Source organism: Chiloscyllium punctatum, chromosome 10 (assembly GCF_047496795.1).
Source record: "Chiloscyllium punctatum isolate Juve2018m chromosome 10, sChiPun1.3, whole genome shotgun sequence".
Lineage (NCBI taxonomy): Eukaryota > Metazoa > Chordata > Chondrichthyes > Orectolobiformes > Hemiscylliidae > Chiloscyllium > Chiloscyllium punctatum.
In genome coordinates, this window is record NC_092748.1 from 17,211,027 (window position 1) to 17,499,384 (window position 288,358).

General features: G+C 48.0%; 2 protein-coding genes across 6 annotated transcripts; one reads left to right on the forward strand and one right to left on the reverse strand.

Annotated features, from left to right (window-relative positions):
* Window positions 1-88,829: 88,829 nt before the first annotated feature.
* On the forward strand, window positions 88,830-185,598 carry LOC140481925 (fibronectin-like). 5 transcript variants are annotated; one of them, XM_072578608.1, is made up of 46 exons: window positions 88,830-89,156; window positions 92,136-92,264; window positions 93,560-93,697; window positions 95,383-95,514; window positions 97,472-97,609; window positions 102,434-102,589; window positions 103,992-104,165; window positions 104,942-105,118; window positions 107,005-107,184; window positions 109,084-109,236; window positions 112,406-112,534; window positions 114,639-114,782; window positions 119,747-119,865; window positions 121,800-121,968; window positions 123,177-123,368; window positions 125,582-125,707; window positions 125,806-125,895; window positions 126,263-126,457; window positions 129,745-130,014; window positions 133,760-134,026; window positions 135,026-135,120; window positions 136,103-136,271; window positions 138,025-138,111; window positions 138,921-139,112; window positions 140,974-141,246; window positions 142,337-142,519; window positions 143,656-143,745; window positions 147,753-148,019; window positions 148,713-148,829; window positions 151,647-151,811; window positions 152,696-152,851; window positions 153,094-153,207; window positions 154,423-154,692; window positions 157,211-157,398; window positions 163,262-163,349; window positions 165,074-165,250; window positions 166,716-166,805; window positions 168,343-168,522; window positions 169,887-169,976; window positions 171,916-172,424; window positions 173,416-173,554; window positions 176,900-177,067; window positions 179,045-179,170; window positions 180,345-180,451; window positions 181,816-181,932; window positions 184,750-185,598. In XM_072578608.1, exons 1-46 carry the CDS (start codon window positions 89,042-89,044, stop codon window positions 184,816-184,818), a joined length of 7,419 nt encoding a protein of 2,472 aa, XP_072434709.1. In that variant the 5' UTR covers window positions 88,830-89,041; the 3' UTR covers window positions 184,819-185,598. The 5 variants fall into 5 exon arrangements, with proteins under 5 accessions (XP_072434709.1, XP_072434710.1, XP_072434711.1 ...); XM_072578609.1 differs by having other exon boundaries at window positions 172,057-172,424; XM_072578610.1 differs by lacking the exon at window positions 154,423-154,692.
* Window positions 185,599-186,522: 924 nt separating this feature from the next.
* atic (5-aminoimidazole-4-carboxamide ribonucleotide formyltransferase/IMP cyclohydrolase) lies at window positions 186,523-222,128 on the reverse strand. The gene is made up of 16 exons (XM_072578613.1): window positions 221,987-222,128; window positions 219,478-219,604; window positions 215,669-215,745; window positions 213,933-213,999; window positions 210,362-210,450; window positions 209,437-209,588; window positions 206,210-206,366; window positions 204,704-204,829; window positions 199,423-199,530; window positions 197,648-197,733; window positions 196,166-196,255; window positions 195,379-195,507; window positions 192,588-192,680; window positions 190,084-190,263; window positions 189,282-189,437; window positions 186,523-186,892 (listed from the first exon to the last, which is right to left on the reverse strand). Exons 1-16 carry the CDS (start codon window positions 222,003-222,005, stop codon window positions 186,773-186,775), a joined length of 1,776 nt encoding a protein of 591 aa, XP_072434714.1. The 5' UTR covers window positions 222,006-222,128; the 3' UTR covers window positions 186,523-186,772.
* Between the last annotated feature and the right edge of the window lie 66,230 nt (window positions 222,129-288,358).

Sequence of the window (288,358 nt, forward strand, 5' to 3'; positions counted from 1 at the left end):
CACATAGTGAAGATGCAATGGGGGGAGTGAGGAAGCACTCAGTGATGGAGGAGTGGAGCACAGTGTCACGGAGAGATCACTCCCTGCATGGGAAGCAGGGCAAGGGGTGAGGGCAGAAATGCGGGAGATGGGCTCTGCAAGGGTGAGGGATTTGCACCTATTTTGCATCTCTTTCATTGCGACCATTAGCCCTCCTTTAATCTTTTACTCAAGGCACCCTCAACCATCTGTCCCATTCACTCCTCCTCACCCCTACTGTCAGCAGTATCAAATCCATCATTTTCCAGCCCCTTTCAGTTCTGAAGAAGAGTTATAGTGCACTCAGAACATTAACTCTGTCTCTATCTCCACAGGTGCTGCTGCGTTTCTGCAGCCTTTGCTATTGTTATAGCACCACCACCTGGGCTGAGGGAGAGAGAAGTCAGCTTCATCAGTAAGTGGCATCTTTGACATAGAGAGTCATAGAGTTGTACGGGAGAAAGTGAGGACTGCAGATGCTGGAGATCAGAGTCGAGAGGGTGGTGCTGGAAAAGCACAGCAAATGTCCGAAATGTCAATTCTCCTGCTCCTCGGATGCTGCCTGACCTGCTGTGCTTTCCCACTGCCACACTGTTCAAGTCATAAAGCTGTACAGCACGGAAACAGACCCTTCGGTCCAACTCGTCCATGCTGACCAGATATCCTAAAGTAATCTAGTCCCATTTGCCAGCATTTAGCCCATATCCCTCTAAACCTTTCCTATTCATATATACATCCAGATGCCTTTTAAATGCAGCAATGCCTCCACCACTTCTTCTGGCAGCTCATTCCATACACGTACCACTCTCTGCATGAAAAAAATGCCCCTTGGGTCCCTTTTAAATCTTTCCCCTCTCACCCTAAATCTATGCCCCATAGTTCTGGACTCCCCTAGCCTGGGGGAAAAGACTTTGCCTATTTACCCAATCCATGCCCCTCATGATTTTGTAAACCTCTATAAGGTCACCCCTCAGCCTCTGACGCTCCAGGGAAAACAGTCCCAGCCTGTTCAGCCTCTCCCTGTAGCTCAAATCCTCCAACCCTGACAACATCCTTGTAAATCTTTTCTGAACCCTTTCAAGTTTCACAACATCCTTCCAGTAGGAAAGAGACCAGAATTGCACGCAATATTCCAACACAGGCCTGACCAATGTCCTGTACAGCCGCAACATGACCTCCCAAATCCTGTACTCAATATTCTGACCAATAAAGGAAAGCATACCAAACGCCTTCTTCACTATCCTATCTACCTGCGACTCCACTTTCAAGGAGCTATGAACTTGCACTCCAAGGAGTCTTTGTTCAGCAACACTTATCAGGACCATATATATATAATATATACATAAAATACAGTGTCATGAATCAGCAACAGGTTGCGAATAATTTCACACCAACAGAGTATGTATGACCAGTCACAGGGGTTAGATAACAGAAGGCTTAGGGTAATTGCTCAGTTTAATGAGGAACCTTCAATGAAAACTCTACATTAGAGAGGTGGGAAAGTGTGGGGATGGGATTCCAAAGCTTGTGAATCTCATCATCAATGTGACTCCCCTCGAGCTAACACAAGTGGACCATTCAGCTGATTGGATCACCAAGGAGACTGTAATGGGGGGACCAGTAACAGCGTTTTCTACTGCCCTATCCTCCAACCGACCCCACAACCCACCACCAGCTACTATGAACCCCCAGGGTCGAGATTAGAGTGGTTCTGGAAAAGCACAGCAGGTCAGTCAGCATCTGAGGAGCCGGAAAATCCTGATGAAGGGCTTTTGCCCGAAACGTCAATTTTCCTGCTCCTCGGATGCTGCCTGACCTGCTGTGCTTTTCCAGCACCACTCTAATATACACTCTGGTTTCTAGCATCTGCAGTCCTCACTTTTGCCTACTATGACCTCCCATTCCACCATCACTGTTCTTCAGGGAGGGAGCCTGGTGACAGGACTGTCCCGGCCCATTAGGGACATCATACACTCAGGGGTAGGGCTCTTGTGGTGTAGCAGGAATCTGGAATTCAGAGTCTAGTGATGACCATAAAACTGTTGCTGATTGTTGAAAAAACCCATCTGGTTCACTAATGTCCTTTAGGGAAGGAAACAGCCATCTTTACTTGGTAAAAACCAAAATGAACTGCGGATGCTGTAAATCAGAAACGAAAATAGAAATTGCTGGAAAAGCTCAGCAGGTCTAGCAGCATCTGGGAAGAGAAATTAGAGTTACCACTTCCAGCCCGGTGACCCTTCTGAGGTGTGCTGATACAGGGTCACCAGGCCTGAAACGGTAACTCTAATTTCTCTTCACAGACACTGCCAGACCTGCTGAGCTTTTCCAGCAACCTCTGTTTTTGCCACCCTTACTTGGTCTGGTCTACCTGTGTCTCCAAACCAACAGCAATATGGCTGACTCTTAATGGGGCAATTATGGATGAGCAATGGTATCTTCCCAGAAAAGACTTTGTTAACAAATCTGTCCACAGGGCACCCAATGAATGTCGGGTGAGCGTAAGTTTACAATTAACTACAAGGAGCTCCACAAATTATATTCTCATGAAAGAACCCCCATCAGTCCAGCAGAGAGGTGGGGCTTGCCACTGTTTCTGGCAGATGTTTGCACAGAGGATATCTCTTGAGATTTTTATGTCTAACGATTAATTCTGTTTGACAATAAATCACAAGTGTGTTTTGCAAAAGAATTTGTGTAGGTCTATGAGTCTGACCACAGCAGTTATTCATTTGGCCGTGGGTACAATGTTCCTGCATATTGCAATACTCACTTTCGCAATGATCAGCAGCATACAAATTTCAAGAGCGTTTGAGGTTTTTAGACACATGCCTGACATTCCCTTCCCGTCCTCTTCCAACTTCTCCCGACCTCTACTGGACGCTCTCTGGCTGAGAAACGAGAGGAAAACTTGCATTCGGAGGGCGCATTTCATAGCCTGAGGGCATACCCAGGCATTTCAGAGACAATTAAACTGCTTCTCCTGTCGATCGTAGACGCTGTTGTAAGGTGGGAAACTCAGCCACAGTGACGGGTGCGCACAGCAAGATCCCGCAAAGAGCGATTGTGATCGTTTGCCAAATCATCTGCTTCCTGAGATATTCGTTCAAGCAGTCAAAATATTGAGTAGGGCACTCGAGGGGAGAACTGTGCCATATTCCTTCAACATGCAGTAATGGGATCTGTTACATCCATTCCAGAGGACAGCCGTGGGTGGGGGGATTTGGTGTAACATTTTATCCAGAAGTTGCACCGCTGACAGTGCAGGACACCCTCAGTTCTTTAAATCCCCTACAGTGTGGAAACAGGCCCTTCAGCCCAACAAGTTCACACTGACCCTCTGAAGAGTAACCCACCCAGATCCATTTCCCTCTGACTAATACACCTTGCACCAAAGCAATTTTAACATGGCCAATTCACCTGACCTGCACATCTTTGGGCTGTGGGAGGAAACCCACACAGACGCAGGGAGAATGTGCAAACTCCACACAGACAGTGGCCCTAGGCTGGAATTGAACCTGGGACCGTGAGGCAGCAGTGCTAACCACTGAGCCACCGTGCCGCCATGTTCTGCTGTATCCGCTCAGATTATTTACTCCAACCTCTGACCTGAACCCACAACCTTCTGCCCCAGTGCTGCCCACTGAGACTTTCCAGGCACAGTGTGGTTGATTTGGGTGATTCGCTACCCCTCCCCCACCCCCACCATAAATGGCTATTTTTCACATGAGCTACCAGCGTTTCTCACCTTTGTCAGAAAGACTGCCCCAGTCCCATACCTCACATGATATGACAATTGGTTTGGGGTTGGGGAAACGTCAAGGGGAAGAATTGGTGTCAGCGAATCAGCCCTTTGGAATTCGAGCAGGTGGAAATATTAGAGGAGCAATTTCAAGTTGGTACCGACACCAATTCAAATAACAATTAAGCAGACAACATTGATTCAATGGGCCAAATAGCCTCATTTTGTGCCACAGTGTCTCAGTGCCATTCTAGGCTGGCATTCTAGTGCAGCACTGAAAGATTGGTCCTCTTTCTCAAATGAGATGTTGCTCCTCTCAAGTTAATGTAAAAGCTACCACAGTACGGTATAGAAAAGTGGCAGAAGACTTGTTCCTAGGTATCCTGGCCAAATGACTGTACCTCTCCACTTGTAAAATGAGCGACATAAATGCAAGTATGTCTTTCTTCCAAGGTAAAGACAGCTGGGAGAGCAGAACACCACACCAAGTAAATAGTCTCAAACCTCATTCATAGTGTGTGCAGATTCACCTGACCTCAGCCAGATCGTATTTACAAGAATCTGAACATGGTGGTGTTCTTGGCACGGAAACAGTCATACATTCAACCAGAGACATTTCTAAAAATACACAAGCTGCTAAACATGAATCCTTTATTGTCCCTTCCTAACAGACTCCCTCTGCTGGTACAAGTGTGTACGGTAGCCTCAAATGGTCAAAAGGCGCAATTCAGGATCATCTCTCAGGCTGAAGCGCAGGAGAACTAGCCAGGGTTCTAACTCCAGTTACTGTCCTGTGTTTTCACCAAATGCAGGCAGAGGAAGTGGTGGAGGCTGGTACAATTACAACATTTAAAAGACATCCGAATGGGTATATGAATAGGAAGCGTTTAGAGGGATTATGGGCCAAATGCTGGCAAATGGGACTAGATTAGCATAGGATAGCTGGTCGGCATGGACAGGTTTGTGGGGTACCTCAAGAGACAATGGACAGATGAAATTGGAATCAATTTCAGTGGCTTCATGACCAAATATTGCACTCACTGAATGAAGTCACAAGTAGTGACTGGCTGTTCAGTAAACTGAAAGAAAGAGGTGAGCAGAAAGGTCAGTTCCTGCTGTGCAAGAAGTGAACAACTCCAGAGTGGAGGGGCCTGGGCATATAAACCATCCTCAATTATAAGATGAGTAGAAATCACTCCAGCCACAATGCATACTTGGACTCTTTCAGACATTATAATAGTGGCTGTGCAGTAGGCAATGTTGTATATTTTATATCATAGAATGATAGAGATGTACACCTCTGAGACAGACCCTTCAGTCCAACCTGTCCATGCTGACCAGATATCCTAAGCTAGTCTAGTCCCATTTGCCAGCATTTGGCCCATACTCCCTTTAAACCCTTCTTATTCATATACCCATTTGGATGCCTTTTAAATTTTATAATTGTATCAGCCTCCACCACTTCCTCTGTCTGCATGAAGAACTTTGGAAGTTGACCATTAGGTCCCTTTTTAAATCTTTCCCCTCTCAGCTTAAACCTATGCCCTCATGTTTTGAACTCCCCTACCCCAGGGAAAGGACCTTGACTGTTCACACCATCCACGCCCCTCATGATTTTACAAACTTCAACAAGGTCACCCCTCAGCCTCCAATGCTCCAGGGAAAACAGCCCCAGCCTATTCAGCCCCTGTCTTTAGCTCAAACCCTCCAAACCTGGCAACATTCTTGTAAATCTTTTCTGAACCCTTTCAAGTTTCACAAATGTGCAGATTAGGTGAATTGGCCATGCTAAATTGCCCGTAGTGTTAGGTGAATGTAGGGGAATGGGTCTGGGTGGGTTGTGCTTCGGCAGGTCGATGTGGATTAGTTGGGCCGAAGGGCCTGTTTCCACACTGTAAGTAATCTAATCTAATCTAATCTAAAACATCCTTCCTAGAGGAGGGGGATGAGGATTGAAGGCAGCGATACGTCTTGGGGCTGTGCAGGGATGACTGGTTTGTTTTGCAGGTAGAGACAGGTTTTATTTTGCTGTCCTTCAAAATGTCAATTTCCATGCTCAAAGTCTGGCTTCTAATTCTGTCCACAGTTTTTGTTTAATATTTCTCTTCAGAAGTTGCATCACAGGTATACAGGGTGTTAAAGGAAGCATTTGGCACGCTTGCCTTCATTACTCAGACCATTGTGTACGAGAGTTGGGACATTACATTGCGGTTGTGCAGGACGTTGATGAGGCCATTTTTGGAGCACTGTGTACAGTTCTCATCACCTGGCTATGGGAAGGCTATTATTAGGTTGGAGGGGGCACAATAAAGATTTACCAGGATGTTGCCAGGAATGGAGGGTTTGAGTTATCAGGAGAGGCTGAGACTTTTCTCACAGGAGTGTAGAAAGTTGAGAGGTTTATAACATCATGAAGGGGCACAGATAAGGTGAGTAGTAAAGGTCTTATCCCTAGGATAGGGGTGTACAAAAGTAGAGGACATAGGTTTAAGATGAGAAGAGAAAGATTCAAAAGGGACTTGAGCGGCAACCTTTTCACACAGCACAGGGTTCATATGCGGAATGAACTGTCAGAGGAAGTGGCGGATGCAGGTACAGTTACAACATTAAATAGCCATTCAGCCAGGTACATGAATAGGAAAGCGTTAGAGGGATATAAGCAAAATGCAAGTAAATAATGGGACTACTTTAGTTTGGGAAATTTAGTTAGGATGGACAAGTTGGACCAAAGAGTCTCTTTCTGTGCTGTATAACTCTATGGCTCTATGGCTACACTTGAGACCAGACCTTCGGTGAATTTACCTGAACATGGATAGCGCGTCATTCCCTGATAGTCTCTCTTGGCGCTGTAGGCATTTTCCAGACTGTTGCATGACTTTCCATGCCTACCCAAACATTTTCACAACAGCAAACACACTAGATAGCTTCAGTATTTTCCCAGCCACTCGCACCCCATTCATCGCAGTGTTGTCAGGGTTAGATATTTACTTGTCATTTTCCATCACTCTGTTCAACAAAGCTCAGTTTCTTTTCACTTGGGAAATGTTTCATATTGAGTGTCGGTAACAGAACTGGACAATAATTACACTGCAACTTTGCACAAAGTCTTTCTGTTCCCTCGATGTTCTTTCTCTGCCAAGAAAAACTATTTAAATAGATAAAATCTGATTCACATTCCCAGTCAGAAGAGGAATTCACTGCCTGAGCTCAAACAGCTGTCTGCAGTGGATGGTATCATTAACCGAGAACAGACACTGGAACAGGAGGATACCAGTTAGTCCTTTCGTCTGTTTCACCATTTAGTGAGATCAAGACTGACTTGTACTTTAACTCAGTTTTCCTACCTTGATTCCATATCCCTCAGTCCCATTACCTCAGAGAAAAAGTCATAACCTTCGACGTGTTCAATTAACAACACACCCCAAACTGGTGACACTTACTTTTCTTGGGAAGCAGAGAGGGTAGAATTCTGGATTTCCCCCTCTCATGTGGATAAATGCACCTCCTGATTTTAAGGTGATGCTCCCTTATACGGCACGACCACCACCAGAGCAGAATTGTTTCACTCTCCCCACCCTGTTAAACCCTTTAATCAATTTGAACATCTTCACTGGCATACCCCCCTCCCCCCACCTCCAGTTTCAAAATTCAAGAGATTACACACTTTATCGCATTGAGTCATATAGTGTAGAAACTGACCCTGCAGTCCATGCCGACCATGTTCCCAAACTGAAGTAGTGTTATCCGCCTGCATTTGGCCCATATCCCTTCAAACCTGTCCTATTCATGTACATATTCGAATGTCTTTTAAACACAGTAACTGCACCTGCATCCACCACTTCCTCGGGCAGTTCATTCCACACATTAACCACTCTCTGTATAAAAATGTTGCCCCTCATGTCATAGAGTCATAGAGATGGGTAGCATGGAAAAAGACCTCTCAGTCCAACCTGTCCATGCCGACCAGATATCCTAAATTAATCTAGTCCCATTTGCCAGCATTTGGCCCATATCCCTCTGAATCCTTCCTGTTCATGTACCCACCCAAATGCTTTTTATATGTTGTAATTGTACCAGCCTCCACCACTTCCTCTGGCAGCTCATTCCATACACGCACCACCCTCTGCGTGAGAAAATTGCGCTTTAGGTCCCTTTTAGAACTTTCCTCTCTCACCTTATGCCCTATAGTTATGGACTCCCGAACCCTGAGTAAAAGACCTTGGCTATTTATCCTATCCATGCCCCTCATGATGTTATAAACCTCTATAAGGTCACCCCTCAGCCTCCAAAGCTCCAGAGAAAATAGTCCCAGCCTATTCAGCCTCTCCCTGCAGTTCAAATCCTCCAGATCCAGCAACATCCTTGTAAATCTTTTGTGAATCTTTTCAAGTTCCACCACAACTTTCCTAAAGGAAGGAGAATGGAATTGAACAGAGTGTTCTAAAAGTGGCCTAACCAATGTCCTGTGCAGTCACAAAATGACCTCCCAACTCCTATACTTAATGCACTGACTAATAAAAGAAAGCATATCAAACACCCTCTTCACTATCCTATCCACCTGCGACTCCATTTTCAAGGAGCTATGAACCTGCACTCCAAGGTCTCCTTGTTCAGCAACACTCACTAGGACCTTACCATTAAGTGTATAAATCCTGCCTTGATTTGCATTTCCAAAATGCAGCACTTCACGTTTATCTACATTAAACTGCAACTGCCACTCCTTGGCCCATTTACCCAACCGATAACACTCTAACAGTCCTAACAGTAGTAGTCTTAGTATTCAATTTCCAGGCAATACCTCCCTCATAGTAAAGTGAATTATTTTTAGAATTTCAAATCCATACGGTGTGGGGACAGGCCAATTGGGTGGCGTGGTGGCTCACTGGTTAGCACTTGCTGCCTCACAGCGCCAGGGACACAGGCTCGATTCCAACCTTGGGTGCCTGTCTGCATGGAGATTGCACATTCTCCCCATGACTACATGGGGTTTCCTCCCATAGTCCAAAGAGGTGAAGGCCAGGTGAATTGGCCATGCTAAATTGCCCATAGTGTTCGGTGCATTAGTCAAAGGTAAACATAGGGTCGAGGTGGGTTACTCTGCAGAAGGTTGGTATGGACTTGTTGAGCCAAAGGGCCTGTTTCCATACTGTAGGGAATCTAATCTAATCATTTGACCCTCCAAAAAGTCTCTCACCCAAACCTATTATGCTACATTTACCCCTGACTAATGCACCCAAGCTATATGTCCTTGAGCAGTATGGGCAATTCACCTTCAGATTGTGGGAGGAAACCCATGCAGACACAGGGAGAATACACAAACTCCACACAAACAGTCGTCCAAGTCTGGATTTGAACCTGGGTCCCTGGCACTGTGAGGCAGCCGTGCTAACTACTGAGCCATCGTGCTGCCTCTCCCTTTTAGTAAAAAGGATGGTGCATCTCAAAAGAGTGGAGGGTTTAGATGATTCAGATGCACAGATCTTTGAAGATAGCGGGATATATTAATTAGTCACCAAAAGCAAATTGGGATTTTCTTTGATTTCAAAGGGAACTGAATTGGCATGGTGGCACAGTGGTTAGCACATCCTCCCACAGTCCAAAAATGTGCAGGTTAGGTGAATTGGCCGTGCCAAATTGCCCACAGTGTTAGGTGTAGGGGAATGGATCTGGGTGGGTTGCTCTTTGGAGGGTCAGTATGGACTTGTTGGACTGAAGGGCCTGTTTCCACACTGTAAGTAATCTAATCTAATTTTTTTTAAGTTAAAGAAAAGGGCATGGGGATCAAACAAGGGATTGGGACTGATTGAATTGCTCTGGAGAGCTAGCATGGGCTGAATGGCTCTGTAGTCCCAGAAGCACTTTATGATTCTTTTGTATGATTCTTCATGTATTCTAAACCTAAAGGTTTAGTTATCAATCTGTGCTACACCCATTCCAAGCCCTTTAGATCACTCCTCAGGGCATGGCCCAGAACTGAACATAGCTAATCACACATAATCTAATCAGAGTTAGTGTGTCTCAGTACATTTCCTGATGTCTTAAATCTTCTCCCACAGACAAGCCTCAATCCTACCACATTCAGATGCTGAAAATATTCAGGCTCTCATCAGTTGGATTACTCTCTGGCAGCTGAATGTGATGTTTGTTTTGAGTTTCCTGTCTGTCAGTTCCTCTGACTTGACAAAGGGGCAGTGCTTCAGCAGCTTGTGATTTCAGATAAACCTGTGCCATGTGAGTTCTGACTTTATCCACCCCAGTCCAACACTGGCACCTCCACCCTCTGCTGACACTGCCCTGGATTCAATAAGCTTTCTAAATCTTTACCCTCTCACCTTAAAGATATGCCCCCTAGTCTAGAAATCCCCCACCCGAGGGGGAAAACGATCCTTGCTACCTCCCTTATCGATGTCCCCCGTGATTTCCTAATGATTTGGAGATGCCGGTGTTGGACTGGGGTGGACAAAGTTAAAAATCACACACCACCAGGTTATAGTCCAACAGGTTTAATTGGAAGCACACTAGCTTTCGGAGCGTCGCTCCTTCATCAGGTGATTGTGGGGGGCTCAATCCTAACACACAGAATTTATAGCAAAAATTTACAGTGTGATGTAACTGAAATTATACATTGAAAAATTGATTGTCTGTTAAGCCTTTCATCTGTTAGAATACAGTGATAGTTTCACTTCTTTCAGGTGTAAATCACAAAACCCTTTTTTTTAAAGTTGCATTCTCAGGTTAGCTGTTAACAATGGTGATAGCTAGACAATATGTTGAAGGTGTTGGACCCCTGCGTTCTCTGTCTATGACCTGATGTTTAGATTGATTCTAATCTAAAAAGTGAGATAACGGAGTTTTATATGAATTCATGCAGTTTTTGAGCTCAGAGTTTGACACGAATGCATGCAGTTTTTGAGCAAAGTGCAATGTAAACTCTGCAGGGGTAGATAGAGAACACAGGGGGCTAACACCTTCAACATATTGTCTAGCTATCACCATTGTTAACAGCTAACCCGAGAATGCAACTTTAAAAAAAAATTGTTTTGTGATTTACACCTGAAAGAAGTGAAACTATTACTGTATTCTAACAGATGAAAGGTTTAACAGACAATCAATGTTTCAATGTATAATTTCAGTTACATACACTGTAAATTTTTGCTATAAATTCTGTTAGGATTGAGCCCTCCACAATCACCTGATGAAGGAGCGACGCTCCCAAAGCTAGTGCTTCCAATTAAACCTGTTGGACTATAACCTGGCGTTGTGTGATTTTTAACTTTGAACCACTGTAAGGTCACTCCTCAAACTTTTACACTCCAGTGAAAAACATCCTAGCCTATTCACCCTGTTTTTATATCTCAAACCCTCCACTTCTGGCAACATCCTGGTAAATCTTTTCTGACCCCTCTCCAGTTTAATAATATCCTGATAGCAGGGTAAACAGAACTGTACACCGTACTGCAGAAGAGGGCTCACCAACGTCCTGTACAACCTCAAAACGTTGTCCCCACACCAAGCTACTTCCAGCCCTGGGACCACTTGAATTACTCCATATAGCAGTTGCATTGCTTTGTCCTTCCTGAGGTTGGGAATGCAAGATTCCAGAGATTAGCTGATGAGTGGCACGGTAGCTTAGTGGTTAACACTGCTGCCTCATGGCGCCAGGGACCCAGGTTCAATTCCTCCCATGGACGGCTGTCTGTGTGGAGTCTGCACGTTCTCCCCGTGTCTGCGTGGGTTTCCTCCGGGTGCTCCGGTTTCCTCCCACAATCCAAAGATGTGCAGGTCAGGTGAATTGGTCATGCTAAATTGTCCCATAGTGTGCAGGGCACATTGGCTAGTTGGATTAGTCAGGGGAAATGTAGAGTAATGGGGAAAGGAATGGGTCTGGACGGATTACACTTCAGAGGATCACTGTGGACTTGTTGGACCGAATGGCCTGTTTCCACACTGTAGGGATTCCATGATATCCACCCCCGTGGTGAAGGCACGTTTGATCAAAGCATTCAAAATGGAATTCGGCTCCTTTGAAAAATTAAACCAACTTACTGGGTTACAGTCAGAAGCTGGGAGGTTGACAAAAGTGAACCGTTCATTCAGAGGGGACAGTGTGGACACTTCAGGACAAATAGCTTCTGTGTGAATTGTGACAATTCTGTGGATCTGATTTAAGGGACAGTAGCAAGTTTGGCTAAGAGAGATAGCAAGGAAGCATGGTGAATGTTCAGTTATCAGATGGAAGGCCCCTCTGGAACATGTTCCTGGTCAGCCAGACTGTGTGGTAGCTGCAGTGGATCTGCTATTGTTAAAGTGTTAGAAGGCTCTACATGAGGTATACACACACACACACACACAGCAGGATATCTAGATTGGTTCCAGTGAAGAGCTATGGAACCAGCTTTTATCTGAGGTGATAAACTAATGCCTTGTCTTCGGATTAAAGGACCCCGTGGTGCCCTTTTGAAGATGAGCAGCAGAGTAATCCACTGTGACTTTGGCCAATCTTCACCCCTCGACCAACATCACCAGAAAATAACATTATTCCATCTTAGCCGCATTGCGTGGAGAGCTTGCTGTGCTGCAACCTCATCTACTTTATACTAAGAAGAACTGTAGTGTTGAACTTTTAACTTATCTCTTTATTTTCCCATTTTTGTACCCAAGGTTTTGTACCTAGGTACCTTTGCACCTAAGATGGCACTGGCACTGGTGACATTGTACACTTTTCACTGTACTCCTGTCTCCCTGTACTTGAGTACACGGGACAATAAAATTGTAAATCTAACCTAAATCTCAAAGTGCTACCTTCGCTGGAAAGCATCTCGTGACATTCTAGGGTTGTGAGGGGCACTATGGGAATGCATTTTCCTTTCCAGCTTTGCCCTATAAACCATCCGAAGTGTCAATCCACGGAACGCGTGGTAAGGCAGCAAAGGAACGAGTTTCAGGTCAGCAAAGTGGGCAGGCCAACTGGGTGCCTCTCTTTCAGCTAACCCTGGAACACCGGCAACCTAGTGGCTAACTGGGAGAGTTCTGGGAGGAGATCAGGAGTCAGGACAGACATACTGTTGACCCCCAGTCTAGCCTCAAACGGTTCATTTGGGATCAAGGATTGGGGAGCCTTGCAGAGACAGACGTGACATTGACCAGCCCCAGGTACAAGCCACAATCTACATTCTCCCCAGTGCTGGGGCAAAACAACCTCCCATGCAGTCCCCCCGTTGGTTTGCATGGTTTCTCTCTCCTACAGATGGTCCCGAGTTTGGGGCTCACACACATTGAAGGAGGGAGCTGCCTGGAGTGCTCGGGATGGGGGAAGGGGACAGGGCGCCTATGTCTAAACTGGATCCTCAACTTGGACAGGCCGGGACTGAAACCTGTCCCACTGCTTCACTCCTCGGTAAAAGGGGGTAGCTTGTCTCTTCCTTTAAGGGTGCAGCACTCCATTAAAAAAAAACAGTCTGCACCAAAAGCCATCCCAAGGTAGTCGTGCAAAGACTCAACCCCCACCAAACCCAATCTCCTCAAACAGCTGGGACTCACCCCATCACCCTCCCATATACATTGTCCTCAAGGGCACCCAGTCAATGGGCAGCACAGTGGCTCCGCGGTCGGCACCGCTGTCACACAGCGCCGGGGACCCAGGTTCGATTCCGCCCTTGGGTGACTGTCTGTGTGGAGCGCGCTCACTCGTCCCACAGTGCAAAGATGTGCAGATTAGGTGGATTCCTCTTGAAGGGCTTTTGCCCGAAACATCGATTTCGAAGCTCCTTGGATGCTGCCTGAACTGCTGTGCTCTTCCAGCACCACTAATCCAGAATCTGGTTTCCAGCATCTGCAGTCATTGTTTTTACCGGATTGATCATGAGGGTTAGGGTTGGGGGTGGGATGCTCTTTGGAGGGTCAGTATGATCTTAGTGGGCTGAATGGCCTGCTTCCATGTTGTAGGGATTCTATGACTGAGGAGCATTCCTCTGTCTGCAATGGCCTGAGTCCAGCTATCTACTTTAATTGAATCCCTTTGCTCTCTTGAGAGCAGGCAGTAGGACTTCTGCCACCTCACCGAGTGACATCTGGATAATCTCCCCGAAATCCTGGCCAACCAAACCCAGGGAATGTCACAACAAGAGAACAGGTGGAGGGACTATAATTGGGTTTTCCAGAAAATATTTGAAAAGGTGTCTGGAGACTCATAAATGAAATTAGCATGAATGGGATCGTATGACTACGACTTGCAAATTAGAGACCAGACTGGGAGAGAACAGGAACAAATGGATCTTTCTCAGGATGTAGACAGCTACGAGCGGGGAACCGCAATGGTCAGCGCTGGGCTCGGAGCTGGTTTGCAATCAATATAAACAGCTTGAACGGAGGAACTGCACGTCAGATTTCTAAAATGATATTGGGTGAGAATGTAAGGTGGGAGGGCACTGTAAGGCAGTTCCAAAAACAGTCAACAGGTTAGAACACAGCAGATTGCAGATGAACAAGGGTATAGTTATTCCTCCTGGTCGGAGAAGACGGAATGTTTCTTGAATGGCAAGAGGTTGGGAGGTGTGAGTGAATATTAGGATCAGGGTGTCCTGGTTCACGAATCACTAAAAGCCATTGTACATGTGCAACCACCTGACCGGGAGGTCAATAGCATTCATCACAATGGGATATGAGCTCAAGATGTAAAGGTGCCTTGCTGCCATTGTATAGCGCCTTGGTGAGACCTTATCCAGAGTATTGTATACAAGTTGTGATCTCCTCATCTAAGGAGGACCATACTTGCCATAAAGACAGTGCAACACCGATTCAATCCATGGGATGTCAAGATCGCTTTCCGAGGAAAGATTGAGGAAAGTGGGTCTGTATTCTCTCACTGGAACTGACTCTTCCAGGGCATGACAGGGTGGAAGTGAATGTTTTCCCTGGCTGGTGACTCTAAAACCGGGGACATGGTCTCAGGAAAGGGGCAGGCCATTTGAAACAGAGATAAGGAGGAATTGTATCCCTCTGTGTAGAATTCTCTACCCTAGAAGGTTGCGGAATCGCAGTCATTGAGCCTGAGAGAGATCAATAAGTAATGACTTTAAGGGAAAGTGATATTGGGGGAATTGATTGGTGTGATCGGATTGAACAGCAGATCAGACTTGATGGGCTGAATGGCCTGCTCCTGTTGCTCTGTTCCTTTGTGATGTTTCTGGCCTGATTATGTAACTACCCTTAAATAATCCCTCCGACCTATCATTTAGATTCACCTGTTGATGAGGAATGCTGCGTTTGGTAATATTTTCAAATGGCTTTGAGGAACCATTGAGTTTGGAGCTCCACTCAATAAGACTTATGGGACTTCAGTGTGATGCCTCAGCTGCCATACCATCCCATTCACGCAAATTTTATTTACTAGCCTCCTGTTTGAGCCTTTTCAAATATTTTCTGAAAAACCCAAATATACTCCCTCCACCAGTTCTCTTGTTGCTATGTTCCCTGGGTTTGACTGGCAAGGATTTCTGGGAGATTGTCCATATGTCTGAGGTGGCGCGGGGCGGGTGGGGTTACCCTGAGCATTAACCCTTCCTCTGCCCAGTAACTATAACCTCCTGGCATTCGGGGTGGTCCTGAGCTGAGCTGTCCTTTCTTTTTCCGAAGTCCTCGTCTCTCCATTCCCAAGTCATCGCTCAACTCCTTCACATTCCCCACTGCTGGAACCTCGATTGGCCCACATCCAAACTTCAACTTCACACATAGCCATGTGCTCGGGTGCCCGTTGTTCCTCCGCTGACTGACCGAGACCATCTCTCAGTTTGAGACGCCATGCGACTTTGTTCTCCTTATCTCTGTAGGGGAGACGACAGCCTGGTGGGTTTTATCGCTGGACTGTTAATCCAGATAATGTCCCGGGGGAACCTGGTTCGAATCTCACCAGAGAAATTTGAAGTCAATTACAAAGAAAACTGGAATTAAGAGTCTACCAGCGACCGTGAATCCATTATTGATTGTCAGGGGAAAATCCCATCTGGTTCCTTTAGGGAAGGATATGGCCAGCCTTACCTGGTCTGGCCTACATGTGACTCCAGACCCACAGCAATGTGGTTGACTCTTAACTGCCCTCTGGGCAACTAGGGATAGGCAATAAATGCTGGGCCTAGTCAGAGACGCTCACATCCCACGAATGAATGATAAAAACAAAAGCTGCTCCAAACCCCAACCCTTTGAAGATTCCTGCATTTGTTGGAGGCTGGGCCTTTATCCATCTGGGCCCTATAGGCCTGCAAATCCCTCCCTAGCCCTTGCTGCCTCCCTATACCTCTCCTCCCCCCCTTTAATGTTCCTCTGTAAACCTAGCTGCTCAGTATTTGGTGACTAAGCATCAGACTTTGCACTCCTGGGTCAGTTCCTGTCGTTACAGCTGCCTTATTGCTGCAAGATCCTATTCAGGTTTGTCTTCACCAATTGCCATCTCCTGCCTGGACCAGCGCCTGCTTCTGTCCTCAGTGAGAGAGAAGGAAACACTGAGGACTGTCAATAACTGACGGGGACCTCGCGACAGGAAATCCTACAGCTCCAGCCAGAACCTCTGTGCTCCTGCCAGGAACATGGAGCCTCACCTCAGCAGCTTTCCCAAACCTGTCTGCTCGCGGTCCTCCTGTCTGGAGAACATTCCCCAAATAGCATCATCAGCTGGCACAATCCATCCCTTGTAGCCATCAGTTCGAAAGGCAGACTTAACCATCGATCGCTGAGTGGGGATGCAGCCTATGTGAAGCTTTCTTCATTTCAATCTGTGCTCACTTTGGACAGTAGACCAGAGTTGTGGCAAATCTATCCTCAATACCTGTTCCTTCACCGTTGCTGTCAACAAGGGGTCCCTGATTTACAAACGCCCAGCTCACGAACATTCATACTTACGACCGCAATCCCAAACCGGAGTGTAATTTTAAAGATCTGACATAAGAACATTTTTCTTGCACTTGCAAACAGCTACTTTACATTTTCCTGCATTGTGTTGCATCTTGTGTACAAATGGACTCCAAAACAGACCCTATTTGCAACTCGTTTGCCTGTATCTGTTACCTCTGTTACAGCAGTGTGTCTACACTTCATCGTCATTTGGAAATTCTTCTTCAGTTGTCCTAAAATCATTATTGTCGCTACATACGCGCAAGACTTTGTTTTGTTTCGCTACGTCTCTGGCAAAGTGAAGCTGTTGTCATTGTACCTGATGCACCACTCAAGCAGTGATCGTTTTCAATGGAAGCACACTCTCTTCAAGAGATGCCGTAACTTGCATTTACATAGCACCTTTCACAACCCTCAGTCCCAAAGTACTGTAATCTCTGCAGAGAAAAGAAATCAAGCAATTTCCAGACAGCCTGTCTCCACAAGCAGCAAATTGACAATGGCTGCATGATCAGTTTCAGTGATTTTGGTTGAAGGATAAATAGCGACCAGGAAAACTGGGAAAAATTCCCTCCTTCCTTTTTTTGAGTCATTCTACAGGAGCTTGTACATCCAGGCAGTTGGGACTTTGGTTTAACATCTCTCTAGAGAGACAATGCCCTCTGACAAAGCAGCACTCCCCCATGGTTCCCTCACAGTCAGATTATAGTGTCTGCTCAGATCCCCGAACCCACAACCTTTACCTCTCAGGTGTTACCACCTGAGCCACGATTTCGCTGTGACTGGACCCTGGGCACAGATGGAATGTGCAGGGCATGTCCAAGAAAGTGAAACAGCAGAAAGCGAGAGGGAAATGGAGCTTGTACAGATTGAGAGGTCTTACGACAACTTGTGCGCTACAGAAAGCACAAATTTGAGACTCCAGTTCCTTGTGTCTGAGTAAACAAGAGAATGGCTGCAGGTCTGTTGGTGGGGCGTGGCCTCAGCATGGACGTCTGGCCTCAAGGCAATCCAGAGCGGTCTCCTAGCCTTGGAGTCTCAAGTTAAACCCTGGTGTCAAGGACTGGCATGGACTGGCTTGGAAGGACCACTGTTCTGAACTTTCTGTTTCCTAATTTATTCCTGCAATCTGCAGCACTGGACATTTTCATAGAATCCCTGCTGTGCGAAAAGAGGCCCATCAAGCCCACATCCACCCTCCAAAGGGCATCCCACCCTGATCTACCTTATCCCTGTAACCCTGCCATTCCCTTGGCCAATCCACCTAACTTGCACAGGTTTGGACTGTGGGAGGAAACCAGAGCATTCGGGGGAAACCCACGCAGAAATGGGGAGAATGTGTGCAAACTCCACGTGGACAGTCACCGAGAGTGGAATCGAACCTGAGTCCCTGGCGCTGTGAGGCAACAGTGTTAACCAGTAAGCCACCATATTTTTATTTATTTTGTTTTTTAAATGTTTTATTTTCTCTAGGGACTCGTACTGAAGGATCCGTACCTAGTTACCTTCATATCTATGATGGCATGCAAGTGGCAACTTGCAACCTTTTCACTGTACTCAACTGAGTACGTGCGGCAATAAAGGTAATACAATTCAAAGTGGGCTGTAGATGAGGCCTTGGTGTGAGCTCCAGTCAAAAACCTGCCAGGTCTCCTGCCTCCATTCTTCCCAACCTGCCTGTTTTGTCTTTTCTGCAAAGGCTGCAAGTTGCCGAGTGTGGTCAGAAATAGCAATCCTCCATCAAGCAGCAGACACTGAGTCAGGGGAATGGTGCTCCAGGCTACTCAGAGAAGGCAGTCCCCAGTCAGACAGCTGTCTGCTCTGTGAGTGGGTCACACACAGCACACAATAGACAAAGGATGCAGCAGTACAGTACAGATGAGCTGTGGGCAGACACGCAGCACCTAATACTCGATCGAGCACAGAGCACCACTGTCAAGGGAAAGGAAACAACAAAGACAAAATGATTTTCTCAGTAGCTGCGCTGTGGTCGGTGTACCAGGACAGTGTGTATACTTCAAACCAAGTAATTGACAGCCCAGCCAGGATACATCCTGAGGCCCGTTTCCCTTTACTGAGACCGTTCAAAGCCCCAGCTTTTAACCCATTGAGTGAAAGTTCTGTTTTCGCGTGGCTGAAACATGGTGAATGTCCTTGGACAAAGCTCAGTGAAGGGAGACTGGGAAGATCAGTTCAAGTGTGACGTCATATCTTTCCCTCAATGTCAGCAAACTGAAGGAGCTGGTCACTGATTTAAGGAAGCAGAGTGGGGTGCCCTCCCCTGAGGATCTGAGTGGAGATGGTCAGGAGCATCAGGTTCCTAGGAGTGACGATCACCGACAAGCTGTCCCGGTCTACCCACATTGATGTGATGGTCGAGAAAACACAACAACGTCTCAACTTCCTTCGGAAATTCAGCATGTTTGGACAGACTCTGACCAATCTTTATAGATGCGCCTTAGAAAGCATTCTATCTGGATGCATCACGGCTTGCGACGGCAAAGTAATACCTCTTTAGTTAGCTCAGCTTGCTGGACAGCCAGTTTTCAAAGCAGAGTCAGTAAGGGGTGGCTCAGTGGTCAGCACTGCTGCCTCACAGCGCCAGAGACACGGGTTCGATTCCCCCTTGGGCGACTGTCTGTGTGGAGTTTGCACGTTCTCCCCGTGTCTGCGTGGGTTCCCTCTGGGTGCTCCGGTTTCCTCCCACAGTCCAAAGCTGTGCAGGTCAGGTGGATTGACAATGCTAAATTTCCCCATAGTGTTCAGAGAATGTGTGAGTTAGTCATGGGAAATTGAGGGATGGAGTAGGGGGCTGGGCCAGAGTGGAATGCTGTTCAGAGGGTCAGTGTGGACTTGATAGGCTGAATGGCCTGTTTCTGCACTGTCATGATTCTATGAGTTATTATATTTATTTTGTCTGTAACACAAGCAGCTTCACAACAGTCACATACGACCTTGCAGACTCAGATTGCTGCTATTGTGTCTTTGGAGGTCCTTGATCGAAGGGATTCCAGGGTGTCACTAACTTCCAGCAACGTGGTCTTCAACATCTTCCTATGATTACCTATTGGCCCAGAGGAGCGGGAGCGTTTTCACAGAGGCCCAAACCTTCCAACCTCTCCCTTTGGCTATGCCCTTCAGTGGATACCCTTTGTTGCCCAGTAGCCATCCTGTGTTTTGCTGTCAGCCCAGAGGACCAGGTCATAGAGACATACAGCAAGGAAACAGGCCCTTCGGTCCAACCAGTCTGTGCTGACCATAATCCCAAACTAAACCTGTCCCACCTGCCTGCTCCTGGCCCATACCCCTCCAAACCTTTCCTATTCATATATTCATCCAAATGTCTTTTAAACATTCTAACTGTGACCACTTTTTCTGAACGTTCATTCCACACACAAATCACTATGTGTAAGAAAATTGGCCCCCATGTCTTTTTGAAATCTCTTTACTATCAGCTTATAAATACGCCCCTTAGTCTTGAAATCCACCACTCTAGGGAAAAGATGCCTATCATTCACCCTCTCTCATGATTTTATAAACCGCTATAAGGTCACCCCTTAATTTCCTAACTCCAGTAGGAAAAAGGTCTCAGCTTCTGATGGTCCATGGAAAACAGCCCCAGCCTTTTCAGTTTCTCCCTGTGGCTCCGGTCCTCCAGCTCTGGCAACATCCTTGTGAATCTTTTCTGAAACCTTCCAGGTTTCATGACATCCTTCTGATAGGAGGGAGACCAAAATTGCATACAATATTCCAAACATGGCTAAACCAACATCCTGTACAGCCACAACATGACCTCTCAACTCCTATACTCAATGCTCTGTCCAATAAAGGAAAGCATACCAAATGCCTTCTTCACTATCCTATCTACCTGCGACTCTACTTTCAAGGAGCTATGAACCTGCATTCCATGGTCTCTTTGTTCAGCAACACCTTACCATTCAGTGTATAAGTCCTGCTCTGATTTGCTTTCCCAAAATGCAGCACCTCACATTTACCTAAATTAAACTCCCTCTGCCACTTCTCAGCCCATTGGCCCATCTGATCAAGATCCCATTGTAACCCTGAGGTAACCTTCTTCACAGTGCGCTATGCCTCCAATTTCGGTGTCATCTGCAAACTTACTAACTATACCTCTTATATTCACATCCAAATCATTTATATAAATGACGAAAAGTAGTGGACCCAGCACCGATCCTTATGGAACTCCACTGGTCACAGGCCTCCAGTCTGAAAAACAACCCTCCACCACCACCCTCTGTCTTCTCTCCCTTTGAGCCAGTTCTGTATCCAAATGGCTAGTCCTCCCTGTATTCCATGAGATCTAATGTTGCTAACCAATCTCCTGTGGGGAACATTGTCAAATGCCTTACTGAAGTCTATAAAGATCACATCTACCACTCTGTCCTCATCTTTGGACTGTGGAAGGAAACCAGAACACCCGAAGGAAACCCACACAGACGTGGGAAGAATGTGCAAACTCCACACAGTCAGTTGCCCAAAGGTGCAATCAAACCCTGGTCTCTGGCGCAGTGAGGCAGCAGTGCTAACAACTGAGCCACTGTGCCACCCCACAGCAGTTCGAGAAGCAGTCCAGTTTGCATTTTCTCCAGTTTCCTCTGGGTGCTCCGGTTCTTCCCACAATCCAAAAATGTGCAGTTTAGGTGAATTGGTCATGCTAAATTGCCCATAGTGTTAGGTACGTTAGTCAGGGGTAAATGGGTCTGGGTGGGTTGCTTCTTTGGAGGGTCAGTGTGGACTTGTTGGGCCGAAGGGCCTGTTTCCACACTGTAGGGAATCTAATCTAATCTAATCTAATCTATCCAGCGTCTCCTTACAATTCAAATTCTCCATTCATGGAAACAGCCTGGTAAATCCCTTCTGATCCCTCTCCAATGTCCTTCCTATAACAGGCGGACCAGACCTGGACACAGTACTCTGGAAGAGGTCTCACCAACGTGTTCTGAGGACTGAGTCCTGACTGCACCAGGCCTGCAGAATGGAGTGACCATTCTTTCAAGAGGAAAGATATTGCTCAAGGTTAATGTTCAGTCAAAAAACTGATCTTTGAACGTCCTCCAAAGATTTAGGCTTCTGCTGAAACACCTCCTGTTTATCCTGTCTCCCAGCCACTGGCCAGGTCTGTGTGGATATTTCACCCTCTCAGTCATGCTCTATGCTAAGTGGAGGACAAGCCGTCTCTGGGAGCAACTGGTAAAGGTACCCCAGCACCTGTCGACTGTTGAAACTTGAACCGTGCACAGAAAACATCCAAAACTCATTGCACTGAAGCAAAATCACAAAGAATTTGTGACTGTGACTCATTGATCTGCAAGTAGTTCACTGTGGACTCCCATGCTCTCAGCTACCTCAGTCCTGAACTCTGGAAATTGCTCCCTGGCCCATTCTCTCCATTGCTGCAGTCCATAGCACTCGCAATGTGGACCAAGCTTCTCTCACTCACCTGTTATTTCCTTCTCACAGAATTATGAAGGCGCAGACAGAGGCTATTCAGACCTTATCATGTCTGTACTGATTGTTGCCAATTACAATACTCTTGATGTCATCATTGCATAAGGAAAGGGTGGGGGACTGGGACTAATTAGAAAGCTCGCTCAGAGGGTCTACATGGACCCATGGGGCCAAATGTCCTCCACTGTACAACTCTGACCCATTCGAAGACTGATGTCATCGTATCCTTAAGCAGCAGTGACTGTTGAAGCAGTCTGGGTAAAAGATGGCTGAATTACCTGCAGTCATAGCTGTTCCCACTGACTGTAAGTAGCTGCATGGCCTGAGTCCTCTCTCTACTCCCACTGTGACCTCACCAGTGTTTGGGCCCCCATCCGAAAGATAAAAACTACAACCTAGGCTGCAAGAAAACAAAATAGTCTTACTCTTTGAATTGCAGACAGAAGGCAGTTAAGTGCAATTTAGTAGTGTAACAAGACCCAGTCACAAAAGAAGTAATGCTCGTAAAGATTTATTGGGCAGGGCAGGTTGAATAGTTTTGGTTAAAATAATGACTGCAACATTTTTGGATTCCAATAAACGTCTTTCAACAAGGCAGTTTTATGAGGCATGGGAGGGAATTGTCTTAAGTAAATACTTTCAGTAAATGAACTTGTATTTCCATTGCATTGTTCAAGGGTTCAGAATGTCCCAATTAAAGTCAAAATGAATTTGAAATACAGGCACTGCCATAATGTCAGGAACCTATAAACAACAACCATTGTCATCTACATCCTTGTATCCATCAAAGTGGCAAGCCACCACATCTGATGGGCCATCTTCATACTGAGCAGCTTCACTGTCAGAGGGAATTAAGGCTTGGGAATAGCGTCTATCCAAAGGGATTTTTCCCCTCCTCCTATCAGGTCCGGCTACCACCGGATGTGTAGTGTCTCATCCTGAGACGAAGAGAGGTGATTATGAATGAGTGCATTGACAGGTATGTGTGAGATGCCTCCTGTGGTCGAGGAGCTGTGAGCCATGTCTGAGGTTTGAGAAGTAATTGTGAAGTTTCCAATTGATTGTGAGAATGCCGGTATAAACAATGACGGTAAATGCTGTGTGCTGACTACTTGTTTCTTACTGCCCTGGGACTCTATCAAGAGCCAGGGCCTCTCTCCATCACCTCCATGTCATCTGCTCCTCCATCCATTGCATTTTGTAACCTCTATGGCCTCCTCTCTCCCACCCTGAGTGTCTTCTACTGCGGAGACTGATCCCAAGTATTTATTCAACACCTCCGCCATTCCCTGATGCACTAGTCTCATTCTCTAAGGGGCCTACGTTAACTTTTGACTCTCTCTCTTCCATTTGATTTCTTTAAAAAAGCTCTTGATTTTACTTGCCAGTTTATTTTCTCCCGCTTTATTATTTTTTGGTTGTCTTTTGTTGGTTTTTAGACCTTTCCCAATCCTCTTGGCTTACCGCTAATTTGCCACACTGTGTTTTTCTTTCTATGTGATGCTGTCCTTGATTCCCCTGGTTAACCATGGTTGGCCAATCGCTTCCTAGAATCCCTCTTCTTCTCTGGAACATGTCTTTGCTGTGAGCCAGAAGCTATTTTCTCAAGCATCTGCCATTGTTCCTCGAACATTATTGCTGCTAAACTCCTTCCCAAGACCACTCCAGCCAGCTCTGCTCTCACTCTTTTGGAATTATCCTTATTTAAGTTTAGCACAGTTGTCACCCAGCCAAGTTCCTCCCTCTCAAACAGAATTCTCCAATGTTCTGGTCATTGTTTCCTAGAGGTGCTTTTACACTGTGGTCATTTATGAAAGATCTTCATTACACATCACCAGATCCAAAATATCCTGATCCCTGGTTGGATCCACAACATATTGTTCTAGGAAACTGTTCTGAATAACTCTTTTAATTCTTTCCTCATGGCTGCCAATGCCAATCTGACTATTACATTTTACATGAAGATTAAAGTCCTGCTTTTTAATCGCATTACATCCTGATTTATTGCCTTTCCTATTGCTTCTCTGCTGGTGTGTGACCTGTAAATTACCACTGTCCACTTCCCTTTTTCGTTTCTTACCTCCACCCATATGGATTCTACATCTTCAGAGACACCTTTGATTCATAGTTCATCATCATCGAACCCCTAACAGTGTGGAAGCAGGCCATTCAGCCCATACCGATTCTCTGAAGAGCATCCCACCCAGACCAGCCTATTCATGTAACCCTGTATTTCCCATGGCTAATCCAACTAACCTGCACACCATGGGCATCTTCCCATGGCCAATCCACCTATTTTTGGACTATGGGTGGAAACCAGCGCATCAAAAGTGGGCCTACACAGACGCAGGGAGAACATGCAAACTCCACACAGACAGTCGCATGAGGCTGGAATTGAACCCAGGTCCCTGATGCTGTGAGGCAGCAGTGCTAACCACTGAGCCACTGTGCTGCCCTTGCTATTGCATTGATTCCATCCAGTACTGACAATCCTCCCAGCCAGCCGTTTGAAAAGTCACATAACCCTGAATAGTTGGCTCCCAGCTCTGACCTCCTGGCAACCATGTTTTCCTAATCCAGCTGTCTGTTTGGGTGTTTGTACATCAGAGAAATTAATATCTACTGTAGATCTTGTAGTACTTCTTTAAATACCAGTCATTCTCTGGCAGAAACAGACTTGCTTGACACGAATCGAAAATAGTTTAAGATAATATCCCCAGACCTGCTCAATCTGTTAGACTGGGATGGTCTATCTTTACATGTGATGCCCAACACTTGTATTAGATTAGATTACTTACAGTGTGGAAACAGGCCCTTCGGCCCAACAAGTCCACACCACCCCGCCGAAGTGCAACCCACCCATACCCCTACATCTACCCCTTACCTAACACTACGGACAATTTAGCATGGCCAATCCACCTGACCTGCACATCTTTGGACTGTGGGAGGAAACCAGAGCACCCGGAGGAAACCCACACAGACACGGGGAGAATGTGCAAACTCCACACAGTCAGTCGCCTGAGGCGGGAATTGAACCCGGGTCTCTGGCGCTGTGAGGCAGCAGTGCTAACCACTGTGCCATAAAGACCGCTGTCAGGCCAACTATAAGTCTACACCATTGTATGTCAAATAGACAAACTCCTTGAGCTTCTGGATGGCAGGGTGTCTCAGTGGTTAGTATTGCTGCCTCACAGTACCAGGGACCCAGGTTTGATTCCTTTGGGTAAGTGGCTGTGTAGAGTTCGCACATTCTCCCTGTGTCTGTGTGGGTTTCCTTTGGGTGCCCACATTTCCTCCCACAGTCCAAAGATGTGCAGGTTAGGTGGATTGACCATGCTGACTTGCCCATAATGTGCAGGAATGTGTAGGCGAGATGGATTCACCATGGGAAGTGCAGGGTTACAGGGATAGGGTAGGGAGTTGGGTCAAGGAGGGATGCTCTTTGGAGGTTCGGTGTGGACCCAATGGGCTGAATGGCCTGTCTCCACACTGGGGGGATTCTGTCTGATGGCTGTGGATCTTTAGGCTAGGAATCATTCTTGTAGTTCTCCTTTGGACCAACCCCAAGGCCATTATCATCATTCACAATGCGTAGAGTCCAAAACTGGCTTCAGTATTCTCGGCATGACCTGACCAGCAACATGGACTATTTCAAAACAGAGTTATATTTTAATTTGTACTGAAACGTTTCCAATAATGCAACCCGATATCTTGTCAGCTTAAGCCACTGTTCCTCTTATTTGGCCATGAACCGTTGATGCAACTGTTGGCTTCAGGAGAGGCCTACACCATAGTGTGCGCACAAAACAAACCCAATCAAGCACGACATGTTATACTAAACAGGATAATCCCTCAAAGAATCTGGGGATCATTTCAAAACTGAGATTGAGAGGTTTTCACTTTCTGAGGGTATTAAAGGACGGGGAATTAAAGTAAGTAAGCCAGGGTCCATCCCAAGTACCTGAACAGATTTGAGGGATTGAATGGCATTTTCCTCCTGTTCCCTTGGAAGAAAAATATATTGTCTGTCCTTGTACTTACCACACATCATACGCTGAGATTCCCTTCCAGATTAGTGGCCTGCTTGTTGTAGATTAGGACTACATGCTACCTCATATCACTGGGTTAAATGCTTCAACCAGCCAGAGTCTCTGCTCCTTCTCACTATTCAGTAAATGTAAGTGTTGGGCTCAGACATGGAAAAGGAACAATTCAGAAACGGGCATGGCCTCTGCTGCTTGGGGAGCGAGTTTTCTGACAGGGACGCATGAAGTAAATTGTATATCAATTTATTCATTCTTATGGGGAGGTGACTGGGGGGGCTGCTCAGTCCCGAGTAGTTTTTAAAGGGGAGACGGGAAACATTAACAGCTGGAGATCGAAGCAGGACATGGCTCAATATGAGGAAAGGTAATGCACAGACGCAATCATCAGTTCAGAGGCAAATCAAATACTGGCCTTTATCACAAGGGAGACAAAGTAAAAAGAGGTGTGTGTCATGTTACAGCTGTACAGAGGTAATTGGAATACGTCTCCCGCAGGATCTATTGGGAAATGGTAGCATAGCAGCAATGTTGCTGGACTTCTGACCGCAAGGCCTGACTAATGTCCTGGGGTACATACTCAGATCCCACGACAATAGAGGACTTTGATCCTTCATGATTTAATTAATTGACAAGAACAGGCTCAGTGGGCCAAAATACCCATCCCTAAGGAGCCTGCCTGTTTATTTCTGTGTCTTTCAAAAACTGTGGACTGTTTTTTAAACAGGGACACAGACACACAGACAGAGAAAGATACAGTAATGCATGCTGTTGATCTCCCCAACGGAAGTTGCCTGTTCTCCGCAGTAAAATAATTCAGTTGAAATTTGAAGAATACCAGTTATCCTTCTTGCAACATCTGTTGCGATTTTGAGGCTTTTAAATTGGAAATCAGAAACAATTTCTAAGTGAATCAGTCACTCTGTGCTTCTGACAAACCAGTAGGAGCCTCTAGAGAAAGAAAAATGAACACCAAGGGTCTGGCTAGCTGAAATAGATCATTTCAATTCTACAGTTGGGAAGCAAAGACCTGGCTTTACAGGGTTTTTTTCTCCACCTTTGCCAGTAATCCATTTTTCCCTTTTTTTTTCTTTATTCATTGACTGGACGAGGGTGTCGCTGACCAAGCAGTATTTATTGTCCAACCCGAATTGTCCCGGGGTCAGTTCAGAGTCAATTACATTGCTGTGGGTCTGGAGTCACAGGTAGGCCAGACCAAGTAAGGATGGCAGTTCCTTCCCTAAAGGACATGAGCGAACCAGATGGGTTTTTCTGACAATCGAAGGTGGATTCATGGCCATCATTGGACTCCTACTTCCCAATATTTGTTTGTCCGTGTTTGTAAAGGGGCAAGTTTATTAGGGGATTGGCGTTTCGGTCAGTGGTATTATACTGTATACCAATGGCTGATGTCTGTTTACTTGTAGCAATTGCTGAACCACTTATAATAAATAATAATTGCTGTTTAGCATAGAAACCTAGTCTGCGCTTTTCCTTAACCTTCGTCTGAAAGTCAGGTAAATTAGGGGTCTGTGCATACCTCATTTAAAAACCTTGATATGTAATACAATTCGGGGAATGGCAATGTTCAATTTAAGACATGCTATCCCAATAGATTGCAACACTGGAGCTACTGAAGGAGATTATACAGGGAATAGGGGCAGCAGTATAAGTGCAGGAAATCACACGATTAATGAGTAAACACTCAGACTGAACCCCCATTATATATTGTAACGTGGATTTTTAAGCCTGGGTCTATTGCTCGGCCTGAATCTGCACCCAGTCTCCTGGTAAGCAACAAGCAGACTTTGAGAGAGCTCTGGCTTTTATTTTTCCACACCCCCCCCCCCCCCCCCCGCCCCAACCGACTGGGTGGAGCAATTTAAAGCACGATTCTGGTCAAGTCTAGTCTGGTTTGGTCGGCGTGAGTTGTTTACTCGCTTTTTTTTTCAGAGAGAGAGTGTCTGTGCCATATGAATAATCAGAGACTTTGCAAGTGTCGCCATGTGCCAACTTAAAGCGAGTGTAAATACCGGACGGTTCTCAAAGCGAAGGACGCAAAACATTTCGAGGTCTGTTTGCTTTGAAGACAGGGACCTGTGTTATTGCCAGCAAACCTGCTCCGGACTTCGACTCAAACCACTATTTCCCTGCAGCTTCCTGCTCTCTGCTTGGCAAGCTGACTACCAGCGGTAGAGTGCCTTGTCCACCCTCCCAGGCAGTGTTTGTGCAGTACTCAGTGCTGAGCGCAGGTGTTGATGATGAAGAGGACATCCTGGCTACATGCCATGCCCAATCACAAATGGGAGAGCTGTTTGAGACCCAGCACTTGCATATGCAACAATACCCCACTATAACTACCAATACTTACACTACTACAATTCCAACTATTGCTGCTCACGCTGCCACAATGGCACTGTCAGCATACAACAGAGGTCTATCCCAGAGTACATCAGCAGAGTAACCTGTGCCTTGGCTATTCTACATTCCCAGCAGCAGCAGCTGACTGTCTACAGTCAGCCTTGGCGAATGAAATGAACGAATATTTTGCTCCTGGTCTTCACAATAGATGATATCACAACGTTTCCAGTGTCAGGAGGAGGATGGAAGAATGGAACTTAGCCAAATTGCAATCATGAGGTAAATGAGATAAAGCAAACCAAAAGGAGCTGTGGGCTGACACGATTAGATTCCCTACAGAGTGGAAACAGGCCCTCCTGCCCAACAAGTCCACACCGACCCTCCGAAGAGTTAACCCACCCACCCATACTCCTACCCTGTATTTACCCCTGACGAATGCACCTAACACGATGGGAATTTAGCACAGACAATTCACCTGACCTGCACATCTTTGGACTGTGGGAGGAAACCAGAGACATGGGGAGAATGTGCAAACTCCACACAGACAGTTACCCGAGGCAGGAATTAAACCTGGGTCCCTGGCACTGTGAGGCAGCAGTGCTAACCACTGAGCCACTGTGCCGCCCATAAATAGGTTTGTAGAAGATTTGACAACGGCTCCATGAGAAATTCCAGATTTAGCAACTGAATTCAAATTCTATCATCTCCCTTGGTGAGATTTGAACCCATAATTCCCAGCACATTAGCTTGAGCTCTGGGTTACTAGTCTAGTGACATTACCACCACACCACTGCCTTAGCCCCTTACGTGTACAGGTCATGACGGATTTCATCCAAGGTTCATAAAAGGGGATGGTAGTGAGTTGGTCAAAAGAATCATAGAATCCCTATAGTGTGGAAGAAGGCCATTCAGCCCATCGAGTCCACGCCAACCATCTGAACAGCATCCCACCCAGATCTATGCTCCCTACTCTATCCCTCTAACTCTGTACTTGCCATGACTAATTGATCTAGCCTGCACATCCCTGAACACTATGGGCAATTGAGCATAGCCAATCCACATAACCTTCACACCTTTGGACAGTGGGAGGAAACCAGAGTACACCAACGCAGACCTGGGGAGAATGTGCAAACTCCACATGGACAGTTGCCCAAGGCAGGAATCAAACCTGGGTCCTGGCACTGTGAGGCAGCAATGCTAACCGCTGAGCCACCATGCCGCGCTGTGCTCATGCATGTTAGTTTTCCAAAATTCCCTAGATTTAGCAAAAGGTTCCATCAGACTGGAAAGTAGCAAATATAATCTTATGGTAAGGTCCTAGGGAGTGTTGATAAAGAAAGAGACTTTCTTTATCAACTGCAGGTTTATAGTTCCTTGAAAGTGGAGTCCCAGATAGATAGGATAGCGAAGAAGGCGATTAGTCTGCTTTCCTTTATTGATCAGAGCACTGAGGTTTGGAGTTGGGAGGTCATGTTGCAGTTGTACAGGACATTGGTTAGGCCACCTTTGAAATAATGTGTGCACTCCCTCCTATAAGAAGGATTTTGTTAAACTTGAAAGGGTTCAGAAAAGATTGACAAGGATGTTGCTGGAGTTGGAGGGTTTCCCTGGAGTGTCGGAGGCTGAGGGGTGACCTTTTAGAGGTTTATAAGATTATGAGGGGCATGGAGAGGGTGAATAGCGAATGTCTTTTCCCTGGGGTGGGGGAATCCAGAATGAGACGGCATAGGTTTAGGGTGAGAGGGGAAAGATTTAAAAGGGACCTAAGGGGCAACTTTTTCATGCAGAGGGTGGTACGTGTATGGAATGAGCTGCCAGAGGAAGTGGTGGAGGCTGGTACAATTGCAACATTTAAAAGGCATCTGGATGAGTATATGTATAGGAAGGGGTTAGACGGATATGGGCCAAGTGCTGGCAAATGGGACTGATTGGGTTAGGATATTTGGCCAGCATAGACGAGTGGGACCAAAGGATTTGTTTCCACGTTGTCCATCTCTATGACTCTCTGACTCTATTCAAGTTGGGAGGAAGACAAAGTACAGGAAACTACTAGCCACTTAGCTTGATGTCTGAAGTGTACAAGCTGTTCGAATCAATCATTACATTTGGGAATATCTCAAAGTAATCAGGAAAGTCAGCACAGGGTCGTCAACGGGCAATCATATTTGACCAATTCATTCGAGTTATTTGAAGGAGTAACATGTACTGTGGATAAAGGCCAACTTGCAGATGTACTCTATTTCCAGAAGGCATTTGATAAGGTGCCACATCGCAGGTTATTGTGGAAAATTAAAGACCATTTTCTAGAGGGTAGCGTTTCAGCAAGGATTGAAGATTGGCTGGCTGCCAGAAAACAGGGAGTATGAATAAATGGGTCTTTGTCTGATTAGTCGGATGTGATGGATAGGAGCTCAACCTTTTACAACGTACATCACAAGCTCAGATGAGGCATGGGAACCACATTCACAGGGGACACAATGATAGGTCTGAAAGCATATTGTGAAGAAGACACAAGGAGGCTGCAGGTGGAATGAGGCAGGTTGAATGAACAGGCAAAAGCTCTGGCACTTGGAGTATAATGCAGGCAAGTCATTCACTTTGGCAACTTTGGAATCCCAAGGTGTTCTGGTGCATGAGTCACAGAAGGTGAGCATTCAGGTACAAGAAGATAAAAGGGATGCTCTCTTTTATTGTGAGAGGAATTAAACATTAATGTAAGGATGTTACGCTTCAGTTATACAGAGCACTGGTGAGACCACATCTCAAATACTGTGTACAGAAGGGTGTTGGTACATTGCATGCAGTTCAAAGAAAGTTTATTTGATTGACGGCTGGAATGCGTCTTATGAGGATGGTTTGGACAGGCTGAAGTTTTAAACAGTGAGGAGTGACCTGATTGATGTGTCTAAGATGCTGAAAAGTCCCACACGGTGGATGCAGACAAGCTGTTTCCTCTTGTAGGTCAGTCCAGAACTAAAATTTAACATTAGAGAAGTTTGGTTCTAAAATTGGGGGTGGTCTTTCAGGACAGAGATGAGGAGAACTTTTGCCTCTCTGTGAGGATTGTCCGACTTGGAAATCTCTCTTTCCGAAGGCAGCAGGCACAGGTCATTGAATTCTTTTAGAACATAGAACATAGAACAATACAGCACAGAACAGGCCCTTCGGCCCACGATGTTGTGCCGAACTTCTATCCTAGATTAAGCACCCATCCATGTACCTATCCAAATGCCGCTTAAAGGTCGCCAATGATTCTGACTCTACCACTCCCACGGGCAGCGCATTCCATGCCCCCACCACTCTCTGGGTAAAGAACCCACCCCTGACATCTCCCCTATACCTTCCACCCTTCACCTTAAATTTATGTCCCCTTGTAACACTCTGTTGTACCCGGGGAAAAAGTTTCTGACTGTCTACTCTATCTATTCCTCTGATCATCTTATAAACCTCGATCAAGTCACCCCTCATCCTTCGCCGTTCCAACGAGAAAAGGCCGAGAACTCTCAACCTATCCTCGTACGACCTACTCTCCATTCCAGGCAACATCCTGGTAAATCTTCTCTGCACCCTCTCCAAAGCTTCCACATCTTTCCTAAAGTGAGGTGACCAGAACTGCACACAGTACTCCAACTGTGGCCTAACCAAAGTCCTGTACAGCTGCAACATCACTTCACGACTCTTGAATTCAATCCCTCTGCTAATGAACGATAATACTCCATAGGCCTTCTTACAAACTCTATCCACCTGAGTGGCAACCTTCAAAGATCTATGTACATAGACCCCAAGATCCCTCTGTTCCTCCGCCTGACTAAGAACCCTACCATTAACCCTGTATTCCGCATTCTTATTTGTTCTTCCAAAATGGACAACCTCACACTTGGCAGGGTTGAACTCCATCTGCCACTCCTCAGCCCAGCTCTGCATCATATCTAAGTCCCTCTGCAGCCAACAACAGCCCTCCTCACTGTCCACAACTCCACCTATCTTCGTATCATCTGCAAATTTACTGACCCACCCTTCGACTCCCTCATCTAAGTCATTAATAAAAATTACAAACAGCAGAGGACCCAGAACTGAACCCTGCGGAACTCCACTTGTAACTGGGCTCCAGGCTGAATATTTACCATCTACCACCACTCTCTGCCTTCGACCGGTTAGCCAGTTATCCAATTGGCCAAATTTCCCTCTATCCCATGCCTCCTGACTTTCCGCATAAGCCTACCATGGGGAACCTTATCAAATGCCTTACTAAAATCCATGTACACTACATCCACTGCTCTACCCTCATCCACATGCTTGGTCACCTCCTCGAAGAATTCAATAAGACTTGTAAGGCAAGACCTACCCTTCACAAATCCGTGCTGGCTGTCCCTAATCAAGCAGTGTCTTTCCAGATACTCGTAAATCCTATCTCTCAGTACCCTTTCCATTACTTTGCCTACCACAGAAGTAAGACTAACTGGCCTGTAATTCCCAGGGTTATCCCTATTCCCTTTTTTGAACAGGGGCACAACATTCGCTACTCTCCAGTCCCCTGGTACCACCCCCGTTGCCAGTGAAGATGAGAAGATCATTGCCAACGGTACTGCAATTTCCTCTCTTGCTTCCCACATAATCCTAGGATTATTTTGAGGCAGAAATGGATAGATCCTTGTTGGGCAGAGAATCAGGCATGATCGGGGGCTGATGGGAAGGAGGAATTCCAAATACACACAACTCAGACGTGATCTTATTGAATGGGAGAGCAGGGGTGAGGGGCTGGATGGTGTATTTGTATTTTGTAACTTTGGATGATCAATGGCCCATAACGTTCTCACCACACAAAAACCAGGCAAAGACCCACATGAGAGAGAGCGAACCATCTCCCCAAGACATTCCATCCCGTCCCCATCGTCTGATCACCACCATCAGCATCCTGGAGTTACTAACAGGGGGACGGCGAATTCTTGCTCGAAAGATAATGGTTCACACCGTGTGGTCAACGCTGTGTTAAAAGTTGTCATTAACCAACAACATAAATACTCTGTGGCTGCAACAGCAGGCTGGGAATGCTGCGGCAGGTGACTCACTTCCTGACTCCCAAATACTTTCCACCATCAAGCATAAGTCAGGAGGAGTGCAGTGGAATATTCCCAGCTTGCCTGGAGGAGCGTATGCCCTCACCAGCCAGGACAACACAACCCACTTGATTGACACCGCATTTAACCACCTTCAACATGAGCTCCCACTGCTCAGCACCAGCAGTGTTTAAATCCGCTAGAAGATGCACCAACAGCAACTCACCTAGACTCTTCCCATAAGCAACTCCCAAACCCACCAGCACTACCACCTAGAGAGACAAGGGAGGCTGATACATGGCGAAACCACCAACTCAAAGTTGTCCACCATCACCACTACCCCACCCCTCCACGGTTAAAATTCTGGTATACCCACCTCCTTGGGGAGCATCACTCTGTAATTATACCTAATGGACTGCAGTGATTCAAGAAAGCAGCTCATCCACAAGTGCAGGGATTGGGGCAATAGATACTGAGCCACATAGCATTACAAACATCCAATGAATCACAAAATCCCGACAGCGCGGAAGAAGGCCATTCGACCCATCGAGTCCATGCTGACTCTCTGAAGAGCATCTCACTCAGACCCACCACCCCCACCCTATAACACCACATTCCCCATGGCCAATTCACTTAACCTGCGCATCTTTCTAACGTGGAATGGAACCAGAGTGCACTCAATGCAGCCACAGGGACCATGTGCAATCTCCACAAAGTCACCTGAGGGTGGAATTGAACCTGGCTCCCTGGTGCTGTGCGGCAGTCGTGCTAACCACTGAGCCACTATGCAAGAGTGAAGTGGACTTGCTTGTCCCTCTGCCTGCTTGATCTCCACACAGATGGGAATTGCTGATGGGGATAATACACAGAGGCTTCTGCCTTACAAATCTCCTCATTTATCACATTCTGGATGGTGAGCTCGCAAGGTGGTAGAGCAGGGATTGGTTTGAAGTCATTGGTGGTGAACTGGAGCTAGATGGTGCCAGTGAATATGTGGCAATGTCTGGGGCTTTTGTGGTGCAGTGGTAGTGTTCCTATCTCTGAGCCAGGAGCCCTGGAGTCAAGTCCCACCTGCTCCAGAGATGTATCATAGCATCACAATGGCAGGTTATTTCGGAAAAACTCTAAATGTGCAATTGTAACACTGGGTTTTCAGAGCCTGTGATTCAGGGAAAACATTGCAGTTGAAAAATAGGAGGAACACAGAGATGTACAACATGGGAACAGGCCCTTCGGTCCAATCCGCCCATGCTGAACAGATATCCTAAATTAATCTCATCCCATTTCCCAGCATTTGGCCCATATCCCTCTAAACCTTTCCTACACATGAACCCATCCAGATGCCTTTTAATTCCCATCATTGAAAGTGCTGGAGATCAGAGTTGAAAAGTGTGGTGCTGGAAAAACACAGCAGGCCAGGCAGCATCCCAGGAGCAGGAGAATCTCATAATTGTACTAGCCTCCACAACTTCCTCTGGCAGCTCATTCCATGCACATACCACCCTCTATGTGAAAATGTTGCCCCATTGGTCCCTTTTAAATCTTTCCCCTCTCACACTAAACCTATGTCCTCTGGTTTTGTCTCCTCTACCTGAGGGAAAAGACTTGACTATTTATCCTATCCACGTCCCTCATTACATAAACTTCTGCAAGTCATCCCTCAGCCTCCAACACTCCAGGGAAAACAGCCCCAGCCTATTCGGCCTCTCCTTACAGCTCAAACCCTCCACCCTGGCAACATCCTTATAAAGCTTTTCTGAACTCTTTCAAGCTTCACAACATCCTTCCTATAGGAGGGCGACCAGTCAAGGATGGGTCTATGTGGGACGGCAGAGGTGACCTGCCCCTCTGCTCCTTCTACCAGGGGCGGCACAGTGGCTCAGTGGTTAGCACTGCTGCCTCACAGCACCAGGGACCCAGGTTCAATTCCACCCTCGGGTGACTGCCTGTGTGGAGTTTGCACATTCTCCCTGTGTCTGTGTGGGTTTGCTCTGGTTTCTTCCCATAGTCCAAAGATGTGTGGGTCAGGTGAATTGGCCATGCTAAATTGCCCATAGTGTTAGGTGCATTAGTCAGAGGGAAATGGGGGGTCTGGGTGGGTTACTCTTCGGAGGGTCGGTGTGGACTTGTGGGGCTGAAGGGCCTGTTTCCACACTGTAGAGCATCTAATCTATCCCTGAACGTCTCGTCAGAGTACACCGCAGTATCCCTAACCATTGGACATTGTAATCAGCTCTTCTGCCCATCTCTAAAGGAATAGTACTGCCCATTACCAATCTAACCTTTAACTTAAACCTTTTTTTCCAGTACATATCCCTCTAGTGGGAGCAGGAATGGAATATTGATGCAGTCCTGAACAGTTTGAGCTGAATCATAATTGTAAGCCCTTTTAGCCAGGGCTGTTGAGTTGGGAATAGGTTGGAATAGTTTACAGTGGATATAATCACACACTTTAAATGTCGAACATCTGTTATAACGTTGGTCCTTTTCCCCTCCAGCGATCCAACTTTGCAGCATTATTTAAGGATGGCCTGCTAAATATCCTGATGATATCATTTGGGTTCCACCCAATCCCTTAATAAACATTATTAGACTCAGGCTTGACAGTATCTGAGAATGAATCAGGATCTTTTTTATTGCAAGTTTTGTTTAACTCAACTGGGCCTCTTCCAAGATACAAAACCACTGCCCATGACTTTCCATAACAATCCATCAGAGTCGTCCTATTCTCAGACATTTACTGTGTCCTTATTGCTAACATGTTATTTGCCACCCCGCTGTTATGTTATCGGGTGGATACATTCATCAAGAATAGAGCTCCTTGTTTTCCATTTGCTTCGTAAAATCACAGACTCTTTAAGCATATATGGACTCGTGCACTCCCAATAAGACTCTTTTAAAAAAACATTTAGGCTGAGCTATAAAACACCAAGGTAAGGAAGATGTGCTGAACGTAAGAGCATAGCAGGGAAAGGAGTGGGAGCTGGCTCAGGCCATTCGGCCCCTTGCATCTGTTCTGTCATTCGAGACACTAATGGCTGATTGTACTCTCAGCTCCACTTTACCGCTCCCATCTGGTATTCTGTGATCTCTTGAGAGAATCTGTCCATCACAGCTCTCAGAGCATTCACTGGAGGAGCAGCCAGAACCACCCGAGCACAGATTTCAAAACATGCACAACCCCCTGAGTGGAGACACCATCCAAAACAGCTTTACCATTACCCAGGGATGGCCTGCCCACCACCGCCCCCCCCGTGACCACCCCCCCCGACCACAACACCCCAACCTCCTGACCACCAACACCCCCAACCACCCGACAACCAACCCTCCAACCTCCCCGACCACCTGACCACCAACACCCCAATGCCCCGACCACCAACACCCCAACTCCCATACAACCAACACTCCAACACCCCGACCACCAACCCTCCAACCTCCTGACCACCAACACTCCAACACCCCGACCACCAACCCTCCAACCTCCTGACCACCAACACCCCAATGCCCCGACCACCAACACCCCAACTCCCCGACAACCAACATCCCAACCCCCCGACCACCAACACCCCAATCCCCCGACCACCAACACCCCAACCCCCCAAACCCCTGACCACCAACCCACCCAACCCCCGACTACCTACCCCGTCAACCCTCGACCACCAACCGTCCAACCTCCCGACCACCTGACCACCAACACCCCAATGCCCCGACCACCAATACCCCAACTCCCATACAACCAACACCCCAACCCTCTGACCACCAACCCCCCAACCCCCCAACCACCAACACCCCCAACCCCCGACTACCAACCCCCCGACCACCAACACCCCCAGCCCCCTGACCACCAATAACCCCAACCTCCCGACCACCAACACCCCAACCCCTCCGATCACCAATCCCCCAACTCCCCCAACCACCGACCCCCCCAATCTCCCATCCACCACCCCCCAACCCCCAACCCCCCAACCACCAACACCCCAACCTCCTGACCACCAACACCCCAATGCCCCGACCACCAACACCCCAACTCCCCGACAACCAACATCCCAACCCCCCGACCACCAACACCCCAATCCCCCGACCACCAACACCCCAATCCCCCGACCACCAACACCCCAACCCCCCAAACCCCTGACCACCAACCCACCCAACCCCCGACTACCTACCCCGTCAACCCTCGACCACCAAACCCCCCCAACCCCCCGACCACCAACCGTCCAACCTCCCGACCACCTGACCACCAACACCCTAATGCCCCGACCACCAATACCCCAACTCCCATACAACCAACACCCCAACCCTCTGACCACCAACCCCCCAACCACCAACACCCCCAACCCCCGACTACCAACCCCCCGACCACCAACACCCCAACCCCCTGACCACCAACACCCCCAGCCCCCTGACCACCAATAACCCCAACCTCCCGACCACCAACACCCCAACCCCTCCGATCACCAATCCCCCAACTCCCCCAACCACCGACCCCCCCAATCTCCCATCCACCACCCCCCAACCCCCAACCCCCCAACCACCAACACCCCAACCCCCTGACCACCAACAACCCAAACCCTGACCAACAACCCCCCAACCCCGACCACCAAACCCCCAACCCCCAATCACTAACCCCCCAATTCCCTAATCACCAACACCCCCAACCCCCGACCACTAACCCCCCAACACCCGACCAACAACCCCCAACCCCCTGACCACCAAGCCCCCAACCCCCAATCACCAACCCCCCAACTCCCCGACCACCAATCTCCCCAAACCCCCAACTGTCTGATCACCAACCCCCCAAACCCTCCGACCACCAACTGCCCGAGCACCAACCCCTCAACCCCCGACCACCAAGCCCCCAAACCCCGACCACCAATCCCCCATCCCCGAACACCAACCCCTCAACCCCGACCACCAACACCCCCTACCTCTACCATCAACACCCCAACCCCCCACTACCAACACCCCAACTCACGACCACCAAACCCCCACCAAACCCCCCACCATCCCACCAACCCCCAACCCCCGACCACCAACCCCCGACCACAAACCCCCCAACCCCTGACCACAAACATCACACACCCCCGACCAACAACAGCCCCAACCCCCGACAACCACATGTCCAGCTCCCCCGACCACCAACCATCCGACCAAAAACCCCCCAACCCCCCGACCAATAACCCCCCAACCGCCGACCACCAACCCCCCCAACCCCCCAAACACCACCCCACCAACCCCCCAACCCCGACCACCAATCCCCTCAACCACCGACCACCAACCCCACCAACCCCCGACCACAAACCCCCCAACCCCCCGACCAACAACACTCCCAACCCCCGACAACCACCCCCCAACCCCCCCGACCACCAACCCGCCAATCCTCGACCACCAACCTCCCGACCAACAACCCCCCCCAACCACCCGAACAACAACCCCCCCAACCCCCAACCACCAACACCCCAACCCCCAATCAACAACCTGCTCAGCCCCCGACCAACAACCCCCCAACCCTCCGACCATCAACTCCCCCAATCCCCAACAAACAAACCCCCAACACCCCGACCACCAACACCCCAACCCTCCGACCACCAAACCCCATAAACCCTGACCACCAATCCCCCCAACCACCCGACCACCAACCCCCCAAACCCCAATCACCAAACCCCCCAACCCCCTGACCACCAAATCCCCAACCCCCCAACTCCTGACCACCAACCCCTCCAACCCCACCGAGCACAAATCCCCCAAAACCCCAACTCACGACCACCAACCTCCCCTACCCCCCGACCACCAAACCCCCCAAACCCCCAACCAACAACCCCCTCAAACTCCGAACACCAACCCCCCAACCCCCAATCACAAACCCACCAACACCCGACCACCAACCCCCCCAAAGCCTGACCACCAACCCCCCCAAACTCCCGACCACCAGCCCACCAACCCCCCAATGCTGACCACCAACCCCCTCAACCACTGACCACCAACTCCACCAAACCCCGACCACAAACCCCCCCAACCCCCCGACCAACAACACCCCCAACTCCCGACAACCACCCCCAACCCCTGACCACCAACCCCCCAAACCCCCCACCACCAACCCCCCATCCTCTACCAACAACACCCCAACCCCCACCACCAAAACCCTAACCCCCACCACCAAACCCCCAACCCCCGACCACCAAACCCCCCAACCCACTCACCACCCCACCAACCTCCAAACCCCCGACCACCAACCCCACAATCCCCGACCACCAACCCCCCGACCACCAACCCTCCTACCCATGACCCACCAACCCCCGACCAAAAACTCCCCCAACCCCCGACCACCAACCCCCCAACCCCCCGACCACCACACCACCAACCCCCACAGCCCATCCAAACCCGACCACCAGCCCCCCAACCCTTGACCACCAACCCCACCAACCCCCAACCAGAATCCCCCAACCCCCTGACCAATAACACCCCTAACCCCCGACAAATACCCCCCAACACCCCCGACCACCATTCCCCCAACCCCCGACCACCAACCTCTGACCAACAACCCCCCAACTACCCGACCAACAACCCCCCAAACCCCCAACCACCAACACCCCAACCCCCAACCAACAACCCGCCAACCCTCCGACCAACAACCCCCCAAAATCCCCAACCACCACCCCACCAAGCCACACAATCCATCCAAACCCGATCACCAACCTCCCCAACCCCCGACCACCAACCCCACCAACCCCCGACCACAAACCCCTCAACCCCCTGACCAACAACACCCCTAACTCCCAACAAACACTCCCCAACATGCCCGACCACCATCCCCCCAACCCCCAACCACCAACCTCTGACCAACAATCCCCCCAACCACCCGACCAACAACCCCCCAAACTCCCAACCACCAACACCCCAACCCCTGACCAACAAACCCCCAATCCCCGACCACCAACCCCTCAACCCGCGACCAACAAACCCCAACCCCCCGACCAACAAAACCCCAACTCCCTGACCACCAACACCCGACCACCAACACCCATAAACCCCGACCAACAACCCCCCAAACCCCCGACCACCAATCCCCCAACCCCTGATCACCAACCCCCAAACCCCAATCACCAAACCCCCAACCCCCGACCACCAAATCCCAAACCCCCTAACTCCCCAACCATCAACTGCCCAAGCACCAACCCCCCAACCCTGACCACCAATCCCCCCAACCCCCCGAGCACCAACCCCCCAAAACCCCAACAAACAACCACCAACCCCCTCAACCTCCCGACCATCAACCCCCCAACCCCCAACCCACAATCCCCTCAAACCCCGAACACCAACCCCCCAATCCCCAATCATCAACCCACCAACACCCAACCACCAATCCCCCCAATCCCCCAACCCCCCAATCACCAACCCCCAACTCCCCGACCACCAAACCCTGACCGACAACACCCCCAACTCCCCAACAACCAATACCCCAACCACCCCGACCACCAACACCCCAATCGCCCAACCAACGCCCCCCAACCCACCAACCACCAACCCTCCAACCCCCAACCACCAACCCCCCGACCACCAACCCCCCAACACTCCACCACCAACCCCCAACTCCAGACCACCAACCCCCCCAAGCTCCCACCACCAATCCTCCAACCCCTGACCACCACCCCCCAAACCCCGACCACCAAACCCCCACCACCAACCCCCAACTCCAGACCACCAACCCCCCCAAGCTCCCACCACCAATCCTCCAACCCCCGACCACCAACCCCCCAACCCCTACCACCAATCCCCCAACCCCCCGAGCACCAACCCCCCAAAACCCCAACAAACGACCACCAACCCCCCCAACCTCCCGACCACCAACCCCCCAACCCCCAACCCACAATCCCCTCAAACCCTGAACACCAACCCCCCAATCCCCAATCATCAACCCACCAACACCCGACCACCAATCCCCCCAATCCCCCAACCCCCCAATCACCAACCCCCAACTCCCCGACCACCAAACCCTGACCGACAACACCCCCAACTCCCCAACAACCAATCCCCCCAACCACCCCGACCACCAACCCCCCAATCGCCCAACCAACGCCCCCCAACCCACCAACCACCAACCCTCCAACCCCCAACCACCAACCCCTGACCACCAAATCCCAACTCCCTGACCACAAGTCCCCAACCTCCCCACCACCACTGCCTCAACCCTTGACCACCAACCCCCCAACCCCCACCCACCAACCCCCTGACCACCAACCCCCCAACACCCCACCACCAATCCCCAACTCCAGACCACCAACCCCCCCAAGCTCCCACCACCAATCCTCCAACCCCCGACCACCAACCCCCCAACCCCGACCACCAATCCCCCCAACCCCCCGAGCACCAACCCCCCAAAACCCCAACAAACGACCACCAACCCCCCCAACCTCCCGACCACCAACCCCCCAACCCCCAACCCACAATCCCCTCAAACCCTGAACACCAACCCCCCAATCCCCAATCATCAACCCACCAACACCCGACCACCAATCCCCCCAATCCCCCAACCCCCCAATCACCAACCCCCAACTCCCCGACCACCAAACCCTGACCGACAACACCCCCAACTCCCCAACAACCAATCCCCCCAACCACCCCGACCACCAACCCCCCATCGCCCAACCAACGCCCCCCAACCCACCAACCACCAACCCTCCAACCCCCAACCACCAACCCCTGACCACCAAATCCCAACTCCCTGACCACAAGTCCCCAACCTCCCCACCACCACTGCCTCAACCCTTGACCACCAACCCCCCAACCCCCACCCACCAACCCCCCGACCACCAACCCCCCAACACCCCATCACCAACCCCCAACTCCAGACCACCAACCCCCCCACGCTCCCACCACCAATCCTCCAACCCCCGACCACCACCCCCCAACCCGCGAACACCAACCCCCCCAACCCCCTACCTCTACCACTAAAACCCCAACCCCCCACCACCAAACCCCCAACCATCGACCACCAAGCCTCCCAACACCCCCCACCATCCCACCAACCCCCCTAACCCCCGACCACCAACCCCACCAACACCCGACCACAAACCCCCCAACACCCCCGACCTGCAACACCCCGAACCCCCGACAACCACACCAACCCCCAGACCACCAACCCCCCGACCAAACCCCCCCCCACCCCCAGACCACCAACCCCCCAACCCCCACAACCCATCCAAACCCAACCACCAACCCCCCCAACCCCCGACCACCAACCCCACCAACCCCCGACCACAAACCCCTCAACCTCCCGACCAACAACACACCTAACCCCTGACAAACACCCCCCCCAACACCCCCGACCACCATCCCCCAACCCTAGCCACCAACCTCCGACCAACAGCCCCCCAACCACCCGACCAACAACCCCCCAAACCCCCAACCACCAACACCCAACCCCCGACCAACAACCCGCCCAATCCCCCCTGACTAACAACCCCCCAAATCCTGACCAACAAACCCCCAACCCCCGACCAACCACCCCAACCCCTGACCAACAAACCCCAACCCCCCCGACCAACCTCCATAATCCCGACCACCAACCCCCCCCACCACCAAGCCTCCAACCCCCCTGACCAACAACCCCCCAACTCCCCTGACCACTAACCCCCCCAACCCCCCCAACCTCCCGACCAACAACCCCCCAAGCCCCGACCACCAACCCTGCCAACCCCCCGACCACCAAACCCCTAACCCCCGAGTACCAACACCCCCAAACCCCTGAACAACACCAACATCAACCCCACCAACCCCTAGCCTGACTGAGACCTTGGTGTACAGGTTCATTGCTCCTTGAAAGTGGAGTCGCAGATAGGTAGGATAGTGAAGAAGGCATTTGGTAAGATTTCCTTTATTGGTCAGAGTATTGAGTACAGGAGTTGGGAGTTCATGTTGTGGCTGTACAGGACATTGGTTAGGCCACTGTTGGAATATTGCGTGCAATTCTGGTCTCCTTCCTATCGGAAAGATGTTGTGAAACTTGAAAGGGCTCAGAAAAAATTTGCAAGTACGTTGCCAGGGTTGGAGGATTTGAGCTATAGGGAGAGGCTGAACAGGCTGGGGCTGTTTTCCCTGGAGCATCAGAGGCTGAGGGGTGACCTTATAGAGGTTTATAAAATCGTGAGTGGTATGGATAGGATAAACAGATAGGATAGTGGTATGGATAGGATATCTTTCCCCTGGGGTGAGGGATTCCAGAATTAGAGGGCATAGGTTTAGGGTGAGAGGGGAAAGATATAAAAGGGACCTAAGGGGCAGCTTTTTCACACAGAGGGTGGTACGTGGAATGAGCTGCCAGAGGAAGTGGTGGACGATGGTACAATTACAACATTTAAAAGACATCTGGATGGGTATATGAATAGGAAGGGTTTGGAGGGATATGGGCCAAGTGCTGGCAAATGGGACTAGATTAGATTGGGATATCTGGTCAGCATGGACGAGTTGGACCAAAATGTCTGTTTCTGTGCTGTACATCTCTGACTCTACGTACTCGCTAGAATTTAGAAGAATAAAAGGAGATCATCTCGAAACATATAAAATTCTGATAGGAGAAAGTAAGATAGAGGCAGGCAAGTTGTTTCCCCTGGTGAGTGAGACTAGGACTAGGGGATATGGCCTCAAGGTTAGGGAGAGTAGATTTAGGACAGAGATGAGGAGGAACTGCTTTTCCCAGAGGGTAGTGAATCTATGGAATTTTCTGCCCAAGGAAGCAGTAGAGGCAGCTTCATAAATACATTCACGACACAGTTGGATGGGTTTTTGCATGATAGGGGAATTAAGGGTTATGGGGATAATGCAGGTAGGAGGGGCTGAGACGAAGAATAGATCTTAATGAATAGTGGAGCAGGATCGATGGGCCAAATGGCTGACTCCTGCTTCTATTACTATGAAACCATATCAAAGGTGTGAATATCTTACTGAAGAACCATTGAGTATAGGACTTGGGATGTACTTTGTCCAGTTCTGGTTGTCCTGCTATAAGAAGGATGTTATTAAATTGTCAAGGGTGCAGAAAAGATTTACCAGGATGTTGCTGGGACTGGAGGGTTTCAGTTACAGGAAGAGGCTGGATAGGCTAGGACATTTTTCACTGGAGCGCAGGAGGTTGACAGATGACCTTCTTAAGATTTATAAAACCATTAGGGATATAGATAATATAATGGCAGGTGTCTTTTGCTTTGAGTGGGGAATTTCAACACTAGGGGGCATATTTTGAAGGTGGGAGGAGAAAGAGTTAAAAGGGAGGGGCAATATTTTCAAACAGAGGTTTGGTTCATATGTGGAATAAACTGCCAGAGGAAATGGTAGATGCAGATGCAGTTATGTTTAAAAGACATTTGGGACGGTACATGTATAGGAAAGGTTTCAAGGTATAGGGGCCAGTGGGGCTACTTTTGGTTTGGGAAGCTTGGTTGGCATGGACGGGTTGGACCGAAGGGTCTGTTTCTGTGCTGTATAACTCCATCACACCGTTAATGGTCAACTTGTTTCTCTTTATTCTGTTGATTCGAACTTAGGAATGTCACTGAGCTTTTCAGTCAACTCAGTCAAGCTATGTTTATTACAAGCAAACTTATTCCTGATGAAGAGCTTATGCTTGAAACGTCGATTTTCCTGCTCCTCGGATGCTGCCTGACCTGCTGTGTTTTTCCAGCGCCACCCTCTCGACTCTGATCTCCAGCATCTGCGGTCCTCACTTTCTCCCTTATTCTTCAAGCCATCTGGTAATCAGTTCAGTTACAGGTTTCCCCCTTCAGCCCAAACATACTTCTCGTCTCATTCCTGAGGATACCTTGCTCCCACATTGTTCTCAGGTGACCGGGAGTCCAACATACGCCCGCCAGCCCCTGCCACAATGGGGGAGGGGAAGGGCAGTTGTTAGGGGAGTGGCAGGGCAAGATGTCCACATTGCCACACGCTTCTTTCTCAGTCAATTCTTGACATCAGAGGGCACAGACCCTAAAACATGCTTTCCTGGAGAGGTTGATTGGGTTAGGCTTGTATTTATCCTGTTTACTCTTTCAGATTTTATTACAGGATTCCATGCCTCTACTTTGGAGAATAAAAACAATCAGAGGATTCTCCTTTGTGTATTGGCCCTCAATCAATGTCAGTAAAATAGATGGTTGGATTATTAGCACCGTTTGTGGAAGCTTGTTATGGAAACGATATTTCCACAGCAGCACCACTTCAAAAGTGAAGTATTTTGGGATATCCTGGTCTCAGGAAAAGCACCATATCTTTATTTCTGATGAGAAACATTCCAAGTTACGCTGAAACAAAGCAGAAACAGTCAGTCAGGAGTCATGAGTGGGAAAATTAAAACTAGATACATTGACCGTGCTTGCCTTTAGCCCAGGGCCATTATCTAAAAGTGCACACTTTCAGCATGGGGCCCTTGGCCGTTTTCCAAGATGGCTGACAGAGCAGAAACAGCTGCTGGGAAACCAAGCTAAACTCGCTTCCATGACACCGGGGGGTCAGCCTCCTAATTGAAGAGATATGGAGGAATGAAGAAAAAATAATAAACAATGTGCAATTACTTTAATGATGGTCCCTCACCCCAGCTGTGAAGGGAAAAGGCCTGGGAAGAACCACAGATTAAATCGAGACAATCAGAAAATACCATACCCTGAATCAAAAGGTCGTAGGGGGGCATTGAACATAGGCTTGTTAAGGAAGGGGGAAGCTGCTCAGAATCATAGTCTATGGAAGGCAACTAGGAGATGGACCACAGACACCTGACAGGACGATCATCAAAGACCAATGGCGACTTTTTTGCAGTTCACTTCTGAAAGATGGGGGCGGCTAATTGCCATGTTTGATCGCTCCATTCTATGGGGGAGGGCAAAAGAGGGGCAATGTTTGTTTTGGAAACATGCAGTCACGGCCCAGATTCCCAGCTTTCAGAAGATACCTGTGGAGAATTCCCAGACCTGACTTGGGAAAATTTGCCCAACCAGATGTGAGAGATGGAAACGGCCTACGCGGGTGGAGGTGGTCAATGAAATGCTAAGAACAAAGATTTATATTGTTGTCTAATTGGTCCAGATCAGAATTACAGATATGATTGAAGTATGTCATGAGAAAATAGTCAAAAACAGTTGGTATGTGTACAGCGTCTTTCATTACCTTGAGATATCTTGAAATACTCTGCAGCCAATTAATATATGAAACATAACTGTTAATTTACACACAGAAGCATTCCATAAATAAGGTTTACTACTAGCCTGATTATCTGTTTTTTGCATGGTATTAATTGAGGAAAACATTTTGCCAGGACACAGTCCTACACTCCTTCAGATACTCATAGAATTCCTACAGTGTGTAAGCAGGCCATTCAGCCCATCAAATCCACACTGACCCTCTGAAGAGCATCCCACCCAGACCCAACCTATAATCCTGCATTTCCAACAGCTAATCTGCCTGACCTGCACACCTTTGCCCTGTGGGTGGAAACCTAAGCACCCAGGGGAACCCACGCAGACACAGGGCGAACTCTGCATAGACAGTTACCCGAGGGTGCAATTGAACCTGGGTCACTGGCATTGTGAGGCAGCAGTGCTAACCACTTAGCCATCATGTCATGAGATATATTGCATCGACTTGAGGGATCTCATCTGGCAATGATGCACCTCTGACAGTGCAGCACCTCCTCAGTATGGGAGCAACAGTATGGTCTATTTAGTCCACTCAGGGGCCAGAGTGCTGGCTATGAGCCATGGTTGACAAAATGACATGATAAAATGAACAACTGGAACCAAACGGATGTTCCCTGTAAGACAATTTTCCTTTTGCCAGTTTCTTTCCTGTAGATGCAAAAATGTAAATTCACGGGTAGTCTTCAGCATCTTGCCTCGGTGGCCAGACTTAGGAACAGTGACCAGGAACGAACTATCACCATCAATTTGGGAGAACCTTTCTCATGTCAGCCCAGCAGTGACAGGATTTAGGCTCCTCTTTGGAGCAATCCCTCAAGGCTGGACTTGCTTTTATTGGGATCCCAATGTAACCGTGCCAGATTCATCAAAGGCTAAATTCAGGTTCCCATCAAATTATGGGGAGTAAAGCAGCCAATTAGTCCACATTTTGTGACAGAGGACTTCTGCCTTTCATTAGTCTGAGTTTGAATTCTGGCCTGGAGCAGATGCTTTGATCAAGGATGATACCAGAACGGAGAGGTTATGACAAATAGGCACACTAAATATACTATAGGCCTTGTGGAGTCATACAGCACCGAAACAGACCCTTTGGCCCAACCGGTCTGTGCTGACCATAATCCCAAACTAAACTAGTCCCACCTGTCTGCGCTTGGCCCATATCCCTCCAAACCTTTCCTATTCATGCACTTGTCACAATGTCTTCTAACTGTGCCCTCATCCACTATTTCCTCAGCAAGTTCATTCCAAACACGAACCAGCCTCTGTGTAAAAACTTTGCCCCTCATGTCCTTTTTTAAATCTTTCTCCTCTCATCTTAAAAGTATGCCTCCTAGTCTTGAAATCCCCAATCCTAGGGAAAAGACACTAGCCATTCATCTTATCTGTATCCTTGATGATTTTATAAACATCTGTAAGGTCACCTCTCCACCTCCTACGCTCCAGTGAAAAAGGCCTCAGCTTATCCAGCCTCTCCTTATAACTTAAACCCTCCATTCCCGGCAACATCCTGGTATATCCTCTTCTGAACCATCTTTAGCTTAATAAAACAGGGCGACCAGAACTGGACACAGTAATTCAGAAGAGGCCTCACCAATGTCCTGTACAACCTCAACATGTTTCCCCAACTCTTATACTCAAAGGACTGAGCAATGAAGGCAAGCACGCTAAATGCTTCTTAACTGTCCCGTCTATATGTGACTCAATCATCAAATAATTATTTGCCTTTCTCTGAAAAACTAAGGCTGAAACATGATCTGATGCTGAAATCACTCAATGGTTATTTTAAAACTCAAAGCCAACTGATTCCTTTCAATGTTTTCTCTTTACTGTCATAATTCCTCACAATATTAAAAAGTTTCCATTAACACTTGGCGCATGGGAAATCATGTCTCATGAACTTGATTGAGATTTTAAAGAAGCAACAAAGAGGATTGATGAGGGCAGAGTGGTGGACACAATCTATTTGGACTTCAGAAAGGCATTCAACAAGGTTCCCCATAGGACACTGGTTAGCAAGGTCAGATCTCATGGAATAGAGGGCGAACTAGCCATATAGATACAGAACTGGCTCGAAGATAGACGATAGAGGGTGGTGGTAGAGGGTTGTTTTTCAGACTGGTGACCAGTGGAGTGCCACAAGGATTGGTGTTGGGTCCACTACTTTTCGACATTTATATAAATGATTTGGATGTGAACATAGGAGGTACAGTGATTAAATTTGCAGATGACACCAAAATTGGAGGTGTAGTGGACAGTGAAGAAGATTACCTCAGATTACAACAGGATCTGGACCAGATGGGCCAATGGGCTGAGAAGTGGCAGATGGAGTTTAATTCAGATAAATGCGAAGTGCTGCATTTTGGGAAAGTAAATCTTAGCAGGACTTATACACTTAATGGCAAAGTTTTGGGGAATGTTGCTGAACAAAGAGACCTTGGAATGCAGATTCATAGCTCCTTGAAAGTAGAATCGCAAGTAGATAGGATAGTGAAGAAGGCATTTGGTATGCTTTCCTTTATTGGTCAGAGTACTGAGTACAGGAGTTGGGAGGTCATGTTGCAGCTGTACAGGACATTGGTTAGGCCGCTTTTGGAATATTGCGTGCAATTCTGGTCTCCTTCCTTTTGGGAAGATGTTGTGAAACTTGAAAGGGTTCAGAAAAGATTTACAAGGATGTTGCCAGGGTTGGAGGATTTGAGCTTGAGGAAGAGGCTGAATCGGCTGGGGCTGTTTTCCCTGGAGCGTCAGAGGCTGAGGGGTGACCTTATAGCAGTTTATAAAATCATGAGAGGCATGGATAGGGTAAACAGACAAGGTCTTTTCCCTTGGGTGGGGGAGTCCAGGACTAGAGGGCATAGGTTCAGGGTGAGAGGGGAAAATATAAAAGAGACCTTAGGGGCGACGTTTAAACACAGAGTGTGGTATATATATGGAATGAGCAGCTAGAGGAAGTGGTAGAGGCTAGTACAATCAGAACACTTAAAAAACATCTGGATGGGTATATGAATAGGAAGGATTTAGAGGGTTATGGGCCAAATGCTGTCAAATGGGACTAGATTGGGTTATGATATTTGGTCGGCATGGATGAGTTGGACTGAAGGGTCTATTTCCGTGCTGTACATCTCTACGACTCTATGACTCCAGGAGGCCTTTAGTCAACTGCCTACTGACACATACTGGTTTCAAATCACGGTTCCTGAGAAACAGACCTGGTTAATTATGAAAATCCCTCCACACAAATAGACCAAGTCCCATACTGCACTGGTTCAAACTCTCGATGCTAAGAGCAAAGTTATTATTATGTATAAGCCACTTCCGAGTTTGACAGAGTAAAGAAAATGTTTCCACTTTTGAGGAGACAAAGCCAATAGGAATAAAATATAAGATCAGCAGTGATAAATCTAATAGGCAATTCTCAGAATTACAAATTCAGCACCGACCATTCAGTCATTCATTGCCACATCAGTTTTCTAAATGAGTCATTTACTTATTCCAATTCCTTGGCCTTCTTCCTCAAACCCTCCACATTCTTCTTTCTTTGATAACGGTCTAATTCCTTTCTGAATGCTTCAATTGAACAAGTCTCTACCCTACATTCAGGCAATAAATTCCAGACCTTAGCTACGTGAGAAAGTTCGTTCCCATGTTGCTTTTCCTTCTTCATTTGTCCAATGGAAATAGTCCTAAACCCTCTGATCTATTTTCATAAGTGAAATACCTCGCCACTGGAACTATTCTCATGAATCTTTTCATGGTTTCCTGTGGTTTCACATTTTTCATAAAATGCAGCATCCCGAACTGCACACAATACTGCAGGTAAGGTCTAACACATATCTAATAAAGGGACAGCACAGTGGCTCAAGGATTAGCACTGCTGACTCATAGCGCCAGGGACCTAGGTTTGATTCCAGCCTTGGGGGACTGCCTGTGTGGAGTTTGCACATTCTCCCCGTGTCTTGTGTGGGTTTCCTCCTGGCGCTCTGGCTTTCTCCCATCATCCAAAGATGCGCAGGTTAGATGGGTTGGCCAGGCTAAATTACCCCACAGTCTCCAGGGATGTGCAGCCTTGGTAGATTAGGCATGGGAAATGCAGGATTAGGGGGAATAGGATGGGGTGCTGGGTCTGGAGGGGATGGTCTCCAGAGAGTTGGTGCAGCCTCATCATGCCGAGTGGTCTCTTTGTGTACTGTAGGGATTCTATGTAAGTCCAGTATCTCTTGAATTCTATGCCTCCATTAATAAAGCAAAGAATACTGTGTGACTTATTACCCAATCTCTCAACTTGTCCTCACATTTCACAATGTTTCAAGGCTTCTTCTTGTTTGCAAACTTTGAAATTGTGCTCTGTACACCAAAGCCCAGATCATTGGTATATATGAAGGGTCCCAAAACCAATTCCTGGAGAACTCCACTATAACCTTTCCTCCAGCCCAAATTATATCAATAAACCCTCGTTCTTTCTTTCTTGTTACTCAGTTTGTTTTTATCCATTTGCTGCTGTCCCTTTTAATCTCTGAGCTTTAACTTTGCTCAAAGGCCTGTTACATATTAACTGCCTCTTGGAAGCCATGTGCACCATATTAAGAACATTACTCTCATCAACACCACCTGTTACTTCTTCAAAAACACTCCAGCAAGCTAGTTAAAAATGATTTTCTCTTAACAAGTCCATGCTAGCTTTCTTTAATTAACCTGCATTTGTCCATCTGACTGTTAATTTTGTCCCGAACAATAGTTTCTCCATCAGCAAGACTTGCCTATAGTTTCTTGACTTGCCTTTAAACTTTGAACAAGGGGTGTCACACTTGTGATGCCCTCCTCCTCTATCACTGAGGCCAATGAAAATTGAGAAATTATGGTCAGTGTCTTCACGATTTCCACTTTCACTTTCTTCAGTAACCTTCAATATATCACATCCTGTCCTGGCAGTTCGTCAGCTGACAGCCTCTCCAGTGCTTCGACCTTATCATTTGGAAGTGTTTCCAGGGCTTTAATTTGCCTCCTCTGTCATGCCTGGGCAGTATCTTCTCCTTTGATAAAGGCAAATACACAATATTCTCTTAACACCTCAGCCATGCTTCCTGCATCACGTGCTTTTGGTTCCCTCATTGAATATACTATTGACATGTGTAGAATCATTTGGCGTTCCCTTTTAAGTTAGTTGTCAGTCTCTTTTCATAACCACTCTTTGGTTCCCTCATTTCCTTTCTTGTCACCCCTCTAAACCTTTCGATGTTCAGCCTGGTTCTCAATTGCATTTTCTGCCTGATCTTTGTCTGAAGCAGACTTGTCCTGCTTTACTGTAATTTCCTTCTCTTTTGTCATCCTGGGAACTCTGGATTTGTTGGGTATAAACCTTCACTGTGTCCAAGCCATCTCTTCTTTGTAAGTAATCTGTTGTACAGCCACCACTTTTCCTGAAAGTCTTTGATTTCAGTTTATTCATCCAAGATTTACACTTAGAGTCATACAGCTACATAGCACAGAAACAGACCCTATAGTTCAACTCATCCATGCTGACTAGATAACCTAATCTAATCCCATTTACCAGCATTTGGCGCATATCCCTCTAAACCCTTCCTATTCATATACCCATCCAGATGCCTTTTAAATGTTGCAATTGTACTAGTCTCCACCACTTCCTCTGGCAGCTCATTCCATACACATGTCACCCTCTGGGTGAAAAAGTTGCCCCTTAGGTCCCTTTTATATCTTTCCCCTCTCACCCTAAACCCATGCCCTCTATTTCTGGATTCCCCCACCCCAGAGAAAATGCCTTGTCTATTTATCCTATCCATACCCCTCATGATTAAATAAACCTCTATAAGGTCATTTCTCAGTCTCCGATACTCCAGGGAAAACAGCCCCAGCTGATTCAATCTCCCCCTAGAGCTCAATCCTCCAACCCTAGTAAGCTCCTTGCAAATCTTTTCTGAACCCTTTCAAGTTTCATAACATCCTTTCTACAGGAGGGAGACCAGAAATGCACACAATATTCCAACAGTGGCATAACCAATGTCCTGTACAGCTGCAACATGACCTCCCAACTCGTGTACTCAATACTATGACCAATAAAGGAAAGCAAACTAAATGCATTCTTCACTATCCTATCGACCAGCGACTCCACTTTCATGGAGCTATGAACCTTCACTCCAAGGTCTCTTTGTTCAGCAACACTCCCCTGGACCTTACCATTAAGTGTATAGATCCTGCCCTGATTTGTCTTTCCAAAATGCAGCACCTTGCATTTAGCTAAATTAAACCCCATCTGCAACTCCTCAGCCCATTGACCCATCTGACCAAGATCCCATTGTACTCTGAGGTAACCTTTTTTGCTGTCCAGTACATTTACTTACCCCATTGAAATTGGCTTTACCTCTGTAAATCAATTTAACTCTGGATTGTTCACTATCCCAGTGAGTTTTGGGAAGATTTGTAGCTCAGGTTGAGATTCTGTATTTAAGTTTGCTCATTGATTTGGAAAGTTCGTTTTCAGACATTTTGTCACCATATTAGGTAACATTATCAGTAAGCCTCTGGTGAAGCGCTGGTGTTATGGCTCCCTTTCTATTTATGTGTTTAGGTTTCCTTGGGTTGGTGATGTCATTTCCAGTTCTTTTTCTCAGAGGGTGGTAGATGGAGTCCAAATCGATGTGTTTGTTCATAGAGTTCTGGTAGGAGTGCTATGCTTCTAGGAATTCTCGTGCGTGTCTCTGTTTGGCTTGTCCTAGAATGAATGTGTTGTCCCAGTCAAAGTGGTGTCCTTCCTTATCTGTATGGAAGGTTACTAGTGAGAGTGGGTCATGTCTTTTTGTGGCTAGTTGATGTTCATGTATCCTGGTGGCCAATTTTCTGCCTGTTTGTCCAATGTAGTGTTATGTTACAGTTTTTGCATGGTATTTTGTAAATGACATTAGTTTTGCTTGTAGTCTGTATCGGGTCTTTTAAGTTCATTAGCTGCTGTTTTAGTGTGTTGGTGGGTTTGTGGGCTACCATGATGCCAATGGGTCTGAGTAGTCTGGCAGTCATTTCTGAGATGTCTTTGATGTAGGGGAGAGTGGCTAGGGTTTCTGGACGTGTTTGGTCTGCTTGTTTGGGTTTGTTGCTGAGGAAGCAGCGAACTGTGTTCATTGGGTACCTGTTCTTTTTGAATACACTGTTTAGGTGATTTTCCTCTGCTCTGCGTAGTTCCTCTGTGCTGCAGTGTGTACTGGTTTAATGTTTTAATGCAGCTTCTTTTGTGGATGTTGGGATGATTGCTTTTGTTGTTCAATATTTGGTCTGTATATGTTGTTTTTCTGTAGACGCTGGTTTGAAGTTCCCTATAGGCTGTTCACTTTACTGCGACATCCAGGAATGGCGGTTTGTTGTTGTTTTCCTCCTCTTTAGTGAATTTGATGCCAGTGAGGGTATTATTAATGGTCTTGAAGGTTTCTTCTTGTTTATTTCATTTAGTGATGACAAAGGTGTCATCCACATAGTGGACCCAGAGTTTGGGTTGAATGGTTGGCAGAGCTGTTAGTTTGAGTCTCTGCATTACTGCGTCTGCTAAGAACCCTAATATCGGAGATCCCATGGGTGTTCTGTTGTTGAAGGTGAAGTGGGTGGTAAGGCATAGGTCCACTAGTTTGATGATGTTGTTTTTGCTCTGAGGTTAATGGTGTCTGGTGTATTATGACTTTCTGTAGTCATCCTAAACTTTGCAATACAGGGGAATTAGATTCCCTACAGTGTGGAAATAGGCCCTTCAGCCCAACAAGTCTACACTGCCCCTTCGAAGAGTAACCTTCCCAGACGTATTCCCTTACCCTATATTTACCCCTGGAGCAGGAGAATCGACGTTTCGGGCATGAGCCCTTCTTCAGGAGATGAAGAAGGGCTAATGCCCGAAGTGTCGATTCTCCTGCTCCTTGGATGCTGCCTGACCTGCTGCGCTTTTCCAGCAACACATTTTCAGCTCTGATCTTCAGCATCTGTAGTCCTCACTTTCTTCTATATTTACCCCTGACTAAGCACCTAACGCTATGGGCAATTTAGCATAACATCATTGGATTGTGGGAGGAAACTAGAGCACCCGGAGAAAACCCACACAAACAGTCACCCATGGCTGGGATCGAACCTGAGTCCCTGGTGCTGTGAGGCAGCTGTGCTAACCACTGAGCCACTGTATCACCCCATTAAGGAATGCTGTCCTTAATTGTACTTGATCCGCTTACCTGCTAGGTAGAGTATTTACCTGATCCACATTCAAGGAGTTCTGACAAAGGCTCACTCGACTTGAAACATTAGCTTTGATTTCTCTCCCCAGGTGCTGTCAGACCTGCTGAGCTTTTCCAGCAGCTTCTGTTTTTATTTCTGATTTGCAGCGTCTGCAGTTCTTTCAGTTTTTTGGTTCAAGGAACTCTCAACACCCTTCTGCCTTTTATGCCTCCACCTTTCCAGCCTATACTTGAATAGTTAAAGTCCTCCATTATTGGTACCCTACACTTCTTGCAGGTCTCTGTAATTTCCATGTAGTTCATTGACACCTTTCCCACTAGCTGATAGTCTATTGGCTAGAGCAAGCAATATAATTGCAACTTTTTTGTTCCTTAGCTCTATCCAGACAGAGTCTGTGGTTGAGTCTTTTAGGACATCTGCATTCTCAACCAATGCACTCCTTAATCAACACTGCCACCCCATCCCCGTTTATTTCCTTGAGCACCCTCCCTCTTAATACATTAAATACTGAGGCCTACCCTTCTTAGAGTCATGTCGCTGTTCTAACAATGAGATTACAGTTCCTCACAATAAAGTGTTCATGCAACTCATCAATTTTATTTACCATGCTCTCACAAAAGCAATCCTGATTTAGAGTTTATTGATTTTCCCCTCACGCTGACTCCACTTAAGAAGTTACTATTCCCTATTCTGGTGCGATCTATCTCCCCCAATGTTTTGTGCACCCTGGTATTCCTCAATGTTATGAGATCCTGCTTTCACTGTTCAGGAGCAAACCACCCAGCACGGACAAATCCCACCCTCTCCTAGTCTATCCCATTGTGCCAGGAATCTAAGGCCCTCCCTCTCTCCAGTCACACATTCATCCGTTTGATCCTTCTGTTCCTATGTTGTCTTCCTTGAGCAAACAGTAGGGGCCTGGGGCCCTACCAAACAAAGAGCCCGAGGGGTGTGGGTGCAGAGTTCCTTGGAGTCACAGGTAGACGGGGTGATGAAGAAGGCGTGCCTTCATTGGCCAGTGCATTGAGTATAGGAGTTGGGACATCATGTTGTGGCTGTACAAGACGTGGGTGAGGCCACATTTTAGAACACTGTTCAATTCTGGTCTCCCTGCTAGAGGAAAGACGTTCTGTAATTTGAAAGGTTTCTACAAGATTGACAAGGAGGTTGCTGCGGTTGGAGGATTTGAGCTACAGGGAGAGGCTGAACAGGCTTTTTTCCCTGGAGCGTCAGAGGCTGAGGGGTGACCTTATTGAGCTTTATAAAATCATGAGGGGGCATGGATAAGGGGAATAGCCAAGGTCTCTTCCCCAGGGTCCAAAACTAGACGGCATAAGTTTAAGGTAAGAAGGAAAAGATTTGGAAAGGACCCAAGGGGCAAATCTTTCACTCAGAGTGTAGTGTGTACATGAAATGAGCTGCCAGAGGAAGTAGAGGAAATGGGTAAAATTACAGAATTTAAAAAGCATCTGGATGGGTATGTGAATAGGAAGGGTTTGGAAGGATATAGGCCGGGTGCTGGCAGGTGGGACTATATTGGGTTGGAATAACTGGTCAGCATGGACGGGTTGGACCGAAGGGTCTGTTTCTGTGCTGTACCTCTCTATGACTCTATAACCGTATATACAGGGAGTAATTTGGAGATTGCTACTTCTGAGGCTCTGCATGCTAATTTTCTATTGAGCCCTACAGATTCTGATTTCTGGACTGCATCCAGTCTTCTCCTAGCTTGGTCATTCATGACAATGAGGGGCATGAGTGTTGGCCGTTTACCCTTCCACCTCCCCTCAGGGGCTCTGTGGGTGCTATGTGGGGACTCTTGACACAGGCACCAGGGAGGCAACATGCCATCCTGGATTAAAGTTTGCCACCACAGATACGTCTAACTATTCCCCTAACTACTGCACCAGTATGTTCTTCCAGTCTCCCTTCGACCTGCCCTCCCCCATTCTACGCCAACATGTACAGCTGAGCCACCCCTGGCGCCAAGTACTTGCCTCTGGTTGCCCAGGTGAGTCCCAGTGTTGGTTTGGAGATCGGAATGCCCTCAGTACCAGATGCCTGTCGGGTCACCCAGCTCCACCTCCCCCTGGCACTCGGAGTAGCTGCATCAATAAACCTGCTCCCAGCCTCATGGATACTGCGGTTCCAGCCACTGCTCTGGTTCCAAAAACCCAGGGCACCGGCTACCTAACTAATGGCACACGATCTGCACAAACGGGCATGGGAGGCATCCTGGTGTTCCCGCACAGCAGAGGTGTATTCCCGAGGTAGGAGTTGCCCTGCCATTTTTTTTATCATTAATTAACCATGCTTTTGCTAACGAGCAATGCTGATACTGTTGAACCTCACTGGCTTTAGTCAATCTTCTTAATACTGAGACGTTTGTCTAATAGTAATAAACATTACTCAAAATGTAAAAGTCAAAGCCAGTACTCACCAGTACCTATTACCTCTTGTTGCGACTTGATCTTTGTTAGTTTTTCATCTGCCAGTGTTGAAACTAGACCTCCGTTCAGCCTGCCCGCGCTGAATCCGTTGGACTAGATTTGAGAAAGAGGCTATCCCTCAGAGTTAATGCTTCAAATCCCTTTTCTCGTTCCTGAATTCACCCTCTGAACTGTGCAGACAGGCTGCCAAGTTGGCTGGCTAGCTCACCACCTTCCCAGTCACTGTCACCCCCATCCCCGGGCCCCAGGCAGATGCCCATCATAGAGAAGGTGGGCAGGGAAATTGGCAGGCCTCCCGCCATATGTAACTAAAGAATTAATGATCAATTGAGGTTCTCAATGGACGCCATTATTACAGAGCCCATGTACAGTTGATAAGAACGTAAAGTGTAGGAGCAGAAGGAGATCATTAGGACCTATTGGGGGCACAGTCATAGAATCTCTACAGAACAGAAAGAGGCAATTCAGTCCATTGAGTCCACACTGACCCTCCACAGAGCATCCCACCCAGATCCACCCTATCTCCACATTTTGCCAAGGCTAATCCCAGGGTAGAGGAGTACAAAACTAGAAGGAATAAGTTTAAGGGGAGAGGAGAAAGACTTAAAAGGGACCTAAGAGTCAACTCTTTTATGCAGAGGGTGGTGCATGTATAGAACAAGCTGCCAGAGAATGAAGTGGAGATGGGTACAATGACACCATTTAAAAGACATTTGGACAGAGACATGGATAGGAAAGGTTTAGAGGGATATGGGCCAAATGCTGGCAAATGGGACTAGATCAGTTTAGGATATCTGGTCAGTATGGACAAGTTGGACTGAAAGGTCTTTTTCCATGCTGTATAATTCAAACCCACCTAGACCACACATCCCTGGAAACTGTGGACAATTTAGCATAGCCAGTCCACCTAACCAACACACCTTTGGACTGTGGGAGGAAACCAGCACAGACATAGGGAGAATGTGCAAACAGGAGAAAGTGAGGACTGCAGATGCTGGAGATCAGAGCTGGAAATGTGTTGCCGGAAAAGCGCAGCAGGTCAGGCAGCATCCGAGGAGCAGGAGAATCGACGTTTCGGGCATGAGCCCTTCTTCAGGAATGAGGAAAGTGTGCCAGGCAGGTTAAGATAAAAGGTAGGGAGGAGGGACTTGGGGGAGGGGCATTGGAAATGCGATAGGTGAAAGGAGGTTCCGCCTAGGAACCCTCCAACCACAAGGGATGAACTCAGATTTCTCCAGTTTCCTCATTTCTCCTCCCCCCACCTTGTCTCAATTCCAACCCTCGAACTCAGCACCACCTTCCTAACCTGCAATCTTCTTCCTGACCTCTCCGCCCCCACCCCCAGCTCCGGCCGATCACCCTCACCTTAACCTCCTTCCACCTATCGCATTCCCAACGCCCCTCCCCCAAGTCCCTCCTCCCTACCTTTTAACTTAGCCTGCTTGGCACACCTTCCTCATTCCTGAAGAAGGGCTCATGCCCGAAACGTCGATTCTCCTGCTCCTTGAATGCTGCCCGACCTGCTGCGCTTTTCCAGCAACACATTTTCAGAATGTGCATGCACAGGTCACCCAAGGGTGGGGATGAACCTGGGTCCCTGGCACTGTGAGGCAGCAGCGCTAACCACTGAGCAGCCGTGCTGCCCTAAGGAGATACCCTCCTACATTTCCACCTACTCCCATCTCCTTTCAAACCAGCTCCACCTCTGCCCGCTTCTGTGACCCTGCTGAAAACCTCCCCGTCACCTGGAATTCCCTCCTTACTGGCATTGGGGATAGGGATACTTTTTGGATGGTTGGCGCAGACTTGGTGGGCTGAATGGCCTTTTTTCTACTTCTGTAGGGATTCTATGATTCACTAAAAGTTCGCTTGTGTTGGGTTTTCATGAACCCTTTCATGTTTTCAATTCAAATGGGAACAGAAGGAATACTGCCCATGAATCTTGCCCAATACTCCGCCCCATGTTCCATGTGTTTCTGTCAGATCAATTCATGGGGGTGAAGACAAAGCTTGCCACAACGAATCTGTAAAACAGCTCAGCAATATCCTTTAATCTCAGGTCTGGGATAGAAATATTACCATGTAGGGAATAAAAGCTGACAACTGAATACCTCCAAGTTTTCCCTAATGAGATGAGTTCGTGGTTGTTTTTAATTCTCTTAGTCAAATCTAATAGTGTTTCTACCATGAACCTATTGTAGTAATCAGTGAAAATATTCAGGGGATTAATCTGGGTCAGATAGCATTGCTGTCAAGACCGTGTACCTAATGCCACACTCCACACTCGCGATACGGAATTTCCAATATAGTACTCTGTCAGAGGTAGAAGATTTCAAATTCCAGTGCCGCTGATTTGTATTTTCAACGTTCTGCCTCAGACTCTTCATGGACATCTTCAAACCGTGATGACTCTTTGAATAGACCAACCACTTGACAGAGCAGCGAACCCAGCTGGAAGAGCTGCCACTTAGGAAGAGTCCAGGAGCTCACCCGATACCAGCAACGCCACCAGGAGCGGTGGCCGCTGCTGGTAATGCACTTCGGAGTGATAGGCCATGGATCTTCCCCCAACACCACAAGGTACAAATAGGAATCGGGGAGGGTTGAGGTTCAGTAGGGGCCGGAGGACGGTCAGTGGCAAGGATGGAATGGAGTAGTCCCCAGTGGGATCTCCTTGGTCTGGCACAACCCCAACACGAGAAACCCCATGTGTTCTCCAGCCTCCCTGTAGGTCTTTTGTTGAATACCGGCAGCAGTGGGATGAAGCCCATTGTGCCTGCTGAAGTACTTCAATCAGTGTGAATGGTTTTCCCCAGCCTTGCCATCACCCTGTCCCTTGGAAGTCAATCCAATCTGCACCCTACACCTTCATCACTCTAACAGTATCCACCCACAGTGTGGGAACCACAATTTTTTAATGGGAGAGGCATAAGCAGAGTGGCACTGCTGCCTCATGGGACCCGGGTTTGATTCCAGCCTCGGGCGACTGTCTGTGTGGAGTTTGCACATTCTCCCTGCGTCTGCGTGGGTTTGCTCTGAGTGCTCCAGTTTCCTCCCACAGTCTGAAGATGTTCAGGTTAGGTGGATTGGCCATGTTAACTGGCCCATAGTGTGCGGTCCAGGTGGGTTGGCTATGAGAGATGCAGGGTTACAGGGATAGGTTAGGGGGTTGGATCTGGTTGGGATGCTTTTTTCAGGGTCAGTGTGGACTCAATAGGCCGAATGGCCTGCTTCCATGCTACAGGGGTTCTATGACATGTGAAGGGTGGATTTTAATGCTCATGTAAGTGGCATAATCTGAAGGGATATAAATTCTCAGCCCTTTAAAATGTGTATTTGAAAACGGTTTCACCAACCCCCTGCTTTCAAAAAAAATCTCTGGTTGAGTATATTGATCAAGAAGCTGCCTGGTGTGGCCTGGTAAAGGTGTCAGCCACCTTTATTTTCAATTTCAATAAATTTTGTGATAAATAAAAATTGGCAAGAGTTGTTATCAAAGCTGAAATTGTTGTAAATGCTTCGTTGACTTTCAAAAGGCTGTTATCTAAGCAGGGGCCTATACAGTCAATTTGATTGCTAGCTTTAACAAGGTTTTAAGTGGTTAGCTGCTTGATGGGAGATATGACAGGGTGTGAAGGGACCTATGGGATTATGAAGGGACATGAGCTGAGGTGGGGGGGGAGGTGGGGGAGGTTTGAAGGGATGCAATGGGTGAGGCTTGGAGGGATGAATAGCATTTAATATAGCTGGGCCCAGGTCCCCGAAAACAGGGAAGGTGATTTGTAGCTCACTTCCATTCTCGGCCTCTGGCCTTTGGCTCTCGCCTGCCCTCCCATCCCATAGTGATTTCTCGACTTGATCTTCGCAACTCCGCTGTGAAAGTCAGCCTCAATATATCCCACAGGTGTAAAACAACATGCAGGCAAATTCAAAACAACTAAGAACAAATAATTATGAATCGCCAACTGCCGTTTACAAGCAATTTTCTGACAGGCGGTTCATCTCAGAAAATTGCAATCAGCCACAATGACCTGAATTCACAAATGAGCTACTGAAAAGAGGAGCCATAAAAGGATAGCCAAGGTCCACGGTGAAACATTGCCTCATGTGCTACAACCACAATCTTCTCTTTGAACAATGCCAATGGGTGATCCACAGTTTACACGGAAATGCTCAAGACTAAATCTCCTTCATTGCGTCAAATTGGTGTAGCTGAGTTAAGCAAAGACTTGCATTGATGTAGCACCTTTCACAATCTCAGGATATCCCAAAGTGCTTTGCAAACCAGGGAAACAGTTCGGCCACTTATAACACAAGGAAATATGACACCAAAATTGCACAAAGCATTTTGATGTTTTAACATGATGGGGAAATGGCTTATTAATTAGTGTTGATCTTCTTTATATTCGGAGAGAGTATTGAGGCTGGGGGTAGGGGAGCCTGGTTTCGATTGGCTCAGTGTAGGAAGCTGAGGCCAAAACAGGTTGAATGTCACTGAAAAAAGCATGAAAAGGGTTCTGGATGAATTACACCCAGTTTGGAGCCAGCGTGACTACATCTCACCTCTTATAGTGCTTAAGGTGATATTTATAGCTGTGCAAAATTGTCATTAACGAGATGAGCAGAGTCTAAGTAGCACTGAGAATGGAATGTGTCTGGTATGACATTGCCATCTGCTGGTGCAGTAGCACATGAAGATCACATGACAATCATAAACATATGGACGCGAATGGAATAGCGTAGGTTAGATGGGCTTCAGATTGGTTTCACAGGTCGGTGCAACATCGAGGGCCAAAGAGCCTGCACTGCGCGGTAATGTTCTTTGTTTTATGTTCTATGTTCATCGCAGAATTGATCGGTGTGCCCAAAGTGTTGATTGCCATAAGACCAGACAACGTAGGAGCCAATGTCAGCCATTGAGTCTGTTCTGCCATTCAATGAGATCATGGCTGGTCTGACGATGCTGCCTTTTCCCCGTAACCTTTGATTCCTTCACTGTTTACCTAGATCAGCCTTGAATGCAGTTATTAATCCTGCCAGGGCATCCCTCTGCTGTAAAAAATTCCACAGATTCACTATCCTGTGAAAGAAGCAATTCCTCCTTACTGGTCAAACCCTCGTTCTAAGATGCTGCCCTCTAATGAGTCTCTCCCACATGGCGGCATGGTAACTCAGAGGTTGGCACTGCTGCTTCACATCACCAGGGATCCAGGTTCGATTCTACCCTTGGGTGACTGCCTGGGTGGGGTTTGCGTGTTCTCCCTGTGTCTGTGTGGGTTTCCGCCCACAGTCCAAAGGTGTGCAGGTTAGCTGGATTGTCCATGTTAAATTGCTCCATAGTATCCAGGAATGTGCAGGCTAGGTGGGTTAGTCATGGGAAATGTATGGTTACAGGGATTGGTCTGGGTGGGATGCTGTTCAGAGGGTCGGTGTGGTCTCAATGGGCAGAATGGCCTGCTTCCAGACTGTAGCGATTCACAAGGGAAAGCAAACTTTCAACATCCACCCGACAAAGTCTCTGAGGAATCTTATAAGTTTCAATAATCTCTTCTTGTTGCCAAAGTGCATAAACTCACATTTCCCCACATTATGTTCTGTCTGCCAAGTTTTTGCCCATTCACTTAACCTGACCAATTCTCTGCAGACTCTTTGTAAGTTATTGAGAAGCATAGGAAATTTCACTAGTCAGCAACTGCCTGGGTTGTAATTGAAGTTAAAACCAATTCCAAACAAAATACAACTTGCTTGTACTTACTAACCTTCTTAATAAACTCGTTAGTTTCCCACTGGTCGTTCAAACAGCCTACAATTACTTTCTTCATGTGACCAGGCTAAATCTCCTCTCCGCGGCCATGGGAGAAATGAACAGCTCATTTTTTCCTGATTAATTGATACGCTTGAGTGCTACTACTGGCCAGGGGGATGGCCCCTGCCGTTCACAGTGCTTCTGTGGGATCATTTGAAACCACCTAAAGAGGGAAAGCAAGGTCTTGGTTTAATGAAGACAGCACCTTTGACCGTGCCGCACACCCTCGGGATGGCAGCTTGAACCTCAAGTTTGATTTCGTGCGCATCTTCAAGTCTTCAGGATTGTGGCCTAACGCAGAGCTGTCAATGAATGAATAGGGTTACCTATGAGCCTCAGGTAAAACATAACTAAGGCAGCAATCGTTTTGCTACAAGTTAGTTTGGATTTGCAGGAAACATCGCTGTCAGATGAAGGTCATGTTGATTTTGGCCTTCTTTTTTTTTTGAAACAATATGGTGGGAGGGTGGGGTGGGAGAGCCACACTTTTAAGGTGAAAGGCAGAGGGTTTTGAGAGGTTCTGAAGAAAGATTTTTTTTACATCCTGAGATGATGGTAGTGGTGGGGGTTTGAAAAGCACTGTCTGGAGGGTAGTTGAGGCAAATTACCTCAGAAACTTCAGAAACTATCTGGAGGACAACAGTGGGCCAAGATGGCGGCAGAGTAACAGTGCTGCGTCTGAGCTCCTGGTCCGGGGCACATCCGCTTCCATCTGCTTTCTTTGTTTCTGTTTTATTCCTTCTTTTCATTTTTGCTCTTTTTCTTTTTTTCACTCTGTTTCAAACAGTCTCTTGGCACCTTTGGCAGGAGGAAGGTGGGCACATGCAGGAGTGGTAGCAACAGAATCGGCTCCTCCCAGGTGGAGAGACACGTATGGAGAGGGAGCAAACCCAGTGCAGAGGGGAGAGCGGGCTCAGCGCAGACGGGAGAGTGACCCCAGTGCAGGGGAGAGCAGGCCCAGTGCGGGGGGAGAGTGGTCCAGTGCAGGGGAGAGCAGGCCCAGTGCGGGGGGGGGGGGGGGGGGGGGAAGAGTGGTCCAGTGCAGGGGGTGGGGGGGAGAGCAAGTGCAGTGTGGAGGAGAGAACAAGCCCAGTGTGGGGGGAAAGCAAGTCCTCAGGCAGCATCAGTCAAGTAGGCCCAACAGTAACAAACGGCACCTGAGGGTCAGCGGTGAAGGTTTGCCACTGGTAGTGGCGAAGCTATGGCAGGTGGGCTTCCCGGCAATAAGGACCACGGTGACAGTCTCCGACATGGGTGTGCCCGGCGCAGGGGGTCGCGAGGGTTGGTCGGCCCAACGGCAAACAATGGCACCTGAGGATCAGCGATTTTGACGATCAGTTGGGCCTGGCGAAAGGGGGATAGTGGCACAGAGCCCCAGCTCAGAATTCATCTGTAGATAGACTTCTCCTTCAACTATAACTTTTTAGATTCTCTTAGTCTTTAATTTATCAAAACAGCAACGGATCATGGCAACAAATGGAAGTTGTTCACCGTATTTTATGGTATTTCACTGCAAAATACATGTGACAACAAATTAATAATTGATTCATTCACTGAGGTGTCATAACATTCATGTATATGGGCTTAGTGGGACCAGCACAGATTTGGTGTATTTCTGGCAGTGCAGACTTGATGGGTCTCAGCGTCTCTCCTGGACTGCATGACTCAGTGGTCCTATGACAGTGTTGAGGGACATTGCTAAGAAGGAGGTTTCAATTTTTCTGGAGGAGAGATAGGGGAGTCCACAGAACATTGAAGCTTGGCTCAGTTGCTAGCACTGACAGATGAGAAGGTTGGACTCCTGGCCCGATGAGCTGGACTAACACTTCCCAGTGCAGTACCGAAGGAATGGTGCACAGCCAGAGGAGCAATCTTTTTGAGTGGAAGTTTAAGCTGAGCTGTGTCTTGCTGCTCAGGCAGGCGTAAAGGATTTTCGGCCCTACTGGTAACCTGGGCTGTGTTAAATCTCTCAAGCCAGAATGATCAAACACTGATCATCCAACACATTGAGCTGATTCAGTTAATCATACACAGGTTGGGAGCCGATTTCACGCTGGCTCCAGTGGCGACTGTACTTAAGAGGGGGTGGCATGGTGGCTCAGTGGTTAGCACTGTTGCCTCACAGCGCCAGGGTCCCAGGTACAGATTTCAGCCTCAGGCTACTCTCTGTGCGGAGTTTGCAGACTCTCCCCGTGTCTGCGTGGGTTTCCTCCGGGTGCTCCAGTTTCCTCGCCAGTCAGGTGAATTGGTCATGCTAAATTGCCCAGAGTGTTAGGTGCATTAGTTGGAGGGAAATGGGTCTGGGTGGGTTACTCTTCGGAGGGTCAGTGTGGACTGGTAGGTAATCTAATCTAATATAATATAAAAAGAAGCAATTTCAGGAGCGTCTGTGAAAAACTTCGCATTTCCGTCAGGATTTGCTGTGTAAATGGTGTTAACATTCCTGAAGGTCCTCACAAAACTGATGAAGACACCATATAGGCATTACCGAAGACGAAATTACATGGGAGACAAACCATGGACATGGAAAACATAATTGTGGATGGCACGGTGGCTCAGCGGTTAGCACTGCTGCCTCTCAGTGCCAGGGACCCAGGTTCGATTCCAGCCTCAGGCAATTGTGTGGAGTCTGCACATCTCTCCCTGTGCCTGCATGAGTTTGCTCTGGTTTCCTCCTACAGCCCTAGGATGTTCAAATTAGGTCGATTGGGCATGGGAAATTACCCATAATGTCCAGTGGTAGACAGGTTAGCCATGGGAATCGCAGGGACTGGGTGGCATCCTCTTCAGAGGATCCACGTGAACTCGATGGGTCAAATAGCCTGTTTCCACATTGTTGAAATTCTTTGAATTGCCAACTTCCAATTCTTGACTGTCAGCTAAAACATGTTTATCTTCTGCATCCAGTGTTAACAAAAGCATGTGGCGAGTCGTTTCTTCAATATAAACACAATTCCTTTTCCACAGCTCTACCAATGCTCCTGAGGTTTGTGCTTGCTGTGGTACGCCAGGGTTTGATCGTTAATTCTGAAAGACTCCAGGGTTCACACTGGGGTTTTGACAACCTGATTCCAGTCCTACAATCCAAACTGATGGAAGTCTAGGAGAAGGTGAGGACTGCAGATGCTGGAGATCAGAGTCAAGACTGTGGCGCTGGAAAAGCACAGCAGGTCAGGCAGCATCCGAGGAGCAGGAGAGTTGACATTTAGGGCATAAGCCCTTCATTAGGAATGAGGCTTGTGGCCTAGGGGGCTGAGAGATAAATGGGAGGGGGATGTGGGAATTTGATAGGTAGATGAGGGGTGGGGAGAAGGTGAGAGGTCAGAGAGGAGGGTGGAGCGGATTGTTGGGAAAGACGATGGACAAGTCAAGATGGTGGTGCCAAGTTGGAGACTTGAGACTGGGATGAGGTGGGGGAGGGGAAATGAGGAAATGTGTGGTTGCAGGGTTCCAAGGCAGAAGATGAGGCGTTCTTCCTCTGGGTTTACGGTTTGGTGATGGTGGAGGCCCAGGACCTGCATGTCCTTGGTGGAGTGGGAGGGGGAGTTGAAGTGATCGGCCACAGGGCGGTGGGGTTGGTTGGTGCAGGTGTCCCAGAGATGTTCTCTGAAACAATCCGCACATTGGTGCCCTGTCTTCCCAATGTAGAGGAGATCACATCACATGCAACAGATGGAGTAGATGACATTAGTGGAGGTACAGGTAAATTTCTGCCGGATGTGAAGGGATCCTTTGGAGATCAGACCTTCTGCCTGCCCCTACCTACCCTCACTTCACCACCCTGCCCTTGCCACCTCTTTATCTGCAGCACCCCCAACACCCACACCCCCAGCCCTGAAGAAGGGTTATACCCGAAACGTCGACGTCTCCACCTCCTTGTGCTCCCTGGCTTGCTGTGTTCTTCCAGCCTCCTGCCTGTCCTCACCACAAAGAGCTGGTTATTCCCTCTCCTGAAGTTGAGCCTATCGGAAAGATGTTGTGAAATTTGAAAGGGTTCAGAAAAGATTTACAAAGGTGTTGCCAGGGTTGGAGGATTTGAGCTGTAGGGAGAGACTGAACAGGTTGGGGCTGTTTTCCCTGGAGCGTCAAAGGCTGAGGGGTGACCTTATAGAGATCAATAAAATTATGAGGGGCATGGATAGGATAAATAGACAAAGTCTTTTTCCTGGGGTTGGGTGAGTCCAGAACTAGAGGGCATAGGTTTAGGGTGAGAGGGGAAAATATTTAAAAGGGACCTAAGGGGCAGATTTTCCACGCAGAGGGTGGTACGTGTATGGAATGAGCTGCCAGAGGATGTGGTGGAGGCTGGTGCAATTGCAACATTTAAGAGGCATTTGGATGGGTATATGAATAGGACGGGTTTGGAGGGACATGGGCCGGGTGCTTGCAGGTGGGACTAGATTGGGTTGGGATATCTAGTCGGCATGGACGGGATGGACCGAAGGGACTGTTTCCGTGCTGTACATCTCCATGACTCTATGAACATATTGTGGAGCATATCACTGCGACTAAAACAGCTTCATTGGACCTTACGGCGCAGAAGGAGGCCAGTTGGCCCACTGGCCCTATGCTAGCTCTTTGATCCACCCACTTAGCCCCATTCTTTCCTCCTAGCCTGATTTTTTTTTCTCTGAAGCATTTACACAATTGTCTTTCGATGGTTAATATTGAATCTGCTTCCCCCACACTCTCAGGCAGTACACTCCAGTTCCGAACAACCACGATTGAAATAAAAAGTCTCATCTCTCCCCCAGGCATTTGCTGGCAACTATTCGAAAGCTGTGGTTACCTACATCTTAAAGACTTTTCAGTCTGTGGAGGAAGAGTCCTATTTGCTTCATGGGGAATTGCGCGCTGTAATCTTTAGAAGACGCAACCCCCAGCAGAGGTATTGCCTTGCCTTTTCAGGGTCCCAGACCACAAGAAGCACACTTGAAAGCAATCTGGGGTCTGTGTCTCTTTGCTAAAGAGCCATTGGGGCAGTTTTCTAGCTGGGAGGAGATGGCACAGGAGAGGTTCTGTTTCATGTCACCTCCCTCCAGCATTGCAGGGGTTTTACTAGCTTCAGGGTGATGGGGGAGGTGGCACAACTTGTGTGAGGTTAGATCATCTTTGCAGGGGGCTGGTGGGAAGAGGATCTCAGAAGTGAGGCTCTTTTATTTCAATTCTGTTTGATGCTCTTTCTCTTTACTGATGTGGAGATGCCGATGTTGGACTGGGGTGGACAAAGTTAAAAATCACAAAAAAACCACATTATCGTCAAAAAGGTTTATTTGGAAGCACTAGCTTTCGGAGCGCTGCTCCTTCATCAGGTGGTTGTGGAGTATAAGATCGCATGACACAGAAGTTATAGCAAAAGTTTACAGTGTGCTGTAACTGAAATTATATGTTGAAAAAGGCCTGGATTGTTTGTTAAGTCTCTTATCTTTAGAATGACCATGTTGGGTTCAGTTCTTTCATATGTAAATCGCAAAACTTTTTTACAAGTTACATTCTCAAGCAAACATTTAACAATTGGTGTCATGCCAGCCCAGATAATAAATTGAAGGTGTGAGCTACACTGTGTGAGACTGTCTGTGCCACAATGGTCAGACTAATTCTAATCGAAAAAACGGATTTACAGAATCTTAAATGGATTTATGCAGTTTTTGAGGAAAATGAAATGTAACTCTGCAAGTACAAATTTGCCCCATAAACATATATGTGTATGTGTGCATGTGGGTGTGTGGGAGGGTGGAGGGCGTTATGGGTGTCTGAGAGAGAGCGTATGTGTTTGTGAATGTAAAGGGGTATAAATCTGTGAGAGGGTGCGTGTCTAAGTGTAGGAGTGTATGTGTGAGCATATGAGAGAGGGTCTGTGGGAGTTTTGTGTGTCTGTAGGAGTGTGCATATGTATGTGTGTAGGAATTTGTGTGTGTGTGTGTATAGTGCAATGGTGATCCCCTGTAATGTGGCATGAACCCAAGGTCCCAGTTGAGGCCCTCCCTATGGGTACGGAGCTTAGCTATCAGCCTCTGCTCGGCCACTTTTCGCTGTTGCCTGTCACGAGTCCGCCTTGGAGGACGGTCAACCGAAGGTCTGAGGTCGAATGTCCTGGACTACTGAAATGTTCTCTGACTGGGAGGAACACTCCTGTCTGTTGATTGTTGTGCGGTGTCCATTCATCCGTTGCCGTAGCCTCTGCTTGGTCTCGCCAATGTACCATGTCCCAGGGTATCCTTGCCTGCAGCGTATAAGATAGACAACGTTGGCTGAGTCACATGAGTACCTGCCATGTACATGGTGGGAGGTGTTCCCACGTGTAATGGTGGTATTCATGTCAACATTAACACATCTTGCAGCATCCACCATGACAAGGTTATGTGGAATTGTCCTGAAAGCCAGGCAGTTTGCTATGAACAATGATTTGTTTGAGGTTTGGTGGTTGTTTAAAGGCGAGAAGTGGAGGGATGGGGAAGGTCTTGGCGAGGCGCTCATCCTCATTGATAATGTGTTGCAGGCTGCAAAAAACATGGCATAGTTTTTCAGCTCCTGGGAAAGATTGGATAATGAAGGGTGCCCTGTCAGTTGCAGCTCGTGTCCGTCTCCTGAGGACGTCATTACAGTTTCTCGCTGTGGCACATCGGAACTGGCGGTCGATGAGTTGAGCATCGTACCCTGTTCTTATGAGGGCATCCTTGAGTACTTCCAGGTGTCCATCACCTTCCTCCTCATCTGAGCGGATCCGATGTATGTGTAGTGCTTGTCCACAGGGGATGGCTGTTTTAATATGTATCAGGTGGAAGCCGGAGAAGTGTAGCATTATGACGTTACCGGCAGGTTTGCGGTAGAGTGTGGTGCTGAGGTGTCCATCCTTGATGGAGATGCATGTGTCCAAGAATGAGACAGATAGTAGAGAGTAGTCCATGGTGAGGTTGATGGTGGGATGAAACTCGTTGATACCACTGTGTAGTTTTATCAGTGACTCCTCGCCATGGGTTGGGAGGAAGAAAATGTCATCAATGTACCTGGTGTATAGTGACACTATGGCCACTTTAAAATGTCTTGTGGGATTGGACCTTTTCAGGGACAATGTTGCGTTGGGTGTCATTCCTCTCCACTAATAAAAATATATCGATCTCAGATTTAGAATTAGCAACTGATCTAGCATCAGTTGCCATTTCTGGAAGAGAGTTCAAAAGCTCTATCACCGTTTGTGTGTAGTTAGTTTGTAGGCAGCACGGTGGCTCAGTGATTAGCACTGCTGCCTCACAGCACCAGGGACCAGGAATAGGCTCGAGGTGACTGCCTGTGTGGATTTGCATTTTCTCCCATTTGTGCGTGGGTTTCTTCTGGGTGCTCCGGTTTCCTCCCAATCGTGTGCAGGTTAGGTGGTGGATATGCTAAATTGCTCCATCGTTTTCAGGGATGTGCAGGTTAGGTGGTTTAGACGTGACAAATGCATGGTTACAGGGATGGGGTGTTGGGGGGGTGGGGGGGCTGGGGTTTGGGTGGGATGCTGTTCGGAGGGTCGGTGTGGACTCGCTGGGCTGTGTGGCCGGCTTCCAGGCTAAGGAATCTGTGAGTCTATTGTCGAGAATCCACATCACTTGACTGGAATGCAAGCCAACACTTCAAAGAGCTGATGACTCACCACCGTCTAGGTGAGCAGTCCAATGAGTGTTGGATGCAAGCTTGTTGAAAAAAATAGCCTCGGTGGATCAAAGGGTCTCCTATCTTTCCATTTCTTTGCAGTTTATTTAATGCAGTATTTCACCATCCTTTGGAGAGCCCATTTGCAGAGCTGGCAGTCGACAGGGGTGAGATATCTGATACACATTTCTGCTTTGTCCTGGAAGAGACTGAAGAGCTAAAGAAAGACTTCAAAGGATACCTATCTTAAATTTACATCTTTACAGCCAGAAGGGGTGACAGGAGCACAGGGGGAAGCCAGTCATGCCTTGAGCTATTCAAGCTGATAAGTATCTCATCTCCACTGAGCTGCCTTGGGCCTGTCATTTTTAAAAACTTGGCAAGCAAAAGCCTCTCCAGATATCATTCTGATTTTCCACTCTCCCCTTTGTCTTTGAAGATAAATTCACCATAGGGTTCTCATTACAGAGAAAGGACTGATGGTGATTTAAACTGAGGGTTACTGTGCTTCAGGCAAGGGGAGAGGCAGAGAAGGAGCTTCCTTCATGGGTAATGTCAGCCAGTGCAGGAATGGAATCCACGCTGTTGGCTTTAGAACCATATACAGTGTGGAAGCTGGTCATTCGGCCCATCGAGTCCACGCTGACCCTCCAAGGTGCATCCCACCCAGACCCATCCCATCCCTGTAACCCTGCATTTCCCATGGCTAACCCATCTAACCAGTACATCTCTGGACACTATGGGACAATTTAGCATTGTCAGTCCACCTAACCTGCATATCGTTACGTTGGTTCAGTGGTTGGCACTGCTGCCTCACAGCACCAGGGTCCCAGGTTCGATTCCAGCCTCTGTCTGTGTGGTGTTTACACATTTTCCCCGTGTCTGTGTGAGGTTTCCTCCCACAGTCCAAAGATGTGCAGGCCAGGTGAATTGGCCATGTTAAATTGCCCATAGTGTTAGGTGCATTAGTCGGAGGGAAATGGGTCTGGGTGGGTTTACTCTTCGGAGGGTCAGTGTGGACTTGTTGGGCTGAAGGGCCTGTTTCCACACTGTAGGGAATCTAATCTAATCATTTTTGGATTGTGGGAAGAAACCGGAGCACCCAGAGGAAACCCATGCAGACAGGGGGAGAATGTGCAAACTCCACACAGACAGTCGTCTGAGGCTGGAATCAAATCTGGGTCCGTGCTAACCACTGAGCCACTGTGCCACCCCTTTATTGACTCTGCTTTGCAAATTGGCTGTCCAGCCAACTGAGCTAACTAAAGAGGTATCGCTTTGCTGTAACAATTTGGGGTTATGTCCCTTTGTCTTTCTTCTCTCTTGATCCTCTAATAGGGTGTTGGTGGTGCTGAAAAATCCAGAATTGGTCGCCAAACCCCAATTGTCTTGAACTGATTAGCTTGCTGGGCCATGTCAGTGTGCAAAGATTCAAACACATTGGAGTCATGTGGAAACTAACCTGATTAAGAACTTAATCCAATCTGCTTTAGTGTAACTTCTTACAGTCATGATAATGTTCTGGTCACTCTTACAGTGTGTACTCAGAGTTATATAGATAGAAATTTTAAATGTGCTATTGCAATGCCAGGCCTGACAAGGATATGGGACAAGTGCTGGAAAATGGGATTAGGATAGTTTGCTGATTGGTTTGGATCAGAGCAGACTAAATGGGCCAAAGGGCCTTTTTCCATGTTGTAGACTTCTACGACTAGAGTCTAGGAATTGGGAGGTGATGATGCGGTTGTACAGGACATTAGCAAGGCCAATCTTGGAATACTGAATTTAATTTTGTCTTCTTGCGTTAGGGACAATGTTTTGGACTCTTGAATGGTTCAGAAAAGATTTACAAGGATGCTGCCGGTGCTGGGAGGTTTGAGCTATAAGGAGAGGCTGGATAGGCTGGAGCTATTTAGGCTACAGTGATGGAGGCTGAGGGGTGACCTTATAGAGGTTTATAAAATCAGGAGGGTCGAGGATAGGGTAAAGAGACAAGATCTTTTTCCCCTGGGTGAGGGAGTCCGAAACTAGAGAGCAGAGGTTTTAAGCTGAGAGGGACCTGAGGGGCAACTTTTTCACACAGAGGATGCTACATGTATGGAATGAGCTATCAGAGGAAGCGATAGAGGATGTTACAATTGCAGCATTTAAAAGGCCTCTGGACGGGTACATGATTAGAAAGAGTTTAGAGGGATATGGGCCAAATGTTGGCAAATGGGACTAGATTAGGTTGAGATATGTGGTCAGCATGGACCAGAGGCTCTGTTCCCATGCTGTATATCTCTATGCCTATGCTGGGATTGGAGGGTGTGAATTATAGAGAGATGCTGAATAGGATGTGGGTATTTTCCCTGGAGCGTCGGAGGCTGAAGGGTGACTTTATAGAGGTTTATAAATTCATGAGGGGCATGGACAGGGTGAATAGCCAAGGTCTTTTTCCCAGGATAAGGGAGTCCAAAACTAGGTGGCAGATAGGTTTAAGGTGAGAGGGGAAAAATTTAAAAGGGACCTGAGGGACAATTTTTTCACACAGAGGGTGGTGCGTGTATGGAATGAGCTGCCAAAGGAAGTGGTGGAGGCTGGTACAATTACAGCATGTAAAAGGCATCTACATGGGTATATGAATAGGAAAGGTTTGGAGGGATATGGGCCAAATGCTGGCAAATGGGACTAGATTAATTCAGGATACCTGGTCGGCTTGGACCACAGCCTCTGTACAACGCTATGGCTGAATCTGAATCTTCTTGGATTTAATTCACTGAATTTAAGTGCCATCAGCTGCTACAGTGGGATTTGAACCTGGTGTATCAGGCCATGAACTCGGACTCGGGTTATGAGAATCCTACTTGTCGGAAGAAAGGCTTTGTATTTCTGTAGCACTGCTCCCAAATGTCAGACATGTCAATAGTACTTTGCAGCAAAAGAAGTATTTTTTGAAGGGCATCGTTGTCAAGTTGGTAAATAGAAATTGAGCAAAATGGTTTCTGGATATCTCCCTTATTGAATGTCTGAATTACCTTAAATGTAAGATCACACTCCCAGTAAGGTGACAGGGATCGATTACATGCGCCTTCCAGTGTTACAAGTTATCTTTAAGTCTCCGCAAAAATTAAGATAATGGTGGACTCTATGAAAGTTAATCCTTTTCATGACAATTCAGAATTTCCTAAATGATCCTACTTGTGGAAAGTGCAGCAATGGACTGTTAAGTCATGCTTGCTTTTAGCTTTTTCGAAAGAGGTGCGGGGAGATCAGTTCAATGACAACAACAACAACTTGCATTCATAAAGCACCTTTGATAGAGCAATGTTCTTGGTGGCGCTTCACAGGAGCATTAACAGACAAAGTTTGACATTGAGCCCTGTGAACGTGTGACTAGAAGTTTGGTCAAGGTCAGTGGAGTGGGTTTCAAGATGCATTCAAGGAGAGGAAGGCAACTTCAAGCTTGTGGCCTTGGTAGCTGAAGGTATGGCCAGTGAAGAGTCAGTGATTAACAGCAGGATGCACCAAAGGCCAGAACGTGGGGGAACAGTAGGCGGGAGAATGTGATGAACAGGGTTTCTCATAGGGATGGAAAACTAGGGATGAAAATGCTCCTGTGAAGCACCGCCAAGAACATTGCTCTATCAAAGGTGCTTTATGGATGCAAGTTGTTTTTGTTGAACTGATCTCCCTGCATCTCTTTCAAAATAGCTAAAAGCAAGCATGCTTTAACAGTCCATCGCTGTATTCTCCACAAGTAGGATCATTTAGGCAATTCTGAATTGTCATGAAAAGGATTAACTTTCATAGAGTCCACCATTATCCTAACTTGTGCAGAGACTTAAAGATAACTTATAAGAAACATGGGAACAAGGAAGTGCAGGGGTGTGAGCAGAAGGATGAGAGTTTTAAAGTGAAGCATATATTAATGAATTAGACAAAGAGTAATGTGTCTAAGCTCGCTGTTGATTAGCTAGGTGGCACCTCTTTGCTTCTGATTCTACTCCTGAGTTGCACTACTTATTGTATATTTTACAGACCTACATGTTCTTTCTATTAAATTACATCACCACACACGTCTCAATATTAAACTTCATCTGCCACCTACCTGCCCACTCCATCAATATGTCAACATCCTTTTTAAGTTCTACACTGTTCTCCTCACAGTTTACAATGTTTCCAAGTTTTGTCTCATCTACAAATGTTATAATTATCCAGTGCACACCAAGGTCTAGATCATTGGTTATACTTAAGGAGAAGAAAGGAACTCAATACCAATTCCTTTAAAACTCCATTTGAAACCCTCCTCTGGCCTGAAAATTATCTACCGACCATTACTCTCTCTTTGGTATGCTTGCCTTTATTGGTCTGTGTATTGAATATCAGAGTTGTGACGTCATGTTGCAGTTATATAGGTCATTGGTAGGCCACCTTTAGAATACTACATTCAATTCTGGTCTCCTTGCTATAGGAAGGATGTTATGAAGCTTGAAAGGGTGCAGAAAGAATTTCCAAGAATGTTGCCAAGATTGGAGGGTTTGAGCTATAGGGAGAAGCTGAATAGGCTGGGGCTGTTTTCCCTGCAGTGTCGGAGGCTGAGGGGTGACCTCATCGAGGTTTATATGATCATGAGGGACGTGGATCTGATGAATAGCCAAGCTCCTTTCTCCAGGGTAGGGGAGTCCAAAACTAGATGGCAGATAGGTTTAGGGTGAGAGGGGAAAGATTTGAAAGGGACCTGAGGGGCAACATTTTCACGCAGAGGATGGTACGTGTATGGAATGAGCTGCCAGAGGAAGTGGTGGAGGCTGGTACAATTACAACATTTAAAAGGCATCTGGATGGGTATAGGAAGGGTTTAGAGGGATACGGGTCAAATGCTGGCAAATGGGACGAGACCAATTTAGGATATCTGGTTGGTATGGATGTGTTGGACTGAAGGGTCTGTTTCTGTGCTGCACAACTCTATGACCACGGTTGTATGACTTTTTCTTATCATTCAGCTAATTCAGTATCCATGTCAGTACTGTCCCTTTTATTGCATGAGCATGAACTTTTCTTGCAAGTCTGTGGCATGGCATTGTATCAAATGCCTTCTGGAAGTCTACATGCAACGCATCAATGGGTATTAACCTCACTGAACCTTTCTGTTACTCAACCTGTGGTTAATGCAAGAAGACTGGAGTTTTGCTAAGATTGTGTAAGGCTTTGGTGTGAAATATTCAGCTGGAATATTACGTGCAATTTTATCTCCCCGCTTAAGGAAGGATATATTTGCATTGGAGACAGTACAATGAAAGTTTGTTAGGTTGGTTCCCACGATGGCAGTGTTGAGGGAGCTGAGTAAGTTGTGCCTATTCTGACTGGAGTTGGGAGGAATGAGAGGTGATCGCGTCAAAACGTACAAAATGTTGAAGCGGCTGCACAAGGTAGAAGCTGAGAAATTGTTTTCCCTGGCTGCCGGATCTAAAACACACGCTATTTTCAATTTAGAAAATATAATTTATTCATAAAGAATATCTTTGCATCGATACACAGTCACAAATGCAGTTTGGTTCTGGCATGTCAAGGAAACGAACAGATATTGGAGTTTGACTCTATCCAAACAAAATAAAGACATCTCTTCCACATGTAAGACTATTTTTGCATGCATTGAGGCACAAAGAGGGTCCGATAACTGCGCAGACACCCATTTACTTTGAGCAGTAAGACCTCAGACAGTGGTCTCTCCCCACATGTCCCTCAGCATGTAATCCTGGACCTGGGAATGTGCCAGTCTGCAACACTCACTCGTGGTCGACTACTTGCTCTGGAGCAACACTCTCAGGACAGGAGGCCAGTCACTTGTGGCTGAGGTGAGGGAATGTTTCTTCACCCAAAAGGTTGTGGATCTTTGGAATTCTCTACCCTAATGGGTTGTGGTTTGTACGCTGCTGCAAATATTTCAGCCTGCGGTAGACAAATGCTTTGCCCTTCAAGGAATCTAGGGGTATGGGAAATGGACGGGTAAGTGCAGTGCAGGCAGGAAATCAACCACAATCGGATTGAATGGTAGAACAAACTTGATGGGCTGAATGGTCTGCTCCCATCTCACGTATACTTCTGTGAATTCAAATACCACAATCTTCTGATGGGATGTGCCACATTTCTGTTGATGCACAGTCCATTCAATTTTATATCATAATAAAACTGAGCTGAGGAACAAACACCATCATGTAAATGAGGAGGACAGAGGAGCACTTCCTAAAGTCAGCCTACATTGTAAAAGCTATGCTTGGTGTGGGCAGGCTTGTGATAAATTGTGACACTCCCTAATCCACAAAGGTTTTTGCAAGCACTATATCATGTCAACTTAATAAGAGAAGTCAGCCAGCAATTAAAGCACTAGTTCGTTCAACAACCACAAGTTGCATTGATATATCCCCATTAATATAGTTAAAAAGAAGTGCCCCAAGGCAGCTTCAGACAAATTTTGACAGAAAAGAGATACGAGGTCCAGTGACCAAAAGCTGTGTCAAAGAAGCATATTCAGTGAAAAGAAGATGAGAGAGGCTTAGGGAGAGAATTCCAGAGCTTACTGGATACTCTGGAATCTGTCCGACGAAAACATGGCCAGCAATAATATGGAGATTAAACTCAGGATACTCAGGGGGCCAGAATTACACAAGTGCCAAGATATCAGAGAGTCATTGCACTGGAGGAGGTTACAGAGAAAGGGAGGGGTGAGGTCAGAGAAGAATTGAAAGCAAGGATGTGAATTTCAAAATGAAAATGCTGTTGGACTGGAGCCCTGGGTCCGTGACTGCCAGACTCATGGCTGAACAGGATCTTACTGCGGGTTCGAATATGGGCAGCACTGCTCTGGGGTAGCCTGAGAGGTAATTGCAATTGGTTTGTGCTGGTCATTCTTTCACAGTTTTGCACTGAGCAGGGCACTGACATACATGAGGTTTCACCGGATTTAAAAGCATCATGGGGAATACATTTGCCCTGAGGACATCATTTGTGGAATTTATATGTGGGTTTTCTGGAGTACTATGCAGAATTTGGCTTCAGGAATGTTGTGTTGCTTTGGCTGAACAAATATTAACAGGAACCTTCTGAATGATGGTTTTAATTGACTACACTTAGAGGGAAAGAATTGCATTCATATCGAATCTTAAATATTACCTGGACTTCCCAAAGTACTTTACAATGAATTAAGTACTTCTGAATTATAATCACCATAATAGTATAACAAACATGGGACCCAAGAGATTATGAGCTAAAGTGATGAAACTGCAATGTGCTAATGACCTGTTTTAGAGGAACATACGTTGTTTGCGATCTTGAGGAGAATTTTCATGCTTTCCATTTAAAGCACCTGGAATCTTTTACAGCATTTAATGTCTCATCTGAAAGAAGGCACCTCTGACAGTGGGCATTCTCTCAGAAGAATCATAGAATCCCTAAAGAATCATAGAATCCCTAGAGTGTGGAGGCAGGCCATTCAACCCATCAAATCCACACCGAGGCTCCAATCAGGAGCATCCCACCCAGATCCACTCCACTACCCTATCCCTGTAACCCTGCATTTCCCATGGCTAATCCATCTAACCTTCACACTACGGGCAATTTAGCATGGCCAATCCGCCTAACCCGCACATCTTTGAACTGTTAGAGGACACCGGAGCACCCGAAGGAAACCCATGCAGTCACGGGAAGAATGTGCAAATTCCACACAGAGAGTCACCTGAGGTAGGAATTGAACCTGGGTCCCTGCTGCTGCGAGGCAGCAGTGCTAACCACTGAGCCACAGTGCCACCCTGCTTTGAAATAGTACTGTGGAATTTTTAATGTACATCTGAGGGAGCAGACAGGTTTAAAGTTTCATCAGAAGGGCAGTGCTTCCAACAAAGGCAGTACCGCACTGGGAAGGTCTGCTTTGTGCTCAGTTTTCTTTTGAATGGGATCTGAACCCCACAACATTCTGACTCAGAGGCGGGATCGCTACATCTGAGCCACAGTCAATAACTAACTGAGCACGGCTGGTAAATGCATGTTGTTAAAAGCAAATCCAGTCTCCGTGCTACACGGGAGAGCTCAGTGTGACCAGTACCTGACTGAAAACTAAAAGGTAAAACAGGGCAGGAGTCTGACAGTCACAGTCCCCAGGCAGGAATAGGAGGGAAATTGGCATTTAAAAAGCAAAAAATTACAAGATTCGACTACCAACTGTTTTCTAACGCCAGAGGAATGAACAACAACTTGCATTTATAGAGCACCCTTAAACATAGTAAGAAGTTACCATAAAGGAGCAGAACTAAACCAAATTTGATCCCAAATCACACAATGAGTTATGAGGTCACAGGGTCAAAGAGATTTGGTTGAAGCATCATCTTAAAGGATGAGAGAGGGGTAAAGATGATGAAATTAGAAATGGGAAGCCCAAGAGATTATGAGCTAAAATTGGTGAAGCTTTTAACGTTTCAGAGTAAATTTTCATTTTACAATTTCTCTATTATCCCACTCCTGTTTCCTCAACTCCAGTCTCCAAATGGTATACCAACAAGAATTTACTGATAATAGATTTGAACAATGTTTAGCTTTTGGTAGACCGTTATAGGGACTGGTCACAGGATAATCAGTGCAAGCCTCTGGCAAGGAATTTGAAAATTCTTGCGTTAAAGCCTTTCCCTTTGTACATTTATTAACCAGTGCATGCTACTTGTAATCAGATGGCCAAGGTGGTGTGGTGAGACAGTGTTCCGACTTTAAAAAAAGGGGCTTACAGATTTATTTTTAAGAACCGAAATGCAAACTTGCTCTCATTCTCACTGATTCTGTGGTCAGATAAAACTGCGCCAGCCTTGGTGGTGACGTGTTGCAATCTTACACCCCCCTAACCACCGCCGCCCGCTGACTACACCTCACCAACCCACCTCCCCCTCCCCATACCCACCCCCCCCAACCCCCACCCCCTCAAGACCCCTCCTTCCTGCCAGTAGGCAATGAGTCAAAAGTGAAGACTGACCCTTTCATGGTCTGGACTAAAAACAGCTGGAACATTCCGAGCAAAATACATTGGCCTCATGTTGATTCATTCACACTGCAACAGCCCACAGGAGTCTCAGTGAACCAAACTGACAGATGGGACTGGAATTAAGCACTGCTTGCTGAGGGCAAGCTGTTAAGAGTAAAGGCATTATCAAACCTGGAGAAAGTATACTGAAACGGCAAATTCACGCCATTATCGTTGGGTGCGAGGGAGTGCACTTTGGTTGGAAACGTGAAGAAATTACATTCATTCCATTACGCTCCTCCCCCCCCCCCTCAATATCATCACCAAATCTGGAAAGTAAAAGCCAAAATGGGGTAGTGAGGCAAAAGTTATTGTGTGGTACGGACTCACAAGTATCGCAGATTAACATAGCCATGAGAAAAGCAAACATGATGCCATTTTCCAGAGGCTGAGATGGTATTTTGAAATTTCTTAGATTTCCTATAGATTGAAAACAGGCCAGTTGACCCATTGGGTGGCACAGTGGCTCAGTGGTTAGCACTGCTGCCTCACAGCACCATGGACCCAGGTTCGATTCCATCCTTGGGCGACTGTCTGTGTGGAGTTTACACATTCTCCCCGTGTCTATGTGGGTTTCCTCCCACAGTCTAAAGATGTGCAGGTTAGGTGAATTGGCCGTGCTAAACTGCCCATACTGTTCAATGATATGTGGGTTAGGTGCATTAGTTCGGGGAATGGGTCTGGATGGGTTACTCTCTGGAGGGTCGGTGTGGACTTGTTGAGCCAAATGGTCTTTTTCCACACTGTAGAGATTCTATGTGAAATTGAGTCCACACTAACCCTCTGAAGAGCATTCCAGCCACCTATCCTATCCCGTAACCCTCCATTTCTCATGGCTAATCCACCTACCATGCATATTCTGAACACAATGGGCAATTTAGCAAGGCCAATCCACCTAATCTGCACACCGTCCCCATCTTTGGACTGTGGAAGGAAACTGGAGCACCCATAAGAAATCCAAGCAGACATGGGGAGAGTGTGCAAACTCCACACAGACAGTTGCCAGAGGCTGGTATCAAACCCGGGTTCCTGGCGCTGTGAGGCAGCAGTGCTAACCACTGAGCCACCATGCTTTGATTTGTCCACACTTTTTTAAAACAATTCTTTCACAGGATATGGACATGGCTGACAAGGCCAGCATTTATTGCCCGTCTCTCATTGCCCTTGAATAGAATGGCTTGCTGATCCATTTCAGGGAACAGTTCAAAGTCACCTGCAATGCCGTGTGTCTGGAGTCACAGTTAGGCCAAGGACATCAGATTTCATTCCCTAAAGAAGGTTAGTGAACCAGATAGGTCTCTATAGCAATGGATGGTTGTTGTGATGATCACCATTACTAGGGCTAGAAAGGCTTTTGCCCGAAACGTCGATTTTCCTGCTCCTCGGATGCTGCCTGACCTGTTGTGCTTTCCCAGCACCACTCTAACCTAGACTCTGATTTCCAGCATCTGCAGTCCTCACTTTTGCCTAATTTTATATTCCAGATTTTGTTTTAACTGCACTTATATTCTACCAGCTGCAAATGTTAGCCTGGTCCTCTGGATTACAAACTATTACATTTCCACCATGCCACAACTTCCCCCTCTAGGGTCCTGATGATAGTCGGGTCTCCACATGAGGTCAGAAGAGAAATAGGCCATTATTTGAATCCACTTGACCATTCATTGAAATAGAGACTGATCTGATAATCCTCAACTCCAATTTCCTTCCTTTTCCCTGTAACTCTTTATTCCCCTGCTAATCAAAACACTGTCAGTCTCAGCCTTAAATTACCCATCCTCTGCAGTAAAGAATTTCACAAATTCACTACTCTCTGAGAGAAGACATTCCTCTTCATCTGTATTTTAAATGGATGACCCCTTACTCTGAGACTGTGTCCTCTGGGCCTAGATTCTTCCGCAAGGCGAAACAACCTCTCCACGTCTAACTATCAGGTCCCCTAAGAATCTTGTAGGTCACCTCTCATTCTTCTGATGACTACAGGCCCAATCTCCTCAACCTCTCCTTCATAAGACAGTCCCTCCATAGCTAGTATCTGCCTGGTGAATCTTCTCTCTAGTGCCTCCAATGCCAGCCTATCCTTCCTTCAACAAGGGACAAGTTCAGAGTATTCCTGAGGTGGTCCCACTAGTGCCTTGTATAGTTGTCGCAAAACCTCTCTACTTTGACACTGCATTTCCTTTGAACTACAGACCGATGTTTCATTTGCTTTGCTGAGCTTCTCATGATGTCTGCATAAGGATTCCCAAATCCCTCTGTGCTACAGATTTTGCAGTATTGCTTCACTTAAATAATGTTTAACTCCTCCGTTTTCCTGCCAAAGTGCATAACTTCATATTTTCCAACATTACATTCCATCTGCCGAGTTTTCCCCGCCTCACTTAACCTGTCTATATTCCTCTGTAGACTCTTTGTGTCATCCTCACCGCTTTCATTCTCACTTGTTTTTGTATCATCTGTAACCTTGGTGATAGTACAATCACTTCCATCATCCAAATTCTTGGCCATGTGTTGTAAATAATTGTGGCCCCAGCACTGAACCCTGGGGTTCTCCATTAGTTGCAAATTGCCATCCTGAAAATGACCTATTTTTCTCAACTCTCTCTTCTATTAGTTAGCCAGTTCTCTATCCATGCTAATATATGACCTCCGCCATCATGGGCTCTTATTGTATTAAGTAAACTTAAATGTCATACTTAATCAAACAACTTTTGGAAATCCAAATATATTATATCCACTGCTTCCCTTTATCCAACCTGCCTTGAGTAACAGATTCTGATAAATGTATCAGGCATGATTTCCCCTTCCTAAAGTCATCCTGATGTATTTCTAAATATTACGTATTTCTAATTCTCTGCCATTACATTCTTTATATTACCTTTTTTCTCTAATAACAAATGGTAAGTTAACTAGCCCTGTGGTTGACAAAAACTGAAAGAACTGTGGAAACTAAAACAGAAATTGCTGGAAAAGCTCAGCGGGTCTGGTAGCATCTGTGGAGAGAAATTAGAGTTAACGTTTTCAGGCAAGTGACTCTTCCTCAGAACAGGCTTATCGTCGCCTGTTTTTAGTCTCCTACCCTTTTGAATAAGGGTGTTATGTTGGCTGTTTTCCAGTCTTATGGGACATTTCCACATCCTAAGAATTCTTCAAAGATCACTCCCAGCGGATGCACTATCTCTGTAACTACTTTATTTAACATCCTGGGATGCATCCCATCAGTGTCAAGGTTCTTATTGATTTTAGGCCCATTAGATTCCCTAGTACTTTTTCCTCCAGTAATAGTCTTAAGTTTATTTATTTCATAACCTCCAACAACCCCGTGTTCCTTCATTATTTAGATTTTGGAATTCTATTTGTGTCATCTACCATCTCCGTATTGTAAAGAGGATGAAATTAGATTAGATTAGTTGAGATGTGGAAACAGGCCCTTCGGCCCAACAAGTCCACACCGACCCTCCAAAGAAGCAACCCACCCAGACCCATTTACCCCTGACTAACGTACCTAACACTATGGGCAATTTAGCATGACCAATTCACCTAAACTGCACATTTTTGGATTGTGGGAAGAACCGGAGAACCCAGAGGAAACTGGAGAAAATGCAAACTGGACTGCTTCTCGAACTGCTGTGGGGTGGCACAGTGGCTCAGTTGTTAGCACTGCTGCCTCACTGCGCCAGAGACCAGGGTTTGATTGCACCTTTGGGCAACTGTCTGTGTGGAGTTTGCACATTCTTCCCACGTCTGTGTGGGTTTCCTTCGGGTGTTCTGGTTTCCTTCCACAGTCCAAAGATGAGGACAGAGTGGTAGATGTGATCTTTATAGACTTCAGTAAGGCATTTGACAATGTTCCCCACAGGAGATTGGTTAGCAACATTAGATCTCACGGAATACAGGGAGGACTAGCCATTTGGATACAGAACTGGCTCAAAGGGAGAGAAGACAGAGGGTGGTGGTGGTGGAGGGTTGTTTTTCAGACTGGAGGCCTGTGACTGGTGGAGTTCCATAAGGATCGGTGCTGGGTCCACTACTTTTCGTCATTAATATAAATGATTTGGATGTGAATATAAGAGGTATAGTTAGTAAGTTTGCAGATGACACCAAAATTGGAGGCATAGTGCACAGTGAAGAAGGTTACCTCAGGGTTACAACGGAATCTTGATCAGATGGGCCAATGGGCTGAGAAGTGGCAGAGGGAGTTTAATTTAGGTAAATGTGAGGTGCTGCATTTTGGGAAAGCAAATCAGAGCAGGACTTATACACTTAATGGTAAGGTGTTGCTGAACAAAGAGACCATGGAATGCAGGTTCATAGCTCCTTGAAAGTAGAGTCGCAGGTAGATAGGATAGTGAAGAAGGCATTTGGTATGCTTTCATTTATTGGACAGAGCATTGAGTATAGGAGTTGAGAGGTCATGTTGTGGCTGTACAGGATATTGGTTCACCCATGTTTGAAATATTGCATGCAATTTTGGTCACCTTCCTATTGGAAGGATGTCATGAAATTTGGGAGGGTTCAGAAAAGATTTACAAGGATGTTGCCAGGGTTGGAGGATTTGAGCCATAGGGAGAAACTGAATAGGCTGGGGCTGTTTTCCATGGAGTGTCAGAGACTGAGGGGTGACTTATAGAGGTTTATAAAGTCATGAGGGACATGGATAGGGTAAATAGACAAAGTCTTTTTCCCTGGGTCGGGGAGTCCAGAACTAGAGGGCATAGGTTTAGGGTGAAAGGGGAAAGATATAAAAGGGAGCTGGAGGAAGTGGTGGAGGCTGGTACAATTGCAACATTTAAAAGGCATCTGGATGGGTATACGAATAGAAAGGGTTTAGAGGGATATGGGTCAAATGCTGGCAAATAGGACTAGATTAGGTTCGGATATCTGGTCGGCATGGATGAGTTGGACCAAAGGGTCTGTTTCCGTGCTGTACATCTGTATGACTCTATGTGCAGTTTAGGTGGATTGACCATGCAAAATTGTCCATAGTGTTCAGAGATGAGCAGTTTAGGTGGGTTAGACACAGGAAGTGCAGGATTATAGGGTGGGGGTTGGGGGGGGGGGGCGGTTCTGGGTGGGATGCTCTCAATGGGTCAGTGTGGATTCGATGGGCTGAATAGCCTCCTTCCATACTTTCAAGATTCCATGGTTGGAGCTGTTCTCTTGTTGAAGAGGGTAGCCTGTCAGTAAGATGATGGACAGGAATAATGTGAGGAAGGGATATGTGGTTGGCATGGATGGGTTGGGCCGAATGGTCTGTTTCCATGCTGTACATCTCTATGACTATGACTCTAGACATTGTTCTTTGTGGTGAGCTTAAATATAGTGTTCACAAATATAAGAAAGTCATTAATTAGAGAATGAGAAATTATGGGAACCATGGCCACAGGGACTAGTTGAGGTGAAAAGCATTTTTAAGGCACATTGATGTATTTTGAAGCCGTTGTTATGACATGCCTGTGGAGCAGGATAGGATCTGAACCAGCCTCCATCACTTCCTGTGGTAGCTTATTCCATACACGTACTACCCTCTGCATAAAAAAGTTGCCCCTTAGATCCCTTTTCCCCTCTCACCCCAGTTATGGTGGAACGCCCAGTCTGTGAAAGTTACGTCTGTAAACCCCTTCCCCTCATTTCCTTTGTCTCCAAATTCCCCTGCTAGTTCTGGTCTCCCCCACCCCAGGGAAAGGACCTTGTCTATTTACCCTATCCATGCCCTCAAGATTTTATGAACCCCTATAAGTTCACCCCTCAGCCTGACTCCAGGGAAAACAGCCCCAGCCTATTCAGCCTCTCCCTGTAGCTCCAATCCTCCAACCCTGGCAACATCCTTGTCAATCTTTTCTGAACCTTTTCAAGTTTCAGACATCCTTCCGATAGGAGGGAGACCAGAATTCCTTTTGCACAAATACATTAAAGAAGAAGGACTGCAGAGAGGTAGACTTTATAGAATGCAAAGACTAGTTGGGGTCACATGGCCTCCAAATACTGTCCAAGGTAACAGGCTTATATTTTAATAATGGAGGTGCAGCAGTGTGGTCTGTTCGTTCGTCTTTGAGCTAAATGCCGATGGCGATATTACTGTAGAGGTAGGAGATCTAAACAGGATTATACTGGGCCTCCAAGGAGCCATCTGCCCTCTCTGAATGACTCGGCAACACGCCTTTGCAAAATTATTGTTAAAACTAGTGAGTTTCATCCCACAATATACCTAAGCACGGATCCCTTTCGTTCCCGGGTTGGAGGGGGTTACTCCGGTTAGTTAATTTTGCGGGGAACGTTGCATTTCCCACTCCTGGGAGCTCGGGGAAGCAGCCTCACTGAATGTTTCCAAGCCGGACTGAAAGAGATTCACCATTCAACACTTTGGCAACTCACGTTGTCCCCCCGGGCTTAATGATAAACAAGGCGGCGTCCACTTTCTTATCAGGAGTACCCGGCGCACATACTGAAGCACTGACGCTTAGTCCTTAAGACATGAATCACACAGTCAACACAAAACCAGGAGCCCTGCTTCATTTAAAGTGCATGACCCCAGCGTTGCCTCTCGGCGTTCTCTTTCGCATTTGAACCAAGTAACATACAGAAATTCAACAGTCCTTCACTTTTCAGGTGTTTGATATGAAGGGTTTATTTGACGCTTTTTTAAAAGCAACTCTTCCCGTCTCAATATTTTTTGTTATTCTCTCCGAGACACTCAGTCTTCAACCCCGACTTCAAAAACAGCAACTCACCAGATCTGGCCAACATCTGTGGGAGAGAGTCACCAGACTCCAAACATTCATTCTGCTTTCTTCCCGCAGATGCTGGCCAGACCCGCTGAGTTTCTCCAGCAAATTATGCTTTTTTTGGGGGGCGGGGGGGTGGTTTCAGATCTCCAGCATCCTCAGTCCTTTGTTTCATGTTTGGGTTTGACCCTGTGTGACAGTGCGCCATCATTGGCAACTCGCCGATTTTATTTTTGGAAGCTGCATTGTACCTTCAGTTGGCAGGAAATTTCACTGAATTGGAAATGTTGGCTGTTTTCCTCCTTGCACAGAAACGGCCCAACAGATTGGGTATCCCCGGCAGTTTCTGGTTTCATTTCTGGATACCCCCAAACACATTGTCTAGCGATCACCATTGTTAACCTGAGAATGCAACTTAAAACAAAAGGGTTTTGTGATTTACACACGAAAGAAGTGAAACTATCACTGTATTCTAACAGATGAAAGGCTTAACAGACAATCGATTTTTCAATGTATAATTTCAGTTACATCACACTGTAAATTTTTGCTATAAATTCTGTTAGGATTGAGCCCTCCACTATCACCTGATGAAGGAGCGTCGCTCCGAAAGCTAGTGTGCTTCCAATTAAACCTGTTGGACTATAACCTGGTGTTGTGTGATTTTTAACTTTGTACACCCCAGTCCAACACCGGCATCTCCAAACCCAAACAGCAGTATTTCGCTCCTGCAAATTTGCAACTTTCGTGGGGGGGATGGACGTACTTTGCAAACAATGGAACACTGTCGAGTTGGGAGTTTTGTAACATTTTATTTTATACCAGGTTGTGTCTGGTTTGCTGCAGAGTCCCAGTGCTGGTGAGAGACCCGGTGTGAAAGGGATGTCAAAAGACCCACTGTCAAAAAGTAAATCTTAAACGGAAAGAAATGCAGGAAAGAGGCCAAGCAGCAAGAGAAACCGACGTGTTTCAAACGGGGATGACCTCTCAAGGTCAGGTCATCAATCTTACACATTAACTGTTTCTCTCCACAGGTGCTGCCTGACCTCCCGTGTTTATTTGTTTCTTGCAATCTTGTTTTTTTCCCCCAACATCCCCAGTTTATTTTTTCAAACCTTTGTTCGCATAAAAACATATCTCCCACTTCGTGGGTACCAAAAGCGACGATTCTAACTCCCACCTTTCAACAGAATAGACAATGTAAAATGCTTGGGGAGTGAGTTGAAAGATTCATTGTCTGCCTCACACTTCCTCGTAGCGAGTGTTTCTTGCGGCGGGAAGGTTGTCACTCGCTTATGATTGAGTGCCCAGTCTGTCTCGGTTTATGTCTGTAAACCCCCCCCCCCAACCTCCTTTGTCGTCAAGCCCCGCCGCCCTCACCCCCCCCCCCCCTTTGCTCCTTCTCGCAGACTGAGTTCATGTAAAATTCACACAATGATTTTATATATATATATATAATAAGCTTTGCAGACATATTTGGACAAATCTGTACCTCATGTTTTTGGATTCAATGCTTGCAGATCTCATGGAGGAATTGTGTGTGTATTGGGGGTGACTTTAAAGATATTTAAGTATTAACTCAAAACACGTTTTCGTCTTAGTTGCCGCCTCAGTCGCCCCCTTGACTATCGAACGCCCGCTCTGCCTCAGATTTGCAGCCCCTTCAACTGGTAAAAGGAGCCCAGATTAGCTGTACCTAAAAAAAACTTCCAATCCTTCCCAGCAGTGATTTGTCAAGTTACTGTTCAGTAAAGTCACTCGCAAGTAAACAGCTGGCAGGAGAGAAGCTGGGTTCAGTTAAATCTGTGTTTTTTCTTCTTTGTTGCAATGTGTAGAATACTTCAGTATGAATTTCCTGTCTTTAAAGACGAGCGGTGAATCACTTCACATAATGACTGCCTTGCCTTATGTGGGATGTCTGTTGTGGAGCGCAGGATTGGCTCAGGGATGTGGTGCCCCTTTAAGAGAGATGCCTGATGTCTGATAAGTGTCTGAACAGGCTTTTTTTTGTACACCCCAAAGTCCTCAGTGATGTCAGAGGCAGACTTGTAAATATTATTGATGTGGTCCAAGTGAGGCCCCTCCTCCCCCTGCACAAACTTCCAAAGGTCCACCCATCCCGTCCGGGCACAGGCTGCAGAATGTTATAAGGAGGGCTGCAGAAGCAAACACTCGTTCACTCACTGGCCAAAGGTGCGCTGGGAGGTGTGTTTTAGCTTCTCTCTCTCTGGCCTCTCGTTTTCTTGCTCTCGTATTCCCCCAACCTCTCTCTGGACCAGTCCCTTCTGTCCCTGCTTCTCTCTCTCTCCCTTCTCCTTTTCAACACCGTTGGGGGTATTTCTCAGACATCTTGGCCGTCTTTTCAGTGGAGACTCTGAAAGCGGGCAGCGGGGAGCTGGTGCCTGGAAGATGCACCACTCCACACTCGGGGTCTTGTTGTTGGCCGTGAGTCTGAATGCAGCCAGCGGCCATGTGGGCAAAAGTAGGAGGCAAAGTCCATACGATGGAGGTACCCAGAATCAGAGTAAGTCTTCCACAGGAAGAGAATCTGGTTTAAAGTTTTTTTTTAACGTACCCGTGAAACATTTTCTTTTCCCTTACAGAATGTGCATTCCAACTCTTCCAACGTTTTCTGAACATGTGCGTTAAAACGTTCTGCAGGGACGTTGCTTTTGCTCTGTTGTTAGCCACTCCCAACATGATGTTGAGATGCTTTATCCTAGAGTTAAAATCCGGAGTGAATCAGGCTTTTGGCGGCGGAGCGACTGCAAATTTTTCTTGTGTCGCGGATCATGTGGAAAATAGCTTTCAAAAGAGCCAGTACACGCAGTAAGGGGCCGAATGCCCCCTACGTTTGTCGCACAGCACAAGGGGTTAAATGCAGTGTGACTGTGAGGGCATGTACCCGTCACCTTACTTTCACTTTGTCCCTGTCGCCGCCAGTTAGGAGGTTACAGTCTGACCCGTCTCTGTGCTTTCTCCCTTAAGGTCAACCACATTTTTGAAGTCTCCATTTCAGGCAAGAAGAACAAGGGCATCAAATGACCTTTGTCCCTCTCTCTCCACAGATGTTTCCCGACTACTGGGTGGTTCCAGTCTGCTTTCTCCAGCATCCAGCATTTGTTATTTTTTTTAAAAAATGCGGCAACTTTATTTGGGGCGAGAAGGAGAAAGACAAATGGTTTCTTTGTAATCTTCATCTCAATAATCTGGGGAAGATGGTTTTTTGGGGGGAAAAAAAACATCGCGCGAACGTTTTGTTTTGCAAATATCCACTCTTTGTGTTGCAAATTTTGATGCTATTGTTAGGGCTGTTCAGCAACAGGAGCCAACACATCCTGTCCCATAGCACCCACTGGGGGAGGGGAATTGGAGGGGAAGCACTGGATTAGGGAGGGTTTAGAAACTGCCTGCTTCCTAAATTGGGGTGATTGTAGCATGCATCTCTTTTCAATTGTGCAGACTCCACACCTTAAAGCTAGCATCCACCCTGAGCTGCTTTTATATTGGAGTTTGATCTGTCAACTGAGAACACATACCCTCCATTCGCTGACAGATCCACTCAGATGGGTGGACATCCGGTCGAAGTTTAGTCTGGAATGTTTGTCTTTGGGTTAGTTAGAGGGAGCTTTTCCAGCTAATTTGCAGATGTAGTTTAAATTAAGCAATTCTGAATGGGACACAGCCACTTGGCTAGAAATCTGGAAGGAAATATTCTGGGATTCCACAGAATTGTTGAATGGTTTAGGGCAAGAGGCCATTTGATGCTTTATGTCTATATAAGCACTTCTCTAAGATTTGCAAGTGCCACTCCCACTGCCTTTACCATGTATTCTGTTACCTTTTGTTCACGTAATGGGACTTCACTGTGATTACCGCTTCTGTCTCACTACGCCAGGGATCTGGGTTCACGTCCACCCTCGGGCGACTGTCTGTGTGGAGTTTGCACATTCTCCCCGTGTCTGCGTGGGTTGCCTCCCCCGGTCAAACAATGTGCAGGTTAGGTGGATTGGCCATGCTAAAATTGCCCATGGTGCCCAGGGATGTGCAGACTGGGTGGGTTAGCCATGGGGAAATGCAAGGTGACAAGGATTAGGGTGAGTGTGGGTGGGATTCTCTTTGGAGGGTCAGTGTGGGCTGGATGGTTTGCCCTCACACTGTAGGGTTTCTGTGATGATGATCTAATTGTCCTCTTGAAAGCCAAAAACTTGAGTGCGTTCTCAGGTGGAGTATTCCAGATCCTAACCACTTGCTGTGTGAATGAAACGGTTCCTTTGTGTCGCTGTTGCTCCTTCAGCCTCTCATCTTACTTAAATCGGTATGCTCTGGTTCTCAATCTTTCAACCAGTCCCTGTCTACTTGGTCCATAGCCCTCAGGCTTTCGAACACCTCCAACAGACCTTCCCTTAGTCTGCTCCACTGCAGGATGTGTGACCTCAGTTTCTCCATGTGACTGAAGATCCCTTATTCTTTGCAACCGTTCTCGTGAATCCTCTACATTCTCCCTCATGCCTCCACGCTAATAGGTCAGTCAGTCAGTGTCTGTGAGGAGAAATAATATGATTTCATTCTCGCACATTTTCCTTGATTTTATGGTTTGACTGTTTGTTGGTTGCATCACTTGTAAGGGAAGAGGGAGAGTTGAAGATGCATGTTGGGGTCTGGATTGACAGGGAGTTGAACGGTGTAATCCTAATGGGTTTGTTAGAAATGAGAAGAGGTTTATTAATCAGAGCAAATGAGCTTATGCAAAAGCACAGCACTGGAAGATGCTGAAAATCTGAACTAAAAGCAGAAGATGATAGGAAAGGTGGCTGGTTGCACCCATGAAGAGAGAAATAAGAGTTTGGGGTGTATTCCCCCCAGCCGTTGAAAGTCATAGCTCACCTCATGAGTGCCTACATTTGACAAGCAATTGCATTTTACTGGGACCATAGGGTCCTGCACTTGGTCTGCATCTGAGAAGATTAGCGTACACTCCACAGAAGGTCATAGAGCACCAAGAGGTGGGACTGCAGGACTCACTTTGAAGGGTTGGATAGGGCAGGGCAGTGTAAAATTAAGCTGCATTTGTTGCCAATGAATTTGTGACTCGGGATATGCTCCGGGCTCCTGAGTTTCTTTGTTGGGAAAATGCAGCCTGTTATTTAAGGGTTGACGACCCTTCTCCAGAATTGGAAAAGAAACTCTGAAATATCTATGATTAACTCTCTCTCTCATCTGATGAAGGAGCAGTGCCCTGAAAGTTTGTGATTCCAAGTAAACCTGTTGGACTATAACCTGGTGTCATGTGACTTCTGACATTTGCCCACCCCAGTGCAATACTGGCATCTCCAAGTCTCACCTCTAAAGATGAGTTTGTATTCCATGAACTGAGAGTTCAGATCTGAGACATAATCTTTCTGTCCACAGATGCTGAGTATTATTAGTCTTGCAATGCATCTGGTCTTTTGGGAGCTATTTAATTGATGGCATGTGTGCTTTCTACTCTGTCCCTGTTCAGATTATTGTGTAGACAATGGGAAGATTTACCACGTCAACCAGCAATGGGAGCGTACTTACATGGGCCGTGTCATGATCTGTACCTGTTATGGGGCAGGGCAAGGTTGGAATTGTGAATCGAAGCCTGACGGTAAGTTATTAGTTAAAAGAGCTAGTAACACTGCATTCCTAATAATGAAACTTGGAATCTAGCACTATCTCCTAACTGTATACAGTCCCCCATCCAGAGATACAAAAGTAAAGTTTAAGAGCTAGAGTATAAGCATATTAACTAATGTGTAATACAATGTCAGTGTTATTAACGCAGTGTGTTACAGTGTCGGTCTATCAAGCCAGTATGTTACAATATCAGTATATCAACTCAAATGTGTTACAATATCAGTATATTAAGCCAGTGTGTGACAATGTCGGTATATTAACTCAGTGCGTTACAGTATCAGTATATTAACTCAGTGCGTTATAGTATCAGTATATTAAGCTAGTGTGTGACAATGTCGGTATATTAACTCAATGCATTACAGTATCAGTATATTAACCCAGTGTGTGACAATATTGGTATATTAACTCAGTGCGTTAAAATATCAGTATATGTACAGCACGGAAACAGACTCTTCTGTCCAACTCATCCATGCCTATCAGATAGCCTAAATTAATCTAGTTACATTTGCCAGCATTTGGCACATATCCCTCTAAACCCTTCCTATTCATATATCCATTTAGATGCCTTTTAATTGTACCAGCCTTCACCACTTCCTCTGGCAGCTCATTCCATACACGTACCACCCTCTGTGTGAAAAAGTTGCCCCTTAGGTCTCTTTTATATCTTTCCCCTCTCACCCTAAACCTGTGCCCTCTAGTTCTGAACTCCACCACCCCAGGGAAAAGACCTTGTCTCTTTACCCTATCCAAGACCCTCATGTTTTTAATTCACTCTACCAGTGTTAAGTCTCATTATATTATAGTCCAGTGCATTGCAGTAGGAGTGAACATCTCACTGTGTTGCAGCATTACTGTACAATATCAGCATTTGTAATAATGCATTACATTACCAATGGTATGGCATCTCCTAAAATACAACAGTGACTGCACCTCATTGGTTGCCAAAGCACAATGGAACAGTCTGGCATTGTGAAAGGTGCTGTGTAGGTACAAGCACTTTCATTTTTGATATCTGCACAGATCTTTTGTGTCCCAGCCCAGTAAAGTGCCAGATATTGTGAGGTTCCCTTAAGCACAGCCTGATTTGCTGGATGTCAAATGGGACTCTGTAGATGGCACTCAAGAGACCAAGCTCAGAGTTGAGACAGGTATTATACCCTTCAAGAGGGCAGTTGGCGGGTGTGGTGTGGTGGGGTGTTGCAGTGGGCAGATGGTCATTCTGAAATTGAAAGGGTCTTCCTGACGATTATGTTTCAATTTGTGCAGTTGAGGAGATGTGCTACGACCAGTACACTGGGACCAGGCAACGTGTTGGTGATACCTGGGAGCGGCCAAAGGATGGCATGATTTGGGACTGTACCTGCATTGGAGCTGGCAGGGGGAGGATCAGCTGTACCATTGCAAGTAAGGAGGATGGGTGTGGGGCATTGTGGGCGATCGAGTGAGTGCGGGTGGGTGACCAGGGCTATTATTGTGGGACTGTACCTATTCCGATTTCCCACTTATCAAAATCCTTCTTGGTATCTATTCCTTTGTGCTTTTGGTGCTCTGACCTCTATTCAAATGCCCTGAAGAGTTTTGCCTTGCTTTCTGTGTTGTCACATGCACAGTGAAGGGGTATGTGTTTTAAAAAGGGTAAATGTGCTGCAGCATGTCTTCTTTCAGGCATGACAAGCGCTGCTGACCTCTGATCTTTCAAAGGATCTGGCACAAGTTCCTATCCAATTAAGGAAGTTTTCATCTGAGGGTTTGTTACCAGTGAGCCCCTTCCTGTTATAAATCTCAGTCCTCTCCCTGATCAGAGAAACTCATTGCTTTCTGCTCTTGTCAACAATATTCTCTTCCGTCCTTTAAAATTCCATCCCTTTTCAGAAATAAGATCTGTTTTGGGATATCCCCTCCCATTCCTGGAGTCTTACACCCCCAGTCTCCCCGACCTCTCTCACAATTCCCAATTGCTGTGGATTACTCCTTTAACACACAACCCCAACCCCTTTGATTCCCCCCCCAACATCTCCCGGACTCCCTCCACCTCAAGATTTCTCTTTCCCCCCCCACTCCAAACTCCTCCAATTCTCTCTCAGAACTCCTTCAATTTCTCCCCCATCCAGACTTCTCCAATTCCTCTCCCCCCTTTGAGACTCCTGCAATTCATCCACTCCAGATTCCTCCAGTTTACCCCCACCAGACTCCACCATGTCCCTCTGGAGATTTCTCCAATTCATCCCCCCCCCCCCGCAGAATCCTCCAATTCTCCCCTCCACACTCCTCCAATTCCCTCCTCCCCACTCCTCCAATTCCTCTCCTCCAGACTCCTCCAATTCCCCACCTCCAGACTCCTCCAATTCCCCCCCCTACCAGACTCCTCCAATTCCCCCCCCCCACCAGACTCCTCCAATTCCCCCCCCCACCAGACTCCTCCAATTTCCCCCCCCACCAGACTCCTCCAATTCCCCCCCCACCAGACTCCTCCAATTCCCCCCCCACCAGACTCCTCCAATTCCCCCCCCACCAGACTCCTCCAATTCCCCCCCCCACCAGACTCCTCCAATTCCCCCCCCCCCCACCAGACTCCTCCAATTCCCCCCCACCAGACTCCTCCAATTCCCCCCCCCACCAGACTCCTCCAATTCCCCCCCCCACCAGACTCCTCCAATTCCCCCCCCCACCAGACTCCTCCAATTCCCCCCCCACCAGACTCCTCCAATTCCCCCCCACCAGACTCCTCCAGTTTCCTCCCTCTAGACTCCTCTGACCCATCAGGACCTTCTTACCAGGACCCCTCCCAGGGTTCATCTGTTGCTCTGTCACTCTGATGTTTGCCAGCTGGTTGAAACTTGCTTCCCAGTCCAATCCAGTTCATTGCACATGGTCCGACTGCCGTTATGGTCTCTTTGGAGGGACCCTGTTGTCAGTGTGAAGATAATAAAAGGTTTGGGTAACGTCAAACCCTGCACATGCTACATTGATTGGAGCATACATTCTGAATTGTGAGCCCTCCTGACAAGGAGGTGTTGATCAAATCCTGAATCGAACTCTAGGGCAGTTTGTAACGGTCTTCATTGTTGCTGCCCTCCTGTGTTCCACAGACCGCTGCCATGAGGGTGGTCAGTCCTATAAGATCGGTGATACCTGGCGAAGACCTCACGAGACTGGTGGCCACATGTTGGAGTGTGTTTGCCTTGGAAACGGGAAAGGCGAATGGACCTGCAAGCCAATAGGTAGACCATTCTGTCATAAAATTGAAACCAATATGTGTAAACGGTTTTCTTTTCCTGGCACAAGGTTTTTGGTTCAAAACAACTGGCTGACAATTTTGCAAAGCCTTTACAAGAGCTCACTCAGGTTACTTCCAGCCAGATTGATGCACTAAGGTCAGACTAGGTTTGGAAGTTTTTTCTGCGTTGGCATTGAGTGAGAGTGGGTTGGAATGGACTGGTGCTCTCAAAACATAGGAACACAAAACCTCCAGGCCACCTTGACTGTCTGTTGGATCACATTGTCCTATGGAACATATGATTGACATTGTCCAGAGGAAGACAGATAGCCACATAGGCTACAGTGAGGGTTAATTGACTGTTAACACAGTCCACTGGAGGCCAGGTGGTCATGTGATGATTAACACTGTTCCCCTAGAGGTCATGTGACAATCAACAGTGTCTGCTGGAGGCCTCGTGGTCATGTGATGTTTTACATTGTCTAATGAAAGCCAGTGGTCATGTGACAATCAACACTGTCCACTGGAGGTCTGGTGGTCATGTGACAGTCAACCCAGTTCATTGGAAGCCTGGTGTCCTGTGACAGTCAACTCTCTATTGGAGGCCCAGTGGTCATCTGATGATTTACACTGTCTAAGGAAGGCCAGTGGTCATGTGACAATCAACACTGTCCACTGGAGGCCAGATGGTAATGCACAGCACAGTCCACTGGAAGCCTGGTGATCAAGTGACAATCAGTATGGTCCACTGGAGGTCATGTGACAGTCAAAACTGTCCACTGGAAGCAAGGTGATCATGTGACCCAATAGCATTGTCCCCTGGAGGCCAGATGGTCATGTGACAATCAACACTGTCAACTAGAGCTCAAGTTCACTGACATCCTATCCAGGGACAAACAGGTTATATGTGCATTTGAATATTAATTCAATTCTCAATGTACTTCTGAAATTTGTGTCAGTTGATGAAAGGCTGTTTCGCTCTAATGGCTGAACCATGGCCTGTCAGCTGTGTCTCAGAGGAGCCTTCTCACAGCAAAACAGTGAATACATAATCACAGGTGACAATCCAGTGGACAGCTAAGGAAGGCTTGCACTATTAGAAGTACTTTGTTTCAGATGCGATGTTCAACTGAGACCTCGGTTACCCCCCTCGGGTGATTAGAAAAGATCCCCCAGCTTGAGAGGAATGGGGAAGTTCACTGAGCTCACCCTGTGACTTAACCACTGCCTATCCCTCAGCCAACATTGTGCTTGCTTCCAAAATTTTGGCAAATATACACAGTGAAAGAAATGTTAGAATATGCAAGGGTTATGAATGGTCTAATATTCTTTCCCCGTCCCTTCCCATAAGAAAACCGAAGTTGAAAACTTGATTCTGTGGAGAGAGAGAAGCTTGATAATGAACAGAGCTACGATGCAGTAACTCAGTTAATCATTGGTGCTCTCAAAACATAGAAACACAAACATCTTGACTGTCTGCTGGATCACATTGTCCGAGGGAACTTCCTGATGAAGGGCTTTTGCCTGAATCGTCGGATTTTCCTGCTCCTCGGATGCTGCCTGACCTGCTGTGCTTTTCCAGCACCACTCTGACCTTGACTTGGATCACAGCATCATTTGAGCCACTCAATCTTGCTTTCACTTGATGCTCTCTGCTGATCTCAAGCTCGGTAAGGGCAGGATTGATTGAGCTGGTTTCAATCTCTGGGGTGTTGCAAAGGGCAGCCCGCTGTTAGTGTACCTGATCGCTGGAAAGAGCAAGTAAGTGGCCACTGATTGAGGGGAGGATTGGCACGGCTGATGCCACCACTCCCTCCCTAAAGCAGTAGCCCGTTGTCATTCCTTGCTCAAGCCCACACACACGGATCAGGTGCTGTGAGCAGAGGGAACAAGGCAGGATGGAAAAACAGATGGACAATGACCTGGCTCGGAATCTAACCCAGCACTTTGTGTTTACACAGCGGAGAGGTGCTATGACAATGTAGCAGGTACGACCCATGTTGTTGGCGAGACCTGGGAAAGACCATACCAGGGCTGGATGATGATGGAGTGCACGTGTCTGGGAGAAGGCAGTGGACGGATCACCTGCAGCTCAAGGAGTAAGTTCAGCTTTTGTCTTTTTAAGGTGACCTTATTGCACTCTAATTAAATCATTCATTAAACTGCTGGACAGGTCCAACCTGCCGAATTCGGGTGTTTTACCACAGTTGAAACTATTGCCTCCGGTGGATGGGTCCGGAATTGCACGAACGTTCACGCTTTTGAAAAGCCTTTTGAGATTTGGGGTGACATTTGAGAAATGTGATCATTAGTTTTTTTTTAATTGATGGAAAAGAAAGGTGGGTTGATGGAATTAAGTTACGAATCAACGGGGGCAGCATGGTGGCTCAGTGGTTAGCACTGTGCCTCAGAGCGCCAGGGACCCAGGTTCGATTCCAGCCTCGGGCAACTGGTTTACACCTCCGAGTGCTCTGGCTCACTCTCATTGTCCAAAGATTTGAAGGTTAGGTGGATTGACCATGCTAAATTGCCCATAGTGTGCAGGCTAGGTGGATTAGCCATGGGAAATGCAGGGTTACAGGGTTAGGATGGGGCTGGGATGCTTTCTGAAGGGTCAGTGTGGACTCGATGGGCCGAATAGCCTGCTTCCACACTGTGTAGATATAAGCCTTTGGATGGCCAAACAGGCTGGACTGAATGAGCTTCATTCTACTCTTGTGTTTAAAAGACTTCATTAGAGAAGAGACATACATAACTCGTTAATGGATTACTTTCTATTGGCAGAGCTGCAGGCCATGATGAGAGATAGGGATAGGCGAGGCCATGGAGGGTTTGGAAGCCAAGGTTAGAATGTTAAAATCAGGGCGACACACTATTGGTTGTCAGTGTGTCTCAGTGAGCACAGGGCAGACATCTGAAGTCATACCAGGGTATGAGTTAGAACAGGATGGCAAAACTGTAGATAACCTGAGGGTCGTGGAGGATAGAATGTGGCAGAGCGTATGGAAATAGTCAAACCCGGAGATAAGGAGGACACGGGTGAAGGTTTCGTTAGCAGATGAGCCGAAGAATGTAAGAATGAGGAACTGGAGTAGGTCATTCGGTCATTCAAGTAAGAACATGGCTGATCTGTTCGTATCCACATTCCTACCTGACCTTGCCCTCCATAATCTTCGACTCCTGTTAAGCAGACATCCACATGAATGCCTTAAATGATTCTGCCTCCATTGTAGAGAGGAAGCATATTCCAATAGTGAGCAACCCTCTTGAGGGAAGAAACTCCTCCTCATTTCCTGTGCCCCTTGCTTCCCTGTGAAGTGGACAAGTCTTCTGCCCAGGTCAAGCACCCTCTGAGCTGTATAAATTCCAGTGAGATCACCTCGCCACCATTAAATTCCAGTGAGTCTAGGCTTAACCTGTTGAACCACTTCTGATAAGGGGACCCCTTCACCCCATGACACAGCCCAGTGAACTTTCGCTGACCTGACTTCAATGCAAGTATGTCCCTCTTTGGGGAAGGTGCGAGAACAAATCTGGGCACAATCCTCTCCATGTGCTTTCACCAATGCTGTGTAGAGACACAGCTAGACATCTTTATATTAACACTGTATCTCTGTTACAATAAAGATCAACAGTCCATTTGCCCTCCTACTTCCTCGCTGTACCTATGTGCTTGAGAGTCAGGGGTAAAGACTCTCAGATCCTCTCTTGGTGTGCTTCTACTGCCACCTCCCCTGAATCTTGCACAGTGTTCCTTTTGGGAGAGGAATCCAGTTCCATTCTCTCTCTCTCTCTCTCTCTCTCTCTCTCTCTCTCTCTCTCTCTCTCTCTCTCTCTCTGTCTCTCTCTCTCTCTCTCTCTCTCACATGCAGTCTCTATCTCACACACACTTGTTTTCCTTGACATATTGTCAACCACCTGACATCTGTGCCTTTCCATTCTCCATCCTTCCTTCCAGCAGTAGGAGCAGAGTCTCTCTCTCTCTCTCTCCCTCTCCCTTTGCCCCTCTTTATCTCTCTCTCTCTCTCTCTCTCTCTCTCTCTGTCTTTGTCCAGATGTTCAATATATTATCAGAATTCCCTCAACCATCTCCACTCCAAGGAGAACAGTCAGAGCCTCTCCAATATATCTTCATTGTGGAAGTCCTTTGTCCAGTGGACTTGTGACTTCCTTTTCCACTCTCTCTGATGCATTCATGTCCTTCCAAAAGTGAGGCGCCCACAACTGTACACAGTATTTTAACTGAAAACAAATTGTCTGACACCGTTTCAGTCTTTGCATTTGCCACCTGTCTAACTTGTCAGCGTCCTTCCTACTTCCTGAAGAGTTTATGCTGCTTGCAGATTTTGTATGATCCGTAAACCTTGAAATTCTGCCCTGCGCACCGAGATCTGTCTCATTAATATATATCAAGAAAAACAAGTATCCCGACACTGACCCCTATTGTTAGCTGTATCATTGTATATCAAAGCGTGTGCACTTTGCTCTCGTCAAGTTTTTCTGCTACCTTTTCAAAACAAAACCTCAGCAAAACAGTTAAATGTGGTCTTTCCCCTATGAAGTCCAGTCTGGTTTCCTTTAATTTGCCCAGACGACTCTAGATTTTATCTTGAATGATAATTTCTGGTCATTTCTCCACAACTGAGGATGAACTGACTGGCTTGGAATGGTTGGTCTTAACTTTTCCACTTCCTTCTTGCAACAAGGATGTAACATTTACTACATTCTGACTCTGTGCCTGTGCCAAAGGAAGACTGAAAAGTTGTCACCAGCACCTCAGTGATTTCCATTCTCATTTCACTCTTTATCTCCAACTGTCGTGCCTTATCGAATATATTCTTATTAGTTTATAACCCTATCTCTATCACTATGGCCAGGGTAGCATCTCTTTTGGCCAAGACAAATGCAAGACGTTCATTTGATACCTCAGCTGTGCCCTGTGACTGGATGCATAAATCCCCTGTTTAGTTGCTAAATCAACCTTATACCTCCTTTTCCCACTCTTCTGTAATTGGTATGCCTGCTTCCACATTCTGAGTGTAGACTGTAAATAGCTGAGGCTCCAGCACTGTTCCCTGTGATGCTGTACTGGTCAGAGTTTGCTGGCTCCAAAAGTGTCCTGTTTATTTCCTCATCCGCCAAACCGAAAATGAGCCAATTATCCTGATCTCTGCTGTCAGTTAGCCAAAACATTCTCTGTGCTTATGTACCATCCACCAAATAGGGACGCTTTGTGGAAAGTTGCAGAGGTGGAAATAGTGTAGGAGAACATTTGGAAGCTCATCTCAGAGTCAAAATGTGGCACCGAGACTTGAGTAGGGAGGGAGTAGGGTATGGAGCAAGGCCTGAATACAATGGCTTGAATCTTCCTAATGTTTAGTCGGAGGAAATTTGGGTTAGAGACAGTGCAGGATGCGAGAGGTGGGTCCAAGATAGAGCTGGGTGGTATCAGTGTTACTGTGCTTTTGGAGAGTGTTGTTGAGAGACAGTGTGTGGATGTGAAGTAGGGCCTTGAGAGAAAAGGACCAAGGGTGGTTTCTTGTGGAACATCAGTGAGTGAGCATGTAGAGAAGCTACTGACTGAATCTTTTCTGAACCATTTCACGTTTCACAACATCTTTCCGATAGGAAGGAGACCAGAATTGCACGCAATTCCAACAGTGGCCTAACTAATGTCCTGTACAGCCGCAACATGACCTCCCACCTCCTGTACTCAATACTCTGACCAATAAAGGAAAGCATATCAAACACCCTCTTCACTATCCTATCCACCTGCGATTCCATTTTCAAGGAGCTATGAACCTGCACTCCAAGGTCTCTTTGTTCAGCAACACTCCCTAGGACCTTACCATTAAGTGCATAAGTCCTGCTCTGATGTGCTTTCCCAAAATGCAGCACCTCGCATTTATCTGAATTAGACTCCATTTGCCAGCTCTCAGCCCATTAGCCCATCTGATGAAGAACCCATTGTAATCTGAGGTAACATTCTTCTCTGTCCACGACACCTCCAATCTTGGTGTCATCTGCAAACTTACTAACTATTTAAAAGATTTGCAAGAATGTTGCCAAGGTTGGAGGATTTGAGCTATAGGGAGTGGCTGAATAGTCTGGGGCTGTTTTCCCTGGAGTGTCGGAGGCTGAGGGTGACCTTATAGAGGTTTATAAAATCATGAGGGGCACAGATAGGGTGAATAGCGAAGGTCTTTTCCCTGGGGTGGGGGAGTCCAGAACTAGAGGGCATAGGTTTAGGGTGAGAGGGGAAAGATATAAAAGGGATCCAAGGGGCAACCTTTTCATGCAGAGGGTGGTACGTGTATGGAATGAGCTGCCAGAGGAAGTGGTGGAGGCTGGTACAATTGCAACATTTAAAAGGCATGTGGGTGGGTATATGAATAGGAAGGGGTTAAAGCGATATGGGCCAAGTGCTGGCAAATAGGACTAGATTAGGTTGGGATATCTGATCAGCATGGATGAGTTAGACTGTGCTGTACATCTCTATGACTCCTATGACTGGATGAATTAGAATTGATCCAGTGAGCAGCCTCATCCAACTGGATGACAGTGGAGGAGGATCATGCATTGAACTGTTGAAAGGTTGCAAACAGGGGGAGTATGAAATGTTTACATTTGTCATCTGCAGCATTGAACAGAGTAATTTCAGTGCTGTGGCAAAGCTAATTCGAGGGATTCAAACATGAAGTTCCAGGGAAGACGGGTGTAAATTTAGGAGGTGTGGAGAGGAAAGGGATATTCTTAATAGAAGTCTAGTGTCTCCTGAAGTGATTGATGTTGTTTCTGAAGTGCCTGAGAGGGATTTCTCTGTGAACGATGCCATAGAAATTCACCTTGTTGTTTAGAAACTGAAGTGTGGACAGCATGTTGATTACTGTTCCTACATCAGTCCTTTTCACTGCCTGTTCCAGACCGATGCAATGACCAGGATACTCAAAAGTCCTATAGAATCGGAGATACCTGGACAAAGACCGACAGCCGGGGCCATCACCTTCACTGCTCCTGTAAAGGCAAAGGGCGTGGAGTGTGGGAATGTGAGCGACATACCTCTTTGGTGTCTGGTCCCGGTAAGTGTGAGATTTGGCCTTCATAGTAAAATGTACAAAGGTAATGGTTTGAAATTGCTTGTAAGGGCACCATTGCACTCATGACAAGTCTAGCCACTTTTAAGAGCTGGACAGCTTTAGACACAGCAGTGGAGCAGGCTTTCATGCAGTAAGACTTGAGTTCGAAATGGATCGGGTGTATTTAGCTTTTGGCCCGTCATCAACCATTTTGCAAAAGTATTGGAATGCTCAGCAGCCCAACTTTATAACTCTTTAATTCTTTCGCTCTATTGAAAAGAAGAGTTCATGTAAGCAGGGTTGTTCATATTTTCTGTTTTCCATGCTTATTAGATCAGATTATGTACATTTTACACCAAATTCAACAGATTACAAACTATTTACAGCACAAAACAAAACCAGATGCTTTATCTGTGATGGTACCTACATGAATCCCTCTTCCCCAGTTTACTTTACCTCAAGTTATCAGAATATCCCTCTGCTCTCTCCTTCATGCTTGTCAAACGTCACCTTAAGTGTGTCAATTTATCTCAAACTGCTCCCATGTTAAGGTGGGTTATTCTTCACTGGGCTATGGATATAACCTATTTGCCCATCCTTGAATTGGGGGAGTTAATCAATTGATTTCAGCAGGCAGTTGAGAATCAACCACATTGCTCTGGATCTGGGGCCACATGTAGGCCGCACCAAGATGGCAGTTTTTGTTCCCCAAAGGAGATTGGTGAACGAGATGGGCTTTTTATTTCAGGTACTGCAAGTTCATTGAGACTAGCTATCCAATTGTAAACTTTTTGACAAAATAGTGGAACTTGAACGCTGAACGATGTGATGCCAGGGCATCAGACTAGGTCTCTGGAATACTAGTCTGGTAGCATTACCACTACATGATGACTTACCCTCCACAATCATATCATTTGTGGGTTAGCAGCTTTACCCATATTGGTGGCCTCAGATTTTAGACTCTGCCACAGGCAGAAACATGGACAAAGTGACTCGTTTTGAATATTGGACACATACTGCTTCCTCCCCAATTAATTAAAACAGATGCGAATTTTTATCAGACATGATCATATAAAGCACCTTATTATTACTTTAACAAATTGGCAGCATACAACGTCCTGTCTGTTACCAAGAATCCCGTGAAGGGGACATAACCAGTGGCCTGAAGGAAGGAAAAGGACAAGCAATGTTCCATTGTTAACATTCTGTTGTTTGTCTCAATGTTGCTTTTTTTGTCTCAACGTTCCATTGTTTGTCTCAATGTTCCCTTTTTTTGTCTGTGTTCCCATTTTTTTGTCTCATGTCAACTCGCCATTTATTTTGCTCTAATTTGGAACTTGTATTTATTGTTTTATTGAAAGCAAGAACTAATTTTTCAAAGATAAATCTGGTACCTCCTTTCCAGAATCCAGCAGTCACCTACAGCAACAAGTGCAGCCCGCGATTTACCAGCCACAACCTCAGTGTGTCAGTGATGGAGGTATTTCATACAGTGATGGAATGCAATGGCTTAAGAAGCAGGGGAGTGCACGCATGTTGTGTACCTGTCTGGGTAATGGTGTGAGCTGTCGCGATTTGCGTAAGTATTAGTAGTGTGCTGTAGTGCACAAACCCTGACTGACGTGAATATGGCTTCTGAAACTCTTTTAAAAAGGAAACTTGATGGGTCATTGCATGTTTCGGAAAATATATCCTGTGAACGATTACGGGTGACTGAACCAGGCAAGTGTTTCGACTGTTCACTGTCAAGATTAAGGCCTGCCCAACTCAGGGAGGGAAGGGATGTCTTGTTCATTGAATTTGTTCCCCACTTTATGGATTTGGAATTGCCTTGAGCACCTTACAGCTATGGAGGATCGGGGGAGGGTCTACATGAGCAAGAAGGGGCTCAGGATTATTGGGGTGTTTGCATGAAGCTTTGTGGACAGTTGTGGAGTGACCTGAAGAAATGTGAACACTGAGAAAGGTAAATCTAGTTAATATTGGAAGGTCACTGATTTGCAACTGCACCCAGAGTTGCGCCTTCTCATTGTGAATGTTGTCCCTTGTTCTATTTTCCAGTCATACCGGGGGATATCTCAGCACTATAAATACTTTGTAGCAAAGGCTATGACCAATGTGGTATCTCTCCAGCTTTCTGAGTCTGAAGGTTTGAGTGCGCAGAGATTTGAGTGCACAGTCTTGGCTGATGAGGTGTGAAACATCGCTTTATCTTCAAGAGCATTTTTTCTGGTGTTCTGGCCAACAGTTACACCTCAGCTGCACCCTTCAAACACTACTTAGTAAAGTGCTTTGAGAAGATCAGAGGAAGGTGTGGCAGTAATGTAATTCTGTTGTTTCCGTTGGTCTTATCAGCATCTCAGACATATGGAGGTAACTCAAATGGAAAACCCTGCATGTTTCCCTTCACGTTTATGGGCAAGACTTACACATCCTGCACGAGTGAAGGACGCACTGACGATAAATTCTGGTGCAGTACAACCAAAGACTTTGACACCGATCGCAGTTACTCGTTCTGCAACCAGCATGCTAGTAAGTCTGGAAGCATTTTCTCTTGAAAGCCGCTCCCTGGCACATAACAGCTGTTTCCCCTTTGCTTCGTGTCCAGTCACAAACTGCAGAACTACCCACGTTTTGATAGCACCCCTTTCCTCCTTCCTCACATTCATAGAGTCATAGAAATGTACAGCATGGAAACAGACCCTTCGGTCCAACCCGTCCATGCTGACCAGATATCCCAACCCAATCTAGTCCCACCTGCCAGCATCCGGCCCATATCCCTCCAAACCCTTCCTATTCATATACCCATCCAAATGTTGCAATTGTACCAGCCTCCACCACTTCATCTGGCAGCTCATTCCATACACGTACCACCCTCTGTGTGAAAACGTTGCCCCTTAGGTCTCTTTTATATCTTTCCCCTCTCACCCTAAACCTATGCCCTTGAGTTCTGGACTCCCCCACCCCAGGGAAAAGACTTTGCCTATTTACCCTATCCATGCCCTTCATAATTTTGTAAACCTCTATAAGGTCACCCCTCAGCCTCCGATGCTCCAGGGAAAGCAGCCCTAGCCTGTTCAGCTCAAATCCTCAATCCTTGGCAACATCCTTGTAAATCTTTTCTGAACCCTTTCAAGTTTCACAACATCTTTCCAATAGGAAGGAGACCAGAATTGCACGCAATATTCCAACAGTGCACTAACCAATGTCCTGTACAGCCGTAACATGACCTCCCAACTCCTGTACTCAATACTCTGACCAATAAAGGAAAGCATATCAACCGCCTTCTTCACTGTCCTATCTACCTGTGACTCCACTTTCAAGGAGCTATGAACCTGCATTCCAAGGTCTCTTTGTTCAGCAACACTCCCTAGGACCTTACCATTAAGTGTATAAGTCCTGCTAAGATTTGCTTTCCCAAAATGCAGCACCTCGCATTTATCTGAATTAAACTCCATCTGCCACTTCTCAGCCCATTGGCCCAAGTGGTCAAGATCCTGTTGTAATCTGAGGTAACCCTCTTCGCTGTCCACTATACCTCCAGTTTTGGTGTCATCTGCAAACTTACTAACTGGACCTCATCCAGCACTTCCTTCTTGACTTTGTCCTCTTCTCACCCCTGCATCTCAGCCTGCCAGTGGCCTTCCCATGCTGGGCGAGCTGATCAGTGAGATTGGCAATGGAAGCCTGTTGTCTGGTGTCCCTGTGCCCTCCCCGTAATTGATATCCAGTAATCTGTTACCGGGAGAGTGCATGTCAGTGGGGTCAGGACTGGATCAAATAGTTTTTGAGGGGTAGGGTCGTGCAGGATGCAGACAAGTCTGGGTGTAACACTTCTCCCTCCTGTGTTAAATGACTTGTCAACGTACAGCATGTAGAATGGCCTGGGCCAAGATGGAGGGTAGCAATGGTAAGAGATTTCCCTGGGCGAAGTTTAGCAGAGTAATAATGGGAAGAAGCAGAACCTATTTCCTCCTCCTTTATATAGACTATGTTTTCCGCAAGACCTTCCATAATACAGGAATGATGGACAGGTGAATCCCAACATCCCCGTTCTGGTCAGAACAGCTCTAGGCCCAAAGGCCTAAATTTAGCTCAAACCATTCCTACAGAACAAATTACAATCTTCAAGTATATTTACCAAGTGTCTGTCAGCTTGTTACCACATTTTATCGGCAGCGTAATGCAAACTTTGCAACAATGACTGTTCAGTCCACTTGTGAGGGACTCCCATTGATTTAGTCCAGTAGCTCACTCAATGGCTGCCTCCTCAGTAGGGGGAACAGATTAAGGTAGATGGGTAAGGGAACGGGCGAGAATCTGTTCAATGTCTTTGAATGTGCCCCCATGTGTGTGAACTGCTGAAAATAATCTGACAATTTGCTGTCTGTCCTTCTTTGACCTCCTGCTGCGTTTAGCCACTTACATTCAGAGCCGAGGAGGGAACTCCAATGGGGCGCTGTGTCACTTCCCTTACCTGTACAACATGCGGAATTATACCGAGTGCACTTCCGATGGAAGAAGAGACAACATGAAATGGTGTGGAACAACTGCAAACTATGATGCCGACAGGAAGTTTGGCTTCTGTCCAATGGCAGGTATGATCTAGACCTGTCCCAGTTTCTCTTATATCATTTCAACCCGACTAATCTCCAGTGTCACAGTGCAAACTGTTTAGCGGCAAAGGTTGTCGACCGTACGAAGGTGAAATAACATGTCTCGCTGCACGTATGATTAGTGTGGAAAGGGCGCTAACAATGAACGTGAAGTGTTGTGTTTGGCCCATCCTGGATTACAAATTGTGAAAATTACCAGCTAACTTGAGAAGGGGTGGAGATCATTCGGCCCTTCTAACTTTTTCTAACATTCAATGGTTGATGTGCATTCTAACTCCCTATTAAGCTGCTTTGCCTCCATATCCCTAAATAAGGCTGTGAGAAATAGGTGCAGGAATAAACCATTCAGCCCTCTGAGCTTTCTCTAGTCTTCTGTACAATCATGTCTGTTCACTAACCATGACTCCTGCAATTCCCTCCACATCCCTTAATTTCTCTGCCTCAAACATGTAGAAATGATGGGGTATTTTCAGCCTTCTCCTCACTCCCATCATAAATAATTGGCCTTTTAACATTGAGGTAGTACCACGCTCATGTTCTAGATTTCTCAACCAGGAGCAATTGACTTTTCAATGTCGTTTCCTCTCAAATCCCTTTTGAATCAACAATATTAACCTCTTTTCATCCCTACAGATAATATGGGTCCATTTACTCAATCTCTCATTAGAGAGCCATCCTTTCATGGGTACCAACTTAGTGAACCTTCACTGTACCTTCTCCAGTGGAAATATTCTCTCCCTTTAAATAGCGAGTCTCAAGGTCCAGGGAGGTGATGGCCTAATATTTGGAGACTTGGGTTTAAATTTGAATTCAGTAAAAAGCCTGAATTAAAAGCCTAATGATTAACCATTAAACAAATATCAGGAAGACCCTCATCTGGCTCATTAATACCCTTTAGGGAAGAAAATTGCCATATTTCCTTGGTCTGACTCCAGACCTGCAGCAATGTGGTTGACTCTTACCTGCCCTCTGGTCAATAATAGCTAGGCAGTGAATGCTGGCTGAGCCAGAATCATCCGCATCCTGTAAATTATTTTTTAAAACATTCCACACAGTATTCCAACTGAGGTCTGGTCAAAGCCCTGAACAATTGTAGCAAGACTTCCTTATTCTTGCACTTGAGCTTACTTGCAATACAGGCCAGAGCCATTTCTAATCACTTCTTAATCACTTGCTATGTGTGTATGCTAACTTCTGAGTTCCTTGTATGAACACCTAGAACAATCAACATCTTGTGCCTTCTAAAATTTATACTGCCTTTCTATTCTTGGTCTCAGAGTGAATAGCCTCATAGTTAGTTCCACATACTCGGTACCATCATGAAATCTTTCATAACTTCATCAAACAGCCTTAAGTCATAAAAATCTCTTATCATTCTTGCAATTGACGCCCCTAAATCCTACGCAAATGCCTCAAGCGCTTATTGGGGGCAACCATTTCAGATTCCCCGACCCTTTATCGAGAAATACTTACTCACATATTGCCACTGAGCAGACTAGGCTCTAGTTTTAATTGGTTCTCCCCTTGTGGACCAGAGGGAACAGTTTCTCTCGACCCTGTCCAACCATATCATCATGTACTGCAGCTCAATCAGATCACTGCTCAGTCTTGATATACTCGAGCCGATATACTGAAGAAATATTGCATCCAAAGAACCCCTTTGAAGCATTATAGTGAGCTCCATTGCAGTGTCCAGTTTTTGACATCATTTGAGGTCCATTGTTTGAGAGAATTATTGCAATACATTGAAGCAAGATGGTACCTTTTTGCAAAGAGAACAGATGCATGATGAACTGCTTGAAGCTTTCTACTTGAATGTGTCTATATTAATATTTAGCGCGGTACTCATTTATGTCACTCCCTCCTCTCACTTGTTCCCAGAAAATGAAGAGATTTGCACCAATTCGGACGGGGTTATGTATCACGTTGGTGACCAGTGGGACAAGATGCATGAGCAGGGTTACATGATGAGGTGCACCTGTCATGGCAATGGCCGCGGTGAATGGGCTTGCATTGCACATGCTCAGTTGCGAGGTGGGTCTACTTTTCTAATTTGCTCACTCTGTTTCTGTTTGTCATTCTCTCTCTTGATCACGCTCTCTTTCTCTCTCATGTTTTCTTTCCCTCTCTCAGTATTTTTCTTTTCTTTCGCTCTCGTTTTCTCTCCCACTTCTCTCTCTCTCTCTCTCTCTCCTCCCATCTATGAGATGGGAGGTCTCTGAATACGATGGTTGAAGGTATCAGGAGGAGAGCTGAGATGTTCCTGCTGCCAGGTATGTTCTGAGCAATGGGAATGACGGTGGCGAGTTGAGGGAGATGAGCAGCCAATTTATCTGATAACTGTGCTGGTTCGAGGCTGTGCACAGGTATTGACCTGACAGCAAGATGAGGACTAGTCTGGGGGCTGTGAGGGCTTGAGGAATCACAAGGGCCTGCTCCCTGGCATATCAAACATAATTCAAACCCTCTCCTCCTTCCTGACACTTCGAGAGTGGCCACCTCAGTGGAATTGGAAGGATTCTGGGTAATCCAAGATGGAGGACAGGAAAGGTTTCTGGCTGTAACAGCTGCTCCTTTTTTGAGGTATTGTAGGTGCTGGAGGTGATTTCCTCGAATTCCAGGAGCAGCAATTACTGTTATATTTGCTGTTGCATTGTTTTGGGACTTTTGAAAAAAAGTCAAAACAATGGCAGTTTTAAAAGGGAGAAGAATAGACAAAGGAAGCACAAGTGAGGACAGTGCAAGAGAGAAAGAGAGAGAGAACCTGCACAGTTACTGCCTTTGCTGTTTTGAATTCATGTATCGCTGGACATCGGAGTGCGTCTGGGAAAATTAACAAACAGTGAAATTCACAACTCTGCCAGAGGAAGTGGTGGAGGCTGGTACAATTGCAACATTTAAGACGCATTTGGATGGGTATATGAATAGGAAGGGTTTGGAGGGATATGAGGTGGGTGCTAGCAGGTGGGATTAGATTGGGTTGGGATATTTGGTCGGCATGGATGGGTTGGACCGAAGGGTTTGTTACCATGCTGTACATCTCTATGACTCTAAATGGCGGATCTACACGTTGAACTACAACTAGCCCTGGACGAGGTTAACCCTGTGTGCCTGTATTCCGAGAAGTCAATGATAGAATCATCTAGACATTTCTGCACCGGGCCACCACTCTATTCCTGCAAGGATTAACATTAGCGGCGACGCAACACAAAACATGAGATGACAGTACTGGAGAGGACAACGATGACAGAATATTAGAGGATGTATATTGGGCATATAATTGTCAAATATATGCTATACATGTGTGGAAGGATAAAGATATCACATCGTGTTTGGACAATAAAGTGTAAATTAGGTAGAGAAACAAAACAATACAGAGTACAGATCAGTCACTGACAGTAGTTACAAAGGTTAATAGAAGCATGATAAGGAAACAAAGCCAAGAACTGCAGCTCATTTAACAGGCATCGACTTTTAGGATCGACAAGTTATTCTGCAGCTTTATAGAACTTCAGTTAGGCCACACTTGGAATATTGCGTTCAGTTCTGGTCACCACACTTCCAAAAGGATATGGATGCTTTGGAGAAAAGGTTTACCAGGATGTTGCCTGGTACGGGGGGATTTTAGCTACGAAGAAAGGTTGGATAGACTGGGTTTGTAGGAGGTTGAAGGGTGACCTGATAGAAGTTTATAAGATGACGAATAGCATGGATAAGAGTGGAAAGTATCACGCTTTGTTTCCCCAGAGTGGAGGGGACACAGGTTCAAGGTGCAAGAGGGAAAGTTTAAAAGAGATGTGCGAGGTAAGTTTGTCACACAAAGGGCGGTGAGTGCCTGGAACCTGCTGCCAGAGGGGGTGGTGGAAGCAGACACAGTAGCATCTTTCAGGAGACATCTGGACAAATACATGAAAAGGAATGGAATAGAGGGATATGGATCCTGTAAGTGAAGACAGTTTAGTATGGAAGGGCAAAATGTGTTGGCGCAGGCTGAAGGGCCTGTTCCTGTGCTGTTTTGTCCTTTGAGCAGCAGAACCAAAAAGCAGAGAAGCCAGTGAAAGCCTCTGTGGAAATATGGTTAAACGTGTATCAGCATAGCCAGCATTTATTGCCCATCCCAAATTGCCCAGAGGGCAGTTAAGAGTCAACCACATTGCTGTGGGTCTGGAATCACGTAGGCCAGACCAGATAAGGACATTAGTGAATCAGATGGGTTTTTCTGACAATCGACATTGGATCCATGTCATCATTAGACTTCTAATGTTCATTCTTTGGATTCAAAATCCACTATCTCCCGTGGTGGGAATTGAACCCACGCTCCCACAGCATTACCAGGGTGTCTGGATTTATCGTCTAGTGATTATACCACTAGGCCATTGTCGGAAAGGCAAAGGTTTGGCTTCCTTTACCTTTAGCATGGAGACCCCGGATACAAAAGTAGCATCAAAATAGTGATCATACCACATGGCCATCGCTTCCCTTAGGATGAGAGGTTAGAACTGTGGAAGAGAGAAGCTGTTGGAGGGCTGGATGTCGTGAACTGTCTGGTATGGGGCATGTGGAAGACACGTTTCCATGTGCGGGGCAGGGTGAAAAGAAGAAACGTGCGGGTTTAAAACAGTCATGAATCGAGAGATCTTGGGAGAGACCTCTTTTTCCAAAGAGTGAATGGAATGTGGAACTTGCTTCCACGGCCAAGGCACGGTGAATGGCGTCAGTATTCTGAAGGATGTGCCTGAAGGTGGGGATAAGGACAGCATTAGGTGGAGAGGAGTGGGGGGGGGGTGGGGGGAGGCTCGTGTGGGACATGAACACCAACATGAAGGAATTGGGCCAAATGGCCTGGCTGGTGTTGTAGCCTTGACATTGTAAAATAAGCAGATGCAAACAATAGGTTGTAATGGAATGGAAAGACTTAAGAAACTTGGTAGGGTGGGGGAATGTAATATAAAGGTTTTAATGTGAATATATGTGAGACTAAACCCAAATTGGAATTGATACGAGACCACTTGACCACTAGGACAGGCTTGTGGTGGAGGTGAAGTCTTGACCTGTATATTTGTTAGTATTTTACTGAGCTTAAATAAACAGTCATGTTTACTGACCACATTAGACTCCTGCAATCGTTAGCAGCTCCTCTTCTGCATCTAAAAGTAACGGAAGACTAGAGATGTGACTTGCCTGTGAAACCTTCTGTCCACAGATCAGTGCGTGGTGGACGACATTACATACGAAGTGGGCCAGACCTTCTATAAACAGCACGAAGAGGGTCACAGCATGAACTGCACTTGCTATGGCCAGGGCCGGGGGCGGTGGAGGTGTGATGCCCTTGGTAAGTGCACACGCATCAAAAAAGTTCCGTCCGGAAGCGAGTGAGTGAGCAGTGACTGGGAGTGGCGTGGAGCTGGGGTTAGATTCTGGCTGTCTCTCCTGGGGCCTGGTTTGGCACACGGTCTCTGTAGGATGGGAACGGCCAGCTTTGGGGACACCACATGGGAGGAACGTGGCCTTTTCCGATAAAGGGCGGCGCTTGTTTGTGAATCAGGAGCAGATTCATCCTCGGGAGAAGGAACGCAGTGTCAGCAGATTGAAGGGGAGGGGGGGGGTGTACGTTACTGGAGGGGCTGGAGCCAGTAAAACTGTCGGCCAAACATGAGAGCAGAAAGAACCTGGGTGGGCAGCAGTTTAATTGGGAAATAAGCCCAGATGAGCAGGGGAAGGATCTGTCTGCCAGACAGATAAAGAGAGAGGCCAGAGAAACATTTGAGTTCAGGTAGAGGGCTCCACTTTTTCCTCTCTCAGTCCAGGCCATAAAAGCTGCACTATAAAAACATTCCTCTTATTTCTGTCTTGCCAGTTAGCTCAAACCTTGGTCCAGTGGTTACCTGCCCTCTGACCCTTAATAAAAGAGCTCAACACCTAAGCAGCTGCCTGCCCCTTCCCCCCGCCCCATCCTTCAAGTCCTCCTTGTAAAGGAAGGGACTGCCGAATCGCTGGTAGACTACTCAAGTGCTTTTGATGCTTTACTCCTGCTCTGGCTCCCCTTTCCAGCTTCTCACCTGCAACATATGTCTGATATTTCAGTCAGCGGGGAAATCCTTCCGCCGACTTGATTGGCCGCACTTCTCCTTTACGTTTCAAACAAGCCCGGCGAGAGAGGGAGAAAAAGTGCAAGTTTGCAATTTTCCTGAAAGCAAAAGTTCGAGCTGTCTCCCAGATCCAGACCCAGACTCCCCGCCCCCTCCCCCCCAACACCAGCCATAATTAAATCTCAAGGGTCCCTATGGGAACAGTGTCTGAAACACGGGCAGGTTGGTAGACAGCATTATAGTTACAAGCTGGCTGTGTGTGAGGCTGCAGGGCCTGTGGCAAAGCATAGAGCCACTGCCAAGTGTACAATACAGCAGGAAAATAAATGTAACAGCATGGGGAAACGTGTGTGCGTGATGTTCAGCATAAATCCCAGCTTTAAAATGCAACTCAGCAAGTCTTTTTTTTAAAACTCCCATGTTTCCCTTTTTCCTCCTATGGTGAGACAGTTCTTGTCAAAGCATCCCCGGGTGTACTCTGTCGGCGGTGCTGCGGTGAGCTGAGGGTTTGTTTAATGGGGTCAAAGCTGAGAAAATTTGTGGGAGGAGTGCAGAACTTAACGGTCATCAATTCAACAGTTAAATCCAATCAGGAATTAGAGAGAAAGTTATTTTTGCTCTGGGAGCAGTGAGCACTTACATTTATCACTTACAACATGATTGTTTCATGAAGGAGAATCGAGATCCAGAACCTGGAAGGATGTTATTAAGGTGGAGAGGCTTCAGAAGCGATTTACCAGGATGTTGACAGGATTGGAGGGTTTGAGTTATAACCAGAGGCTGGGACTGTTTTCACTGGAGCATAGGAAGTTGAAAGGTGGCTTTTATAGAGGTTTATAAATTCATGCGTGGCCTAGATAAGGCGAATGGTAGGTGTCATTTCCCTAGGGTGGGGGATTTCAAGACCAAGGGGCATATTTTCAAGGTGAGAGGAGATATATTTAAAAAGGGGGCAATTTTTCTTTACACAGAATGGTTCGTGTGTGGAATGAACTTCTAGAGGAAGTGGTGGATGAGGGTTCAGTTACAGTGTTTAAAAAGTAATCTTTGGAGGGATGGCGGCCAGGCACAGTCAGGTGGCACCAGTCTAGTTTGAGATTATGGATGGCATTGACTGGTCAGACTGAAGAGTCTGTTTCTGCGCTGTGTGACTCAATGACTAGATCAGTATGTGATGGAGGAAGGTCCACAGAGATCCCAGGCTAGTGTTGAGATGAGTTGGGAGTGTGAGGAAATCCACGCAGTGAACAAATCCTGGCAAAAGCCAACAGTGTCACATTTCTCTGCAACCACAGTTCCACAAGCATGTTCTCACCCTCTCTGTCCTCTTCCCCCACCCCAATCCAGATCAGTGCCAGGACACGGACACACAACGGTTTTACCAGATCGGCGAGAACTTCCGCAAGTACCTGAATGGAATCCGGTACCAGTGCCACTGCTACGGCCGGGGAATCGGGGAATGGTCCTGTCAGCCACTGACAGCCTTATCAGGTAGGATCTTCACCCACGCCAGTCAGGATTGGGGCTCTGGTGCAGAGCTGAGTGGAGCACTGCACCGTTGAGATCTGCCATCTAGGATGAGATGTTAAACCTAGTCCTCATCTTCTCTATGGAGGGGGATGTAAGTGATCCAGTGGGCACCATCCAAAGATCGGCAGAGGAGTTCTCCTCAAACAGACGTCACAGGGCAGCGTGGTGGCTCAGTGGTTAGCACTGCTGCCTCACAGTGCCAGGGACCCAGGTTCACTTCCAGCCTCGGGCAACTGTCTGTGTGGAGTTTGCCCGCTCTCCCTGCGTCTGTGCGGGTTTGCTCCGGTTTCCTCCCACAGCCCAAAGATGTGCACTTCAGGTGGGTTGGCCATGCTAAATTGCCCAATAGTGTTCAGGGATGGATGGGTTAGCCCCTGGGAAATGTAGGGTTACCAGAATGGTGTGGGGGTGTGGAGTCTGGGTGACATGCACTTTCGAGGGTTGGTATGGACCCGTTGGGCCGAGTGGCCTGATTACACACTAGGGATTCTACAGTGATTTTAAGATCATTAAAAATAAATTAATTGGTCACAATAGTCTCAACCATGGAATCTTCCCATGGCACAGATTGACTAGGATTTGTGTTCATATGTCTGAGGAAGCACCTTCTCATTCTTGAGAGTGTGACCAGTTGGGCCCCAGCAGACTGTCTTGGGGGTAGAGAATGATCTCTGGGATTTGCAGATGTGTGGTTATATTTCCTCCTTGGTTTTCAGTTGACTTTGATACCCTCCCCAAGTGTCCACTGTATAACTTGGGCAGGAGCGGCGACCGATTCACACAAAGTTACAACAGGGTGTCAAACAAATTGGTGCCAACCCCTGACTTTTGTGATCTTAAGTTAATTGTAATGTGCAGGGTGTGGCACTGTTGGAGTTGTGGGGAGGGGCTATGGGGAGCACACATGCTCAAAAATATCAAGTGACCAGGCCTGAGGCCTTATGAGTAATGCATAGCAACCGCAATAGGCAGCCATGTTGATTTGATTTATCTGCCATGCACAGCTCTTTTATAAATGTGATCAGGCTTTCACTGCACTAACCTGAGATTAAGCTTCCAAGACTGTTAAATTCTGGAACACTATCCCTGAACATCTCTGGCTCAGCACTCTCTCTCCTCCTCAGTTCATTCAAGTTCAAGCGTTTGGTAGTGTATCCTCACGTGTCTCATATTTTATATTCCTGCGAGTCATCTGGAGATCTTCATTTCATGTTAAAGATAATATATGATGCCTGGTACTGTTGAGAATAATGAGGACATGTTTCAGACTAGGTTTGTGCTGTTTTTGGGAGTAGAAGATGAAGCAGTGACCTCCCCCCAGTGATACCAGAGACAGAAACGGTTTCCCCTGCTTGGTCAATGCTGATTAGATTCCCTATAGTATGGGAAGAGGCCCTTCGGCCCAACTAGTCCACATTGACCCTCCAAAGAGTAACCCACCCAGACCCATTTCCCTCTGACTAATGCACCTGACACTATGGGCAATTTAGTATGGCCAATTCACCTGACCTGCACATCTTTGGATTGTGGGAGGAAACAGGAACACCTGCAGGAAACCTACACAGACACGGGGAGAATGTGCAAACTTCACACAGTCAGTCACCCGAGGCTGGAATTCGACCCTGGGATCCTGGTGCTGTGAGGCAGCAGTGCTAACCACTGAGCCACCGTGCCACCCATTAGAGGTAGGCTTTTTTGAGGTCCAGAGTAAATGGAGTTAAAGTCCACTTGAGCCTCATTCTGACAGGGTGGTGGAATGGGTTTGAGAGGCTGAATGGCTTCCTGGTCCAATAGCACGGCACCAAAGCTACTCAGTTATAATCCAGATGCCTTATCACATTGGCTTGGAGAGCTGAAAGCACTCAAGGAGTGCATCCAGCGATTGATGATAATTGAGTTGTGTGGGGGCTGACCGGAAAGGCAAGGCTTGGAAATGCTCAGAAAACAGGATAAGGCTGTCAGTCCGCTGAGTTTGCGTTGGTTCCTTCAGAAAGTTGACCTCTTGTTTCCCTCTCCCTGATCACTGGGCCTGTGCCCCTTGCACATATTTGCTCGATGATGTTTGTATGTGCTATTTATTATCTTATGCCAGCAAGGAAGTAAGGCAGTTTGTGATTTGTGCTGATTAATGTTACTGCCTGGAGGGAGTATTGAGATTTAATCATTGTGAAGTAATTATCCTTCATAAACTGGCAGATTTGTACAGTCTGGCAGGGCATCGTGGTGATTGTTTCTTTCCCGTTTCTCGTCTTTTCCCGTGCGTCTTGGCTTGATTAGAGTATATTGCTTTGCAGTGCTAAGGGTCTAAAACACGCATCCAAGACTCCGAATCAAAGCTGTTGGCTTGGATAAGAAACCGGGGCTTGGCAAGGTCACGAGCCCGGGCACTGGTGGTGTCGCAGGGAGGTGCCAGGCAACCCATTGCCTGTGAATATCCAGCACCCAATCCCCACCCATTCACCCAGCCACTTCCAAAGGCAGCAGTAGTTCTCCCACACCACTGCCGGACCTAAAGGACCGATGTCATTGATATTGTAAACCCTCTATAGATTTAATGTTGAGATACTTTGCCTGCGCTGTAGGATTGGTGACTCTAGGGGAGCAGTCAGCCCCACACTTCCCGTTTTAACAGAGCCAGTGCTGACTTGAGCCGAAGGGAAACCAATTCAGTCAAAAGCCCTCATGCTTCTCTCTAAACGTAAGGAGAAAGGTAAAGCTGTCAGGGAGGACAGTCGTAGCAAAGTGCCCACATTGCGCCTCCCACCTGAGCAATTTTGAATCGGTGATACAGAAGACGTTGTTTTCTTTTGAGGTTGAATTTGTTTTGGGCTGTCTGTGTGCTGCCTCCCCCCCCCCCCAAGCCTTTCCTTCCTTCTGGTTTTTGTCTCACCGTGATTTACGATTTGTCGACACTGCGCAATCTCCCCGTTGACCTCACTTGGACAGTGAGTGTTGCAGGACTGGCTTTCTAAAGCACGTCTTCTGTCCCAATGTAATGTTGCTTCCCGCCAAGTTCATTGAGAGTGCACTGAGCTAGATTGCAAAACGTGTGAATGGGACTCAGCCTTCTCCCCATCCTCTCTACAAGCTGTGACCACACAGATTCGAGAATATGTGGGCTTGCAACTGAAGAGACTTCCAATGTATCATCAACAGCTTGGCAAGTAACTAGCTCTGAAAAGTAGCCACCATGTTAGTGGCCAGTCAATATGTAGCCATCAACGTGGAAACAATAGTCATTTACTCTAATCAGATCAGCAACTAAACAAATGGATAGTAATTAGTGGTTAGGTGTGACAAGAGACTTTGAACAGCTAATAATTTGATAATTAGGCAAAATAAATAATTATTTGAAATGAATCCTGGTTACTAGTTTGACAAGGTAAAACCAAGGACTGCAGATGCTGGAAACCAGAGTCTAGATTAGAGTGGTGCTGGAAAAGCACAGCAGGTCAGGCAGCTGCTCCTCGGATGCTGCCTGAACTGCTGTGCTCTGCTGGTTTGACAATGCTAGTAATGATGCAGTCAACCAGGTTAATAACAAGTTCCTACCTAACCTGACTGACGGTTGCATTGCTGCTGATATACTGATATATAATGCCGTCAGGTTAGTAACATGGAGAACAAAAGGTTCCAATATATAGTCATCAAGTTAGCACTTCTAGTAAACAGTAACTAGCTGTGACCAGCAGTAGTTTGGATTGCAAGCTCTGCTCGGATATGCCATGTCAATGGCAGCGTCCTTATAGCTGCCCAGCACAAGAGCAAAAAGGCCATTCAGCCCCTCAAGCTTGTTCCACTGTCACTGGCTCCATATCGCTTAAACGTCTTACCTAACAAAAAGCTGTTTTTGACAGCTTGTATCATGCCTTGTCCTTAACAGCATTTCAGGAGCTCCTCTTTCATGTGAAAACATGCTTCCCCAACATCGCCCTGAATGATCTAACTCAAAGGGTATGTCATCACCACCACCTCCATTCTGGTCTCAGTTTCAGCAGAAAATGGTTTCTTCCTCTCAACCCTTCCCTCATCTTAAACGGCTCATTTAGATCTCTCTGTTTCGCAGTCAGAGCAATTAGAGGTCTTGCCCATCGATTTCATCCTCTTTAATTGTAACAAAGAGGATTGATGAGAGAAGAGCAGTAGATGTGATTGATGTGGACTTTAGTAAGATGTTTGACAAGGTTCCTAATGGGAGACTGGTTAGCAAAGTTAGATCTCATGGAATACAGGGAGAACTAGCCATTTGGATACAGAACTGGCTGAAAGGTAGAAGACAGAGGGTGGTGGTGGAGGGTTGTTTTTCAGACTGGAGGTCTGTGACCAGTGGAGTGCCACAAGGATCGGTGCTGGGTCCTCTACCTTTTGTCATTTACATAAATGATTTGGACGTGAACATAGTAAGTTTGCAGATGACACCAAAATTGGTGGTGTAGATGGACAGCGAAGAAGGTTACCTCCAAGTACAATGGGATCTTGATCAGATGGGCCAGTGGGCTGAGGAGTGGGAGGTAAGAGTTTGATTTGATTATGATCTTTCAGGGCTTAATAGGGTAGATACTGAGATGATTCCACTCGTGATACAGATCAGAAGCAGAAGTCATCAAAATAAGATGGTCATGAAGTAATCCATTAAGGAATCAAAGGGAAAAAAAATCAGTCCGAGAGGGAGATCTGCAGGGACCTCTTTACTCAGGGTATGGGGCTCACAACAATGTGGAGTAATTACATTTAGAGGACAGCTGGACAATCTACCAATGGAGGAGAGAATAGAGGGAGATGCTAATGGAGTAAGAGAGTTATGCAGAGTATTTATGGATGAATTAGCCCAAATGGCTTGTTCTGCTGTTGTATTCTCCACTCAATTGTCTGTGCATTCGAAAAGCTCTCTGGACTATTATTCTGTCTGATCCGTTCTAATGTAGGATCTGAACCTATCAAAGTGATGATCACGGAGGTTGGGAACCAGACGGACTCGCATCCCATCCTGTGGAACAAGCCGGAATCGTTCCATGTCAACCAGTACACACTGAAATGGAAGCCTGTAAGTAAACCCGCACCCACTGATCACTGACAGTGTTGGAATAGCCATGATCTCGCACCCTTTCTCTCTGTCTGTTTGTCTCTCGCTCTCGCTCTCTCTCTCTCTCTCTCTCTCTCTCTCTCTCTGTCTGTCTGTCTCTGTCTCTCATGATCTCAGTTAAAAATCACACAACACCAGGTTATAGGCCAACAGGTTTAATTGGAAGCATCAGGTGGTTAATGAAAGCTACTGCTTCCAAATAAACCTTTTGGACTATAACCTGGTGTTGTGTGATTTTTTTTTTTTTACCCGAGGGCTCCATCCCCGGGAACTGCCTGAACTATTCGGTTCATGTTGACCGCAGTGGGGATTTGAACTGGCAAACTTCCCTGAGATCCCAGTCGCCCCATCGCAGCAGGTCCACACAAAACGGACTCTGGTTGTTGTCTGTGCTCCAAGAGGTAAAAGAGGGCCCTATCTGTCCACTGACCTGTTAACACTACGTATTGCGGTGTGTTGGAGTCCGACAAGCGTGCGGTCCTTGAGGCCTCGGGTCACATCAGTACTTACTAACCCATTATACAGCCGGGGACATGGACCTTGCCGTGTTATGTGTATCTAGTTCTGTTCCCCATCCCGACAGACGAAAGGAAATTTAAGTTTTGCAGCCGAGCTGGGTTTGCAACCTTGCCCCCCGGCCTCTCTTGCTGAGTCACCTTGGGAATGGCTTGCCAGGCTTTTGCGAAAGCTTCAAACTTGAGTCCAAAACAATGTTCCGTTGCTCAAGTGGTGCTCAGTAAAGTGTGTGTCATTTCCAGCTTTCTCTTGGCACACAAAGCAGGAGCACAGAAGACAGCCAAGGGTGTCCTGAGTTTAATGTCAACAATCGCAGGGTTGACATGGAGTTGCTGGCGGGAGTGTGGGGGAAGCATGGCTCAAGATGGAATACTGTCTTCAATTCTGGTCTCCTTTGTATCGCAAAGATGTTGTGAAATTCGAAAGAGTGCAGAAATCATGTACAAGGGTGTTGCCAGGGTTGGAGGGTTTGAGCTTTAGGGAGAGGCTGAATCGGCTGGGGGCTGTTTTCCCTGGAGCGTTGGAGGCTGAGGGGTGACCTTCTTGAGGTTTATAAAACCATGAGGGGCATGGATAAGATAAATAGACAACGTCTTTTCCCTGGGTCGGGGGAGTCCAGAACTCGAGGGCATAGGTTTAACATGAGAGGGGAAGGATGTAAAAGGGACCTAAGGGGAAACTTTATTGTGCAGAGGGTGGTGCGTGTGTGGAATGAGTTGCCAGAGGAAGTGGTGGAGGCTGGTACAATTGCAACATTTAAAAGGCACCTGGATGGGTATATGAATAGGAAGGGTTTGGAGGGATATGGGCCAAGTGCTGGCAGGTTGGACTAGATTGGGTTGGGACATCTGGTCGGCATGGACGGGTTGGACCGAAGGGTCTGTTTCTGTGCTGTACAACTCATGAATGTATAGGCTTTTGTGGGAGGCAACTGAATCTTCAGACCAGCGCCCCCTGCTTTTGCTAAGGGGACTTAATAGGACTCCTTGGGGCCACGGTGTGTGTGTATGTGGCCAACCGTGGCAAAGGGCACTGGAAGAGGAGGTGGGGAGGAACACTGATGTTTTACTTTCAAGGAGAAAGGACTTGTGGAGCCGGCAGTACTTACATATATTTAAAAAAAGCAAAGGCTGGAACCCATTCGTTTAATGTAAAAAAGCTGTCAGTAATTATACCATCATTTGGCTGGTCGTTTAGTTGCAACAGGCCCTCGCCGTTGGAAGTTGAGTTCTTTAGCTCCCAAACCGTTTGTGATATGGCGCAAGGCCAATGTCTCAATCCCGTCGTGAGGTCAGCTGGGTTTGAAAGCAAAGGTCTCAAGGCTGCCCTTCCATCCTTCGTCTGACCTTGCCTGCGCTTTTGTGTGTGTTTCCATGCAGAAAAACTCCCGGGAGCGATGGAGAGAGGTGACCATTCCAGGCAACATGTACTCCTATACCATCCGGGATCTGAAACCGGGTCTCACCTACGAGGGAGAGCTGATCGGCAGGGTGTGGAATGGCCGCTCAATGGTCACCAACTTTGAGTTCACAACCTCCTACGTGTCACGTAAGTTGCATTCTCCCCCCCCACCCCCCCACCCCCGCAGCCCAGGTGGTTGCAGCCTTCCCCTCTCTTCAGCCTCCCCCAGGGTGACGGTGGCTATTTCAAACCAACGTGGTCCCCAGGGCGTTGCTTGTGAATCTGGCTTTGGTTCCCCGCCCTGCAAGGGTGCCTTTCTTCTGCCCTCCATTTTGATCCCTCCCATCCCTGACCTCTACCTTTTTTTTAAAAATCCATTCATTGGACGAGGCACCGTGTTGGTCAAGCTCATCCCGAATTACCCAGAGGGCATTGCCCTGCGTCTGGAGTCACACGTAGACCAGAACGGGTAAGGACAGCAGTCTCCTTCCCCTAAAGGACATTGGTGAACCAGACGGGTCTGTCTGACAACGGTCATCATTAAACTCCTAACGGCAGATTTTTATTGAATACAAATTCCACCATCGGATTCGAACCACAAAACATTACCTGGATCTCCGGGTTAACAGTCGAGCAATAACACCACTAAGGTCATGGCCTCCCCATTGACCTTGACAGGCTGCATCAAAACAAAAGATGGGAGTGGTGTTCCCTGACTAGGTTTCAAGATTTTCAGATCAATCCCCAGCTTTCTGGATCTGGGCTGCGGTCAGGAGAGTCTCAGATTTTCACACATCTCCCACCCCACCCATCAACGTTTTGTTTGAAGCAGTGCTTCCTGACATCAGCCCCAAGATCGAGACTACCCTCATGCTGAGAGATGCCACTTAGGAGGCTGTGGCAAATGCCTGAAGGACCCCTTCCCACTTGCGCTCGCGCTCTCTCTCTCTCTCTCTCTCTCTCTGCCCCGTTCTGCCCCGTTAACCAGAGACCCAAGATGGCAGAGTGCCCCAGGCTGAGATGGAGGGGTGGGGAAGTTGAGCGGAGTTGCAGATGTGGTGTATACGCAGCCATCACCATCCCTGCTTCATTATCCAGCCCCCACCCCCGTCCCGCCACCAGAAAGAGCTCGCTTGTCAACTGCACCAAAGTCTTTAAATCCTATCCAGAACAGGCGGATCACTCTTCTAGACTGCGGGGAAACAAGAGACAATTGAATTTGATTAAACCAGCTCTCGAGATTTAATCATTGTCGTCAATCTGCCCTCCAGCTTGGGGCAGAGTCTTAACTGTTGCTTGACAGTTCACTAACCTGATGCTTCACTCTGTTCCCCCCACTGCCCCAATCCTAACAGGGTCTCCAACCGAGGGTGAGACACCACTGTTGCCTGAGGAAGACATCATCAGGGAGTCCTCGACAACAGAATCCATCACTGAGATCACCTCCAGCAGCTTTGTGGTCTCCTGGGTATCTGCCTCTGACACGGTCTCTGGGTTCCGCATCAAGTATGAGCTTAGTGAAGATCAGGCCCAGCCTCAGTACCTTGGTAAGTCCAGAAGACGTAGGAGCAGAATTAGGCCATTTGACCCATCGAGTCAGCTCCACCATTCAAACCCGGCTGATCTGTTTCTATATCACATTCTCCTGCCTTCTCCCCGTAACCGCTGATTCGCTGAATAATCAAGAGCCTATCTATCTCTGTCTTAAAAGACACTTAATGACTTGGTCTCGGCAGCCTTCTGTGGCAATGGGTTTCATAGAGTAACTATCATTGGGAATAAGAGAAGGTGATGTGTTAATGTCATTAGGCTATTAATCCACAAGCTCAGGGCGGCACGGTGACTCAGTGGTTAGCACTAATGCCTTACGGTGTCAGGGACCCTGGTTCGACTCCAGCCTCAGGCGACTGTCTGTGTGGAATTTGCACATTTGCCCCGTGTCTGCATGGGTTTCCTCCCACCATCCAAAAAGATGTGCAGGTCTGGTGCATTAGTCAGGGGTAAATACAAGGTAGGGGAATGGGTCTGGGTAGGTTATTGTTCGGAGGGTCGGTGTGGACTTGTTGGGCCGAAGGGCCTGTTTCCACACTGTTGGAAATTTAATCTAATCCTGTGTCTGAAGAAATTCTTCCTCATCTTCTTTTTAATGGGGCTTCTGCTCACTCTGAGGCTGTGTTTTTGGGTCTCAGTGTCTGCGACTGGTTGAAACAAATACTCCATTGTCCACTCTATCCAAACCTCTCAGTATCCTGTAAGTTTTAATCCGGTTCCCCCCTCATCCTTCAAAACTCCATCGAGTACAGACCCAGAGTCCTCAACCACTCCCCGTATGACAACCCTGGGATCATTCTTGTAACTTTCCTCCAGACACCTTCCAAATTCAGCCCATCCTTCCTCGGGTGGCTCAGTGGTTAGCACTGCCACCTCTCAGCACCAGGGACCCGGGTTTGATTCCAGCCTCGGGTGACTGTGTGGAGTTTGCACATTCTCCCTGTGTCTGTGCGGATTCCCTCCGGGTGCTCCGGTTTCCTCCCACAGTCCAAAGATGTGCAGGTCAGTGAATTGGCCATGCTACGTTGCCCCTCAGTGTTGGGTTAGGTGCATTAGTCAGGGGTAAAAGTAGGGGAATGTTTTTGTGTAGGGTACTCTTTGGGGGGTTGGTGTGGACATGTTGGGTCGAGTGGCCTGTTTCCACTGTATAGAAAACTTCTATGGGTACAGGGGTCAAAACGTCCCACTGTATTTCAAATGCAGTCGGACCAGATCCTTATACAGCGTCAGGAGTATATCACCACTCTTGTGTTCTTGTCCTCTGGAAGTGAATGCGTTTGCCTTCCCCTGTTTTCAGTAACTCTCACCCTTTAGTTTAAACTGGGTGGATTAGGCATCTAGAGCAGGTAGTAACGACATCTCCTGTTGCCCAGCCATTCACCCTGCTATTTCAGTAATTACCTTGAGCAGTATTATTCCTCCATACTCTCATGGACCTGGTGTCTGTGGGATGTCCTGTGCTTGTCCTTGCTGCCTTTATTCTCTTGCTGTAGGACAGCAAGGAAGAATATTGAATGGTTGAACTAGTCTCCCTGTGCATCCCTCGGCTCAGGGCTCACCGTGCTAGGCAGGGGCTGCAGTTTGCCGAACCCTTTGACGTTCCGCTTCGGCTGATGCAGACTCCAGGCGTGGCGCAGACGTCGGGGTAACGGCTATCCAGTGCCTTCGTTTCGAGGTTGGGATTTGAACAAATGTCCCACCACTGGGAAAAAGAAGGGAAGACCTGCATTTATGTTGCGTCTTTCTGAAGCCCAGGTTGTCCAGTAAGGTGGCCGCCTGTTGTTTGCCAGTGAGGAACAGATCTGTGTCTCCGTGTCAGTGTCTGTCTGTGTATCTGTCAGTCTGTGTATGTGTCTGTGTGCATGAATATCTGTCTGTGTCTCTGTGTATCTGTCTGTCTAAGCTGTGCGTGTATGTGTCTGCGTGTGTGTGTGTGTGTGTCTTTTGTCTGTGTGTTTGTGTTCGAGGAATTCTCTTGATTTCCTGATGGTTAGAGAGGATGGACCCTGCCCCTAACCAAAGCAAAGTGATGGAGCATAAGGATTTTAAAACTCAGGTTTTTCCACAGTGGGAGCCCTGCATAGGGAGGGGTGGAGTTGTGGAGATTCGGTGTAGGTTAAGTCACTGTAAAGAGTTAATCTGTTGTCTGTGAGCTGATATGTCTGGGAGACCTCGGGATATTAAGCCTTTATTCCTTTCCCACTTCCAGATGTTCCAAGCACAGCCACATCTGTTTCCATTCCTAATCTGCTGCCTGGCCGCAAGTACATCGTGAATGTTTTCGAAGTCTCAGAAGATGGAGAGAAGCTGATCCTAACCAGGACGCCCACGACAGGTTGGTGGCCGTGGAGACACCTCTCTGCTGCGTTGCCCAATGGTAGTCAGGAGAACCCATCGTTTCCCGGGGTAACTTTCTGCCTTTTCCTCACACAGCTCCTGACAGTCCCACTGAGTACACCGTCGATCACGTCGATGAGACCTCCATCACCATTGAATGGTCCAGGCCTCAAGCCCCGATCACAGGTAGGTCAACCCCAGTGATATCCCAGGGTACACCTCTCCAGTGAGAAGGGCAGCCCGACCATAAAAGCAGCTGTCAATTCCTGAACTGTTCCTAGAAGTTCTCCAAACAGTCTGTGTGTTTAGGATGGGGGCTATTAATTCTGGGAGGGGAGGGGAGGGGAATTTACAGCTGGTGACTATTGAGTGCGCTGCCATCTGGTGGTCAATGCCTTGCCACAAGGGGATGAGGAAAGGAGGAAGAACGGAGCGTGGGACTGACAGACGGGAAAGGGCCTTTTCTGAGGGCCTGTCTGTAAAGGGAGTGGTGGGATTGTTAATGTTACAACTGCATCCGCTCCCCCCCCCCCCCCCCCCAACCCCATCCCAGGTTACCGTGTGGTGTACACGCCGTCAGTGGAAGGAGCCAGCACTGAGATCATTCTGCCCAGCACCGCAACCCACCTGACCCTGACTGACCTGCTGCCTGGCATCCAGTACAACATCAGTATCTACTCCGTGGAGGAGAGTCAGGAAAGCGTCCCGCTGGTCATCCAGCAGACCACCGATGGCGTCCCTCAAGCAGGTACGGAGCGACGGTCCCACGGCACAAATGGGGGAAGAAGAGCAGTATAGGGATGGTGGGTGGAGCTGCCGTATCTTGAGACGCAGGCTTGGCTCTGTCCAGCATCTTCCCGAAGGAAAGGTTTGGGGGGGGGGGGTGGGGGCGGCATTTTTTGGAGGTGGAGGGGTGAGTGACTAGTGGCGAGCAGGGCATCTACAAAGGGCTTGTCCTTGGGAAGCAGGATTGGAGTATGAGAGACTGGGAGAGCATGCAATCTCCATCGTGGCAGGTATGAGGGATGAATTGTTCACTGGCGAGTGTCAAGTGGCCTCGCAAATGGAGTCATCAGCTCAACTCTCTGGGGGGATTGAGGGGAGCGAGAGGACATTGGGTTTGTGCTCCTACCCCAGGCGCCAGATCTGTGCTTCCAGTGTTGGCCTATTGGAGGTGCTGTCGTTTCCAGGTGAGAGACTTTAAACCCAGTAACCACCCCCCTCAGCTTACATTCCCGTGTCTTCCTGAGGACAGTAGCCTGACCAATATTTAGATTAGATCACTTATTTACAGTGTGGAAACAGGCCCTTCGGCCCAAGAAGTCCATACCGACCCTCCGAAGCGCAACCCACCCAGACCCATTCCTCTTCACCTAACACTCCGGGCAATTTAGCATGGCCAATTCGCCTAACCTGCGCGTTTTTGGACTGTGGGAGGAAACCAGAGCATCTGGAGGAAACCCACGGAGACACAGGGAGAATGTGCAAACTCCACACAGACAGTCACCTGAAGCAAGAATTGAACCCGGGTCTCTGGAGCTGTGAGGCAGCAGTACTAACCACTGTGCCACCCATGAATTTGTGGTGACCAGCGGTATTGGAAGCTGATGGTGTGGTCCGTTATCACTGCGTGTGTGGCAGCTCACTGTCTGTCGCTTGGCATTCCTGACCCCCCCACCCACCCCCGCGTTACAACAGGGGACTGCTCCAATAGTAAGGTGCCCTGGGAAGTCATGTAAAGCAGGTTTGATCCCTTCCTGTTGCCAATTGGCAGCCTTGGTGTGATGGTGACGGTCTGGGATGTGAACTCCCGGCCTTCTCTTGAGGTCTCAAAACCAGACCTTGAGATTGAGGTGGCCCTCAGCCGGTTAGTTAGAGCAAAGAGGCTGGAAATTGGTGTGGGGGGGGGGGGGGGGAATGTTTTCACTCAAAACAAAACCATTGCGAGTTTAAATTTACATAGTGGCTGACCCACCCCTCGAGACATCCCAAGGCTCTCCGCCCCAAAGAAGATCTGTCGAGCTGTGGCCTTCTTTCCCCTTCCAGGCAGCAGAGAAAGGGAAGGGGTAGTTGGGGGCAGGTTCTGCAGAGCGTTGAGCTAACAAACCCCTTTCTGAGCAGCCGAAGGGTAATGAGGTGCTGTACAAATTAGGGATGCTTCCCAGGGAGGAGAGAGGAGATGCAAACCTTTTGTCTGTAGCCCCCCCCTTTTTTTTTAATTGTCCCGATAGGTACGAGCTGCTTTTGAAGATGAGAGCACAGGCCAGATTCTGACAGTCTGACAGCCCAGACTGAAACCTTAAAACAATCTCTGAGCCCTCTGTTCCCTGATGTAATTGAAATCACCCCTGACGTGCCTGCTTCACAGCTCCCCTGAGGAACCAGGGGGAGGCTAGACCGCAAGAGCAGAGAGAGAGAGAGAGCGCGGGACTGACCTGTGGGCTGCACGGAATGCATAGCAACTCCCTGGGTTTCTGTTCTGTCTCAGTCTGGCTTGTTCTGAGCCTGTATGACCAAATAGGGACAAAATAGGGATTCCTGCTTCTGCCAGCAATTCCCCTTTGTGTGAGGGAAGTCTCACAATTCTGAGATTGTGCTGTCAGACGAATGATTGCTCCGTGAGGCAGGCTGTCTGCAGCCAGGATTCCTTGGGGAAGTGGTTCTGTTTTCTCTGCCGCAAGATAAATTCTGTCTCGTTCTGAAGGCAATGTTTTCTCCGCCGAGTGTACTGGACAGAACGAGCTGTTGGAAACATGCAGAAATCTTCTTGTTCCTTTCCTGTGTGTGTCTCTCTCTCTCTCTCTCTCTGCCTCTGTCTCTCTCTTCTCTCCCCCCTCTCTCTCATTCTGTCTCTCTCTCTCTCTCTCTCTCTCTCTCTTTCTCTTTCGGTCTGTCTGTCTTCTCTTTTTCTGTCTCTCTCTCACTCTCTTTCTGTCACTCTCTCTCGCCATCTGTTTCCCAAAATTCTCGGCTTGTTCAGGAGAGCACGGTCACCAGTTCTTGGGCAGGTGACCGGCCTGCACACAGCAGCATCCCCCCACCAGCGGTGATTGCAGTTGTTGGCTGAGAGGAAGAACATGGGGTCTGCTGGGAAGAGCTGGAGGAGTTGAGCATGTGCCCTTTTTAAGAGTGTTGCACTCCCTCAGAACTGCGCCACACGGGCAGCTTACACTATGGGTTTAAAGTCTCCGGGTTGGGTCTAGAACCTTCCCAATACTTAACTCCAGGTTTGAGCGTACTGCCGTTGATCTGGATTTCTTTATTTTTAACCCCTTTTTTTGCATTATTGAGGACCGACTCCCTTAAAGAATCCACCGCTCCCTCACAAGAGTCTTTGGGGGAAGAGAAAAAAAGACTGGGCCAGGACCTTTGACTGTAGCTGGGAAAATTTGTCTGCGTTAAAAGAGGGAATGGTCCTGAACGTTAATCTCAAGCCACTTCATAAATAAACATTGACCATGCCATTGGATGGTGTCCAAAGTAGGAGGAACAGGGAGTTCTGATCGCAAGCGTGTTGCTTTCATTACATGGCCTAGTGATTCCCTGCCTTACCTGGTTAGCGGAGATAAGGATAGGGGAGTTCCCCACTTCAAACTGACACCCAAGGTAATGAGTAATCTGAGGGAATTCTTTCCAGGCTTAACCAACGCAGAGTCTGCACTCCCAGATAAAGCGAGGGGGGCAGTGAGGCCTAGGGAGACCCTTTGAGAGTGGAGGGAAAGCACTTGCTCAGTGTTTGGGCTTGGCGTTTGTTTGTTCAACACAATTGGGGTGAAGGGAATGATCTTGTCTACCTCAGTGAGGAACTGGGAGAAAATGTAGTGGAAAAGGGGTGGATTCGCACAGGAGAGCTGGGGGTGAGGGGGGGGGAAGAGTTCAGAAGGTAGGCCCGGGAGTACAGAATTGGGGTGAACAGAGATTGGAATGGGGAGGGGGAGGGAGAATGGGAAGGGAGGGAGAATGTGGAGGGTGGAGGAGAAGGAGGAACTGGAGATAAGGCTGACTGGGATAAACGTACCTGGATCTCTCTTCCAGTGGTGTTGGAACCCCCGACCAACCTGCAGTTCAACGATGTGACAGAGAACAAGATCACTGTCATGTGGACCCCCCCTCGCGCCGTGGTCATTGGTTACCGTGTCATCATGTTGCCGCTAGACCGCCACGACCGCCAAAGCACCGAGCTGCGCCCATCCACCAACTCTGCCCAGTTCACCAGCTTACTGCCCGGCACCACCTACCGCTTCTCCGTCTACGCCTTGAACAATGAGGTTGAGAGCCAGCCTCTGGTTGGACAGCAGACCACCAGTAAGTGCCAATGGAGCCCGAGCTGGGCCGGGGGGGTTGGGGGCCGATTGTGAGATATCAGCTCAGCCAGGGCAGAGGGGTCTTACTCCTTACCACCACGTGGAACTGAGGTGACTGGAAAAAGGATAACTGTAAGACCTGGGAGCAGAAGTAGACCATTCAGCCCATCAAGTCTGCTCTGCCATTCAGTTAAGACCCTGGCTGATCTAATAATCCTCAACTCCATGACCCTGCCTTTTCCCGATAACCCTCACTGATTAAAAATCTAGCGTTCTGAGCCTTGAACATACTTAATGACCCAGTCTCTGTTATGAAGAATCGCACAGATTCACCACCCTTTCAGAGAAGAAATACTGCCTTGTCTCTCTCTGAAATGGGTGACGCCCGACGGTGAATTCGTGCTACCTAGCCTAGATTCTCCCACAAGGGGAATCGACCTCTCGGTGTTTAAGCCCCTCAAGTGCCTTCAGAATGTTCCAATAAGATCGCCTCTCAATCTTTTAAACTCCAGTGAGTACAGACGCAGTCTACTCAACCTCCTCTCAGAAGAAAATCCCTCTGTATTCAATCTAGTGAACATTCACTGGACTGCCTCCAGAATTAATATATCCTTCCTTGGATAAGGGTGGGGGGGGGAGCAAAACAGTATTCCAGATGGGGTCCAGCTCGTGCCTTGTATTGCTTCAGCTTTATACTCAGCGGCCTTTGAACTGAGGGCCAACATTCCACTGGCCTCCCCTATCGCCCACTGAGCTTGGATGCTAGCCCCTCGTGGATTATTCACAAACACTCCCAAATCTCTCTGTGTCCCGCAGCAAAGACGTCCATTTCAGCCCGTCCGGTTACACTGGCCCTCGTTAAATTTGACCTTTTCCTTGTGGCGTTGTGGTTCCACATTGTGGCTGTCAGTGTGGATTCCAGTCAGGGAAGGGATGTTGCCTTTCTGCGCTTCTCACCATCTATAGTCTGTTGTACTCGCTGCTCACGATGTGGTCCCCTCTACACTGGGGAAACGAAGCATAGCCTGGGTGACTGCTTTGCGGAGCAGCTTATAATGTTGTGCCCTCAAGGGAAGACCCTGAGCTTCCAGTTGCCTGTCACTTCAACACACACCTCTTTCCCCCCCCCCCCCCCACTCCCGTTCTTTGACCAACATCTCTGTCTCAGGCTTGCTGCAGTGCTCCAGTGACGCCCAGTGCAAGCTGGAATAACAACACCTCATTTTCCGCTTGGGGACCCTGCAGCTTTCCAGACTCAACATCGGGTTCAACGATTTTAGGGCTTTAAGCATCTTCTGCCACGTCCTTAGCCCACACACCAGGCCGTGTTACCACATGGTCTACTATTACAATGCTAACCCATTGTTAGCAACTAACCATCTCCTTTAGTGGCTATTTGTTCTCCCAGGCTGACTGTTACTCACACTTTCGTCTGTCCAAACCTTCTTTCTTTGGGCTCTATCTCCCATCTATTGTTTAGTCCTTTCCCTCCCACATCCCCCACCCAACATTCTGCATTTAAAAAAAAACCATTTTCCTAGCTACCATTAGTTGTGAGGAAGGGACTGGAAATGCTAACTCTGACTTCCCTCCACAGATGCAGCCAGACCTGCTGAGCTTTTCCAGCAATCTCTGTTTTAGTTTCCGATTCCCAGCATTTCTTTTGAAAAAATGCCAACAGTGTGGAAACAGGCCCTTCAGCCCCACAAGTCCACACGGAAGGGTATCCCAGCCAGACCCATTCCCCTACCCTATTACGCTACATTTACTCCTGACTAATGCACCTAACTTACACATCCTTGAACACTATGGGGCAATTTAGCATGGCCAGTTCACCTAACCTGCACATCTTTGGACTCAGGGCAGGGAGAATGTGCAAACTCCATACAGACAGTTGCCTGAGGTGGGAATCGAACCTGGGTCAGTGGTGCTGTGAGGCAGCAGTGCTAACTACTGAGTGCTAACCCTGCCACTGAGCCACCGTACACCACCCCCTCCCCCTATTCTTTTGGGTTTTGCATTTGAAGTTTGTCTTTGGCAGCAATAGGGGGTAGAGTGGTGGATTGGAGGGCTGCGAAAACGAGGATCAGGGCTTTTTACAAATCTTGTTCTTTTTTTTGACTGGGAAGCCAGTGTAGGTTTAGCGAGCCTACCGCTGCTGGGTGAATGGGCAGACGATGTGCGACATGGGGACTGAATTTCATCTTCCCCTCACCCTGTTTGGTCTCCCTGCCCTGAGCCCAGCTATGCCCCACATCACGGAGCCGGCAACCCAAGGTTCTGGAACTGTCCGAAAACCGAATTGCTGTCGGCCCTGAGCGAACGTCAGAGCGAAAAGGGAATGAAAATAAATTGTTCAAATTCAAGTCTTGTCCTTACAAATGGATCCTTCCACGACCTGGAGACTTCTCCACATGTCTGCAGCCAACACAGCAGCTTTTGACGCTGTAGGGACATGGCTGCTGTTTGTGCACAGCAAGCTCCCACGAGCAGCAAAGTTTGCTTGATCTACTGTTGGTGCATGGTTGGGGGGGCGGGGGGGGCAGTGCGTGAATATTGATCAGAACCTTCGAAAAGAATCCCCTGCCCTCCCCCCACCAATCTTCCCACCCAACCCCCTGTTCTTTATCACAGGTGTATGGTGAGGTTTTTGTTTCCTCCATCCACCAGTATGAACCTCGGTTCAACGTTACATGTGCATAATGAGCAACTCCAGTTGTGCGGCACTTACTCAGTATCGCTTGGTGGGGTCGGGGGGATATTGTCAATCTCCAATTGGTCCTCCAGTTTGTGGGACTTGAGCCCCACAATCATCCAACCCTGTGAGGGACCCATGAATCATAGAATCGCTACAGCGTGGAAGCAGACCATTTGACCCATCGGGTTCCCACCCGCCCCTTCAAAGAGACCATCCCACCCAGACTCACACATTAACCCTGCATTTCCTCATGGCTAACCCACCCAACCAGCACATCCCTGGACATTGTGGGCAATTTAGCATGGCCAATCCCCACGTAACCTGCACACCTTTGGACTGTGAGAGGAAACCGGAGCACCCGGAGGGAACCCACGCCGACTCGGGGAGAATGGGCAAACTCCACACAGACAGTCACCCGAGATGGGAGTCGAACCCGGGTCCCTGGCGCTGTGAGGGTAACTACTGAACCAGGCAGGGGAGGAGGCCCAGGGGAGTTCTTCCCTGCTGACTGGGCTGATGTTTCGCCCTCAAAGAGCATCAGGTAAACGGTTGAAGAAGGGAAAGGAAATGTACATTTATATAGAACCCTTCACAACAACCAGGCACCCTCAACGAGGTAGCTTTTCGATGAGCGATCACTGCTGCGATGTAGGCTACATAGCAGCCTGTCTGTAGACAGCAAGACCCCAAAACCATTTCTACGACGAATAGCCAGATTGTGTTGATTGTGGAAGGAGAGATATTGACAAGGGCAACAATTTAACAGCTGGTCGGATTATCTGCTCCTGATCGCATTGCTGTGCGTGAGGGAATGTGATGGGGTAGCCATTTTTCCTCCGTTACAATGGTGGCTTCAGAACGTCCCTTCGTCAACTGCAAAACGCTTTGGCATGCCCTGGGTTCGAGCCAAGGTGCTACGGAAATGCAACAAGGTTCAGTGGTGTCGGGCTGTTTTTTTTTCTCGTGGGGGTCATCCTCATTTGTGCTTTCCTCTCTCTCTCTCTCTCTCTCTCTCTCTCTCTCTCTGTCTCCCCTCTCCCACTCTCAGAGATCGACGCTCCCGCCAACCTCAGGTTCCGAGACATCACCAAGAGCTCGGTGCTGGTGACCTGGACTCCACCTCGGGCCCGGATAACTGCTTACGTGCTGACCTGGGCCCTGACCACTGACGAGAACATCAAGACTATCCAGCTCGAGCCTAACTTTACCAGGTACCGGCTGCACCGGCTGCTGCCAGGATCCGAGTACGTTGTCAGCCTCACTGCGAAGCAAGGCAACCTGACGAGCCAGAGAGTCCACAACGTTCTGACAACTCGTAAGTCTGTCGGCCTTGTCTTGTTCTCAAGTTTCTCCCCTCCTTTACCTCACTGAGCTTACCCTCAGAGCCCCCTGACCGGCAAAGGAATCCCAGTCTTGCACCAAGGCTGCGGTATTACCGGGCTGGAGATCGCTGCCTGCATTTACCTATCACCTTCCAGTCGGGAAGCCACTCTTCCTTCCTACGGCCTCATTACTTTCTCCAGCTCAAAGTCTGCACAAAAGCCCACTGCATTCCTCCTCATAATGTTTTCACCATCTTCCCTTATAGCGCTGGTAATGCTGTTTTCCTCATTCCATTGATTGCCTTTCATGTAGAAATGTAGAAGATAGGAGTAGGCCATTCAGCCCTTCAAGCTTGCTATGTCATTTGGGACAACCATGGTTGTTCACCCCACTCAGTACCCTGTTCCCACTTTCCCGCCAAACCCTTTGGTCCCTTTAACCCTAGGAGCTATGTCTAATTACTTCTCTAAAACATTCAGTGTTTTGGCCTCAGCTGCTTCCTGCGGCAGAGAATTGCCCGGGTTCACCACTCTCCAAGCGAAGGAATCTCTCCCTGTCACCCGAGTAAATTGTTGGCTGTCGACCTAAACTTTTGTCAAGAGTTGGCCGAGCAACAAGAAGATGGGGGAGGGGTGAGGGAGAAGTGATGACATGCCCCCCACCTCCTCTGGCTCTGTTAATGCTTGGGCCTGAGAGCAAAGGCCTGGACCAGTCACAGGCGGGCCGACGTCAATTCTGAGCGCTGCTCTCTTTCTCTGGGTTATTGGAGTTTGTTTAGGCCGCACCAGTTGTACTTGTGTGGCCCACGAGTGTGCGTGCACTTCCTTCCACAGTCTTGCATTTTCTTTTTCAGGAGGTTTGTACCAAACTTGGGAGTTGGAGCTTTCCACACTGGGCAGTTTTATTAACCTGCCTGTCATTCTGGCCTTCCCATCCCTCCCCTGTTAGCCCAGCTAATCTTACTGATAATCTTTCTTTGAACACATTGCAGGGGAGACCGTAGGCCCAGTGCCAAACTTCAACACAGAGGTGACGGACACAGCTATCATCATCACATGGACACCCATACCCAGGATATCATTCCGGGTAAGACCATGGAGCATAAGATGGTAAAGCAGGTGTGTGGCATTCTTGCTTTTACTGGTCGGGAATTTGACTACAAGAGTCCAGATGTCACGTTGCAGCTTTATAAGACTTTGGTTGGGCCACACGTAGAGTATTACATTCATCACCCGAATAAATTGTTGGCTGTCGGTATTGACCTAAAGGAAGGATGTAAAGACTTTGGGGAGGGTGCAGAAGAGATGCACCAGGAATGCTGCCTGGTTTAGAGGGTATGAGCCTTAAGGAGAGACCAGAAAAACACAGGTTATTTTCTCTGGAGCGGTAGAGGCTGAGGGGAGGCTTGTGATAGAAGTTTATGAAATTATGGGATGAATAGATAGGGTTGATAGTCAGAATCTTCCCCCCCCCGAGTTGAAATGTCTCATACTGTGGGGAATTAAAGGTGAGAGGGGAAAGTTCAAAGGAGATGTGAAGGGCAGGTTTTTTGCACAGAGTGATAGGAGTCTGGAACGTGCTGATGGTGGAGACAGATATGATAGGGGCATTTAAGGGGCTTTTAGGTAAACACATGAGTATGAAAGGAACGGAGGGATATGGGCTAAGGGCAGGCAGAAGGGATTAGTTTAATTTGGTGTCATAAGGGCCTGTTGCAGTTCTATGTTCAATCTTTTCCATTCTGGATGGACTCTTTAGAGTCCCGTAGATAGATCAGTCAGACCAGGTGGGTAGATCCATCTGGTTTGAAGAGTGGGCGATTGGGTGGAAGTGCAAGAAGTGAGAGTTCTTTCACGAGGCAATGTTCTTTCCGAAGTGGAGTGGCCCGTCTGAAGGAGGGGTGGGATTCCGCAGGGACTCTCAGAAGAGAGCTTGAAGAAAGGATCAAAAACAAAAGGAAAACTTTGGGGACCAAGGGAGCACTGTCGACGGGGCTAAGTGGCCTCCTGCTGCGCTGTGTGATTCTTTTGTTTTTCGTCCCCCCCCCCCCTCCTCAACACCGTGTTAGGTGGGAGTCCGACCCAGCCAAGGTGGAGAAACCCCTCAGGAAGTGACCAGTAACTCTGGGAGCATCATCATCTCCAGCCTGACACCCGGTACCGAGTACACCATCTCCATCACAGTGATAGCAGACGACCAAGTGCAGGACAACCCCATCACCAAGACCGTCGTCACTGGTGAGGCTCTCGCCCGGCTACACTGTTCGATATTAAAAAGGGAGCTCTCCACTTCCACTCACTCTTGTCCTGTAAACGCCTTCAACCCCCTCCAGGATTACAGCGCTCCTCCAATTCTGGTCTCCAGCGCATTCTTCATTCACCCCAACATCGGCAGCCAGGCCTTAACTACCTCAGCCCTACGCTGTTACAAACTGTCAGGACTTGCCCGCCTCTCTAGCTCCTTCTTATCCTTTCCTGACGCTCCTTAGAACAAACCGTGCCAATCTGACGGATATCTCACTCATCGCTCCGAATGTATCTCAAGTGTCCGGTCTCTGCATGGCCTTTTGTTGGTGTAAATCTGTTCAAACGAGGTGAGCCATTGCCAGCTGGCCTGGTGTTTAATGCCCTTCCCCCATTGCCCTGCAGAAAGTGATGATGAGCCATCCTTGCCCATTCCGAAATGCTCCCTGATCTGAGCTGCTTTCTTGGTTGTTTCAGAGGGGCAGTTAAGGGTCACATGTAGGCCAGAGGGTGTATGGATAACATACTTCCTTCCCTGAAGGACAACAAGGGTTTTTGTTTAAACGACAATTGACAAACGACCACCGTTCCTTAGACTTGTTTTATTTGAGAATTGCTGTTAAATGTTATGGCATGACAGTGCTGCCAGGGAGCTGGGTTCAGCGTTAAGTGTGCTGTACAAATGAAAGCTGTTGCTATGTCCCTCGGTCTCCGGTTAGCCAAGAGCTCCCCCTGTTCGCCATTTTGTGATACTTTTCTGTGTCAATGACGCTGGTGTTGAATCAGAATGTCTCTGGTGATTTTTTTTGTTGTGTATGTTCACCCCACTGTAAACAGAAATTGGGACACTGGCATGGAGAGCGATGTACCCCACCCAGTTTTGCTGCTGAGTTTATAGTGACCCTGTGGGGCCAGCAGCAGGAGGGAGATTGAGCTGACTATGGCTGTGGACCCGTGACAATTTACCAGTACCTGTCAGGTTGATTCATAGAACGATATCGTTTTTTGTCAGTGACAACTCTAGTATTGTTTGATTTGATACTAGTCTGTAGTTGGTGTCATTACAGCACACAGTGTGGCCATTCAGCCCATCAGGTTGGGGAGGTGCTGGTCTAGTTAATCCAGGTACCCAGGTAACGTTCTGGGATACTGGGTTTGAATCCTGCCATGGCAGCTGATAGGATCCGAATTCAATAAAGAAATCGGGAATGAAGTCTAATGATGACTGTGAATTGACTGTTGGAGGGGAACACCCATCTGTTCACTAATGTGCTTTAGGGAAGGAAATCTGCCATCCTTACCCGGTCTGGCCTACCTGTGACTGCGGACCCACAACAAAGTGGTTGATTCTTAACTGCCCTCTGGGCAATTAACGATGGGCATTAATCAGTGCCCCCCTTTATCCTGTGAATGCCTGAAAAAATGTTATCAGTTATCAACTCGGTGTAGAACAATCGTTGGTTGAATCCCCTCCCTCCATCCCAAATCTTTCGACTCTTTCTCCCAATGACCAAGCTCCAAACACACCCCGCGCCTCCCACCCATGTTCCTGCCACCCCTCCTGAATCAGAATGAGCGGTGACCTCTCGTGATCTCTCGAAATTCTCCTTCCTGTGGCTCGGTCTGTTGAGTGTTCTCTGAAGATGCTCCCATGAAGCGACTTGGATGGTTAATGTGATGCTATACGAATGCAAGCTGTTGTTGTTGTTGTAGTTGTAGTACAAACCCCAATCTCTCTTTGTTGCAGAGTTGGCCCCGCCCACCGACCTACAGGTCTACCCTGATCCTACCACTGGAGATCTGATCGTGACTTGGCGAGAGGGACCATCAACAGGTACAGGCTGACTCTTCTCATCTGCGAGAGGGAGGGACACCCACCACAGAGTTCCCTGGGGTATTGTGGGTTGGCGGGGAGGGGGGGGGGTGGTGCGGGTGAGGGGGGTAGAGGAGCACACTGGAGCCAAAATATCTACTGATTCTCTGACACATCCTCCACACTCCACACCTAACACGGGTGAACTCCCCATCGTCAGCCCGATTCATGCTCAAAGGTGACTAGTTTTGGGGATGAGGAGCCACAGATTAGCTGCTTAAGGGGACGTGCAGCTGGAGCGGAGCAGCAGCTTTAATCCCCCGGAGAGTGTCCGGATCCTGGAAAATCTGGGATTCCTAGCGAGCCGCCCTTATTCACTGATCATGTTTCAGAACAAAGGGATTATTGGCCCCACTTCCTGGCACACCCAGATATCAGCTGGTGAGGTTTAGCCATTTTCAATGGCTTTGGCCAATCTTAGCTGCTTTCGGTTACTCCCAGCTCTTTGGTGTTCGTGCCCAGTGTGTCGGGTACAGTGCTGCGTTTGTCACCCAACTTCCTCCTGTTTACACCTCGTGCCAACCTCGAACCTTTGAATACCTTCTTCAAACACCAACCCCTGCCAAAGCTGTGTGTGCCCACTGAGATGGCATTGCCTGGTGCCAACCCTGAAGTTTCACTTGTGACACCCTCGTCACTCCATCTTGGGTTACACTCCCCACCCATCCCAAGGTGCCGACTCGTCACCAATGCCCCCTTTCATCCTTTTTTTTAAATATATGCTCCCACCCCATGATGACAGCAGTGTCTTGTGTATTTACAATGTTCAGATATCACCGGCTACCATGTGACCTGCGCCCCAAAACCGGGCCAACAGGGCAACCTTCTGGAGGAATTTGTTGAAGCTGGACAGACCTCGTGGATCCCCGAGAACCTGACTCCTGGCATTGAATACAATGTCAGTGTCTATACTGTCAAGGACAAGAAGAAAAGCCAGCCTGTGTCCACGGTGATAACCCAAGGTAGTTGAGGAGCAGAGGCGGCGGCCATGATGGTTTGGCGGCCATGATGGTTTGGCAACCATGACGGTTGTTGTGGCTTATTTTTCAAGTGTAGGTTGTGAGGACAGAGACTGGGACACACTGAAAACGTCCACAGGCTTAGCTTCTGAAGCTTCACACTCGCTTTAAACTCTCAATGCCACGTTCGAAGCACTTTTGTACTCCATGCTTAAAATGCAGATGCCAGTGTCACAAAATGGCTTCCATTGAGAGCTGCACTTCTTTTGTTTGCTTTAGTTTTTAAACAAAAAAAAGTGTCAAAAAATTCACTGCAGCGCGCTCTTCCTCTGACTAACTTTTGTTCATTCAGCGATTGAACAACCTTTCCCTTACTGGTTATAAAGGTGATGTGAGAAATGTTTGGACTTTAGATCTGAATTTCAAACTAGTGGGATCCACGGTTTAGGCACCAAAGGGAGGGCGTAGGTGGAAAAGGCGAGTATGTTCACGGGCCAAGACAGAGTGGCGGGAGGTGGGTGGTTTCCCTGCCACTGTTGCTTGGGAAGTGCAAGTTGCTGAGGATACTGGTTTAAGGCTGGTGAGGAGTGGCAGAGAAGAACAAAATGGCCTCCCAGCCAATCGCAGCATGTTGTCAAGGTAACCAGCATCAGTTGCAGCCCAGGCCTTCGTGCCTCAAAGAAAAGGCAAGCGGACAAAAACTAAATATATTCACATGAAGATTAATATTTCCAAAGGGAACCAAATGTTGGATATTTTAATAAGTTAATTAATAAAAAGTTTGTATTCCACCCTCACAATAATAGCGAAGGATGGGTTAGTAAATTTGCAGATGACACTGAAGTTGGTGGAGTTTGGGACAGTGCAGAAGGATGTTACAGGACACTGATAAGCTGCAGAGCTGGACTGGGAGGTGGAAATGGAGTTTAATGCGGAAAAGTGTGAGGTGATTCACTTTGGAAGGAGTAACAGGAATACAGAATACAGGGCAAATGGTAAGGTTCTTGGTAGTGTAGATGAGCAGAGATCTCAGTGTCCATGTGCATAGATCACTGATAGTCGCCACCCAGCTTGATAAGGTTGTTAAGAAGGTGTAGGATGTGTTAGGTTTTATTGGTAGAAGGATTGAGTTTCGGAGGCATGAAGTCATGTCGCTGCTGTATAAAACTGCTGGTGTGGCTGCACTTGGAGTATTGCGTACAGTTCTGGTCACCGCATTATGTGGAAGCTTTGGAAAGGGTGCAGAGGAGATTTATGAGGATGTTGCCTGGTATGGAGGGAAGGTCTAATGAGAAAAGGCTGAGGGACTTAAGGTTGTTTTTGTTAGAGAGAAGAAGGTTAAGAGATGACTTAATAAGAGGCATACAAGATGATTAGAGGATTAGGTAGGGTGGACAGTGAGAGCCTTTTTCATTGGATGGCAATGGGTAGCCCCGGGGGACATAGTTTAAATTGAGGGGTGATAGATATTGGACAGATGTCAGAGTTAGGTTCGGTACTCAAAAGAGTAATAAGGGCGTGGAATGCCCTGCCTGCAACAGTCGTAGACTCACCAACATTAAGGGCATTTAATTGGTCATGGTCATGGGATAGCCATAAGGCCGAGTATGGAATAGTGTACGTTTGATGGGCTTTAGATTGATCTCACAGCTTGGCGCAACATTGAGGGCTGAGGGGCCTGTACTGTGCTGTAATGTACAATGTTCTATTTTGAATGCTTGCAACTTTTTTTGCAGTTAAATCACCTTTTTTTTTGTTACAGCAATGTCATGCTATTCCATTTCTTTCGAGTTTTCTTCTTTGCTGTTTGGTTTTTCTTTTTCTCGCACCTTTAACGCTGCCTTGTTGCCCTTTGACTAACCAGAAATCCCCCAACTCACTGACCTGACCTTCGTTGACGTAAGTGACACGAGCATTGGCCTGCAATGGACACCGCTAAACTATTCGGCCATCACTGGCTACCGCATCACTGTCATAGCGGCGGGGGAGTCGGTTCCCATTCTCGAAGACTTTGTCAGCTCGTCAACGGGATACTATACTGTGCAAGGCCTGGAGCCCGGGATAGATTACGACATCAGTGTTATCACCCTGATAGAGGGTGGCACGAGTGTTACCACCACTCGCAAGCAGCAAACCGGTGAATTTTCTTTCAGCTCCTTTCTTCCAACCCTCCCCTCCTCCACCCCAGTTCCTTTCTCCTCCACCCAGATGTCCGTGAGCAGTCTCCTTCCTTCTCGCAGTGACCTCTTGCCTACACACGAGTGTGTGTAGAGATGGGTGCTTTGGCCCCTCTCTCTCTTCCACTCCTCTCCTCCTCTTATGTTTACTACCCGTACTCCCACCTATCTTGCTGCACTCTACCCCTCCCCTTCCTCCCAATCTTTTCCCATTCTCCCTTCTCCTCCTGCTCTCCCCTCTCTTTCTCCACCAATTCTATCTTCCCCACTTTGTTTTTGCCCCCCCATTATCCTCACCCGCCTCGCTCTTCGCCTGTTCTCTCTCTTCAGCCTCTCCTTAGTCCCCTTCTCTCCTCACCACCTTCTCTTCACTCCACCTCTCTTCACGCTCCCCTCTCCTCACTCCCCTCCACTTTCTTGTCACAATTCCTCACCCCGTGTTCAGCCCCACTCTCAAGATGGGCATGTGATGAGTTGAGCATGTGATTGATGATGTCATTGAGGGTAATGCATGCTGGGAGGGTATCCATGATAGCTGCCCAGAATAATTTGCAAACCGTTCCAATCCAGAGCCAGGATGGGAGAGGTCGTGAGGTGATGTCAGAAAGACTCTAAAGCCAGTGGAACTTGTCTCCCAGGGAAAAAGCAGGGCTTTTGCAATTTGGGTGTAGTTGCCGATGTTGCCACATGGGGTGCTGTCCTGAGCTGGTGCACAGTGCTACATCAATGCAGGTTCTTTCCCCCGATGCTATTAACCTGCCAGGGTAGATGGGGATTGGTCGGGCTTTTCCAAATAACGATGATTGGAGTGAGGGAGACTGGAATCCTTCTGCGATTTCCCTGTTCGTTCAGCAATTCCCGTTGGGGGGTGGGATGAGGGTAAGAGGGAGGAGAAAAATGGATGTGGTGGGAATGGGTTGGAAGGTGAATTGTAGGGGCCGAAGTGTGTGTACAAACCTCAGTTGCATGGGGCCTGCGTTAGTGCGGTCCCAGCACCCAGTTCAGTCCAGGAGCTGCTGCTGACTCATCTTCCCATTGCCCTCTCTCCAGCGGTACCACCCCCCACCAACCTGCGCTTCACCCACGTGGGGCCAGATACTATGAGAATCAGCTGGTCACCCCCTCCCTCCATCGACCTCAGCAACTTCCTGGTGCGCTACAGACCTGTAGGGGATGAAGAGGGGTCAACTGATCTGACCATCACCCCTTCGAACAGCATGGTGGTACTGACAGGTAAGGCCACTGTGTGCGTATGTATGTAATGTCCATGTTCACGTCAATGTGTGTGCCTCTCTCTCTCTCTCTCTCCCTCCCTCCCTTTGTCTCAATCTATCTCCCCTTCCTCTCCCTCTCTTCCCCCCTTACTCTGGTGTTTGCCTCTTTTTCTATCTTTCTCCCTTACTCTCTATCTCTCTCTCTCTTTCTCTGTATTTCTCTCCTTTTGTCTTTATTTCTCTCCTTTTTTCTCTTTCTCTCTCTCTTTCTATCTCCCTTTCTCACTATCCCTTCCTTCTCTCTCTCCCTTTTTCTCCCCTTTCTCTCACGCTCTCTCTTTCTCTCTCTCCACCTCTATCGTTCTCCATTTCTCTCTATTTCTCTTCCTTTCTCTCTCTCTCTCCCTTTCTCTCTAGTTCTCTCCCCTTTTCTCTCTGGAATACTATGTTTAAGTTCTGATCTCCCTGCTGTAGGAAGGATGTTGTAAAATTTGAAAGAGTTCAGAAAAGATTGCCAGGGTTGGAGGGTTTGAGCTACAGGGAGAGGCTGAATGGGCTGGGCCTGTTTTCCCTGGAGTGTCGGAGGCTGAGAGGTGACCGTATAGAGGTTTGTAAAATCATGAGGGATGTGGAAAGGTAGATAGGTTTGGTCTTTTTCCCTGGATTGGGGGAGTCCAGAACTGGAGGGCATACTTTTAGAGTGAGAGGGGCAAGATTTAAAAGGGACCTACAGGGCAACCATTTCACCCAGAGGGTGGCGCGTGTATGGAATGAGCTGTCAGAGGAAGTGGTGGAGGCTGGTACAATTACAGCATGTAAAAGGCATCTGGATGGGTATATGAGTAGGAAGGGTTTAGAGGGATATGGGCCAAATGCTGTCAAATGGGACTAGATTAGATTAAGATATCTGGTTGGTATGGACGGGTTGGACCCAAGGGTGTGTTTCCTTGCAGTACATCTCTATGACTGTACCTCTCTCTCTCCTTTTCTCTCATTCTGTCTCTATCACACACTCTAGGGACACTGTGAGTGACAGTTCTTGAGCTGGATTTGAATGCTGTGATCCATCATTGATTTGTAAAAATTTCATTGTTGTGGGTCGGGGTGTGGGGAGCTACATTTGGATCTAACCCGACGCCATTGACTGTTCCTCAGGTCTCCAGCCTGGCACAGAATATCTGGTGCAGGTGTACTCTGTGATCGACGAGAGAGAGAGCGCTCCGCTGAGTGGCACTCAGCGAACAGGTAACCATCTTGCACGTGGCTTTGGCAGAGCCCTGGGCACACTGCCATCATGGGTTTACAGGAAAAGCCAGACTGCGATACCTCGACCAGCTGGTGACCAGTTGGGTGTGGGTTTTCTTTTAACTCAAAAACAGCCCCAGTAGGAAGCATTTGGAAGATTGTGGGTGAGATATTGTGGTATTCTGAGAGGATCCAGAACCACCTGGGAAGTTAAGAGCTCAGCTGTTCCAGGGGGCAAGGTGAAAATACCCCTTCCAGAACGTGGCTGAGACTGGAACCAGTGTTTCTACCTCATCGTTAATTGCCTTTTGAACTGAGTGACCTGATCGGCCATTTTGGATGGCATTTGTTGCCATAGTTACATGCAGGCCAGACTAGGTAAAAGTGGCAGATTTGCTTCCTTGTAGAGGAATAGTGAATTCAGTGGGATTTTTAAAAGGAGCTTCATAGTCCCCATTACTGGACTAGCTTTCAATTCACAGATTTGCTGATTGAATTTGAATCTTGTGAGCGAGATTAACTCTGGATTACTAGTCCAGTGACGATACCACCTCATGACAAAGTTTCATGGTTCATAGATATATGGGCGTTCCTTTCCGAAAGCAAGGATCGTTATCATAGAATTTACAATCGGAAAGAATCTACTCAGCTCAACTGGTGTCTGCTGGTGTTTATACTGTACCCTCTCCCATCTCTCTTTCACCTCACACAGGCTAACTAACCCTAACCCATTCTCCTGCATTCCTGTTCTGTACACCGTTCTCACTGATCACATTGGGTTGTTACAGTGGTGAGCACTGTTGCTCACAGCACCAGGGACCCAGGTTCGATTCCAGCCTGTGTGCAGTTTGCACACTGTCTGCGTGGGTTTCCTCTGGGCGCACAGTCCAAAGCTGCGCATGTTAGGTGGAGTGGCCATGCTAAATCGGCCATAGAGCTCAGGGGTATGCAGGCTAGGTGGGTTAGTTATAGGAAATGCAGGAATAGGGTAGGGTCTGGGTTGGATGCTCTTCGGAAGGTAGGTGTGGGCTTGATGGGCTGAATGGCCAGCTTCTACACTTGTCGGGATTCCATGGCCCTATCCTTTCAGGATTTGGAAGCCCTCATTAATTAGGTCATCCATCATCCATGCTCTTTTCAAGGAAGAAAAGGATCCCAACACGTTCAGCATTTTCTGACAAGTTGTAATAAATTTGAAATATCTCCTGCACTTCTTCCGGTATCTGTCCTATTCCGTTTTGTCATCGGGTGACTGGAACAAGTGAACTGATTTATGGTAACACTTGTCAGCTACACTGCCCGGGTTGGTGAAAGGCCTTTTTGTCTGCTTCACTCACCTGCTGAGAGCACTTCATTCCACCCCCCCACCCCCCCCGCCGCCGCCGAGTCAGGAAACTGAGGGACACATGCCTTTAATGCAGACTGCCTCTCGCCAAGTAACAGGTTGAGAATTGGAGCTAGAGATGTTCTTGACACCGATCTGTTGCTCGCTCTGAGCAAATTGTTGATGCCCCCCCCATTGAACTCATTCTGAACAACACCCACCAGGCCAGTGTACAGTCCTGTAACTCAAGACTGCACTGATTTGATTTTAATCTTATTTTGTAGCCATCCTGGGCCACTGTTAACCTGCTCCTTGCAAGATATGCCTTCAACTAGAACTGTATAATATTTAAGATGCGCACAAAGTCTGATAAATTTCTTCATGAGTCCCCCTCTCCTTAATCCACTAACCACCCTCCATCCCCATACACGTGCACGCACGGAGACATGTGGACATCACACACACTCGCACACATACATGCACACAGAAACATATATGTGCACAACACATTCACACACAGGTACATGCACACAGAGGTGCACACTGACATATGCACATGCACACACTGGCATATGTGTGCGCACATACACACAGACATGTATGCACACAGGCACAGATGCACAGTGGGACAGGCACACGCACACCGGGATGTGCACACGCACACAGACAAAAGTGCATACACACATCCGCACACGGACTCAGGCAGCCACACATGCGCACAAAATATTCACCCTGTCTTAGGAAGTATTTCTATACACAAAGGCTAACAGATGTTTGGAACTCTCTCCCACAGACAGCAGTAGTTGCTTGGATCATTTTGATTTTGAATCTGAGGTAGATAAATGTTTATTTAGCAAAGATATGAAGGGCCCTAACCAGGGATATCGAATTTGGCCACAGGTCAGCCGTGATCTCATTGAATGGTGGGCCAGGCTCGAGGGGCTGAAGGGCCTAATCCTGTTCCTCCCCATCATTTCCACTTAAGTACCATTTGATTCAACTCATCCATGTGACCAAACCACGTTTCCACCACATTTAGAGTAAAGACATTTTCAGCTGGATTTATTGGTGATGGAGAGAGGAACTCATTATTGGATGCCTCGTTTATCGTTTTGGGGGTGGAGGCGCGGATCTGCGGGTTTCCCATGCTTTTCGGTTCTGTCCCTCCAAAAGCTCAACCCCAGAGCCTCCCAGAAATGTCCGCTTTTAACGTTTCAATTGTGTTGTGACAGTGTGGCCCACGTTCCTGTGGTTTGTGTAAACTTAGGTAAGCTGTTAGGTATCTCCACTCAAATCACGACAAAGAGATGTGCAGCAGGTGTCTCAAGACTGGACCAATTGTTTTAATCTTCATTTTGTAGCCACCTTGAGCTTCTGATAACCATTTCCTCGCAGGATATGCCTTCAACCAGAACTCTGTACTATGAAGGCCAATTAATCTGATAATATTCTTCAATCGTGGCCCCTCCTCTCCTCATACTCCACTAACCACCCTCCCTCCCCAGACACACAGAGAGACACATAGACACCACACACACACACATAGGCACGTACATGTGCACTGCCTTCCCGTGCCAGGCAATCTAGCAGGACAGGCTGGGCGCGGCCTATGTGTCTGAAAAATGTCTTGAGCAGGTTGGTTGTCGACTTAAAAATCTTTCCAATGTATGCGGATGATGGAGTGGGCTGGAGATTTCCCACACGGCCGCATAGAAATTGCAGCCAGGAAGAGACAGTATCGTGTGTTGCCATGGCAACCTGAACTCCCCGAGCAACCTGTAAAACACAGCACGTGCTCATTTGCCAGTACCTGACCGTTCTGCGAGTTTATTAACCTTGCCTGTGTTCTGTCACACTCCTGCTCTGCGTTAACTACACTGCACCCAGCTCCTAATTTGATGCTGCCCTTGAATTTTGAATCGTGCTTGCTGTTTCCTGAATCCGAATTATTGTTGAAAATAGTGAACAGCAGTGGACAGGGCCGTGATCCGAGTGGCATTTGGCACCCTTATGTCAGTCTTTAACTTTGATCCCTCCTTTCTGTGTTGTGTTTTGTTATTCGGTTGTTGAGCCCTCAATAGAACTATGTCAAGTGGAGGCGCAGGAGCAGGACGTACAGCGGAGAACATTTCTTTATGCCGGGCCTGAGAATATTAAACTCTGGATGGCCATCTTTGTTAGCCAGGCGCTATTGCAAGGAACACACTGAGATCAGTTCTGTGTCGCTGGCTGTCACTCTCAGAGATGGTCCGCCTCCTAACTGCGTCCATTCACCTTGGCTTTATGTTTTTCTGTTCTGAGTGGGCACCCCGTCAGCCCTCCTCAATTCCACCTGGTCGTTCCCCGGAGTTGCATGTCACATCTTTCATTCATGCACGGGACGGGGGTTGCGTTGCAGGCTAGGCCAGCATTTATTACCCATCCCTAATTACTCTAAAAACCACCACTCCTTGTGATGCATTTGGGGTGGGGTTAGAAGATCTCCCCGTCATTCTGAGCCAAAATTTATCCCAGCAGGCGGAAAGCAGACTGATGGGAGTTATGATGTTGTGTGATCTTGCCGCGTGTGGGTTGGGGCGGGGGGAGGTGGGTGTGTGCCACTGGGATGGCGCGAGGCCATGCCAGCGTCTGTGTGCAATGCGTGGAGCCGTTTGACGTATCCACTCCCCCTTTGCCAATGCAGGTATCGATTCCCCGACTGGCATCGATTTCTCCAACGTGGCGACCACCTCCTTCACCGTGCACTGGCTGCCCCCCAAAGCCCACGTCACTGGCTACCGGGTGCGGCATTACCTGGAGAGCGGCGCCAGGCCGAGGGACGAGCGGGTACCGGCCTCCCGCACCTCTCTGCAGCTCACCAACCTGGTGCCGGGCTCTGAGTATGTCGTCAGCATCTACGCCTTCAACGGCAGGCAGGAGAGCTTGCCCTTGGTCGGCCACCAGTCCACAAGTAAGTGAGGTTCACGGGCAGGCCGTGTGGCGCCCTTCGCGGCCGAATGGCCAGCCCGACTCCCTGAGCGCTGGCTGGAGCCCGGTGGATGGATCAGGCAGTTGGTGGGACCGGACATGTGCGGGAGGTGGGGGAGGTTGGTAGTTGCGGGAAGGTGGCCCATGCCCACCGGAAGAGAGGCTGCTGGATAGGGTCAGGGCCAAGGTGGAGTCGAATCCTTCTGCATTTGAACAACTGACGCCCCTTGAACCCTGGGAACTGGGCCAGATTAGAACTGTTCTCACTACTGATGTTTCTTGTCACAGAGAGAGCAAGTTATAAAGTTCCAGCGTCGTGCCATCTTTGTCAGATGTTAAAAACCTGATGTTTCTGCTACGGATTCCAGGAGATTTGAGTAATTTTACGTGAATGAAGTCCGGTCATGTTCTGTATCTGACAAGCCTCTTTGCAGTCACAGTTGGCTGGGTGGGAGGGAGTCAGAGAGAGGCTTTTGCTGGAGGGTTTTCTCCAGTTAGTTTTGTTGCCTCCCTCCAAGCGGTCCGACTGTGAGAGGGAAGAGGGGTGCTGTGGGGCAGAGGAATGTTCCATCATGTGACATTTCGAGCATCGATGTGTGGGGTAGGCTCACAGGCCCGTTAACCCTCACCCTCTGCCACGCGCCTGTCTTTTAATGTGTGCTTATTCTTTCGCCAGTCTCGGATTCTCCGACTGACCTGGAATTCACCCGTTCCACGCCTACAAGTCTGACCATCAGCTGGAAACCACCACCCGTGTTTGTTAAAGTCTACCGCATCGCTTTTGGAGAGTCAGGTAGGTACCTGGCCCTGTCAGTTATGATGTGAGGACCACTGCCATCTGGGGAGTTGTGGATAATGGTGGACGTTGTCAGAGGATACAGCGGGATACAGATCAGTTGCAGATATGGGCGGTGAAATGGCAGATGGAGTTTAATCTGGGTAAGTGTGAGGTGCTGCACTTTGGGAGATCAAATGTTAGGGAAAAGTATAGAGTTAGTGGTAGGACCCTGAACGATATTGATGTACAGAGGGATGTTGGGGTTCAAATCCATAGCTCCCTGAAAGTGGCCACACAAGTATGCAGGGTGGTAAAGAGAGCATATGGCTTGCTTCCCTTAATTGGTTGGGAAATTGAGTACAAGAGTCAGGATGTCATGTTGCAGCTTTGTAAGACTTTGGTCAGGCGACACTGGTATTGTGTTCGATTCTGATTGCCGCGTTACAGGAAAGATGTGAAGGGTTTAGAGAGGGTGCAGAAGAGATTTACCAGGATGCTGCCTGGATTAGAGGGTATGAGCCTTAAAGAGAGACTAGAAAAACTGGGGTTGTTTTCTCTGGAGCGGTGGAGGGTGGGGGGAGTCTTGATAGAAGTCTATAAAATTATGGGATGAATAGATAGGGTTGATGGCCAGAATCTTTTTCCCAGAGTTGAAATGCCTAATACTAGGGGGCATGCATTTAAGGCGAGAGGGGGAAAGTTCAAAGGAGGTGTGAGGGCCAAGTTTATTTTACACAAGAGTGGTAGGAGTCTGGAACCCACCCAGGGACGGCGGTGGTGTGGAGATACGATAGGGGCATTTAAGGGACTTTTAGATAAACACAGGAATATGCAAGGAATGGAGGGATATTGACCAAGGGCAGGCAGAAGGGATTAATTTAATTTGGTGTCATGTTTGGTATAACATTATTGGCTGATGGCCCTGTTCCAGTGCTGTAGTGTTCTATGTGAACATGGTGGCTTCAGTTGTTGCAGAAGGTTCCAACTCGGCCTTGCTGTTAGGGCAGTTCCAATCTGGGCGCCTCACCTTACACAGGTTATATTTGAGGGGGGGATGGTGGGGGGGGGGAGAGAGAGAGAGAGAGAGAGAGAGAGAGAGACAGCTGTCCAGATTTAGACTCATACAGCACAGAAATGGGCCGTTCAGCCCAACTCCTCCATGCCAACCAGGTCTCCCACATCAAACTAGTCCTATTTACACTTGGCCCATATCTCTGTAAACCTTACCTATAGGTGTTTTTGTCAGATGTCTTTTGTATGCTGTCACTGTACTAGCTTCCACCGTTTCCTCTGGTAGTTCATTCCACATAAAAGTTGCCCCTTACATCCCTGTTAAATCTTTGCTGTCTCACCTTAAGCCTATGCCCTCTAGTTTTGGACTCCCCCACCCCAGGGAAAAGACCTTGTGTATTCACCCTATCCACATCCCTCATAATTTTCTAAACCGCTATAAGGTCACCCCTCAGCCTCTGATGCTGCTGGGAATAAAGAGGCTTTTCTGCCTTCCCCTATAATTCAATCCGTCCAGTCTTGGTAACAAGCTTGTAAATCATTATTGCATCCTTTCCAGTTTAATAACACCCTTCCTATAACAGGGCGACCGGAATTGTACACTGTACTCCAAATGTGGTGTTACCAATGTCCTGTTCAGCCGTAACGGGACATCCCAACTGCTGGTTCTCAATGCTCTGACCGATGAAGGCAAGCGTGCTAAATGCTAAATAGTTGGCTTATGACAGGTCAGAGGTCGGAAGGTTAGAGAGTCAGTTGGAATGCAGTTCTGAGTTAACGACCGGGCAGATACGGACAGCATCAGTTTCCGCTGGTTGGGCGAGATTTAGGATGCGGGGAGACAAGCTGAAACTTCTGGGGAGTGCCGCTGGGCTTTATAGCAATCCAGAATGATCCGCAGCCTTTGGAAAAGGATAGCAGCACAGCACAGGCCCTCGCAAACTGTGATTCATCGAAGGCTGAGATATCGGGCCTGTGCCCTCAAGGATACTTTTGGAATACTGCGTTCAATTCTGGCTTCCCTCCTATAGGGAGGATGTTGTGAAAGCTGAAAGGGTTCAGAGGAGATAGTCAAGGGCATTCCCAACATTGGAGGGTTTGAGCTATTGAAGGAGAGGTTGAACAGGCTGGGGCTGTTTTTGTTTCCCTGGAGCGTTGGAGGCTGAGGACTGAGCTTGTGGAGGTTTATAAAATCCTGAGGGGCACGGATAGGGTAACGAGGCAATGACGTTTCCCCAGGGTAGGGGAGTCCAAAACTAGAGGGAATACGTTTTAGGTGAGAGCAGAAAGATTTAAAAGGGACTCAAGGGGCAACTTTTTCACGCAGAGGATGGTGCATGTATGGAATGAGCTGCCAGAGGAAGTGGTGGGAGCTGGTACAATTACAACATTTAAAAGTCATTTGAATGGGTATATGAATAGAAAGGGTTTAGAGGGATAAGGGCTGGCAAATGGGACGAGATTAATTTAGGATATCTGGTCGGCATGGATGAGTTGGACTGAAGGATCTGTTTCCATGCGGTACATCTCTATGACAGATTTCCAAGGGTCTAACTGCTGCTAAAATGGTAAGAAGGAGGGTGTTTTGGGAAAAGATTGAGAAGCATCGTTGCAGGATCCAGTGGAGAGAGGGTGGGAACGAAGAGCCCAGAGGCTGCAGAAGGAGAACTCGGGCCTAGCTGTTAAGGATCTGTGTCGATGCAGTACATAAAATTCCTCCCAACCCACTGGGCCGTGATATAGCTACCATGCAGGTCCTTTTCCTGTTAACGCATAATTTTCCTGTTAACTCACCTCCCTACTCCTCTCCTTCTGCTACAGGAGGCCACGGACAAGTGAAAGAGGTGATCATACCGGGGTCTGAATCCACTGCTACCATCGACGGCCTGCGCCCAGGCACTGAGTACACGGTGACCGTCTATGCCGTAACTGGCCGTGGAGACAGCCCGGCGACCAGCAAGCCGGTTGTGGGCTCTGAGAAGACAGGTCAGCACGGTGTGAGGGGTCAGAGGTGGCGAAGGTGTGAGCCGTCGGCCATTTTGGGCTCTTGCCACGTCTGGGGTTTGAGAAGTTTCAGATAGAGAGAGAAAGTGGCCAGCTCAGTTTGCTGCGCCCCTCTGTGAAGGGCTAACCAACCCCTGCTCTCTTCCCCACCCCCCCACCCCCCAACCACCTGGCTCTAATTGTTTTCTCTTGGAAGTATTTCCTCAATTCCCTGAAGTCGCTCCTGAAAATCTGGTCCCTTCAGGGCAAGGCATTCCAGTCTCTGAAGAAACTGGGGTGTGTGTAAAATCAAACAAAAAATCCCACAGAGTTTGTAAACTTACCATCTCTTCGTCTGCTCTTGTCAACCATTTTAAATGAGTATGTTCTCGTGACAGAATCGTACACAGTGCATTATGTGGGTAATACGTTTCTTAAGCCTGGTAACTGGTTGGATTCAGTGATACCCAGACTGGAGGGTCGCCTGGCTGGAGATGCCAACTACGGACCAACCTCCAGGAAGAATAGCCTCCCATTCTGGTTTCCAAAGAGGGTGCACCACAAGGGGTGTCAATACTGGGGTTGTGGAGGGGAGGTCTCTGTAAGGGACAGAAAACTCACTGTGATGGCCGGGGACAGAGGGTGCAGACCTTGGTGTGCGTGGGACTTGCCGTGGGAGCTGGGGAGCTCCCATTGTTTGGGGCCACGGATGGTCTTACTGAGGCTGGGGGGAAGGCAAAGGTTTTGTCTCTTGGGGGCAGACAGGACGGGGTGAATGTGCTTTGTAGACCTTCTCTGATTTGAAGTTTACAGCTCCACCATTTTCATTACACTCTCCCCTCACCATCTCCCACACTCTCTCTCTTTCGCCACCCCTCCCCTTCTAGAGATTGACACGCCAACTTCGTTGAAGGTGAAGGAAGTGCATGACAACAGTCTGACCATCAGCTGGAAGCCTCCTGTCGCCCCGGTGACCGGTTACAAGGTCACCAGTGTCCCGAAGGATGGCGCCGGCCCAGTGATAACTCGCACCGTCCCGGCAGGTCAGTCTCCAGCGATGCCCATCTGTCCTGAGCTAATGGGTCAGTCAGTAATCAGTAACTGCCACTCACCTATAGGGACTTTGTACTGAAAGGTGACTCGTTTGCTCCCACCAGTGTTCAGTTTGACCCTGGTGTTAGCCAGGCCTTTGGAAGAGGAGAGCAAAGAGTTGGCACGGGGGTTGGGGTTGGCTTGTGTTCAGTCAGTGTCATTGTTGACGTCTTTGTGTTATCTCTCTCTGCAGGTCAGACTCAGCTAACCATTGAGGGCCTCATGCCAACAGTGGAGTATATGGTCAGCGTATACGCCCTGGGAAAACACGGAGAGAGTGCCCCGCTCACCGAAACAGCAGCCACCAGTACGTGTTTCTCATGGTGTGGACAATGGCAGCCCTGTGCTGTGACCAAACTCCCTGTCCGTTGCCCGGGACACACTCAAACCACTCTAGTTTGAGAAGAGCACAGGTGTGGTGAGGGATTTTTGTTAGTTCAAAACCACTGGAAGGCTTCAGGGCCTACCCAGCGGTTGCCAAGTCAACTTAGTAGGTGTCTTGAGTGCTAATCACACCGTCAGTAAACAACATCACTAGGATTGAGGCCTACTCAGGCTTTGGCGGACTTTTTTTTTGACAGGCTCGTACTTCCTTTGACCTTGTGCAGCCTTGACGTGACTTAAATGGCCGCGGTGGAATTTGTGTTGGAAGGGTTAACCCTCAGGCTGCCAGCAAGGAGCCACACCCAGGGAGAAAATGGGCTTGCGGAGTTGAAACACGGCCTGATCTTTGACAGTGCGGCCCCGTTGCTTGCTGTTATTGACATTGGCCTGGCTGGCTCTTCCTGAATTGTTGCCCAACAGTTGTAGGAGCCTGGTCCTCAATTGTTTGAGTCTTTCGGTTGGGAAGGAAGCCCAGTTATGACAGACAGCCCATTAGTTCAAATTCCAAGAGAGCTGGTGCATAATTGTAGGAGAGTGAATCCTTTGCTGATTGCTTTGTTTGGATGAAGCCTTGTCCCTTGGTGCCACTGTTGTCTCCCCAACCTCTATCAGATCCCACTGCCTACTGTTCGAGTGGAATGGAAAACGAACAGTTTCGCTTTCCATCAATTGGCTGGAGCTGCATGGAGCGCAGTGAGCCATGTATCGCCTCCCAATATCGGAATGCCTCACAGTGTGGAGTTGCCACATTTGTTGGTCTTTCAAAGCTGTGGGACCACTAGATGTGCCAACTGGCAATGCGCCTGCATGTTCTGAAGTAAAACACTTAACGCTTCGCAAAGACGGGTTGGGGGCGGGGTTGGTGATGGGTTTAGTAGGGGGAGTGTGGGAACGGTTTCAGTGGAGCACCGATCACAATTGCCAAGACCCAACCTCTCAGGCCTTTCGGCTCGTGTGCCACTGAGCTGCCCCTTTCAGAGCCCGATCAGCCGGTGCCATGTCAAACCGTTCCCAAGCACCCTGGGGACTGGAAGCAGCCTCTCAGGAGGAGATGCTTAACTTTCTTTTTGCTCTCTGTGTCGTCGTCCTCGTCGTTGTCTCTATATGTTGCTCCACCCCTCCTGCCCCGCCCTGGCAGCCATCGACCGCCCCAAGGAGCTAACCTTCACAGATGTTGACGTGGACTCGATCGGCTTGGCGTGGGAGAGCCCCGAGGGTCAGGTCACGGCCTACAGAGTGATCTACTCCAGTCCCGAGGATGGGGTCCGTGAGCTGCTGCCCAGCCCTAACCCCAAGGACGATACCGCCGAGCTGGTCGGCCTGAGGCCTGGCACCGAGTACACGGTGCAGGTGTATGCCTTGTATGACAACCAGGAGAGCATTCCTCTGACAGGCACCCAGACCACTGGTAAGTGATTCCTCCCCCACCTCCCTTTCTGACCGACCAAACACTCAGGAGACTACTGGCCCCCAACATGTCACAACAGGAGACCATACAGCTGTAAGTGACCCTGTTTGGCTTTGTACACACACCTGGAGCTATTCTGTCAGTTGCTCGGTGCGCTTTGCTCAATTAACCATCCTGCCACGATCAGGAGGCTTCGCTGTCGTTTCTGGTTTCTTTCAGCTGTTATTTCTACATTCCTGTTGCATAGAAATAGCTTCTACCTTGCTGTTTGTAGAAGCCGCCTGAAGGGGCCCCTTTGTTCTTAAGAGGCTTCACTGCTTGCTCACTTTTTTTTGTTCGAGTTGGAGTGGTTTCGTTTGCGTGTTTGCAGAGGGCGTGTTGGTCTTAACTCGAGGAGCTTTGACCCCTCTGCCCATTACCTGGTTTGATCCAAAGACTTGACTTTCTAAGATAACCTCAGGAGCCAGTTACAAGTGTCAGCCATGTTGACATGGGGCTGGGGAGATTGTGGCTCTAATAAGGCGTAATGTCACTGGGCTAGTTATCCTTACACCCAGAGTAATGATCTAGGGATATGGAGCAACACAGTGGCTTAGTGGTTAGCACTGCTGCCTCACAGCACCAGGGATCCGGGTTTGATTCCAGCCTCGAGTGACTGTCTGTGTGGAGTTTGCACATTCTTCCCCGTGTCTGCATGGGTTCCTCCTACAGTCCAAAGGTGTGCAGGTTAGGTCCTTCATTGACTGTGAGTTAATGGAGGACCATGGGAATATGGCGAGAGGGTACTGAGTGCGGGTGGGAGGGTCGGTGTGGACTCGATGGGCTGAATGGCCTGATCACACACAGTCGGGATTCTATGGCAGTTGGTGATGGAATGTAAAGTCAGTTAATTATTCCGGATTGAAAAACCAGCCTTGGTGAAGGTGACTGAAATTTTTTTCCAACTTGTTGTAAGGACCCAACTGGTTCACCAATGCCCTTGAGGGAAGGACATCCACCATCCTTATCTGGTCTGGCCTACATGTAACTCCAAAGTGGTTGACTTACTGATGTCCTCTGAAATGGCCCAGGAAGCCCCTCGGTTCCAGGGCAATTAGAGTTGGGCAAAAAACGGCTGCCTTTTCCAGTTTCCATGGAAATCTGCCAATATTGGGCCAGGGCAGCAGATTTACTTCCTTAAAGGAGCATTTGTTAATGCAATTAGGATTTTAGCAGCGATCCCAACAGTATATACTCCCTCCTCCCCATTCCAGTCCTCAGTCCCAACTTCTCAAAATGTTCCTTGAGGTGATGTTTGAACTGCCAGACTCTGAATCGTTTGCCCAGGCCTTTGTACATGGGCCCCATATAACGGGGATGAATACCTCCCTCACTCTGTCACTCACACACACTCACTCTTGTCATTCTCTCTCACTCGCTCTCACTCACTATCACTCACTATCTAACATTCAGTAACTCTCACTATCTCTCACTCACTTGCCATCTCTCACTTGCCATCTCTAGCTATCACTCACTGTCTCTTACTCACTGTCACTTCCTCATTATCTCTCTCACTCACTATAGTCGCTACCTCTTACTCACTCTTACTATCTCTCACTCACTATCTCTCACTATCTCTCACTATCACTCCTTCACTATCTCTCACTCACGATCACTCACTCACTATCTCTCTCTCACTCCTGAAAGCCTTGTCTCCGTTCACTAGCCCATGATCGATGTGTAAAGGGCTTATGCAGAGAGGGTGGGTGACTGCTGCTCACAACACCACATGGGGAATCCAATAACCCTCATTGGCTCCACCCTCATTACCCACGAAGCTCCACCTCCTAGCTGTTCCCTGGAATTAGGCTGGGGTGCAGTCCTCCTGGGGGTGGCTTGGGGCTCAGCTGGCCTGTGACTGTGAGTCTGGAGGGAGTGGGATTGAACACACAGGTGACACTTGGGCTAACTGAGGGAATGCTACACTGTTGGGTGTGCAAGCTTTAAACCAAGATCTCATAGAATCCCTACAGTGCGGAAGTAGGCCATTCGGCCCATTGAGTCCACACCGACTGAACAGCATCCCACCCGGACCCATGCTCCTACCCTATCCCTGTAATCTGGTGTGTCTGACCTAGTCTGCACATCCCTGGACTCTGGGAGGAAACCAGAGCACCCGGAGGAAACCCACACAGATACTGGGGAGAATCTGTCGACCCTCTCAATTTGAGATCCCATTTCACGGCTTCAAAGATGGAGCAGATATCCCAAATGTCCTTACTGTCCATGATCCCTCAGTCAACATCACAAAAGTCGTTCCTTTGGTCTTGCTTTGTTTGACTTGTGGGAGCGTGCTGTGTACAAATTGGCTGCAAATAAATCACACTTCAGCAGAGCTTCATGGGCTGGAAATCACTATTTTTTTGAGGCGGGGGGGGGGTTTGGAGGTGGAGGGGATCCTTCTACGTTCGTCTAAGGCCCCATGTAAATGCAAACCCTCTTTCCTTTGTTCAGTCAGTTTCCTCTCGTTGCCTTGTAGCCATTCCACCTCCGACCAACCTGGAATTCGTTCAAGTGACTCCGACGAGCATGACCATCGCCTGGCACGCGCCTGATGCTGATGTGACCCGTTACCGGGTGGTGGTGAAACCCAGGGAGAAAGCAGGGCCTAGTAAGGAGCTGACTCTCGGCCCAGATAACACCAGCGCCACCGTTTCTGGACTCATGGTGAGCGTACCTCCTCCAGCATGGACACTTTCCCATCTCGACAAGCAGCACATTTCCTTAAAACTAATTTTCTTTGCGTGATAGCCTTTTGTGAGGCATCTTACTGAACACTGTTTTACCTTGTTCCCTTTGATCCGTCTCATAGTTTCATCCTCAGACAGGACTTCCCTTTCCGAGATCCGTGATGAGCCTGCCCTATCGTATTATGGAAATGTGCCTGACAGCACGTGCCCTGTTAAGAGACGCTTCCACTCTCCCGACTGCAGGCTAACTATTTTTACAGTTCTGTCCTTTTTTTGAGTGTAACGTTTGCTCCTGAGAGAACTCTGAAAGGTTTAAACTAATTCAGGCATCATAACTGCTGCCACCCTGAGTCAGTCTGGTCCAAGGCATTGTCAGCTCTTGTTCCCGTTCATTTCTCCATAGTCTCTCTGGAATACACACCAGTATTTCTGGAATATTTTACCAGGCCTGTAAGATAAATTGATGCAAATTATTTGATCATTGTTTCTTCTGGCTGTCCCTCTGATGACTCCATCTTGACTTTGGTTAATCATGTCCTTCTAATGCACCTCTAGAAGCTTCTACATGTTTTTATGTCTCTTGCTATTGGCTGTCTTAATCCTGTTCTCCGTTTCTTCCTCCTGTTCTCCGTTCCACCATCCTGTTCTCCGTTCCACCATCCTGTTCTCCGTTCCACCTTCCTGTTCTCAGTTTCTTCCTCCTGTTCTCCGTTCCACTTTCCTGTTCTCCGTTCCACCATCCTGTTCTCCGTTCCATCCTCCTCTTCTGCGTTCATTCCTCCTGTTCTCCGTTCCACCATCCTGTTCTCCGTTCCACCATCCTGTTCTCCGTTCATTCCTCCTGTTCTCCGTTCCACCTTCCTGTTCTCCTTTCCACCATCCTGTTCTCCGTTCCATCCTCCTGTTCTCCTTTCCACCATCCTGTTCTCCGTTTCTTCCTCCTGTTCTCCGTTCCACCATCCTGTTCTCAGTTTCTTCCTCCTCTTCTCCGTTTCTTCCTCCTGTTCTCCGTTCCACCATCCTGTTCTCAGTTTCTTCCTCCTCTTCTCCGTTCCATCCTCCTCTTCTGCGTTCATTCCTCGTGTTCTCCGTTCCACCATCCTGTTCTCCGTTCCACCATCCTGTTCTCCGTTCATTCCTCCTGTTCTCCGTTCCACCTTCCTGTTCTCCTTTCCACCATCCTGTTCTCCGTTCCATCCTCCTGTTCTCCTTTCCACCATCCTGTTCTCCGTTTCTTCCTCCTGTTCTCCGTTCCACCATCCTGTTCTCAGTTTCTTCCTCCTGTTCTCCGTTCCACCATCCTGTTCTCCTTTCCACCATCCTGTTCTCCGTTTCTTCCTCCTCTTCTCCGTTTCTTCCTCCTCTTCTCCGTTTCTTCCTCCTGTTCTCCGTTCCACCATCCTGTTCTCCGTTCCACCATCCTGTTCTCCGTTTCTTCCTCCTGTTCTCCGTTTCTTCCTCCTCTTCTCCGTTTCTTCCTCCTGTTCTCCGTTCCACCATCCTGTTCTCCTTTCCACCATCCTGTTCTCCTTTCCACCATCCTGTTCTCCTTTCCACCATCCTGTTCTCCGTTCCACCTTCCTGTTCTCAGTTTCTTCCTCCTGTTCTCCGTTCCACTTTCCTGTTCTCCGTTCCACCATCCTGTTCTCCGTTCCACCTTCCTGTTCTCAGTTTCTTCCTCCTGTTCTCCGTTCCACTTTCCTGTTCTCCGTTCCACCATCCTGTTCTCCGTTCCATCCTCCTCTTCTGCGTTCATTCCTCCTGTTCTCCGTTCCACCATCCTGTTCTCCGTTCCACCATCCTGTTCTCCGTTCATTCCTCCTGTTCTCCGTTCCACCTTCCTGTTCTCCTTTCCACCATCCTGTTCTCCGTTCCATCCTCCTGTTCTCCTTTCCACCATCCTGTTCTCCGTTTCTTCCTCCTGTTCTCCGTTCCACCATCCTGTTCTCAGTTTCTTCCTCCTCTTCTCCGTTTCTTCCTCCTGTTCTCCGTTCCACCATCCTGTTCTCAGTTTCTTCCTCCTCTTCTCCGTTCCATCCTCCTCTTCTGCGTTCATTCCTCGTGTTCTCCGTTCCACCATCCTGTTCTCCGTTCCACCATCCTGTTCTCCGTTCATTCCTCCTGTTCTCCGTTCCACCTTCCTGTTCTCCTTTCCACCATCCTGTTCTCCGTTCCATCCTCCTGTTCTCCTTTCCACCATCCTGTTCTCCGTTTCTTCCTCCTGTTCTCCGTTCCACCATCCTGTTCTCAGTTTCTTCCTCCTGTTCTCCGTTCCACCATCCTGTTCTCCTTTCCACCATCCTGTTCTCCGTTTCTTCCTCCTCTTCTCCGTTTCTTCCTCCTCTTCTCCGTTTCTTCCTCCTGTTCTCCGTTCCACCATCCTGTTCTCCGTTCCACCATCCTGTTCTCCGTTTCTTCCTCCTGTTCTCCGTTTCTTCCTCCTCTTCTCCGTTTCTTCCTCCTGTTCTCCGTTCCACCATCCTGTTCTCCTTTCCACCATCCTGTTCTCCTTTCCACCATCCTGTTCTCCTTTCCACCATCCTGTTCTCCTTTCCACCTTCCTGTTCTCCATTTCTCTCTCCAGTTCTCTGTTCCACCATCCTGTTCTCCGTTTCTTCCTCCTCTTCTCCGTTTCTTCCTCCTGTTCTCCGTTCCACCATCCTGTTCTCCTTTCCACCATCCTGTTCTCCGTTCCACCTTCCTGTTCTCCGTTTCTTCCTCCTGTTCTCCGTTCCACCATCCTGTTCTCCGTTTCTTCCTCCTCTTCTCCGTTTCTTCCTCCTCTTCTCCGTTCCACCATCCTGTTCTCCTTTCCACCTTCCTGTTCTCCATTTCTCTCTCCAGTTCTCTGTTCCACCATCCTGTTCTCCGTTTCTTCCTCCTCTTCTCCGTTTCTTCCTCCTGTTCTCCGTTCCACCATCCTGTTCTCCTTTCCACCATCCTGTTCTCCGTTCCACCTTCCTGTTCTCCGTTTCTTCCTCCTGTTCTCCGTTCCACCATCCTGTTCTCCGTTTCTTCCTCCTCTTCTCCGTTTCTTCCTCCTGTTCTCCGTTCCACCATCCTGTTCTCCTTTCCACCATCCTGTTCTCCGTTTCTTCCTCCTCTTCTCCGTTTCTTCCTCCTCTTCTCCGTTTCTTCCTCCTGTTCTCCGTTCCACCATCCTGTTCTCCGTTCCACCATCCTGTTCTCCGTTTCTTCCTCCTCTTCTCCGTTTCTTCCTCCTGTTCTCCGTTCCACCATCCTGTTCTCCTTTCCACCATCCTGTTCTCCTTTCCACCATCCTGTTCTCCTTTCCACCTTCCTGTTCTCCATTTCTCTCTCCAGTTCTCTGTTCCACCATCCTGTTCTCCGTTTCTTCCTCCTCTTCTCCGTTTCTTCCTCCTGTTCTCCGTTCCACCATCCTGTTCTCCTTTCCACCATCCTGTTCTCCGTTCCACCTTCCTGTTCTCCGTTTCTTCCTCCTGTTCTCCGTTCCACCATCCTGTTCTCCGTTTCTTCCTCCTCTTCTCCGTTTCTTCCTCCTGTTCTCCGTTCCACCATCCTGTTCTCCTTTCCACCTTCCTGTTCTCCATTTCTCTCTCCAGTTCTCTGTTCCACCATCCTGTTCTCCGTTCCACCATCCTGTTCTCCGTTCCATCCTCCTCTTCTCCGTTCATTCCTCCTGTTCTCCGTTCCATCCTCCTGTTCTCCGTTCCACCATCCTCTTCTCCGTTCCATCCTCCTCTTCTCCGTTCATTCCTCCTGTTCTCCGTTCCACCATCCTGTTCTCCGTTCATTCCTCCTGTTCTCCGTCCCACCATCCTGTTCTCCGTTCCATCCTCCTGTTCTCCGTTCCATCCTCCTGTTCTCCGTTCATTCCTCCTGTTCTCCATTCATTCCTCCTGTTCTCCGTTCCATTATCCTGTTCTCCGTTCATTCCTCCTGTTCTCCGTTCCATCCTCCTGTTCTCCGTTCATTCCTCCTGTTCTCCGTTCCACCATCCTGTTCTCCGTTCCACCATCCTGTTCTCCGTTCCATCCTCCTGTTCTCCGTTCATTCCTCCTGTTCTCCGTTCATTCCTCCTGTTCTCCGTTCCATTATCCTGTTCTCCGTTCATTCCTCCTGTTCTCCGTTCCATCCTCCTGTTCTCCGTTCATTCCTCCTGTTCTCCGTTCCACCATCCTGTTCTCCGTTCCATCCTCCTGTTCTCCGTTCCACCATCCTGTTCTCCGTTCCATCCTCCTGTTCTCCGTTCATTCCTCCTGTTCTCCGTTCCATCCTCCTGTTCTCCGTTCATTCCTCCTGTTCTCCGTTCCATCCTCCTGTTCTCCGTTCATTCCTCCTGTTCTCCGTTCATTCCTCCTGTTCTCCGTTCCATCCTCCTGTTCTCCGTTCATTCCTCCTGTTCTCCGTCCCACCATCCTGTTCTCCGTTCCATCCTCCTGTTCTCCGTTCCACCATCCTGTTCTCCGTTCCATCCTCCTGTTCTCCGTTCATTCCTCCTGTTCTCCGTTCCATCCTCCTGTTCTCCGTTCCACCCTCCTGTTCTCCGTTCCACCATCCTGTTCTCCGTTCCATCCTCCTGTTCTCCGTTTCTTCCTCCTCTTCTCCGTTCCATCCTCCTGTTCTCCGTTCATTCCTCCTGTTCTCCGTTCCATCCTCCTGTTCTCCGTTCCATCCTCCTGTTCTCCGTTCATTCCTCCTGTTCTCTGTTCCATCCTCCTGTTCTCCGTTCATTCCTCCTGTTCTCCGTTCCACCATCCTGTTCTCCGTTCCATCCTCCTGTTCTCCGTTCATTCCTCCTGTTCTCCGTTCCACCATCCTGTTCTCCGTTCCATTATCCGTTCCATTGTTGAAGACAAATCATCTGAAATTTCTCCTGTTTTGGACCAGATTATAAGCATCTTCCTTTCGTGCCATTTTTAAAGTAGAATCCTTTATGTGAGGATTGTTATTCCTTAAAGGAACATATAATTGCGAGAAAATATAAATTGATTCTTTAAATGTTTGTCCTGATCAGTGGGGTCCGGAAGGTCACATAGGGCTGTGGTAAATTCATCTTTATTTGTCCTGAAAGATTCACATGCCCAGTGGAATCTGGAATGTTCTGTCCCATACTCTGCTGTGCATCAGTTGATAAACTTTGAAGACAGATCGCTATCCTTCAGTGTACTGCCTGGATATGGCTTTAGTCAACTGTTTTAGTATCTCTTTCTTGTGACATTCCTCTGAAAGTACACTAGGATTTTTTTTAATATTGGTAGTATTTGATATAAATGCAAGTTGCCTTCATTGTATTGAAGGTGACGAAATCAGTCGATTCCAACCAACGCTGGAGCTAAAATACTGATCAGCCAACATGGGGCAGACGGGGCGCAGTTAGTGAATGGCTTGTTCTTGCTTTTAATGTCTCAAAAATTTAAGGAACAGAAATTCTAGACTGACCGCCCAGGAGGGGTCAGAGGCTGACCTCATGAAATGAATGTAAGGAACTGGTTTGATGGGGTTGGCGTTTGACTTCTGGGTGTGACTGTCCAAAGTTTAGGGGTCACAAATCTAAGATGGCCACCAATGCATCTGACAAGGAAGTTGGGAGAAACTCCACAGGGTGTGACAAAAGGGAAAAGGAGTACTCTCCACCACTGAGTATTGGTTGAGGTGAATTGTGTGGGTTCATTTAGGCGCGGGAGGGAGACAGGATTCATAAAATCTGTTGTGGCGGGGGTTGGGGGGTGGATTGTGATGCGGATGATTTTCAGGTGACATGGAGGACAGCAACCAGTACAGACCAGTTCGGCTGGATGGTCTGTTCCAATGCTGTAGATTCCCTGTAATGTTTCTGCAAATCTTTCTTCAATCAGGTCGCAACCAAGTACAACATCTTTGTGTACGCCATCAAGGATGCCTTGACCAGCCAGCCTTTGCAAGGCATCAAAGCAACACTAGATGGTGAGTATCTTGCCAGCTGCCCATTTCCTGATGCACCTCCACACTGACAGTCATGTGAACTCCTTGAAAAACGCCTTATTTCCACCCCTGTCATAGTCATACAGCACGTAAACAGACCCTTTGGTCCAACCAGTCCATGCCGACCTAATCTCAAACTAAACTAGTCCCACCTGCCTGCGTTTGGCCAATGTCCCTCCAAACATTTCCTGTTCATGCATTTATCCAAATGTCTTTTAAATGTTGTAACTGTGCCCGCATCCACCACATCATTCCACACACAAATCACTCTCTCTGTAAAACAAAGGTGCCCCTTCTGTCTTTTTCAAATCTTTCTCCTCTCACCTTAAAAATCTGCCCCCTAGTCTTGAAATCCCACCTGATGGGGAAATAACAAACAGCTATTCACCTTTTCTATGCCCCTCATGTTTCTATAAACCTCAATAAGGTGGCCCTCGGCCTCCTCCTGCTCCAGAGAAAAAAAAAGTCCCAGCCTCTTCTTACAACACAAACCCTCAATGCACAGCAATAGTGTGCCTCCCATAGGTATCCTTCGGTCATCTCTGGATCTTTATTATTACAACCCCTGACCCAAGTTGGTCTCCCTCTCTTGCACCCTCTATGAATTTTCTGCTCTCCCAGAACTCTCATCCCCATTTCCTCACTGGTACCCTGGGCAGTTTATGATGCACCCCAGTGCGTGTAGATGTATGAAGATGAGACACTTTGCATGCTGGAGATCTAAAATAGGAGTAGAACATGCCAGAGAAGCTCATCTGCACACATGTCAGTGTCTGTGAGACAAGAGTCAACATTCTGAATCCTGTAACACTGTTGTCCTGAAGCATTGATATCACACTGTAGATAGCTGCTGAGATTCTTCAGCAGCTCATATTTGCTGACTGACCTATTACAGGCTGTCAGTTTGGCCTTTTTGAAAATCTTGTGCTCTTTTGAAATTCCTCCCCCCACCACCCCTATCTCCCTCCCTCCCCCCTGTCTCTCTCTCTCTCTCTCTCTCTCTCTCTCTCTCTCTCTCTCAACACTCAGTGACAATCCCGTCCTTTCGAGTCTCACCGATCTCCTTCCTTCGCCCTCACCACACGCTCGGCTCTCTGGAGCCCAAGTTTCGGAAATCCCAGCCTCCCTCTGTACTCTGTCTGAGGCTCTGATTAAATCTCTTGCTCTTGATCGACTTGCCAGTGATGACAAAAGGGTCATAGAGATGTACAGCACGAAACAGACCCTTCGGTCCAACCCGTCCGTGCCGACCAGATAGCCCAACCCAATCTAGTCCCAGCTGCCAGCACCCGGCCCATATCCCTCTAAACCCTTCCTATTCATATACCCATCAAGGCCTATTAAATATTGTAAGTGTACCAGCCTCCAGCCTTTCCTCTGGCAGCTCATTCCATACGCGCACCACCCTCTGTGTGAAAACATTGCCATACTTAGGTCTATTTTAAATCTTACCGTTGTCACCCTAAACCTATGCCCTCTAGTTTTCAAGCCCCCCACCCTGGGGAAAAGACTTTGGCTACTCACCCCATCCATGCCTCATGATCTCTGTAAGGTCATGTCATGGTGAGGCTTGGAGCTTGTGGGGGTGGAAGGGTGGTATGTGAGGTGCCTTGGGGCAACTCGGGAGGGAGGAATCTACTTGGCGTGACAGGCTCCCTCGCGCCGTGGCCTCTTGTTGTTGTTGTAATGGTGCTGTTCTCTGCCAGACGTCGGCTCGCCCCGGAAGATCCAAGTCAGTGGGGTGACGGAGACCAGCATCACCCTGCAGTGGCGCATCAAGGCCAGGACTGTGTCCGGCTTCCAGATCGATGCCGTCCCCACCGGCCAGCAGAGCCCAGTGCAGAGGACCGTGGGGCCCAACCAGCGCTCCTACACCATCACAGGTAAACCTCAGAGACTTCCCCAATCTGCACCTCCCACAACCAGCATGTCCGCCTTGCTGCTGTCCTTTGGAGCCCCCTCCATCAGCCATGGTGTGGAGGTGCCAGTATTGGACTGGGGTGGACAAAGTTAAAACTCACACAACACCAGGTTATAGTCCAACAGGAAGCACTAGGTTTCGGAGCGCTGCTCCTTCATCAGGTGGTTCTGGAGGATCAGCGCTGTGAAAGTTAGTCTTCCAAATAAACCTGTTGGACTATAACCTGGTGTTGTGTGAATTTTAACTTTCTTACTCATTAGCCATATTGCTGACTCTTGATTGTAGAATAGATGCAGCGCACAGAAGAAGGCCATTCGGCTCATCTGTGTTAGGCCTAGGTGAACGGTCACAGAGGGCCCCTGGCTGTCTCCTGCCTCACCCCCTGCAGTAAATTCCCACCCCCAACCCATCCGCACCCCAGGAAGCGTATTTCATTCAATTCCCCATTTCAGCTTTCACCTACCAAAGTCTCAGTTCACCATGTTTGGAAATATAATGCTCACCCACCTGATTGTTCTGGAGTCTTGACACCCCCTCACACCCCCCAGTGGAACCACCCTCCCCCCTCACACCCCCCAGTGGAACCACGCTCCCCCTCACACCCCCCCAGTGTAACCACGCTCCCCTCACACCCCCCAGTGGAACCACGCTCCCCCTCACCCCCCAGTGGAACCACCCTCCCCCTCACACCCCCAGTGGAACCGCTCTCCCCCTCACACCCACCCCCCCCCAGTGGAACCACGCTCCCCCTCACACCCCCCCCAGTGTAACCACGCTCCCCCTCACACACCCCCAGTGGAACCGCCCTCCCCCTCACACCCCCCCAGTGGAACCACGCTCCCCCTCACACCCCCCAGTGGAACCACGCTCCCCCTCACACTCCCAGTGGAACTGCCCTCCCCCTCACACCCCCCAGTGGAACCACGCTCACATCCCCAGCGGAGCCACGCTCACACCCCCAGTGGAACCACCCTCTCCCTCACACCCCCAGTGGAACCACCCTTCCCCCGCCCCTCCTCACACCCCCAGTGGAACCAGTTGTTTGCTGTTATCGGAGCCTCAAACACCGTTTATTGACTCTTTGTTTAACCCACTCCTCCCCCAAGGAGAGCTGTCAAAATCCCAAAGGAACTGTGGTCTCTGGGCACTGGATATCGTTCTGGCATTTTGGCCTTGACCTTCCTTGCTGAAATGTTGAGGCGGGTGGGAGGGCAGGTGTCAAAGATGGCTGCAGTATGCCAACTGAGGCCTGGCCAAGGGCCTAACCACTGTTTGCTGCAAACTCCCTGCTTCCTGAATCTCACCGGGCTGCTCCCGCCTTGTCTTCAGAGAAACATTGTGTTCTGTTGTCCCTCTGGTGACATCGCACATTTTCCCCTCCGATTTGATGCTGATGTTTTCTTTTTTTCCCCTCTGTCCTTTCACAGGCCTCCAGCCCGGCACTGAGTACAGCATTAACATCTACACACTGAGTGGTGACTCTCGCAGTCCCCCCTCCACAGTCATCGCTCGGACTGGTAAGCATCCTTCCTTACATTATTTCGAGACTGCCAGTTCATAAAGTGCCGATTAAAACAAACTAATTCCAGCCAGTTCACGCCACTGACAGAACTGTGTGTTAGGGATCACCACAGATGGAAGGTGGGATAAACTTAATTTATGATCAGAAAGGTTTCACACTTGGGAAAGCACCTCTCCTGATGGGACATCATTGATCAGCTCCCTGATTTCTTAAGTAGGTGGCCCCTTTTGATTTCCGTCCCCTCCCGATTTGGGTGCTGGGACTACGGGCGGTGTCTCACCAGCCCTGGGATTGGGTTGTCTAAATGTGGGCCTCCAGACAAGTGAAAAATAGTGTTCCCGGCTCCCTCCACCACAGGCAGTGAGCACTGGGGGGGGGGGCGGCGGCGGTTTGCGCGATGATTGGGGCACCACTGTGAGGTAGCACTGTAGGCCGCAGCGTGACAAGGCGATGTCTAGCTATCGGCAGCAGCACGGGAGATTGTTCTGCTCTTTGGGGAGATTGAGCTTATTTTGTGAGGCATTCGTTGGAGCACCTGCGTGAGTAGGAGGGAGGGAGGACACCAGGGGACAGGAGCTTTCCACCTCCCTGTCCTGCCCCTACCTGCCCCCAGCAACCCCACCTGATTCACTTTACCGATGACTGCCCCCTACTTGCCGAGGTTGATCAATGAATTACTAATGGTATTACCATCACTGAATCCCCCACGACCAACATCCTGGGGATTACTGTTGACCCGAAACCCAACTGGATTTGCCACATTAACACTGGCCACAATGCCACATCAGAGGCTAGGAATACTGCGGAGATAGCACCTTCTGACTCCTCAAAGCCTGTCCATCATCTACAAGGCTAAAGTCAGGAGTGTGATGGAATGCTCCCCACTTGCCTGGATGGGTGTAGCTCCAATAACACTCAAGAAGCTTGACAAAGCATCCACGACAAAGCAGCCTGCTTGATTGACACCACATCCACAGCCATCCACTCCCTCCACCACCGACACTGGGTAGCATCTTACTATCTATAAGATGTACTGCAGAAATTCACCAAAGATCCTCAGACAGCACCTTCCAAACCCACAATCCACTTCCATTCAGAAGGACAAGGGCAGCTGATACACCACCACCTTCAAATTGCCCTCTTAGCATCCTGACTTAAAAATATATCGCCGTTCCTTCACTGTTGCCAGGTCAAACTCCTGGTATCCTGTGAGTCAACCCACAGCAGGTGGGCTGCAGCAGTTCAAGAAGGCAGCTGACCACCACCTTCTCAAGGGCAGCTAGGGACTGGTCCAGACATTGTCCTCCATGTCTCATGGGAAACCAGCAATCTTGAAGGATTTGAGTACCACTTGGGGGCATCGGAGTGGGACCTCAGCAGTCAGGATTGGACAGCTGTCACGTGCAGTGCGCTCTCTGGGCAGTGGGTCAGGAAAGCAGTTGGTTTCTTCGAACCTCTTGGGAGTAATAGTTCAACCTCTCACTGTCTCTCTCTCTCTCTTTCTGCTCTGCTCTCCCCACCCACCCACCCAGCCATCGACTCTCCATCCAACCTGCGGTTCATCTCCACCACCGCCGACAGCATCGTGTTCACATGGCAGCAGCCACGCGCCCACATCACCGGCTACATCGTCACCTACCACGCCAAGGGGCGGCCCTCAGTGGAGCTCCGCCCACGGCCACCTGCCAACTCCAACGAAGCGATGATCACAGGTAAGTGCAGTCACCACCTCCCCCCTCCTCCCTCGGCCACCAGCACCTCCCAGTACGGCTGGCTGGGGTTTGCTCGCCATCTCCCCTGTGTCAGCCACTGCAGGCATGATGGGCCAAGTGGCCTCATTCTGTGCTCTGGCTCTGTTCTTCACCGAATGTGGGCAGAAGTGGCTAGGTTAGCATTAATTGCCCATCCCCATGGGGTGGCACGGTGGCTCAGTTGTTAGCACTGCTACCTCTCAGTGCCAGGGACCTGGGTTCAATTCCAGCCTTGGGCGGCCGTCTGTGTGGAGTCTGCACATTCTCCCTGTGTTTGTGTGGGTTTCTTCTGGGTGCTCCGGTTTCCTCCCACAATCCAAAGATGTGCTGGTCAGGTGAATTTGCCATGCTAAATTGCTCCATAGTGTTCAGGGATGTGTAGGCTAGATGCATTAGTCAGGGGTAAATCTGGGATAAAAGGGGAATAGGTCTGGGTGGGTTACTCATTGGAGGGTCAATGTGGATGTTTTGGGCCGAAGGGCCTGTTTCCACACTGCAGGGATTCTGTAGTTGCCCAGAGGGTGTTTGAGAGTCAGCCACTTTTGGAGCCATATGTAGACCAGATGGGGTAAGGATGGCAGACCTAAATGCCCTTTAAAGGGCATTCATGAACCCAGAAGGTTTTTCCAATAATGGTTGTCATTAGATTCTTAATTTCAGGTTTTTAATGAATTCAAATTCCACCATTTGCCGTGGTGGGATTTGAACCCAGCTCCCTAAGGATTAGCTGGGTCTCTGGATTAATAGTCCAGCGGTAATACCGCCAGGCTATTACCTCCCCTCATTATCTTGTGAAGTTGAATGATCGATCTCGGTCAGTAACCATGACAGAAGGGTGTGAGTTCACGTTCCAGACCAACATTCCCGTGCAGTGTTGAGAGTGCAGCCTTTTGGTGAAGTCAGCAAGCTAACACTCCTGCAGCCCTGTTGGGCTGGACTTAAAAAGATCCCAATGTGCAATATTGCCGGGAGACTTCTACTGGGAAAAGTTTTGGAAAAGAGTCCCGCACCTGTTCATGTGCAGTGTGTTGTGTCCCTGCCTGTGAGCCAGCAGCTGCCTGTTGGGACTCCCACTATGGGACTTGCTGGTGACAGAAGGTGTGTTCGTGATGTGATCAGACAGATTGAACAGCAGGCGTACACCTTTCTGATACCTCCGGTGGTGTGCAGTCTTGAACGAGGGAGGCTCCGGGTCAGACATACTCAATAGGCAGCAGCGCCATTGGAAACTGTATCTGCCCCCAGGTGCAGGGAAGGGAGAGGGAGCAACGTTCTCGGTTCGAAAGAAAACGTAAACGGTTGAGTGTTCTTCCTCCCCCACACAGGACTGCGGCCTGGAACTGAGTACACCATCAACATCAGAGCTGTTCAGAATTCTCTGCAGAGTGAGCCACTGAGTGGGAAGAAAATCACAGGTAAGTGCTCTTGACGACTTTGAGAGGGAGGCTTGAGGTCCAGGCAGTGCCTTTGTGGTTGAAGACGGTCAAACCGCTTCTGACTCCAGCCTGCTAGGGTGAGAGGCTGTTGGAGGCCCACCCCAAATTAACAGGAGGCCCCTCAACCACTCTGGAATTCCCTTGTCACCACTGAGGGCAGGGTTATGCAGGGATTTGCATTGCCAGTTGCAGAACAGAGTGGACGTTGGGAAGCTGTTTCCATTGGCAGGAGAGACTAGGAGTCGAGGGCCTAGCCTTAGAGTAAAGGGAAGACCTTTTAGAATGGAGATAAGGAGAAACTCCTTCAGCCAGAGAATGGTGGGTCTGTGGAACTCACTGCCACAGAAGGCTGTGGAGACCAGGTCATTGACTTTATTGAAAACAGAGATAGATACGTTCTTGAAAGTGGGATTGAGAAACCTATCAGCCATGATTAAATGGCAGAGCAGACTCGATGGGCTGAATAGCCTATGGTCTGCAAGACATGTCCCTGCTGGAGGCTTCCTCTCCGAGATTGGAGCCAGCTGAGGAGTTCAGCTCGTACGTCAACGTGAAGCAGAAGGTCCGGGAAAGAGCCAGCAACGTGCCACTCTGCCCGTGCCACCCCCAATCTGCCCAGTGATAACTAACCTCTGAAATGGTTCAAATTTCAAACGAGAAATTGTGGTTTTGAGTGAGTACTGACACCGTCCAGTGGCTACCAGCTCATTTCAGTGTTGGGGCTAAAATTCAATCAGCCATTTATTGGGCCGGAGAGATTTGGGGATAGCATGGGAAAGTGGAGATGGTGTAGGAAGACCAGCCAGGATCGTGGTGAGTGCTGAAGGACGACTACAGGGACCTCCTGGTCAATTCCTCCTTTCCCCTGTGCCTTTCTCTGCAGTAGGTACAGTCCTGCCCTCTCAGCTTCATAGCTTCCTGAACAGTGACTCAGTTCACAAGGGGAACAGGGAGGTGAGAGACAGAAGAATTCACACCTCAATCATCCACTCCCATACACGCACGCACGCACACACGTCCACCGGAGGTGCAGTGTCCCGTACCTCCCAAGAAACATGCCCGACCTTTGAACTGAGCTGCGAGTGAATTGATTGAAAAGTCACTTTCGAAAGGGTGTTTGATAAACGCTTAGAACAGGAAATGTTTTTAGGGTCGAAGGAAAAAAGGGCAAGGCAGTAGGGCCTCCCAGAGAAGCTTTTGCAAAGAGGCAGCAGAGGGTTGAATGGACTCTGCTTGTCGTGTGAATATAAGTAAATTGGAAGATCCATTCAAATGATGTTAATCCATGACACGTTTTATCCAGTGTGGCCGGGGGCCTGACGTGTTTAGTAAAATGGCCAGGGGTATGTGTTTTGAGTGTGCAATCGTGGCTTTGAATGTCGCACTAACTTTGTATTGACAGTGTACAGCTACCAGCTGATTGAAGTACTGGGGCAAAAACTCGGATTTATCTGTTTGTTAGGGCAGGAGGGATTTGGGAATAGCGTGGGAATGTTTGAGAGAGTGTGTCTGTTTGCGTGCATGTGTGTTCAAACTCTATCTGGATTTTGTTCTTGCTGTGAGGATCAGTATGTGTGCACACACGCTGGGCCCCAGCGTAGCATCACTGCGCTGCTTAGCCTCCCGAATCCTCCAGCTTCTGTGCTCATGCTGGGGCCAGATCTCTGCAGCTTTGGCGCGAGACCCGTGCCCTTGCCCTCCCAGCATTCGCTTCAGTCAATGCCTAGCTTTCATGAAGACACCTCCCTCCACTGGGGTCAGGATGCTTCTACATTGGGTAGAGATGCATGCTGCGTGTTCAGAGGGGAGCCATCGGGGGGGGGCGGTGATTCCTACAGCTCGCTATCCCCTGGCCAGGCCACAGCCAGCAACAGCTTCTCATTAACCTTTAACCCGCCGTTGCTCTTCTGCTTTCAAGCCCCCCTCCCGCAGCTTGCCACGCTCTCGCCATCTGTCAGCCACGAGCAGCCCAAGTACCTGGACGTTCCCTCGGTCTTCGAGCAATCCGAGTTGTCCTCAGAGACCAGGTATGACGAGGGCCGTGGTGTGCCGATTGCAGGGCCGGACGACAGGGGCCAGAGGCCACCGGTCGACAGAGACGGCAAGGACGGCCAGCCCGATGACCAGTCCTCGCAGCCGCGGCCTTCGAAACCAGTCAGGCCAGAGGACGACAGGAAGAAGACCACGCCCCCAGACCGTGGCACCGAGGGTCCCCACAGCCAGCGCCCCATCTTCCCCATCCACTCGCACGGGGTGGAGGAGATGGAGGTCGACCTGCCCAACGGGCACGGCGGCCAACCTGACACCCAGGCACCCGGCCAAGAGACGCGACAGCCCAAGACCATCGTCTCCTGGCAACCCAGCACCATCGCCTTGGAGTACCTGGTCACGTGCTACCCCGTGGGACAGAAGGAGAACGCTTTCCAGGTAAGTTACCTCACCCCCTCCCAGACGTGCAGTGTGCCAGTCAGCTTCCCGAGAATGGGTTGCCAACTCTTCCAGCGTCGTCACGCCCCTCCCCAGTCTCTTCCCCCCAACCCCCCACACACACACATGGGAGGTGGCAGAGGGTGGGAAGCTAGACATTTGAGGGGGACGAAACCCATTCAACCAGAATTGGCAACCCATCTCCCAGATGCCATGGCTGCTCCTTGACCCAGTGCAGCTAGTGTTCCTCTGAATGGGTAGGATTCTGAGACAACCCCCCCCCCCCCAGTTCTGTCCTGGGGTTACCTGGCACTTGGGCAGCCAATCTGCCACCTCCCAGGAGTCAGCTACAGCTGAGGGCTGAGCGCTGTTGCTGTCCTTCCTCTCCACACGTGCCCATGCCAGTGTGCTGTCCCCTTCATTGTGAGGGTGAGGGGTTTGCCTAGTTTGCAGTTCACTTCTACAGAGAGAGAGAGGGTATCCTGTGGGCAACGATAAAGCACCTCAACCAGGCAAGGACGTCCCTGGTTGAAATGGGTTTCTCTGGGTTCCCACTCCCCTTTACAGACCACCTTCGCTTGGATTTACAACGGAGCAGAATGCAGTGGATCAATGGCTGGAAGGGGCTGTCCTGGCCGGAATGGTGGGTACTCAAGAGGTGGGGTTTGCCCGGGGTAGGGGAGAGTAAGGGACTTAGTGGAACCATGGCTTCCGTGCCCAAGTCTTGAGTCACATCTCTCCCCGAGATGAACAGGCCTCGCCCAGACAAAAGCCGAGACTGAGGTACCAGGGCCGACACATGGCCGGGACCACAGGGTAGGCTGAAAGAGGACCCTCGCTCGCTTGAGAATCATTCATTCCCCACCCCCAGTTCCCACACAGCATCTCCACCGCAACCCAAAACAGAGCAATAAGTTGTGTTCTCGGGGAAATAACGAAGGCATCGTCTGAATTCACCACCTTTTTTTTAATATTTAACTCTGCCACGCAGCTTCGGGTTCCGGGCACCTCCACGTACGCAGTGCTGCCCAACCTGGTGTTAGGGACACAATACAACATCCTGGTCGAGGCTCTGGATGGGCAAGGGAAGCACAAGGTCCTGGAGGACATCATCACAGTCGGACATACCTGTAAGTAGCGCTGGTGTGCCCCACCCCTGGGAGTAAGCCTTTGAGTGGGCGGCGATGACCCACTTAGGGGATTGACGCTCGGGGGAATTCACTGGAGTTAATGATGCCATCAACATCAACTTACTCCCCACTGGGCCTATCCACTCCCCTCCCTCAATCAACACCCCACCCCAACCCACATTGCCTCAAGTTGTAAATCCCTGCCCCGTTGATCACGCACCATTGTTCAGGCCAAGGGAGGCCAAGGAGCTCCTCTGCTGCCCCCTCCAGGGCCTTTGTAGTACTATGGTTCTTTGCCAGTGCCTGCAGTGTGCAGAACTATCCAAGGGCTGTCTGCTGAGTGTGCTGTACAAGAGGCTTTGGAGGAAGGAGTGAGCAGAGGACAAATATATCGAGAAACCCCATGACAGGAGGGACGTTTGATCAATCATCAACCAGCGGCTGTCCGTAATCATCATGTGAATGCCAGGACCCTCCCTACTTCACTTTTTTTATTCATTTGTGAATTTGGGTGTCGCTGGGTAGGCCAGTATTTATTGCCTATTCCTAATTGTCCAGAGGGCATTAAAAGTCAGCCATATTGTTGTGGGGTCTGGAATCAGATGTAGGCCAGAGTAGGGTGCCAGTTTCCCTCCCTAAAGGGCATTAGTGAACCAGGTGGGTTTTCCAAAAGTCCACAATCATCATATGAATCCTTATTCGGGATTTCATTTCCATCTGTCGTGGTGGGGATTTGAACCCATTCCCCCAGAACATTATCTGGCACTCGGGATTGATAGTCCAATGATAATACCATTAGGCTGTTGCCCCCACCTCTGCTTTACAGCTGCAACGACTTGCATTTGTTTGCCGCCTCTTTACATTATCAACCATCTTGGAATACCTCACAGGAGCACCAACCGTACAAAAAGAAACTTAGCTGAGCCTGCAAGGAGCAGTTTGGTGGGAGTTAGGTCGGTTTGAAGGGGCGCGTCGAAAGTGGGGGAGAGGAGCGCTTTTATTTTCTCGACAGGAAGGAGCAGGTGAGGTTCAGGCCGGGAATTCAAGAGACCGTGCTTGTGCGGAATAGCTAAAGTGGGGAGGTGATCCCCTAGAGGTCAGGGTTGGTGGGAGGGCAAGGGGTTCTGGAAGGTCGCGTGGAGCAGGAGGAGCTAACGGAGAGCTGGGAAAGAGCAGTGCCATGGGAGGACTGTAAACAGAATGCTGCCTGGCAGGTTTTGGAAGTGTTTTCCGTGAGCTGTTCCACGACCGGTCCTCGGTTTTGGTGGGGGTGGGCTGTCTCTGTGGGGAGCTGGGATTCCTTTTTGACTCCCCTCTTGAGAAATGCTCCCTAACAACGATGTACCCTAACAACGATGCTCCTGAACAACGATGTACCCTAACAACGATGTACCCTAACAACAATGTACCCTAACGATGCTCCCCAACAACGATGCTCCCCAACAACGATGCTCCCTAACAACAATGTACCCTAACAACGATGCTCCCCAACAACGATGCTCCCTAACAACAATGTACCCTAACAACGATGCTCCCTAACAACGATGCTCCCTAACAACGATGCTCCCTAACAACAATGCTCCCTAACAACGATGCTCCCGAACAACGATGCTCCCTAACAACGATGTACCCTAACAACGATGCTCCCTAACAATGTACCCTAACAACGATGCTCCTGAACAACGATGTCCCCTAACAATGATACTCCCTAACAATGATACTCCCTAACAACGATGCACCTTAATGGTGCACATAAGCACCGCATCCCCTACCCCCACCTGCCCCCTCTCTCTCTCTCTCTCTCTCCCTCCCCCTCCCCACCTGAGAGAGAGAGCAGGAGTAATCAGGTGGGGGTGGTTTGTCCTGCAGAGCAGACATTAGTAGCAATCAAGCTGCAGGCCCTGGCAGTGAATGCAGAGCATGGGGCTCCCTTTGCTCTGAGGCCAGGTGGCACCAAGAACTAGCTCCTTCACACAGGCTAAGACCACGTGGCCCCTATCGGGGCCTGCCAACCGGCCCCTGCTCCCTCAGGCTGACTGCAGCACATGTCTGCATGTGAGTGTGTACACCCTTAAAAACCAAATATTGACAGCGACACAGTCTCTGACAACAGTGGGTCAAGTCAGACAGCAAACAGGAGCAGCCTTTTAATTCTTTCAGTCAATATGGATTAGCCGGGGCAGATTGGGTGAACTAACCACGTGAGGAAAGTAGAGGAATGGGAGGGACTGCGAGATGGTTGGGATATAAAAGACTGCCCTTGTGGTTTGCCGATTAGGCAGTCCCTCCCGTTTTGACAGGATTAATCGCTTTCCCTCAGTATGATTGGCAGCTCCAAATCCCGTATCACTCAGGAGTTTGACTCTTTCTTCCCTGCACCAGGAGAACAGTCAGTGGTGCATGCCACACTCCCTCGGGGCGCAAAATCCTCTTTGCCCCACTCGATCGCCACCCCGAGGGGTTGCTACTGGCTTGTCTGCACAAGGAGGCATCAGCCCCAAGGCCTTGCCCCCTGAAGGGAAGGATGTTAAAATATTTCATAGCACCCCTTCGATGAATGTCAGTGCAGTTCTCCCCAGGGTGTCGATCTTATATTTGTTGTTATTTGCTCATCACTGTCCTGCTCGGTATCACCACTCTGTCTGTCAGACATTGCCCAGTGCGAATTGGCGATGAACAAAACTGTTTGTTCCCAGAAGCATTTCAGGTGGGTAATGCATCTGAAGAGGTGCTATATAAATGCAAGTTTCACTTAGTTTTTATTCACCCACCTCCCACCTCCACTGCACCCGGTTGGGGTCGCACCATCTCCTCATCAGTCCCAACAGTTCGCGTTTGCACAGCACCTTGAGACGTCCGCAGCGGTGGGTGCGCGCACTGAACTGCGGTCATCGCAGTCAAGGGGGAGACATGAGCATAGCAAGATCCCACAGAACCTAACATGAGGGGGGGTGTGACGGTTGATGAAGTTAGCCTTTGGACAGCAGGATAAACTCCCAAGTGGGACACCAGGGAGAACTCCTTCACGTCAGTGTTACACAAGACCGTCTCCATCCACCACAGCGGACACTCAGGGCGTCAGCAGTTTAGCACCTTATCCGGGTGACTGTACCCGCTGGCAGTGCAGCACTCCCCGGGCACTGTGCTGGGAACGTCAGCCCGGATTCGGTTCTCTGGTCTGGAAGTGTGACTTGGACCCATGACCGAGGAGAGCGTCCGTGTCCACTGAGCCACCATTGGGAGGGCAGTGCTTTGACTTTTAATCCCGAACGTTTAATCAAAGGTCAAATGTTGTGAGATCTTTCCTCGTCCCTGTTGACCCTGTTGTTCCCTTTTATGTTGCAGCTCCCGACCACGGCACCCAGCTCATCCCTGATGAATCTTGCTTTGACACAGCCACAAACTCCCACTATGCCATCGGCCAGGAGTGGGAGCGAATGTCTGAGACTGGTTTCAAACTCTGGTGTAAATGCTTAGGCTATGGAAGTGGTCATATCAGGTGTGACTCAACTAGTGAGTAGTTGTCTGCACATTCTCTTCCAACCCTTCCCTCCTCTTTCCCAATTCCCTGCTCCCTGCCCCCCCCCCACCCCCATGAACCTTGGCATGTTTGAGACCCAGAGTTTCTCTAGAAAGCGCTGAAACGGACAAGCATGACTGGGGTGCATTGGCCTGTTCCCCCTACCCTGATGGTACCTCCCATGGCCAATGCAAGGGCACACATGACTGGAGATGACCACTTAACATGTGACCGCTGCGGTCACATGGGGAACTGCCTTGCTTCTGCAGGTTTAGGAAACCAGGACATTGGCCATGAACCAAGACCAATTGAGGTTTGATAGACTCGCGACGGCATTAATGGTGCCCACGTGTCAGAAGTGATTTTGGTTGAATGCGTTACCTTGTGTGGTGACTGAGAATGGTTGAGATTTATAGCTCATTTACGCTGAGCAGAGTTTCAGTGCGTCCAAGTCAGGATGTTACCTCCCGACATTGCTGGTGAGACACTCGATGGGAATATTGCACTCAATCCTGGGCACTGCTGTATATGATTGACAGGGTTTGGAGAAGGCGGGTGGGACTCCAGTGATAACCAGGGTGAGGACAACATTGAGGTATTGGAGATGTTGGGACTGTTTTCCTTGGAGTAACGACTCAAGGTAGATTGACCCCAAAGGGCTCAACAAAGTAAGGCATTGTGGTAGTCAATCAGGCAAAGAATTTGCACCAATGGAAGGGTCAGTGACTAGAGCAAATCTGAGATGATTGGTGAAAGTGAGACATATTGGACAACATGTTCAGCATCGCTGCCTCACAGCACCAGGGGCCCAGGTTCAATTCAGCCTCAGGCAACTGTCTGTGTGGAGTATGCACGTTCTCCTTGTGTCTGCGTAGGTTTTCTCCCACAGTCCAAAGGTCTGCAGGTCGGGCAGATTGCCCATAGTGTCCAGGGATGTGCAGGCTGGGTGGAATAGCCATGGGAAATGCAGGGTTACATGGAAGGGATGGCTCTGGGTGGAGTGCCCTTTTGAAGGGTCAGTGTGGATGAAATGGGCTGAATGGCTTGCGCCTACACTCTATGGATACTCTGATGATATGGTCCAGAATACACTGTAAAAGGTGCAGAGAGATTTGAGTCTTTGTTAATAACATAGCTGGGAGGATGAGGGGAAGGGAAACATTACAGAGCTTTAGGAAGGATGGGATGGAACTAATGAGTTGTGTTTGTTTCCAAAGAGCTGGCTTAAGCGTGACAGGCTAAATAGTTTTGTTGAGTGCTGTTAATGACTTGTCATCAGCCCCGGCCTTAATGCTGTGCTGTTGCTGGGTTTGATCCAGTGCTGCCCTCCAGATCTATATTGGGGTACACTAAGTGGGCCCCCACGTGCCAATGTAGGGGTATCAAGCCACGCAGTTTGGAGAAAAGCAGGGATATTCCACACATCATTGAACGAAACTAAAATGGAAGTCTTTCAGAGGGGAAGTCTGGTCTGAAACCTTCAATTGGCAACTTTTGTGGAGGACCATTCTTCTGCATTCACTCAGCTGGGCAACGTAGCCTCAATTTACAGTGCTCCGAGATTGTGAGGGCAAGACTATTTTTATGGTTCCACACATGGAGTTGAAAACTGTGGCGTAGCCGTGCCAGGTGACAGAATTAGGTGCCTGCTCGAAAGCGTTAAAAACGCAGATCGAGAGGAGGGAAAAGTGCTTCTGTTTTGGGGAGGAAACCCGTATGCTGTGGTTTTGTGTGTTTCAGTAGACAAGGTTTCTGATCCTGGCCTTTCTTGTGTGTAATTGCTGTTTTCCATCAGAGCTAATACTGGTGAAGCCAAGGTGAGTCGGACGGAAGTCATTTCAGGTGAACACAGGAAGGTGGGAGTGTGGTTTTTCAATGCAGGACAAAGCGATTGGTGTTGTACCAGAAGAGGTTTGGGTATCTGTTTGGTTTTGAGTCCACCCTTGGTAATTGTTCCTCTCCTTGCCCAGAGTGGTGCCACGATAATGGCATGAACTACAGAGTCGGCGAGAAATGGAACCGTCGTAGTGACAACGGCCAAATGCTCAGCTGCACTTGCCTGGGCAACGGGAAGGGCGAGTTTAAATGTGAACCACGTAAGTAGGAACACCTTCAGACAGCAGAGCGGTTTATCCGTAATGGCAACGAGGCAGGCCCAAAGGATGTGTCTGAGGGGTGTGCCAGTGAGCTCGCTGCATTCAGCACACAGTGGTATCATTGCCAATGCGGGCACTGCTAATGGTGGGGTTGGGGCTGTGAGGGAGGCGAGGCAGAGCTTCGGACCCTGGTGGGAACGGGACCAAGTCCAGGAGTGGGAGGGAATCTGCACTGGGCTGGCGCTTCTCATCAGGAGTCAGCATCCCTTTTTGCCTGGAACAGAGAAAGAGTGAGAGAAAATGAAACAAACTCTACCATTGGTCGTACGGGAAACATTATTTCACTTCCAGGCAGCTGCTTGTTGCTCAGGAATGATGCCAGTTTTCCTTTTGTGTTTTGTGCCACCAACCCCCACCCCCCACCCCCCTCACCTTGTGTGTGTGTCTCTCTGTCTCTCTCTCTCTCTCAGGCTCAGTTCACCTTTGCGGAGGCCCTCAGTCTGATTTTTTTTTTATCATTGTGATTCGAGTGTTCCCGTGCATTCCTGGTTAGTCTCTGGCCTCCCACCCTCAGTAAGCTTGACAGCATCCAAATTGTTGCTGCCCATGCCTTAGCTCACACCCAAGTGCCGCCCCCCTGTCAAACTTCCCTGTGCCTGTTGTCTGGTGTTAACTCCTGATCGAGCGGTGCCTCCATTCTGAAATTCTCCTTTCTCGCTGCCTTCCCTGTTCAGTCCTTCCCAGCTCCACACTCCCACTGGTACTCTGGGTCCTCTTTACTTACCCACCACCAATGGTGGCCATGCCTTCATCTAACCATGCCCTTTGCCTTGTAACTCCTTCCTGAAACATCAACTTCTCTTGCCTCGTTCCAACCTCCACAACTTGGGTGAGTGTCAAGTGTGCTCTGACAGCAAGGTGAATGTAGAAATGTTTCTGAGACACAGGCTGTCTGTCCAATGGCTCCACAGCAAAAAACAGAAATTGCTGGAAGCAGGTCTGGCGGCATCCATGGAGAGAAGTCAAGAGTTAACTTTTCGGGTGGGGTAGCCCTTTTTAGCACGAGATGATTTACAGCATCAGCGGTTCTTTGGATTTTTGTTTTAGTGTGATCTGTGAACATTTCTGGTGCTGATCATTGACTGTACTGACTTCTTGTCTGTTCTGTCTGCAGATGAAGCCTCTTGCTACGATGAGGGAAACATGTACAATGTAGGGGAACAGTGGCAGAAGGAGTATCTCGGTGCCATCTGTACCTGTACTTGCTTAGGAGGACAACAGGTAACGAGAATGGGGCTTTTATTCTGCTTAGTCCTTCACCCGTGTAGAGTTTAGATTAAGAGCGTGGATTAAGAGCGACACAGCCCAAAGCATCATGGATCCTCGTCCCTCTAACTGCGAGGGTCTGTGTTGAAATCCACAGGGAACCGCCCAACCCAGGCCTGGGACTAGGCCTCATTGCAATGTTAATGGCAGTGGGTGGCAAGACTGGCAGAGAGGTTACCCTCTTCCATGGTGTGTCAACTCTTAACACCGTTGGTAGCACCTCTTGAGTTTGAGTGTTCAAACCCCATTCCAGAATCTTGGATTTATAATCTGGCTGTTGCTCCCAGGAAAGTACTGAGGGAGTGTGCTCCTATGGAGAGGCTGTATGAATGACTAGGGCGAACAACAGGTAACAGTTGCAGGGCGTTTATTTTGTTTCCTGTAGAGCTTGGATTAAGAGCATTGGATGAGGCATCTGGCTCCTGAGTTAGGCTTTTGATTGCAGGAAGGAGAGCTGGTTTCTATCCACTGGCTAACCCCCTCAAAATTAAAATAATCTGGATGACATGAGACAAATTGGCTGCCATTTTGTGTTTTTTGTTTGGTTTTATGGGATGAGGGCATCACTGGCTAGGCCAGCATTTATTGCCCATCCCAGAGGGAATTATGAGTCAGTCACATGGCTTCAGGTCTGGAGTCGCATGTAGGCCAGAGCAGGTAAGGATGGTGGTTTCCTTCCTTGAAGGACGTTAGATGGGTTTTTTTTTTATCCCCCAACAATCAACTCATGGTCATGGTTAGATTCTTAATCCCAGATCTTTTATTCAAATTCAAATTCTACCGTGGCCGGACCTGGGTCCCCAGAATATTACCCGGGTCTCAGGATTAACAGTCTAGCTATGAGACCACTAGGCCATGGCCTACCCAGAATCCTGTGTTACAGCAGTGATGGCACTGGTTGGAAGGTGCTTCAAGACATGGTGTGGTTGTAAAAGGTGGGTCATGGCCTGGAACCACTGATACTCTCCCACCATGACAACATCTTCATTTTAAAAGCCTTCACTTGGGGTTCAAATCCATCCAAGGCCTTGCCTCTTGCCCGGCTTTTCTCTCTCTCTCTCTCTCGATTCCTCCAGCCCTTCCAACGCTGTGCCTGACCGAATGCTGGCCATTTACACGAGCTACGGCTGAACCGGTGGTGCCCAGTCCTTCAGCTCTGGCACCCTCCCTCACCTCAGGACCAAGACATTGGCCTTGCCACCGCACCGCCTCTTTGTGTGCCATTTAAATGCCAGCTGCCAATGCTCCTGTGAAATGTTGGCTCCGTGAAAGGTGCTATATAAACGCTTCATCAGTGGGGTTGACTGTTCTGGTTACAGGGTTGGCGTTGCAGCAACTGCCACAGGCCCGGTTTCGACCCGCTGATAGAGGGAACCAGCTCCCATTCGTCTGAGTCATCATTGTCTCAACACACGCTGACGAGATATGGATCAAGAGTGAGTAGAAACCTAATATCAATGGTCACAGTTGGAAACATAAAGCGAAAACACTTGCACTAAGAGAAAAACAAAATTGGCATCGAACATGTGGGAATTGTTGATAAAAGATCCCACTGATTCACTACAGACCTTGGGGGGGCACTTGGCCCTCTTCCCAGTTAATGGACTAGGGCGTGACTTCAGTCCTACTGGCTGTGCCAACAGGGAGGGCAGTTTTCAGGGCACTTGCAGGGGTTTGAGAAACCGACTCCCCACCGGCTCTGCCTGTAATGGGTATTGCTGGTGTGTCAAGGCCCACACGTGGCAGCGGGTTCCAGAAGTGGAAGCTCTGCATCGGCATGCCATGTGGCCTGAGCTTAGGAGGGAATATTGCTCACTACAGCTGCTGCCTTGTGCCACCAATGCCAATGTCGTGAGGAATTTTGTTCAGAAAAACAAAGAGGTGGTGGTCTGTGCCTGTCTTCCACTTCGACACGGTGCCCGGGCAGTGTGGATACAGGCCCCTCGAGATCAGTGGGCGCCGCAGGGGCTGGGCTGTTTGATCACTCCTGATGCACAGCGTGATTCATTTGCACGGGAACAGAATGGGAAACCGCTGGAGACATTCCGTGGGTGTGGCCGCGTCTTGTGGAGAGGGAGCTGAGTTCGGAAGCAGGGTCACCAGACCTGAGACGTTAACTCCTTGCTTTCTCTGCACAGACCGGCTGAGTCTCTCCAGCAATTTCTGACTTCCAGCACCCACAGTTCCCGGGGTTTTTCATTTTGACGGATTTCGGATTTGATTTTCGTTACCGAGTTGTTCAAAAATACAGTGAGACAGTGGGCTGCCTCTGCTCTGTAGGTGAAAGTGAGTACTGCAGATGCTGGAGATTTAGAGTCAAGAGTAGAGTGGTGCTGGAAAAACACAGCAGGCCTGGCAGCATCCGAGGAGCAGGAAAATCGACATTTCGGCAGGAGAATTGCTTTGCTCTGTAGTTACACTCATACCCTGGAGTGCTTCGGCTCTCTGATGTGCGGGGGCTGGGGATGTACGTTTCTAGGCTAATTTGACTTGTGCTTTCTTCAGAAATATTACAAAGAGTGGGCCCAGTCTTGGTCACCCGATTATCAACAGTAATGACTTGGAATAGCAACTCTACTGCGTGGGCTGGAAACATTAGGTAGGGAGGGAGGGAGGAGTGAATGGACTCAGGCAAACAGTGATGTTGCACTGGCAACAGCTGCATTACAAACAGGTTGAATAAACACGATCTGACGTGCTGCACACAGTCAGTCTGACAGCAGTGAAAGCAACTACAAATCCTAACACAGCAGAGAAGTTTCCACGCCCCAAACCCTTGAGTTACACAATGTCGTTTCTCTACACAATCCACTGTCCGCTCTGATCCCACGCGGAAGCAGCACCAGAGGGAATGTGTCGGCAAAGTTGTTGCGGAGGGGAGCTGAGGTGGTCACCCATGTCGCTCAGACCAGCTTCTTGCCTTCCGTGATGAGTAGGCCCACAGACACTCAATGTGGGGGGCGGGGGTCAGTGACATCAACCTCAAAACTGGCGTTACAGCGGGGCAAAGTTTTGGGATGCATTGTGTTATTGTAGCCTTGCCCCCCCCCCCCCCCCCCCCCCCTGTCTAAACTCTTATAGCTGCAGCTGTTCCATAGCCTTTGGTGCCAGTTACGTCTGAAGGGGCCCAGCTGAGGGACTCAAGCTAAGGGGAACGTGAGCTGACAGAGGTAGGGGCAGTCTGTCTGACTTCATGTCAAAGCTTGAGGTGCTGTCTGTAAGCTTTTTGAGGAAGTTACCAAAAAGATCGAAGGCAGAGCTGTAGATATTGTTCGACTTCAGTAAAGCTTTTGACAAGGTTCCACGTGACCGACTAATTAGTAAAGTTAGATTAGATTCCCAAACCGACCCTCCCAGGAGTAACCCACCCAGACCCTTTTCCCTCTGGCTAATGTACCTGGCACTATGGGTAATTTAGCACAGCCAATTCACCTAAACTGCACACTTTGGATTGTGGGAGGAAGCCCACACAAGACACAAGAAGAATGTGCAAACTCCACACAGACTGTCACCCTGGGCTAGAACTGAACCAGGGACCCCGGTGCTGTGAGGCAGCAGTGCTAACCACTGAGCCACCATGCCATCCCTTATCACATGGGATTCAGGGTGCACTTACCAATTGGATACAAAATTGGGATTGGTTAGCTCAGTTGGTTGGATGACTGGTTTCTCATAGAGTAACACCAACGGCATAGATTCAGTTCCCTACAACAGCAGTTGGAAGACTTCCCTTCTTGAATGTGTGGTGACCCTCCAGCTGAACTACCTCGAGTGAGAGATAAGATTATGACGACTTTGGATACAAAATTGGCTTAACGGTAGGAGAGAGACGATGGTGGTGGAGGGTTAGTTTTTAGATTGGAGACCTGATACCAGCGGTGTTCCGCAGGAATCGGTGCTGGGTCCTTTGTTTGTATAAATGATTTCAGTGTGAAAATACACAAAGCGTGGTGAGTAAGTTTCCGGATGACACCATATTGGTGGAATAGTGGGCAGTGAAGAAAAAAAATCATCGTTAAGATTACAAAGAGTGAGTTGGGTCAATGGGCTGAGGAGTGGCAGATGGAGTTTAATTTTGATAAATGCAAAGTGTTGCATTTTGGTAAAACTGTTTCTGTGCTGTATGAATCTTAAAACAAGACCGAGGCTGTTCTGATGGTGTCACTTTCCGAGTTGCAATGGCAGGTTTTCTAACCATGTGCATTCTCTCCCCTCTTTCCCTGCCCCCCCCCACTTCCCCACCCCACACACAGTACATACACTGCCCGGTGGAATGCAGGAGCCAGGGAAGTTTGCTGGCTGACTCTGAGCAGTTGGAGTAAGGCGAGAGACAGCGAGAGCAGAGCTGCAGGCAACGGCTGCTTGGAATAGCGACGGGAGCTTCCGGGATAGTGCGTGCTTAGCACGTCCGAATAATTCTTCCAGCTTCAGCACCACTGTCTCTTTTCTCTCTCTCTCTCCTCTCTCTGTCTTTCTCACACACACACACTGACCCCTGCCTCCCTCTCCTCCAGCTCCTATCACAGCCTCACCTGCCAAGGGAGTGTCTGCCATGGAAAAAGTCGAAGGCCAAGTGAAAGACATTTTCCATTTTTGTTTGAAAGAAAAGGAAGTGGAGAGAATCCACCTGGGTGGGCTTCGGTGCTTATCACCATTGAGTCCAGCCCATTAACACCACCAGACCCTATAGCATAAGCACCAAGTCCCACCTTCCTCCCCACCACTCGACCCTAATCTACACCATGAAAGGATGAAATGAATGACACCGCTACTCAATTAACAAAAACAAGCACGTCCTTCTATTCCACAAATGCTGCAGGACTCTCTCCCCAAGTGTCTTAATGATCACACACTGTTGTAATTGTCTTAACTGTAATGAGCTGTTATTTATCAAAACCTTCCTCCCCCCTCCCCATGCAGTGTTTATTCTATTGTAAACCTTTTATACTGTTAACATAAATGAAGTTTGGCACTGCTGCGACACTTGTGTTGCTCGATGTTTAACGGTGTATTTGCCGTGATCAGTGTTTATAGATGCCAGTGCTTTTTCTAACCTACGGACAGAAAATCCTCGTTTCAATAAAACTTTACGAAAAAAAGAACATGCTGGTGCTTTCTTCACACTGTTTCAGGGTCAGGAGTGGACTGTGAGGGGGGGGTTACACAGTCCCCCTATTCACTGTGTTCTCAGCAAGGGACTGTAGTAGCGCCAAGACTGCGACATTTGAGCATCTGATCTGTGGTGGTATCTGTAATCCTTACAGCCCTTTAAAAGCAAACCTAGACCTTTAAAGCTCAAACGACCCTCTGTCTGCACTGGCTCACTCCTTGACTGACTTTGAGTTGCTCGTCTCAGGAAAACTGGAAGCATTGGAGACGACAGCTCCCAAGATCAGACCGGAGAGGTTCCAGTTAGTTCTCCCTTCCCTCCATTGGAGCCCACCCCTTACCCCAGCTGGAGAGATTTAACTCTTCTGGAGTACCGTGTCCCATTCTGTTCTCCCTGTTACAGGAAGGATATTATTGAGCTGGAGAGGACTCAGGAGGGATTTACCAGGATGCTGCTGGGAATGGGGGCTTGAGTTATAAAGATAGGCTGGGACATTTTTCACTCGAGCGTAGGAGGTTGAGGCACGGTAACCTTACAAAGATACATAAAATAATGAGGGGAATAGATAGGCTAAATGTCTTTTCCCTAAGGTGAGAGATTTCAAGACTACGGACATAGTATTAAGGTGAGTAGAGGAAGATTGAAAGAAATGAGGGTTTGTTTTAAACTCTAGCGGTTTAAGTATGGAACGAACTGTGGAGAAATTGTTGGATGTAGGTATAGTTACAATGTTTAAGAAACATTTTGATAAATAAATGGACGGTTGAAGGAATGTTGTTCAAACAGGCACGTGGGACTAGTTTGGGATTATGGTCAGCTGAGATTAGTTGGGCCTAAAGGCCTGTTTCTGTGTTGTATGACTACAAATCACAAGGTGTTGGGAGTTTTCCCCACACTACACCCACAGTCACACACATTTCAACTTCCAAACCACGGCGTTTATTTGGAAAACTAAATGGAGACAACTCACTACAGCAGTGGGCATGAGCCCAAACATTTTCATTCATACATAAAATGACAGTTGCTAATCTTCGGGAGGAAGGGCGTGCTCTGTAGAATCGGATCTGGGCTGTGGTACAAAAAAAACATTTTTCTTCGTAGTTACGGCTAGTGATGGGTCGCACTGATGCCCCAGGAGCTTGCTGAGAACAGGGGACGTGAAGCCTCTAGTGGTGGAAGAGTCGCAGGTTGGTGTGGAACAGTGTTATACCCAGCTGCTCACACGCATCGACCACCACCCGGTCAGCTGCCGATCCAGACGGGGCGGCGATGAAATCAACTCCGCTCTGTGTGGGGTTGGGGGGGGAGGGGAGAAACAATATTTAATAGGAAGCAGTCTATAATTGTCACTCCTCACAAAGCCCCACCTGAGGCAGCAGAGATCCTGCAAGGTTCACACCTCAGCAAGATACCATTGCCCTGGACTGAATGTTACCCTTGCATGGAGAAGGTTAAATTACAAACTTAACAGGACTCCCTTCCTAGCCCCTCCCCCCTCTCTTCCACTGGACCCTGTCACCAACTGGATTCATTCCTCCCTTTCACCAACTAGGCTGTACCCTCTGCGTGTCTGCACCTATCCCCACTTCACCCCCCTGGCCCAGCCACCCCATTTAGCTGCAGCTCCCCCCATTCTGAACCTCAGTCCTGGAGAAGGATTACACCTGAAACGTGGCCCTCACCACCTCCTGATGCTGCCTGCCTTGCTGTGTTCTTCCAGCCTCCTGCCTGTCTACTTTGGATTCCAGCACCTGCAGTTTCTTTGGCTCTAACCAAGCTTGATAGGACAGAGAAACAATCCCAAAGAGCTAAAATTAAAGTGAACATACTCGAGTCAACGGGGTTAAAGTATTCATGAGGTGTGATCTTAACTGAGTCACAAAAAGCCGAATTTGGTCCTTACTGATACCCAATGCATCCCATATCCAGTGAGGATGGGGGCTGACAAAATGGCTGCTTTGTTTACACTGAAAACAACCACATTTAATTCTTTTCAACTGCAACGACTTTGAGAGACTAGCGGCTACATCGGTGCAGGCCATCTCAAAGAAGTAATCCTAAAAATTGAGAGTAATACATTCCTTTGTGAGTTACCCCTTTTGGTGGTTTGATTGTCATGATCGTCACAGGCCTATCCAATAGTTTTTAAGCTTAACAATGGATGGTAAGGTTGATGCCACCATTTTAGGTCAGCTGTATCACACTATGAACCCATGATATGGAGGAGCTGGAGCGTCGCTCCGAAAGCTGGTGCTTCCAGGTAAACCTGCTGGACTATAACCTGGTGCTGTGTGATTTTTAACTTTGTCCACACTACGAACAGTAGACACATGCTAACGTGATTTTTATTAATTAAATCCAACCTGGTCCTTGAAATCCGAGCCACAGCAATCCTTGTTATTTCTGGAATAGTGGAAGTCTTTGCAAGCATGTTGAATGAAGATAATTGTAAGACACAACAAAGAGATTGCAGACACCCTAACCGTCTTTGATTGACATCGACGCGGCCTGTTCGAATGCAATTTTCTCTGCTCAGTGCCACTGCACATGGGCCAACTTCCACAGATTCTGCAGCTACTTACGATAGTGCACCTCAAAACCCAACAGCTGAAAACACTTCCACACCCTTCATGCCTCCAGAACCAAGTTTGCCCCATTTTAGATTCAATGGCCTTCCATTATCAATTACCACAGTACAACAACATGGCTCCTTTGAAGCCCCCACAAGGTTGTTTGGCACCGTTACTGCAACACTCGCTCTGCAAAAGCCTTTCTGCTGGCTTTCACCGGAGTTTAAATTCTGGGATCCTGGAATTTTCTCTGTGAGCCAAAACTGCGTGCCACTCCCAATAGTGGGTTGATTGACCAGTGCCTTCTTTTGACATCGCCCATTACCTCAAGCCTAGTCATGAAGCAAAGCCTCATAGTCTAGGGATTGGAACCTGATCAATATCAGGCCTGCACTTCAGTCCAGGAGAGAGGAGAGACAAGGTGAGAAAGACCAACAGTTGTCTCTGATGACCAACAACCGACGCAATAACCAGACACAGATTTTTTTTTCACAGATACAGTTTAGCACCCCATGGTTAAAGAAGCAGGATGTTGAACAAGGACATGTTTCAGATTGGCAGCCTGTGTACTAGCTCCTGTGTGACCGGTGTAACCAGAAACCCAGTCCCCACTCCCCAAGGTTTAGTCTCTCCATGGACACTGCTCACCCTTCAAACTGGTGAGTCAATGTTAGCGGCTCTTGGGGGCCGGATCCAATCCTGGAGTCTGTGAACAAACATTTGCACCTAACTCAATTGGAGTGCTCCCCAACTCCCCGCCAAATTGGGACTCCGTCAAATGCCTGACAATGTTGTTTCCATGGAGACCCAAGCGTATTCCAAGCTTCCAGGTTGACCCAAATGGGTAACACTCTTTCCTGAGACACTTGAGGATGTGAGTCAGACAGCTCACCCACCTAAGCCCAGACCCGAGACCTGGTGCCTCCAATGTACCTAACATCCTCCACTCCCACAATCCCCTACACAAAACAGTGGCCATATTGATTTGGTGCATGGGTCAATGATGCATTTGAAAGCTTTGTGCGTTGGGTATGGAGGATATGACTTCCCCTCCCCCAACCTCCACAGTGGGCACAGCTGTTGACAGGGGGTGCCAGCCACTCACCTTCTTGGCACGCTCGACATTGTCACGGAACGGGAAGAAAGCATCCGAGCTCAGAGCGACGCCGCTCAGGCGGGAGATCCAGTTCTTCCGCTCAGTGTCTGAGAGTGACTCAGGGGGCTCCTCGAACATGGCCTGCCACGCAGGCAGATCCTCCGCCTGACCGGCCCACGAGAGAAACAAAGCAACGGACACAAGGAAAGATGGTCAATACTGCCCCCTAGATACACAGTGGTGGAGTTAGTCAATAAAGCAACCGCGCAGGCAACAGGCCCAAGTTTCAGCCTAGGCATTAACACACATGCTCCCGCTCCCGCGCCCCCTCCCCCCCCCACCCCTTGCCCCCACATCCCTACCATCTCTTAGAGTACAAAGGTCGCAAGTTCAAGTCACACTCTAGAGATTTGGGCACTGAAATCTGGGCTAACACTTCGGTGTAGCGCCAAGACCGTAAAGCCTGCAAGGTGCAACAGGTCTTAGACAAATGCAGGTCAGACCTTTTGCACGGGATGTGAAAAGGTGCAGTCCAATTCCCTGAAGGATTTACTTCATGCACTATTGAGAGGCCAGACGGGGATGAGGAGGAAGCTGCACTTTCACACGCCACGATAAGCATTTGATTTCAGACCCCGACCGTGGGCAGGTTGACCTTTGACCTCTCTGCCACATTAGTCAACTTAAGGTAGCGACTGGTGAGTGTATGGGTGGGGGTGGTGGGGGGGCAGCTCCCATCTACGCAGACGGCTCTCCGAAAGCACAAACCAGACACCGCACGCCCCCACAGAAAGGCACACCACCAGCTTACCTCCATTGTGCCCCCGACGTACTGGTCAATGGCGTTAGCGATCTCGGCCCGCTTGGTGCCCGCTTTGAACTTCATGGCCAGCACCTTGGGGTGGTGTCGGAGCCACCAGTGGTCAGTCTTGTCCCCCGCCAGTCTGGTGCAGTGAATGCGGGACTGCTGCCCTGCTCCAATGCCAACCACCTGAGATTGACAGTCAAATAGTCAGCAGCTGGGCCCAACTAGGCCCGTAGTGACCCAATCCGACACACTAACATCAACAGTTACAGAAACGCTACAGAGTGGAAGCAGGTCACTCGGCCCATTGAGTCCACACCAACCCCTCAAAAACATCTCACCCAGACACCCCCCCCTTACCCTATCCCTGTAACCCTGCTACATCCCTGGATGCTATGGGGAAAGTCACCATGGCCAGCCCGTGTAAACTGCACATCTTTGGACTATGAGAGGAAACCAGAACGCCCAGAGGAAACCCACGCAGATTTGGGGAGAATGTGCAAACTCCACACAGTCGCCCGAGGCTGGAATCGAACCTTGATTCCTGACGCTGTGAGGCAGCTGTGCTAACCACTGAGCCACCGTGCCGCCCAGGGAGTGAAGAGGGACCAGTCTGGTGAGATGTTGGGCCTTGGATGATTGACTGTGTGGAGTTTGTACATTCTCCTCGTGTCTGCGTGGGTTTCCTCCCTCAGTCCACAGATGTGCAGGTCAGATGGGTTGGGCATGCTAAATTGGCCATAGGGTTCAGGGATGTGTAGGTTAGATGCATTAATCAGAGGTAAATGTCAGGTAATAGGATAGTGGAATGGGGAGGGGGGTCTGGGTGGGTTACTCTTCGTTGGGTACGTGTGGAGATGTTGGGCCGAAGGGCCTGTTTCCACACTGTGGGGATTCTACAATCTCCCAGTATGGTGTTTTTAGAATGGAACAGGCTGGAACGGGGCAAGGGCAGCTTGGAAACCAGTGGAACAAGACACCACAGAAGCGTGGTTGTGGGTGGAAGAGGTTGTTCTGCTCATCTTGTCCATGCCGACCCAGAGGCGCCCTTTCCAATCCCATCATCCCACACATGGCCCACAGCCCTGTAGCTCCCAGCTTTTAGACTGTTTCTAAAAGAAAAGAATTGAGGGCCTTTCCCTCCACCATCCAATCAGGCAGTGAATTTCAGACACCCACCTACCCTCTGCGTTTAAAGAAAATGATACCACAGGGATCTTAGGTCCCTGAAGCCATTTCAATCTCTGTGCTTTGTTTAAATTGTGCCTCAGGGTCCAGTGACTGTACAACCTGCTCAAGAGTCAGGAAACTGCTGGGTCCAAATTCCAAGCCCCAGGATGTATCAGACGTTTGCCCAGCTCATTGCAGGTCTGCCTACCTCCCAGCCCCCCACTCCTCCCAAAATCCAAACAAGGTCCACCCCCCCCACCTCCCCCGCTCCACAAAACGCCAGGGCTAAAGTACAGCAGTGACCTTTGACCCTGCCACTAAGAGCAGGGACTGGGGTTGGGTCTTCCTCAATGTGGTGGAGATTGGTGTGAGAGGGAGGGAGGGTAATGGGCGAGGGGCATATAGGGATCAGCAAGGTGGCGGGGGGGGGGGGGGAATGCAGGTAGGTGAGAGGATCTGAGGCAGGAACTCTTGGGGGGCTGGAGAGCAGATCTGTGACTACCCAGGGGGCAGGAAGAGTTTTCACAGCACAGCCGGGAAAACAAGGATGCCAATTCTGACCCTGTAACCACTGGAGAGAGCAAGGGAAGCAGCAGAGACATGGCAGGATTATGGGGGTCTGAGAGCATTGGGAGACAGACTGAGGGAACTGGGGCATTGGGAGGGGAGGGAGTAGGGGGCATTGGGAGGGGAGGGAGTTGGGGCATTGGGAGGGGAAGGACATTAGAAGGGAGGAGTATTGATTATGGGGGCAGGGCATTGGGAGGGGAGGGACATTAGGAGGGGAGGAGTATTGATTATGGGGCAGGGCATGGGGAAGGGAGGGGCATTGGGGGGAGGAGTATTGATTATGGGGAGGGGCATTGGGAGGGCAGGGAGTTGGGGCATTGGGAGGGCAGTGACATTAGGAGGGGAGGAGTATTGATTATGGGGGTGGGGCATTGGGAGGGGCGGGACATTTGGAGGGGAGGAGTATTGATTATGGAGAGGGTCATTGGGAGGGGAGGGACATTAGGAGGGGAGGAGTATTGATTATGGGGGAGGGGCAGGACATTAGGGGAGGAGTATTGATTATGGGAGGGGCATTAGGAGGACAGGGACATTAGGAGGGGAGGAGTATTGATTATGGGGGAGGGGCATTGGGAGGGGGGAGTATTGATTATGGGGGAGGAGCATTGGGAGGGGAGGAGTATTGATTATGGGGGGCAGGGCATTGGGAGGGGAGGGAGTTGGGGCGTTGTGACAGGTTATTGCAGTGACAGCCTTGGGGTTGATATACACACACAAATTCATGTTCAATAACAGAGAGGAAGTCCTGCTTCCCCCAGCCTGAAACCTACCTGGCCATCCTTTGCGTAGCACACCGAGTTAGACTGGGTATACTTCACAGCAATACTGGCTACTATCAGGTCCCGAATCGCAGAATCTGGCAGCTGCAGAGGGAGAGACAGAAAGAAGGTGTATATGAGACAGAGAAAGAGAGATACAGAGAGAGAAAAAAACTAGAGGGATACAGATGAAGAGAGAAATGTAGACAGAGAAAGAGAGGGAGAGAGAAAGAGAGTGAAAAACAGAGATAGAGAGATACTCAGGTAGAGTGAGTGATAGAGAAAGATAGAGCAAGGGGGGAAAGACAGAGAGAGGGAGACAGACAGAGAGAGGGAGAGGGAAAGAGACAGACAGAGAGTGAGCAAGACAAGTAGAGAGAGATACAGAGATGGATATCGATAGAAAGAGAAAGACAGACAGATAGAAGTACGGTGAGAGAGAAAAAAGACAGCAAAGGACCAATAGAGATGAAGAGAGAAGGCAGTTACTGTAATAGGCTGAGAACAGTGACTGAAAGGCATTGTGGGAATGTTACTGGGTCAGAATTGCAGAGGCTTGGGACAAGCCTCAAATACCACCAGCAGCCATGCTATGCCAATAGCGAAACTGGTCTTAGGAATTTAAATCAATAAGCTGAACACAAAGCTCATGTAAGTAATTTTGCCACAAAACTATAATCGATTGTCATTCAAAACACATCTGGTTCACTAATGTCCTTTAGGGAAAATAATTCACTATTACTACCTGGTCTGGCCTACATGTGACTCCAGGCTTGCAGCAGTGGGGCTGAACTCTTTAAGATCAAATGGCCAAGCAAGTCATTCAGTTCAAGGACAGTTAGGGATGGGTAACAAAGGCTGGTCTTACTAGCGACACTCCTATTGCATGGAAGAACAAAGGGAAACCATTCAGCTCCCCACTCTGGGCAGCAGTGATGGCTGGACTGGGGTGGGGTGGGGTGTTGCAAAGTAAGAAATCGAAGGGGAGGGGGGCAGAGGTCGGCATGGAGACAGTCCTCCTCACAAGGCCACGAGCAAGGGCTTTGGTGGCTGATGTCAGTGCTGACAGCAAGAGCAGAAGGGGAGGCCTATCTGCTTACAGAGAGGTCTAGGGAGAGCAAGAGGGCCTGGTCTTCCAAGTTGGTTAGGGCCCCTGGCTGGAGGAGTGTGTGGGCATCAGGGAATGTCACAGTGGACCTCGGAAAACAAGGATACCAATTCTGAACTTGTAACCGGAGCCTGAACTCAGTGAAAGGTCAAAACAGGAAGCAGCGTGGAGAGGGACCTCAGGCTAAGTGGTGGACCAGGGCGAATTCTAAACCCTCGTTCACACCTTTCCCACTGAGGGCCAGGGAGATTAAAACGCAGGACTGTGTGACCATACAAGTGAGCTCCAAAACTTAAAAAAAAAGATTCCAGCTTTCAGACACCTGGCGAAACCCTGCACTTTCTGACCAGTTCTGCTGAGGAGGAAGAAGTATGGTGTCTACCTCAGTTCTAGCACTTAATGCTCACAGGACATGTGCACATCCTGACCAAACAGACAAAGCAGCCTTCACTGAGTGGAAGATTACAGCAGAGTGCTGAGTGAGTGTTGCACTAGAACATAGAACACAGAACATTACAGTGCAGTACAGGCCCTTCGGCCCTCGATGTTGTGCCAACCTGTGAAACCAATCTGAAGCCCATCTAATCTACACTATTTCATTCTCACCCACATGCCTATCCAATGACCATTTAAGTGCCCTGAAAGTTGGCCAGTTTACTACTGTTGCAGGCAGTGCATTCCACACCCCTATTACTCTCTGAGTAAAGAAACTATCTCTGACATCTATCACCCCTCAATTTAAAGCTATGTCCCCTTATGCTAGCCAACAATATCTGAGGGAAAAGGCTCTCACTATCCATCCTATTTAATCCCGGTTATTTTGTATGTCTCAATTAAGTCACCTCTCAACCTTCTTTTGTCGTACAAAAACAGCCTCAAGTCCCTCAGCCTTTCCTCATAAGACCTTCCCTCCATATCAGGCAACATCCCAGTAAATCTCCTCTGAAACCTCTCTAACGTTTCCACATCCTTCCTATAATGCAGTGACCAGGACTGTACACAATGCTCCAAGTGCAGGTGTACCAAAGTTATGTACAGCTGCAACATGACCTCACGGCTCTGAAAATTAATCCCTTTACCAACCAAAGCTAACACACCGTTATGCCTTCTTAACAACCCTATTAAGTTGGGTGGCAACTTTCAGGGATCTATGCACATGGACACCGAGATCTCTCTGCTCATCTACACTGTCAAGAATCTCACCATTAGCCCAGTACTCTTTATTCCTTCCAAAGTGAATCACCTCACACTTTTCCGCATTAAACTCCATTTGCCACCTCTCAGCCCAGCTCTGCAGCTTATCTATATCCCTCTGTAACATTCAACATCCTTTGGCACTATCCACAACTCCACCAACCGGAGTGTCATCAGCAAATTTACTAATCCATCCTTCTACACCCTCATCCAGGTCATTTATAAAAATGACAAACAGCACTGGTCGTAAAACAGATCCTTGCAGTACACCACTAGTAACCAAACTCCAGGATAAACATTTCCCATCAACCACCATCCTCTGTTTTCTTTCAGCTTGCCAATTTCTGATCCAAATCGTTAAATCACCCTCAATTCCACGTCTCCGTATTTTGTGCGATAGCCTACCAGTGGAATGTGAAAAAATAATAATTAAAAAAGCCCTGTCTCTTCTCTTAGGAAGCTGTATTCAATTACTGAAGGGGATCCAGTCGAGAGACGTACCTCCTTGGATGAGGTGATCTGCTTTTCGAACAGCGACCGATCAATAATCGCATTGTTCCTCTTCTGGGACAGATGCAATCCGAAAATAGTCCGCGTTTCAACCTCGGCAGGTTCGTACTCCAGGTCCATCTGCAGGGGATGGGTGTGGGGGGGGTGTGGGTGGGGGAGTGGTGGTGGTGGGTGAAGAGAAAATGGGGCAATTTGAAAACATGGAGCCAAAGACATTCCCTGCTCACAACCGCCAAATCCAAACAAGTGTAAAAAGGCTGGCAATGCCCAAATCGACAGCAGAGTCTACCATCTCCTCGGATACACCAGGAATGTGGGACCATGTATCTAGGCCTCAGGCAGGAGTCTGCTTGACTCAGGCCTGGAGGTGAGGGATCAAAAGGGACCGAGTCAGGTTTCCCCTCTTCACGTCCCTCAGACAGGCAAACTGGACATCACGTTACTGGGATCGCGACCTTCAACTGTGCGCCAACTGTCCGTCGTTCTTTGTGGAGTTCAGAGGTCGCACAAGGAAAATGCAAGTCTTTTTGGAAGTTCCACTGGGAGGCTGGGCTAAATCTTGAGGTGGGATTGAGGGGAATGGTCCTTGGCGATCATGTCATGGTGAAACCGTGCCAGTCCGCGGCTGGCGGAGCAGAGAAAAAAAAAAATCGGGATAAGCAACAAGTATACCATCACGACAAACAGAACGATACACAAACCTCGGCTCACGCCTGAAAGGTTAGTAAACTAGAGATGCAACCCAGAATGGGAAGAGTGGGGAGGTAAAACCACATACCTGAAGGATGCAATAGTTTCCATTTTTCTTTTTGGACAGGATATCCAACGCCTCTTGCTTGTAACCGGGGGTGATAATTCCATCAGACACCTGCGATTTAGACATTTCCAGTTTACTAGCGGCAGCCTCTCTCGTCGTGGCCTACATACTCAGGCTTCATCAAAATGGAGTCTTTTGGTTCCAGTAACTTGCTTAAATTTGCTGAAAACAGAAAATACCCTCTCCACATTTCCCAACAACTGCCTCTCCTCCCAAACAAACCCCACCCAACCCAGCCTTCCACACTATTTCATGTACTCTCCAAATTCCTCTTTCAGCCCCGTAAGCCATTTTGAAACCGCGGACCCAGTTCCCCAGGAGTGGCGCAGTCCGGTCTTGATCTGCGATTTTAAAACAGAAAATCAGCTCAAGGATTCCAAATGGAGCCAGCCCTGGCTCAGCTGGTAACACGGCAGTCTGAACTCCCCACCTCGGAGACCAGAGCTGAAAATCCAGGCCCCCACTCCTGGTGCCCGCGCTGAGGGAGTGCGGCTCAGTCAGAGGTCCAGTCAGTCGTCTGCTCAACTGAGCCCACATCGGCAGTTTTTTTCCCCAAAAAGACTTTTGATGGCATTTCTAAGAAGTGCAGGGTGTCTCTTCCGAGCTCCCCAATACTTATCCCTCAGCCACTGTCACATAATATAGATTACTAACCAGTTCTCTTCTTGCAGTGTGCATCAGGAGTTTGCTCCAAATAAACTCATTGCTGTGTTTTCCTACAGTGGCCACACCTCAGATATATCTCATTAACCCTAAGAGGCTGCAGATCATGCCAAGGGCTGTGAAAGGCCCTATATAAATGCAAGGATTTCCTTCTAATAAATATGGATGGCATACAGTATTCCAAACCCACTAGAGAGAAGCCTCGTGACAACATCTTAATGAAAGTGACAACTTGTCCGGGGAGAGCAGCCAGACCCTGGCCTGCATAGGGTTGGGGTAGGGTGGTAGTGGGGGGGACGAAGAGGAAGAGCTTTAAGAGACTCAGCATTGAGAGGGAGCACCGATGAACAGCAAGACTCCAGGAAGTACAGAGGATCAGAGGGACCTGTGCATGTCCTCAGACCCTTGAGAGTACCAGAATAGGTAGTTAAAAAGACAAGAGGGAAATCAGCCTTTTACTCGTGAAGGAATTGAATCCAAGAGTAGGGAGGTTATGACAGAGCTGTACGTGACATTACTTAGGCTGCAGATGGAGAAGTGCATGCAGTTCTGGTTGCCATACTATAGGAAGAGGACAACTGTGCTAGAGAGGGTGCAGCAGATTGAGCTATGAAGAGAGAGACCCCACAGGCTGGGATTGTTTTCCTTACAGCAGAGAAGGTGGCGGGGGGGGGGTTTGTGGGCATAAGGCCTTGCTTCGCTTAAAATCCAAATGGCTCCTGAAGTTTCCAACAAGGCTGATACACACAGATACCCAATGACCACCCTCTTTGTACTTGCCTCTCTGGAGATTATCTGGGCAGTCGGGACGTCACAAACATCAGACAGAGCGATGAAGTCACCAAAGGAGGACATCCTGTCAGCACCTGCGGGGCAAAAGGGCACAGGTTTCCATGACGACCTGGTCCAAACCACAGGATCTCGAATCAGGAGCCAACCCAACCCACTCACCTTTCCCGGAATCAACTGGATCAGCCTAGATTCTCAAGGGGGAGCAGGGAATGAATGACAAAGCGGGGAAAAAAATTGAACGCACACTCGTTGACCTGGGCCTGATAGTCCCCAACTTTTAACAGCCGACTAATTAAGTCAACATTTTTGGAGTAGAAACCACTCCTGAGGTGGGTCTCAAAGTCAGTGAACAGGCGCCGAAATAATGTCAAGGTCAATCGCAGGGGAACAGAATATAAAGGAGCAGGATTTATCTGGTTTTGTAAAGAAATTCAACACTGAGGTCTGAAGGCACAGTGGGTAGCGTCCACAGCTAGAAACTGCTGGTTCAAGGCCTACCTCAGATTTTGGTAGATGATGCTTTGGCGACGTAGCCTGGTATCAATCTGTAAATTGTCCCGACACACCCACGCCAGGAGGTAAGGATGGGGGAGAATCTCCCATTCAAGCCGTGCTCGACGTGGAGCCTGAACAACCCGTTCCCCGAGGAATCGACACCGGCCTGAGAAACTGAGGCAAACACGTGCTTCGACTGTCTCTCGGCACAAGAGGTGGGCAAAGTCAGCAGCAAGGTCTTTACCCGCCTCAGTCGTCATTTCCCCACTCTCATCGGCAGGAAAGGCTGTGTAGACTGGGCTTTTATTTCCTGGGGTTTGGTTGGATTTCTGTGTTGAGACCAGCCAGAAGTAAAAAGGGTAGAACAGCAAAGCTGCAGCAACATCACCATGTCAGGGAGCTGCGTTTCACCTAAGGGATAGGGAACACTCTCTCACAAACACAGTCGTGTTGGGTGGGGGGGGGGGGGGGGGCGGGGTCAGTGAAAAATCAGATTAAAAACAAAAAAATCACGTTGATTTCTTTGTTCCATTAAGGAATCCAAAACACACCATGTGCACACTCCTTCCTTCCTAACAGCCAGGTAGTTTTCTTTTATTTACACTAGAAGAACTGAAGCAGTTCAAAGAGGCATTTCACTGTAGTCATACAGCACGGAAACAGACCCTTTGGCCCAACCTGTCCATGCTGACCAGGTGTCCTGAACTGAACCAGTCCTAATTGCCAGCCTTTGGCCCATACCCCTCTAAACCTATCCTATCCACATACATGTCCAAATGTCTTTCAAATGCTGTACCTGTACCTAACTCTACCATTTCCTCTGGCACCTCATTCCATACACGCCCCACCCTCTGCGTGAAGAAGTTACCCCTCAGGTCTCTTCTATATCCTTGCCCTCGCAACTTATGCCCTACTAGTTTTGGGCTCCCCTACTGTGGGGATAAATAGATCTTGGCTATTCACCCTACCCATGCCCCTTCTGGTTTTATAAACCTCTGTAAGGTTACCCCTCAGCTCCAGGGGAAAAAAAGTCAACCACATTCTCGATGGGTAATAAATGTTCACCTCCCGGACATAAATAAAGTTGACTTATGAGAGTTGATGTCGAGATCAGCTATGTGATGGGCTTCCTGGGGTTGAATGGCCTCCAGTTCCTGTATTTTACAGGTGCTCTGCATTTCCAATATTTTAAGCCTTGCGCTCTGGTTTTCCTCATTCCCAATCCCTTTAAGCCTCACAGAGGTCAGGGGTGATATGTTGGTACTAACCTCTTGCTCTGGCATAAGCTGTAGCCAGTGGAGTCAGTGTGTCATATTTATCATGGACCATACAGACTCTGGCTTCTTCCTCAGTCATTGGCACACCAATAGCGGCACCTGGAGGTAAAACAGCAAAATTACAATCAACAATCTTGAGGCAGGCTCAATTAAAATCGAAAGGCTCAATAATTGTAAATTCACTACAAGAAAGGGTACACGAATCCACAACACTTGGATTTGGCACACTGTCCTCCAAAACCTGCCTCTCGCTTTTCAAACCAAAAAAAAAACAACCGGAAGGAGGAGACAGTGTGCGTCTGCCATCTTTGTTTCCGAGACTCCATGTTTCATTCGACTGTCTGTGAAGGCCAGGCAATGTTCTTTAATTCAAACAGCTCTCTTGCTCTGTTCTCAATACCACGTTGTCAGGTTTCCCAATTGAACGTGAACCGAGTAACAGCCCGTTGTAGCTTAGGAGGGAAGATGTGATGATGCTGTAGTCAGAGGTACAGACAGACGTTTCTGTGGCCAGCAGAGAAAAAGCAGAATGGTGTGTTGTTTCTCTGGTGCCAGGATCAAGGATGTCTCAGAGAGGGTGCAGAATGTTCTCACGGGGGGAGAGGGGCCAGCAGGAGGTCATTGTCCACATTGGAACCAACGACATTGGAAGGGAAAAGGTTGAGACTCTGAAGGGAGACTATAGAGAGTTAGGCAGAAATTTAAAAAGGAGGTCCTCAAGGGTAGTAATATCTGGATTACTCCCAGTGCTACGAGCTAGTGAGGGCAGGAATAGGAGGATAGAGCAGATGAATGCATGGCTGAGGAGCTGGTGTATGGGAGAAGGATTCACATTTTTGGATCGTTGGAATCTCTTTTGGGGTAAGAAGTGACCTGTACAAGAAGGACGGATTGCACCTAAATTGGAAGGGGACTAATATACTGGCAGGGAAATTTGCTAGAACTGCTTGGGAGGATTTAAGGTGGGGGGGGTGAGACCCAGGGAGATAGTGAGGAAAGAGATCGATCTGAGACGGGTACAGCTGAGAACAGAAGTGAGTCAAACAGTCAAGGCAGGCAGGGACAAGGTAAGACTAATAAATTAAACTGCATTTATTTCAATGCAAGGGGCCTAACAGGAAAGGCAGATGAACTCAGGGCATGGTTAGGAACATGGGACTGGGATATCATAGCAATTATGGAAACATGGCTCAGGGATGGGCAGGACTGGCAGCTTAACGTTCCAGGATACAAATGCTACAGGAAGGATAGAAAGGGAGGCAAGAGAGGAGGGGGAGTGGCATTTTTGATAAGGGATAGCATTACAGCTGTACTGAGGGAGGATATTCCCGGAAATACATCCAGGGAAGTTATTTGAGTAGAACTGAGAAATAAGAAAGGGATGATCACCTTATTGCGATTGTATTATAGACCCCCCAATAGTCAGAGGGAAATTGAGAAACAAACTTGTACGGAGATCTCAGCTATCTGTAAGAATAATAGGGTAGTTATGGTAGGGGATTTTAACTTTCCAAACATAGACTGGGACTGCCATAATGTTAAAAGTTTAGATGGAGAGGAATTTCTTAAGTGTATACAAGACAATTTTCTGATTCAAATGTGGATGTACCAGCTGCATTTTGGAAAAGCAAATCTTAGCAGGACTTCTACACTTAATGGTAAGGTCCAGAGGAGTGTTGCTGAACAAAGAGACCTTGGAGTGCAGGTTCATAGCTCCTTGAAAGTGGAGTCGCAGGTAGATAGGATAGTGAAGGAGGTGTTTGGTGTGCTTTCCTTTATTGGCCAGAGTATTGAGTACAGGAGGTGGGAGGTCATGTTGCGGCTGTACAGGACATTAGTTAGGCCACTGTTGGAATATTGCGTGCAATTCTGGTCTCCTCCCTATCAGAAAGATGTTGTGAAACTTGAAATGGTTCAGAAAAGATTTACAAGGATGCTGCCAGGGTTGGAGGATCTGAGCTACAGGGAGAGGCTGAACAGGCTGGGGCTGTTTTCCCTGGAGCGTCAGAGGCTGAGCGGTGACCTTATAGAGGTTTACAAAATCATGAGGGGCATGGATAGGATAAATAGACAAAGTCTTTTCCCTGAGGTCGGGGAATCCAGAACTAGAGGGCATAGGTTTAGGGCGAGAGGGGAAAGATATAAAAGAGACCGAAGTGGCAGCTTTTTCATACAGAGGGTGGTACGTGTATGGAATGAGCTGCCAGAGGATGTGGTGGAGGCTGGTACAATTACAACATTTAAGAGGCGTTTGGATGGGTATATGAATAGGAAGGCTTTGGAGGGATATGGGCCCGATGCTGGCAGGTGGGACTAGAGTGGGTTGGGATACCTGGTCGGCATGGATGGGTTGGACCGAAGGGTCTGTTTCCGTGCTGTACATCTCTATGACTCTAAGTTCCTTCACTCCACCAGCTCAAAACATTTTTCACTTGTAACTTGCTGGGTGTGCAGAGTGAGAGAGACCCAGGTCCCGGACTGTCTCCTGACGGAACATAGTCAGTCCCAGAGTTCTCGAGCTTCCTGCTTGCGCATGTGACCTGTCTCCAAGCAACTAAACAGATTGGTAATAGGTATGGAGAGGGCATAAAATAACTTTGGGGTCTCATCTCACCTATAAGTCTCATCTCTTTATAAGTGGATCATCCCCGATTTTTAAACACCAAGCCCCTGGGTTCTCGACTCTCCCACAAAAGGAAACATCCACCCGGTCAAATTTCCTCAGCGTTCATACAATCAAGAGTTCTACAGCATGGGAACCGACCCTTCGGTCCAACCTGTCCATGCCGACCAGGTATTGTAAACAGATCTGGGTCCATTTGCCAGCACTTGGCCCATATACCTGTAAACCCTTCCTATTCATACACCCATCCAGATGCCTTTTAAATGTTGTAATTATACCCATTTCTATTATTTCCCCTGGCAGCCTGTTCCATCTATGCACCACCCTTTACATGAAAAAAATTGCCCCTCACGCCCTTTTTAAATCTTCCCTCTCTCACTTTAAACCTATGCCCTCTAGATTTGGCCTCCCCTATCCTAGGGAAATGACCCTGGCTGTTAATCCTATCCATGTCCCCTTTTGATTTTATGAACCTCTATAAGGGTCAGCCTCCCGACACTCCAGGGAAAACAGCCCCAGCCTATTCAGCCTCTCCCTATAGCTCAAACCGGGAACAGATTTAGGACTGTGGTGAGGAGGAACTTCTTCACCCTAATGGTCGTGAATCTGTGGAACTCCCTGCCCAGCGAAGCATTGCATGTTTTTAAGATGAGGACGTTCTAATGTTGGACTGGGATGGACAAAGTTAAGAATCACACAACACCAGGTTATAGTCCAACAGGTTTATTTGGAAGTACTAGCTTTCAGAGTGCTGCTCCCTTCATCAGGTAACTAGTGGGGCAGGATCATAAGACACAGAACTTGTAGTAAAAGATGACAGGGTCATACAACTGATGCAATGTAGTAAACAAACCTAGACAGCTGTTAATTCTTTCATCTTTTAGAATGGGTTGCAGGTTTAGATTCACTGATATGTAAATCCTAGAACATCTTTTAAGTCACATTAATGCATTGTCAGAACTGATATGTCACCTCTTTTCATAAAGTCTTAAGTGATCTCAGGAATGTGAGTTGAAAGTGGTTCTGGGATTTACATATTAATGAACCAAAACCTGCAATCCATTCTAAAAGATGAAAGACTTAACAGCAATCTAGGTTTATTCAACATATCATATCAGTTGCATGACACGGAGATCTTTAGCTATAAATTCTGTGTCTGATCCTACCCCACTAGCTGCCTGATGAAAGGGCAGCGCTCCGAAAGCTAGTATGTCCAAATAAACCCGTTGGACCATAAACTGGTGTTATGGAATGTTTTTAAGGCAAAGATAGACAGATTTTTGAACAATATAGGAATTAAGAGTTATGGTGAGCGGGTGGGTAAGTAAGTGGAGCTGAGTGCGCAAAAAGATCGGCCATGACCTTACAGAATGGTGGAGCAGGGACCATGAGCCAAATGGCCTACTCCTGCTCCTAGTTCTCACGTCCTTGTGTAACTGCTTTCTGGTACAAAGATCCAAGGTGACCGTTCTCGCTCCCCAATGCATTGCAATATCTATATGTTCAGTTTCTAGCTCACACTCTAAGCCAAATCTGTTTGAACTTCAAACACTTGCTACTTTTCTCCTGAATCAATATGGCATCCAGGTCTTCCCATATGCTGTAACCATGACACATCACCAGTCCTGCCATTCTTAAAGTGTTCAAATAAACTGCTTCATTAAATTTTCTATTTATTCATTTTCAAAATATAATTCGTAACCATGCCACCAGTTGCTATACTATGTTGAACAACAGAAATAGAATAAACATTCATCATTTACCAGATACTCACCAAACAACTGGCTTCTTGTCTTTTGGCAAAGGGTGAATCAATTTCTGAGGCTGATATAATTTTTAAAAAAGCAGAAGTGACAGAACACCCCTTTCCCTTCCTTACCCCACATCAATTCCAGTGCTCTACAGTAAGTCATGCTAAGTTGGCTAGTTTTATACACTCTTAAGCCAAAAGGACTACCTGACTCAGTTAGGAGATCCAGTTTCAACATTTTTTTAAAAATAAAGCCGTACTTTCAATGGAAGCATTGTTTAAACCCTGCTTAAACGGCTAGGAGCTACAGCATTTAATCCGTAGATTTCAGTTTCGTAACAACCACAAACCAAATTTGATTCGTACAGAAGTAAAAAATTAGACATTCCCAGCCAACAATTGCACGCACTCAGTTTAGTCATGTTTAAAACCAGTATGAAGAATTTTCGAAGGAGACCAAGGGAACAGTTTAAACTCGTCTTTCTCCAAGCCAGAGAGGTTGTATGACAATACATCAACAATTATCATCTCGGCCACGCCAAGAGTTATAGGCCCAAGCTTTTAGCAGCCACATCAATGGGCAATTAATGTGCAAACCTCTGAAGCTAGGGTCTGAGGCTAGCCAAGAAAACAGCACTCGAAGATTTGCAACGCTCAGCACGTTGCTTCCTCCCCGAATTTCCTGGTTGACAACACTAGAGTTAAGATGCTCACTTTCCCCAGGGAAGATTTGGCACCTTTCCACCTCCCGTCCCTGTGTCAGTGACACGTGTAGGACCGGCATTCAACAGGGCGGGGCCAGTTGAGTTGAGATTTCATGTGGGTTTTGTGGGGGGGGCAGTGCAGGGTGATGTGTTGCCCCCCACCCCCACCTGGTGCTGCCATTAGACTCTCCTTACCGGCAGGGCTGACATGCTTGAAGGAGGCAGCTGCAGGGAGACTCAGGGCCTGCTTCAGTTCTCTCACCAGCTGCCAGGCGTTCAGAGCGTCACACAGATTAATGAAGCCAGGAGATCCATTCAGGACTGTCAGGCACGAGAGACAGAAAGAGGGAGAGAGAGAGAGAGAGAGGATTAAGGACAAGCAATCAATAACCCTTGCCTGATACAATTCAACTATATTTCAAGCTAGATTAGAGTTGTGCTGGAAAAGCACAGCCAGCCAGGCAGCATCCGAGAAGCAGGATAATCGACGTTTCAGGCAAAAGCCCTTCATCAGGACTTTGCCCAAAACGTTGATGTTCCTGCTCCTCGGATGCTGCCTGACCAACTATGCTTTCCCAGCATCACTCTAATCTAGACTCTGATTTCTAGCATCTGCAGTCCTCACTTTCACTTACTACATTTCACGCTGTCAGCTGTGGGCATTTAGAGGCCATGAGTTCACGTCTCACCCCAGAGGCTAAAAGGAGCCCCAACCAAAGCTGGAGATTGCTGCTGAGACGCTCCATCAGAGGCCTGGTCTCACTCACAGGAGAGCCTCCCACTGCCAGCACCACTTGGAAGAGCATCAAGGGAGTTGTGAGGAACTGCCATTCGAATGGGTGGTTGCGGGGTGGGATGGATCGGCTGGCGCAGGCAGGACGGGCTAAATAGCCTTTCCCTTTCTCCCTGTGCCATTCAGAGTCATAGAGATGTACAGCATGGAAACAGAACCTTCGGTCCAACTTGTCCATCCGCACCTGCCAGCACCTGGCCCATACCCCTCCAAACCCTTCCTATTCATATACTCATCCAAATGCCTCTTAAGTGTTGTTATTGTACCAGCCTCCACTTCCTCTGGCAGCTCATTCCATAGACATACTACCCTCTGCGTGAAAAGGTTGCCCCTTAGGTCTCTTTTATATCTTTCCCCTCTCACCCTAAACCTATGCCCTCTAGTTCTGGACTCCCCGATCCCAGGGAAAAAACTTTGCCTATTTACCCTATCCATGCCCCTCATAATTTTATAAACCTTTATAAGGTCACCCCTCAGCCTCCAACGCTCCAGGGAGAAAACAGCCCCAGCCTATTCAGCCTTTCCCTATAGCTCAAATCCTCCAAAGTTTCTAAAGGTTCACACCTTCTGCCCTGGGGACCTGACCACAAATTCATCCCCTTAACCAAAAGATAACGAGAAACGACGCTCAGATCAGCTGGCCGTTGCCATACCGCCACGCGCGGGATCTTGCTGTGCATGGCTGGCCGCCCACATTACAGCTGGGGCCAGGCTTCCAGAGCACTTTGCCAAGAGCAAAGCCACCCCCCCCCCCACTTCTTTTCTTGTGTTTTTTTGGGGGGGGGTGGCGCCAGCAGGTTGTGTGAGGGAAGCCACCTACACGCTGAGTTCTGAATGGCTTGCTCCTTTCAAATGCACCCGCCCCCACCCCCCCTCAAAGAAACCAGCAGCCACCTCTCTCCTCCCACCTTGGATGGGCAGCTGAGGCCTTTGCGTGTAGATCTGGGCTGGAGTCTGGTGAGGATTCATCCCGTATCTCAGGCAGAGCTGCGACTTCCCCCGGCCGCATTCCTTCCGGAAGTAATCCGAGATCGCCTCGTCGTACTGGGCCGTGTGTGTGAAGGCCTCAGGAAGGGAGGAAATAAGAGAGAGAGAGGAAACTGATCATTTTAGACTGTATTACCTTGCTGGGCAGAGTGCACGCACGGGCCTACAGCAAGGTGTTCACCTTTTAAACTTATTTCTTTATTTTTCTCGATACCTTTGTACCCAAGATGGCGCCAGGAATGGCAACACTGTACACTTTTTGCTGTATTCCTGTATCCCCCGAGCACACAGGACAATAAAGCCTAAATCTAATTCTAACCAAACTGTCTGGCCACTGGAGAATTTTGCTCTTTAAACCTGAGAAGAACAAATGTAAACAGCACACTGTAAGGTCGCCCTGTCAAAAAACACAAGAGGTGGGAGCAAGACAAGTTATTGGATGATCAAGCTCAGGTTTCGGGAGGTAGACAAGGGAGTGAGGGGAGGACAAGGCTGGTAACAGGTTGCGTGAGGTGAAAACTTAGCTCAGGGCAAGGTCCATCGCCAATACCTAGGAATGTTATTTACGTAGTAAGCATTTGGCCAGTCTCCTGATTAGAAAGTATCATAGCACTTCACAGAACATTTCCCAATGCGTTTTGCCACTTCAAAAAATTAGGACGACGCTGGGGTTGGACACGGAAGGGGGGGGAAGAACGGGACAAGAAAGCAGAGTCGGGTTTTTATGTAAGCAGCACCTACTTTTTCAGCAGCATTTCAAGGACAGAAGTCAGGCATCACAGGTTTGGTCACGATTCCAAACCACACAGAGCTGTGAGCTGGCCCCTCAGCTGGAGCTCCATCTCGGCTCACTGTCCGCTCAGAGCTTGTGACCCCCAACGTACAGCACAGGAGGCCCTGACTCTGTCTAAGGGAGAGGAAATTTACAGGATGACACTAATTCCACTGACTGCAAATACTAACCAACTGAATGAGAGGCCAAAGCTGTGGTGAACAGATTTCAACGTAAGCAAACTTGGGGGCACAGTAGATAGTGAAGGTTGTCTAGGGATTACAATGGGATTGTGCTCAAATGGGTCAAGAGGCTGAACAATGACAGATGGAATTCAATTTGATAACATGCAAGGTATTGCATTGTGGTACATTAAACAGGAGCAGGATTTATATAATTAATAGCAGGGCCTTGGGTAGTGTTGTAGAACACAGGGACCTAGGGACTCAGGTGCATAATTCTTTGAAGTCTGCTTCACATATACAGAGCATGATTACAAAGGTTAAAATTGTGTTGCTGGAAAAGCGCAGCAGGTCAGGCAGCATCCAAGGAGAAGGAGAATCGACGTTTCGGGCATTACAAAGGTGCCTGGCACGCTGGTCTTCATTGCTCAGTCCTTCAGGTACAAGAGTTGGGAAGTCATGTTGAGGTTGCACATGACATTGGTGAGACCTCTTCTGGAATACTGTGTCCAGTTCTGGTCGTCTAGTTACAGGATATTATTAAGCTAGAAGAGTTTTACCAGAATGTTGCGGGGTGTGAAAGGTTCGAGTTACAAGGAGAGGCTGGTTAGGCCGGGACCTCTTTCACTGGAGCATAGGAGGTTGAGAGGTGACCTGATAGAGTTTCATTAACTCACGGAGGGGGCTGTGGATAGGGTTAATGGTAGTTGTCTTGTCCCGAGGATGGGGGATTTCAAAATGAAGGGGTACATTTTTAAGGCGAGAGAAGAGAGATTTTTAAAAAAGACACGAGGGGCAAATCTTTTACACAGAGGGTGGTTCGTGTGTGGAATGAACTTGCAGAGGAAGTGGTGGATATGGGGACAGGAACAACATTTAAAAGACAACTGGGTAAGTATATGAATAGGAAAGGTTTGGGGGAAGATGGACCAGGAGCAGGCAGGTGGGACTAGTTTAGTTTGGGATTATGCTTGGGATGGACTGGTTGGACTGAAGGGTCTGTTTCTGTGCTGTACGACTCTGTAACTACAGGGGTGGGGGGTGGCAGGGTGGAATGGAGTGGGGGCAGAATTCACTTTGGATGCGTAGAAAAATAACAACCTTCTAGAGGACAAAAAAATGAAGTATTAGCGGCAGTCCTAAAGGACTAGGGTACACTGATTGCTAAACTGTCATGAACTGTCATGGATATATTCAAAAAAAGCCAAAGGGATGTTAGCCTTTACATCAAGAGCCAAGGTAAGCGAGGCTGGAAGCTTTGATTCTGCTACACAAAAGACCAGTTACACCACACCTGGACAGCAGTACAGTACTGGATACACCCCCGCAAACCTAACTTAGGTTTCATTCACTTGGATAGAATACAGCACAGACTTACCAGAATAAAGCAACCAACATAATCATAGACCCCTCCCACCCTGTTTGTACTCTCTTCTGTTGGGCACAAGATAGAGACGTTTGAAAACACGCACCAACAGATTCAAGAACAGCTTCTTCTTCCCTGCTGTTAGCAGTCTTATAGACAGACCTCTCAAAGATGAGTTGATCTTTCTCTACACCTTCTCTGTAGATGTAACACTAAATTCTCCATTCTGTTCTATTACCCTGAGGCACTTATGTAAGGGATGACTTGTCTGGATCATACGCAAAACAATACTTTTCACTGTGTCTTGGTACATGTGACAGTAATAAAGCAAAGTTTTTTTTAAAAATCAAAAAGACTAAGTACGGCACTCTGAGGGTTAAATTACCAGAAGGGGTCGCACATATTCGTGGTCACATACCTTGGGAACCAGCAGATTCTGGGGTGGTTTGCTTGGGTTTTAAAGCTATTTGGTGGACAGAGTCAACAAGAGGGTGTTTCCTCAGAGACAGTGAAAACAAAATTAAATAAAATTTTTTTTAAAAAGGCTGAAATTCGGAACTCTCTGGTGTGAAAGGTGCTGGATTAATTGCTCACTTTACAATTGGAAATGGGAGGAGTTTTCCCAAGGTAGTGGGGGATACTGGGCCTCCACAGGTACACAACAGGGCACTAGATGACAGAGTAGGCCGATCCAATCTCCTCTTGTTGCTATGATATTGTTGGGAAAGTCAACTGGAAATAGGCCAATGGCAAGATTGGTAGGAGCAAGGGAGGGGGAAGGGGGGTCAAATGTCAGAGCTTGTTTGCAGCGACCAGGAGTCACATTACCTTCAGCGCCAGGGCTTTCCGGGTCTCCGTGGATGTGTCCTTCTGATCCGAGGCCTCCATCTCCTGGGCAACTGGCAGGTAGTCAGCGGGATCGCACACCACGGTCACACGGGCGTGGTTCTTGGCTGCTGCCCTCAGCAACGTCACTCCACCTGGACAGACACAGGTGGCACACAGTCAAGGAGGCAGTTCAGTTTCAGAAATGGGTGAGCGGTTTCTTGGGGGGGGGGGGGGGGGGGAAGAGATAAAAATACTCTGGATTTCGCATGCCCTGAACCGGACCTGATATCAACAGAGGTTCGCACGGCTAACCCGCCCCAGGAGGTGAATGACTTGTTTCAAATATTTCAAATGAGGTCAGCTCTCCCACATTTTGTTCAGCTGCTAAAGAGCGGGAAGGGCTGCCTCCAGGTGCTTTCCAACACTGCTTGTGGGACCCCGAGTCCCAACCACCACTCAGCAGATCCCCATATTAACCCGATTCCTCCAGCAATCGATCCTCTGGCCCTCTCCAGTCCAGCCCGCACCCTCATTATTAACCGCACTGCTGACACGGCCTGCTGTTGAGGCGTTAAAACCAAGGCCCAATGCCGGAGCTGAAACGAATCCCGATGACTCGATTTAGAGAGGAAACAAGGGAGCGCACTCTCTTCCCCAGTTGGCTTGGCCAACTCAGCTGACATCACTGAGATGATGCGGTCACTCAATGGCTGCTGAAAGCGTACTGTGTACCATCCACTGCTGCCTACACCCAGTGACTACGTCTCTAAAGCACTTCCCTGGGACTAAAAGGCCTTTCAGACATTCGGAGGCGGTGCTATATAAATGCACCAAGGGATTTCATAGAATGGGAGACAGTGGACAATCAAAGACCACTTTTGAGGACAGGTTCCCAAACAACATTAGGACTCAAACCAAAACCTACCGATGTCGATCTGCTCCACAGCCTCTGCCATTGTCACGTTTGGAGCTGAAATGGTCTCCACAAATGGGTAGAGGTTACAGGCCACGACCCTGAGGGAGGGAAACAGAATCAAGAAAGGTGAGGATTGGCACGGTCTTGTGGCACCGCGAGATACCTTTCCAACCGCCTCAGCTGGGACCGACAGCCTCGAGATGCACTGGCAGAACTGCTAGGGCAGACACGGCAGGTTAACCAATGCTGTGCCAGTCACCTCACTGACCTCAGTGCTGGGATACTGAGGCTCTTTGAGATGCTTGGTCAAGGGAGAGAGAGGGCACTCAAGATCACTTCAGTGGGCATGGCCCACCCTGTGGCAGAAGACATACTCTTCTGCCTGATGACTCAGGAAAGGCCACTTTAATGTTACGGATAGGTAGCTCAACACCATCAGTGTTAACTCCACGGCAACTGCCATCGCCTTTCTATCTGACATTCACTGCATTGTCATCGTGCTCCTTGACTGGGCAAAAGGAGGGTCAGGACCGTCTGTAATCGGGGGAGGGGTGAGCTGACTAAGTCTTATGCAAATCAAGTGTGAAAAGGTTCCCACTTTTAAAATACTGGATTCAATTCTGGTCTCCTTCCTATCAGAAAGATGTTGTGAAACTTGAGAGGGTTCAGAAAAGATTTACAAGGATGTTGCCAGGGTTGGAGGATCTGAGCTATCGGGAGAGGCTTAATAAGCTGGGGCTGTTTTCCCTGGAGCATCGGAGGCTGAGGGGTGACCTTATAGAGGTTTATAAAATCATGAGGAGCATGGATAGGATAAATAGACAGTCTTTTCCCTGTGGTGGGGGAGTCTAGAACTAGAGGACATAGGTTTAGGGTGAGAGGGGAAAAGATTTAAAAGGGACCTGAGGGGTAACTTTTTCACGCAGAGGGTGGTGCGTGTCTGGAATGACATGCCAGAAGAAGTGATGGAAATGCATATAATTATAATGCTGTATGACTCTACAGCACTTAGAATGGTGCCAGCCACTGTGAGGATACTAAGACCACCATCCCCCATACATCAGAGTCCCAGCGAAGGGAAAATCTGCGGATTGTGCAAAATAAAAATGTATCTGATCAGCGGTCCAGGAGCAGGGGCTCCCTCTGGGCTGAGTACCTGCCCAAGAGATCACAGGTGGCCCTTAACTGGACAGACGTCTCTGCTAGTGGTAGACCAAGGGAGCATCCATGGTGGCTACAGCACTCTGGACCATGGAACTCACCACCTTGATCTGTGGAGGAAGGGGCACTTTTATCACTCCGCACGGCATCACAATAGCCATTCCAGCCACTCTTTCCCCCAGACGCCAGGGCAGCAGTGGCAGTGGGACAGTATGGTAGTCATGGCCTATGTGGGCAAAACATGCCCAGGACCAGGACAGGGCCAAATAGTTTACAACTACCCTTCTCACTATTTATATCCCTCCCAATTTCTGTGTCATCTTCAAACTTGTTGATTATACCCCCTATAGTTAAGTCCAGGTCACCAATGTACACCACAAACAGCAAGGCCCCCAACACTGGGCCTTGTGGAACCCCAATAGAAACAGATTTCCAATCACCGAAACATCCCTCTACCATCACCCTCTGCTTCCTACCTCTCGGCCAGTTTTGAATTCAAAGCCTTCGATCCCATGGGCTCTTACTTTTGTGACCAGTCTGCCATGAGGGACTTTACCAAAAGCCTCACTAAAGTGAATATCAACTGCATTACCCTCAGCAATAAGGCTGGTACTTTTAAGGCTGGTACACCCACTTAGTACCACCTTTCTTTCTATGCTCATTTCCTCTGATATTTCACAGTCCTCCACCCTACACTGTCCTTTTCCACTGTGAGGCTAAAGTATTCATTGAGGCCTATGCTCATGTCTTCTGAGTGCACACACAGATTACCTCTGTTGGCCGAGATACTCTTTCCCTAGTTATTCTCTTAATCTTTCTTTATTTAAAAACAACCCTTTAGATTTTCCTTTATTCTGCAGACCAATGCTTTCTCATGCAATCTCTTAGCTTTCCTAAATGCCTTTTTAAACACTCCCACTACTGCTTTAGGGGACACTGCAGCATTGCACCCTGGGTACCTTGCAAAAGGAACTAAGCCGCAACACTCCGTACGATGCAATATGAATACAAACAGACAGTGAAGCCGGAGACCCATACATCCCGAGGACAATCTCACCCAATGTTCAAACAGGATAAAAGGCCGGTGAAGCCAGTTCCTGCTCCCATGCTACTTTGGGACTTACTGAAGTCATCAGAAGGCGCTACAGAAATATAGGCCAAGATTTCTACACATATTACTAAATCTCCAATATCTGTCTAGACTACCTCCTCCCAAAAATAAACATCAGCCTTCAGATCCTTTTACTGCTAACTTATTCATGCCATGTTTCCTTGATGGAGCTAAACGCTCACTAATTTTATCTCAGTGTGCTCACGGGGTGAGCTACTGTGGGTCAGTGGCCCTGCTAATCTGGAGAGCTGTTTAGCTTCAAGGTCTGTGGCCTGTATCTAATCTAACAATTGCTCAGCAGTCTGACTTCAGGGATTACACAGTAGGGGCATAGGTCAAAGGGCACATGGGGAGGTGGGGTGCGCCTTGATAGATAAGAACAGGTAGAAGGTTAGGTGGATTGGCCATGCCTAAATTACCCTTAGGATTGGGCAGGCTAGGTGGTTTAGCCATGGGAAATGCAGGGTTACAAGTGACAGGCTAAGGGGGGTGGGATGCCATTTGGAGGGTCAGTGTGGACTCAATGGGCCGAATGGCCAGCCTCCACACTGCTGGGATTCTATGACTGTGAGGTTCATAAGCGCTGTTAGGCTGCTACAGTCAGTGGTTGATGACAATGGAATTGCCCTGCTGGGGTGGGAGGGGTACAACACTGTACAATTCACCCTGGCTCCAAACACAGTAACTCTCTTGCCTTGGAGACTTTATAGCGCAGACTGAAGCTCCACACGTCGTCAGTGGTCACTACACTCCCTCGGCTGATGCCTGAAGCTGTACCTGGTTTGCCAGCCGGCTTCGTACACACCCAAGACTCTGGGCTCTGGTCTGGGGAGATGAGGCCCTGGCTGATTACTTATGAGAGGAGAGTACCGGGCACTGACCCGCAACCTGGTGAGAGTGTGGCTGGCCTCATTGGAGGGTGATGCCCCTCCCACAGCACAATAGCAAGCCCTCGAGTGAAGTAGCTGCGAGTTAGGGCAGGGCTGACAGAGGCGAGGGTTCGAGTGGGAAGAGGCAGCTCCCCTCCTCAGAAGGAGGGGGCTATGGTGCGTGTATGGAATGAGCTGCCAGAGGAAGCAGTGGAGGCTGGTACAATTCCAACATTTAAAAGGCATCTGGATGGGAACATGAATAAAGATGGGTTGAGAGGAATATGGGCCACGTGCTAGCAAATGGGACTAAATTAACTTAGGATAGCTGGTCGGCATGGACGAGTTGGACCAAAGGGTCTGTTTCCGTGCTGTATGACTCTCAGAGGTACAAGCCCACTCCTCCTCTCCTTCCTGGGAAAGAGAGCGGCTGCCTTACCTTATCAGGCCGAAACCGAGCTTTTTGACGTCGGACATGTCTTCAGGAATGCTCCGCGCCAAGATACCTGGATGGCAGGAACGTGGGAAAGAAAGACAAAAAGAAAATTGACTCTTGAAGTATCCCCACAGTTTATGAGAGTTCACATTTAGCCTTTTAAACACGGGAGGGGAATGACGGACACACTGACTCTCCGCAGGGCCCCGCATCCCAGGGCAACGGGGAAGCTATTCCTTCATAAGAGGCAGAGAAATCTCTCATTCTGTTCCCGGCCTTGCCCAGTCAGGCTAGTGGGCTACCCTGCTACGCGCCCGCTACACAACCCAGCCCGTTTACACCAGAGGCCTCACAATGTCACACCCTGCACTAGACACAGATTCCGGGCCCAATGAACATCAACTCCACTGGTCAGCACAGGTCTTTGGAAAATCATTAAGGGATGGAGAGGGGGCACAAGTGTCAGTGACCACTCCACTGGATGGCTCCCCTCTGTGGAGTGCCTACCTGGTGCCCACAGCCATTGTAACCACCTCCCCCTTTAGCTGTGATGCCGTCACAAGAAGCATCCAATGGGTTGGTCTCAAGGTGGAGGGGGGGGTCAGGATAAAGGTCAGTCACTGACCAAGCTCCTTGTCACTGCCCCACGCAAGAGGAGAGTGAGTCGCAAGTGGATTTGGTTGGCAGCACTGTCCTCTCAATCTTCAGCCAGCTCGCACTCAATGCAACAGCGTTCTAGTTCAGAAGTCAGGAGGTCTTGCTGCAGCTGTCCAGGCCCTCGGTGAGACCAGACCCAGAGAACTGTGTGCAGTTCTGGTCTCCATGACTCGGAAAGGAATATACCAGCCATTGAGAGAGTGCAGAGGGGGATGGCAGGACTGTCCGGTGAGGAGAGATTTGTTTGACTGGGCCTAGAGTTTAGAAGGATGCAATTTATATATACAAAGGGCGGCACCATGGCTCACTGGCTAGTACTGCTGTCTCACATCAGAGACCCAGGTTCGATTCCAGGCGACAGTCTGTGTGGAGTTTGTACATTCTCCCTGCATCTGTGCAGGGTTCCTCCAGGTGCTCTGGTCTCCTCCCACCATCCAAAAATGTGCAGGTCAGGGTGATTGGTCATGGGAAATTACCCATATTGCCCAGGGATGTGCAGGCTAGATGGGTTAGCTATGGGAAATGTAGGGTTACAGGGGTGGGACTGAGTGGGAAGCTCTTTGGAGGGTCTGTGTGGACCCGTTGGGCCCTTTGCACTGTAGCAATTCTATGAAAATTCTAACAGGGCTGGACAGGGGAGATGCAGGAAGGTTATTTGCCCTGGTTGAGGAGTCTAGTATCAGGGGACACACTCTAAGGGTTGTGAAGCTGTGGGATTCTCTACCATAGTAGGCAGGGGAGACCAATTCAATGAATACATTCAAGGAAGAGATTAAAGGCATCAAAAGGTTTGGGAACAAAGTGGGAATATGCTGCTGATGTATAGGATCAGCCTTGCTGACATTAAACAGCATAGCAGCCTGCAAGGGCCGAACGGCCTGGTTTCTATTCCGTGACATACAGAGCCCAGTCTGTGCTGCAGATGAACTCTCACTGCAGCCCCACTGAGGCACAGGCACCGCTGGACTCCGCAAAGTTACCAGAGGCTGCACACTGTAAACAGCCACCCCACCTCTAGCTAATAACGATTAACATTACCAACATCCAGTCGACGTTCCCCAGGCCCCGACGCAATCTCTCACCTCCATGAACAGCAGGATGTAGGGTCTTCACTCTGCCGCCTAACATTTCGGGAAAGCCGGTAATCTCTGACACATCCCTGGGGCAAGGGAAACAAACAGCGACATCTTAGTTTCTCGCGACAAACGGTTGGGGGGGGTGGGGGTGTGGTCTGCGTGCCATAGGCACACTCAGCTCACGGAGTGCCCATCTTACACACAACACGACCAACCGGGCTGACAAGAACAGCAACACTGACACATTATGTGACCGGCCCAGAACATGACTGAACCCTGATGCTGCTGAGATGCAAATACAGCGGGGTTTGAGACACCTCTGATTAGAACAACCCCAGGCTTGACTGTTACGTGATCATCCTCAATTTTCTCTTTTTTGGGAGGTGAGTTCAACCCTGCCCTGATCTTGGGATGACTTTACTGGAGTCTGCTGGTGTCCAATTGTGTCAGAGACGGGACCAGCCACTAGGCCTGGGTGCTTTCTGGCAAAGTACTGATAAAGGGGGGATATTGCTCAGGGACCTTGGTCATGTCCTTCTGCCAGGGCACTGTGAACATGGAAAACAAGTTAGAAACATCTCTCGCCGGTCACTGTCCCGAGAGAGGCTCAGCCAGCTAATAGAAATCCCTGAGCTACAACCACAGTATGCAAACATTTCTTTGGGAAAAGCAGTGGCATTTTATTTCTATCGCACCCATGTGGATTCCATCTGGATGCATCGCGGCCTGGTACAGCAACTGCTCCGCCCAGAATTGTAAGAAACAACAGAGAGCTGTGTACACAGCCCGATCCATCAGACAAGATAACCTTCCATCCACTGACTCCATCTATACTTCTGGCTGCCTCGGGCAAACACCTAACATAATCAAAGACCCCTCCCAGCCCGGTTATAATCTCTTCCAACTTCTGCCATCGCGTAGAAGATACAAACTCTTAAACGCACATACCAACAGATTCAAGAACAGCTTCTTCCCTGCTGTTATTAAGACCTCCGAATGGACCTCTGAAATTTTAAATTTAATGCTGATCTCGCTCTTTGTTCATCTTCTCTGCAGCCGTAACATTGTATTCCTCACTCTGATCTATTACCCTCATGCACTGTGTATGGTATGGTATGACCTGCCCTTGCTGCAGGCAAAACAAAACTTTTCACTGTACCGAGACAATAATAAATCAAATCAAATCACCAACTGGAATCATCAGTGCTGGGTCCACTATTTTTTGTCATTTATATAAATGATTTGGATATGAACATTGGAGGTATAGTTAGTAAGTTTGCAGACGACACCAAAATTGGAGGTGTAATGGACAGCGGTTACCTCAGATTATAACGGGATCTTGATCAGATGGGCCAATGGACTAAGGAGCTGCAAATGGAATTTAATTTTGGTAAATGCGAGGTGCTGCGTTTTGGGAAAGCAAATCTTATCAGGACAGAAACACTTAATGGTAAGGTCCTAGGGAGTGTTGCTGAACAAAGAGACCTTGGAGTGCAGGTTCATAGCTCCTTGAAAGTAGACTCAAAGATAGGATAGTGAAAAAGGCATTTGTAAGCTGTCCTTTATTGGTCAGAGTATTGAGTACGGGAGGTCATGTTGCAGCTGTAGAGGACATTGGTTAGACCACTGTTGGAATATTGCGTGCAATTCTGGTCTCTTTCCTATCGGAAAGGTGTTGTGAAACTTGAAATGGTTCAGAAAAGATGTACAAGGGTGTTGCCAGAGTTGGAGGATTTGAGCTATAGGGTGAGGCTAACAGGCTGGGGCTGTTTTCCCTGGAGCATCGGAGGCTGAGGGGTGACCTTATAGAGGTTTACAAAATCATAAGGAGTATGGATAGGATAAACAAAGTCTTTTCCCTGGGGTGGGGGAGTCCAGAACTAGAGGACATCAGTTTAGAGTGAGAGGGGAAAGATATAAAAAGGACCAAGTTGCAACTTATTCATTCAGAGGGTTGTGCGTGTGTGGAATGAGCTGCCAGAGGAAGTGGTGGAGGCTGGTATAATTGCAACATTTAAAAGGCATCTGGATGGGTACATGAATAGGAAGGGCTTAGAGGGATATGGGCCAAGTGCTGGCAAATGGGGCTACATTAAGTTGGGATATCTGGTTGGCATGGACTAATTGGACCGAAGGGTCTGTTTATATGATTTGACAGCCAATGAGGCACATCCACTGAGGTCATCCTGGGAACAGCAACCAATTTGCTTGCAGTACCCTCCCGCTAACAGCAGTGCCATAATGAGCAGATAATCAGTTTAATCGACATTGGTTGAGGGATAAATATTGTGAGGACAACATGCCTGCAATTCTTTGAAATACTGAGACCTTCGACACCAAGACTAACTTGACCGAAAGCCATCAAAGTCTAGGGGTTCGATATCCTGGACAGAAAGTAGCATTGTTGACAGGGCAGGTAAGCCCATACCTTGAAAACAAATCCTTGCTCCAAAAGCTATCCAATTTGCAAGAAATCTGCCCAGAACAAATACCGCTTTCTTGTGCATCTTGTGCAGACTGCTCCTTCCTCAGCTCCAGGTACGTGTTGCTAGGGGAGCTGATGGATCCCAGCAACAATTACAATCGAGACAATGCAGCCAAGGAAGGATTTATTCTGCTGATCGTTTCAGACCCGATATTTTTCAAAGAGCCACCCCATTTCCTCCCAGTCCTCCTCCTCCTCTTGCACCATAAGCCTGAAAATCATTTCCCATCACGCTTCACCCAATGTCTTTTTGAAGGTTAGCGATGATGTCACTTGTGTTGATCATTCAATATCTCCTCAATTCATGTATTCTCAGGAGCACACAGATCCACGTTCTCCCAAGTACTGAGCAGATATCTCAATGACCCAGTGTGGGGACCGCCAGAAGAAGAAATAACACTTTTTTTTATTATTTGTTCATGGATTGTGGGCGTCACTGGCTCGGCCCAGTATTTACTGGCCATCCCTAGCTGCCCAAAGTATCATTTAGAGTCAAGTACAGAGGAACTTCTATTATCCGAAAGACATGGCAGTGAATATTTTGTTTGGTTGATCGAATTCTGGATAACCGAATGCCAGATAACATAGTTTAGCCAAGCATTAGGACCTTGCAATCTCGTCAGATAATCCAATATTCGGATAAGTGAATGCCAGATAATCGAGGTTCCTCTGTACATTACTGAGGGTCTGGAGTTATATGTTGGATCAGAGCAAGTAAAGGTGACAGATTTCCTTCCCTGAACGGCATTAATGAACCAGATGGGGTTTTAAAAACATCGACATTCGTAACAAAGTTGTCACTTAATTTCAGCCTTTTAGTGAATTCAAATTTCATCATTAGTCTTGATGGGAATTTGAATCCATGTTCCCAGAACATTACCCTGCGCCTCTGGATTTCTACACTCGTGACAGTGTAACCACAGCAACGCTACCTGCCCTCCCACTAGAAAATCGACAAAATCATTTATGTTTTTCAAGCTCAAAACCTTAATCATCGTCCTTTTCTACATTATAACAGGCTATACACCAGACGTAAACTGATGCTGTAAATCGTGTTGGGATTCCTCAAGGTTGTGAAAGGTTAATTATAATTTTTTTTAAAAATACTAATTGATTTGATTTAATTAATTGAAAAATGTCTAATCTGAATGTAATCATTTGAATCTCTAAGGATTAACTCGAAGTAACTACGCTACTCCAATGGTATATCAACATCTTGATTTAATCGCCCGTCTTTGGCCTTCTCTGTCTTGAGCAGGGAGCGCGCAAAGAGAGACATGGCATTAATGAAAAGTGTTACAATGCCAACCCTTTGGCCCCCATCACTTACCGGACAGCGAAACCAGCCTCCCGCAGAGCCTTGGCTGTTCCACCAGACGCAACAAGAGACAGGTCCAGGGAAACCAGGCGTTTGGCAAAGTCCAACAAGCCAGTCTTATCTGAGACACTCAACAAGGCTGCCAGAGAAAATCAGTGTCAAAGTCACAAGCAGGCAAACTCTAGGAAAGATTAAACAGCAGAGATACTGGGAGGGGTGTTGGCACGATATGCCTCAATATCCATTCCAAATGAAAATTGTCCAATCTCAGGTTTGAATTAATCAATGTGCCCCTCCTGATCTCAACAGAAAGCGGGGGGGGGGGGGGGGGGGGGGGATCTCCAGATTTGTACTCCCCTTTGTGTGTGCAAGTGTCTCCTGACAGCGTTTGAGTAATCCAGCTGAAAGTTGCCCCAAGAGGCAGATTAGATTAGATTAGATTAGATTACTTACAGTGTGGAAACAGGCCCTTCAGCCCAATAAGTCCACACCGCCCCGCTGAAGCGCAACCCACCCATACCCCTACATCTACCCCTTACCTAACACAACGGGCAATTTAGCATGGCCAATTCACCTGACCTGCACATCTTTGGACTGTGGGAGGAAACCGGAGCACCCGGAGGAAACCCACGCAGACACAGGGAGAATATGCAAACTCCACACAGTCAGTCGCCTGAGGCGGGAATTGAACCCAGGTCTCTGGCGCTGTGAGGCAGCAGTGCTAACCATTTGCCACCGTGCCGCCCACGGCAGGTTTCCTCCAAGTACTCCCACACTCCAAATCTATTCTAAAAGATGAAAGACTTAACAGTCTAGATTTGTTCAATATATCATTTCAGCGGCAAGACACTGTAATCCTTTTGATATAAATTCTGTGTATTATGGGCCTGCTTCACAACCACCTGATGAAGGAGCAGTGCTCTGAAAGCCAGTGCTTCCAAATAAACCTGTTCGACTATATAACCTTAGTCCAAAGATGTGCAGGTTAGGTGGAATGGCTGTGCTAAATTGCCCATAGTGTCTAGGCATGTGCAGGCTAGGGTGGAAAATGCAGGGTGACAGAGATAGGGTAGGGCGGTGGGTCTGGGTGGGATGCTCTTCGGAGGATTGGTGTGGACTCGATGGGCTGAATAGCCCGCATCCAAGCTCTAGGGCTTCTATCATCTCTCTCACAATAACGACCAATACTCCCTTTTGTTTTCTTAAATCACTTGCCATGCCAATGTGCTGGGCATTTGGGATTCACACTGAAGAAATCCGGATCACTCTATCCTGCTCTCCATACAAAAGGCCTTTACTGGGAGGGGTCAGGACTTCATCCCATTGCCCACTGTATCCCCGCGCCCACCCCTCCCCACGCCACCACGCCCTCACACTCTCTCCTGACTAATCCATGGAAACTCTGCAAACTCCTTCACCTTTCAATGTAGCCGCAACCCCACTCCCAGGAAAAACTGTTTCACCTCCCCCGCGGATAACTTTCGCAAACGCCCTCTGCCCTTTTGCTGGGTGGGAGGTTTTGCTGGGGTAAAGCTGTGCAAACTGCCAAATCCCAGGAAGGGAAACTGGGAAGGGGTAAAACATGCAATCACCCCCTCCCCCCTGACTGTGTGTGTGGGGTAAAACATGCAATCACCCCCTCTTCCGTGTGTGTGTGTGGTGGAGGTAAAATGTGCAATCTCCCCCTCCTCCCTGAGTGTGTGTGTGTGTGTGTGTGTGTGTGTGTGTGTGTGTGTGGGGGGGGGGGGGGGGTTAAACATGCAATCGTCCCCTCCTCCCTGAGTGTGGGGTGGGGGGGGGGGAACAACGTGCAATCTCCCCCTCCTCCCTGAGTGTGTGGGGTAAAACGTGCAATCCCCCCTCCTCCCTGAGTGTGTGTGGGGGGTAAAACATGCAATCTCCCCCTCCTCCCTGAGAGTGTGTGTGTGTGTGTGTGTGTGTGTGGAGGGGGGGGTAAAAACATGCAATCGTCCCCTCCTCCCTGAGTGTGTGTGTGTGTGTGTGTGTGTGTGGGGGGGGGGGGGGGGGGTAAAACGTGCAATCCCCCCCTCCTCCCTGAGTGTGTGTGGGGGATAAAACGTGCAATCTCCCCCCTTCTCCCTGACTGTGTGTGGGGGGTAAAACATGCAATCGTCCCCTCCTCCCTGAGTGTGGGGGGGGGGGGGGGAAACGTGCAATCTCCCCCTCCTCCCTGAGTGTGTGTGGGGGGGGGGGGGGGGTAAAAACATGCAATCGTCCCCTCCTCCCTGAGTGTGTGTGTGGGGTAAAACGTGCAATCTCCCCCTACTCCTCCCAGACGTAAACCGTGCAAACCTTCCCCAGCGGAGAATTGTACAAACTCTGCCCCCACCGACCCGGGAGCAAACTCTGCAGTCATACCCCCCGGGGGGGGGGCGGGTTAAAACATGCAAACTCCCTAAGTGAAGGTAAACTGTGCAAACTCTCTCTCCCTCCCGCACCCCCCCCTAATTCCCGATGCACCGCCGGTCGGTCGGTCGGTCGGTCCGCTTTAGGCTTGTACCGAGCTCCGCGGGGGCCATTCCAGCTGCAGTGCCCGCTCCTCGCTGCACTCCGACCGGATCCACGCCGCTGGGCGGAGCCGCCAAACAGCGGAAGAGACTGCTCCTTTGCCTCCTCCTCCTCTTGTGTTGTGTGTGAGAGAGCACAGCAAGAGCCCAGGCAGTGGGAGGGAGGGAGAGAGAGAGAGACTCCTCTGACCAGATTCACACATCCTTTCCCAAAGAGCACTAGCAGGATTCCCCTGCAATCCTCTCCCACTCCCGTTCCCCCTCAGTAAAAGCCCTGCACTTCACAAGCACACGGACACAGTGTTCTCATGGGGTGTGCCCATCTCCAGGCACAGCAAGATCCCACAAGTTGCTGGTGGCCTGTCTGCCTGCTTGCCCTGGGACTATCCCAGTTCTAGTGGGCAGCACGGTGGCACAGTGGTTAGCACTGCTGCCTCACAACGCCAGAGACCCGGGTTCAATTCCCGCCTCAGGCGACTGACTGTGTGGAGTTTGCACGTTCTCCCCGTGTCTGCGTGGGTTTCCTCCGGGTGCTCCGGTTTCCTCCCACAGTCCAAAGATGTGCAGGTCAGGTGAATTGGCCATGCTAAATTACCCGTAGTGTTAGGTAAGGGGTAGATGTAGGGGTATGGGTGGGTTGCGCTTCGGCGGGGCGGTGTGGACGTGTTGGGCCAAAGGGCCTGTTTCCACACTGTAAGTAATCTAATCTAATCTAATTCTCCTTGGTCTGGGGAACTGCAGGATTATTTTTTTAAAAAATTGTTTTTCAACGGAGAAGGAAGCAAATCATCAGGATTAAAGGGTGGGGTGCTGGAAATCTGAGGTGTAAATTCAGGAGATTCTCCACAGCACCTGTGAGGAGGGACAAAAGCCTGTCGGTTGGATCTTACTCTTCTTTTTCCCGCTCAATGCCCAGCTGCCTCAGGTTTTGTTTTTGGGGAGTTTTTTCACTGCAAGCTCTGTTGAATTTATTGTCGTGTGTACCGAGGCACAGTAAAAAGCTTTGGCTTGCGAGCAATACAGACGGATCACATAGTTAAGTAGCATAGATAGTAAGTAATAGGTAAACAGCAGCAAGAACCAAAACACAGGGACAGGTGAATGTTAAGGGATTGTGAGTCCATTCAGTATTCTAACAATTTGGTAGGCAAAGTAATGGAAAGGGTACTGAGGGATAGGATTTACGAGTATCTGGAAAGACACTGCTTGATTAGGGACAGCCAGCACGGATTTGTGAAGGGTAGGTCTTGCCTTACAAGTCTTATTGAATTCTTCGAGGAGGTGACCAAGCATGTGGATGAGGGTAGAGCAGTGGATGTAGTGTACATGGATTTTAGTAAGGCATTTGATAAGGTTCCCCATGGTAGGCTTGTGCGGAAAGTCAGGAGGCATGGGATAGAGGGAAATTTGGCCAATTGGATAGAAAACTGGCTAACCGGTCGAAGTCAGAGAGTGGTGGTAGATGGTAAATATTCAGCATGGAGTCCAGTTACAAGTGGAGTTCCGCAGGGATCAGTTCTGGGTCCTCTGCTGTTTGTAATTTTTATTAATGACTTAGAGGAGGGAGTCGAAGGGTGGGTCAGTAAATTTGCAGATGATACAAAGATAGGTGGAGTTGTGGACAGTGAGGAGGGCTGTTGTCGGCTGCAGAGGGACTTAGATATGATGCAGAGCTGGGCTGAGGAGTGGCAGATGGAGTTCAACCCTGCCAAGTGTGAGGTTGTCCATTTTGGAAGAACAAATAAGAATGCGGAATACAGGGTTAATGGTAGGGTTCTTGGTCAGGTGGAGGAACAGAGGGATCTTGGGGTCTATGTACATAGATCTTTGAAGGTTGCCACTCAGGTGGATAGAGTTTGTAAGAAGGCCTATGGAGTATTATCGTTCATTAGCAGAGGGATTGAATTCAAGAGTCGTGAGGTGATGTTGCAGCTGTACAGGACTTTGGTTAGGCCACATTTGGAGTACTGTGTGCAGTTCTGGTCGCCTCACTTTAGGAAAGATGTGGAAGCTTTGGAGAGGGTGCAGAGAAGATTTACCAGGATGTTGCCTGGAATGGAGAGTAGGTCGTACGAGGATAGGTTGAGAGTTCTCGGCCTTTTCTCGTTGGAACGGCGAAGGATGAGGGGTGACTTGATCGAGGTTTATAAGATGATCAGAGGAATAGATAGAGTAGACAGTCAGAAACTTTTTCCCCGGGTACAACAGAGTGTTACAAGGGGACATAAATTTAAGGTGAAGGGTGGAATGTATAGGGGAGATGTCAGGGGTGGGTTCTTTACCCAGAGAGTGGTGGGGGCATGGAATGCGCTGCCCGAGGGAGTGGTAGAGTCAGATTCATTGGCGACCTTTAAGCGGCATTTGGATAGGTACATGGATGGGTGCTTAATCTAGGATAGAAGTTCGGCACAACATCGTGGGCCGAAGGGCCTGTTCTGTGCTGTATTGTTCTATGTTCTCTAACAGGAGGGTAGAAACTGTTTCGAAACTGGCTGGTGCGTGTGTCCAGGCTTCTGTACCTTCCCCCCGATGGTAGAGGTTGTAGAAAAACATTGCCAGGGTGGGATGGATCTTTGAGAATGCTGGTGGCCTTTCCTTGACAGCGGGCCAGGAAGGTGGATTCTATAGATGGGAGGTTGGCCTTTGTGATTGTCCAGGCCGAGTTCACCACTCTCTGTAACCGTCTCCGATCTTGACTGGTACAGTTGCCATACCAGGTATTGATACATCATTTCTTGCCGTATCTTATCAAATTTGCCTCACTAGCTACAACCTCAACACTGTAGCATTCCCCCTCACTTGATTCCAGCACCATCTTGCCTGCTGTGAGGTAGCCGCCTGGAGGAGTGCCCAGCACCATGGGATCAAACCCTTCTCCACTGCACCGGTATCTTTGCTCTCTCTCTCTCTCTCTCTCTCTGCTTCAGTTCCCACCTCCCACCAAGGCTCAAGCTCTATCGCTCTCAGTAATCCTGCATCATCTTCCCTCCATCACTCTCACCCACCCCAACCCTCGACACCACATGCCCTACATGCCCTCTGTGCACTCACGATATGTCTCACTCACTCAGGGCACCTCCCCACCTGCACCAACGGCTGCACCACCCACTTTCATCACCATTAATACCCGCCTCTGTCTCTCATTCCAGGGGGGAAAGCAGCCCCCAACACGGCAGAAAAATATAGATCATAGAGCAGCACAGCACAGTACAGGCCCTTTGCCCCCCAATGTTGTGCTGACCTTCGATCTTACTCCACATCTTTCCTATAATGAGGCAACCATAACCGAATACAATATTCCAAGTGTGGTCTAACCAGGACTCAATGGAACTGCAGCATAACCTCGCGGCTCTTAAACTCAATCCCACTGCTTAATGCAAGTCAACACACCATACGCCTTTTTAACAACCATATCAACTTAGGTGGCAACTTTGAGGGATCTATGGACATGGACTCCAAGATCTCTCTGTTCCTCCACACTACCGAGAATTCTGCCTTTGACCCTTTATTCTGTATTCAAATTCGACTTTCCAAAGTGAATAACTTCACGCTTTTCCAGGTTGAACTCCATCTGCCACTTCCCAGCCCAGTTCTACATCAATGTCTCGTTGCAACCTACAACAGCCCTCCACACTATCCACAACTCCCCCAACCTTCATGTCAACAGCAAACTTACTAACCCATCCTTCCACTTGCTCATCCAATAAAAATTACAAAGAGCAGCGATCCCAGAACAGATCCCTGTGGAACACCACTGGTCACCGAGTTCCAGACTAAATACCTTCCATCTACCACCACCCTCCGTCTTCTATGGGCCAGCCAATTCTGTATCCAGACAAACAGGTTTCCCTGTATCCCATGCCTCCCTATTTTCTGAACTCTGGGGAGCCTTATCGAACGCCTTTGCTATCGTACATCACATCCACTGATCTACCTTCATCAACTTGTTTTGTCACATCCGCAAAGAATTCAACAAGATTTGTGAGGCATGACCTGCCCCCCACAAAGCCATGCTGACTATCTCTAATCGAACTATGGTTTTCCAAGTAATCCTAAATCCTGACTCTCAGAATCCTCTCCAATACTTTGCACACCAAAGACACAGACTGACTGGTCTGTAATTCCCAGGATTATGCCTATTCCCTTTCTTGAATAAGGGAATAACATTTACCACTCTCCAGTCATCTGGCACTACTCCAAGTAAGATCCGGTCAGGTGGCAGGCTGCCCTGTGTTTGGTTCCTCACCCCTCATGAGGAGACCATCCTGACACTGACTGCTTCCCTGTGCAGCTGACTGACTGTGTCCGAGTCCCTGGGCTGATATCGGAGGCTGCCCCTGCATTGCTGTCCCAGGACATCGCCCCCACTCTGAGTGAAGGCTTATCCTCCTTGACTTGACTGAGGACTGCTAACAGCTACGACAAGCTTGCGTCTGCCCTAAACAGCAAGGCAAGGCAGCAGCACTCGGAGCCAGGTATCTCTGGCTGAGGAGGCAAGGTGCAAAAGAACCAGGCCAGGCCAGGGATACTGTGCACACCCAGACAGGCTCAGAGAGTGAGTGTGCACTATGTCAGTGAGGGAGGAGCCGAGAGGTGCAGCCTGATCCAGTCCCTGAGCTGGGAGTGTGTCCCTGAGCACACAGTGTCCTTTCTGCAGCATTACAGTGAGAGTTCCCAGTGTAGCCCAAGGTGTGGCACTGAGGTGCAGAAACCTCCTGTAAACGGATCGCGGATGTGCCACGAAGGTTCTCAGAGGCTGGTACATGTTGGATGTCAATGTTCATGGAGGTGGGCTGCGTGTGGCTGGTGCCCGTGGAGCATGCCGTGAGATGTCAGTGCCCAACATCGAGGTCCTTTGGTACAAGGGCTGAGCTGAAGTCACAAGGTACGCTCTCTGACTTCCATAGCAACATGTTTGGTAAGTTAGGAAGCTGAATATCCTTGAGGGGAGTTGGGCATTAATAAGGCATTTAACAAACAGTAACATCTATATTGGTAATAATCAAGAACTGGAAACTCATTGTGGACTGGTGAAAACCCACCTCATTCCTCAGCAGATGCAGAAAAGATCGTGTGGGTTGTGCCATATCAGATTTCTCCCTTGATTTTGCCACACATCTCATCACAGCTGACGTTGCTCAGACCCCCACATGATTCCATTTCCAATCTAACCCTTCCTCAGAACTCAGGAGGTAATTCTAACGAAGGGCCATATTGAACTCAAAACATTAGCTCTGTTTCTCTCTCTCCACACTCTGCAGAGAACTTCCCTCCTCTTCTTCGAAATCTCACCTTTATATCAAGGGCTGAGTCTAACAATTCGTACAAAGGGAAGTACATTCCTTATTACTGAATTCTGCTAGTCAGTAAAATCTCTTCAAAACTCTAAGGGGAGATTTGAACCACCTGAGTAAGAAATTGAATACCAAGGGGGTGCTGTACTGTCAGCGGTTCTGTCTCTTGGATGTGCTTTTAAACACTCAGGAAGAAATAAATAATTCTGTTATTTTGGAGAAGATCAGGGGAGTCATCCCTGGTGACCTTGTCTATGTTTATCCCCCAACGAACACCACTAAGAACCAGTTGGTGTCATGTTGCTGCTTAAGGGAGTCCTGCTCTGCACAAATTGACTGCCGCATTCCTGACAATTACAATGGGGGCTACCCTTCCAAAACAAAAAGGCACTATGCAAATGCAAGTCTCTCTTTTATGATTTCATTGCATGTTTTATTATCTTTTCAAACAATTTTTAAGTTTCTCAAAATGGCGGCAGTTTAAACCTTTCACTGCATTTTGTATTAAATAAATGAGACAAAAAATGATGTAAAAAAATATATAATCCATAAACCCCTCTGCCCTGCTCCCTAATTGCAGGCTTGAACTTGTGTGAGCAAATCCAAGTGATAGCACAAAAGATCAACTGTACGATTGGCATTGTGTGGCTGAGGCTGTGCGTGTATCCTGATCATTATCTCTCTCATGACCATAATAATTCGCTTCCAAATCAGAATCTAATTGCTTGTGGATGACTGTTTCTGTCAATATCAAATAGGATTCACAAGAGTGCGGCCTGTAACAAAGGAGCCACAGATTCCCCTGAATTGAGAGTCAATCATATCATTGATCTCAGCTGCATGGCCGCAGTGCCTCGATCAATCGATAACTCACTCCAACTTGCTTCACTTTAGCTCTGCTGCCCTGTTACATTGTTATTGCAGGGGTGTGGGTGAGAGGATGTTCTCTTGGGGTTTGCATACGGATTTGGCATTTTATCGGCCAAGTATGGTTGTGGTCTATGGTGTGGAGGTCAAGCAGCACTGTCACTGGCTGCCTGCTCCTCTTCCATGTTCACACACACACACACCCCTGATGTGGGAGTGCAAAGGCCTCAGCAATGGCAGCACAAGACCTTCTGAGACCCGTAGCACAAGAGAGCCTTGTCAATGTGTTGCGATCTAGCTTTACAAAGTTCCTTCTGTTTTGTGTATTTCACGGTCACATTCTTTTATTCGTTGCGCCCTTTCAAGAAATATATTGCATTAAAATGATCTTATTTATTAATGGAATGCAAGTCTTGCTTGTAAAGCCCAAATGATTTGCAAGATTTCTTCCTGAGCAGTGATCCAACAAAGACAGGGGCAATATCTGAGCAATAATGACTTTAGCAGATGGCAGCAAGCTACATCTGCATTGGCACAGCATCCTTATTGGTGAGCATATCCAATTGGTTCTCTCATGACCAAAGAGAGAGGGACTGACTGAACTGGCAGTTCCTATTATTGTTAGTGCTTGGGCGAACATCTTGTAGAGACTTCCCAATATAGGTGGTCTGCATTGCTGTGGTTTGCAAGGATCTTTTCCAGGCTATCCATGCATTGACCAGATGCACATAGTTTACTTTGAGACAGTTCCCTATTGACATTCTGCTTGGGTGGGTGGTAGGGAGGGTTCTGGAATTTTCTGTGTGGCCTGCCCACCTAAGGTCTACAGGGTGGTCTCAATGCTGTTGACAACACAGTGGAGAACCTCATTATGATTTTGTGCTGTCAACAAATTCTGTTAGCGTCATACAGGTCGGAAACAGACCTTTCGGTCCAACCCCTGCACTATGACCAAGTTTCCCAAAGTAAACTAATCACATTTGCCTGCATTTGGCCCATATTCTTCTAAACCTTTCCTATTCGTGTACCTTTCCAAATATTGTTTAAACCTCATAACTGTACCTGCATATACTACTTCCTCTGGCAGTTCTTTCCATATATGAACCACCGTCTGTGTGAAAAGGTTGCTCCTCAGATCCCTTTTAAGCCTTTCTCCTTTCACCTTAAATTATGCCTTCCATTTTTGAACTCCTCTACCCGAGGGAAAAGACCTTTGCCACTCACTTATCCGTGCCCCTTATGATTTTATAAACCCTCCATGAGGTCACCTTTTCAGCCACCTACGCTCTAGAGAAAAAGTCCCAGCTTAACCAGCCCGTCGATGTAACTCAAGCCCTCCAGTCCTGGTAACAGCCTCGTAAATCTTTACTGAGCCACCTCCAATATAATAGTACCCTTCCGATAGCAAACCAATCAAACTGTACACAGTGCTCCAAAAGTGGCCTCACCAACATCTTGTGCAACCTTAACATGGCGTCCCCACACAGTGGTCTGTGCAGTGAAGGCAAGCATGTCAAATGCCTTCTTTAACACCTGTAGACCAATGATGCAACTTTCAATGAACTATGTACCCAAACCCCTAAGTCTCTCTGTTTGACAATGCTCCCCCTGGGCCCTAACATTAACTGTGTAAGTCGGGAGTCTGGTGCTGGAAAAGCACAGCAGGTCAGGCAGCATCCGAGGACTAGGAGTGCCGACGTTTCGGGTAAAAGCCCTTCATCAGGAATGAGGCTGTGAGCCCAGGGGCTGGTGAGATAAATGGGAGGGGGGTATGGGGCTGGTGGGAAGGTAGCTGAGAGTGCAATAGGTAGATGGAGGTGGGGGTAATGGTGATAGGTCGGAGAGGTGGGTGGACCAGATAGGTGGGAAGGAAGATGGACAGATGGGACAGGTCATGAGGGTAGTGCCAAGCTGGAAGGTTGGAGCTGGGGTGAGATGGGGGGAGGGGAAATGAGGAAACTGGTGAAATCCACATTGATGGCCTGGGGTTGAAGTGTTCCGAGGCGGAAGATGAGGTGCTGTTCCTCCAGGCGTCAGGTGGTGAGGGAGTGGTGATGGAGGAGGCCCAGGACCTGCATGTCCTCAGCAGAGTGGGAGGGGGAGGTAAAGTATTTGGCCGTGGGGCGGTAGGGTTGTTTGGTGCAGGTGTCCCAGAGATATTAACTGTGTAAGTTCTGCCCTTGTTCATCTAACCAAAATGCAGCAGCCCGCATTTATGGAGTGTCGTGAGAACAGTCAGATCCAGAGGGGTCACGATAGGGTGGCTATGGAGAGCGTGTTTCCTCTTCCGGGAGAATGTAAAGTGTGGGGGTCACTATGTTAAATACAAGGCATCACACATTTGGAACAGAGATGAGGTGAAATTTTCTCTTTGAGGGTCAAGTGTCCTCGTCGCCCTCTTACTGCAAAAGCAGTAGACACAGAGTCCTTGATGTTCTTTTAAGACAATGATGGATTGATTCCTGTGAAGCAGGGATTGGCACGAACCAGTTATAATCGGATCAGCCATGATTTTATTAAATGGTGGAGCAGGCTTGAAGGGCTGAATAGCCTACTGCCATTCTAGTTTTCTTTTATGTTTGTAGTTTTGCAGTAGTTTGATAAAGTTTGAGTTTCATCTTCATCTTGATACCTGGCTTCAAATACAATAATGGGCAGGGCTTGCTTTCTGGATGTGTGCAGTGATATCATCATCGATAGCGCCATCCCTAAAGGGCACGCTACCAAGGTATGAGAATTCTTGTCCAGCCATGAGACTGATGCCGTCTAATGCTTCACACCACATCCCTGGCCCTATTAAATCATAATCTCAGTCTTGGCAACATTGATTTGGAGACCAAAGTTTTCGACGGCAATCACAAATTAGTTTGCCGTCGTCTGGATGCAGGAGTATGGCACACAACTATCAGCAGACGGAAATTCTCTGATGACTGCCTCTGGGCAGCACAGAGGCTCAGTGGTTAGCACTGCTGCCTCATAGGGACCTCAGGCGACTGTCTGTGTGGAGTTTACACATTCTCCCTGTGTCTGCTTGGGTTTCTTTCAGTAGCTCCAGTTTCCTCCCACAGTCCAAAGATGTGCAGTTTAGGTGGACAGACCACGCTAAATTACCCCGTAGTGTCCGGGGAAGTGTAGGTTAGATGTGTTACCCTTGGAAAATGCAGAGTTACAGCAATGGGGTTGTCTGGGTGGGTTACTCTTCGGAAGGTCGGTGTGGACCTTTTGGGCCGAATGGCCTGTTTCCACACTGTAGGGATGCTATGATACTGGAAGAACAAACATATGGAAGAGCTCTCTTGAACAAAACATCACTTCAATGCCTGTAGTCACGTCTGTTGTGGCTTCTTAAACATTGTAGCAAAGAAAAGATTGGAGTTAGTGAGCTGTCCTTTCTCCCAAGGTGTTCATGGGTCTGAGCTATTGACAAGGGATTACAGTCGAGAGCGCGGTGCTGGAAAAGCACTGCAGGTCAGGCAGCATCCCAGGACCAGGAGAATCAACGTCTCAGGCATAAGCCTTTCATTCCTGATGAAAGTCTCCTGCCCAAAACATCGATTCTCCTGGTCCTGGGATGCTGCCTGACCTGCTGTGTCTTTCCAGCACCGCGCTCTCGACTCTGATCTCCAGCATCTGAAGTCCTCACTTTCTCCTACAAGGGATTACCGTTCAGTTACTCCCTTTCAATCTTCCTTGGTACATACAAGGTTGGTATTCCAGAGTCCCTTTCCGGACAGCCACTGAATTTACATCTACAATCATGCTTTGGCTGTATCGCTTCTTTTTTCCTGTCAGTTTCAGATTCATTCTGCCTCCAGACACAAACAATAGTGAAATCCTTCAAGCTCTGTGCAACTTTCTCTTGATCTCAGATACTCTTTGAAGTCCAGTATGAGATTGTTAATAAACTGCATTCCCCCACCCCCGCCCCACCCCCAAATGTACTTTATTCATAACATTGGCAAGTGTAAACCTCAACATTTGGAAATAAAAGCATTTCAAATTGAATATTGTAGGATTTGATAAAAGAAATCATCAGATCCCAAGTCAATAGGTTCCAATTGATTTGATTATGGCAGTCTCAATATTCGGCACACTACCTTCCACATGCAGCCCAAGGACAAAGAATTTCAATTCAATCATTCTTTTCCCCAGAATCATGCTTTATTCATATAATTTGTAAATCAGAGCATTATGGAAACAATCCAACTTGAATATTACAGGATTTGCAAGAGAATTCAGCATGTTTAATTGTAATTGTCTTTGTACTTACAAAGTCCATTCCACATTGGGCACACAGCCTGAGGGTAAAACATTTCAATAGACAATAGACAATAGACAATAGATGCAGGAGTAGGCCATTCTGCCCTTTGAGCCTGCACCGCCATTCAATATGATCATAGCTGATCATTCCTAATCAGTATCCTGTTCCAGCCTTATCTCCATACCCCTTGACTCCACTATCTTTAAGAGCTCTATCCAATTCTTTCTTAAAAGAATCCAGAGACTGGGCCTCCACTGCCCTCTGGGGCAGAGCATTCCACACAGCCACCACTCTCTGGGTGAAGTAGTTTCTCCTCATCTCTGTCCTAAATGGTCTACCCCGTATTTTTAAGTTGTGTCCTCTGGTTCGGCACTCCCTCATCAACGGAAATATGTTCCCTCCTGCCAGAGTGTCCAGTCCTTTCATAAGCCTATACGTTTCAATCAGATCCCCTCTCAGTCTTCTAAACTCAAGGGTATACAAGCCCAGTCGCTTCAGTCTTTCCGTGTAAGGCAATCCTGCCATTCCAGGAATTGACCTTGTGAACCTACGCTGCACTCCCTCAATAGCCAGAATGTCTTTCCTCAAATTTGGAGACCAGAACTGTACACAGTACTCCAGGTGTGGTCTCACCAGGGCCCTGTACAGCTGCAGAAGCACCTCTTTGCTTCTATACTCAATCCCTCTTGTTATGAAGGCCAGCATGCTATTAGCCTTCTTCACGACCTGCTGTACCTGCATGCTTGCCTTCATTGACTGGTGGACAAGAACACCCAGATCTCTCTGAACAGCCCCTTTACCTAATTTGATACCATTGAGGTAGTAATCTGCCTTCCTGTTCTTGCCACCAAAGTGGATAACCAGACATTTATCCACATTAAACTGCATCTGCCATGCATCTGCCCACTCACCTAACTTGTCCAGGTCACCCTGTAATCCCCTAACATCCTCATCACATTTCACCCTACCACCTAGCTTTGTGTCATCAGCAAATTTGCGAATGTTATTGCTGATACCATCTTCTATATCATTTACATATATTGTAAAAAGCTGCGGTCCCAGCACGGATCCCTGCGGTACCCCACTGGTCACTGCCTGCCATTTTGAAATGGAGCCGTTAATCACTACCCTTTGTTTCCTATTAGCCAACCAATTCTCTATCCAATCTAGTACTTTGCCCCCAATCCCGTGCGCCCTAATTTTACTCACTAACCTCTTGTGTGGGACTTTATCAAAAGCTTTCTGAAAGTCCAGGTACAGTACATCCACTGGATCTCCCTCGTCCATCTTCCGAGTTACATCCTCAAAAAATTCAAGAAGATTAGTCAAGCATGATTTCCCCTTCATAAATCCATGCTGACTCTGTCCTATCCTGTTACTATTATCCAGATGTGCCGTAATTTCATCCTTTATAATAGACTCCAGCATCTTTCCCACCACTGAGGTCAGACTAACTGGTCTATAATTTCCTGCTTTCTCCCGCCCACCCTTCTTAAAAAGTGGCACAACATTAGCCGCCCTCCAATCCTCAGGAACCAACCCCGATTCTATTGAACTCTGGAAAATAATCACCAGCGCATCCACGATTTCCCGAGCCACCTCCTTCAGTACCCTGGGATGCAGGCCATCAGGTCCCGGAGACTTATCAACCTTCAGACCTAACAGTCTCTCCAACACCAAATCCTGGCAAATAGAAATTCCCTTAAGTTCAGGTCCTTCAGCCACTGTTACCTCAGGGAGATTGCTTGTGTCTTCCCCAGTGAACACAGATCTGAAGTACCCATTTAATTCCTCTGCCATTTCTTCGTTCCCAGTAATATATTCCCCTGCTTCTGTCTTCAAGGGCCCAATTTTTGTCCTAACCATTTTTTTGCCTTGGACATACCTAAAAAAGCTTTTACTATCCTCCTTTATATTATTGGCCAGTTTACCTTCGTACCTCATTTTTTCTCTGCGTATTTCCTTCTTACTAATCCTCTGTTGTTCTTTAAAAGCTTCCCAGTCCTCCATTTTCCCGCTCATCTTCGCTAAGTTATACTTTTTCTCTTTTAACCTTATATGTTTCTTTACTTCCCTTGTCAGCCACGGCCGCCCATGTCTCCTCCTGGGATCTTTCTTCCTTTTAGGAATGAACTGATCCTGCATCTTCTGCATTATACACAGAAATATCCGCCATTGTTCCTCCACGGTCTTCCCTGTTAAGGTATTAAACCATTGAACTTTGGCCAGTTGCTCCCTCATAGCTCCATATTTCCCTTTATTCAACTGAAATATTGTCACTTCAGATTGTACCCACTCCCTCTCAAATTGCAGATTGAAGCTTATTGTATTATGGTCACTACTTCCCAATGGCTCCTTCACTTCGAGGTCACTGACCAATTCTAGTTCGTTACACAATACCAGATCCAGAATCGCCTTATCCCTGGTCGGCTCCAGCACCAGCTGCTCTAAAAATCCATCTCTGAGGCACTCCACAAAGTCTCTTTCTTGAGGCCCGATACCATCCTGATTCACCCAGTCTACCTGCATGTTAAAATCCCCCATAACAACTGTAGTAACATCTTTGCGACAAGCCAATTTCAGCTCCTGATTCAACTTACCTCCAACATCCAGACTACTGTTTGGGGGCCTGTAGATGACTCCCATGAGGGTCTTTTTACCCTTAGTGTTTCGAAGCTCTATCCACACTGACTCTACATCCCCTGACTCTAGGTCCGCCCGCGCACGGGACTGAATATCCTCCCTTACCAACAAGGCCACCCCACCCCCTCTGCCCGTCAGTCTATCCTTACGATAATACATGTAGCCTTGAATATTCATTTCCCAGGCCCTGTCCCCATGAAGCCACGTCTCAGTTATCCCCACAATATCGTATCTGCCAATTTCCAAAAGAGCCTCAAGCTCATCCACCTTGTGTCTAATGCTTCGTGCATTCATATATAGAATTTTTAATTTGTTACTGCTCTCACCCTTCCCCTCAACCCTTATTTCACTCAACTTTACAGCATGATGCCTATTCCAGTTTTCTGCCTCCTTGATACAGTTGTCTTTCTTGACTTCTCTTGTTCTAACTACCCCTTCAATTTCCTTTTTAAACATCCAGCTTGTCCCCTCCCCCCCGCTACTTAGTTTAAATGTAGCGGTGTTGCAGCAGAAAACCTGCCTGCCAGAATGCCGATCCCTGTTCTATTAAGGTGCAAGCCATCTCTCTTGTAGAATTTATGGTTACCATAAAATATACCCCAGTGATCCAAGAACTTGAAACCTTGCTTCCTGCACCAGTTCCCCAACCACACGTTCAAGTCCATTATCTCCCGGTTTCTGGCCACACTAGCCCGAGGAACTGGAAGCAAACTGGAGATAACCACCTTGGACGTCCTGCTTTTTAGCCTTCTTCCTAGTTCTGCGAAGTCTCGCTGTAGTATGTTCCTCCTCTTCTTCCCGACATCATTTGTGCCGACGTGTACCACCACCTCGGGCTCTTCACCCTCGTCCTTGAGGATGTCCTGCACTCTGTCCGCGATGTCTTTCACTCTAGCACCAGGAAAGCAACACACCATCCTTAAATCCCGTCTGCTGCCACAAAAACCCCGGTCAGTTCCTCTCACGATGGAGTCCCCTATTACCACGGCTCTATGTGATGTCCGACTCTTCCGCTCTGCTTCTGCGGCAACTTTTGATTGACAAACATGGCCGCCTTGCGAACTGGTAGTGTCATCAGACTCTACTGTTTCCAAAAGCTTCAACTTGTTCCTGACAGGTACTTCTCCCGGCGTCTCTTGCACCTGTCTCCTCTCTGCCTTCCTCATCGTCTGCACTCTTCTGCTCTCTTCTGGCATGATTGGTGTAATAACATCACTGAAGGTCTTGTCCAGAAAGATCTCGTTCTCTCGGATGAGCCTAAGGTCTTCGAGTTCTTTCGTCAGTGCTGCAATATGCTTGGTCAATTGCTGAATGTGCGCACACTTTCCACACATATACGAGCCAGACACACCAGAGTCGTTGACTTGCCACATCAAACACGTAGCGCACTGAACCAGCTGAGCAGTCATGTCTTCACCCTCTTCAACTGTGGCGTAATCTCTTTACTCAACCTCTTTATCAAGATTCCTGAGCTGAAGCCTCACTCTTCGACCTAAACTTCCTTAGACCGTCTTCCTATGGCAACTCTGTGGACTCTTAATTAAGGTTAGAGGAGGAGGGAGGGAGGGAGACCCTACTTTGTAGGACCTGGGGTTTAGAACACACCCACTCTAATAACAATCACTTACCTACCCGACCAGCATTGCGCTCCGTCTGAACTTCCGCCCAGCTCCCGCCGCTCTCTGCTGCGAAAAGACCGTTGGCGTCGAGGTAATTTCTTTATATAACAATCACTTACCTACCCGACCAGCTTTGCGCTCCGTCTGAACTTCCGCCCAGCTCCCGCCGCTCTCTGCTGCGAAAAGCTGGTCAAATTGGAATTTCAAATTGGAATGAACAGCAAGTGTAATAATTTTAGGTTCCCTGTACAGCATGTTTCTCTCCGAAGTGCCTCTAATACCATCTCAGACAGTGAATGTTCTTTATAAGGCACACAGCCCAGGGGTTTTGTTGTTTCCAGGTGTGCTATAGGCCGACAAGTCCTAGCGAGGAAACTTTTCTCATTACAATGCTGCAGAGCTTCCGAAGCTGTAGTGTGTCCCTCAGTATATAACCCTGAACCTTGGAATGTGCCAGTCTGCATCAACCTACATCAACATGGTGAGGTGAGGGTGATTGCCCTTGCCATCAAAGCCACATCTGACCAAGTGTGGCATCAGGGAGCCCCAGCAAATCAGGGGCAAACTCTCTGCTGGTTAGACAATAGACAATAGACAATAGGTGAAGGAGTAGGCCATTCTGCCCTTCGAGCCTGCACCACCATTCAATATGATCATGGCTGATCATCCTTAATAAGTATCCTGTTCCTGCCTTATCTCCATAACCCTTGATTCCACTATCCTTGAGAGCTCTATCCAACTCTTTCTTAAATGAATCCAGAGACTGGGTCTCCACTGCCCTCTGGGGCAGGGCATTCCACACAGCCACCACTCTCAAGGTGAAGAAGTTTCTCCTCATCTCTATCCTAAATGGTCTACCCCGTATTTTTAAGCTATGTCCTCTGTTTCGGCACTCACCCATCAGCAGAAACATGTTTCCTGCCTCCAGAGTGTCCAATCCTTCAATAATCTTTTTTGTCTCAATCAGATCCCCTCTAAGTCTTCTAAACTCAAGGGTATACAAGCCCAGTCGCTCCAGTCTTTCAGTGTAAGGTAATCCCGCCATTCCAGGAATTGACCTCGTACTATCATACCTGGCACATAGGAAGATGGCGGTGGTTGTTGGAAGCTAATTATCTCAGCTCCAGGACATCTCTGCAGGAGTTCCTCAGTGTAGTGTCCATGGTAGTGTCTTCAGCTTCTTCATCAGTGATCTTCCCTCTATACCATCAGAAGTGGGGACGTTTTTGCCAATGGCTGCACAATGTTTAACACCATTCACGGCTCCTCAGATACTGAAAAAGTCAATGTTCAAATGCTGCAAGATCTGGATGATATCCAGGCTTGGGCTGACAAGTGACAAGTAACATAGCCAGGCTATGACCATCACTAATAATCTCACCACCCACCCCTTGATATTCAATGGAGTTACCATCACTGAATCTTTGATATCAACAGCTTGGTAGGTTCCATTGACCATAAATTCAACTGGACTTACCACACAAACACAGTGGGTACAAGAACAGCTCAGAGTCTAGGAATACTGTAGTGAGTAACTCACCTCCTGACTCCCCAAAGTCTGTCCAGCATCAACAAAGCACAAGTCAGGAGTGTGATGGAATACTCCCCAGTTGCCTGCAGCTCCAACAACTCTCAAGAAGGAGCCCACTTGATTGGCACCACATCCACGTCCTCCACCACTGACACTCTATAGCATCAGTGTGTACTATCTACAAAATGTGCTGCAGAAATTCACCAAAGATCCTCAAACCCATGACCTACTTCCATCTAGAAGAGCAGGGCAGCAGATACATGGGAACATCACCGTCTGCAAAGTCCCTGCCATTCACCACCCTAACTTAGAAATATATTGCCTGTTGTTGGGTCAAAATCCTGAAATTCCCTCCCTAAGGGCATTGTGGGTCAACCAACAGCACTTGGACTGCAGTGGTTCAAGAAGGCAACTCCCCACCACCTTCTCAAGGGCAACTAGGGACGGGCAATAAATGAAAGCTCAGTTAGCGACACCCCACACTCCATGAGTAAGAGAAAAAAGCTCTGTGCAGGGGTTCCCCAATGTATGATCATCCAACTTCCAAATGCTCATACTTACAAACACAATCCCACACTGGGGTGTACTTTTAAATATCTGTCATACAAACATTTCTTATAATTATGAAGGGTGGCACGATGGCTCAGTGGTTAGCACTGCTGCCTGGACCCGGATTCGATTCCAGCCTCGGGTGACTGTCTGTGTGGAGTTTGTACATTCTCCACAAGTCTGCATGGGTTTCCTCCCACAGTTCAAAGATGTTCAGGATAGATGGATTGACCATGCTAAATTGCCCGCAGAATCCAGCGATGTGCAGACTAGGTGGATTAGCCATGGGAAATGTAGGGTTGCAGGGATGGGGTGGGTCTGGGGGAATGCTCTTCAGGGGATTGGTATAGACTTAATGGGCTAAATGGCCTGCTTCCACCATGCAGGGATCCTATTAATGCCTGCTTTATTATTATCCTGCATTGCATTCTGACTTGCATACAAATCGACTTGCAAAAGGACTCAAGAATGGAACCCGTTCACAAACCTGGGACTGCCCGTACTGTTACACTCCAAATCCTCTGGTGCAGTGTGGTCTGGATCAGGAGCCTTGCCAATGGCTTGGTTGATTTGCTTGTACTTTCCTCATCTTCAGTGGTATGGAGGGAGAAAAAAGTTTTACTTCTCAGGCCACTGCTCAATTTGAGAATCTGCTGAGCTGTGAGATTCTTTGTTGAGGAACTTATCAAAATATCCACCCCGGCTTTCCATTACAGCTGTCTTGTCAGCAGGTCGCTATAGAGTCAGAGTCATACAGTAGGGAAACAGACCCTTCGGCCCAACCGGTCCGTGCTGACCATAATCCCAAACTAAACGAGTCCCACCTGCCTGTGCTTGGCTAATATCCCCCCAAACCTTTCCTATTCATGTACTTATCACAATACTGTAGCTGTATCTGTATCCCCCATTTCCTCAGGAAGTTTGTCCCACACACAAACCACTCTATTACAAAAATCGCCCTTGTCCTTTTTAAATCTTACTCCTCTCAGTTTAAACAATGACCCCCCCCCAGGCTTTGAACTCCCCCACCCTAGGGAAAAGACCTTATCATGATTGTAGAAACCTCTATAAGGTCAGTTCTCAACCTCCTACACTCCAGTGAAAGAGGTCCCAGCCTCTCCTTATAACTCAAACCCTCCATTCCCAGCAACACCCCGGTCAATCTTTTCTGAACCCTCCCCAGTTTAATAATAACCTTCCTGTAAAAGGGTGACCAGAACTGGACACAGTACTCCAGAAGAGGCCTCACAGAGGTGTCCTGTACAACCTCAACCTGACGACCCAACTCCTATACTCAATGCTCTGAGCAATGAAGGCAAGTGTGCTAACCACCTTCTTCATCATCCTGTCTACCTGTGATGCAAACTTCAAAGAATTATGTACCTGATATCCCTTTGTTCCACAAAACTACCCAGGACCCTAATAATAATTGAGTTCACTCCCATCAACTGCTAAATCAGTGGCGAAAGTTGTTTCTGTGTGGGTCATAGACAGCGTCAGCACATCAAGGTTCAGCTCAGCTTGTTTTTCCGTTCCACCAGCATTCTCTCCAAGCGCGCTGCGGCTGGTGTTTAGTGTTTTTTTTTAATGGGATTGGTATTTGTCACTTGGCTGCCAGAAGCCAGGTATGTGTGGGCTCTTTCTATCCGAGAAGGAGAAGTTTTCACCTTTCTCATCAAACTAGGCTTATAGTATCCCAAGGTATCTACCAGAGTCTTGAAAACCTGATTATAGGGACTATTTTCTTTCACCTTGTGCATCACTCGGGGAAGGAAGCTCAAACCTGTCGAAGTGCTCTCAAGTTGAGTCATGAGACCTTGAGTAGTCCACCTCCTGACTTTCCCGGTTTCTGACAGGTTGATTTGCGATGGTTCCCCTGGGTGTATAGACTCAGCTTGGTGTTGATCAGACAGGAGTCTGTGCAGCAGCCAGCCCCCTCAAATGGCATGAGTTGGCTTGACATCAGCCCTTGGCCTTTGTCTGACAAACACATAATCGAGGAAGTGCCAGTGTGGGTTATAATCTGTAATTTCCCAACAGGCAAAACCTCGTACTGATTATGGAGGGTCATGCAAAGCAAAGGGAGAGAATTTAGATGGAGGCTTTATTGTTACTTGTACTCAAGTAAGGAGTAGAAAAGTGCAGTGAAAATTCTACAATGTCTCCATACACAGCGCCATCTTTTGTACAAAGTGCCGAGGTACAAAGTCTTAGTTACAGAAATAGAGAAATAAATAAATAAGTTGAAAAGTTCAGCATGACAGCTTTCTTAGCATAAAAGTAGAAAAATATTTTAAAAAGTTAAAATGTCAAACATTACAGTCCTTTCGTGAGCCCTGGGCCTGCAGACCCTCTAGGAGGGCTTACTCTCCCCTGTGCTGTCAGTGTGACCTTTCCAACTCCAAGTCAATCAAGAATGCCCATCACGTGATGTAGCCATGTCCCATTCCGACACAGAACCAGTCCGTCAGAATGATGTTATCATTTTTTAGGGATTGATCCGACGAGACGGCTCGGATCACGACAGAACCTTGCTTCTGCATTCCCGTTGTGAGGGCAGATGCATTATGGAGTGTTTCATGTTGTTACAGAGGTAATAGTCGACTCATTGTTCATCTGTTGTTGCCTTTCAGAAGGTTTTTCCCGATCTTTTGTAATCTCTCTCCCTTTGGCAGAACCAGTTCCTGCCTCTCTCTATTCTGTAGCAGATAGCCCAGTCCAGGTGAATGTATTTCCTGGCTCAATTTCATTTAGCAGGCCAGCGGCTCCTCCTAGTCCTATATACACCAGACTGACTGAGGATCCCAGCTACTGGAACAGAATGGCATCCATGCTTGATGACCAATATGGGTGCGGATAGCTCAGTGGGTGTCATGGCTGGCAATATCATAGTCACACTGTTCTGCAGGCTCTTGTTTCTGGGTTGAGTCACTCGCAGTTGTGGTACGCAGGACAGTAACATGAGGGACATGCTTTCTGTACACTTCAGCAGCTGTGGTGGAGGCCAACCTGCTATACATCCCTGACTAGGGTAGACTGGGCTCCACAAGGCACTGCCTGATGTCAGTGGTACTTCCCTCAAGCCCATAAGAACTGGGAGCAGGAGTAGGCCGTCTGCCTGATAAGGTCATGGCTGATTTTTCTGTGGCCTCAGCTCTATGTACCCATCCTCTCTCAATAACCCTTAATTCCTTTACTGTTCAAATATCTATCTATCTTTACCTTAAAAGTATGCAATGTGGTAGGCTCAACTGCTTTATTAGGCAGGGGAATTCCACAGATTCACAACCCTTAGATAGAAGACGTTCTCAACTCAGTCCTAAATCTGTCCCCCCTAATTTTGAGGCTATGCCCACCTAGTTCTCCACAATGGAGTATTATCTAAGAACTGCTCACAGGGCACTTGAAGATTGTAAGTTCAAGTGACCCTCCATCTATTACTCGGCCCACTTTCCGTCACCAGTTAGCTGTCTGAAGGTAAGGCCGAACCTCTGCTAAGGAATTGGAGCCGAGTGGGTGGTGGGTGGGTTCTACTCTCTCACTTGCCTCCCTGTACTCCTGTGTGCTGGGATATTTGGGCAAGTTAGCTGCTCCCAGACGTTTCTCTACTATCACCCTCTGCCGAAGTCAACACTGCGGTGTTGTCATTGGGTCACATCTGCCAAAAGACTCGATTACTTGTCGGTAGCACATTCGTGCCCCAATCAATGTTGTTTTGCCCTTTCACCCATCTGTCCCTCCACTACGAGTAGGTGGCAAAGTAGGGCACCCAGCCCGAGCTCCTCTCCTCGCCAGCTCCTTTTCCTTTTTCCTTTTTCCGTTTTTCCCTCGGTGCTGCAGTTTTTCTTCACCCCTTCCCCCACTTTTAATTCTTAAACTACCCTACCCAAAGGGAATGGAGAATGGACAGGCCAGCACCAAAAGTCAGTCGTGGGCCAGAGCCTGGAGTGGGATCAGACTGAGCGCGGGCCGAGCTGGGAGCTGATTCATGGCCGGGAACCCGGAATGGGAGCAGAGCGAGCACAGGCCAAGTCCCAGAGCTGTGTCATGGCCTGGAACCCAGAGTGGGAGCACAGCAAGCTCGGGCCAGGCCCCGGAGCCAGGTCATGGGCCAGAACCCGGAGCAGGAGCAGAGTGAGCGCGGGTCGGCCAGGGGGATGAGTCCCGGAGGCAAGTACGGGACAGAGACCAGTGTGTGGAGGCAGTGAGGCCTCAGTGTTCTGAAGGCTGAGGGGTACAGACTGAGTGAAAAAGGCCCATAACTTGAGTACTTTAAAGATACTTTTTATTATCATTCTGGACTCTGCATTACCACGCTAATCAATTTATTTTAACTCCTTCAATTCTCTGACAGCACTTAAAGTATCTGTACCTCGGTAACCTGTAGCTCAGATAGCAACAAGAGGTGACATTACAAACGTTACACTGCACTCATTCGAGAGCCCGTGACAACAAAGGCTTTTCAAAATTCTGCTTCCACAAAACCCCAGGCCGAGGCTGCTGCAGGCGCTGTACTGTAATGGGGTTCACTACTCTTTGGTTCATGGTTAGGGTGTGTTATCACAGTCAGATCACAACGCAGCTAGGACCCGAGGGAAGAAGGTTCTCATGGAATAAACAGACTGTTTATTCTCATAGTGAATAAACAGACTGTTTATTCTCATAGTGAATAAACAGTCCATGAGTTTGCACTGGTATGGGTTCCAGTCCGTCAGCTCTGAAAAGCATCCAGGACTGCCTGGTGCTAATTATTTATACATGATGGCAGTGGTCTGTGAGCCCTTCCCCGAGGATCTTTGCTGATGCTGGTGAAGGCGGGGAAGCTGGTGATCTGGCAGTGCAGACCCGAGAGAATGTCACAGCGACAATCCCAAGCAGCGCACCTTTCCCTGGAGTCCGAGGGTAGCCGATTGGGAGTGCAGCGAACCAGGGAAAAGGCCCTACCCCGATCCCCTGACAACATAGAGGGTCATGTACTGGATCAAGGGGTAACATTAGACAGCCTCTGCAGCCACCTAGAAGTTTGACGAGCATCAAGTTTGTGTATTGCTGTTCGCAATCAGCAGCAATGTCAATGCTATTCTGAGGAGGGAGCAGACCGAAGTAAGAATAAAATAGGATGAAACCACTAAGACCTTTGGTTCTTCCTTTAGCTTGCAGCTCGTTACAGAGGTTTACAAAATCATGAGGAGCATGGATAGGATAAATAGGCAAAGTCTTTTCCCTGGGATGGGGAGACCAGAATGAGAGGCTTAGGCTTAGGGTGAGGGGGGGAAAGATATAAAAGAGACCTACGGGGCAACCTTTTCATGCAGACGGTAGTCCGTGTATGGAATGAGCTGCCAGAGGAAGTGGTGGGGGCTGGTACAATTGCAACATTTAAAATCCATTTGGATGGGTATATGAATAGGAAGGGTTTGGAGGGATACGGGCCGGGTGCTGGCTGGTGGGACTAGATTGGGTTGGGATATCTGGTCGGCATGGACGGGATGGACCGAAGGGTCTGTTTCCATGCTGTACATCCCTAGGACTCTATAACCTTATTATACTTCTGTTAAAGTTCAAACCAACCATTAAAAGAAGACTTCATATCAGACCATGTCGCAGTGTAGATGAAGCTTTGTCAGAATTCCAGAGAAGTCCTTACATTAGACTAGTCGGTGCAGCTCATCTGGCAGGCTGAACTTTGCAAGCAAAACAAGCTTTTCATCTGCGAAGGCGGTTAGTTCCTGAAGTCAAACCGCTAATCCCAACTCTGTGTGTGGGCCTGTCAATAAGAGAGCTCCAAATATGGCCGCCAGACAACAGGAAGAATAGGAAGAAGATGAACTGGCATTGCTTTGTGTTTGGGGGAACAGCACAGCTCCCCTTCTATCAGCCCAGGCTTAGCTTGCCTCCAAGCCCCCTAGCTCTGTGCCAGAAATATTATTTCTCATTTTTATTGAAAATGTTCTCAAGCTGTAACCTGCTTCCCCTTCCCTTTAATATTTAGTTAGACTGGTGCACTGTGAAGAGAGTGTTGTTAAATAGATGCACCAGTCTAGTAGCAGTTCATAAATCAACAGGGAGTTTCCATTTGTCAAAAGTGGCATTACAACCCACGCTCAGCAACACTAATCTGTCAAATATCCAAACGCTGTGGACTTACAATGTGTGTCCACTCATTACCTTCGCTTAGCTTGTCAAAACTTCATGTTTGATTTTTCCCATGACCTCAAAACAATATTTGCAGAGTTCCCAGACAAGGCAACTGCAACAGAGCAAAACAGAAAGGGTCAAGGACGTCGGCACTTGGAGTTTCACAACGTCCTGCATTCCAAAAACATCCCAAAGCGTTTCCCACAGCCTTATCAAACAGGAGGTTCACAGCTTGGACAGTGAGTTGTTTGGATCCAGCACACATTATCTGAAAAGGTGTTGGATGCGGAACATTCACAGGAGAACTGTACATACTTGCTGGGAAAATATGACAGGCCTATCGGATTAGACAGCGGGGTGAGATGAATTGGATCGCAATACCAAAGATCAGCAGAAAAACAATGGGTTGGCTGACCATCCCCATCCCTGCCCCCAATCATTCCAAGACTCATTGCAAATTTGATCTCAAGCCAAACAAGGAATTATTAGGACCAAAAGCTGAGTCCAGTGATGCACGTTTTAAGGAATGTGTCATCCCTCAAGCTTCTGCGCTTCAGTGAAAACAATCCCAGCCTCTCCTTATAACTCAAACCCTCCAGTCCCAGCAATGTCCTGGTAAATCTCTTCTGAATCCCTCCAGTTTAATAATATCTGTCCTATCACAGGATGACCAGAAATGCACACAGTATTCCAGAAGAAGTGTCATCAACGTCCTGTACAACCTCAACATGATGTCCCAGCCCCTACACTCCAAGGTCTCAACAGTGAAGGCAAATGTGCTGCACACCTTCTTAACCACCCTGTCTATATGTGATGCAAACTTCAAAGAATAATGAACCTGAACCCCTAGGTCTCTTTGCCCTACAACACTACCCAGGGCCCTACCATTCCTGCTCTTACATTCATCCAAACTCAACCCCATCTGCCACTCCTCAGCCCTTGACCCAATCAATTAAGATCCTTTTGTAAGTTTAGAAAATGTCCTTCACTGTCCACTATGCCACCAATTTTGGTGTCACCCACAAACTTACTAACCATGCCTCCTGTATTCTCATCCAAATTGTTTAAATAAATGACAAACAAAAGTGGAAGCAGTACCAGTCGCTGTGGAACTCAGCCAGTCTCAGGCCTCCGGTCTGAAAACCAACCATCCACAACCACCCCCTATCTCCGACCGACAAGCCAACTTTATATCCAACATGAGAGACAGGCACGCTCACCCAGAACTTCATGTGATTTCACTTTACCAATTAGGCTCCCTCATAGAGGTTTGTAAAATCACAAGCACCACAGATAAGGTGAACAAGGTGATAAGTTGGGAAGTCCAAAACAAAGGAGCATTTTTATACAGTGAGAAGAGAAAGTTTTAAAAAGGATATAAGGGGCAGCTTTTTTACACAGAGAGTGGTTCATGCGTGAAATGAACTGTCAGAGGAAATGGTGCAGGTAGGTACAGTTACAAATTTAAAAGACATTTGGATAAGTACAGGAATAGGAAAGGTTTGGAGGGATATGGGCCAAGCGCAGGCAGGTGGGACTAGTTTGGTTTGGGATTATGGTCAGCACGGACTGGTTGGACCGAAGGGTCTGTTTCCCTGCTGTGTGATTCTGTGAATGCCTAAAAGGAGACAAGCTGACAGATTCCCCCTTCAAACCTGATCTGACTCCATCCCTTGCCTGAGCTAAGATTAGATTACGTACAGTGTGGAAACAGGCCCTTCAGCCCAACAGGTCCACACCCACCCTCCGAAGAGCACCTACCCAGACCCATTCCCCTGCACCTAACACTACGGGCAATTTAGCATGGCTAATTCACCTAACCTGCACACCTTTGGACTGTGGGAGGAAACCCACGCAGACATGGGGAGAACGTGCAAACAGACAGTTGCCTGAGGCTGGAATTGAACCTGGGTCTCTGCCACTGTGAGGCAGCAGTGCTAACCACTGTGCCACCATGCCGCCCACTAACTACCGCTCATCAGCTCCTGAAACCCTTGTCTGTAACTTTGTCACATCCAGACGTGACCACTCTAGCTCAGTCCTGACTAGCCTCCCACACTCCTCCTCCTGAAAACTCAAGCTGCTACTCCTGTCCTTGAACTTGCAGAAGTCTGTGTAGCTATCACCCCTGCACACGTTGGCCTCCATTGCCTCGCGTGTAAGGGAAACCTCAATTTTTCAAACTCCTGGTTTTCAATCTTTCTGTGGCCTCCCTACCTCTGTAATCTCATCCAATTCACCAGCCCTCTTGAGATCGCTGCACTCACCCAATTCGGGCCTCCTGAGCATCCCTTACAGTAATTAACCCGCCAATGGTGGCCTTGCTACGAGATCCCAAATAAACTCTTAAAATCCCCACTAATCCTCTCAGTTGTTGTGGGGAAAGTCACTAGCCTCAGAGTCAGAGTCGGGGTTCAATGACTGAGTTTATTGTCTGAAGAAATACAGGAGCTCCAGGGGAGAAAAAGAGAGAGAGAGAGAGACAGCAACAGCCTAGTGGTCAGCTGCGAGTCTTCTCTCAACCTGGAGCACATGGCAAGATACATGTAACATAATAAGTCAGTGATGAGGTTATTGTCTTTATAATATAGTTTGTTTATTGTAAACATTGCAGAATCGTTGATGGTTTCGGTGCAGTCATTGTCAGTTCCAGGATCTGGATTAGTGGTGCTGGAAGAGCACAGCAGTTCAGGCAGCATCCGAGGAACAGTATTGTACTGAGTCCGTATCAAGCTGTTAGCATTTCTATCAAAGGTGCTGGCTGGACCCAGACACTTCGGCAGGCAGTTTATGCTATTCCATGTGTATTCTCTCCCCCACCCGCCTTAAACCAATCAATTAGGTTGTGAGTGCATTGTGCTGGCATTCTGGTGGCCCCAGGTAGATTTGTGTTTGCTCTGCTGTCTCTCTCCATACTGTGGTCCGGCAGCCATCTTGTGTGTCAAGTGGCCACTTATGCCTCAGCGGCCATCTTGTGTGTCCATGTGCCTAGTGTCACTCTGCCCTGTGCCATCTCCCACTTCACTGTCTTGATCCTATCTCTGTCTTAAAAACAACCTTTCAGATAATCATGTTGCTATTGTGGTCCATTGTTGCCTGCCATGGCTTACCGTCCAAATTGACCTCACAAATCTTCTATAAAGTGCTGAGGTAGTTTGCAGGGTTAAAATTGTGTCAATACCAACTGGGTTAGTGAGTGGAAACCAGTACTCCCAGAGTCATCGCTAAAGTTAAGGATTTTATGAAAATTCCCTAATTTTCAGACCCGGGTTGATGGAAAGCCCGGAAAATGTTTCTATACTGACTTTATTTCTAGTAATTAGGCCCTAGCTACAGGTAAACAGTTATAGACCATTGGCATATAACACGATAATTCAGAGCTCTAGTCTTCTTATAAGCCCCTTTACACACAGAGGCAAATAGACATGAAAAATTAAGTTATGGGCAGAGGAAAACTAGGAAGGTAGTTCAGTGGTTCCTATTCATGTTTTGCTGAAATGATATAAGACGCTTTTGGATGTGCACTTGTAATGCCAAGCCATATCGGCTATGGGCCAAGTGCTGGAAAATGAGATTAGGATAGTTAGTTGGTTATTTTTGTATGGTGTGGATGTGATAGACCAAAGGGCTTTTTTCTGTGCTGGAAATCTCTGACTCTATGGTTGTTATGATTCTTATGTTGGTCGGAACATTGCTTTTCAGTTGTCTTTGTCCAAATGCTTACACTGGATGGTAAGGTACACAATGTGCCTCGTTCACTTATAAAAGCTCTCTGATTTATCAGTTAAAACAACTGCTGATGAGCTGGCTTTCTTCAGGTTTGAAGTTGATTTCGACTGCAGAGAACAGGGAGACTACTTTTGTGCTGGTGGAGGTCAAAACCATTTTGTCTGCATCTTGTCCCCAGCGCCAAGCTGATTGGTTTCCCCAAGAGCCAATCATATGGCAGTTGGCAGGCAGAAAGTCCCTGTCATTTACAACTGGTCACTAGTCGGTAGAACGAGCAACTTCTTGTTGCAGCCTTCAGCTCTCATTTGTCTAGAACACACACTTCAATTACTGCTTGATCAAACAATTGTTTACACATTGCTGACCACAAATTTACTTGCTTGCTGTTCATTATCACGTAGCAGTCCTTTTAGAACGCTGGTGTTAAAGCAGTTCATCTTCAATTCAGCCCAGGGGTTCAAAAACGTACAAGAAAAGAAAGGCCTGGTCTTTACTGATGCTATACAAATGCAGGTCGTTATCGAGCCATTGCTGATGTCTGACTTGAGCTTTTGCACAGCACCGTGTTCTACGTCGAAAGCATTAAATAAATGCACGTTGGAAACTCGTTTTGCAAGTTGATAGCCCCCTGCTATTTTCAAGGGTCCGCCTTGAGGAGAAAATATTCACGAGATTAATAAATCCAAATTGTTCCAGGAATACTGCTGCTTGAAAGGAGCTCAGCGACTAGCTTCTGTGAATCAATTGTTCAATTAAGCATTTTATTTTTGCCAATCAAGAGATAATTGCACTTCCATGTGCAAACCCAGGTAATTTTATCCTCCAATTCCCACCAGACCTGGTTCTCCAATGCACCAGCAATTGCTGAATAACAGGATACGTTTTAATTAAATCGAATCAACAGTCTTTCTCCTGTGTTGCCCTACTATAGATTAATTGGAGCAAATTAGTGCCTACCTTTTCGGTACCGTAACCAGGAGCCAACAGGTAATGTGGGAACACTAATTTGAAAGTAATAGCTGAAGATGATTATGCACAAGTGTAAATGATAAGGACGGTGTAATTTGACTGCCTCAGAAAATACCACAGGCTTTATGGGATTTTAATTGATTCCTAACCTGACTTGTCTGAAATGATTGCTTCTTGTAAGATTTTTGCCAATGTAGTCAACAACAGTGGGCTATGTAAAACAGGGTAAAATTGGTGCAAATTAATTTTCAGGGGCCAACAGGTCAAATGGGTGGAGTGTAGTAGAAATGACAAGGGCTTTGCCTTGTGGTAAACTGTTGAGGCACCCAGAGGGGAATCTGTGTTCACTTTGTAAGGCTACTTCACCCGCGCAGGATACCCATCCACCTCATCAAAACCTGCCTCAAACACAGTCAAGGGGGGGGGGGCAGTGTTGGGTCTCCCACAGAACTGACGTTGCAGTCAGGCACAGACCATGCACCCTGAGAACTGCTGGATATTCCACAGCTCGGTGTTCACTGTCACAGGTCACACCACTGGGCACAGTGCCTGCTGCCATTCACTCCACAGACCCTCACCAGGTATCATTGTGGAATCCCTGTGAATGGGGGTGTGGGGCAGAGTGGGATTCACATTAAGAAGAGGTGTGATGGATGGTGGGGAAGGGGTCAGAAGCATGGGAGTGGCTCACAATGAGCTTTCCCCTTCCTGATACTCATGTCCTTATATAGGGCATTGCGCAGTTTTGAGAGGGGTACAAACTGCCTCCAACGTGGAACACTACATCCCATCCTCTAGGTATATGCACATATACATAAAGAGACGCATACACTCACACACACACACACACAAACACATTCATACCCGAGCAATATTGCAAACTCCTGCTGGGATCAGGGATAATGGCCTTTAGATGACTCAGCGATGAACCTCCTTATCTAGCCAGTCAAGCTCCCTGTGTTGGCCCACTCTTGGCACTGATTAAATGGAGGGGGCAGATTTCCTATCAGTGGAAATGGCCTATTCTGCAAGTATGTACTGCCACAATACCAGCACCTCGCCCCCCCCCCCCCACCCCCCCCAACCAACTTCTTCCCGCTGATACTAAGCCTACTCAAGTTGTCTCCAATAAAACTGGGTTACTATGTATCCTTTGAGCCATGGGACAGACTCTTTCCAAAATCTGCAGACTTTGATTATCGATAAGTTCATGTTTTCAGGTAAAAACGAAGGTTAGGCTCCTCCAGTCTGTAAATTAGGGGCCTATACGCCACTGGGCCTGAGTACTGGGGCTGGACACTGGGACTGAGCATTGGGCAGTGAGCATTGGACCTGGGCACTGGGCCTGAGCACTGGGCAGTGAGCATTGGACCTGGGCACTGGGCCTGGGCCCTGGGCAGTGAGCATTGGACCTGGCCTGACCACTGGGCCTGGGCAGTGGGCCTGAGTACTGGGCCTGAGCACTGGGCAGTGGGCACTGGGCCTGAGCACTGGGCAGTGGGCACTGGGCCAGCAAATGTTCAGGGGTGGGGTACACAGTCTACATAGGATAATGGCGGCTGCTACTCAAATGACAGGTTGAGACTGAGAGCGAGTGGGTTTGAGGAGAATGAGACTGACTCCATCCTGCACAGGCAGGCACCAGCCTCCTGAAAGACTGTAGTCAAAATGTTGGAGTGGGCTCTTAGTGCAGGGTGTTTGTGAGTGGTGGGGTGTGCAGGGAGGGAGTGGGGGTGGGGAGACTGACAGAGAGAGAGTGAACGGGAGAGAGAGGAGGGGATGAGAGATTGAGTTTGAGTGAGTGAGAGATTGAGGGAGCAAATGTGAGGGGGTGAGTGTGTGAAGGGATATGAGGGAGCGAATGTGAGTGACGGTATGAAAGTGTGATGAGGGAGTGAGAGCAAATGAGTTAGAGAGTGCAAGGAGAGAGAGAGAGAGAATGTGGGGGAGAACAGGAGTGAGGGGATTAAGGGAGTGAGCGTGAGAATGAATGAGGGGCTGTGTGAGATAGTGGGGGAGGATGTGAGGGATCAAGAGTGAATGAATTAGAGAGAGTGCAAGGCTGCGAGAGGAAAAGTAAGCAAGAGTGAGGTGTGTGTGTGTGCGTGCATGAGAATGAGACTGTGTGTGTGTGGGAGTGAGCGAGTGAGAAGGGCAGTATGTATGTGTGGGAGGGTAAAAATGAGAGGAGGCAGTTGTGGAATGAAAGGGGAGTGAGAGTGCACAGGAACACTGAGACTGAGTGAGCCAGACACACAACCAATCCTACCCCTCTTCCTCCTGACCCTAGAATCCTACCCATAAAGTGGTCAGATGAGGCTGAAAGGCAACCTGTTTCGGACCCCTCAATTTCATATGAATTCTAGTGTGGCCTGCTCAGAGTGTATCTCCCACCAGAGGTGTACGCAAGTCAGTGTTTGTTAAGCATAATGCCTTAGCTTGGTCCCAATCTCTGCCTCTTTCCTTGATGATCTCTTTCTAACTCTGCTTCTTCAGTGAAAACACAAAGTAAAAGGAGGTTTTGTTAATTAGCTCTGCTGCTTGTCACTTTTTAACGACCATCTTCATCAATTACTCCTTTAATAAAACTATCAACTGGAGCACCCGTGGGAAACCTGTGCTGGCTCAAGGAGAATGTGCAAACTCCACACAGACAGTCACCCAAGGCTGGAATTCAACCCAGGGTCCCCAGCGCTGTGAGGCAGCAGTGCTGACCACTAAGCCACTGTGCCACCCTCATAGAATCACAGAGTCATGGAGATTTACAACATGGAAACAAACCCTTCAGTCCAACTCGTCCATGCCAACCAGACATCCTAAATTAATCTAGTCCCACTTGCCAGAATTTGGCCCATATCCCTCTAAACCCTTTCTATTCACATACCCATCCAGGTGCCTTTTAAATGTTGGAATTGTACCAGCCTTCACTATTTTGTCTCTTCAGCACCCTTTTGCATTTCCATTGCAGTTAATGTGTCAGAGAGGTCTAAGTGGCTTCAAAATGCAACATGGGTCTGGCGAGTTTCTTGGGAAATAATCGCACCTCACATTTTCAGTCTGACTCATATATTCCAACGCACCACAGAACAGGGATTGATAGCAGGACCAGTTATTACCTGTAACAGACTTGCCAGACACTGGAGCCTCACAATTAATCAGCTGACATCTACACAGGGGGACCGATCCATCTGACTGTGCAAACAGAGAACTCGCAAGGCTTCCAGACAGGTTGAAGTGCTTCACAATTTCTCCACAACAGCTTTCTACTGGAATAAGTAACAACATCTACATTACTTCCAAAGAGAGAGAGAGAGAGAGAGAGAGAGAATAAACTCATTGTAATGCATTTCAGCCTACAGGTTCATCACAGGGTCAATTTGGCAAGCATTTAGGTGTGTTTTTGTAGATGGAAAGATTGATAGTTTGACATTGATTCCTCACTGTGCTTCCAAATGGCTCCTGATTACCCTGTCAAATGAATGCTGAGTTTAAGGGCTTTTGCCTTTGTTAACATGTAAATTTGGGCTGATGAAGAAATATTACTCATGTTACAAATTGCCAGAAGTCACTGCACAATTTGCGCTGCCGAATGACCTACATGTATGTAGCATCTTAAAGGCAATAAAATGTCCCAATGTGCTTCATGAATGAGCCACTTTAGGATGGATTGGACCCAATGATCAGAAGCTCAGTCAAAGAGGGTATGTGCCAAGGGATGCTTTAAATGGAGGGAAGTCAGACAAAGAGGTATAGAAGAGTAATTCAGTGCTCGAGGCGTAGGCAACTGAAGGTGCAACTGAAGGTATCAATTATAGCAGAATTAAAAGATCAGCGTTTTTTAGGGCTCTTTGTGAGGTTTCACAGGAAGTCCTTTTCCATTCTCAATCGTTATTTTCTCAGTTGAAGCAGTCACTTGGTAACAATATCCTCTGTTTGGAGTTTGGATATTGGGATTCACGCAAAAGCAAAATGAGAAGAGTTCAACAATATTCTCACTAATCAGCATTGCACCATTAACCTTAAAGCTACAACACCCAAGAAAAACAATAACTTCCTAGCTACCACATCATTTCAATTGGAACAACAGGCATAACAACAACAGATTTTTAAAAATTCAAATAATTGGCTCACACTTCTACACACAAAAAGCCATCACCCCGGTCATATCTTCTGCAGGCTGGTGAGGAAGTGATTAATCCATTGAATATGTGCAATGTTGGATGTTAACAAGGAGATTTTTAATACTATCTTAGATCTTACTCTCCAAATTAAATTGAACACTTGAGCAAATTAAACTTGGTATTAAACTCAAATCAATTGTTGTTTGTGGAAGAGCATTCCAAATCTCTACTATTCTTTGTGTACAGAAATATTTCCTAATTGCCCTCCTGAAAGATCTGGTTCGAATTTTTAGCTCCCTTGAACTGGATTTCCCTCAGTTAATTGATCATTTACCTCACCACACTCCCTTCATTACAATAGTGACCATATTGCCCAAGTATTTTCTTGACTGTGAAGTACTTTGGGATGCCCTAAAGTAATCTTAGTACATGCAAAACAGTTAGATGTTCATCTTTACAGGAATGGAAACACCTCAAAAATGATTCACAGCATGAAAAATGTGTTGAGATAAAACATCACTTAAGATTTTGTTATGAAAGTAAACTATCCAGTATTAGGCTCTCCGATTCACTGATGTTGACTACACTGCATTTTCTCCATTTTAGTAGCTCCTGAGCTTATGCGGACTTAAGCGAGAGATTCCACATTCTCTTGCAAGCAATTAATGACTCCAGAGACTCCAAATTTTCCTGCTTTTCAGTTAGCTGAACATTCCATTCTTGGCAGGCTTGTACCCTCTTCTTTGCAGCTCCTCTCATTTTTTTGCAGTTCCACAGCTCCCCCTCCTCCACCATATGTATCCTCTGTCTCCCATTTGCAAATATTAGCTCGTAGCAGCCTTGCTTTCCCCTGATATCATTCCGCCTGGCATTATCACCCAGGCTAGCGCCTCCCACACTCTTGCCACTCACAGCATGGGACAGAGGATACATAAAGGTCCAGTTACCAGGGCCCAGCGCACCAGTGGGATCCATGTGCATAGGAATCCTGCTCACTGCCACCAATTGTTTTCACATTTGTCACTTCTCTTCATATCACAGGCTGCTTCACTCCCTTACTTGCTGCTGGTAGGTTCACTTGTGAGCCTGTCAACAACAATTGGAGGTGAAGTAGTCTGTGATTGGAGGAGACAAGCTTCACCGATTCTGTCATTTCTACATACGGGAGCAAAGCTCCCTCTGATTGGTCACCCCAATTTTAGGAGCGAATTCACCACTGTCCTGTCTGTTTAGGACACAGGGCCAGAGTTGGAACAGGTTAGAGATCTTGGAGGGCTCAGCAACCAGAAAGGATTACAGAGATAGGGAGCAGCGAATCTGTACCTGGATTTGATTGAAAGGATTGAAATTTTAAAATCAAAGCATTCCTTCATCGGGACGTAATATAGATCAGAGTTAATGTGGGAACGAGATTAGGTACAGGTTAAGTGTTACTGAACAAAGAGACCTTGGAATGCAGGTTCATAGCTCCTTGAAAGTGGAGTCACAGGTAGATAGGATAGTGAAGAAGCTGTTTGGTATGCTTTCCTTTATTGGTCAGTGTATTGAGAACAGGAGTTGGCAGGTCATGTTGCAGCTGTACAGGACATTGGTTAGGCCACTATTGGAATATTGTGTGCAATTCTGGTCTCCTTCCTATCGGAAGGATGTTATGAAACTTGAAAGGGCTCAGAAAAAATTTACAAGAATGTTGCCAGGGTTGGAGGATTTGAGCTATAGGGAGAGACTGAACAGGCTGGGACTGTTTTCCCTGCAGCGTCAGAGGCTGAGGGGTGACTTTATAGAGATTTATAAAATCATGAGGGACATGGATAGGGTGAATAGACAAGGTCTTTTCCTCAGGTTTGGAGGGGCCAGAACTACAGGGCATCAGTTTAGGATGAGAGGAGAAAGATTTAAAAGGGACCTAAGGGACAACGTCTTTGTGCAGAGGGTGGTACGTGTATGGAATGAGCTGCCAGAGGAAGAGGTGAAGGCTGGTACAATTACAGCATTTAAAAGGCATCTGGATGGGTATATGAGTAGGAAGGATTTAGAGGGATATGGGCTAAGTGCTGGCTAATGGGACTAGATTAGGTTAGGATATCTGGTCAGCATGGACGAGTTGGACTGAAGAGTTTGTTTCCACGCTGTACAGCTCTATGACTGTATGCCTCTACAAGCAACAACACCTTAGCTGTCCTGTTGTTTCTAGAGGGGGTGTAAAGTGGGAGACCAGCCAGCAGTGAGTCGAATATTCACCTTGATTGAGCGGTAGCTGTCTCCCAACCTCTCCAGAGTTTAAGACAATTTAAAATAAAGTCATTTACGGGATGTGGATGTCCCTAGCCAGGCTGGCCCAATTCTGTTTCAGGAAGAAAAAATTGATTTGATTTATTGTTGTCATATGTACCTCAGTAGAGTGAAAAGGTTTGTTTTGCCTGCAGTACAGGCATAACATACAGATCAATGTATCTTTAGACAGACTGAGGCATACAAGGTTGCAGCTGCACAGGAGAATTACAAAAGCAAGATCAACATTAGATTTGAAATTCGAGAGGTCCATTCAGTAGCCCAATAACAGCAGGGAAGAAGCTGTTCCTGAACCTGTTGGTACGTGTGTTTAAGCTCTTGTATCTTCTGCCTGATGGAAGAGGTTGGAAGAGATTATAACTGGGCTGGGAGGGGTCTTTGATAATGTTAATTGTCTTTCCGTGGCAATGATGGAGTCAATGGGTGGGAGATTGACTTGGGTGATGGTCTGGGCTGTGTTCACAACTTTCTGTAGTTTCTTCTGGTCCTGGGCAGAGCAGTTGCCACACCAGGTCATGATGCACCCAGATAGAATGCTTTCTGTGGTGCATCTGTAAACGTTGGTGAGGGCCCTTATTGACATGCCGAATTTCCTAAGCTGCCTGAGGGAGAAGAGACGTTGCTGACCATTCACCTACTTGGGAAGACCAGGGCAGATTGTTAGTTATTGTCACTCCTAGGAACTTGAGACTCTCCTCCCTCTCCATCTCAGCTCTATTGATGTAGATGGCAGCGTATCCTCTTCCTCGCTTCCTGAAGTCAATGGTTGGTTCTTTAGGTTTGCTCACATTGACAGAGCCCCGTTTTCAAGACACTGCTGTGAAGATGCACCCTCAGTGCCATTAGTGAGGGAGCTCCAGAATTTTACCCAGCGATGATGAAGGAATAGGATGATGTCTTGTTTTGTGATCAAACAATTTTGTTTTTGTGAGTGAACTAGTATTTAGCATTCACCTGAGAGAGCAGGAGAGTCCTCAGTTTAATATCCCTTCCGGATCCCACCAAGTGACAATACAACATTGCCTTAGTGCTGCACTGGAATATCTGCCTGGATTTTCTTTTAGTTCAAAGTTGCCAGGAGGAATCCTGAATTCAAAACTCTCTTGGCTCAGATAAGAGAGCTTCCCACTGACGCTACAGAGTTCGCAGCCACTGCTGGAGATTCTTTTAGTGTGTGCAGTGCTCTCCTTCCTTGAACCAGACACTGCCTTATGGCTGCATGTCCATTTCACCCATACTGGGGAATTGGAAATGTCCAACTTCATCACCATGGGACAACTTTAAGCTATTACACGGAAAACTAGGGAAAGCAAGATTGAGAGAACATAAATCTTGAACATTTCAACACTGCAGCCTCATGAAAAGGCAACGATAATTACCTAATGGAATGGTTGCAGTGCACTTACTGCTGTACAATTTGTTATCCTGCTGCTTAAGATGTGACTGTCTCATTCTGCCTGCCAGGGACGAACTCCAGTGATTGACTTTGCTGTTACTATACCCTGTACTGATGTGGTACTGTCAACAAAGCAAAATATCACGATGGGCTTCACATTATCAAACTGAATTGGATGCCAAGCCATATAAGGAGATATCAGTCTGCATTGACCTAATGTTTGGTCAAACAGGCAGGTTCTAAGAGGCATCTTAAAGCAACAGGGGAAGCAAGAGGTGTTGAAGGAAGGAATCTCAGACTTAAGGGGCTGAGATAAACCCAACCATATGCTCCTTTGACAGCATCTACCAAACGTACAACCACTTCCATCTAGAAGGACAAGGGCAGCAGTTAAATGGGAACACCACCATCTGCAATTTCCCCTCCAAACCCCTCACCATCTTCTCTTGGAAATATATTGCCGTTCCTTCACTGTCCTAGAATTCCCCTCCCAGGGCATTGTGGGTCTACCTGCAGCAGTTCAAGAAGGTAGCTCACCCCCACCTTCTCAAGGGCAACTAGAGACGGGCGATAAATGCTGGCCCAGCCAGTGATTCCTAAATACGCCCAGAGTGAATTTAAAATCAACAGAGGAGCAAAGGAAATGGGGTGCAAGCAAACTAGATTTCGAGAACTTCTTGAAAGGTAGGGCTGGTTACAGTGTTAGAAGTGAAATGCTGAAAAGATTTTAAAATTGCAGTGATGCCCAAAGCAGTTCCTCTCAGGTCAAGAACATCAGCCCTCATTGTTTCACAAGCTTCTGTCCTTCCTTTAAACTAAGATATCTAGGCAGACTAACAGCCTCATGGCAAGCAATTTCAGGGAGCAGCCAGACTTACTCTCCAGCTCCTTGTCTGGCCTGGGATTCACTGAGCTTATTGGGCCAAGGCCTCAAACTACAAATAGCAACAGCAGATGACAGGAGCACCATCTAGAGGAGAGACCTAGGGGTGCAGGCGTATCCCAGTAATCCACATATCTGAAACCATCCCTCCGACATCAACCCTGCAGCCACGTGTTCAGCTACACTCGCTCTCTGTTCCTAGCCTCACTAGCCCGTGGGAGTGGTAGCAATCCTGAGATCACTACTCTGCTCATCCTGCCTTTTAGCTTCCAACCTAACTCCCTACATTCCCTTTTCAGGTCCTCATCCCTTTTCCTAGCTATGTCATTGGTACTGATGTGTACCATGAATTCTGGCTGCTCACCCTCTCCCTTAAGAATCCTGTTGACTTGATCTGAGACATCCCTGACCCTGGCACCCGGGAGGCAATATACCATCCGGGAGTCTCGTTTGCAACCACAGAATCTCCCTTCTGTTCCTCTAACCATTGAATTTCCCATCACTATCGTTCTCCCAATCTCCGCCCTTCCCTTCTGAGCCACAGAACCTGGCTCAGTGCCAGAGACCTGGACACTGTGGTTTTCCCCTGATCGATTCCCCCTGTCCCATAAACAGTATCCAAAGCCATGTCCTTATTATTGAGGGGATCCCTGCACTATCTGCCGATTCCCTTTCCCTCTCCCGATGGTCACCCAGCTACCTTTAACTTGCAAGTTAGGTGTGATATCTCCCTATAACTCCTTCCTGTCGCCCTGTCACCCCTCCCGAAGTTCATCCAGCTCCAGTTCCCTAACACACACTGTGAGGAGCTGGACTTGGGTTCACTTCTCGCAAGTGAAGTCAACAGGGACATTAATGGGGATCCTTCCACATCCAGCAATTGTCCAAGCCTCCATCTCCGATGCTCTAAATTGCCAAAATAGATTTAAAAAAACAGCCTTCCCTTAGCAACCCTCCACACGGAGTAATTTTTGTTTGGTTAGAGGAGGAGGACGGGTGGGAGACACAACCCGTGTAGTGTTTTGGGTTTAGCCACTGCCCGACTGTATGAGCTCACTTACACAGCAGTTCCCCGTGTCCTCACCCATTCCTGTTCAGCCTTCGTTCTGCTGATTGACAAGGTAAATATTTAATATTCAAATTTACCTTCCCGGCTGGCCACTGGCTCGTGTTCTCTCGACTCTCGCTGCTGAAATGGAGTTTAGATTAGATTACTTACAGTGTGGAAACAGGCCCTTCGGCCCAACAAGTCCACACCGCCCCGCCAAAGCGCAACCCACCCATACCCCTACATCTACCCCTTACCTAACACTACGGGCAATTTAGTATGGCCAATTCACCTGACCTGCACATCTTTGGAGTGTGGGAGGAAACTGGAGCACCTGGAGGAAACCCACGCAGACACGGGGAGAATGTGCAAACTCCACACAGAGAGTCGCCTGAGGCGGGAATTGAACCCAGGTCTCTGGCGCTGTGAGGCAGCAGTGCTAACCACCGTGCCACCGTGCCACCATTCTTCGGGAAAAAAGAAAGATTTTTAAAAAGTCCAGCATTGCAGATTGTAGGAATAAATTAGGAAATAGAGAACTAAAATATTTATAACAACAGTCCATTTGCAACCATCTAAGCTATGGTCCCCAGGAATTAAAGATGGCAGCTCAGAACACGAGAACGTGGCAGGTCATGCGGAAATGAAACAAAACAGTATTTCTTTTTTGTTTTCTTGGAACACCTTTCTTTCTTAGCTATTCCAGCAGAAAGGAAGTAGTGAATAGATTGACGCCCAAGAGTCATCAACAGGTAGTCAGTTCATTTTTCAATCACTAGCAGGGAGGAGGCAAAGTGGGTTGCCTCACCAATGGCGAGAGTGCAGGGGCTTGGCAGCTGGAGATCAAGTGACAATACCTCCAGGAATACAGCCAACCCGAGTTGGCTAACAGAGCGATTGTCTCCTCTCCGCCATGGCTGGAAAATCTATGAGCAAGTGAGTGAGCAGGTGTGGATCCCACCTCCTGTCCCCTTGGGCACCAATGTTTAAAACCAATCTACCCATCGGCCAACATGAGAATCTCACGGACGCCGGTGATGGGAAATGCAGTTATGGATCGGGTAGGAGGGGGGGGGTGGTTTCCAGAGGGCAGGGATGAGGGGAGGCTGGGTCTGTATGGAGGGAGCTTTAATCCATGTTTAAAACCATTCTCTGGTGAGCCACTGAGTACAACAAGTGGCAGGGTTGTAAAGAACTGTTCCCTAACACTTCCAGTGCAATATGAATGTTCCACTGCACCAAGGTTAGACAGCAAGATTAAACAGCTGCAAAAAAAGGCTCTCGGAAAAGATTTCAATCAGTTTGTCAGGAAAAATCAGTCAAATGGTCAGCAATAGCTCTCTGAAACATGATGTGTATCTTCAGTCATTGTTCTTTTAAAGCCATTGAGCTCCCTTTAGAACCACAATGTCTCTCAGTGTATGCCGCATTCTAAATCAAGGAACAAGATGCTAAAGGTTTGATTTCTCGATTTCCCACTGCTTCTCTGACCTATTTTCCCTTTACCCATTCGCAAGGAGAGGGCAGTACATTTGCTCTCCCAGGGTGCTTCATCACCATTTTCAGATCCGAGATTTATCGAGCGAGGGCGCATCCGACAGGATTGAAAATGTTTCCAGCGTATTCTAGCAACTGGAGCTATGCTCGCCTCTTTCGACGTGGTAAATGTTCTGTTCTTGCTCAGCACAATGACAGAAACCCACACAGAGGAATCACTGCCAATACAGGCATTCGATCCCAATTTATCAGCAATGGAGCTCTGTGACTGAGTTATCTTGACATGCTCATTTCAACACTGGCATTTGGATAGCACCTCTCCTGACTGTGGGGTATCCCTGAAAGTGCTTCCCGGCCAATTAAGTACTTTTGAAGTGCTGTCACTAAGGAGGGAAGGTCAGCAGCTGTCGTGTGCATAGCAAGAAGCCCACAAGCACCAATATGCACCTATGACAAGGCAGCGTTCCTTCATCACTCGACTGGAGTGTGTTCAGGCCTCTGGGTGGGAATTGGAACTTAAACCTTCAAACTGAAGCGTTTTTACCCATTGCTGACATTAAGATTGTGTTTGGAATTTGATAATCTGTAAAGTCAAAACAAAAAGCTAAATGAAGATGACCAAAAGGCCAAAGATTATAGGCGACATCTCAGGCTGGATGTGCCTAAGACAAGAAGGATTTTCCTTTTGCAGATTTGCAATCAGTGAGGCGCCACTTGAAAACTTATCCCACAGTGTCGAAATAAGTGAAAATAAGAATCCAGTTTTCTTCCAATAATTGCTTATTAACAAATGTGTATCTCTCATGGAACTTAATAACCACAACAACAAGAGCTTGCATTTATTTGGTACCTTTAATGGTGCAGGAGTAGGCCATTCAGCCCTTTGACCCTACTCCGCTGTTCAATCATGGCTGATCTGGCTGTAATTTCAAATCCATATTCCCACCTACACCTGATAACCTTCCAGCTTCTTGCTCACTATGGATCTACCTACCTCTGTCCTAAAGTCAGTTAAGCACTCTGCTTCCAGCACCTTTTCAGGGAGGTCCAAAACCACGTGACCCTCGAGACAAAACAAAAATGAAATCTTAATTTTTTTTTAAACAGTGGACCCTTGTTCCAGATTCTCCTATAAATGGAAAAACTTTACAGCAGCAGTATCAAATACAGTTTGACACCATGTGACATTAGCATCAGGTTTTATTGTCCCATGTACTCAAGTATAGGGAGACAGGGGTACAGTGAAAAGTCACCATTCCTGCCGCCATCTTAGATACAAAGGTACTTAGGTACAACATCTTAGGTACAAGGTAGGAAAATAAACAAATATAGTTAAGAGTTCAACCTTACAGTCCTTCTTAAAGTCTGAACCATGCTGGGCTCACACTTCCCACTAGCGGTCAATCCCCTCCGCGCTGGGCTTGCTGTCACCACAGTTGCCGGGGGACCTCTATCACCGCTGCACTGGGCCCACTCTCCTCTCATTGGGCTTGTTGTCTTGCTCTTCCCCACACTGGCTCCATGTCTCCATGTCTCTCTACTTACAAGGTAAGTAGATTAAAGTAACAGAAACAAAGCTGTGAAGGAAGAAAAGAGAGAGTAAAAGTGGACGCTCAGCTCCAGGCAGGATGTTGCATTGCTACTCTGCTGCTATCTTGGTGATTAAAAGTTTGGTGCAAAAGGTAGGATTTGAGGGGAATTTAGTTGGAGAAAATTTCTACTCACACAGTCCTGGAAGTCATAGTGTCAAGAGATGTACAGCACAGAAACAAACCCTTCGGTTCAACTCGTCCATGCCAACCAGATATCCTAAATTAATTTAGTACTATCTGCCAATACTTGGACCATATCCCTCTAAATCTTTCCTATTCATCTATCCATCCAGATGCCTTTTAAATGCTGTAATTTGAAATCCATTAACCCACGTTCCTCCACCACTTCCATCGGCAGCTCATTCTATACACGCACCACAGTGTGTGTGAAAAAGTTGCCCCTTAGGTCCTTTTTATATCTTTCCTCTCTAAACCTAAGCCTTTGAGTTCTAGACTCCACTACCCCAGGGAAGAAAGCCCTGTCTAGTGAACCTATCCCCATGCCCCTCATGATTTTATAAACCTCCCTGAGGTCACCTCGCAGTCTCCAGTACTCCAGGGAAAACAGCCCCAGGCTATTCAGCCTCTCACTGTAGCTCAAAACCCCAAACCCTGGCAACATCCTCAGGCACATCTGACAGCTTAAACCCAGAGAGGGGCTGATGAGGTCGAGCTGGCTGGTGTGTGGAGGATGACATAGTTTAAGATGACTTGCTTTTGGGGGTACCAGAGAAATGAAAAACTGAAGTGGCAAGGGGTCAAATTGAATCCTTTGGGGTCTTCAGAGATAATGGGAGAGGGAAGAAAGAATGGGAATGGGAGGTGAATTTAGATAAATTTAATGTTTTAATTTGGATAAGTATGAGATATTGTATTTTGATAAGACTGATACAATTAAAAGTAGAACCTTGGGTAGTGTTGTAGAACAGAGCGGGGTACAGGTATATAATTCACTGAAGTTTGTGTCACAACTAGACAATTTGGTTAAAAAACCGTTTAGTTCACTTGCCATCATTGCTCAGTCCTTTGAGTAAAGGAATTGGGGCGTTACGTTAAAACTGTACAGGATGTTGGTGAGGCCTCTTCTGGAGTACTGTGTGCAGTTCCAATCTCCCTGTTATACAAAGGATATTATTAAACTGGAGATCGCTCAGGAAAGATTTATCAGGATACTGTCTTTGAAATATAAAGAGAGGCTGGATAGACTGCGACTTTATTCACTGAATCAAAGGAGGTTGAGAGATGACCTGAAAGAGGTTTATAAAAATGGTTTGTATAGATAAGGTGAATAGCAGGTATCTTTTCCGTAGAGTGGGGATGTTTCAAGGCTAGGCAAGATTTAACAAAGACTGTAGTCAGAGGTTTCTGTGGCCAGCAGAGAAAAAGCAGAATGGTGTGTGGTTTCCCTGGTGCCAGAATCAAGGATGTCTCAGAGAGGGTGCAGAATGTTCTCACAGGGGAGAGGGGCCGGCAGGAGGTCAGTGTCCACATTGGAACCAATATTATAGGAAGGGAAAAGGTTGAGATTCTGAAGGGAGATTACAGAGAGTTAGGCAGAAATTTAAAAAGGAGATCCTCAAGGGTAGTAATATCTGGATTACTCCCAGTGCTACGAGCTAGTGAGGGCAGGAATAGGAGGATAGAGCAGATGAATGCATGGCTGAGGAGCTGGTGTATGGGAGAAGGATTCACATTTTTGGATCATTGGAATCTCTTTTGGGGTAGAAGTGACCTGTACAAGAAGGACGGATTGCACCTAAATTGGAAGAGGACTAATATACTGGCAGGGAAATTTGCTAGAGCTGCTTGGGAGAACTTAAACTAGTAAGGTGATGGGGGTGGGACCCAGGGAGATAGTGAGGAAAGAGATCGATCTGAGACGGGTACAGCTGAGAACAGAAGTGAGTCAAACAGTCAGGGCAGGCAGGGACAAGGTAGGACTAATAAATTAAACTGCATTTATTTCAATACAAGGGGCCTAACAGGGAAGGCAGATGAACTCAGGGCATGGTTAGGAACATGGGACTGGGATATCATAGCAATTACAAAAACATGGCTCAGGGATTGGCAGGACTGGCAGCTTAATGTTCCAGGATACAAATGCTACAGGAAGGATAGAAAGGGAGGCAAGAGAGGAGGGGGCTGTGTGGCATTTTTGATAAGGGATAGCATTACAGCTGTGCTGAGGGAGGATATTCCCGGAAATACATCCAGGAAAGTTATTTGAGTGGAACTGAGAAATAAGAAAGGGATGATCACCTTATTGCAATTGTATTACAGACTCTCCAATAGTCAGAGGGAAATTGAGAAACAAACTTGTAAGGAGATCTCAGCTATCTGTAAAAATAATAGGGTAGTTATGGTAGGGGATTTTAACTTTCCAAACATAGACTGGGACTGCCATAGTGGAGTCGCAGGTAGATAGGATAGTGCAGAAGGCGTTTGGTATGCTTTCCTTTATTGGTCAGAGTATTGAGTACAGGAGTTGGGAGGTCATGTTGTGGCTGTACAGGACATTGGTTAGGCCACTGTTGGAATATTGCGTACAATTCTGGTCTCCTTCCTATCGGAAAGATGTTGTGAAACTTGAGAGGGCTCAGAAAAGATTTACAAGGGTGTTGCCAGGGTTGGAGGATCTGAGCTACAGGGAGAGGCTGAACAGGCTGGGGCTGTTTTCCCTGGAACATCGGAGGCTGAGGGGTGACTTTATAGAGGTTTACAAAATTATGAGAGGAATAGATAGGTTTAAATGGAGAGGAATTTCTTAAGTGTGTACAAGACAATTTTCTGATTCAGTATGTGGATGTACCTACTAGAGAAGGTACAAAACTTGACCTCCTCTTGGGAAATAAGGCAGAGCAGGTGACTGAGGTATCAGTGGGGGAGCACTTTGGGGCCAGCAACCATAATTCTATTCATTTTAAAATAGTGATTGATAATAATGGACCAGATCTAAAAGTTGAAGTTCTAAATTGGAGAAAGGCCAATTTTGACAGTATTAGGCAAGAACTTTCGAAAGCTGATTGGAGGCAAATGTTCGCAGGTAAAGGGACGGCTGGAAAATGGGAAGCCTTTAGAAATGAGATAACAAGAATCCAGAGAAAGTATATTCCTGTCAGGGTGAAAGGGAAGGCTGGTAGGTATAGGGAATGCTGGATGACTAAAGAAATTGAGAGTTTGGTTGAGAAAAAGAAGGAAGCATGTCTCACAAACTTGATTGAGTTTTTTTGAAGAAGTAACAAAGAAGATTGATGAGGGCAGAGCAGTAGATGTGATCTATATGGACTTCAGTAAGGTGTTCAACAAGGTTCCCCGTGGGAGACTGGTTAGCAAGCTTAGATCTCACGGAATACAGGGAGAACTAGCCATATAGACACAGAACTGGCTTGAAGGTAGCCAATAGAAGGTGGTGATGGAGGGTTGTTTTTCAGACTGGTGGCCTGTGACCAGTGGAGTGCCACAAGGATCGGTGCTGGGCCCTCTACATTTTGCCATTTACATAAATGATTTGAATGCGGGCATAAGAGGTACAGTTAGTAAGTTAGCAGATGACACCAAAAATGGTGGTGTAGTGGACAGCGAAGAGGGTTACCTCAGATTACAATAGGATCTGGACCAGATGGGCCAATGGGCTGAGAAGTGGCAGATGGAGTTTAATTCAGATAAATGCGAGGTGCTGCATTTTGAGAAAGCAAAACTTAGCAGGACTTATACGCTTAATGGTAAGGTCCTAGGGTGTGTTGCTGAACAAAGAGACCTTGGAGTGCAGGTTCATAGCTCCTTGAAAGTGGAGTCGCAGGTAGATAGGATAGTGCAGAAGGCGTTTGGTATGCTTTCCTTTATTGGTCAGAGTATTGAGTACAGGAGTTGGGAGGTCATGTTGTGGCTGTACAGGACATTGGTTAGGCCACTGTTGGAATATTGCGTGCAATTCTGGTCTCCTTCCTATCGGAAAGATGTTGTGAAACTTGAGAGGGCTCAGAAAAGATTTACAAGGATGCTGCCAGGGTTGGAGGATCTGAGCTACAGGGAGAGGCTGAACAGGCTGGGGCTGTTTTCCCTGGACCATCGGAGGCTGAGGGGTGACCTTATAGAGGTTTACAAAATCATGAGGGGCATGGATAGGATAAATAGACAAAGTCTTTTCCCTGGGGTGGGGGAGTCCAGGACTAGAGGGCATAGATTTAGGGTGAGAGGGGAAAGATATAAAAGAGACCTAAGGGGCAACGTTTTCACGTAGAGGGTGGTACGTGTATGGAATAAGCTGCCAGAGGATGTGGTGGAGGCTGGTACAATTGCAACATTTAAGAGGCATTTGGATGGGTATATGAATAGGAAGGGTTTGGAGGGATATGGGCCGGGTGCTGGCAGGTGGGACTAGATTGGGTTGGGATATCTGGTTGGCATGGACAGGTTGGACCGAAAGGTCTGTGGCCATGCTGTACATCTCTATGTCTCTATGACATGAGGGACCTTTTTTTTAATGCAGAGAATGGTTTGTGTGTGTGGTGGATGTGCATACAGCTGGAGAGACGTGGGCAGATGGGACTAGTTTAGTTTGGGATTATGGTCGTCATGGATTGGTTGGACTGAGGGGTCTGAATCCATGCTGTGAGTTTCAATGACTCTATGATAAACCTCTGGAAGGGAACTTGTAGGCAGTGGTGCTCCCATGTATCTGCTGCCCTTGCTCTTCACTGTGATAGGTGTCACAGTTGGTTAATACTGTTGAGGTAAACTACTGTTGATGCGTTGCTACAGTGCATTTTACAGACAATACACTTTGCTGCCACTGTGTTAACAGTGGTGGAGGGAATGAATATCTGAGGTGCACTATCAAGCAGGCTGTTTTGTGCTGCATGGTGTTAAATTTCTTGAGTGTCGTTGGCACCCAGGCAAGTGGGGAGTACCCATCATTTGTGGCTTGAAGGTGATGGCGAGTATCTATATGGAAACTCTGAAGGTGAATCAATTGCTGCAGCATATCAAGCTTATTATCTCCTTTAGTAGCCATGGAATTTATGTCCACTAACTCTGCTTTCTTCCCACAGATTCTCCCAGACCTGCTGAGATTCACCAGCAATTCCTTTTTTGTTTCAGATCTCCAGCATCCTGTCGTTCTTTGGCTTATTGATATGGATGGACTTGTTAAATTTGGTGTCAAGCTGTTTCCCCAAAACATACTTTATTCATAAAGTTTGTAAAATGGAAACTGCAAACATTTCAACTCGAATCCTACAGGATTTAAGACAACCCTCAATGTATCTCTCTGCAGCATGTTCCACTTGATGTGTTTGCAACAAACTTGCAGCATGTCTGGAATACAGCCCAAGGTTGTAAACAATTCGAATTGGGAATGACAGGAAATGCAAATGATTTTTAAAAATTTCCTTAATACACCGAGCTCCAAGTACGTTTAATGCCTTTGATATTCGTAATGTCAACACTTTGTGAGGGACACAGCTCAAGCGCAGTCCTTTGGTACACTGTCATTGAAAAGCCTTAAACAAGTCCTCGAGACAGTGGCTCAATGTATATCCCTCAGTACACAGTCCTGCACCTTGGAATGTGCTAGTCTGCAATGCTCAGTCAAGGACAAGTATTCGTTGTGATAGTTGTTAGGTTTTGGGCAGATTTAAGTGTGTCTTTCACCCAGTCCTCTGTGATGTTTGTGTAGCTGTTCCTTCTTCTCTCCACCCCCAGGAATGGCCTGTAGGCCACAGATTTTGGCCAACAGATCCGCCCCCCCCCCCCCCCGCCAAATGTATTTTATTCACAACTTTCTAAACAAAAGCATTGCACGATATTACATGACTTGCAATAGGATTCAACGTTTTCAATTGTTACAGTCTTCATACCTGTTAAACAGCTTTCACATCTGTTACGCACTTCAAGGCAAAACATCTTAAATTACTGAAAGTGAAATTGATATAAAGTTCTTGAAGTAACATATTGCACTCAGAGCTGCCTCAGTACCATTTCAACACTCGTGATTTGCAACATATTTTGTGAGACACATAATGTGAGGGTAGTAGAGTTCAAAGCCGCTAAGTACATGATGGTTAGACATGGGATGTTGACGGGGGAGTCTTTGACTATAGTAATGCTCTTGAGTGCCAAGAGCTAGCTAGATTCGGTCTTGTTGGAGGTAATTACTACCTGCCACTTTGAAGCCAATAGCCAAACTTTTGTTTCATTTTCACTGGAACCAGTCAACTCCAATGTCCACTGTACACCTGGCTCTAGTACTGTAAGTACAATGGCTCTAGTACTGTAAGTACAATGGCTCTAGTACTATAAGTACAATGGCTCTAGTACTGTGAGTACAATAGCTCTAGTACTATAAGTACAATGGCTCTAGTACTGTGAGTACAGTGGCTCTAGTACTGTGAGTACAATGGCTCTAGTACTGTGAGTACAATGGCCCTAGTACTGTGAGTACAGTGGCTCTAGTACTGTGAGTACAATGGCTCTAGTACTGTGAGTACAGTAGCTCTAGTACTGTGATTACGATTGGCTCTGGTACTGAGAGTACAATGGCTCTAGTACTGTGAGTACAACTGGCTCTGGTACTGTGAGTACAACTGGCTCTGGTACTGTGAGTACGATTGGCTCTGGTACTGAGAGTACAGTGGCTCTAGTACTGTGAGTACAATGCCTCGAGTACTGTGAGTACATCTGGCTGTGGTACTGTGAGTACCATTGGCTCTGGTAATGTGCGTACACCTGGCTCCGGTATGTGAATACAATGGCTCTAGTACTGGGAGTATACCTGGCTCTAGTACTGGGAGTATAATGGCTCTAGTACTGTGAGTACACCTGGCTCTTGTACTGTGAGTACAATGGCTCTGCTACTGTGAGTACCATTGGCTCTGGTACTGAGAGTACAAGTGGCTCTGGTACTGAGAGTACAAGTGGCTCTGGTACTGAGAGTACACCTGGCTCTGGTACTGAGAGTACAACTGGCTCTGGTACTGAGAGTACACCTGGCTCTGGTACTGAGAATGCACCTGGCTCTGGTACAGTGAGTACACCTGGCTCTGGTACTGAGAGTACATCTGGCTCTGGTACTGAGAGTACAACTGGCTCTGGTACAGTGAGTACACCTGGCTCTGGTACAGTGAGTACTCCTGGCTCTAGTACTGAAAGTACAATGGCTCTGGTACTGAGAGTACACCTGGCTCTGGTACTGAGAGTTCAATGGCTCTGGTACTGAGAATACACCTGGCTCTGGTACTGAGAATACACCTGGGTCTGGTACTGAGAATACACCTGGCTCTGGTACAATGAGTACACCTGGCTCTGGTACTGAGAATACACCTGGCTCTGGTACTGAAAGTACACCTGGCTCTGGTACTGAGAGTACACCTGGCTCTGGTACAATGAGTACACCTGGCTCTGGTACAGTAAGTACACCTGGCTCTGGTACAGTAAGTACACCTGGCTCTGGTACAGTAAGTACACCTTGCTCTGGTACAGTGAGTACACCTGGCTCTGGTACTGAGAATACACCTGGCTCTGGTACAATGAGTACACCTGGCTCTGGTACTGAGAATACACCTGGCTCTGGTACTGAGAGTACACCTGGCTCTGGTACTGAGAATACACCTGGCACTGGTACTGAGAGTACACCTGGCTCTGGTACAGTAAGTACACCTGGCTCTGGTACAGTGAGTACACCTGGCTCTGGTACTGAGAATACACCTGGCTCTGGTACTGAGAGTACACCTGGCTCTGGTACAGTAAGTACACCTGGCTCTGGTACTGAGAGTACACCTGGCTCTGGTACTGAGAGTACACCTGGCTCTGGTACAATGAGTACACCTGGCTCTGGTACTGAGAGTACACCTGGCTCTGGTACAGTGAGTACACCTGGCTCTGGTACTGAGAATACACCTGGCTCTGGTACAGTGAGTACACCTGGCTCTGGTACAGTGAGTACTCCTGGCTCTAGTACTGAAAGTACAATGGCTCTGGTACTGAGAGTACACCTGGCTGTGGTACTGAGAGTTCAATGGCTCTGGTACTGAGAATACACCTGTCTCTGGTACTGAGAGTACACCTGGCTCTGGTACAGTGAGTACACCTGGCTCTGGTACTGAGAATACACCTGGCACTGGTACTGAAAGTACAATGGCTCTGGTACTGAGAATACACCAGGCTCTGGTACTGAGAGTACACCTGTCTCTGGTACTGAGAGTTCAATGGCTGTGGTACTGAGAGTACACCTGGCTCTGGTACAGTGAGTACTCCTGGCTCTGGTACAGTGAGTACTCCTGGCTCTGGTATTGAGAATACACCTGGCTCTGGTACTGAGAGTACACCTGGATCTGGTACAGTGAGTACTCCTGGCTCTGGTACAGTGAGTACTCCTGGCTCTGGTATTGAGAATACACCTGGCTCTGGTACTGAGAGTACACCTGGCTCTGGTACTGAGAATACACCTGGCACTGGTACTGAGAGTACACCTGGCTCTGGTACAGTGAGTACTCCTGGCTCTGGTACAGTGAGTACTCCTGGCTCTGGTATTGAGAATACACCTGGCTCTGGTACTGAGAGTACACCTGGCTCTGGTACAGTGAGTACACCTGGCTCTGGTACTGAGAGTACACCTGGCTCTGCTACTAAGAGTACAATGGCTCTGGTACTGAGAGTACACCTGGCTCTGGTACTGAGAGTACAATGGCTCTGGTACTGAGAGTACACCTGGCTCTGGTACTGAGAGTACACCTCGCTCTGATACAGTAAGTACACCTGGCTCTGGTACAGGGAGTACACCTGGCTCTGGTACTGAGAGTACACCTGGCTCTGGTACTGAGAGTACACCTGGATCTGGTACAGTGAGTACTCCTGGCTCTGGTACAGTGAGTACTCCTGGCTCTGGTATTGAGAATACACCTGGCTCTGGTACTGAGAGTACACCTGGCTCTGGTACTGAGAATACACCTGGCACTGGTACTGAGTGTACACCTGGCTCTGGTACAGTGAGTACTCCTGGCTCTGGTACAGTGAGTACTCCTGGCTCTGGTATTGAGAATACACCTGGCTCTGGTACTGAGAGTACACCTGGCTCTGGTACAGTGAGTACTCCTGGCTCTGGTACAGTGAGTACACCTGGCTCTGGTACTGAGAATACACCTGGCTCTGGTACAGTGAGTACACCTGGCTCTGGTACAGTGAGTACTCCTGGCTCTAGTACTGAAAGTACAATGGCTCTGGTACAGTGAGTACACCTGGCTCTGGTACTGAGAATACACCTGGCTCTGGTACTGAGAATACACCTGTCTCTGGTACTGAGAGTACACCTGGCTCTGGTACAGTGAGTACACCTGGCTCTGGTACTGAGAATACACCTGGCACTGGTACTGAGAGTACACCTGGCTCTGGTACAGTGAGTACTCTTGGCTCTGGTACTGAGAGTACAATGGCTCTGATATTGAGAGTACACCTGGCTCTGGTACAGTGAGTACACCTGGCTCTGGTACAGTGAGTACCCCTGGCTCTGGTACTGAAAGTACAATGGCTCTGGTACTGAGAATACACCTGGCTCTGGTACAATGAGTACACCTGGCTCTGGTACTGAGAGTACACCTGGCTCTGGTACAATGAGTACACCTTGCTCTGGTACTGAGAATACACCTGGCTCTGGTACAGTGAGTACTCCTGGCTCTGGTATTGAGAATACACCTGGCTCTGGTACTGAGAGTACACCTGGATCTGGTACAGTGAGTACTCCTGGCTCTGGTACAGTGAGTACTCCTGGCTCTGGTATTGAGAATACACCTGGCTCTGGTACTGAGAGTACACCTGGCTCTGGTACTGAGAATACACCTGGCACTGGTACTGAGAGTACACCTGGCTCTGGTACAGTGAGTACACCTGGCTCTGGTACTGAGAGTACACCTGGCTCTGGTACAGTGAGTACACCTGGCTCTGGTACTGAGAGTACTCCTGGCTCTGCTACTAAGAGTACAATGGCTCTGGTACTGAGAGTACACCTGGCTCTGGTACTGAGAGTACAATGGCTCTGGTACTGAGAGTACACCTGGCTCTGGTACTGAGAGTACACCTCGCTCTGATACAGTAAGTACACCTGGCTCTGGTACAGGGAGTACACCTGGCTCTGGTACTGAGAGTACACCTGGCTCTGGTACTGAGAGTACACCTGGATCTGGTACAGTGAGTACTCCTGGCTCTGGTACAGTGAGTACTCCTGGCTCTGGTATTGAGAATACACCTGGCTCTGGTACTGAGAGTACACCTGGCTCTGGTACTGAGAATACACCTGGCACTGGTACTGAGAGTACACCTGGCTCTGGTACAGTGAGTACTCCTGGCTCTGGTACAGTGAGTACTCCTGGCTCTGGTACTGAGAATACACCTGGCACTGGTACAATGAGTACACCTGGCTCTGGTACTGAGAATACACCTGGCTCTGCTACTAAGAGTACAATGGCTCTGGTACTGAGAGTACACCTGGCTCTGGTACTGAGAGTACAATGGCTCTGGTACTGAGAGTACACCTGGCTCTGGTACTGAGAGTACACCTGGCTCTGGTACTGAGAGTACACCTGGCTCTGGTACAATGAGTACACCTGGCTCTGGTACTGAGAGTACACCTGGCTCTGGTACAGTGAGTACACCTGGCTCTGGTACTGAGAATACACCTGGCTCTGGTACAGTGAGTACTCCTGGCTCTAGTACTGAAAGTACAATGGCTCTGGTACAGTGAGTACACCTGGCTCTGGTACTGAGAATACACCTGGCTCTGGTACTGAGAATACACCTGTCTCTGGTACTGAGAGTACACCTGGCTCTGGTACAGTGAGTACACCTGGCTCTGGTACTGAGAATACACCTGGCACTGGTACTGAGAGTACACCTGGCTCTGGTACAGTGAGTACTCTTGGCTCTGGTACTGAGAGTACAATGGCTCTGATATTGAGAGTACACCTGGCTCTGGTACAGTGAGTACCCCTGGCTCTGGTACTGAAAGTACAATGGCTCTGGTACTGAGAATACACCAGGCTCTGGTACTGAGAGTACACCTGTCTCTGGTACTGAGAGTTCAATGGCTGTGGTACTGAGAGTACACCTGGCTCTGGTACAGTGAGTACTCCTGGCTCTGGTACAGTGAGTACTCCTGGCTCTGGTATTGAGAATACACCTGGCTCTGGTACTGAGAGTACACCTGGATCTGGTACAGTGAGTACTCCTGGCTCTGGTACAGTGAGTACTCCTGGCTCTGGTATTGAGAATACACCTGGCTCTGGTACTGAGAGTACACCTGGCTCTGGTACAGTGAGTACACCTGGCTCTGGTACTGAGAGTACACCTGGCTCTGCTACTAAGAGTACAATGGCTCTGGTACTGAGAGTACACCTGGCTCTGGTACTGAGAGTACACCTGGCTCTGGTACTGAGAGTACAATGGCTCTGGTACTGAGAGTACACCTGGCTCTGGTACTGAGAGTACACCTCGCTCTGATACAGTAAGTACACCTGGCTCTGGTACAGGGAGTACACCTGGCTCTGGTACTGAGAGTACAATGGCTCTGGTACAAAGAGTACACCTGGCTCTGGTACTGAGAATACACCTGGCTCTGGTACAACGAGTACACCTGGCTCTGGTACTGAGAATACACCTGGCTCTGGTACAATGAGTACACCTGGCTCTGGTACTGAGAGTACACCTGGCTCTGGTACAATGAGTACACCTTGCTCTGGTACTGAGAATACACCTGGCTCTAGTACTGAGAGTACACCTGGCTCTGGTACTGAGAGTACAATGGCTCTGGTACTGAGAATACACCTGGCTCTGGTACTGAGAGTACACCTGGCTCTGGAACAGTGAGTACTCCTGGCTCTGGTACTGAGAGTACAATGGCTCTGGTACTGAGAATACACCTGGCTCTGGTACTGAGAGTACACCTGGCTCTGGTACTGAGAGTACACCTGGCTCTGGTACTGAGAGTACAATGGCTCTGGTACTGAGAATACACCTGGCTCTGGTACTGAGAGTACACCTGGCTCTGGTACTGAGAGTACACCTGGCTCTGGTACAGTGAGTACACCTGGCTCTGGTACTGAGAATACACCTGGCTCTGGTACTGAGAGTACAATGGCTCTGGTACTGAGAATACACCTGGCTCTGGTACTGAGAGTACACCTGGCTCTGGTACAGTGAGTACACCTGGCTCTGTTACAGTGAGTACTCCTGGCTCTGGTACTGAGAGTACACCTGGCTCTGGTACTGAGAATACACCTGGCTCTGTTACAGTGTGTACACCTGGCACTGGTACTGAGAGTACACCTGGCTCTGGTACTGAGAATACACCTAGCTCTGGTACTGAGAGTACAATGGCTCTGGTACTGAGAGTACACCTGGCTCTGGTACAGTGAGTACACCTGGCTCTGGTACAGTGAGTACACCTGGCTCTGCTACAGTGAGTACAGTGGGCGGCATGGTGGCAGTGGGCGGCACGGTGGCACAGTGGTTAGCACTGCTGCCTCACAGCGCCAGAGATCCGGGTTCAATTCCCGCCTCAGGTGACTAACTGTGTGGAGTTTGCACGTTCTCCCCGTGTCTGCGTGGGTTTCCTCCGGGTGCTCCGGTTTCCTCCCACAGTCCAAAGATATGCAGGTCAGGTGAATTGGCCATGCTAAATTGCCCGTAGTTAGGTAAGGGGTAAATGTAGGGGTATGGGTGGGTTGCGCTTCGGCGGGGCGGTGTGGACTTGTTGGGCCGAAGGGCCTGTTTCCACACTGTAAATAATATAATCTAATCTAATCTAATCTAATCTACACCTGGCTCTGTTACAGTGAGTACTACTGGCTCTGGTACTGAGAGTACTCCTGGCTCTGGTACTGAGAATACACCTGGCTCTGGAACTGAGAGTACACCTGGCTCTGGTACTGAGAATTCAATGGCTCTGGTACTGAGAGTACACCTGGCTCTGGTACAGAGAATACACCTGGCTCTGGAACTGAGAGTACACCTGGCTCTGGTACTGAGAATTCAATGGCTCTGGTACTGAGAGTACACCTGGCTCTGGTACTGAGAATACACCTGGCTCTGGTACTGAGAGTACACCTGGCTCTGGTACTGAGAGTACACCTGGCTCTGGTACTGAGAATTCAATGGCTCTGGTACAGAGAGTACACCTGGCTCTGGTACTGAGAGTACACCTGGCTCTGGTACTGAGAGTACACCTGGCTCTGGTACTGAGAATTCAATGGCTCTGGTACTGAGAGTACACCTGGCTCTGATACAGAGAATACACCTGGCTCTGGTACTGAGAGTACAATGGCTCTGGTACTGAGAGTACAATGGCTCTGGTACTGAGAGTACACCTGGCTCTGGTACAGTGAGTACACCTGGCTCTGGTACTGAGAATTCAATGGCTCTGGTACTGAGAGTACACCTGGCTCTGGTACTGAGAGTACACCTGGCTCTGTTACAGTGTGTACACCTGGCTCTGGTACTGAGAGTACACCTGGCTCTGGTACAGTGAGTACACCTGGCTCTGGTACTGAGAGTACACCTGGCTCTGGTACTGAGAGTACTCCTGGCTCTGGTACTGAGAATACACCTGGCTCTGGTACTGAGAGTACTCCTGGCTCTGGTATTGTAAGCACACTACAATTGGGATCAGATTCAGTCATTTGAAATCAAACATTTATGTAATTTGTTGGGTCCATTGTCTTACCCAAAGTCAAATGACCAGGCAGTAGCAAAGACTTCACTGGTACTTGCTGGCATGGTGTGGCATCTAAAGGACACTCAGTCTGTAATGGTCACCTTGGGTCAGTAGCACACAGGCATGTACCAGGGGCATATTGATCATGCACCTGATGCAAAGACTAGCTGCCCACAAAGAGTGTGCCAGGTTGTAAGGATTTCTGAGGCACCTCAGTGCATCCAGTTTACCTCTCTCTGATTTATTTCTGAGCTATCTAACACAGCACCTGCCGGTTGGACAGTTGAAGGAGAAGCAGCCTCAAAGGGCAGCAGTTGGGTCCCTGAGAACCCACCAGTGATGGAAGGAGGGCTGCACATGGAGGCTCTGACCAGCCTCGAAGTGTGTAGGCCAAGAATTCCTTCCTGGATGTGACTGAGGAGCACCACATTAGGAGGCTGTTACTTCCTTATTGATCTATACAGCCTTCTTTATCTGCACTTGCTTCCAGCTTAAATAGGGGACGAGTGATTGGCAAGTCTTTGTCTTTCTGACTTCTGTGCTATGACGGGGTGCTCCCTCTCTTGCTCTAAGTCTGCAATGGACTGGATCATTCAGGTCACTCACTGGTGCCCTGTATGCCACAGGCAATTAATATCATCATCTTTCTCAGAGTTGGCAACAGTCAGCGCCCCAAGAGCTATGGGATGCCACAGAATTCATGCTGGGTCCTTTGCTGTCTGCTGAGTACATTAATGATCTAGACATGAATGTAGAAGGTTTAATCAGTAAGTGTGCAGATTGATGGTGTGGTAAATACTAAGGAAGACAATCTTAGGCCCCTGAACAATGCAGACCAGCTGAACAATGACAAATGGAATTTAATCTTGAAAAATGTGCGGTGACTTTTCTCATGATTCCTTTTTGTCTTTTTTGGGGGTGATATTTGTTGTCAATTGTAGGGATCCTCAAACCAGTAACTGGTCAGTTGGACCTAGGTCTTGGTTTGAATTAGAAGCTTTCGATCTATTTGCGAAGTCTTTGTGTGTATTTCTTTACAGACTGCAAAAAGGAGAGGCAGGCTTGAAGGTCTGAGCTCAAATCAATCCCTCTCTTCTCTCAGTTCAGTGAGAAACTGTCTCTTATAACAAATCTAAGTTCTGTTGCCGGGCAACTATTTTTTTCTCTCAAAGAAAGCAAGCATCATGGTAGTCAACTGAATCAACAAAATCCAGCTTCCAGCAAAGTTATATCATTTGTGCAACTATTAACTGACTACACAGTTCCATTTTGTTTACTTCAATTCTAGTTTCCAGCTTATATTTCCAAATAAAATATGTGTAGTCCTTACATACCTCCATCATGGAGAGATGAAGTGGCATTTTAAACGCGTTCTATCGCTAAGTAAAGAAAACTGACATGCAATAAAACGCACGCAAAAAATTAACTCGCCCTCATTCACTCTTCATACAGGATTTGTCTAGTGTTCTTATTATCTTATTTATTCACATTTTCAAGCTATTGTATCATTATTACATTCTTGATCATGCATCTTGAATTTTAAGTACTTTAGGACAAGCCAAGGAATTGTGGTCACTGTATATTAGTAGTTCTTTGTGGTTATGATGGTCGGAAACTTTGAAATCATAGAATCCCTACAGTGTGGGGGCAGGCCACTTAGTCCAACAAGTCCACACTGACCCTCCAGAGAGTAACCCACCCAGACCCATTCACCTACATGACTCCCCTAACCTACATATCCCTGAACACTATGGCCAATTCACCTAACCTGCACATCTTTGGAATGTGGGAGGAAACTGGAGTACCCAGAGGAAACCCACACAGACACGGGGAGAATGTGCAAACTCCACTCAGACAGTCACCCAATGCGGGAATCGATCCTGGATTCCTGGCGCTGTGAGGCAGCAGTGCTAACCACTGGGCCACCATGCTGCCAGTATTTGTGAGCCCATAACGATCCTTTCCCACTGGAGAGTACCAATACTGGTTTAATTACTCAAAGAAATATCCCACTTTTCTCCACCTCGTTATGCATGCAATAAGACTGTACCTCCCCCAACTCTCCAAGTGCCATTTTGAAAGGTTTCAAAAATGAGTGGTGGCGAACACATGTTCATTCAATGGTTTTGTTTCCAAATTCTCAGAAGCTGTTTGTCCCTCTTGACCTCTGTCTCTTTTTGCATTAAATCAATTAGAGGCACAGTCTGTAGGGATTGGAATGGGGGGGTGTTGAATCGGGGATGGGATTAGAGTGGGGTGTTGACAGTGGGGTTGGAGTTGTGAGATGGGCAGTGGGTGAGGGTAGATTGGGCCGTGGGGGTGAGATGGAGGTAGTGGCTTTGCAGTACACTCCAGACAGCATGCGCTACATGATCCTAGCGTGCTGTGCTGTGCCGTGCTTTGCTGTGCAGTGATGTACTGTGCTGTGCTGAGCTGTGTTGTGCAGTGCTGTGCTGTGCTGAGCTGAGCTGAGCTGTGCTGAGCTGTGTTGAGCTGTGCTGAGCTGTGCTGAGCTGTGTTGTGCAGTGCTGTGCTGTGCTGAGCTGTACTGAGCTGTGCTGAGCTGTGTTGAGCTGTGTTGAGCTGTGCTGTGCTGTGTTGAGCTGTGCTGTGCTGAGCTGAGCTGTGTTGAGCTGTGCTGTGCTGAGCTGAGCTGTGTTGAGCTGTGCTGTGCTGAGCTGAACTGTGCTGTGCTGCGCAGTCCTGTGCAGTGCTGTGATGTGCTGTACAGTGCTGTGCTGAGCTGAACTGTGCTGTGCAGTGCTGTGCTGAGCTGAACTGTGCTGTGCAGTGCTGTGCTGAGTTTGCTATGCTGTGCAGTGCAGTGTTGTGCTGAGTTGAGCTGTGCTATACTGTGCTGTGCTGTGCCGTGCTGAGCTGAGCTGTGTTGAGCTGAGCAGTGCTGTGCTGAGCCGTGCTGTGCTGAGCTGTGCTGTGCTGAGCCGTGCTGTGCTGAGCTGTGCTGTGCTGAGCTGTGCTGAGCGGTGTTGTGTTGAGCTGAGATGAACTGAGCTGTGTTGTGATGTGCTGTGCTGAGCTGAGCTGTGCTGAGCTGAGCTCTGATGTGCTGTGCTTGCTGTGCTGTGCTGAGCTGTGTTGTGCTGTGCTCTGCTGTGTTGTGCTGTGCTGTGTTGAGCTGTGCTGTGCTGAACTCTGCTGTGCTGAGCTGTGCAATGTTGAGCTGAGCTGAGCTATACTAAACTGTGCTGTGCTGTGCTGTGCTGAGTGGTGTTGTGCTGAGCTGAACTGTGCTGTGCTGAGTTGTGCTGTGCTGTGCTGAGCTGAGCTGTACTGAACTGTATTGTGCTGTACTGTTCTGTGCCATTCAGTGCTGTTCTGTGTTGTGTTGTGCTGTGCTGAGCAGCGTTGAGCTGTATTATGCTGTGCTGTGTTGTGCTGTGTTGTGCTGAGCTGTGCTGTGTTGTGCTGAGCTGTGCGGTGCTGTGTTAGAACATAGAACATGGAACAGTACAGCACAGAACAAGCCCTTCAGCCCACGATGTTGTGCCGACCATTGATCCTCATGTACGCACCCTCAAATTTCTGTGACCATATGCATGTCCAGCAGTCTCTTAAATGTCCCCAGTGACCTTGCTTCCACAACTGCTGCTGGCAACACATTCCATGCTCTCACAACTCTCTGTGTAAAGAACCCCCCTCTGACATCCCCTCTATACTTTCCTCCAACCAGCTTAAAACTATGACCCCTCATGTTAGCCATTTCTACCCTGTGAAATAGTCGCTGGCTATCGACTCTATCTTTGCCTCTCATTATCTTGTATACCTCAATTAGGTCCCCTCTCCTCCTCCTTTTCTCCAATGAAAAAAGTCCGAGCTCAGTCAACCTCTCTTCATAAGATAAGCCTTCCAGTTCAGGCAGCATCCTGGTAAACCTCCTCTGAACCCTCTCCAAAGCATCCACATCTTTCCTATAATAGGGTGACCAGAACTGGACGCAGTATTCCAAGTGCGGTCCAACCAAAGTTTTATAGAGCTGCAACAAGATCCCATGACTCTTAAACTCAATCCCCCGTTAATGAAAGCCAAAACACCATATGCTTTCTTAACAACCCTGTTCACTTGGGTGGCTATTTTAAGGGATCTATGTATCTGCACACCAAGATCCCTCTGTTCCTCCACACTGCCAAGAATCCCATCCTTAATCCTGTACTCAGCTTTCAAATTCGACCTTCCAAAATGCATCACCTCGCATTTATCCAGGTTGAACTCCATCTGCTACCTCTCAGACCATCTCTGCATCCTGACAATGTCCCACTGCAGCCTACAACAGCCCTCTATACTGTCAACGACACCTCCAAACATTGTGTCATCTGCAAGCTTGCTGACCCATCCTTCAATCCCCTCATCCAAGTCATTAATAAAAATTACAAACAGTAGAGGCCCAAGGACAGATCTCTGTGGAACACCACTCATCACTGACTTCCAGGCAGAATATTTTCCTTCTACTACCACTCGCTGTCTTCTGTTGGCCAGCCAATTTTGTATCCAGACTGCTCCGTTCCCCTGTATCCCATTCCTCCTGACCTTCTGAATGAGCCTACCATGGCAAACCTTATCAAATGCCTTGCTAAAGTCCATATACACCACATCCACAGCTCGACCCTCATCAACTTTTCTAGTCACATCCTCAAAGAACTCAATAAGGTTTGTGAGGCATGAACTGCCCCTCACAAAGCCGTGTTGACTGCATTTAATCAAGCAGATGGTCAATCTTCCAGATGGTCATAAATCCTATCCCTCAGAATCCTTTCTAACACCTTGCAGACGACAGACGTGAGACTTACTGGTCTGTAATTGCCAGGGATTTCCCTATTTCCTTTCTTGAAGAGAGGAATTACGTTTGCCTCTCTCCAGTCCTCAGGTACGACTCCAGTGGAGAGCGAGGATGCAAAGATCTTCGCAAGTGGCGAAGTAATCGCATTTCTCATTTCCCAAAGCAGCCGAGGACAAATCTGGTCCAGGCCTGGCGACTTGTCAATCTTAATGTTTGACAAAATTTTCAGCGCATCAGCTTCCTCTATCTCTATCTATTCCAGCATGCACACCTGCTCTTCAAAGGTTTCATTCACTACAAAGTTCGTTTCTTTCGTAAAGACAGAAGCAAAAAACTCATTTAGGGCTTCCCCTACCTCCTCAGACTCCACCCACAAGTTCCCTATGCTATCCCTGATCGGCCCTACTCTTTCTTTGACCATTCTCTTAATCCTCACATAAGTGTAAAATGCCTTTGTGTTCTCCCTAATCCTTCCTGCCAAGCCTTTCTCGTGCCCCCTCCTGGCTCTCCTCAGACCATTTTTGAGCTCCTTCCTCACCTGCCTGTAATCCTGTAGAGCTGAGCTTGACCCTAGCTTCCTCCACCTTAAGTAAGCTACCTTCTTCCTTTGGACGAGAAGCTCCACCGCTCTCGTCATCCAACGTTCCTTTATCTTACCCCTTCTTGCCTGTCTCAAAGGGACATATTTATTCATCACTCTCAACAACAATCTCCACATGTCTATAGTGCCTTTACCATGGAACAATTGCTCCCAGTCCATGCTTCCTAACTCATGTCTAATCGCATCATAGTTTCCTCTTCCTCAATTAAATATCCTCCCATTTTGCCTAATCCTCTCCTTCTCCATAGCTATATAGAATGTGAGGCAGTTGTGGTTACTATCACCAAAATGCTCTCCCACCACAAGATCTGATACCTGCCCTGTCTCGTTTCCGAGCACCAAGTCTAGAATGGCCTCTCCCCTCGTCGGCCTGTCAACATACTGAGATAGGAAACCCTCCTGAACACACCTTACAAAAACAGCTCCATTCAAATCTTCTGCTCGAAGGAGGTTCCAATCAATATTGGGAAAGTTAAAGTCACCCATTACAACAACCCTACTACATCCACACTTTTCCAAAATCTGCCGACCTATGCTTTCTTCCATCTCCCTGCTGCTATTGGGGGGCCTGTAGTAAACCCCTAAAGACGTGACTGCTCCCTTGCTGTTCCTAATTTCCACCCATACTGACTCGGTCGGCAGATCTTCCTCGACAATGGAAGCTTCTGTAGCTGTGATACCCTTTCTGATTAGTAGTGCTACACCCCCTCCTCTTTTTCCCCCCTGCCTATTCTTTTTAAATGCTCTAAACCTGGAACATCCAACAACCATTCCTGCCCCTGAGAAGCCCATGTCTCTGTTATGTCCACAACATCATAGCACCAGGTACTGATCCATGCTCTTAAGTTCATCACTTTTATTCCTGATACTCCTTGCGCTAAAGCAAACACACTTTAACTGATCCCCTGGTTCCTTCCCAGGAAAATCCTTCCCACTAGCTGGTCTACCTCTTGCTATTGCCTCATCTTCATCAACTCTCACCTCCAGTATACCGCTCAGGATCCCACCCCCCGCCATACTAGTTTAAATCCTCTCGAACTACACAAGCAAACCTTCCACCCGGGACATTGGTCCCCTTCCAGTTCAGATGCAACCCGTCCTTCATGTACAGGTCCCACCTTCCCCAGAAGACATCCCAATTATCTACATATCTGAAGCCCTCCCTCCTACACCAGCTGCGCAGCCACGTGTTAAGCTGCGCCCGCTCCCTATTCCTTGCCTCACTATCTCGTGGCACCGGTAGTAAACTAGAGAACACTACTCTGTTCGTCCTGCTTTGCAGCTTCCACCCTAACTCCCTGAAATCACTTTTTATATCCTCGATCCTTTTCCTGGCTATATCATTAGTGCCAATATGTAACACGATTTCTGGCTGTTCACCCTCCCCTTTTAGAACCTTATACACCCGATCGGAGACGTCCCGGACCCTGGCACCAGGGAGGCAACATACCTTCCGGGAATCCCGATCCTGACCACAAAATCTCCTGTCGTTTCCCCTAACTATCGAGTCCCCTACCACAAGTACTTTTCTATTCTGCCCCCTTCCCTTCTTTGCCACAGTGTCAGGCTCAGTGCCAGAGAACTGACTACTATGGCTTTCCTCTGGTCGGTCATCCCCCCCAGCAGTATCCAAGATGGTATACTTATTGCTGAGGGGAATGTCCACAGGGGATCTCTGCACTGTCTGTCTGTCCCCTTTCCTCCCCCTAACTGTAACCCATCTATCCTTGTCCTGAGCCTTAGGAGTGACCAACTCCTGGTAACTCCTGTGTTGTGCTGCTTGCACTCAAAATGGCCGTTGTTGGCATCGAAGGGTGAGTATTTATACTCACTGCTTTCCTTCCCGTCTGCCCCTCTGGTCGTCGTCACTTCCTCCCCTGCACCCGCTCCTTCTGTGAAAGAGAAACACCGCTGCCTACTATCAGTAAGTAGCGGCCACAGCTGTGCTGTGTTGCGCTGAGGTGAGCTGTGCTGTGCTGTACTGAGCTGTGCTGTGCTGTGTTGTGCTGACCTGTGCTGAGCTGTGCTGTGTTGTGCTGAGTTGTGATGTGCTGTGCTGTGTTGTGTTGTGCTGAGCTGTGCTGTGCTGTGTTGTGCTGTGTTGTGTTGTGCTGTGTTGTGCTGTGCTGAGCTGTGCTGTGCTGTGCTGTACTGAGCTGTGCTGTGCTGTGTTGTGCTGACCTGTGCTGAGCTGTGCTGTGTTGTGCTGAGTTGTGATGTGCTGTGCTGTGTTGTGTTGTGCTGAGCTGTGCTGAGCTGTGCTGTGCTGTGTTGTGCTGTGTTGTGCTGTGTTGTGCTGAGGTGAGCTGTGCTGTGCTGTGCTGTGTTGTGTTGTGCTGTGCTGTGTTGTGTTGTGTTGTGCTGTGTTGTGCTGTGCTGAGCTGTGCTGTGTTGTGCTGAGGTGAGCTGTGCTGTGCTGTGCTGTGTTGTGCTGTGCTGAACTGTGCTGTGTTGTGCTGTGCTGTGTTGTGTTGTGTTGTGCTGTGTTGTGCTGTGCTGAGCTGTGCTGTGCTGTGTTGTGCTGAGCTGTGCTGAACTGTGCTGTGTTGTGCTGAGTTGTGATGTGCTGTGCTGTGTTGTGTTGTGCTGAGCTGTGCTGAGCTGTGTTGTGCTGTGCTGTGTTGTGCTGTGCTGTGTTGTGCTGTGCTGAGCGGTGTTGTGCTGAGCTGAGCTATGCTGTGCTGTGCTGTGCTGTGCTGTGTTGTGCTGTGCTGTGTTGTGTTGTGCTGAGCTGTATTGTGCTGAGCGGTGTTGTGCTGAGCTGAGCTGTGCTGTGCTGTGCTGTGCTATGCTGAGCGGTGTTGTGCAGAACAGAGCTGTGTTGTGCTCTGTTGTGCTGAGTTGTGCTGTGCTGTGTTGTGTTGTGCTGAGCTGTGTTGTGCTCAGCTGTGCTGTGCTGTGCTCTGCTGTGCGGTGTTGTGCTGTATTGTGTTGAGCTGTGCTGTGCTGTGCTGTATTGTGCTGTGCTCTGCTGTGCGGTGTTATGCTGTATTGTGCTGAGCTGTGTTGTGCTGTGCTGTATTGTGCTGTGCTCTGCTGTGCGGTGTTGTGCTGTATTGTGCTGAGCTGTGCTGAGTGGTGTTGTGCTGAGCTGTGTTGTGCTGTGCTGTATTGTGTTGTGCTCTGCTGTGCGGTGTTGTGCTGTATTGTGCTGTGCTGTGCTGAGCGGTGTTGTGCTGAGCAGAGCTGTGCTGTGCTGATCTTTGCAGTGCTGTGTTATGCTGAGCTGTGCTGTGCTGTGTTGTGCTGTGCTGTGCTGTGTTGTGCTGAGCCTTGTTGAGCTGTGCTGTGCCGTGTTGTGCTGAGCTGAGCTGTGCTGTGCTGTGCAATCGGAGCAGGGGAAGGGGAGATGTGATGAATGCTGAAGCGCTGGGAGAGCAACAACAGCCTTCTGAGGATCAGGATGAGAACATTGAGGAGGAAGGACATCACCTTCTGTGTCAGCGAATGCAGCTGCATCAGGCACAATGGAGTAAACCCAACTTCATTGCCATCGGACATTAATCGATGTGAACTGGGTGGACTCATCACTCATTGACTGCCTGTACAAATGCCACGCAGTCCTTATCAATTTCCAGATGCAAATACAACCTGTTTGTTTTTACTTTGACTTTGCTGTTGCTGATTAAAAGCGCACATTTTCAACCATTTGGATGATTTTGAGTATGTGGTGCTGCCACATTGAAGGTGCTAGGTTACAATGCGCATTGGGAAAAGGGTATGATGCTCAGGACAGTAACCTGTGTTGGGTGGTTCCTATGACTGCATTTGCAACGAATGCAGATCAGATATAAAATAGCAAGACATTTATGAACAGTTGTATTTGCAATAAAGTATCATTGTGCCATCTGTGGGCCCTGAGAATTGATTCCCCTCCCACTCCATGACCCTGTGAAGGGCATCATTTGACCTGATGCACCTTTGAGCTTTGAAATGGTGCCAGTGTTAGGAATATCAGGGTGTACTGTTGCCTCTGGTGAAAGGGAATATGGTACCAGTGGGGGCATAGAAGCCGAAAGTCAAGAAAGTGAGGCAGACTGAGAACAGTATGTCAAAATACACTCGGGCACATAGTGAGAAACCCTTTACCAAAGTCACCACAAATTGCACTTCGCCAATTTCCCTTCATTTCCAGTTTGAAACATTCAGATTGTAATATATTCGTCTGCCTAGTATTTCACTTTGCTCTTGAAACTTTTAAATGCTCCTCTGTTACATTCCATAAGTTTCTCTAGAAACATGGATTCAATTCAACATGGAGGACTCACCGTACAACATGGAGGACTCACCGTACAACATGGAGGATTCACTATACAACATGGAGGACTCACCGTACAACATGGAGGATTCACTATACAACATGGAGGACTCACCGTACAACATGGAGGATTCACTATACAACATGGAGGATTCACTATACAACATGTAGGACTCACCGTACAACATGGAGAACTCACCTTACAACATGGAGGACTCACCGTACAACATGGAGGACTCACCATACAACATGGAGGATTCACCATACAACATGGAGGATTCACTATACAACATGGATGATTCACCGTACAACATGGAGGATTCACTATACAACATGTAGGACTCACCGTACAACATGGAGAACTCACCGTACAACATGGAGGACTCACCGTACAACATGGAGGACTCACCATACAACATGGAGGATTCACCATACAACATGGAGGATTCACTATACAACATGGAGGATTCACCGTACAACATGGAGGACTCACCATTCAACATGGAAGACTCACCGTACAACATGGAGGACTCACCGTACAACATGGAGGATTCACTATACAACATGGAGGATTCACCATACAACATGGAGGACTCACCGTACAACATGGAGGATTCACCATTCAACATGGAGGATTCACCACACAACATGGAGGATTCACCGTACAACATGGAGGACTCACCATTCAACATGGAGGATTCACCATACAACATGGAGGATTCACTATACAACATGGAGGATTCACCGTACAACATGGAGGATTCACTATACAACATGGAGGACTCACCGTACAACATGGAGGACTCACCATTCAACATGGAAGACTCACCGTACAACATGGAGGATTCACCGTACAACATGGAGGACTCACCATTCAACATGGAAGACTCTCCTTACAACATGGAGGCCTCACCATTCAACATGGAAGACTCACCGTACAACATGGAGGACTCACCGTACAACATGGAGGATTCACCGTACAACATGAAGGATTCACCGTACAACATGGAAGATTCACCATACAACATGGACGACTCACCGTATAACATGGAGGATTCACCGTACAACATGGAGGACTCACCGTACAACATGGAGGACTTACCGTTCAACATGGAGGATTCACCGTACAACATGGAGGACTCACCGTACAGCATGGAAGACTCACCGTACAACATGGAGGATTCACCGTACAACATGGAGGACTCACCGTACAGCATGGAAGACTCACCATACAACATGGAGGACTCACCGTACAACATGGGGGACTCACCATTCAACATGGAGGACTGACCGTATAACATGGAGGATTCACCATTCAACATGGAGGATTCACCGTACAGCATGGAGGACTCACCATTCAACATGGAGGACTCACCGTACAACATGGAGGATTCACCGTACACCATGGAGAACTCACCATTCAACATGGAGGATTCACCATTCAACATGGAGGATTCACCGTACAACATGGAGGACTCACTATACAACATGTAGGACTCACCATTTTTTCCAAAGATTGACAAAAAAAATTGACAGACCTCTGCCTCATGATTCACTATAGATCAACTCAAATGGACTCAACCCAGTAGATTCATTTAGGTACCTCTTGAAGGTAAGAACAAAAATCCAAGCCTTTGTCTCAGTCCTGCACATTCTCATCACAATACGCCTTAATCATTGTCTTTAAGTCTCATGGTATCTCTCCAAGACATATTATGTTTGTGGATGATAGATAGTGGAGTCCACTTGTTTTATATCCATACTGCTCATCATACCCAGAAACATTTTAGGTAAAAAGTTGGATCATTGATGTATTTGTATTAGTAGTCTTTAACGAGTTTAACAAGAAACTGAAGTTAATAGTTCTATCACAGCTCCAGCTGTAACTGGCCTCAGAGGCATAGCTTCTGCGATCAAAATGACAAGGATTGATGAGGGCAGAGCGGTCGACATGATCCAAATGCACTACAGTAAGGTGTTTGACAAGGTTCCTCATGGCAGATTGTGTAGCAAGGTTAGATCTCACGGAATACCGGGAGAACCAGCCCATTTGGATACAGAACTGGCTCAAAGGTAGAAGACGGAGGGTGGTGGTGGAGGGTTGTTTTTCAGACTGGAGGCCTGTGACCAGTGGAGTGCCACAAAGAATGGAGCTGAGTCCACTGCTTTTTGTCATTTATATAAATGATTTGAATGTGAACCTAGGAGGTATGGTTAGTAGGTTTGCAGCTGACACCAAAATTGGAGGTGTAGTGGACAGCGAAGACGGTTACCTCAGAGTACAACAGGATCTTGATCGGATGGTTCAATGAGCCGAAGAGTGGCAGATGGAGTTTAATTTAGATAAATGCAAGGTGCTGCATTTTGGAAAGGCAAATCAGGGCAGGACTTATCCTGGGGCATGTTGCTGAACAAAGAGACCTTGGTGTGCAGGTTCATAGTTTCTTGAAAATGAAGTCGCAGATAGATAAGATAGTGAAGAAGGCATTTGGTATGCTTGCCTTTATTGGTCAGAGCACTGAGTATAGGAGTTGGGAGGTCCTGTAGCAGTTGTTCAGGACATTGGTTAGGCCACTGTTGGAT

Bases quoted from the DNA above. Each gene is read 5' to 3' on its own strand.
- LOC140481925 (XM_072578608.1), top strand. From the start codon at position 89,042: ATGCACCACTCCACACTCGGGGTCTTGTTGTTGGCCGTGAGTCTGAAT. The intron at 135,121-136,102 runs GTAAGACCATGG...ACACCGTGTTAG, and splicing joins TACCCAGGATATCATTCCGG to GTGGGAGTCCGACCCAGCCA. The intron at 142,520-143,655 runs GTAAGGCCACTG...ACTGTTCCTCAG, and splicing joins CAGCATGGTGGTACTGACAG to GTCTCCAGCCTGGCACAGAA.
- atic (XM_072578613.1), bottom strand. The intron at 215,746-219,477 runs GTAAGTGATGGG...CCCTTGCCCCAG, and splicing joins GAGGCTGGTTTCGCTGTCCG to GGATGTGTCAGAGATTACCG. The intron at 186,893-189,281 runs GTGAGTGGCTGG...AACCCCACACAG, and splicing joins ATGTCGAGCGTGCCAAGAAG to AGCGGAGTTGATTTCATCGC.